This window comes from Pectinophora gossypiella, chromosome 24, assembly GCF_024362695.1.
Source record: "Pectinophora gossypiella chromosome 24, ilPecGoss1.1, whole genome shotgun sequence".
In the NCBI taxonomy this organism is placed as follows: Eukaryota; Metazoa; Arthropoda; class Insecta; order Lepidoptera; family Gelechiidae; genus Pectinophora; species Pectinophora gossypiella.
The window spans coordinates 6452937-6696729 of NC_065427.1; the positions used below are offsets into that span (position 1 = coordinate 6452937).

At 38.2% G+C, this 243793-nt stretch overlaps 3 protein-coding genes across 7 annotated transcripts in view; 2 read left to right on the top strand and 1 right to left on the bottom strand.

Moving 5' to 3' along the window:
* The window catches only part of LOC126377829 (IQ motif and SEC7 domain-containing protein 1), a 296986-nt gene extending 231799 nt beyond the window's left edge, over nucleotides 1-65187 (bottom strand). For all 3 annotated transcript variants that reach the window (XM_050025768.1, XM_050025762.1, XM_050025761.1), the window contains exons 1-2: nucleotides 64957-65187; nucleotides 8013-8035 (exon numbers count right to left, since the gene is read on the bottom strand). The gene's annotated coding sequence lies outside the window, so the exon portion shown is untranslated. The remainder of the gene's footprint in view (nucleotides 1-8012; nucleotides 8036-64956) is intronic.
* On the top strand, nucleotides 53337-56352 carry LOC126377880 (uncharacterized). Of its 2 annotated transcripts, none has more exons than XM_050025929.1 (2): nucleotides 53337-54290; nucleotides 54993-56352. In XM_050025929.1, exons 1-2 carry the CDS (start codon nucleotides 54212-54214, stop codon nucleotides 56315-56317), a joined length of 1404 nt encoding a protein of 467 aa, XP_049881886.1. In that variant the 5' UTR covers nucleotides 53337-54211; the 3' UTR covers nucleotides 56318-56352. The 2 variants fall into 2 exon arrangements, with proteins under 2 accessions (XP_049881886.1, XP_049881887.1); XM_050025930.1 differs by having other exon boundaries at nucleotides 53337-55187; nucleotides 55826-55966.
* Nucleotides 65188-87420: 22233 nt separating the features above from the next.
* LOC126377808 (transcriptional activator cubitus interruptus) lies at nucleotides 87421-241531 on the top strand. Of its 2 annotated transcripts, none has more exons than XM_050025671.1 (21): nucleotides 87421-87727; nucleotides 140863-140888; nucleotides 168322-168752; nucleotides 200803-200927; nucleotides 226769-226861; nucleotides 227981-228184; nucleotides 228588-228774; nucleotides 229235-229378; nucleotides 230066-230228; nucleotides 230959-231153; nucleotides 231528-231692; nucleotides 231818-231935; nucleotides 232396-232571; nucleotides 233172-233267; nucleotides 234314-234476; nucleotides 235416-235539; nucleotides 236091-236234; nucleotides 236530-236620; nucleotides 237238-237408; nucleotides 237629-237769; nucleotides 238279-241531. In XM_050025671.1, the coding sequence occupies exons 3-21, from the start codon at nucleotides 168595-168597 to the stop codon at nucleotides 240421-240423; spliced, it is 4803 nt and encodes a 1600-aa protein (XP_049881628.1). In that variant the 5' UTR covers nucleotides 87421-87727; nucleotides 140863-140888; nucleotides 168322-168594; the 3' UTR covers nucleotides 240424-241531. The 2 variants fall into 2 exon arrangements, with proteins under 2 accessions (XP_049881628.1, XP_049881629.1); XM_050025672.1 differs by lacking the exon at nucleotides 87421-87727 and adding an exon at nucleotides 120472-120489.
* Nucleotides 241532-243793: the final 2262 nt, after the last annotated feature.

A 243793-nucleotide genomic window follows, 5' to 3' on the forward strand; every position in this document is an offset into this window, starting at 1 on the left:
TACAGGTTGTGAGAAACTGCAGTAGTTTTAGGCGGATGAGATGCTCGTTACGTAAAAAATTACGATTCAAAATCGACTGTGTTACTACTGAATAAAGATATTTTAGAATTTAATAATATGAACAAACAAATAATAATTAAAACACATAATAACGGGTTCTTACCGCGTTTAAAATGGGGATATGAGACTCCCGACATTTCGACACTGTTGCAAGTGCCATGATCACGGGATGACTGATGAGATTGGAGTTGAGTGGGTAGATCCATAATTTAATTATATTTTTTTTTATTTAATATTTTTTTATTTATCATAATAATATTTATATTTTTATTATTTTTATTTGATAATAACCGCGTAAACTTAAAACAATGTATAAACAAATAATAGTTTCTCTATATGGGACGTAATGTCTTGTCAGATAATCTACATTAGATTATAAATCGTCACGCTTTGTTTCCTTAACGAGAATATCGTACAGGTCAAGATCTATTCTATGAATAGAACTTTAACTGCCCACACACTGGTAGCGGTCATATGCGCAGACGCGGGAACAAAAGCGGGCGCGGAAATTTATTAATTATTCTCTTCTTTTTTTAAATGTCTACTATAAAAGCGCTCTTCTTTTATAGTTTTTTTTTATTTATTTATTAATTTAATTTATTTATTTATTAAATACAACACATCCATTTATTTGTTAGTAAAATTCACTTAACTTATGTTAGTACCTTATAGCTCTATCACGTAACATAACATAACATAGCACCAAGCCTATATCTACGAAGGGGTAGACAAAGGTAGCTCATACACACACTTTTCGCCATCTATATTTTAAGTCCACGTAATAGATAGCGAGCCTAATGCCATTAGCGTGGTACAATTCTTAATTTCGATTATCTATGATCCAAACATGAATTCCAACTCATTAAGTCGAATTAAATAGTTTAGAGTCCGGTCCGGGATTCGAACCGGTGACACTTCATAGTAAGTCAGCCGTTCTCCGAACAGGGCTATCCTGGATTTCGCTCGATCACATTCCCTGTAAAACGCCACCGCGCCTGCATGGGTACTGACTTTACTAATAAGCCTAGTTAATGGAAACGCGGCATGCTGAGCGGTTTGTCGCGCGGTAAATTCAAACATATGGCAATGTATAAGAGTGTTCACGCAAATGCGTTACTACGCAGGGTTTATTGTTCTTACAATATCGTTGGTGATATTCGATCGTTCATCGTATCCATCTTAGGACTTCTTCTGTCTTTGATTACTTGTGGTTCTACTCTACAAATGTATGTACGCTGCACAACAATTGGGTCGTATACTATGTTTAAGATAAATTATGAAATTCTGATTACTAAATAAAAACAGATCTAAAACTAACAAAAAACATTTTCTTTTTTCTACGTAACTTTTTTTTTAATTTTTAATCAAGAAAAACGTAATAAGTCCGACATTTAATCGCAGTGTGCTTTTTCATACATATTCCGTAGTAATTTCGTGTTTTTTTTATGTTAATAAGTAACTGATTTGACTAGTTGGAAAGTAGCCTAATCCGAGAGGTCTGCATGTAATCGTGCATGTCTATACATATTTACGAGATAAAGATTGTCCCGCGATCGCGCGCTTAGTAAGTGAATGGGGCTTTGCAACAAAAACCAACGGTTTCAAATTTATTAAAGTTATGCCCACGAAGCGTAACAAAGACGTCACTTTAATTCATTTGAGAATCACTTACTCGCACAGTTCTCACTACGTAACTGTGATTATTGTTCAAACCAGTCGACATTGGTAGGAAGCGAATCGAAATAGCTGCAAGGCTGTGTACAAACTAGAACAGATTAAATTCTGCGGTCTAATTAGTAAACAACTTCACGCCCCACACTCTATACAAAAATCTCATATTTAACCGTAGACATGACAGCCGGGTAAAAGGAACTTTAATAATGTAAATACGCGAAAAATCTGCCTTCGCGGCATGACATTTAGGTATATCAAGGGCTTCGATACAGTGGTCGAAGCCCTCGATATAAACCGCGGCGCGCGCGGTACAGTTGCCGTGCCGCAGGAATTGGCTTTTTAAAATTTAATCTACCCCAGGTTGGTTATTCGAATATGGCCGTCCTTATTTTCTTTTTTTACGTTCACTTCAAAATGTACTTAAATAATATTACTGTTGTTTATTCTCCAGAGACAATTTTCAAACAGATGGTTACTTACTTAATTGGGATTTTTTCCAAGAATCATTTATCTTTACTTAAAGACGAAAAAAAATGATGTATGTAGATTTTTTTCTGTGCGCCATAGGAATAACACGTTTTGAAAACAATGTTTTCTAAAACAATTAATTATTTCGATTACATAACATAACAAATACTTTATTGTACACACGGGAAATATTTTATTATAATAATATGTTACTAAGTACAGGAAATACGAACAAGTTTGTTTTCGAATTCATGTTTGGATCATAAATGATTATCACGAGCTCAGCGGTGAAAGAAAACATCGTGAGGAAACCCAGAGAAATATATTTTCAAAGGTATGTGACTTAACCTGTATTGGGCTGGTTTTCCCTTCGCGGGTTGGAAGGCCAGACAGGCAGTCGCTTCTGTAAAGAACCGGACTTGTCGAATCTTCAGGTAAGGTAAGCGGACCCTGTGAGATGATGACTGCTTGCAGGTAAAAGAACAGAGAAAAACTTTAGCAAAATGACGTCATCTTTTCTCCAATTAATCGACAATATTGACAAATCAAAGAATTGATCGACATATCCGATATCTCAACAACACAATCCACTAGATAATAAAAGTAATCACGAATCACACGACACTTATTAACCAGTTAAACCACCATTTATCTTAGTTCACTTATCCGAGTAAAATCACCGGTTTCTTGACAGGCCGGCCCCCTAATAATTATCCATTCAGTGTTGTTTGATTGAATGGTTTTTTCCATCGACGATAGAAGCTCTAGACTCCTCATAACAGATGAACGGGCTATGTCAACACATCTGATAAATAGATCAGTTACAAGATGCTCGACAACTTTCGACTTTAATTGCAACTGCTTCTGTGATTATTCCACATATTTAGGTACATGAGTGAGTCAATCAGCACGCTTTTCGGGACCCCCAATTACCTCAGCTGGTTCTAATTCTATGCAGAAAATCAAACATTACGGGTCTATTTGGTAAAAAAAAACTTGGCTGATTAAAATATTTGCATTGACTGACTAATCAGAACCAAAATGTGCAATTTAAACACGCTTGACCCGTTGTACCCTAAACCATTTCCTCGACATCCCGATTACCTCGTTATTTGATAGAATGATTTATATGAGTAAAACAAACATAAGGCGTCTACTTGGTTATACCGTCGATGGTTTTTTTACACGGAAATGTTTTAGGTCCGATGGACTAGAAAATTGTTTATGGTGTTCACTAATTGGTGTTTGTTGGGGATGTTTGACTTAGCGAACTAATGGGGAGTAGACTAGACTGGAGTGTTGGAAAAGGGTCAATTGAATGTGGTATTTGAAAAAAGGGAAAGGGAACTATTGGTTATTGAAAGAATAACGCATGGCGTGTGATAGCTTCAAATGATTTAGCGAAAGACAGGGAATTAAGAAGGCATGGAAATAGTATAGGACAGTAACCCTCCGCTCCGCACCAATTCGTAGCGGGCGCCGACCTCACCCCTTCTAGGTCAAATTTTAGTTTTAAAGGATGAAGGATAATAGGATTACGAAAACAGTATATAAATCGAAGGTAGAAAGACATTAATCAAATTGGAGATGTCCTTAGAAAAGTTTCAGTACAATTTCTGAACCGGCGTGCGTGTATGAATGTGGAGGAAGCGAGAGAAGTGTGTCAGGATCGAAGCAAATGGAATTCCTCTGCGGTGAAAGCGTGGACTGTGTCTTGCTGGTACTGTCGCGTTAGGTGGCACACGGTACTTAAGAATGTTTTTTTGTACGGAATGTCCGGGGTGTGCTTAAAGTCCTAGTAATTCAGATGCAAAAAGTCTAGCAGATGGACTTGTATAGTTTTAAGTCAATACGCCCGATATATAAAATATAACTTACGAGAAAAGCACTAGAAATCAAAGCGCATATTTGTTACCACAAGAATCCACCGGGGCTCCGGATTTCTGATGCAAGCAAAGCTATTTTCCAGAGACTACTGCTATGAATACTTTCAAAATACTAACGATATTCAAGTGTAATACTTGTGTGATGCATTTTTATTTGCACATCTGGACTTCGGATTTCGAATTTCCGAGCATTCGTTCAGTTGCCTCCAGCATTTTCGCTCAACATTGTGGTATTTGCTGAGCTAAAAATTGTGTCCAAGTGTATTTTGTGAATTGAGACACGTGTATTTTCAAAGAACGCAGAAAATATACAGAGGTACTTGAAGCAATTTTAAACGCAAACTGCCTCAAATACTCGTTCATAACTCAAAAATGAGCGAAGACCCTCAGGGGATGCGGAAAATGTATGTTAACTTATTCCGTTTTAAATAAACAATGTGCTCAGTGTCGTATGAATTCGGAATGCTTGAAACACGTAAAATGCGCTTTCATGCGGATAATTTCGTTTCGTACACGAATCTGTGCAACATTATAAAGTTGATGTGGTGAATTATTACGTTTTTGTTCGTTTTGTGAAAGACTGGCTTTTTGCAGGTGTGGTTTACAGTTTTTGTTGCAGTTCATGGTGATGAAGTAGTTTGAGCGATTTTTAAGTGGCTTTACGTCTTTCAGTTCGTATATTATCACTAACTTAAAAACCACGCTCCTGTCGGTGCAGCATTCTCCATTCTTATTTATCAAAGGCTAATTCTTTCACTTCTTTTTAAGACACAACGTTCGCCTTTTCTTTAATCTGTTCCATGTAAGCTCTTCTTGGCCTTTCCCTTCCTCTATTTCGTTGTAGCTTCCCTTCTATGACGTTTTCAATAAATTCTTTGTCTTATTAAGTGTCCAATCATCTTGCCTCTTTTCTCCTCAATCACTCTCAATATTTGCCTCTTTCATATACTGATATGAAAGATACATAACTTTTTTGCTACTAGTATGCACTGTTGTAATTTTAAGCGTTTAAATATGGTAGTTATGAGTTGGTTGAATATCTTTATTTTATACTATTGACGGAACGGAATTATTATTTGTTATTGAAGATAATTCTGCTTCAGACACATCGTAAAACTTTTTGGTTTTTCATTTAGGTACTACCAAATGAGGACGATAATCACTTTCATCTTCATCAAGACAATAAAGAAACAACCAATAAATATATTGATGCTATCAACGAACTGCGATCACGTATATAAGCGTGTTTTCCTACAGTTTATGAAGCTTGTACAAAATACAAGCTCGGTAAGCAGGAATCGATACGAGACGGTAGAGGAAAATCCCTTAATCCTCCGGCAAGTACCAAGCAGATCCACAAAGTATAGTTTCCGCTTGCCCAACAAGCGAGTTTTAAAAGAGGAATTGATATTTAATATTACGATGGCATAAACTTCGCGCGGGTAGCATCATCTCTTCTCTAGCATGTCGTAAAAAACGACAGAGGGATTGTGTCATTTTTAATTGTATCATATCAATTTTTTAAGGTTTCGCATCAAAAGCTACAGGTTGCCTTTTAAATGCTTGGCTTTGATCACCTGATCAGGTATAACGGGCGCATCATTTCCTAATGTTCAGTATTTCTCTACTAATCATTCTCCATTTTCTGCAAGGTATCTTTTACTGACAATATATAGAATTCTCTAATAATTATTCTCCATTTTCTGCAAGATATCTTTTACTGACAATATATAGAACTCTATCTCTTTGGTATATTGTTTCATTATCTCTAGGTATATCGATTCTTTTGCATTATCCCGTTTTCCCGTCAGCTTACCTAACCTGAAGATTTGATTAATGATCGTTAACACCATCATCTCCTTAGGATTACCCATTTTTCACAGTCGCTTTACCGAATTTAAGATTTAAAAGAAATCTCTAACAATCATCATGATTATCCCTTCAGCGTTATCCCATTTTCACACCACCGCTTGCCAAACTTGAAGATTTAAAGTTTGGAAGAAATCTCTAACAATATCCTGAGGTAAACCGTAACAGATATGGGCTCCCAGGGACTAGATTATGGTAATAAGTCACAGCTAGGGTAAACTAGGGACGGTGATTTAGCTCGGACCCTCATTAAGCATTATTGTAAGTTGAGCACGTAGTTTTATATATACATAACTGTTATTAGTTGTGTAAACATAGCATGTGTGAAGAAAGTATGTAAGCGTCTATGTGCGTAGGTATAAAGATAAAAATACATACAGCAGCCCTCGCAGCGTCTTGCTGTGCAGAGTCTGCAAAACTGGCCGTGATATTTAAGTAAGTATATATATGTAGTCGTTACAGGGAAAGGCGGCTCAATATCCTTGAGCCAAAAAAAATAACAAATCTATCTCGTTTAAGGTATAAGTTTCAATGACCAACCTCATCAGCCCTTGTGTCAATAATAATCCTTAAGCGATTAACCACACAACTCACACGAGAGAAAAAGAACAAGTAGAACTGGGAATTTAATTTCGATTTAACTAATTCTCAAGTTGAATCTTGGTTGGACATTTACAAAAGATAATAAAAGTGTCAGAGTCAAATCAAACGACTAAAGTAGGTAATTTAATCATTCTTGTTTTCGACTTTTACTCCATCTTCCTACCAGATAATCTATACCTAAAACGGCAAACGTCAAAAATTTTGCAGGGAATAGAATTTTAGTTTTCTTCGATATAAAAAAAAAACATTATTGTTCTTTGTCAATCCATTTAAATCAGTCATGTACTTAAGTCCTACCACTGATACCTTGCCCTTCCTCCCCCTCCCCCCTTTCTTCTTCTTCTTTCCTTTCCTTTTTCCTTGGGGGGCTGATCCCTTTTCACCATAAGGTTTATCATATCCAGCTTACGACATCGTATCAACAGTAGCTGCAAGTTGTCTTTGATTTACTTGTTGCTCTGCCCACCCATTAGGGATTACGGACGTGAGTTTATGTATGTATGTACTCAGGTACTTCATTTCGCTCCTCTTTTCCAGCTTAGATAAGAAAATCCAAGTCATCCTGAATAATTAGCCGATTTAGCTAAGTCATACTGAGCACCCTCAGACCTGTTGTTTTAAAATTATGTACCGGGTGAGAGCCCTCAGCGGTCCCCATATGGTCGACGCTCGACAACGAAATCTTCGTGTTTTTGAAAGAGCCCTGACGGTTGTCTAAGTCAGTGTCTTATATCACTCCCCTGATTGTTTGACTTGATAAATAACTTAAAAATAATTTGGCTTCTCACGCCGTTTTGTCGTTGAAAGACACGAAGTAACTCCAAGTTTGTTTACAAGACGCCTCTCACTTCTGACAATTTCCCGTGTTTAAATTTTCAAAGACTCAAAAGTGTTCTCAAGATTACAGAGCGCTGTTTCCTAATTAAATTCTCTTGTTCTGCGTAATATAAGTAAATTGTCTATTACTTAGAATATAAACTGTATAAGGATTGTTATTTAATTCGTGGTGATTAGATTCAATTCCACTTTTCGACTTGACTTTCAGTTTAGTGGAAAATTTAGACTATTCAATTCAGAGCTTTTTCAAGATTTTTTTTATTTTTAAGTCTGCTGCAATAAGTCGATTACCTTGTTCTTCTTTTCGCTTCCATCGCTTGTAAAAGAGACATGCTACTATATACTGTTCTTTTTATTATCTCATGTCCATATTATCTTTTTCTATTTATCTAGCGCATTATAGTTGTAAATTAATATAAATTATTAATTAAATTATATAAATCGCCAAGTTATTCATATGGACTTAGAAGCTTAGATAGATTACCTTTAATAGACTCCTCCAAAGGCAATTATTAAGTGTGATTTTCAATGTCTATTAAATATTGTCTTTGAGTAGTGAAAAAGAACTTAATAATAATAAATCATTAATTATTAAAATAACCGACTTAAGCTTACCTATTGCACACCAGCAGCATTGCCTGAAAGAAAACAAAGGAGCAAATTAAATACAAAACGATCAAAATTAAACTTCCGGATCATACAATCACGGACGTACAGACAGAGTTCTCTGTCCTAAACAATAGAGATGAAATTAAAACAAACAATGAACGAATATCTTGTAATCTTATTGTAGTAACTGAGCCTGTATGATTAGGACAAGTAGATGAAGCTATGGCTATGAACATTTACTTGATTTTAAAGTTTAGCGCACTTACAACACGACCAATTTATTCAGTTTAGTGCATATCCAGAATTGGACACGAAACTGTTTTCAATATGCTCCCCCTGTGTATTTCCCGGGATCATTGGACTGGATGGAGAAAACCTTTCTGTCACCTGTCAGAAGCAGGTGTCAAAGAGAAACGTTCCAAAAACGGACTTTCAGCAAAACGTCCTTTGCTAAGTGTCACAAAATGTAGTCGCGTTTGGAAAGCTTTTCCCCAGTCTATATTTAGAGTGGTTATGTAAGGGTGGTCGCATATTTGTTAATACCCTACTATTAGCGAGCGAAATGAAAGATGACCAACTCAGTATTAATGTATAATAAAGAGTAAAAGATCACAAAATTATAATAATGTAAAAAACCTAACTTACACCCCCGTTGCTAAGCGCCATACAATCAACAATACCTAGGCAACGGGGGTTGCCAGATCTGACGCCAACATCTCTCCCCCCTGGTAAGAACCGAAGGTCTTACCAAGCTATGGCGTCAAATCCAGCTTAGCCAGTTTACGCGCAGGTCGCCTAAGGACCCCTGCGCTGGTCCTCACTTCCGCTACTCGCACGACGCCGTCTTTGCCAGGGAACACCCGCACAACCCTGCCGCGAGGCCAGACCCCGCGGGGCAAATTTCCGTCACAAATCATCACCAAATCCCCGACGTGTAAATTAGTAAAGGCGTTAGATGGACCTCGCGGCAAAAGATTGGGCAGGTATTCCCTTACCCAGCGCGCCCAAAACTCATCAGCGAGACGAATGGCCTTCTTCCACGCTTGCCTGCTGATCAGATCGTCATTTGAAGACTCCGGAGTGGGCAGAGAGGCAAACGACCTCAACAGGAAGTGGTTCGGCGTCAGGGCTGGCTCATCTTCATTGGCGACCGGTACGTGGGTCAGAGGCCTGGAGTTAACGATATTTTCAATCTCAGCTAAAAGAGTTACCAGAATCTCCTCTCTGGGAGCCTTTTCTCGCAGAACAACCGAAAGGCCTCTTTTGACGCTTCTCACTAAACGCTCCCAGGCCCCTCCCATTGACGGAGCTGATGGTGGAATAAACTGCCACTCGATGTTGTGAGACGCAGCAAAATTCATAACGTGAGAGTGGTCAACTGCAGCCCAAGCTTCTCTCAAAATACGGTTTGCACCAACAAAGGCCGTCCCATTGTCCGACAGGATCTTGACGGGGCATCCACGGCGAGCAATAAACCTTCGAAGAGCCATTATAGCGCTGTCTGCAGTTAAACTTCCCACCACTTCGAGGTGAATCGCCCTTGTCACCAGACACGTGAACAACGCCACATAACGCTTTTCTCGGGACCTCTTCACCGTTACCTCGAGCGGACCGAGATAATCAAGTCCAACGAACGAGAACGGCGGGCGATGGTGCTGAAGCCTCTCTGAAGGTAGATCGCCGGTGGGCGGAAGCACAGGTTGAGCCCTCTTGATACGGCAGAACTGACACCTGGAAGCGACAAATCGAACAGTGGGCCGCAGGTGAAGGATGGCATACTTCTGGCGTAACTTGTTAACCACAGTCTCGTTGTTGCCATGCAAAGCTTTGATGTGATAGTCAGAAATTAAAAGGCGTACCGTTGGGTGTCGACCATCTAAAATTATCGGATTGGTAACTTCTGATGAGACTTCTGTGACTGCACTAATCCTGCCATAAGCTCTGAGAAACCCAACATCATCCAGCCGGGGGCCAATCTTGTGTAAACGGCTTTTCTTAGAAACAATCTTTCCCGATTTAATGCAAGCAAGTTCTTCCGTGAAGGCGTCTCGCTGAGTCTGTTGTAGCAGAAACTTTTCTGCGTCTCTGACGTCTCGTGCGAGCAGCGGGCGTATACCTCTGCATAAAGAACTCCCCGAGCGCGCCTCTTTGTCCTTCAATAGCCGCGTGAATTGAAAAACCCGTGCGGTTACGCGAAGTAGTCGTTGCCAACTAGAAAAATGTTCTGCGGACAAAATAACATAATAAATATCGGGGACCTTTTCCCGAGGTCGCAGTTCTGAGTTCACCTCAGAAGAGGAAAGTTCGGATGGAGTTATTTGCGGCCAAGCTTCCTCCTTATCTTGTAAAAAAGAGGGGCCATGCCACCACCTTTCCAAAGAGGACGACATGAGACGAGTAGCATCATCGGCCACATTAAAAGCCGTAGGGACCCAACGCCATTCACTGACTTGAGTGTGTTCCGCGATTTCTCCCAACCGATGACTTACAAAGGCTTTATATTTGCGGGAGTCACTCCTGATCCAGGCTAAAACTGTTTTAGAGTCGGACCAAAAAACCCTACGAGAAGCTTGGCCGCGGTGCTCACTGCAGATTGTTTGAGCAAGTCTTACACCGAGTAAAGCTGCCTGAAGCTCGAGGCGTGGAATGCTAACCGTTTTTAGAGGGGCGACTCTAGATTTACTCGCAATGAGAGCGAGATGAACGGTACCGTCTTCAAACAAAAAACGCCAGTAAGCGACGCATGTGTAAGCTACTTCGCTAGCGTCCGTAAAGACATGAAGTTCTTGTGAGATGAAAGTTGATATAGACTTATACGCACGAGGAATATTTAAGGCATTAACTGACTTAATGTCACGGTACCATTCTTCCCACTGAATACGCTCGGATGATGGCAGAGGAACATCCCATGAGCTCACCATCCGCCACGTTCTTTGAAATAAAATCTTTCCTATTGTGACTTTAGGTTGCAAAAGTCCTAAAGGATCATAAATCCGCATAAGATCTCTAAGAACTTGACGTTTAGTGAACTTAGAAGGTAAAGGTATATCGACATCAACTTTAAAGCTAAATGTGTCCTCTTTGGGGTTCCAATGCATACCCAGGACGCGTACATCAGGCTTAGAAATGCCTAAATTGAGGTCGACATTACCAGTGCCCTCTTTCCAAAGATGAGACGGAATGTGTTTAAGACACTCAGTATCATTGGACACCCAGGATCGCATCTCGAAGCCACACTGAGCATGAACATGAAGGATGTCAGCTGCGAGACGTGCAGCGTCTTCTGGACTATCCACCGAGCCTAAGAAATCGTCCATATAATGATCTTGAATAATCGACCTTGTGGCCTCGGGATATTGATCTTGGAAGTCTTTTGCATTCCTATTTTTAATATAAATAGCCGTGAAGGGAGAAGCTGATGCACCGAATATTAAAGACGTCATATGAAATTCCTTCAGCTGACCCTCTGGAGAGAGCCATATATAGCGTTGACAATCCCGATCTTCCTCCCTGATTTTAATTTGGGGAAACATTTCCCTTATATCCCCGTTTAAGGCGATTTGACCCTCGCGAAATCGCATTAGGATACCTAACAAGGATTGTAGAAGATCTGGACCGGGAAGTATCAGAGTATTCAAACTGACACCCGATGACTTCGCCGATGCATCGTGTACTATACGCAACTTTCCTGGTTTGTTGGGATTTGTTACCCCGAAATGCGGTAAATACCAACGTCGTGAAGATGAACTTGGACTATTATGACTGTCAAGACATTCTTTGGCATAACCCTTCTCCACATAAGCCTCAATATTAACCTTGTATAGACGCGCGTACTCCTCATCCTTGTTTAGTTTCCTCTGTAAACTTTGAAATCTAGACAAGGCAAGGTGATAGCTGTCCGGAATATGAGGTTCATCTTCTCGCCACGGTAGACCGACTTCAAACCTCCCATCATCTAAACGACGAGTCGTTTTATTTAAAATATCTAAAGCTCTTTGATCTTCCGTACTAACCTTTTCATCGAGTTTAATACCAATAGAGTCCAGTCGATAGTAATCTTTAATAAGACTCTCCAGTTCAATGTCAGAAGAGCTGGCAGCACTAAGATGATTAATAGAATTTCCATAGAAAGAACTTCGAGGAAGGTTACCAAATAAAACCCAGCCAAGGGCGGTGCGAATAGCTGCCGGCTGCGGCGCGATGCCTACTCTATTCTCCCTAGATAGCAACAGATGCCAATCGGAAGTACCTATTAATACTTTAGGCGTAGCCATGTCAAACACTAACTCGGCAGCGATGTCTGAAAGGTGCGGGAAGCGAGTATCCTTCACCGTGACCTCTTGCGATCTAAGTCTTAAATGGACTTCTGCAACCTAAAGTCACAATAGGAAAGATTTTATTTCAAAGAACGTGGCGGATGGTGAGCTCATGGGATGTTCCTCTTCCATTTTCCGAACGTATTCAGTGGGAAGAGTGGTACCGTGACATTAAGTCAGTTAATGCATTTAATATACCTCGTGCGTATAAATCTATTTCAACTTTCATCTCACAAGAACTTCACGTCTTTACAGACGCTAGCGAAGTAGCTTACACATGCGTCGCTTACTGGCGTTTTTTGTTTGAAGACGGTTCCGTTCAGATCGCTCTCATTGCGAGTAAATCTAGAGTCGCCCCTCTAAAATCGGTTAGCATTCCACGCCTCGAGCTTCAGGCAGCTTTACTCGGTGTAAGACTTGCTCAAACAATCTGCAGTGACCGATATTAGCGAGCGAAATGAAAGATGACCAACTCAGTATTAATGTATAATAAAGAGTAAAAGATCACAAAATTATAATAATGTAAAAAACCTAACTTACACCCCCGTTGCTAAGCGCCATACAATCAACAATACCTAGGCAACGGGGGTTGCCAGATCTGACGCCAACATCTCTCCCCCCTGGTAAGAACCGAAGGTCTTACCAAGCTATGGCGTCAAATCCAGCTTAGCCAGTTTGCGCGCAGGTCGCCTAAGGACCCCTGCGCTGGTCCTTACTTCCGCTACTCGCACGACGCCGTCTTTGCCAGGGAACACCCGCACAACCCTGCCGCGAGGCCAAACCCCGCGGGGCAAATTTCCGTCACAAATCATCACCAAATCCCCGACGTGTAAATTAGAAACACTTCGCAGACGCCGAAGTTGGCCTGCTTGTCCGCCTCCACCTCGAGGAAGCGCGCGAAGATGTCTATCTGCGGCTGGCCTGAGACGCAGTGCTCTGCAGCGTAGTCACACCACTTATTTTGCAGCAACGGATTCAATTTTGACACTAAAATGTGAATAAGTTCCGGTGAATGTATGTAAGGTGATTCGCCTAATAAATTGACTATACTAACACAGTTTTTTACTCTGCTAGCAAAAATAGCCAACGCGTGGGAATTCCCAACTTTAGGCAAGCTTCTTATTGAAGCTAGTTCGTTAAGAACAATCTGCTTGGGGCGTGCAAATCGTGACTCTAACGAGCGCATGATAGGCTCGGGGTCAGTAGAACATAGCAATAGAGAAAGAACAGCTTCTTTAGCCTCTTTAAATTGACTCGAAGGACCACGATATTAGCGAGCGAAATGAAAGATGACCAACTCAGTATTAATGTATAATAAAGAGTAAAAGATCACAAAATTATAATAATGTAAAAAACCTAACTTACACCCCCGTTGCTAAGCGCCATACAATCAACAATACCTAGGCAACGGGGGTTGCCAGATCTGACGCCAACACCCTACAAAGCACAAACCGTACCCGCGAGAGACCTCTCATATTTATCAACATCATAGATACACACCGAACACACCGCACGCGACGCTTTGTCACTACTAGTTTTTGGAAAATTCAATACTTATATCCGGATATGGTCACCAGAATCGCGAAGGTAATGTCTTTTTTTGCATCTGTCATGCGTCAATTTAAATTTGGATAGGTACCGAGTATTGGTGATATGCAGTATATTCGGATCTGATACAAATCTGATCTGATCGGATATGCATTATTTTTTTAACATAATATTAAGTCAGGATATCCATAAACACCACCAAATATTCGTCCATATCAGGTCATTCCTCACACAGTACATCACTTTGAATTTTTTTTTAATACAAATAATCACAAAATAAGGTGCGTGTTTCATGTGCTCATGATCGTGATAAAATTTAATGTGCGATCACCCTAAGGGATTAAGCGCGCATATCGTGGACAATTAACCGGTCTGGCAAATAAAAGATGGAAAGGGGATGACACAATAGGAGGTAGAAAGGATCGTCATGATGAAGCGCAAGCTATTAAAACGGTTAATGCATCGGATAATTGCGACAGTGAAAAGATAGAAGATTATTCACGTTGATGTCCTAAGTATAACGAACGTAAGAGAAATGATTTTTAGAACAGACATACTTATGTCCATGAAACAGATTTATGAAGCGAATATAAATAGTAGAGTCGAAACTGTCGAAGGAATAACGCTTAAGCAAACACAGTGATCAATTTTTAAAAAAGGATATCTTTATGTTTGTAGAATTTTATGCAGGAAGAGAAAGCAAAAGTGGTAAGAGGAAACATAAAAAAATAGTAGCCCCTGTCCGTCGTCGTCCTGTCTGTCTATGATTTCCTGGTCTCTATACCTACTTAGAGACTTGCTACAATTCTTACCGTAATGGAAAATGTGACTAATCTTATGTATTTTAAATACGCCAATAAGAAAAACAAAACATATTCAATCTGAATGACTCATCTAGACATTATTGTTAATTTATTCATGCACATTAGTTTCCTTTGATTGTCTATAATTAGCCCATAGCAAATCGTGTATCAATGATCTTTATCCATAACTAATTCAAGTAATTATTTCTACGTAAAAGGAAAATAGCGTGATCTACCCATTCAAGAGGTCATTGGCAGCATTAGTTTAACAAAAGCATAAAAAATTGTATCTTGAACTGACACCCATAACTCCTAATAAAATATTGAAGCTGCAAATCCATCTGTCATTATTCAAGTATTTTACGGAACAAGTCACGAGCCCATCACTTACATCACTCATGTCATGTTACACCCCACATGTTCCCTTACTCATGCCTAGGTCTACGACATGCCTAGGATCCTTTATCCCACAAAAGCAAGGAACCAATTTGAAAAATCATAACACTCTTAACAAGAAAAACTATAGGAAACGCCGCAAGAAATCTCAATTACGCAAAGTGCTACGAACGCCTACTCCAAATTAACAAGCCCTGAACACATTTTTTCCAACATCGACAAAAAAAGAATCACGCAATAATGCTGCTTACACATGGGTTCAACCCTTATGCATAGGGGAACTATAGATGCAACACCAACCTAATTTAAACTCTATTATACCCAGAATACAGTGGGTTGAATAGAGCAAATATAGTCCCCTTTTGGTTATAAATTACTGCATCGCAAGTGCAGGGTGCAAGCCCGATCAATAGTAGCGAATATTCCATGAATTTTGTAATTGGAAATGGCTGTTTCGAGTGTTTGATCAGCAAATGTAAAGTTTGATGAGGCGTCGAAATATTTGGATAATTATTCGATAGTGCTACTGAATTGTGGCGACGTTAAACAAACCACAAAACTTTGATAATGTGTAATTTAGGCGTATTAAATTTTGAATTGAAATTATGTATAATCAGTTCACATTTTAGTTTAGATTTGGCATTTCTGTCTTGCTCTTAACGCCCAGATTTCCAGACACAATCGAAAAACAAAGGAGAGTTGATATTAGATGGATTTTGGACGATTTCATTGTAAATTATGTTGTACACTATACTGAAGTTACAGATCCATTAGAAAATAATCAAATCAACCGACTAAAACCTTGTTGAAAGAAAATTGAATTAAGAACTTTGCGCCTTCAATGTCTTCTTAAATCAATCTCGCTAGTCACGAGATCCGAAACTTTGATTTTTGACCGGGCTGATAAGAAAGAAAAGCAACATAGTGCATTAGTGTTTTTTTGTATCAGCCTACGCAGAGAACTAGTAACAAATATTGAAGATAGGAATGGTGTCCGAGCTGACACTACATTATTCAAAGTCAGAAAACATAAAGGTGTCAATTATTTAAGTTCCATTACGACAAAGCAACTATTAGGTAACGATGTACGATAGGCAACATCGTGAGAACAAGAAGCATTTATTGAGCACTATTTTTATCAACAGATCTACTAAACTGGATATTTTGCGTTTGTACATCATATTTTAAAGATTTTTTTAGTTTTAAAACAATAACACTGGATGTAATTATTAACAACAATCATGTTAAAGAACAAATATTCTTGATTCAAATAAGAGCAGAGCAGAAACATGCTAAGCTTTTACACTTAAATAATGTCTGCCGAGGAAGAGGTGGGTTTTTCCAATCGAAGCCACATTCTTCGTGCGATAATAAAAGGGAAAATATATGTAGACCATTTATCGAACCAACACACAATTTGTTTTATCTTCTAGTCATTGCTCCATTTAGCTTCGCATTACATTGCGTCGAAACCTTGGCCGTTGCCCTCTTGAATGGAAATCGATAGTACGTTCGGGCGGGAACGCCTAGGATTCGATTCCAGGAACGCAAAGGAAATTGTATATAGGCGTTTGGACGCACCCTTGGCGTCTTTTGTTGAGTTCCATGCGGTTATCAAGTTATTTGGATTCCGATAAGTTTGAATTTGGTTCAAATATCAGTTCAGCATTTATTGCAAATGTCACCTGATTTGTAGAGTGTAAGTATTTATTCTTGGAACAAGTGTCTTAACGCGTTTTGTCCAGTAGAGAATGCCATCGAAAAGAAATCTTACAATAAACCACGTCGAAAAAGAAGACGAAACGAAACGCGTGGAAAGATTTACTCAGCGTACCCATCGCTACCCGTACACCTACCCATGAGCATATGCTGGAAATATTTTCTTTCACGCCATTCTTAAACAAATAACGAAATTAAATAAAACTGATGTGTTCATTATTATGACTCTTTATTTAGCTGTTTAATAACTTAGGTAAGTATTATGCTAAGGTAAGCAACATTGACATAACCGGAGTCAACTCCTCGGTTTTGACTTTACGATAGCGTTTACGATCGTTTGCATCAGTGTATTTACTGCCGTATATTATTGCTGTAGTAAAGTTCTGACGTGTGCTGATTGGGTACAAAACTGGTTGTAAAATAACTTGTTCGTACAGATTGTTCAGCGAGTCAAATATGGTGTCATGCCGAACGCATCGTAAAACAAGACCGAGGGATTGTTCTCCGAGACTGATGGACTCTCCATATGAGAGAAGGGACGGTAACCTGTCATCGTACGGTTCATCATAGGAATCCATTTTAGACTCTTATACTAAGTCAAACAGCCTCCGTGGTCTAGTGGTTAGAGCGTTAGGCTCACGATCTGGAGGTCCGGGTTCGATTCCCGATGGGTACATTGTCGAAATTAATTTGTGAGACTGTCCTTTGTTTGGTAAGGACTTTTCAGGCTTGAATCACCTGATTGTCCGAAAAAGTAAGATGATTCCGTGCTTCGGAGGGCACGTTAAGCCGTTGGTCCCGGCTATTCAAATTCAAATTCAAAAATATCTTTATTCAGTAGGTAACATAGTAACACTTTGAATCGTTAATTTTACATAACGAACGTCTCATCCGCCTAAAACTACTATTAGCCGTAAAAACACCTCCTCCAACCCGCAGTGGAACAGCGTGGTGGAGTATGCTCCATACCATCTCCAGTTGATTGAGAGGAGGCCTGTGCCCAGCAGTAGGACGTATATAGGCTGTTTATGTATGTATACTAAGTCACGCCCCGGAGACAAATCCTTACAAAAATCTTATTCTTTAACGGCTTATGGCCATTTAGATTGAAGTAAAGTTCTTCTAGCAGCAGCAGGGAGGTGTTGTAAATCTAGCTCGGCGCCCGATACGTATTAGTGCGGGGCGGGGAATGTCCGTTTTATACGTATTATTATTCTTTTGTTCTATGCTCTTACTAAGAGTAGCGTCCATCCCTATATGGATTACTACTGCGTGAATTATAATGCCAAAGCCTATGGAACGGGAAGTACTGGAAAATACTGGAACCCAGTGCTTAACCTCATTTTATTTCCTCTTATCTAAACTGTAAGATCTCGTAGGACAAAGGACACCCTCATATCGCCACCTTCCTTGATCCTGTATTACCTATATCGTACCAAAATCCTCCGATTCGCATCGACATATCATCTCATAAAAGGACACAATTCTTTTGTCTGTTATTACGACATAGCCTTTGTGATAAGCAGCTTACCTTCTGTTTTTACTGGTTGCTCCCGGTCCAGCATAGGTAGGATGATTATTGTAAATAAAGATTAATTTCTAAATTTAGTATAGTCCGCTGACCGTATCAAATCAGTGTGATGAGGCATGCGCCTTGCCTCTCTCCGGTCATTTGATGTGTTAGTCCCTATTCCCTAATATAGATTTGTGCCTTATTTTAAAACAATCCATTTGAGCGTCACTTTGCACATTTTTACGTACAATTTGAGCCATTTCATGCCTGACGCCGGGTTCGGTGAAATCGGTATTTGACCTCGAAACCCACAACACAGTAGAAGAATTACAATTGAAAGATCGTCCATGTTTATTTATTTGTAAATAATAAGTATTAAAGACTTATGCAGGGCTAGGTTTTCGCTAAATTAAGCGTGCGGGTATTACTTAATTGGCCTGTTCAGGATCGAGTAATTCCAAGCACCAGAGTTACGATATTGGAGCAATTCAATTCCGGGGTTGAAGTATCGGAGAAATCGTACGAATCTCTGTAACTCCGGAACGGACGCCCTAATGTAGACATGTATATGTCTCCTTCTATGTTATGTTGTCATGTCAATCAATCCATCAGATTGTGTACTAATTAGCTGGCATAGATCTGACAATCAAGCCATTGTTGATAATGTCGATAATGTAATTATCAATCACAATTATGGAAGTGCATAAACCGCAAGAGATTTGTCATATTGTATAAGTATTATCTGCAATTATACGTAATTATGTTAGTTTAGTTTTAATGATTAGTTCGGTTAGGACAGTTTAAAACAATATACGATTCCTTATTGCACACAATACAAATTAAAAAGACGTACACAAGGCGGCCTTATTGCTAAGGCAGCAATTTCTTCCAGGCAACCTTTGGGTGATATGATATAATTAATTAAATAATAATAGTGGGACAGACAGTGTAAAAAAAAATACAATACAGGCTGATCACCCGATTGTTTGAAAGAAAGTACGTATTCGCAACACAAGCCATGTCAGGGGTGTTTGACGGCTCAATTAAAACCCTGACGCCAGGGTTGCCGAGGTTGGTCATTCTCACAACTGTCACACAAGATTGAAGAAGATTGGGAAACCTGACCCCGCGTAACAGAAAGTGGCGAAGACAAAGAAGAGAGAAGACTAGTGGCTTAGAAGTTAGAGTTTAAGTTTATATCGTCACTGAAAAGGTAAAATTACGTAAGTGCCAAAATATTCTAAAGTAATAGTTCATGGCAAGATATGTACGCTAGACAGAAAATGAAAAAAACAATGTGATCAATCTTAAATTGACGTCATCTAAATGGGATGAAAAATGAATAGAATAATACTTGAAACATAAAGGCTAAAGGTTTTATATCGAAATGGCCTTTTGGTGCAAACGAAAATTTTGCCTTTTCAGTGACGATATGTACACATACCTACATACAACATCTATAAGGGAAGAGCATTAGAAAGTAAATTACAAATTCTCAAAAGACTAGCCAAGATTCGATTGCGTAAATGAACACATCGTCAGACAAGTTACGTTGGTAATTAGTCATTACAACAAAATAAATACAACCTGCTTACAAATTCAGCTTCTGCCCACTCACTGCAATTGCTTGGAACAAAAAGACGAATCGAAACGGAAAGTGAAAACGAGGCACTTAAATCAATTTCAGAGGAGATTTGTTTCGGAGAGATTTGTTTTATTTTATTGAAGAAGTACTGTGGCTGGAAATGAACGAAATGATGTTATTAGTGTTTGAATATTTGTGGTAAAATGGACTAAGGATTGGTACAAGAGCTAAACTCGTTTAGCAACTAGTTGTTTCCGACAACATACTTAGCCGTATGACATATTAATTTGAACAATAAAGATATTCAAATTCACATAACATATATCCACCGCAAGATGAACTGAGTAAGTCCGCCTCACCGAGCTTTCTCTTAGTTTCTGTTCAATTGACATTGACACTACACATCAAATTCTCTCGTGATTCCTCTAAATCCAGTCTTTTCTGGAATAGGTACATTCACTACCAGAGTAAACTGAAATAAACATCTAAGTAAGTATAAATCACGCCAAATAATTATATTTACACACTCAATCATAAGTTAGCATTATGACTCATGTTACCAAAATCTCCTCTGAAAATAGAATTTCAAACGAGACATCATACTAAAATTAATTAACAAGAAACCGGGATCGAATTCCATACAATAAGCGGTACTATAACTCATCTCGACAGATATTATAGGGGTCGGCAAACAGATGTCGAAACGTAGACATTTCGACTTCTCCAACGTCATTCTGAGTTTTTTCCTGTAATTTTATATGTGTAATTTGACGTATTACTGAGAGGATTTCAGAAAAATTAGAGGAATTTACAATATTTGCGTTTGACGGCAAACTCAAATGATGATAAAGATAAAAAAAAAACACGGGAACATGCTTACACTTTTCCTAGAAATCCTAGAATGGCAAATTCTGACTTGAAAAATAATGTACTATTTAAGAAAATGAGGTATTTCCTCCCACCTAAGCAGAGATAATATCTTACAATACCGACTTTGCCGACATATTACTAATGGCGGTTCATTTTAACGAACGAGGAAGGAAAGAGGTAAAACCCTGGTGAAACGGGCAGGGTTAAAGACGTCACAATTTATATAACAAAAGATGTACAAGATAGCTTTAAGATAGCTGGTTGTTATTTTATAGAATTGTCAAGATTTTCTTCGAGAAAAGCTTAGACTGCAGGGACATAACGTGTTAAATGTCACGTTATTGCGTGGGTGTAACAGTACAAAATGTTATACTTTAAAGTTTCTATGCTGGAAAGTATCCGAGAGAGATTATCTGCTTTCTCACATGATGGACAATAGTTATGGTCGGTAGGCTGATCCCTTGTCATCCATAAGGTTCATCATATCCATCTCATAACTTCGTATCAACAGTGGCTGCAAGTTGTCTTTGATTATTTGTGTTGTGGCTCTGTCTACTTCATTAACAGATCACGGGCGGGTATTTGTATGTATGTATTCTATGTTGGACTGAAAGCCAATTAAAGCTGTAGGACGTGTTCAGTTGCTTACCTGGGCATGTCGTAAGAAACCGACAGAAGAATTGTGTCTCAATGCAACGTAACATGATGTACCATCACATGATGATGGCTGATCACTTGTCATCATACGGTTCATTATATACCATCCCAAGACTTCACATCAATAGTGACTATAAGTCGACCACTTGTGACTCTGCCCATTTAATAGGATTTCACAATATCAATGCACAATATTTTGTACGTTGCGAACCATTTTTGAAACAGAAAACTCTATCGTAAGTCCGATACAACACTTTCGATGTGTGACTTGAAAAATTGTAGAAAATTCAAAAGTTTGGCACTATCCGATCTGACTTTTCAGAGAATAGCTTTGAGAATTTCACTCGAAATATAAAGGCCATATGGCCTTTATATATACTATAGACTATAGAGTCTCTAGTTCTGGGAATGTTTCAGCCAACTTCGAAGAAAAATGAAATTATTCTACTTCGCGGTCCCCGGTTCAGCGACGGTAGAACTTGCAAATTGGGCACGTGACATGCTTCAGCTCGAGCTGAATTTAAAAGTAGTACTTACTTGTCTAACAGTTGAAAATGGTGACATAAATTACCTTAAGTCTCACCAAAGAGTTACTGATTGTTCAGTGGAAACTATATGACGCTATAAGGTCGTCGGAATTGGTTTTTGTGATATTATGTGCATTTAATTATATTTCGTTTGTATTACTTTTTAAAGACTTCTCTTGTGTGGTTGCGAGATCAATGACCGACAGCCTGGTGTCAGGCTTACTATTGAGCCGCTAAAGGCCTGAAAAGGCTACCTACTTATTTAAGAAATAGCAGCAGATACCAACAATTTAACGTGCCCTCCGGACTTCCAAAGGACGTATCATCTTAGTTTCGGCCAATCGGGTGACCAGCCTACAATGTACTAACTAAACCAGGGGTCAGAAAGTGATTTTTGTGATATATCCCCACCGGGATTCGAACACGGGACCTCTGGATCGATACTCACTAATTAGTCCACGGAGGCCGGTTATTCACTAAAACACTTTTTTAATCATATTATTTAAAAAAACTTGACTTATAAAAAGCATAAGTCCTGGCAATCCAAAACACCAGACGCCGCGCAGGAAGTTTTAAAATTATGCAACCCAGTTTATAATGACACAATTATGCGCTTTGATAAGATAGTATGGAGAATTTCATAAGAGATGCTTGATACAGGAAACATAATGTTTACAGTTTGCCTACTACATACTTTGCTGATAACGTGGCGCTGAACAGTGCATCATAAGGGGTTTTCTAGGGATTTATAGCTCTGTTTATCGTTATAAGTCACCGTACTAAAAATCAGTCCTTTTCGAGTGTGCTACTACTATATTATCTACCTCCAATAGGCTTAACGCATGGGCAATCGGCGAATACTACATTTTAAATGATACCAAAAACCCTTCATCGCTTTTGCAATTCAAAATCTACTGTTCCAAAATCTACTTCCCCATGCTAATTCTTCGTCTGTTTTTAAAGAGATACCCAACGTTGAATAATGAGTTTGGTCACATAAAAACAGCAACCAAATTATAATGGAAATCAATTAACCATATCCCATAATTGTTATTAGCAAAATCAAGACATATCCAAACAAATAACCCAGAACAGCACAGTCAGCATCGGTCAGATAAATTGCGGATTATCTCAAGACGTATTGTCCGAATCTTTTGGGACAGCTAAGGAATTTCTCCTATTGGGAGGTGGATTATATTATGACAAATTTTGGTAGATCCCTGACATAAATAAACCCTTTATTGAAGCCGTTCGAGAAATCTAAGTCAAGTTGCGATTATTCATTGGAAACCATTAGGAAAGTTGGATAGATGATCTTTTAAATTGCTTTTGTTTCTAGGTTGGAATTGTCAGTGCTGTAATTTAGCTTCCTAATATTGGTTCCCAGACAGTTATATCTAAGTATTGACGCAGGATTGGTTACTATATAAGAGGGTACTTAAATAGTAACCGTAGTAGTAGCAGCATCTAACTAAAATTATCTATCTGGGAACCAATATTAGGCAGCCAAGGCCAAATTACTGAAATTGTAATACAATTTTTTTAGGAAATAATCTGAAGACAACTTGCAGCCACTTTTGAAACAAAATCAAGCGTACTTAAATACATTTTATATTCGTCCGTGTTCATTTGTGTGGTGTATCTTTCTTTCGTTTTTTTTTGTTTGATAATAAAAAAATTCGCTGACTTTGTCATCTGTACCATAGAAGGGGATCAAGTTAAGCTTGTCATTATGAGCTTCGGTCTGCCTATATCCGATCTTGTCGTCATACCTATTGAATAATATTACATGTTTCATGAATAACCTTCCCGATCTTATCTTGAAGCGAAATTGCTGTTTCACTTTAGAACAAATTCCATTTTCATAAGCAATTTGAAGATAAATGTTTTAGGTAACAAAATGAAGCTTCTTGATATCTATCGAAGTTAGAATTCTTGTATACATGAGTATCTTAGGTGATCTAATCTGATCTGTTTTGAAAATTTCGCCTGAGTATTTTGGTAAACGTATAATATGAAATGGAGATTGTAATGTCTCTGATAATAATAATGGCACAGGTAGATGAAATAAGGCTATAAAGGATACTACGATGCAGAAGACAAAGACTCATACAGATTACATTACAGATTTAAGGAAAGAGAAAGAAAAATAATGTGTTTAGGCTATAGTCCATTTAAGAAGAAAATACCGAATCCACTTAATTTTTAATATAATTTTCCAAGACAATTATTAAGACTTCCTTCTTTCCTTCCGACCTACACTTAGGGCCTATCATGGTGAGCTATCAATTTCCAATATTTTAGTGGTTTTTAAAATCCATCAATGTGGCAAAAACGTTCTAGAATTTAATAACGATTTTATAAAAGGTCAGTATGTAATTTAAAGCGACATTTAGTAAACCTTTTGGAAACGCTGCATCACGCTTGAGTAGAGAATGGTTAATCGGTGTGCGACTCACACGATGACATCATAAAGTGATTAAGGCAGTCATTGAACTTGACTCAACAGTTTCCTCGATGTGAGAATTGTATGTGAATTTTCGCGTGGATGACCTTTTGTATGGGAATAAGAATAATTCCTAATGGATGCGCTTGATAGCACTGAATGATATCAGATGCTGCCCGGTAGCTGCTTGCTGTGATAAGCTTGGATAAACACATTAATACTTCATAAATACCAATGTTTTACCATCATGATGGTGAGTAAAAGGAAATGCATATAAGGCTACAAAGTAGCAACATTAAAGCCCGTAATCTCTTGCCGAGGATTTAAGCACAGTGAAGCTTTCCTTCATAAGCTATGCTGAACGCATTTTACATTGTGTGGTCTAAGAGTTAAGACGAAAGCTGGGAGATAAAAGTCATCCGCAATAGTGTTCTCACAAAAAACAAATATAATTAAAATAAACTAGTTACAGAAAATATATCTAAAAAATGACTCTTAAAAACACTTAGTTTAGGAGACCTTATCACAGCAGAAATGTTCAGGAGCTACATCATTATTAAAAAAGTTGTAAAACCAACAAACCACAAGACTGCAAGAAACTTTCGACGGTAGCTTGCAATTTACTCGACGTAACGAGAATAAGAGTGCCTCAAGTTTCCTGGAGAGAACGAACTTAGAATTTATTTCTTCAACTTGCAGACTTGCATTTTAAGTTATGGGCTTAAGTGGCTTCGCCATTACTTTTATGTCTATTTGTCTTTCTTAGTTGTGACAAATCAGTTGAAGTTGTTTTATATTTGGCGCCTTTGATATCTTTAAATATACAATTTTGCTCACTCACATTTATTATTATTTATAATTTCACGAACATAACAGAAAATAAATCTACGATTATTTTAACAGTTGAAGCAATTTCTACGTTTGGCCAACTGCTTTATTTATAAGACGAATGTCTAGTTGGCGACGGTATTTTGAATGTTAGTGTAATTACTAAACTTACATTACTACTGCAGCAGTACCTTTTTATTCCTTTTTAATATGTCCATATTTTAGATCTTGCTTGAACATCAATGACTTTTATTCATATCATTGTAACTACTGCTTAAACTGTCTACAATACCACTTATCCCATTTCCAATGCAAGCGTTATCTAATCCCGTACCATTGACACCGTCCACTTCCGTCTTACCATCCTTATTTATATTCCCATCACCTACAGATTTACAATCAGCTTTCAATGTACACCAACCGTGTCTGATCGACATAAATTGTCCCAATCGAGACACAACACTGTGAAATTGAATTCTTTTTGGATTTATTAGATCGTTAGTGTTGTATGATCGACGATGTGTATTTTAAACGTTTTAGAGATTGTTCTGGATTAGGAGATTTGGTCGGATTTAATTTTGTGGGTTTTTTGTTGACAGGCATTTGTTTATGTATTCTGTCTGGTCTGTTTTTGAACATTTGGATTATGAATCGTTGCGTGATTTGGGAATTCTTTGTGTTATATAAGTATATTATTTGTTTTAATTTAGTTCTTTTATCCTGTGGGTTGTGAGGTGAATTACTAACCTCCTCAACCCTAAAACTCCCCCCCCCCTCCTTAATTCAGTTGTGTAGCACCTTACCTGTTGTTTTCATGTTACGTCACATAATTAGGTAAAACTGTTAGAGGTTTAAAGGTTACCGCCTGAGACATATTTTATATCAATAATGATAGGTATAGCAAGAGTACACATTACGGGCTTAAGTTTAAAATAAAATATACCTATGTATCTGTAAAATACGTTTGTATTGTGTCTTGTTTCACTTAAACTCTGTCAAGTATTCCCTGGGTACAACTCCAACATTCCCTTTTTGTTTTATAATGTAGTAATGTTTTCGAAGTATCGTTTTAGTAATGTACAATTCATTTTCTATGCTGCCATGTTACAGTGCCAGTTTCTATCCCTTCAGGAATCGATACTTATACTTCTAATTCGAACTACCAATGAATTTATGATATATTCAACAACTCATAGAAATAACTTTTATCATGGAGTGTGTAAACTCCAAATTTAAATTAATAATAAAAAAGTCCAAGTCTTAATTATAAATACTCTAGTTCCCCAAGCCAGCTAACGAGCATGCATGAGAGAGAGAGAGAGAGAGAGAGAGCATGATGAGAGTGGAAGAAGCGAAAGTAGTGTGTCAGGATCGTACTAAGTGAAATTCCATGGTCTCTGCTAACCTCAACGGGAAATACGTGTAAACTTACATAACGTATAGCAACTAGGAATATTAGGTGGGCACCCTGCTAGGAGTTCCGCTGGAAGCCGTAACTCCCTGCCGAAGTTTACCTTTGCAGGAGTCGTAGAGATACTCTCATGAAGTGCCGATCTATATGACAGAAGGAACAACAGTATATATTCGCCCCAATTCCGTGAGAGAGTCTACCACTTTCGCAGGCTGACGTTCCAAACTCTGAGTCCCCTAAGTTTAAACAAACATACAAAGTACTCCAGTCGACAATCAATCTTTGTTGTGATATGTAAACTGAAGTTTACTACGGGTGCAGTGGCCGTGCGCGGCCATGACTCAGTCAAGTGCGCGCGCGCATCGCCGATCGATTTAGATCGCGATAATGGCGGCTGTACACTCTCGAGCGAGTGCTCTCCTTAAGTCTCGCGAGGGATCTGTCTGCGAGGGTTTATTATTTACTTGCGCAGTTCGCTGTGTACAACCATTGCTCTTGGCGATCCTCAAGACACCCTTTGAAGCGTACATTCATCGCATGAGGAACTACCTAAGTACCCACAACTCACCGAGCTTTCTGTTAGACCAACGAGATTATGGTGAGCCGTATCGCTGTATTTAATGGTCGAGCCAACTGAGTTGTTTTTTTTTTTATAACGAGACTTATACATATAGATTTGCTTCCGATGGCATTGACTACTTGGCTGGTCAAAACTACATGCAGCAGGCGTGACATCAGCGTGCCGAGGCGAGAGCCACCGTTTAAACTCTCGTACTCGTCACGCCTTGGTGTTCTCGTCGAAAGTGTACAGTCGCCATTAGCACGCGATAACATGGTGGATATTTCGGGAGCGGCTCGCGTCTTCCTTGTTTTGGATTTGGATAGGTTACGATGCATCTCCAAGATTTGTTGTGTCTTGCTTTTTGTAATTGGGAATACGAGTTTGTTTTGGTATTTGTGGTTTTAAGGGAATAATTTTCGTTAAAAGCACGTTTTTGTGAGAATACTCTCAACTCTGCGCGTATTCTCAATTTTCTAAAGCAAATGGAGTTCCGAAATCTCTGCTTAACCTTAGGGAAACAGATAGTATTGTATGATTTGTGAGAGTTAGCAATTGATATGGTCGATTTTTGTATACTTGTCAACTAACCTGTACAAGGCTTATCATTTATCAAGGTGAGTCTTATTCTTCTATCGTGTGGGTTGTGAAGTGGATGACCAACCTCATCAACCATGACCAGGGTTATTATTGAGCCGTAAAAGGCCCCTGATATGGCTATTAACCGGGAACAACGGCTTGAACGTGTCCTCCGCAGCACGGCTCATCTTACTTTCGGACAATCATGTGATCAGCCTTTAATGTCTTAACCAAAAAATAGGCAGTGATTTTTGTGATATGTCCCAACCGGGATCCGAACGTTCAAACAGAGATAGATCATACCTCTGAAAAATTTTAAAAGGATCCAAAACGCGTGTTACTCGAAATTACAAATGATAATTTCTTTCTTCAATGTGGGTTTCCTCACGATGTTTTCCTTCACCGCTTAGCACGTGATAATAATTTATGATCCAAACATGAATTGGGGCAAGCGTTCTACCAACTGGGCTACAACAGCTCCATTTCAATAGGTAAGTAATGAAATATACAAAAAGTTACGCACGCAGTTCAGGTAAAATGATTGAAATTCCAAGTATCCAAAACAAATTCTGACAAAACAACAATCCTACTGTAAAATAACAAAATTGTTTCAACTTTTGTTGAATTTGGAATAACAAGAAGCTAGACTTATCTTGCCGAAGCCGTACTTCAAATTTTTAAAAGTTTACAAAGTAATGATAAATGAGCTTTTAGGAACTTGGAATTACTTCAGGGAAGACGGTCCGTTTAAATTTACTAAACTAGACACTTTTCACGACTATTTCGCGGCGTAGGCATAGAATAAAGAATAATTTTACGGAAACGGTAACTAAATGGTGATAGTTACCGTTCCATCTAAGCTCTAAATTCCATTACATGAATTTGATTTCATGTTTGGATTGCAGATAATTGATATCACGTGATTTCCAGGATTTCTGCCCGAATAATGGCAGTAGGCTCGACGCCTATTACTTGGGACTTAAACATAGCTATCGTGCAGTGGGTGTAAATACCCACGGAATAGAAGAAAGAGGTTGGGACGGCCCAGAAAGTGCGAAACGCGCGCCATGCAAGTATGAGCAAAAAGTTCATACTTCAACTTTGCACTCCACTCGTCCACAAACTTAACGACGCATAGAGCCCTGCGATGGTATACTAAAAGATTATAACCTGTCGGCCAAAAAAACATATATCCTGTGTTAACGCTAAAAACCTTAGTATGATCGGCTATTTATCAAAAAAAACCTTTTGTATGCAGTATTTTACGAAAAGTAATCATATAATTGCAGCGTATCACATAAAATATACAATGCCGCTACAGTGGCTATAGAATTTAAGAAGCAATAGAGCTATCGTAGTTTTCTGTTTGCAGGAGTAGTAGTAAAAGAGAGTGAGGTTGAAACGGCGACAGCGGTTCTCAAACAAAATGCGCGTTAGGGCCTTTCCAACTTCTTTCTTCTATTCAATTATGTTATGTTTATAAATAATATCACCCAAACTTACAATATATGCGTCGTCTAACGGGAGCCATTTTAATAACGTACTTCTCAAGAACAGGCGGGAGGGAACGCCTAAATTAGGATACCAACGCGATGAATATATTTTGATGATTTTGCGAGAAATATGTTTTATGACGGAGCATGAATGAATGGCATACTGTTATCGATCTGAAGGTCACAGACCTACGGATAGTACGATTTTAGGTTTGTTTTGATGAAATGTTTTGTACTATAAAAATGTTTCTAGGATGAATTTTAGGGAGACTTATGGAGTTACAACCAAAATATTAACATAAGATAACAAATAATTTTTGTTATCTGTTATCTTAATAAAAAATTTTTGAATAATATAGGCTCGCGTTTGACCACAATCTCACCTGATGGTAAGTGACAATGTGGTCTACAGTGGATCACACTTACCTAGCAAATGCCTATTCATTTTAACCTTGAAGATATTACTTACTTAATTGTATTATACTTTGTAATTTGTTTCATTTTTGTTTTATGTTTAATACTTTAGGATGCGAAAGATCGCGAGGAGTGGAAATCTGTTATTCGAGACAACAAACATTCTTCAAAACATCTCAATGCACATACATTAAAATTACACACATACAAACGTAACGAACATAAAAACTTTCAATTATACAAAATGCAATTATGACGAAAAATAAGGAAGTTGCATTGTTACAGTGTTACAATTAATTCGAGGCGAGGTCGGGTGAACAATATTGTATTGTTTCGTGCAAAATACAGCCGAAAATTTTGACGCGGTATGTGCAATTTTACATTATGGTAACATTTTAATAACCAAATAGACTTATGATGCGGGCGAAACGGTCTCCGTGGTCCAGTGGTTAAGCGTTCCGCTCACGATCCGGAGGTCCCGGGTTCGAATCCCGGTGGGGATAAATCACTTTGTGATCCCTAGTTTGGTTAGGACATTGCAGGCTGGTCATCTGATTGTCCAGAAGATGATCTGTGCTTCGGAAGGCACGTGTCTCGAACTGTAATCAGTTCTCGAATTTAAATAATCAAATTCATAATAATATTAAAATGCATCATATCGATTTTATTTTTACTCGAGTGAGTAATCGATTTGTAGGTTATATATGTCATAATAACACTGGCCAGAAAAAAGTTGATGCTTTTTGGCGGGCTGTCATTACGAAAAAACTAAATAATTTTCAGAGAACAAAAGAAGGTGCATTAGAACAGAGAACAGAAATCAGTGAACATTCAGATTATTCAGAAACAGATCAGAGCAGAAATAACAGTGTATTTTCAGATATAACAATCAACAACAGTTTTATCAGACTTCCTGTCGATGCGCAGGAAGAATATTCAGTTAAGTCTTATCATCATCATCAGCCGCACGACATGGTGGAGGTGCTGGGATATCTTGAACATGTAATTTAGTGTTATGATACTCAGTACGAAATCAGTAGATACAGAATAGTTGACATCAAATCAGATGGACCTAATTAGATGGACCAATTCAGTTGTTAAATCAATTGACTCAAATCAGATGGGCCAATAATGTTGACTTAAATCAGATGGGCCAATAACAGTTGTTAAATCAGTTGACTCAAATCAGATGGGCCAATAATAAGTAGTTAAATGAGATGGACCAAATCAGTTGTCAGAGCAGATTGACCAGATTATTTGCGAATCAGATCAACCAAATCAGTTGATAAATCAGAAGGACGAAGCCAGTTGTTAATGTTATCGACATCAAATCGGATAGACCATGTAACTGTTGACCATAACAGTTATGAACATCAAATTGGATTGACCATGTTAGTTATCAACATTAAATCAGATCGACTATACCAGTTATCAACATTAAATCAGATTGAGTATACCAGTTATCAACATTAAATCAGATTGACTATACCAGTTATCAACATTAAATCAGATTGAGTATACCAGTTATCAACATTAAATCAGATTGACTATACCAGTTATCAACAAATCAGAAATCAGATCAGTTGAATTGAGTTGTTAAGTTTGTTGTAAGTCAGTTCATTTAAGAGTTTCGAAAAGTATTAATTCATTGATTTTATGTTTTTGGGGTACAAATTTTATTATGTTTTACTTCAATTTATATTGCAAAAATTCAGTGTAAACATATTCGAAATAGTCAGTAAGTATTGTTATTAGAATGAATACCAACCATTTGCTAAAAGTTAAGACCAAGTTTTCAAATAAATATCGTATATTAACCAATTCATATGCAACAGTTATAGAACATAAATCAACAATCGTGCTATCAGTGGCGCAGAAGCAATCCAGGCGTCATTATCCACAGCTAGTGGATGCCTTCCAGGTTATTATTCAGTACAATTAAGAGTTCTTCCTTGTTGACGAGCTTCGGGAGTTGGAGAACATTAATCAAGAGTTCAAAGAGGTAAACTATACGCTGACGCATATCAGGGAGCTGTCGATGATATCAGCAGCCTCGACCTCTTCAGTCGCAGATCAGGATATTCAGGTGAGAGCCTAATTGCCCTCTATTAAGCTGTACCTCCAGTAGCAACAAATTGGAATAGCTCAAATTTTTAGTCCTTTTTCAGTCGTTATTTGTCAGCACAAACCAAACATGCTAACATCATCTGGAGAAAGTTGTGATATTAGATATATTAAGTTGTTATATTACTGATACTTTTCAGTTATCCAGAATAGACGTATCTGCTTACGTTTATTGAAAACATCAGCAAAATTTTGATTCAGTGCGTTGTTTCATAATCAACAACAGCTTCAGCTAAATTAACAGGACATAGCAATGAAACAGAGTTTGAGTCTAAGTCAACAAACTGCTTATCAAGCTGTTCAGAACATAGTGCAGCAAATTGAACAGTCTACTCAAAATCTACAGCAGGGTTTAGAATGCTGAACTTAATCATAACACATGTGTATTTCATAATTCTTGCGTCGGGGCAGTGTCTCGAACTGTAATCAGTTCTCGAATTTAAATAATCAAATTCATAATAATATTAAAATGCATCATATCGATTTTATTTTTACTCGAGTGAGTAATCGATTTGTAGGTTATATATGTCATAATAACACTGGCCAGAAAAAAGTTGATGCTTTTTGGCGGGCTGTCATTACGAAAAAACTAAATAATTTTCAGAGAACAAAAGAAGGTGCATTAGAACAGAGAACAGAAATCAGTGAACATTCAGATTATTCAGAAACAGATCAGAGCAGAAATAACAGTGTATTTTCAGATATAACAATCAACAACAGTTTTATCAGACTTCCTGTCGATGCGCAGGAAGAATATTCAGTTAAGTCTTATCATCATCATCAGCCGTACGACGCCCACTGCTGGGCATAGGTCTCCCCCAAGTTAAGTCTAATAATACTTATATATTTTCCTAATTACTTAGATATCAGTTATGCTATAGGTACTTGTATTATTTGGTATAAATCGACAAAGGAACAAATGAAATTGCATTAAGAGGAGAGAACAGAAATCAAAGAATATTCAGATTATTCAGAAACAGATTAGAGAAGAAACAGTGTGTTTTCAGGTATAACAATCAACAACAGTTTTATCAGACTTCCTGTCGATGTGCAGGAAGAATATTCAGTTAAGTCTTATAATACTTATATATTTTCCTAATTACTTAGATATCAGTTATGCTATATTTGTATTATCCGATACAAATCGATAAAGAGAACAACAGACAGTAAACAGTAAAACGGATAGTAAAACAAACAGTAAAACATTGCAGTAGGTAATATCGTTGTGGTGATTTATCAGGTAATCAGATGAATTTATCAAGGCAATCAGGTGGACAGGGATGGCTGTAAGGGGCGGTTGGAGGCCATTCGCGGGGTTTCACCCCATATTCAAACATCGTGGGCTTTTTACCCTATATTCAGACGGCTATGGGCACGTTGTCCATTTGTGGGTATTTTGCCCCATAGGTATTCATATAACTATGAAACATTCTAATCACATATTCTAACATCGTTGGTTTTTTACCCTATATTTAGACAGCTATGGGCACGTTGCCCATTTGTGGGTATTTTGCCCCATAGGTATTTCATATAACTATGACACATTTCAGTTTTGGAATGTGATTCAGAATTTAGATAATTCGTGACCTTACATGATTATGTAAGGTTCACGACAGCACGTGAAGCCGTTGGTCCTGGTTACTACTTACTGATGTAAGTACGTAGTCGTTACTTGAGTCACGTCAGGGGCCTTTGGCAGCTCAATAATAACCCTGACACCAGGGTTGATGAGGTTGGTGCGCGCAATGGGCAACACAAACAATCGCTGGAACCGTCTTCTTTTTCGAGCGTCTACTGGCACTAAAAACTGAACTAAAATGGTGAACCAACGCGGTACCTATTTGATAATTCTTACATAGAATAAGATTTACAAAGATTATTTATTAAGTACAAGACCTTGTTATTTCCATGGCTATTTAAAATGACATCATGGCAACTAAGAGGCCATACAAATCATAAACCACTTACGTAGATGTCAAGCAATCAAATAGACACAAAGTGGAAGCAGGTACTGTAATTCTTCATTTATAAGATTTTTGCATTGTTATAACATTACATTATGCAGCCCACTATTAGAGAAATCATTCGATGACTGTACAAATCTTGCCTAAATCATGATTTTGAGTGTTTTTTTTTTGCGTTAGAGTTTACGTACATGTATTAATATACAGGGTGTTAGTGACTTCGTAAAGAACACTTTGAAAAATGATTCAGACCATGATTTTGACTTGATATTAAGTGGAATTTTCCGTCGCAAAACTATGGAACTGAAAATAATTAAAACAAAAAAAAATCATGAATTTTCCGACCGGAAATTCCAGTTGATATCAACTCATAATCATGGTCTGAATCATCCCTCTCAGTATTCGTTACGGTGTCACTAACACCCATACCTACTTGTATGGCTACATGTATGCACTTTTACGGGGTATAAGTAACATCGTTACGAATACTGAGGGGAATGATTTTGCTCAGTATTCTGAGTTAATATCAAGTGAAATTTTCTATCGTAAAAGTATAGAATATAAAATAACTAAAAAACATCATGAATTTTGCGACGGAAAATTCCACTTAATATAAACTCAATCATCATCGTCTGAATCATCCCCCTTAGTATTCGGTACGATGTCACTAACACAAACCCTGTATACCCTGTAAGCCCTGTATAACCCTGTATACTTCAAAATACAATGTTAAGTACTTTTTGTAAACGGTAGAACATAGAAAGAAAAAAAAAACATACACCCAGAACAGGTAACTTTATCTCTTCACAACAGTAGAAACGGTTTATTTGTTGCCTCCAAAAGTATATTTTATGAAGTCTAGTAAATAATAGAGAAGCTATAAAAACAAACTTCAAATCATGAACGGAAGCACTCACAAACCATTAAGAGCACACATTAAAAACTCAAGAACTTTCTAGAAACAGCAAAAGTGTGTCCATTAGATACTTTTAAGATCTAACTTGCTGCAAACTGAACTACACTGTATTACTATCAGAAAATGTTTTATTTGGCTTGGAATTTGACCACGTACTTTACGTGTGAAAATATCAAAATACCCAATCCTAAGTCGGAAGGGATATTTATAGTCATATTGTAAAGGTCGGAAATTCTATGGCATACATAAACATAACCTGCCTATATACGTCCCACTGCTGGGCACAGGCCTCCCCTCAATCAACCGGAGGGGGTACGGAGCATACTTCACCACGCTGCTCCAATGCGGGTTGGTGGAGGCGTATTTCCCTAAAATTGATGGTAGTACAGTCATGAGCAATATAATGTACCCACTTTAGGACTCTGTCGCACTAACATATTTGACATTCAGCGAGACTTACAGTTGAATTTGTTAAAAAAGTTAATGTGACATGGTACCAAAGTGTATCCATATTAATGCTCGTGACCGTACACAAAAATATAGAGTTGATATTAACGTTCACCGCTTTTTCTAACATCATCATCTTCACCCTAGCATTATCCCGTTTCTCACAGGGTCCGCTTATCTAACCGGAAGATTTGACAGATCCGATTTTTGCAGAAGCGACTGCCTGTCTGACCTTCCAACCCGCGAAGGGAAAACCAGTTCAATACAGGTTAGCTCACATACCTCCGGCATGTGGGTTTCCTCACGATAATAATTTATGATCCAAATATGATTTCGAAAACTGCTTCAACAACATTGGTTTAGATTTACGCTGGGATTCGAAACTGCGACCTCAAAGTGCGAGGCAAGCGTTCTACCAACTGGGCTACCACGGGTCCACGGATAGATAGATAAAAACATTTATTTGGTCTACAGACACACATGCATACAAAAAGAAAAAGATTAGATACAGACAACCAATCAACAGAGACGAAGCTCTGTATTAAACACGCCAGGTATCTATGTATGTGTGCTGTAGCAGCGCAAATCGGTCATAGCTCAGCGCAAGGATATTTGGTCGATTCAGTCAAGTAATATCGAATTGTGATAGAAATTGCGCACAATTCAATACGAAGAGACTGTAAAAGAAAATAAACTAAGCATACTTAAGTACCCCGCTGAACACAGCGTTGTTTCAATCAATCACTGGGAAATAATGTCGGATCTGTTTCTAATTAATTAAATACGCTTGTTTGTAGACGTTCGCTTAAAGACGCCATGCTTGTTTGATGAATTTTCCGAGCGCCTCCATTTATCAGACTGCCGCGAAGCAGAAAGGAGGGTTATGTTACATACATACATAAACTCACGCCTATTTCCCATTGCGGCAGGCAGAGACCACGGAATCTTCTATGACGGAGGGTTAAGTGTTTGACCGTTTTTTTTTATTTTTTTTGTACGTATATTCCCTCCTAACTTCTAAACCACCTATCAGAATTTAACAAATGCGTGAACTGATGAAAAAAGAAACCCAAGGGTACTGTGTTGGGTATCAAATGATATACCGAAGAATTCGCTTGCCAAGGCAATGGACTGGGCCCCTATTACAATGAACTTAAACAGGGCTGGCGAGGAGTGGATGTATTACATTTTTTTTTGACGTGACTTATTGTAGATTTGCCGCAGATGGCATTAACTACTTGGCCGGACAAATGAGGAGCGCTGAAGGCTCTCACCCGGTACAACGTTTAAGACAACAGGCCTGAGGGTGCCCAGTTGGGCGCGAACCTCGGCTCAGGGCGTCGTCGGAGAGGAAAAATTCTTGAAAGAATTATTCGACCCTAGTGGGTCGATTGCGATAAGCGCTGAATGAGGGAAATCGTCGACCACGCCGGCGGGGTCGGTATCGGGGCCCTGAAGTGTTTTATGGATGTATTACACATACATACATAAACTCACGCCTTTTTCCAACCCGGGAAAGCAGAGACTATGGAATTCCATTTGCTTCGATCCTGACTTACTTCTCTTGCTTCCTACACTTTCATCGATCGTTTCATACACTCCAGTTCAGAGTAGATTTTACTGAAACTTTTCTAAAGACTTCTCCAATTTGGTCAATGTACGTCCTTCTAAGTCATTCTCTGCCACCAAATTTAAAGCTCATTTAGCTTACTATATGTAAAATAGCTTATTATAAGATTAATGATTACCTAAATGATAAAAATGTCTAGTATTACATGTGTTCCTCTAGTTATTAAATAACTTGTAATGTATACCCTCATTGATTTAATAGATGTGTTGCTGTTGCAGTTTCTTGTCATTTCTTCTCCTCAGTAATAACACCATGCGAAATGACGTAAATTCAAAAATGTTACATTGACCTTCAATAAGTTTATCCATGATAATTACGTTGAATAAATGATTCTGATTCAACCTTCGCTTTATATACTGTTTTGTAAGGTGTATTTTTATTTTATTTTCTTAGGAAGATTAACAGTCAAATAATAACTACAGATCTAGATAATTTATGTGCTAATGAGAAATCTCCACAAATAGGTATAGAGTTACGCGTTGATAAACAGGCAGGTACATGTCACATTAATTTGATATTAAATGAGTATTAAGTTGAGGAGCTCGGTGGCGCAGCGGTAAACGCGCTCGGTCTGCAATTGTTGGAGTTAAGCAATTTTCGCAAAGGCCGGTCATAGGACGGGTGACCACAAAAAAAAGTTTTCATCTCGAGCTCCTCCGTGCTTCGGAAGACACGTTAAGCCGTTGGTCGCGGCTGCATTAGCAGTCGTTAATGACCATCAATCCGCACTGGGCCCGCGTGATGTTTTAAGGCCCGATCTCCCTATCCATCCATAGGAAGGCCCGTGCCCCAGCAGTGGGGACGTTAATGGGCTGATGATGATGAAATGAGTAAAAAGAAAAAAGGTTTGGCAAGCATTCGTTTGACAGTTGTAATGCTGGTACAAAACAAATCTAAAGCACATTGCAATTCACTGAAATCGCGACAGGCACTAATAAAAAAGGATTACACACCTATGCCTATCCCTTGGGGGATAGAGGTGTAATACTATGTTATGTTATTACTTTATTTATCCCGCGTCTCCAAGTAAACACTGCAGAACATCTAACACAATATTAACTTCCAACCAATCGCGTGAAACAAACACACAGCGCCACTACTAACATATTAAAACAGCCTATTGTCTGGAGCCCGGGCTAACATCTGACAATGCATTGCATAATTAGTTCAGAAATCAACGCTAATGTGGCTGATTGAATTTGTGGTATACTGCATAGCATCATGACATCGCGCCTGTATCCCCAAAGGGGTATAATCCCACGTGACATCAATTATCTATGATATTTGATATTACAAAATCCAGTCCAGTGGTTTTAAGTTCGAGCCGATGTGATGATAATTCGATTTTTCGAATGTAAGATGATCCATGCTATTTACTTTAAATAAGTACATGAAAGAGGTCTCGCGAGTTTCCGTCAAATTTTTCGGGATCAATCCCGAAGCATAGTATGACGAGATCCCATTCGAAATTGACGGGATTGGGCGAATTTCCTGGAGTTATTTGTCTTGATTATATGCTGATTTACAAAGAAAACTTAATTCCTTAGTTAGTAATATTGTAGCAAAGGTTTTTGTTTTAATTGACCTCACTATCACAAACAAGCATTTTCGTTGTTTTCAGACATCCCATTTTTTATGAACTAGACACGATCCCGAAAAATTCGGGATCTCGTGGGATTGATATTTCCAATCCCGCGGGATCTCGAATTTACGATCTCGAGACAATTGCAATCCCTACGTGGTTTTAACTACAAGGGGACGATAAAAGTATTGTATATGTGTTAACAATTGAAAACTAGGGTAACATAAACAGCCGCCTTGGTAATGAAACGCTTTCTTGATAAAAAAAAAAAACTACGCGAATAATTATGAAATTCTCTCCTTAATTAACGGCTTCAAATCATTTATAATTGCTATGTCTCGTGCGATGCTGCATATCTGGTTATTTATGCGTAGTTAGTAGCATTAGTTCTGCTAACTTGACTGGAAACAGTATTAAAATGCCGGTTTCATGGTCGGTTAATAGGAAGGGACAAGAGACAGCGAGTAACTTGGAGTCTGACAGAGGACAGCAGTAACTTTCAGTACTATTCAGAGGCGGAGGACAGGAGTACTAGTATGGCTTTGCGACTACTCTGGGCGCCATCCCGCTCGCGTCAAACAGAGTACTTCGGGGCCGAAAGCAAGAGAGAAACCACTGCCCTATTTTCCCTAAAAAAAGTAGCATGGAGAATGCTACACACAAGAGCGTGGCTCTTAAATTAATGACGATAATGAAAAGACAAAATTATTTCTAACATTGATACAACTTGCTAGTTACCATCTATCTCATCGACCGATAGTCTGCGATAGAGTACCTACCATTAAGACCTATTTATTAAGAGATAACATAAAAAGCCTACATACATCCTACTGCTGGGCACAGCCTCAATCAACTAGAGGGGGTATGGAGCACTCCACCACGCTGCTACACTGGGATGTTGGTGTTTTTAGGGCTAATAGCTGGGACCAACCCCTTAATTTGTAATAATCTTACTTTTTCGGACAATCAGTCGATTCAAGCCAGCAAAGTCCTTATCAAATAAAGGACAGTCCGACAATGTGATTTTGATAATGTTCGAATCTGAGAATCAAACCCGAACCTCCATATCGTGAGTCTAACGCTCTAACCACTAGACTATGGAGGCTGTTTATTAACACTAGGTCATGTATTAAGTACAGTCGTGAGCAATATAATGTACCCACTTTAGGACATTTAGTGAGACTTACAGTTCAATTTGTCAAAAAAGTTAATGTGACATGGTACCAAAGTGTATACATATTAATGCTCATGACCGTACAATCTCACATTAAGTTTTGTGATAAATTGAACTGTAGACATTTCGGGGTCCATCAGCTCAACTTTGTACATTTTTCTTCGTTCTCAGACCAGTGGAATTTACTAGTTAACCCTGTTTAAAATGATAATTATCTTTGTTTATACTTGCAAGTATAATGATCAGCTTTGTTTGATAATAATCGTCCTTGTTGCATGAAAAGGAACGTTAGTCGTTAATAAGGCATTTGATAACAAAGACTATAGGTCATAGAGTAAACGATAGTACTATGTGTAGAAGGGACAGTCGCGGGTGGGGGGGTCTTTTTACCTCAGTAGGCCGGAGTGAATTGGTGGCCCAGACTTGAGGGGTATAACGTAGAACCATTTCCCAGGGATACGGGTGACTACCTCAACGGTTGCAGAGGCGGGGATGGGAGCCATCGGTACGGCAATGCAGGAATGCAGGGCGGAAGAGGCAAGTCACAGGGACTGTAACTTGGAAACTGACAGAGGGCAGCAGTAACTGTCAGTACTATTCAGAGGCGTAGGACAGGAGTACGGCTTTGAAATAGACTACTCTGGGCGCCATCCCACTCGCGTCAGACGAAGTACTGCGGGGCGGAAAGCAAGAAACCACTGCCCTATTTTCTTTAAAAAAGTGGCATGGAGAATGTTACACTGTTAATGTGTGAGTGGCTCGTCAAAATAATTATATCCAGTGGAGGTAGAAATCTGAGATTTAGATACGTTGTGGCGTACTACACTGTTATAGTGTACTACAGAAATCCAACGTTCTTGTACGTTCTGCGTTATTTTATTGCGACGTGTAAGTACGTATGTATACCTACATTATTAGCATGGACGTATTAAGTCTTATATGTCTCCTGACGTTCTATTGTAGTCTAAGAGGCATAATAAATCGAGAACTTATCAACAAGTGTAATAAAGGTCCTATTTCGCAAGATCCAAACCAAACTTCGACCCTAATCCTGCAATTGGTCAGTGGAGTATGAAACGAGCCGGGTGTCTGATAACCGCAGCCTCATTTGCGGTTTTGTTGCGCCTACGCATTGCGTAATGGCGGCGGTGGTTTGGACATGTAAACTAGAGCCTAAACAACTGTGGCCTTAATGTTCTGTAATACTGTGGGATTCAAGTAGGAATCGTAATACCACCCATATTGGTGGGCTGTGGAAGATTCGTAAACATATCAGACATGTCTGTTGTCAGAAGTCGAAAGGCAAAGGATTGTCTGTCTCGTTCGCACGCAGTAAGGCGTCACACGGCTGGAACGAGATTTTGGTATGGAGTGTCCGGGCTATGCCTTAACGTAACTTAAACTTGTCCGGGCTATGTCTGTCTCTCTCTTTATTTAAGAGCTGCGCTCTTGTCGGTGGAGTAATCGCCTCCATTTTTATTACTCCAGAGATAGGGCGTGTAGAACGGTGGTTGCCCCAATCGACTTCCGCAGTACACCGACCAATTTCTCAATCGGTGATGTTCTAGCTAGAGCCCTACCAGAATCCATTTCCTCGGCCTCCAACCAGTACTGATACCGCTGCTGCCCGGCATCAGAATACGTATAGAATGGCAACTCTCCGCCTCGAAACCTCTCTGTCTCAACCTCACTGTTAATTAAAACAATTTTTAAAGAAAACAAAAACCCTTATAACTCAATTTTGAATGGGATCTTTTTATATTATGCTTCGGGATTGATCCCGAAAAAATAGACGAGATCTCGCAAGATCGCAATCCTGCGAGATCGGGATTGAATTCCCGTAACCTTTCACGTGTTCCAAGTGTGGTAAACATAAATGGTTTACAGTACGTCAGTAGTTAACTAATCAAACATGGTGACAGGTGTTCTACTACGTTTACTATACAAACAGATTTATATGTATAATACCAGTTATTGCCTGCAGCTTCGCTCGCGTTAAATTCAGGGTAACATGGTTCCCCTTTCCTAATGTACAATTTTTAACTTCCTACCTTCAAAACTGCGAAAAGTCCCATCAAGTACTTCGCATACCAATTTTTAGCTTTCTACCTCGAAAATTGCGGAATGCTTCATACAAAGTTCCACCCCCCCCCCCCTTTTATGGAAGTGGGAGGGGGGGTTAGAAAGAACCAAAATTCAAATTCAAAAAAGGATTTAATAAGCTATTAAATAAATGAAAAATAGAGAGGTGTGAATACAACATACATACATAACTCATGCTTATTTCCCACCGGGGTAAGCAGACACTAGAATTCTATTTGCTTCGATCCTGACATACTTCTCTTGCTTCCTCCACATTCATCAATCACTTCATACACGCACGCCGGTTCAGAGTAGATCGTACTAAACCTTTTCTAAGGACATCTCCAATTTGGTCAAAAAGGTCATTTTTGGTGTGAATACAAAAGAGGATATAAAATGATACAAAATTTTCCACTTATTATAAATAAAAAATGATGCAACCATGATTCAACGCCATATGTGGACAATTCAACAATTTGAACTGAACGCGACAAAAGAACTACTAAACCAACATAAACGTTGAACAATTGAATGAGTTGATGATGCAACCATCATTACTACAGTTGCGTGTATTGTCTAACCTTGCCAATAACACATGACCCTTCACTGTTCACCTTCCAATAGAAAATATAGACCTTTCATTTCTGGCCAGAAGATGCACCTGCTCCAATGTAAACTGACCTGTCATGCCACACAGGTTTCTATATAAAGCTTTTATAAATTCGCATCTTTGAAAGGTCAAGGTATATTAGTTGTTGGGAGTACGGTAGTCGATCTTGGCCCCTTTCGCAGTGCACAGGGGTCACGATATCAGATGGGGTCGATTTTGTACCATTGTTTGTTATCAAGCTATTGGTACCCACGGATCTATAAAAAAAAACATTCGCAAACAAAATGGAGATGCTATGCGTGTAAGCAGTTATTCAATTAAGATTTTGTAGGCTAATGCTGGTAACATTTTTTGGATTATTGTGATGAGGTATAGTAAACGTAAACGAAAAATTTTCATTTTTAACGAGGATTTTTTGGCTAGACACCTCGAGAACCCAGGTCGGTAAAATTTAAAAAACGAATCTGAAAAATAAAGATTGGTACCCGAATGCATTCGGTCTCATTTAAAAAAAATCAAGATACAAAATACGGTGTTACAAATTATAGATTTTCCGAATCATTTTATAAAAAGAACCGTTCATCATCCGTGTATTAAATATTAAATAAAATCAAATTAAGTTAATTGTTTTAAAATTCTGAGACCTAGCGTGACGGAAAAGTTTGTAATCTTAAACTACTTTTAGTCTTAAACAAATTTAAATGTGTACGTAGGCGAAGCCTAAAGGTCGTAACAATTATTTAATTAAAGGAGGCGAGAAATTTGCAACCTTTTTATTAGAAAAAGATTTTAATCTTTTTTGTCGATTTTTCTGGAGCATAAAAGCTAAAATTTTCGAAACGATCTAAGTGTTAAATAAGGTCGATATTCTCTGATTATATGTCACATACTATCTTCATTATTCACGCCTGTAATCCTATCGGAGCGAGGCATCAGAACACTTGATATTGAAGTTTCAGTACGACCCTGACACCAGGGTTGCTGGAGGTGCTCATCCACCTCACAACCCACTCGAGAGAAGTAAATGGATTAAGAATAAGAATAAGAATAAAATAAATTCATTCATAATATGGTGACAGCACATCGTTCATATATTATAATCCATTATCTTACGAAAGGATACAATTCCCATATGGGTTTGTTCGAAATTCCTAGCAAGAAAATAGCTGAAAGCAAATGTTTAATATTCGCTTCCTGTCCAAGAACCAACTTTATATAGTACAATCCAGTGCAGTCAGTATCATGTACCCGCTTTAGAACTCTGTCGCATCATCATATTTGACATTTAGTGGGACTTACAGTTCAATTTGTCAAAAAAGTTAATGTGACATCGTACCAAAGTTACGTCATATTCATTCTCTCGATCGTACAAGCCGTAATGCTGTCCGAAAGCCGATCAAAAGCGGAGTCATAATGACAGTGACCGAGTTTCGGTCCTTTTCTCCTTTGAGATCATCGGCTCGAAATAAAAATGGTTACCGTGCGTGCGCGCAGATCGTGGAAACAACCGGTCGGTTACAATTTCAAACCGAAGGACGGTTGAGATCTTGTAACGATTTTTTATGATATCATTTAGGTTACGGCGTGGCGTGCGGTGTGGGGGCGTGGTGAAATGAAATCTTCTTCTTACCGTGCGGGTTGTGAGGTGGATTACCAACCCCATCAACCCTGGTCCCTGCATGGCTTATGAAATGACTACTAACTTGCATCAGTAACTAGTAACCCTGACCAACGGCTTAAAGTGCCTTCCGAAGCACGGATCATCTTATTTTCGGACAATCAGGTGATCAGCCTGTAATGGCCTAACCAAACTAGAGATCACAAAGTGATTTTCGTGATATGTTCCCACTGGGATTTGAATCCAGGATCTCCGGATCGTGAGCCGATCGCTCAAAAACTGGACCACGGAGGCCGTTAAAATTACTGATATTGATATCCATTGATAGCCACATTACCGGACTTACACCAATGAGTAGATGGCGATACGGCTCTCAATCATCACGTTTGTCTAACAGAAAGCTCGGTGGGGTGTAGGTCCTTACTTCAACTTGTGATGGGTGTACCTCTTGACTACCCCAATTGGGATATAGTTATGAGCTTACGTTATGTGAATATAGATTAAAATTACTTAATGTGTAAGTACGAGAGGTCAATTGGTAAGGACGGTCAAAAACCTTACAATGCACACGAAAGATGATAAAATAGACCAAGAACAAGAGTCGTTTAAAATTTGAACATTTGCTCAATCTTATTCCAAATTCAAATTAAAATCTTTCAACGGCCAATAAAAAATCAGCTTAGGATTAGGATCAATGACCTACCCTTATTTTTTTCTGGCCTCAAGCACATGTCTTTACCGCGTACGGCCAAACACATATGGGACGAGAGTGACGTCATAAGAACTGTTACTGCCTTGGATTGCTCAGAACGGGTTTATAACTTAACGTACTTCTGTGTCGTATGAACTCACGCCCTTAATTCCTAACGGGGTGGACAGGGCACAAGTAATAAGAAGAGAACTTCCAGTCACTTTAGATACGAAGTCATATGGATCACCACTTACAATGCTTTATCAGGTCAGGGAGTCTAAAAAGGCCACATTTAGGACATAATAATAAAATAATAATAATAAAAATCTTTATTACTCAAACAAGGTACAATTTAAACCAGCGAGCCCTGCACTAGGGATCACCCTGTATCACAGTGGCTCAATGAACATGCCTGCATTATTTCAAATCAAATCAAATTATACTCTATTGCACACAAACGAAACATACAAAGATATAGCAACAGTCGAGAAATTGCCGATCTGATATTTTTGTTAAAAGTTTTAAGTTTACGCGGTTATTATCATAATTAAAACACATAATATCGGGTTCTTACCGCGTTTAAATCAGGGATATGAGACTCCCGATATTTCGACACTGTCGCAAGTGCCAAATTATGGATCTACCTACTCCACTCCAATCTCATCAGTCATCCCGTGACCATGGCACTTGCAACAGTGTCGAAATATCGGGAGTCTCATATCCCTGATTTAAACGCGGTAAGAACCTGATATTATGTTTTATTTAGTTAAAAGTTGCTTGCAATCCGATAGACTGCTCAGAACTTATCAAAAATCTCCATCAGAGTCCCTAACAGGACCCTCAGGTACACTCTCTCACTCAGTACTAAAGACAGAATACCTTTGTGTGGCGAGCGAGTAATAATTTCAATAAACTTTGAAGAAAGTTGATTTTGATTTAACACCAGTTTTGCAGCGGCGAGGTGATTACTCAGTCAAAGTTTTTTTGACACCTAATCTTCTTTTTATTTTCTCTCTTCTAACTTTAATTTGCCTATGCACAACTCTCTGATATCATATAAACTAGTTTAGGGTTATCAGTGGCATCCTGTAATTAGTTTTCAACTGTTATGTTTGTTGTCTACTTTCTGTATTTTATAACTGTTGGTTTTCCTTAAATAAAATAAATAAATAAACAGTGTTATGTTTTTATATAATATTTATAGAGATTGGATTGTACCTATTATTAACTGAAACTCAAATTACTTCGATATGCACTGTATTTACCAAAATATCAAATTAACAGTTAGTGAAACCTTGTGCGTGAGAAGATCGGAAGAGAGAGAGTGAGACGGAAAGCGAGACGGCAATACATGACATTGACATTTACGTTTAGAAATTTAGTTATAATACTAAACAAACAGTACAAATGTTCTGAAGCCTTTTCATTAGTTTGAATTCAGATAATCACGCGGTTTCTAAGATTTGTGCCCGGTTACTGGCAATAGGCTCGCGTTTCGCGACTTAAACATAGCTTGCAAGGAGTGGGTATGTAACTATAACTATACATCTCTGCCTACCCCTTCCAGAATACAGGTGACGCTGTTATGTTATTCCATCGGGCAAAGAGGAAATAATAACACAGAATAACGTTACCTGCCACTGCTCCCTTTCTCGAACAAAATAAATGTAACGTAAGAAAAGTTCATACGTCAGTCGTAATATTGATGGCTTTCCCAGTGCGAGTTATAGAAGAAAAACTCAGTTGGTACAGGATCTGAACACAGTTGGTACAGTGTGAACGATAATTATAATCACTACATAGTATAAAATATACGGTCGAATTGAGAACCAAACCACTGCACTATTTTTCCCTAAAAAGTAGCATGGAAAATGCTGCACCGACAAGAGCCTGGCTCTTAAATTGATGATGATGATGATGAAAAACAAAGTCGCTTTTTCTGTCCCTATATCCCTATGTACGCTTAAATCTTTAAAACTGCGCAACGGATTTTGATGCGGTTTTTTTTAATAGATAGAGTGATTCAAGAGGAAGGTTTATATGCATAATAACATCCATTAAATAGTGGAGAAATACTATTATTTTTGAGGTTTTTAATGTGATGTCGTAAATAATTTAATTTTTTCCTCAGCATTGCACCCGAGCGAAGCCGGGGCGGGACGCTAGTATTATATAAATTGCGGTGAAACACATAACCCTCCTTTTGGCTTCGCCGTGGTCGGGTAAAAAAGTCGACGATAACAGACTATCTGGTCCCGCGTCCGTGTGATGACGTCACAAAGTGGTTATGGCCATGGGTCCCTAAAACTGGTTTCGTTTGAGAAGCCATTCTTGATTTCAATAAGGTTTGCCCCAGATACTGTTACGCTTTTCACCGGATAAATCGACACAAAAAAATTATACCTTTTGCGCTCTAACATGGTACGAGAAAAGGACAGAAAGATGGAATACAGCCTAGCGTGAAAGAGATACTAGAAAGAGTTTCATTCTGACAGCTGTCCTAATTACTTTGAGACGATATAATAAGTACTCATGTCATGAAGTCATGCACGTCTTCTATCGTATGGGTTGTGAGGTGGATTACCAACCTCATCAACCCTAGTGTCAGGGTTAGTATTGAACCGCTAAAGGCTCCTGACATGGCTCATAAACTTCTTTTACATTATAACTTACACGAGTAAGTAGTGAACGGGACCAAAGGCTTAATATAGGCTAAATATGGACGGCGATACGGCTCGGTGAGGTGCGGGTACTAAGTTCATCTTGCGATGAATGTGTACAGTCATGAGCAATATAACGTACCCACTTTAGGACTCTGTCGCACTAACATATTTGACATTTAGTGAGACTTACAATTCAATTTGTCAAAAAAGTTAATGTGACATGGTACCAAAGTGTCACATTAATGCTCGTGACCGTACTACCCCATGATGTGTTATGTTATTAAGGGATTGTGCCCACTGCAATACGAGATTGAAACGCCCTTCACGTTAGGAAATTAAAACATGTCATTACACAAACAAAATTCAAGGTTTAAGTTTGTTTGTACCAGATATTATCATTGCGTATAAAATTCAATCTTTATGACGATAACCGTTGATTAACAAAATTAAACCTTGTGTACAATATTGTACAGTCATGAGCAATATAATGTACCCACTTTAGGACTCTGTCGCATTAACATATTTGACATTTAGTGAGACTTACAGTTCAATTTGTCAAAAAAGTTAATGTGACATGGTACCAAAGTGTATGTACATATTAATGCTCGTGACCGTACAGGCTTTATGCAAGCAGAATCGACACTAATATTATAAAGAGGAAAGATTTGTATTTACGTTTGTACTGAATAAACTCAAAAACTACTGCACCGATTTCAATAATTCTTTCATCATTAGAATGCTACATTATCACTAAGAACCATAGTAATCTAGGTGTTAGTGACATCGTAATGCAAACTTTGAGGGATGATTCAGACCATGTGTCGTGAACCATACATAATGATGTAAGGTCACGAATTATCTGAATTCTGAATCACATTCCAAAACTGAAATGTGTCATAGTTATATGAAATACCTATGGGGCAAAATACCCACAAATGGGCAACGTGCCCATACCTGTCTAAATATAGGGTAAAAAACCAACGATGTTAGAATATGTGATTAGAATGTTTCATAGTTATATGAATACCTATGGGGCAAAATACCCACAAATGGACAACATGCCCATAGCCGTCTGAATATAGGGTAAAAAGCCCACGATGTTTGAATATGGGGTGAAACCCCGCGAATGGCCTCCAACCGCCCCTTACAGCCATCCCTGTCCACTCAGATTGCCTTGATAAATTCATCTGATTACCTGATAAATCACCACAACGATATTACCTACTGCAATGTTTTACTGTTTGTTTTACTATCCGTTTTACTGTTTACTGTCTGTTGTTCTCTTTATCGATTTGTATCGGATAATACAAATATAGCATAACTGATATCTAAGTAATTAGGACTAATATATAAGTATTATAAGACTTAACTGAATATTCTTCCTGTTATACCTGAAAACACACTGTTTCTTCTCTAATCTGTTTCTGAATAATCTGAATATTCACTGACCTCTGTTCTCTCCTCTTAATGCAATTTCATTTGCTCCCTTTGTCGACCGAACACTCTTCCTGCGCATCGACAGGAAGCCTGGTAAAACCGTTGTTGACTGTTATATCCGAAAACACACTGTTACTTCTGCTCTGATCTGTTTCTGAATAATCTGAATGTTCACTGATTTCTGTTCTCTGTTCTAATGCACTTTCATTTGTTCTCTGAAAATTATTTAGTTTTTTCGTAATGACAGCCCGCCAAAAGCATCAACTTTTTTCTGGCCAGTATTGTTATGACATAAATAACCTACAAATCGATTACTCACTCGAGTAAAAATAAAATCGATATGATGTATTTTAATATTATTATGAATTTGATTATTTAAATTCGAGAACTGATTACAGTTCGAGACACTGCCCCGACGCGAGAATTATGAAATACACCTGTGTTTTGATTAAGTTAAGCATTCTAAACTCTGCTGTAGGTTTTGAGTAGACTGTGCAAGTTGCTGCTTTATGTTCGGAACAATTTGAGCAACGGCAGTTTGCTGAATTAGAAACTCTGGTTCATTTCTCTGTCCTGTTAATTTAGCTGAAGCTGTTGTTGATTATGAGACAGCGCACTGACTGAAAATTTGGCTGATGTTTTTGATAAAAATAAGCAGATACGTCTATTCTGGGTAACTGGAAAGTAACAGTAACATCACAACTTAATATATCTAATATCACAACTTTCTCCAGATGATGTTGGTATGTTTGCTTTGTGCTGACAACTAACGACTGAAAAAGGTCTAAAAATCGGAGGCATTCCAATTTGTTGCTACTGAAGGTACGGCTTAATAGAGGGCAATTAGGCTCTCACCTGAATATCCTGATCTGCGACTGAAGAGATCGAGGCTGCTGATATCATTGACAGCTCCCTGGTATGCGTCAGCGTATGGTTTACCTCATTGAACTGCTGTTTAATCTTCTCCAACTCCCGAAGCTCGTCAACAACAAAGAACTCTTAATTGTACTGAATAATAACCTGGAAGGCATCCACTAGCTGTGGATAATGACTCCCGGATTGCTTCTGCGCCACTGATAGCACGATTGTTGATTCATGTTCTATAACTGTTGTATATGAATTGGTTAATATATGATAATTAATTGAAAACTTGGTCTTTACTCTTAGCAACTGGTTGGTATTCCTTCTAATGACAATACTTACTATTTCGAACATGTTTACACTGAATTTTTGCAATATAAATTGAAGTAAAACATAATAAAATTTGTACCCCAAAAACATAAAATCAATGAATTAGTACTTTTCGAAACTCGTAAATGAACTGACTGACAACAAACTTAACAACTCAATTCAACTGATCTGATTTCATGATCTGATTTATGATTTGTTGATATCTGGTATAGTCAATCTGATTTTATGTTGATAACTGGTATAGTCAATCTGATTTAATGTTGATAACTGGTATAGTCTATCTGATTTAATGTTGATAACTAACATGGTCAATCCGATTTGATGTTGATAACTGTTATGGTCAACAGTTACATGGTCTATCCGATTTGATGTCGATAACATTAACAACTGGCTTCGTCCTTCTGATTTATCAACTGATTTGGTTGATCTGATTCGCAAATAATCTGGTCAATCTGCTTTGACAACTGATTTGGTCCATCTCATTTAACTACTATTATTGGCCCATCTGATTTGAGTCAACTGATTTAACAACTGTTATTGGCCCATCTGATTTAAGTCAACTATTATTGGCCCATCTGATTTGAGTCACCTGTTTTAACAACTGTTATTGGTCCATCTGATTTGAGCTAACTGATTTAACAACTGTTATTGGCCTATCTGATTTGAGCCAACTGATTTAACAACTGTTATTGGCCCATCTGATTTGAGTCACCTGTTTTAACAACTGTTATTGGTCCATCTGATTTGAGCTAACTGATTTAACAACTGTTATTGGCCTATCTGATTTGAGCCAACTGATTTAACAACTGTTATTGGCCCATCTGATTTAAGTCAACTGATTTAACAACTGAATTGGTCCATCTAATTAGGTCCATCTGATTTAACAACTGAATTGGTCCATCTAATTAGGTCCATCTGATTTGATGTCAACTGTTCTGTATCTACTGATTTTGTACTGGGTATCATAACACTAAATTACATGTTCAAGAGATCCCAGCACCTCCACCATGTCGTGAACCATACATAATGATGTAAGGTCACGAATTATCTGAATTCTGAATCACATTCCAAAACTGAAATGTGTCATAGTTATATGAAATACCTATGGGGCAAAATACCCACAAATGGGCAACGTGCCCATACCTGTCTAAATATAGGGTAAAAAACCAACGATGTTAGAATATGTGATTAGAATGTTTCATAGTTATATGAATACCTATGGGGCAAAATACCCACAAATGGACAACATGCCCATAGCCGTCTGAATATAGGGTAAAAAGCCCACGATGTTTGAATATGGGGTGAAACCCCGCGAATGGCCTCCAACCGCCCCTTACAGCCATCCCTGTCCACTCAGATTGCCTTGATAAATTCATCTGATTACCTGATAAATCACCACAACGATATTACCTACTGCAATGTTTTACTGTTTGTTTTACTATCCGTTTTACTGTTTACTGTCTGTTGTTCTCTTTATCGATTTGTATCGGATAATACAAATATAGCATAACTGATATCTAAGTAATTAGGACTAATATATAAGTATTATAAGACTTAACTGAATATTCTTCCTGTTATACCTGAAAACACACTGTTTCTTCTCTAATCTGTTTCTGAATAATCTGAATATTCACTGACCTCTGTTCTCTCCTCTTAATGCAATTTCATTTGCTCCCTTTGTCGACCGAACACTCTTCCTGCGCATCGACAGGAAGCCTGGTAAAACCGTTGTTGACTGTTATATCCGAAAACACACTGTTACTTCTGCTCTGATCTGTTTCTGAATAATCTGAATGTTCACTGATTTCTGTTCTCTGTTCTAATGCACTTTCATTTGTTCTCTGAAAATTATTTAGTTTTTTCGTAATGACAGCCCGCCAAAAGCATCAACTTTTTTCTGGCCAGTATTGTTATGACATAAATAACCTACAAATCGATTACTCACTCGAGTAAAAATAAAATCGATATGATGTATTTTAATATTATTATGAATTTGATTATTTAAATTCGAGAACTGATTACAGTTCGAGACACCATGATTCTAAGTTGATATCAAGTGGAATTTTCCGTCGTAAAAGTATGGAACTGAAAATAATTTAAATAACACTATTTTTTTATGAATTTTCCGACTCTTGATATCAACTCAGAATCATGATCTGAATCACCCCCCTCAGTATTCGGTCTCACTAACAGTCATACCTCTTTGTATGGCTACCCGTACGTACTTGTATGGGGTGTAAGTGAAATCGTAACGAATTCTCAGGGGGGTGATTCAGCTCATTATTATTCTGGGTTAATATCAAGTGTAAATTTCCATCGTAACAATCATCGTAAACATATTGAAAATAATTTAAAAAAGCAACAGCAATAAAACATAAATTTTGCGACGGAAAATTGCCCTTCATATTAACTCAGAATCATGAGCCTCAATATTCGTTATGTCATTACTACCGTTACTACTCTATTAAATTTACTCCTAAAAAAAAAACAAATATCTACCCGTGCGAAGCCGGGACAGGCCACTAGTATTAAATAAAGATTTTATGCCTGTAATTAGAAGTTTTGAACGTTTTAAAGCGGTGCTACTGTCCCATAAACTTAAGTTTATCTTATCATGTACATTCTGCACGAACCTTATGTTTCCCACGATTCCTTTTCAGGCATTTTTACTTAAGGTAACACAAAAGTTCACGACTATATCCCAATTGGAGAAGTCAGAGGTACATCCATCGCAAGATGAACAAGTATCCACACCTTACCGAGCTTACTGTTAGACCAACTTAACCGACTTGCACCAAGGAGTTTTTATCTAAAGTGCTGTTTTCACTAACACAGTTGGCTCGATCATTATAGATGGCGTATCGGTATATCACTTATCACATTGTCTACTGAATATGTTTGGCCATTGAAAAACGTGATAAAATGTCGGACTTATTATTACGTTTTTCTTGATGAATATTCATAAATAAGTTAAATAGAAAAAAGAAAATGTTTTTCGTTAGTTTTAGATCTGTCTTTATTTAGTAATCAGAATTTCATAATTTATCTTGAAACTAGTACACGACCCAATTGGGTACAAATATGGTAATTATAATATTAAATACTATTATGTTTCATTTTCGTTGTGCACTCTTGACATTTGTACTATTCGGTTGTGGAAACTTTGTTGGTTTATGCTAAGATTTATACATATGTAAGGTGTAATTGTAATTTGCTCATCTTGGCGGGGGTAGTACCGTGCCCCCAGATACTGTAGCTGTTTGTTTCTCAAATAAACAAAATAAAATGTTTGCCACCGGGGAGCCATGCAGATCAGAAATCCTAAACATTGCTCTGGAACCAGACTTAAAGCGTAAAAGCGATACTCGTATTTCGCAATCTTTTCCGCATTTTTAAACCAAGACAATAGTAATGTTAACGACATCGTTTTTCTTCATTTCCATGAAAAACACTGTTGGCAACATCCAACAAAATTATTATTTTTTACTTTTTAATTCATAAAATGGCAATACCTTCTTCTTCTTCTACGATCAACTGTGTACCTATCTAATAACGCAAATTGTGTGTGCTTAATTTTATCTAATAAAACTACGTGGTCAACTCTAAAGTCGCTGTATTCTTTAACATCTTCTACACCAGGCAGAGCATCACAACATCTGTGTGCGACATGGTCCTTCGAAGCCGGCATTAAGAAGAGGTTTTTAAGAAGCGCCGACCAACGAGTTGCGATTTTTCTGAGAGTGCGATTTTACGACGTGCCGTCTATACAGCCGTCCACCCAAAGAAAAAACCCACGAGAAAATTATTGTGGAGACTGCGAGTTCCAGATTTGGTCCCTATTTGTTCCGAATCCAGTCTTTCAAAACGACAAGGAGCATACCGAGAAGAAAGCAAAATTAATTTCAAGAAAGTCATCCTCCATTTTGGTTTGGTATCAAGAAATTATTATACGACCAAATCAACGCTGCCAGCAAATTATTTGTCATCTCGTTCCTACATCTAGGTATTCAACAGGAGCAAGTGAGAAGCTACGCAGTGGAAGTCACCTAACGTTGCAAGCGGACTTGTCTTCGCCTACGATACCTCTCTCGCTCTATCGAGCGATACTTCGTTTAGGGTGAGTGAGAAGCAAGATACGGCTACACGGTGCGACGACGGACTCCTGCGGCGTTCCACAAGGAAGAGCGAGACACAACGAGCTGTGCCAGTGCGAGTGAGCGAGACGAAAAGAGACGCTTAGTTTATAAGTACGGTATTTGTTTTTCATTCAGGAACCGCCATTTTAATTTACTTGTTCTTATGAGTGCGTGTTTGCTGACGATATTTTGAAAAATAATACAATTTACAGTTAGAATTGTCTATAAACAAGTTTACTTAATAGTTAATATAGTTGGTAACGAAATTGTGATACAATGGATGTGGAAAAGGCAAGTGAAAGTCCTCCTAATCAGGATTTAAAAAAGTTAGTGTCAACCAGAGGATATATAAAAGGTAATTTGACTCGTTTGTTAAATACACTAGTCGAAAATGGAGTAGAATCCCTGTCTTCGCACACACTAGAGGTCCGTCGTAACCGTGCTATATCTACGTTCGCGGAATACGAAAATGTAAACAAGGAAATTTTCTATCTAGACCCCGATAATTCAGAGAACATCAGTGAGTGCGAGGAGAAGTTTTACTCCATCTTAAACATCATAGATATAAAGTTGAGTACTCTCACATGCCCCCAGCCACAAGTTCAATCGTCCCATGTGGTACATAAAAGTAACAATAGCTTAAAATTACCAACTATCGAAATCAACCCGTTCTCGGGCACGTACAGTGAATATGTGCAATTTATAGAGCTTTTCAAATCTATTATCCACAAGGATACGAGCTTTGACAACTTGCAAAAGCTACATTATTTGAGGTCTTTTTTGCGGAATGAACCTTACGATTTAATTAAGAATTTACCACTTGTCAATGACAGCTACGAGGTAGCATTAAAAATACTTAATGACAGGTATTATAATAAATATAAAATAAGAAATGAACATGTAAATTCGCTGTTAGATCTCTGTACAGTAAGTAAGGCAAGCCAGATTCGTGACTTTGTCTCCACTATTAAACAGAACTTAGCGGCTCTTAAAAACTTGGATGCAAAGGTGGATGAGTGGGACCCCATTCTAATTTGTATTTTTACCCGGAAATTAGATCCGACAACCGCTCGTGCTTTCCAACTCGAGCGTGATGCGAACGTGGACCCTACTGTCACCAAGCTCCTCGAGTTCTTAGAGAAACAGGCGTTGGCTATGGAGAACACGGAGCTGGCTTCATGGAAGCCAGTCAGCCAGCAGCCAGTTACAGTCAACATAGCGCCAGTGGAGACCAAGCAAGGATGTCAATACTGTAAGTGCACAGATCATAAAATTTATTCTTGTAAAACATTTAAAACTCTGCCCTCAGCGGAGAGACTCACCTTCGTGACGAGTAAAAAATTATGTAAAACATGCTTAAATGCTCATCCAGGCAAATGCAGGTTCCATTTTAAATGTGGACAATGTAAATTGAATCACAATACTTTGATTCACCACAAAGAGAGGCCTATGACCGATCCTGTCATTATGTTGTCTGGCAAAAATAATAATGTTTTACTTCCCACAGTGCGTGTCAAGCTGATTGCTCGAGATAATAGAGAGGTGCATATTAAAGCCATCTTGGACTCCGCCTCTCAAGCATCACTTGTCACCAGCAAGGTCGTGGATATATTGGGTGTGGCACCTATGCAAGACACAAACCAAATTATAGGTGTCACAAATTCAAAAAGCAATGTAAAATACTCAGTGCCCCTAGAGATTCACTCATTGAAGTCACCATATAAAACTTCCATCAATTGCCATGTAGTTGATGAAATCACATGCAGGTTACCCCAAACCAGAATTAACCCTTCCACCTTAGTCATTCCATCAGACATAGAATTAGCAGATGAGGAGTACTACAAACCATCAGATATTAACATGCTAATCGGTGCCAATGTGTTTTTTCAGGTGATTCAACCGACGTCACCGTCGGCGCAGGTCCAGCGGCAGTGCAGCGGTACCTGCGACGCGGCGGCGGCGGCGGCGGCGCAGCCACACCTGTCAACGAGTAATCCCGGCCCCTGCGAGGCATGCCAGCAGGACGGGGAGGCACCACGTATTCTCAATACTAAATTCGGTCATATCATCGCAGGCAATATACCTGCACAACATGAGGTAACCAAAGTTGTTTCTCTTTTATGCACCAAGTGTGACTCGGGCATTAATGACACAATTAAAAAATTCTGGGAGACTGAATGTGTCCCTGAAATCTTTAAAGAAGTTTCCTCAGAGCATGAGATTGTTGAAAACCACTTTCAGTCAACTGTAACATTAGAAAACAACAAATTTCAGGTAGACTTGCCTTTAAAAATGCCAATATCTGAGGTTAATGACACATTGGGTGACTCATTTGATTTAGCACTGTATAGGTTTTTAAACCTCGAAAAAAAAATTGCATAAAAATGTTAATTTACTCACAGAGTACACAAAATTTATAAACGAGTATATAGAGCTGGGTCACGCTCATTTTATAAATTTCGATTGTTTAGATTTTAATAAGGAACCTATATATTTTCTGCCTCACCATGCAGTGGTCAATGAGAGCAGCAAAACAACCCGCACGCGGGTGGTGTTTGATGGTTCGATGAGAACAAAGAGAAAGGTCTCCTTAAATGATATTTTGCTCAATGGACCTATAGTACAAAGGGATCTTTTTGATATTATCTTACTATATCGTCTTGGTGATTACACGTTCAACAGTGACATAAAAAAAATGTTTAGGAATGTGACATTAAATACTGAACACACTTCTCTGCAAAATATTTTATGGCGAGAACAGGCTGACCAGCCTATCAAATGCATCCGCTTGGATACGGTTACCTACGGCTTGAAGTGTTCTAGCTACCTCGCGACACGGTGTTTAATTGAACTAGCAAACATATATAAAGATGAGTTTCCATTAGCTTCATTTATATTAAAAAATTGCACTTATGTTGACGATGTTTTATATTCTAATTCTGATATGCATGAACTGCTTGAAGCTAAAGCACAGATTAACAAATTACTTAAACTGGGAGGCTTTGAACTACACAAATGGTCGTCAAATTGCAGTGACGTTTTGCTAGACGTTCCTAGTAATCAGCAACAATTAGACGAGATAGACCTTGAAAAGGAAAATTACAGTATAAAGGCATTAGGCCTAACCATTGATGCAAAAAACGATTGTTTTATAATTAAATCTCCTGAGACAATAAATGCTCCGTCCTCAACGAAAAGGGAAATTCTGAGCCAAATATCAAAATTCTATGATCCATTAGGGTTTGTAAGCCCTATCGTAGTAAAAGCTAAGGTCATCATGCAAAGATTATGGCTTGAGAAAGTCGACTGGGACGCCAAGCCACCGCAAGACGTGCAGGATGAATGGGTGCAGTTTGCTGACAGCTTATCTTCTATGGAGCCTATACATTTTAACAGAAATATCCAGGTGCCCGCCAATGCCGAGGCAGTGCAGTTAATTGGGTTCGCAGACGCATCCAGCTCGACCGGCTACGGGTGTTGCATATATCTGCGCGTGATACACGCAACAGGTAAGGTTGAATTATCCTTACTCTGTTCCAAGTCGAGAATTAATCCACGCACGAAGCCCTTGACCATTCCCCGGCTCGAGCTCAACGCCAACTTGCTTTTAGCACAATTGATGATGAAAGTATATAATACTTTAACAATAAAAATAAAAGTGGATAATGTATTCTTATTCACCGATTCACAAGTCGCATTGGCATGGATAAATACGGAAGTTACGCGATTGCAAGCCTACGTTTCGAACAGGGTAAGGGTAATTCAACAATTGACCAATAAATGGCGCTGGCTGTACGTGAATACACGAGAAAACCCTGCAGATTATATAAGCAGAGGGCTGAGTCCGCATGAAATTGCTTCCTGCTCAATGTGGTGGCACGGGCCGGCGTTTCTGAAAGACAGGGAGTATACATTTAATAACAATATACAGTTGCCTGATGACTTACCTGAAATGAAGACCAGCTCCGTCTCCTCCAGTGACGTAGTGCTTGTAACTACACAACCGTATAATCTTTCTCATATATTAGGAAAGTATTCGGATTTCAATAAAATGACGCGTGTCATTGCGTATATGATGAGGTTTTTGCATAATAGTAAACCCAAAAATAAAAATACTAAAATAAATACAAATTATCTGTCTAGCGTGGAGCTTCAACAAGCTAGATTATTTATAATAAAACATGAACAAAATACGTATTTCAAGGACGAGTTTCAGTCGTTAAAAAGCAACGAGAATGTTAAGGGCCATCTTAAGCCTCTGCATCCATTTATCGATGATAAGGGACTATTGAGAGTAGGGGGTCGATTACAAAATTCTAGCCTTCCTTATTCACAAAAACACCCAATTATCTTGCCAAAACATTCAAGAATAACTGAACTTATAATACGTCATGAGCATTTACGATTACTTCACGCAGGTCCAAAATTGTTAGTATCGCAATTAAATCAAAAATACTGGCTTATAAATGGTATTAGACAGGTAAAAAAGATAACACATAAATGTCTAACATGTTTCAGAATCAAAGCAAATACTGCAAAGCAGCTAATGGGTTCCCTACCGCAGCAGCGAGTCACAGCTTCCAGGGCATTCCAGGTAGTCGGCTTGGACTTCGCTGGGCCAGTGCAAGTTAAAAACTCCAGAGTAAGACGAGCCTTAATTGGAAAGGGATATGTCTGCATATTCGTCTGTTTCGTGACAAAGGCAGTTCACTTTGAACTAGCCTCAGACCTATCTACAAACACCTTTCTAGCTTGTTTCAAGCGTTTCATATCGCGGAGATCACTGCCCACTGAAGTCTTTTGCGACAATGGAACTGCCTTCGTAGGCGCAAGGAACCACTTAGCTGAGTTGTACAAGCTTAATAAATGTAAAGACCATCAGTCACAGGTGCAAAATTATTCCAATAGCTTAGGCGTAAAATTTCATTTCATACCTAGTTATTCGCCTGTATTTGCTGGATTAGCCGAAGCTGCCGTTAAGAGTATGAAGTATCATTTAAAGAGAACCATAGAAAAAAATGTACTTACATATGAACAATTAAATACTGTTTTGTGTCAGATAGAAGCAGTATTGAATTCTAGGCCGCTTATGCCATTATCTTCCACAGACACTGCAGATTTTAGTTATCTGACTCCGGGTCACTTTATAGCAGGGGGTCCGCTTACCTCCTACCCTGAGCCAGACATCACAGATATTCCATCAAATAGACTCAATTTTTGGCAAACAGTCGAAAATATGAAGCAGCGATTTTGGAAGGTATGGCATACGTATTACTTAAATACCTTGCAATGCAGGCCCAAGTGGCGCGATGCCCAACCAAACATAGCTGTAGGCACTTTGGTGATAATGAGGGAGCCAAGCTCACCTTCCTTATATTGGCCTATGGCCAGAGTAGTGAAGGTCTTTCCAGGCGGCGATGGAAAGGTGCGGGCCTTACAAGTCCGCACTCCGAATGGAAAGACGTTCACTCGCTCGCTTTCGGGCATATGTGTATTACCGTTACCATAGAGTTTCAGTATAAGCTATAACATAAGGACATAATAGTAATAAGTGTCTATTGTAAATTATAATAACTATAAAAAATATATAATTGTAATAATATAAGACTTAACAATAATTTTATACTTTGTCTTGTTAGGCCGCAGCATGTTGGCAACATCCAACAAAATTATTATTTTTTACTTTTTAATTCATAAAATGGCAATACCTTCTTCTTCTTCTACGATCAACTGTGTACCTATCTAATAACGCAAATTGTGTGTGCTTAATTTTATCTAATAAAACTACGTGGTCAACTCTAAAGTCGCTGTATTCTTTAACATCTTCTACACCAGGCAGAGCATCACAACATCTGTGTGCGACAAACACCATTAGTCGGAATCCAGAACGATATCGTCCGTTATCTAGCGTTACAAGTACATTTATATCGACCTCTGTGGTCCAATGGTTGAGCGTTGGGCTCACGATCCGGAGGTCCCGGGTTCGATTCCCGGGGGACATATCACAAAAATTACTTTGTGGTCCCTAGTTTGGTTAGGACATAACTGGCTGGTCACCAGATTGTCCTAAAGTAACATGATCCGTGCTTCGGAAGGCACGTTAAGCCGTTGGTCCCGTGGGCCATGTCAGGGGCCTTTGGCGGCTCAATAGTAACCCTGACACCAGGGTTGATAAGGTTGGTACTCCACCTCACAACCCACATGAGAGATTCAGTCCGGCCTCAGTTGTTGTATTCCTCGAACTCAGCTCAAAACTCGAGTTTACTCAAGGCATGACGTCATTATTTTTGTATTATTATGTTGGCAGTGTGATATGCTCGACTCCAGTGAGTAAAGACCTCAAGTCGAGAACGTAAATGTCGAAGAAATACCAAAATGCTCAGCTGAGGCCGCATCGATTGGAGGAAGAGACGAGTGAACATCTTATACGGGTGTTATTGTACGTTGGCAGGCAACTACAGTTTATGTACTCGACTGGGTTTACGACTTACTGGTACTAGCATTAAATCACGGGACTTGATACTCGTAGCTTGATGTATGCTTCGTGGAGATTTTTGGAACACGGAAGTTCATGCGTACCCGATTGACCTGATTATCCGAAAGTAAGATGATACGTGCTCCGGATGGCATGTTAAGCCGTTGGTTCCGGACTACTAGCACCACCAGCAATGTCGCAGCGTGTTGGAGTATATCTCATACCCCCTTCGGTTGATTGAGGGGACGCCTGTGCCCAGCAGTGGTACTTTAGAAGTCACTAAGGAAGACCTAGAAGGACGTAAATTGAACAAATTGGAGATGTCTTTTGAAAAAGTTTAGTACGATCTACCCTGAACCGGCGTGCGTGAAACGGTTGATGAATGTGGAGGAAGCGATAGAAGTATGTCAGGATCGAAGCAATTGGTACTCCATAGTTTCTGCTTACCTCTAAATAGGCGTGAGTTTATGTCATAAAGAAGTACCTAGCGTGTGCTCACAAAGAGAGAAATGACTCAGAAGAATTTTGTCCGAGTCCAAACATTTTCAATCATTTTGCTCTTTGCTATGCTCTTGCTTTACTTTGATGCAATATGAGTAATCTAAGTAGATATTTCTTTTCCCCCAAGACAACTGTGTTCGGAAGTTGTGTTTATAACTATTCAAATTGAAACTCCTTGATTCAACCTACATTTCTACGTCAAATAAAAACTGGCTCAACTTTCGACCTATTTTAAGCGGCATTAAAACATAACAGCGACCGATTTTGCACAAGAAAACTGTAACATTAACCTGAGCGCACTAATTTGCAAAAATAGCGGCAATGATGTAAGTCTCCGCGAAGTTACAAGGCTGTATAGGTATACATTAACGTGTACTATCTAATTTAACAGCCTCCGTGGTCTAGTGGTTAGAGCGTTAGGCTCACGATCTGGAGGTCCGGGTTCGATTCCCGATGGGGACATTGTCGAGATCACTTTGTGAGACTGTCCTTTGTTTGGTAAGGACTTTTCAGGCTTGAATCACCTGATTGTCCGAATAAGTAAGATGATTCCGTGCTTCCCCGGCTATTAGCCGTAAAAACACCTCTACCAACACACAGTGGAACAGCGTGGTGGAGTGTGCTCTATACCCCCTCCGGTTGATTGAGGAGAGGCCTGTGCCCAGCAGTGGGACGTATATAGGCAGTTAATGATCTAATTGCTGTGTTTAAGTTTAAAATATTTCGTCTTTGGTATTTTTACAACAGTTATTTGTAGGTATTTTCAATGCTCCTCTCGACATCAGTTTGGATATTTTTCCAATTCCAATAAACCACAGTAAAGGAGTGTGGTATGTTCCGAACGGAAGACCGTTCATTGTGATCTAAGGCGTCTTCTCTCTCCTACCGTGTGGGTTGTGAGGTGGAGTACCAACCTCGTCAACACTGGAGTCAGGGTATCTAAGGCGTGATTTTATGACACTACTTTTGCCCGCGGCTTCGTTAGCGTTTAATTTGCGGTAACACGGCTCGCATTTCCTAATATCCCAATTTTTAGCTTCCTACCTTGAAAACTGCGAGAACTCCCATATAAAATGTCAAAAAAAAACTGCGAAATGCTCCATACAAACTTCCACCCCCCATTTTAAGGAAGTGGGGGGGTTAGAAAGAGACAATAAGCAGGCTGTGTCACTCTCCATCCTTTCAACTATCTCTACTTAAAAAAACACGTTAATTCGTCGCCCCGTTTTGCCGTGAAACGTGGACAGACAAACAGACGCACACACTTTCGCATTTATAATATAAGAAGTGTTGGATAATTACTAACTAGGTCAAAGGATGTACGATTCAATTATGCAAAAAGCCCTGCAAACAATCTTGTAAATCATAACTCATACATAACGGGTTTCATGCTCGACCATTCATAGACCAACTAGAACCATTTAAAACCTGTTAAATTGTCGTTTACGTGGTTTTACTGTGCATACATTGTACTAGAGGATGTGAGAAATTATAGTCTTATGATGCTGATTTCATATCATTACTTACCTTGATGCCTTGTTTTATTAAAAAACGTCATAGAAGGGAAGGCATTACAGGCTGATCACCTGATTGTTCGAAAGTAAGATGATCCGTGCTTCGAAGGCATGTTAAGTCGTTGGTCCCGGTTACTACTTACTGATATAGGTAAGTAAGTAGGCCTTTGGCGGCTCAATAGTAACCTTGACACCAGGATTGATGAGGTTGGTATTCCTTACAACCCACACGATAGAAGAAGATAGAAAGAGAGAAAGGGAAAGGCAAGAGAAGGCGAACATGGTGTCTTTAAGGAAGTCAAGGAATTGGCTTTTGAGAAACAAGAGTGGAGAATGCGACACCGACAAGAGCGTGGTTCATAAATTAATGATGATTATGTCTTGGGCAAATTAAGTACTGTATAATGTAGATAAAGGTATAGAGAATGGCAAGATAAGTGTGTCAGGATCGAAGCAAATGGAATCCCATAGTCACTGCTAACCCATTTCATTCCATTTAAGTAAAATCATTTTTACTTATGTATGAATGGTGCAGATACTAGTAAACACCTCCTAATTTATTTTATGTTACATTTGTCATTTTTAAGAGCCGTTAATTTTTAATCTGGATGTGTGTTTTCAACTTAATTTTAACAGGTTATATGCCTATGTTATAATTTTGAAAGGGTCGTTTAAGACTAAAAAAGTGGTGTATGTTCTATATTTAGCTTGTTGATTATCCGTCCCTTTCCTTTTTGGCGGATAAGAAAGTGACAGGTATAACTTAAAATTAAGCGGTGTCTATTGGAAACAGGACCATTATGATATCTTTATTAAAGTGATATTATTCATACAAATAAGTGAACATCCTAATACATCCCATTGCTGGGTACAGGCTTCCTCAAACAACCGGATATGTCAACGGGGGCCACCACACTGCTCCATTGCGGGTTGATGAAGGTGCTTTTTATGTCAATATTCTGTGCAAAAAGACCGATATAGGTATATAATTTATAATATCACCTCTACAGTATAATCTAATTTTAGTTCTACATTCTAACAGTTCCAACCACACTGACACCCCTAGAAGGGTGTTAAGATAAATATACCAGCTATAGGGATGTGTTGACACACTAAACAGCCTAATGAGTGGGGGATTAGAAAAATAAATATCCTATTTTTCTGGCGTATTAGGTGCCTATTTTTAGATGCAGACACAATGCATTAGATATGGATAGTTTATAGTCCATTAAAATTAGCTTGGTAACATACCAGAACATAGTTTACAGTCAAGTGTGAATGAGACACACACATACTTATCAGGAAAAAAATATAGGTAGGTACCTAGAACCTATTGTAAAATTAATCTAATGTGCCTGCACAAATTAGAAGAAATTATAATATAAAAGATAAGGCTGTGTATGGCTTACTACCTTTGCCTATTCTATACATAGATAGGTAAATGGTAACAACAACAATCTGAATTACTTTTTAATTTTTTAATTAGGGGCTTTTCGGCGGGAAACGGGAACGGGACAGTTGCTTTCTTCATTGAGTAATCTAAATAATTAATACGAAGTGGTGTTTTGTGGTTAATGATCGCATTAAGTTAGTCGGAAGACATTCGCGAGTGTTATTATATTGGAGTATTCAATAAACAAAGTGTATCTGCCTATTTTCGCTTCGTGCTGGGAAGCCGCTTCATAACTCAAAAGTTTATGCGGACTTTTGAGTTAATTCGTTTGGGGTTCGGAGTAGGAGTCTACTCCGAGGGTGGGGGCTTAGGTTTCATCATCATCACCTTTCATCATTTCATTAATCATCAAGAAAAAAAATACGTCAGACATGGCTGTATGGGCATAGTTCCCTTTGCCTTACCCTTCGGGGAAAACCAAAACAAAAAAAAAAAAAATTTTTTAATTAGGTTTTTCTATTTTGTAATCTGTAAACAGTACTTAGGTACCTACTCAGATAACAGATTCCCATGAAGAAGTACACTTTTAGGTACACAATTAATTATCAAATAAGGATTTGAATCTTTAAACTACTGAAAATAACTTGACAAAACATAAATAGGTACCTGCATTATACATTAATAATTAAAAAAAAACAATCTTAGAAGGAATAGAAGGTTTACTTTATGCTATCACTAGAAAACCCAAACGAGGGATAAGCAAAATTTTGTTTTATTTTTTCAAATTTTAAATGTTCAAACGCTAACGAACATAAAATGTCATTCAAAGGCAACAAAAGTTTAAAATCCACGTAAACAATAACCGCACCCTCATAATAAATTAATGAATGACTGTCTGGCAGGTAGCTTAGTGTCTAATTAGCCGGAACTAGCAATCCAATGGGAAAAATAACAGACAAAACGTGCCTTTACAGGGCTTCGCCAACGAACACAATACATAAGTCAAATCAAGTTGTTTTCCTACAAAAAGCTAGTGTAATGTCTATGTAACGGTAACATGTGCATAAAACTTGCAATTATGTTCAAAAAGGCACAAATTGAACACTAAAAGGGGGTAAAATATCGATCATACACTCACCATAACAAGACGAACCGGCAAGCTCGGTATTAACTACCGATTCCCAACTCCAGGTCACGATTTAACACAGAAAAGGTCGATCCAACGCACAAATAAACACTGCACAGCAATTCTCCCCTCATAAACTTAAAATTTCATACAAATTTCAGTCACAAACGACTAAAATAACACTTTCACAGCATTTTATTGACGGCGCTATTCGCTCGCAAAATGTCACATAACCACCCGAAACGGTAGCGGCAACAGACTGGTTGAAAAATTCGTTTGAGCCATAGACAAGGAACATTGTTATCGACTTCAAGAACTACTTTTTACAAAAACTCGACTAAATTGAGAAGACAGTTGATTTGAAACATTAAACATAAAATTGTATTACGTGTCGTCTTAGCTGGGTTATACTGACTGTCATCTGTTGGCTACATTTAGTATGAAATTATTTACGGTGTTGGTCCTTGTGGCGCACTCTATCAAAATACTGCCGAACTACTAATGTATCTTGTAAACCTATCGCTAAACCTTGTAAACTAGTATTCCAAGCTGTTACTAGGTGGCGCTGTAAAAATCAACGCCATCTATTGATAAAAAAATGTACTTTACAGTGAAATAATTGAATTTTCAAAAGAATATTTAGTAAGCTTAGCTGATTTGTGGTTTTGTCCATCTCAATTTATGACGATATAAGGTTGTTGAAATTTACTTTATCAATTTATGAAATAAATCAAACCTGATTAAGTAATTTTGCTTTATTTCATCATCTCTATAATAAAATGGTCAAGAGTAGATACCTACTCAAGAGTCAAATCTCTTAATTCAAATCCTTATCTTATTCCATTCATTACCAAATAAGCTTCAAACGGAGGAAGCGTTCCCATAGCATAGCGGAGAGATAGAAAATGTTTTTTGTCCTTATTTAGGTTGTAAACTTTCTAAGAAGAGGTGCGAGAGAAAAAACCGAACAAGTAAGTGTTGGTCAATTTAATATTAGGGGTTCTATCACATTTACATTTTACATTTTAAGAAACTTAAACATAGCTGGCGAGGAGGGGGTGACCTATTAGTATTATTTTCACCTCTGCCTACCCCTTCAGGTATACAGGCAAATGATGTTCAACTTCCACTTCTCTAAAATGGGGGGGGGGGGGGGGGTTTATATGGAGCATTTTTTTTATTTGTATGCGAACTTTCTGAGGCTAAAAAAACATCGTGCGTCTGTTTGGAAGAAAGAGGGGGTGACATTTTATATGGAACTTTTCGCAGTTTTCAAGGTTGGAATCTAAAAATTTGTACATTTTAGAAAAGCGGAACCGTGTTACCCCGAATATAACGCAAGCAAAGCCGCAGGTAAAAGCTAGTACTTAAATAGATAAAAAAAATAAGTTAAGAGGGAATACCATGAATATGCCATCGTGCCGGCGTGCGTGTATGAAGCGATTGATGAATGTGGAGGAAGCAAGAGAAGTGTGTCAGGATCGAAGCAAATGGAATTCTATAGTCTCTGCTTACCCCGGTGAGAAATAGGCGTGAGTTTATGTATGTATGTATGTGGAACATACCATTTTATTTGCTATTATAGCGTAGCTCATATTACTTGTTAATGTAAACATAGAGATAAGTTCAGAGATAAGCTAGCTTTAAGAACTTTTGTAAGTATTCATTATTTCAGTCTACTAGTAAACGCCTTACAGTGAACACGCATATATTATTTGCCGCCCTTCTGAACCACTTTTTATACCTAGTCTCACACCCAGTCAGTATCACCACAGTTAGCATAACCCGCACTAAGTATTTCGTACCCCGAAAATGGAGTTGTTGAGGCGAGTTAGAGATCGAAATGAACAGTTTTGGTAGACTTCCGCCCGATGACCGCTGGCGACGAGGGCATTAGGGTGCGCGGGCGCACAGAGATGGTGTGGAGTGGGTAGTGTACTATAGGAGTTCCTTATAAAGTGACTATCTAATTACTTAATTGTTTACCTTCTTTCTCACGTGTGGGTTGTGAGATCAGTGACCTCATCAACCCTGGTGTCAGGGTTATTATTGAGCCACCAAAGGCCCCTGACATGACCATGTATCGACTACTTACATACTTACATAAGGAAACAGTAGCCAGGGGCCGAGACTGACTGCTTTACGTGCGCTCCGAAGAACGGGTCATCTTACTTGCGGACAATCGGGTGATCAGCCTTTTCTTTATTGTAGATAAAGAAAAAAGGTATACAGAAGAAACACAGCTTGTGTCCCCGAAGACTGTATGCCTTCCGGCAGAGGTGTACAGACCCACCCTGTCGTACAGATAACCCTGTCGCACTATCAATTTGTCAAAAAAGTTAACGTGACATGGTTTCAAAGTGTATACAGTCATGAGCAATATCATGTACCCACTTTAGAACCCTGTAGCACTATCATATTTGATATTTAATGAGGCTTACGGTTTAAATTGTCAAAAAAGTTAATGTGACATGGTTGTAAAGTGTATGTATTAGTATTCGTGTCCCTACAGTATACACCCACACCTCGCCCGCTATGTTTAAGTCCCATGTAATAGAGGGCGAGCCTATTGCCATTAACCGGGTACAAACCCTGGAAACCACGTGATATCAATTATCTATTCTAATTACGTTTGTTCTTCTTATCGTGCGGGTTGTGAGGTGGAATACCAACCTCATCAACCCTGGTGTAAGGGTTATTATTGAGTCAAAGGCCCCTGACATGATTCATGTAACGACTACATACTTACGTTTGGTAAGCCACAAAAAATATATCGTCAGTGGAAAAGTAAAATTACGTAAACGCCAAAATATCCTAAAGTAGCAGTAGATAGATGGATAAAAAGTTATGATAAAAAGACGAAAACGACTTTAAATGGACTTTTCTCAAAATGGCCTTTTGGCGCTTACGTAATTTTGCTTTTCCAGTGACGATATCGATCACAATGATTCGACTCCACGTCCTTCCCAGTGCGGCGTGAAGAATGTTATTAAGTGGGTGAGCAGAAAAAAGTAAAATATCTCTATCTGAAGGCGACGTGATAATTAGTAGATACCCAGCCGGCGTTACGGACAATCACGTTTTTCTAATGGTCGGATTTTTATAATATTGCGAGATAAAAATAGGATAGTTTATCTTTGGTTAATTGTATAGGTTATATCGGTTTGGGACGTGGCTGGCAGTGTCACCTGTATCTTTTTTTTTGTACCGAATTTGTGGTACGTATACTCATCATCATCACGAGCCCATTAACGTCCCCACTGCTGGGGCACGGGCCTTCCCTATGGATGGATAGGGAGATCGGGCCTTAAACCACCACGCGGGCCCAGTGCGGATTGGTGGTTATTAACGACTGCCAATGCAGCCAGGACCAACGGCTTAACGTGCCTTCCGAAGCACGGAGGAGCTCGAGATGAAAACTATTTTTTGTGGTTACCCATCCTATGACCGGCCTTTGCGAAATTGCTTAACTTCAACAATCGCAGACCGAGCGCGTTTACCGCTGCGCCACCGGGCTCCTCCGATAATTATTCCAAAATACAATCTAATGGCAGAAGCTATAAAAATCATTGTTGCTTGATATGTGGATCACATTATTAGAATTACGTTGCTACCTATATCGATTCTCTTTATTTTGTTCAGAATAATAATGGGTGGAAGATGTAATTGTGCTTGGGTGTAATAAACAGGGTCATCTTTTGTATCCAAAAACAAAAATAAAACATGCATAATAATAATGTTAAAATAACACTTTTTAAAGCTTATTGTCAGTCTTTTTACTCGGCGGGCCTCTGGGTTGCATATACCAAACGCGCCTACAACGTCTTGCGAATCCAATATAATAACGCTTTCAGAATGCTGTTGCGGCTTCCGCCCCGCTGTAGCGCATCAGGTATGTTTGCCGAAGCCCACACGGATGGTTTTCATGCGATTATTCGCAAAAAAGCAGCTTCTCTGCTGCAGCGCTTGCGAAACAGCTGCAACGGCATTTTGAAAATGATAGCGGCTCGGTTTGATTGTCCCATCCAGCATCACTGGATACAGGTGGCGATAGGAAATAATAAATAATGTTAAATAAATATTCATAATAACGTAATTTGTTTTAGCTACTAATAAATACTAACATAGCTATAAGTTGAATTGTTACTCACACTCTTAACTAACCATCTATGGACTATTGTGTTGTCTGATATAAATGAATAAATAAATAATACGACATATTATGTTTGTTATCCATGAAATGAGAAAGTTAAACGAAAAAATATAATGTACACCGCCATATTATGTTTGTTTTTGAGGAACATAGCCTAGAAAGTTCCACATTGTTTTTAAGTGTCACAGTATATTTTAGAAGCATATTCGAATTTTGAATTTGGACGCCGACGTTTTTTCGTTTGATTCGAAATTTGAATATTTTGAGCATTCAGTAAATAAATAGGCGCCATCGTTAATTTTGAATGGTGATTGTTTATCAAAATATGTTAGTGATTTGCAATAATATTGTACCTAGGCTGTGTGCTTAATGTAAAAATTATGTGATTACTTAGTGCAGTGAATTCTTAAATGTACTTAGTGGCTATTTACATAATTGTGAATCTATAAAACCCGTTTATACTATTAAAAAAATATTTGACTGTAAAAGCTTCTTGGGTAAGTAGTACTACCCTAACACTAAGTAAGACGTGACGGTTACATTAGAATTAGAAACAAATAACATTCTAACAATTTGTGATAAGTACATAATATTATTTATCATTATGCTTATTTACTCTATTCAACTTAAATTAATTATTACCCATGTATTTTGATACCTATTAATCTGTTTTTCTACTCCTCTACTTTAATCTGGCATTTAAATAACCAAAAAGTCTAATATAAGTACATACATAATTAAACTCTTTGAAAAAGTGTACGCTCTATGGCCTATAAAAGCATTGTTTACAAAGTGTAACTGTACTATAATGTCGCCAAAAAAGCATTGTTGTTGTTTTGTTTTTTTTTTGACCTGGAAACTGGCACCTTTACTTTGTTTGGTGCCATAGATATACTATAAAAAAAAAGTATACATTTGCCGCCATTTTCCCGCGCGTTGGAAAATAAATTGGAAAATTTTTGTTTCATTTAAAATTACGTCGTCGTAGAAAAAGTATTGTATGCAACGTTGTATAACTAGGTCAAAAAATGCTCGTGGCGTCTCTTATTGCGATGTTCGCCAAGGCTCACATCGCAACTCACGCCACTCGCATTTTTTGACCCTTCTTATACAACTGTTGCATAAAATACTATTAAAATCATATTTAGATTATTTTTTTTTTTTTGAATTTTTTGACCTGGTTACAAAGGCCTTTAGGCCAAATCATATTTCGAAAATTACTTCCACAGATATTACTATGACTAATAGAGTACTGGGAATTAAAAAAAAAGTAAAAAAGTTATTGATACAGGCCGGTGTCGCATGCCTCTGTAGGATACCAATAAAGCCTATTTGGATTTATTACCTCGGCCTCAGAAGTACTGTCACGGAGACAACGCTTGGGTTTTAAGGGTGTAGGGACCTTAGTTTAGTTCCTATCAGTTACCTAGATGGCGTTAGTATAGCGGATTTAGTGTAAAACGTACCTAAATGATGCATAATTTGCACGGTGTTAGTAACATCGTAACGAAAACTTTTAAAAATTCATGTTCTTTTTAGTTTTTTTAATTATATTTTGTTTCATACTTTTGCGACGGAAAATACCACTTGTCTAACTCAACTCAAACTCAGAATCATGTCCTGAATCATCCCTCAAAGTTTTGATGTCATGATGTGTATGATGTCACTTACACCCCGTACAAGTACATACAGGTAGCCATACAAGTAGGTATGGGTGTTAGTGACATCGTAACGTATACTGAGGGGGATGATTCAGACCATGATTCTGAGTTAATATCAATACGTATCCTCTACGTAACCTCTGTAACAGAGGTTCACGCCCAACTGGGCCCCCTCAGGCTTATTGTCTTTTTTGTACCGAGTGAGAGCCCTCAGCGCTTATTTGTCCGGCCAAGTAGCATCGCAAGATGAACTAAGTAACCACACCTCACTAAGCTTTCTGATCTATAACGGTCGTGCCAACTGTGTTAGTGAAATCTGCACTTGATAAAATTCCATAACTCATTGGTGTAAGTCATTGCAGTAACTGGGGTTCGAACCGACGCTCCCTGTTTGAGAAGGTAGTCGATGAACCACAGGACAACAGTGGCGAAGCGTCGTTTGCGAACTTTCCTTTTATAACAGTTCCGTGTCAATCAGGACTACTATGTAAGTTATTAACATTTTACTCATCATCTCCTTGGCATTAACCCATTTTCACAGGGTCCGCTTACCTAACCTGAAGATTTGACAGGTCCGGTTTTTTACAGAAGCGACTGCCTGTCTGACCTTCCAACCTGCAAAGGAAAATCCAGCCCAAAACAGGTTAGGTCACATACCTCCGAAAATACATTTCTCGGGAATGTGGGTTTCCTCACGACGTTTTCCTTCACCGCTCAGAACGCTGTTAGGTTAATAACATTGTACTGACTGGAATTATTTTGTTCATATTTTTTTTTAAAAACACTTTTGCTCCCGACTATATTCACTTGTAAACGACACAGAGGTTTTCGTTTTTGGAGAAAAAAGCACCAGCTAAGGAGAATCCAGCTGCGTGATATTTATGACTTCATATCTTATTGTCCCTTTCTCACTCATTTCTATTGGTATATCTATCCCTTTCTAACTGTACATCGGTCGACGATTGCACTTCGATGCATGTTTTAATGGTAAACTAGACATTTCTTGGACTTTATATGACGATTGAAGTGATAGTCACATGAATAGACATGTAATACGTAATATATTTCGAACATTCTTGGTTTTTTGAATATCAAGTTGCTAAAGAGGTAAATTAAGGTCGGTCTATCATCATCGTCTCATCGGAAGTCGGGTCGCACCTTTCTCTCAAAAATGTGCGAAGGGAGCGATGGCTGGCTTTCGCGTCAACTCGTGATCGGGTGCTGCGTATGTGGACAGGCCTGCTTCTGTCAGGGAGCTCATAAAACACTGTTCCTGTGATAAAGTCACATAAACTCTTTATTTTTCACTTTCCGTACACCGACTGTAATTGGAATACAATTGTATTTAATTCTATAAATTGTGTAATACAAACTGGATTTAAAAAAAAAGATAAGAAAGGAAAACATGAAACAGTAGGACTAGGGCCCTGTGTTGGGAGGTTTTCTGGCCACGTCTTTCCCTCAGCGTTGTACAGATTCCGATGTGGTAGTAGTTTTACAGTTAGTTACATAATATGTAATTAATTTTTTTTTGACGTTCAAAAAGCGCTAACTTTGTAAGCCAATTTTGAAAAATAAATATTTTTGAATTTTTTGAATTTTGAATCATAATATAACCTCGTATTGGTGCGGGGTGGGGAGTGTCGCTTTTATAATAATGTAGTACGGTCACGAGCATTAATATGTATACACTTTGGTACCGTGTCACACTAACTTGTTTGACAAATTGAACTGTAAGTCTCACTTAGTGTCAAATATGTTAGTGCGACAGAGTCCTAAAGTGGGTACATTATATTGCTCATGACTGTACACGGCTACTAGCCCTTCGGCCCGCGACTGTGTTGGAGTGGCGTGGACTTCAGTTATCACGCGAGGCATGTTCCCCCCTTCCATATCACTGGTTACGGTTAGTGTATGTTCAAGTTTTACATTTTAACAACCTTTAATCCCCTTAGGGGATGACAAGGGGACGGAAAAAAATATTTTTATCCCCTTAGGGGATGATTTTCGGGAAAAAACTCCTTTGCTCTCGTTAATTATTAAACAAGCTCCATACGAAATTTTATCTAAATCAGTTCAGCAGTTTAACAGTGAAACTTTAACGAACCGAATAAATGACATAGATCGACGATTTTACATCGACAATCTTCCCGGGCATGTCGTAAAATCCGACAGAGGGATTGTATCCTTTCTAACATGATGGACTAATATTGTGGATGACAGACTGATCCCTTGTCACCATAAGGTCCATTATATTATATCCATTTAGACGTAACCATCAACAGTGGCTGCAAGTTGTCTTGGATTATTTTTGGCTCTGCCTACCCCATTAGTGTGTATATTTTATATGTCTATTTCGAGTCAGACATTTCCCTGCAAATTGCAACTTTACCCTTTTAAGTATGGTTTACGGGAATTATTTTATACAGCGTGTTAATGACATCGTAACAAAATCTTTGGGGGATGATTCAGACAGTAATTCTGAGTTGATATCAAGTGGAATTTGTCGTCGGTATATTTTATTCATGAAAACTACTGTATTTTTTTATTATTTTGTGCCAAAATAGTGTCATCTCATATTCTGCTTTAAGCTGCATAGGACCCAAAATATAAATAAATTAAAAAAAATACAATGTATGATTTTACATTGCGGCAAAAATTCAAAATTTCCGACAAGAACGACACCTACCATTTTAGTACAATCAAGTTGACGTTCTAACTTTTTTTTCATTACGCCTTTTCTAACACCCTGTATAATGTATGTATGTAATAAACTAATGAAACGGTAAATGAGATCGTGTTCTTATTTTCCGTGGCTTGTACTTCGTTACGCCCGAGAAATTGGTTCGGTCCCGACTGTGTATCGTGTAGACACAGCTATGAATATGGAAAATATGCAGAACCTATGTATATATAAGTATAAAAAGCGAAAGGTCTCTGACTGACTCACTCACTCATCACGACATCTGAAACTACAAGTCATAGGAGACTCGAATTTTCCATGGGGGTTCCTTTTAGGACGTAAGTGTTCACTTAAACGGGATTTAGAGAAATTAAACCTTCCAAGAAGTAAAAAAAGGGGTCAAAATTTTGTATGAATCTTCGTATTTTTTGAAGATTTCATGACTTTCCTCACATAGATTCCTCAAGTGACATGAATAAGCAATAAGGTAGTATTTTTGCCAATTCGTCCACTAAGGTGTTCAGAAAGGGGCTGAAGGTTTGTAGGAAACAAATAAAAAAATAAAAATATAATAAAATAAATATTTATTTTTCATTTATTCAATCAATCAATCAATAATACTCGTATAATATTCGTCTTTTTTATCCACTAAATTCACTTGATATTAACTCAGAATCACGGTCTGAATCATCCCCCTCAGTATTCGTTACGATGTTATTAACATCATGTATATAAATTACGATAACATTTAGTAAATTGAGCCGAAACAGGTGTGTTTAGTTGCATACGGAACATAAGAAAGAAAGAAAGAAAGAAACATTTATTACTTCCGGACACCATAGACACAGACAGACAGGTACATTATTACATTCAACACAGTACAGAAACCACACGGATACCTCCTAACACACCTTATCGTGTCGTAACAGGTATGTAATTGTATTTACTTAAACAGTACACACACCCACTCGTCGCCAGCTATATTTATGTCCCATGTAATAGGCACGAATCCTGGGAATCACGTGATTTCAATTATCTATGTTCCAAACACGAATTCAAACTCTCAAAATCGAATTGAGTAGTTTCCGAGGTCACAGATACATTATGAAATTCTGATTACTAAAAAGACAGATCTAAAAGTGACAAAAACATTTTCGTTTTCTATTTAACTTATTTACGAATTATAATAAAAAAAAAAAAGTAATTTAAGTGCGATATTTTATCACGTTTTTCTATGATGTCACATACAAATTCCGAAGTAAATCGTGTCTTGACGTTTAGTAAAAAGTACCTGATTTGATTAGTTGGAAACTGGCCAATTCTGTGGTTTAGAGACCTTTTAATAAAGATCTTAATGCCTTTAACGAAAACCACGTAATTATTCCACCTTCTCGATAATAGGGTACAGAGAAAGTACAGATTTTGCCCAGATCTAGATCCTTATCCTGTACACCTGCGTAGCAAATGAGTTTGAAGCATAGCCAATAAAGATATAGAAAGTGGACGTGATAAGTTACCGCCCAATAGAGCTAACGTGAAACTATACGCTTGGCTTACAAAGGGATCTTCCGCTATGATCTCAGAGACTTGGCACTGTCAGGAAAGTGTTTTGGGATTGTTATTATGGTAGTTGACACATAACATATTCTAACGACTATATCCCTTAGGGTAGTCAGAGGTACATCCATCGCAAGATGAACTAAGTACCCGCGCTTCGCCGAGCTTTCTGTTAGACCAACGTGATAGGTGGTGAGCCGTATTGCCGTCTATAAAGTTCCTCATTGAAATGAAATGAAATAAAATTTATTCACTCTAGAGTGGTACATAAGATCTTAAATATATATATTGTAATAAAATATATAACATAGTCAAATTAAAAAACCTACACTACAATACGTCAAAATACACACACACACATAAAAACCATATCAGGCGTCAAAAAGCCCTCCGGAAAGCGAACCCCGCCCGAACGTACCCATTATGCTTGCAGCGTTGCCCCTCTGGACCGCAAGTGAAATACGCTGCGCGAGGAAAAAGCCAGCTCGAGGGTCTCCGCCTGCAGCCCTAAGTTCATCACTCAACCATAAAGCGTGCGAATAATTTATAATTAAAGGAACATGCTTTAAGTATAATATTTAATAAATCTGTCTTAAAAAACAACAATAGATAATTGTATAACAATATTTTATTTTTTTCTTAAAGAACGTCTAGTACCTATTCTCTGCCGAGGTTTTTCTTGGAGCTTCTTTTCTAAGCCATACTGAAGTTTTAGGCAGATAAGACGTTTGTTATGTAAAAATGGTAATTCAAAGTGTGTTACCTACTGAACAAATATATTTTGAATTTGAATAGCCACCAGGCTTAAAAGCGAGGCCTACTCTCAGGACCCAATCAGCCCTCACCGTATCCCAACTCTTTCTACAGATTACCATAAATTCTTAAGTACCTGTGACACATTATTCTTATCAAAATGTTTATTTTTTCCCCAGACCCGTGTTATCCTTAATAAAACTGATCACTTATTTCTCCTTTCGGTATTTCGGTTTTTAGGGTTCCGTGCCGAATTGTGCGACTCTGTCTTTAATCATATATCTTTCCTCCCCTTATTATATATTTATACTTAATATAATTATTTTTATACGTATACAATAATACCTGGATAGTTTTGTTGTTGTAATTGTGAATGTCATGTGTACACACATAATTGGGGCACATATAAACAAAAAATAACTTAAAACTTGAATTTTATAACTTTACAATATGTGTACTGTTGGTATACCTACCCAAGTAGCATTGGCGAGTCTAAAAAGGGGATATTAGATATCTAATAGAATGCGATTTGATTGTCTACCTCTAGAGTAAAATATCCCTCAAGTTATCTTCAAGAACGCTTATAGATAGCCTCTAGCCAAGTGGGCACAACCTTGTAGCTATTCATAAGAAGGAGTTAAGAACGCACGAATAGATAGAGTTAAGAGTTGAAAATTTTCAAAGTCTAAAGGCGTACTTCTAGAGTCTTTCTAAACTGTTTATAGACCACAATGTGCACTAGTAGATAGTCTATAGATAATGTTAAGAGCTAAACAGAAATCTTTGCATGTGAAGTTTTAAGACCAAATTTTCTTAACATTAACAGCTTTAAGATAATTTTTATTTGAAATAGACAACGATTCATAATGGCGCAGATCTCACAAGAGTAAAAGTTAATATTACAACATGGCGTTACAAATTTCTAAATTCCTATTTATTTACCGTTTATACGGGCTGATACTGTCACCTAGACATGAAAAACCTAATGCGGATGAAAGTCTCTCGTGGAATTTGTGTAAAACTCTCTTAAAATAAGAGCGCCCGCTTTAAATGTAATATTTAATTAATAATTTACCAAATAAAAAAATATTTTGTAAAAATAATATTTTTTAAATTAGATTTAAATGCTTTAACCATTTATTTCATTCATAATATAGTATTTTAAAACGTGTAGAATGATTTATTAGACATAATTTATTCATAAAAACACGAATAAATAGTTCGTTATAATAATGTAAAAACGTATCAAGCAATAAAAATGGCGTCTAGTTAAAATTGTCTAGAAAATCGATTCCTTTAGAACAAACATTCTAAAGAATTATCTGTAGTATGGCTCTAGGTAATGACAAGACTATTTGTACTTGTTACATACTAAACTTACTAGTCGAAGAAAAAACAGGTTTATGAGTGATTTAAGATTGCCTATAAACTGTCATTTTTGTATACTGTTTTATCTTCTCGGAGTATTTCTAGACATTCATCAGAGAACTGTATTTTTTTCGTTGTGAACAATTATGGATGGAATTGTGCAGAAGCAATCGATTGCATTAATTGACGAGGGAAAGTAAAATATTTTTATTTGTAAACAATGCGAAATATAATCTTAAGTCTTTAGATCTTTCGTTAAATTCAGTCTAGTATGGTTTAAAGAAGGCGATAAAATGTATGAGTGGTATTACATCTATCCAAAAATGCTCAGACGATAACCTCTTGTATATAAACATAGTTACTTTGTTTTTAACTCCCGTGGAGACACTTCGTGCGTATGCGTAACCTTATGATATTAGCGTCAAAACGATATTGAATTCTCTTTTATAAATAAACCTACCATTTGTAACATTTTTAAAATTTTTGTGTTCATCATTATCCACCTTAGGATTTTGTATCATAAGTGGCTGCAAATAGTTTCTTGATTTGTAGTTCTGCCTACCCCTTCAGGGAATACGGGCGTGAGTTTATGTATGTATGTATTTTAATATTTTTTTTTATTTAAATATAAAGAAATTTAATGATAGACGTTCTGTACGTTTTTCTACCTCTTAGGTGAATTTTATTATTGGACTTACTTGCAATATTAGAGATTCCTAGAGTTACAGGTATAAGTGGCAAATCGTTTCACCAGCCCCCTCCATCTCAAAGGCACCACCACAAAGATCACCTTTATACTCGGCGCTGCGTCAATTTGTACACATCCATGAATAATATAAAATGTTATGTCATTACGATCTAAGAAATTGACACATCCAAGGTCCTCTAAGACCTCTAAGTCGGTCCAAAGCATTTAATCTCTCGCCTCTTGAACTATATCTTGAGTATGAGGCAATATATCGGCTGAACGCTCACGTCAGGACCATGGGAACTCCAAAATTTTTACTGTCTCCGTTGCATAAAGCCAATCGATCAAGTAAAATTGCACTTAGTTATGCTATTGTTAGGCAAATAAACACTGGAAACACTGTTTCACTAGCAAATTTTTAGAATAACTATAACATATCTATAAAAGTAGTTTATTTAGACTTTAGTGTCTCTCTAAAACAAAGATAAGAGTACCACTAGCTAAAATTGAATATTTGTAGAAAGTTATATCTTAAAATATACCATCTTATATATAAAATATCTTGAAAATAGGTTCCTCTAGGCTTTATTCATTACTTATAGATAATATTGTCTTAAGATAATCGTCATACCTAGAAATGTACTTAAAATAAGTGCTCTATAGAGCAAATTATCTAAAAATAATCAAATATTAGTGAAGATACTCTATAAGAATACTAATACTTTATAGAAGCTATCTGTAGAAAGCCCTTGTCTAGAAATAAACCACGAATAGACTATCAATAGATAATTTCGTTTTAAGCCTCCAGACCGATGCTACTTGGGTATTTAAATAAATAAATCTAAAATTCACAAAAAAAAAACATTGTTTTGTATGTAATTTTAAGTTTTAGACGTTGTTTCTTTGTTTAAAATATTTGTAAGTAAGTAATATTCATCAACCCATACTTAGCAACATATTATGCTGTAAACTGAAATAAATACTTTTTCATTTTCAAAAGACGTTATATAATAATATGTGTGGCGGGCTGATAACTTGTCATTCATATAAATCTTAGAATAGAATTTTGTATCAAAAGTGGCTGTAAGTTGTCATCGGATTGCTTGTAGTGTTTGCCTACTACATTACTGACGTGAGTTTATGTAGTTAGTAGGTACATAGTTAGCTACAAACAAGTTTTATTTTGCGTGTATGCACCTCGAGTCTTTCGGAGAAGATTCACCATAGGTTTACTACTACCGTAGATTGAACATCAGCGCTCAAAAAGTGGGATGTTACTGTTAATAAACCGATGTTGACAGTACTTTACCTCAGTGCGCGATTAGGCGCCGAACTGGCAATATGGGGAAGTGCGTGGGAAAACCTTGCAAAAATAGAAGCTTAAAGCGAAAAAAGAAGGATGGAACATCATATTTGTAATAAGTAATGACATTGTGCATATTATCATAGTATAAACATTTACAATTTCGCAGTAAAACCCACCAAAATTATTATTTTAGTTTAAAATACACTAAATCAAGTACTCCCGGTTAATCAGAGTCGCAGTATAACCCGCCCGCGTTACGAAGTACCACGTGCCAATATATGTAATAAGAAGATGCGTACTTTCTTAATTTGACACGATTTTATTACCGCTGTGTACAAATGTATAGCTAAACAAGCGCCAAGTTTTCGCCGCATTTTTATATCAAGCGCTGTATCTACGGTAGTGGTCAATCAATTGAAGATTCACACTTTCTATAGCTATGTATGGAACTCTCCGTGAACCCATCCGACTCGTACTTGACCAGGTGGTTTTTTTATTTTCCCTTACCGGTTTTCTTTAGGGTCTGGCGACGTCAAGTGGTCATTTAGATATGGGAAGGTAAGTTTAGTTGGTCGGTGTCAATTATGAAGTCACTTTGATTGCGGTGAGGATGTTTTTCTTCCTTTTCTACAAATCAATAGGTTTAGACGCACCCCGGGCACTTCATAGACACGTCGTTTTACACAAACACTACAATTGACGTTAACATACATATGCAACTGTGTTAATTCAGAAATAGGAATTAAACGCCGGGTTCGTGTGATATCTGACGTCATACGATTGAAGACTAAAGTAAGACCGAGGGGAGTGAGGTAAACCTAGCTCGGCCGCGGAGTGGGGAGCGGAGAATTGCCGTTCTATACGTAGTATTTATTATTCCTTATTCTATGGTATAGGTTCATTCTAAACAAATCCCTTACGCAACTTATGTCATGTCATGCATTTTTTTTGACGTGACTTATTGTAGATTTGCCGCAGATGGCATTAACTACTTGGCCGGACAAATGGGGAGCGCTGAAGGCTCTCACCCGGTACAACGTTTAAGACAACAGCCTGAGGGTGCCCAGTTGGGCGCGAACCTCGGCTCAAGGCGTCGTCTGAGAGGAAAAATATTTGAAAGAATTAATCGACCCTAGGGGGTCGATAGCGATAAGCTAAGGTATCGGAGTCCTGAAGTGTTTGGTGTCGCGAGCTGATTGGCTGCCTCTATGGCTAGAGTAATCGGGTTCATGTCATGCAGGTTGCATTAGTTTTAGGCGGATAAGACGTTTGGCAAAAAAAGAGTATAAGTATAACGATTATTGACAATATCAAGTGTAACAAGTTATGTTACCTGCTAAATAAGGATATTTTTTTGAGTTTAAGGTTTTTTGGGTATTGAAAGGCAACATTACAAAATCTCAATCTTCATCCTACCGTGTGGGTTGTGAGGTGGAGTACCAACCTCATCAACCCTGGTGTCAGGGTTACTATTGAGCCGCCAAAGACCCCTGACATGGCTCTTGTAACGACTACTTACATCAGTAAGTAGTAACCGGGACCAACGGCTTAACGTGCCTTCCAAAGCACGGATAATCTTACTTTCGAACATTCGGGTGATCAGCCTGTAATGTCCTAACCAAACTAGGGACCACAAAGTAATTTTTGTGATATGTCCCCACCGGGAACCGAACCCAGGACCTCCGAATCGGGAGCCCAACGCTCAACCACTGGACCAAGGAGGTCGTTACAAAATCTCAATGCTTACCTAGTAGTTCTTTAGGTATTGAGCTGATACGGAAATATGTATGTTAATCTGATATGAAAATCATTATAATAATATAGTTGATATCACATGGTTTCCAGAACTCCTCTTCTACCGAAAGAAGAGAAGAGAAGTTTCCAGAACTTGTACGCGATTAATACCAACAGGCTCGCCCCTGGTGAGGAGTGGGTTTATAGAAAGAAGAAGAAAGAAAGAAAGAAAGTATTTATTATTAGAGGACGCCTACACATACACTATACACCTCTGCCTACCCCTCTGGGGATAGAGGCGTGATGCTATGTCTTCTTGAGCCAGTAAACTTTCCCACAGTAGTGCATAAACAAGTATTCAGCAAATATGCAGGTGCTGATAACTGCGCAAGAGTGCTATGTAATGCACTTATACAGCGAAATAAGAGGCGGAGATATTACACGTTCATTACGTACTTAAGATCACGACTATGTACCTAATTGGGGTAGTAAGAGGAACATTCATCGTATGGTGAACTAAGTACCCACGCGTCACCGAGCTTTCTGTTGGACCGACGTGATAGGGTGAGCTGTTAGTGATGACATTAACATAAATCATCTCCAACGCCTCACTGGAGCAGCGTGGTGGATTATGTGAATATTTATGTATGGATAGACTTCATTTTGATATGATTTTTTTCAAAAATGCGGGACAAACATGTCAAAATGCGGGCTTCCAGTGTTTTAACCGACTTTTTGCAAAAAAGGTGTTCCATTTTTACATTGGAATTTAAATATTGAAAGCAATAACTATACATCATGGTTTGACAGACCACAGACAAGCGTATTGCGTGAAGGGTACTGTGCTACTGTTAGCGTGGCGATTAGCGAGTCATTGAGGGACTTTCAACGCCACGATAATAAAAAAAAAAATTGCCTTCGTTCAACCTTCTAATTTCATGGATAACAGACATAATGCATCTTTTATCTCTATTTTTGGATATAACATGATGACTCTTGTAATTAAATATAAAAACACCCAGGCACAACACACATCATCCAATATTTTTTATTCTGATGAAAATAAAGATATATAGCAAACAACATAATTCTTTACAAATAGATATTCTCTCTTTCTTTATTTAAGAGCTGCGCTCTTGTCGGTGGAGTAATCGCCATTCCTCTCTTCTTCCCACCAAATCCTTCACCTTCTGATACGACACGACCTGCACTTTCTCTTTTATTTGTTCCATAAATGTTCTCCTAGGTCTACCTCTTCCTCTCTCCCTTATTTTTTCCTTTTATGTTGTTTGTTATAAATGAATCGTGTCCTATCAGATGGCCAATCATATTTCTTCTCCGGTTCTCTATAGTCTTCATACAAATATTAAGCAACATTTATTGTCATATATGCCTCTCCCATTACATTATATTTTTGAACAATTATGTCTAACTACCCGAGCTATGAGATAATAGGTAATTAACCCGTTGGGGATAGACAACGCCAACTAAGTATTATTTTTTTTGGGAACGTGGCTGGAATGTCCTTCATTCTCTTTACATTGTCCTCAGACATCTCTCCGTTATCACCAATGTACTCGGAAAACAACTTCTTTCGAATCGTAATCACTTTTTACACAGTTATTGAAAAGATAAGGTCGATATTATATTTCTCAATTTGAAAATTTCTAATGACGTCTTCAGACGAATTTGGCGCGTTACTGGATGACATCCGATTTTTCTAATTAACAAAATAAAAATCGACCTTATTGTTTTGTAATAGTGATTATAATTCCATATGAAACTGAAAATTCTGATAAATCGTACGATGTGAAGGAATGTTATCTACTTTCAGCATTACAGACGGTTTTGATATCAATTTCTACGATTGATTTTGACCTCGTTAGGAACCTATCTATTGTCGGTATCTTCGCATTGTCATTAGCCGTGGTAGATCAGTTGGAAGAACGGTTGCCTCTCAATGTGAGTTCGCATGTTTGAATCCAGGGTGGGCTTATTTATATCAATGATTTTCGAAATTGTTACAGAATTGACGTTTTTGGATTATACTTTAATATTTATCACGTGCTCAGCGGTGAAGGAAAACATCGTGAGGAAACCGACATTCCCGAGAAATGCATTTCCGAAGTATGTGATCCAACCTGTATTAGGCTGTTTTCCCTTCGCGGGTTGAAAGGTCAGACAGGCAATCGCTTCTGTAAAAAACCGTACCTGTGAAATCTTCAGGTTAAGTGAAAACGCTATGGAGATAATTCACCGCTTATCGCTATATCGCTAGCAGTAAACTATACGAAAAAAATCTACTTTTTTTAGAAAAAAATATTTTTGACCTAGCGACCGCCCGCATTTTTTCTGTGTATAGGTATCTAGGTATCCATTGTTTACCACCCTTATGATTATTAAATGTTGGTAAAGTGGGTACAGTCATGAGCAATATAATATACCCACTTTAGGACTGTGTCGCACTAACATATTTGACATTTAGTGAGACTTACAGTTCAATTTGTCAAAAAAGTTAATGTGACATGGTACCAAAGTGTATACATATTAATGCTCGTGACCGTACTACCTATTTAAGTTTTTAGTTTTCATAACATCAGTCAGAGGTAAGTACCTATATTGAGATGAACCAAGGACCCACACCTCATCGAGCTTTCTGTTAGACCAACGTGATAGGTAGGTCTCCAACGAAGGTAAATTAATAACTCATTGGTGCAAGTCCGTCTGTCGGTGCTCCCCCTTTGAGGCCTTTCGTAGGCCAAATGTCACCATTCCAAACGCCTCGTGTATTGGCACACAGAAGCTCATTCATACGACTGACACCAATATCCTGATGGGAATCATCAATAATCATCATCAATGAGAAACTCCGTAGTCACTTTTGATAATCGTCCAAGATTTTGATGAACCGTATACTGAGAGTAGACATAACCCTTATTAGTGTTTATTTATTTTATTAACAGTCTCTGTGGGCCAGTGGTTGAGCGTTGGTCTCACGATCCGGAGGACCCGGGTTCGAATCCCAGTGGGGACATATCACAAAAATCACTTTGTGATCCCAAGTTCGGTTAGGACATTACAGGCTGATCACCTGATTGTCTTACAGTAAGATGATCCGTGCTTCAGGAGGCACGTTAAGCTGTTGTTCCCGGTTACTACTTACTACTTACTGATGTAAGTATGTAGTCGTTACGTGAGCCATGTCAGGGGCCTTTGGCGGCTCAATAATGACCCTGACACCAGGGTTGATGCGGTGGGTAAACCACCTAAAAACCCACACGATAAGAAGAAGAAGTGTTTATTTTATTTGCATTTATGCTATTTATAATGAAAGCCTTTAAAACAAATGTGCTACTTAATTAGCGCCCTTTATGGTTGAAATTGATGTAAGTAACAACATTCAAAAAAAAAAATAACTTCGTCAAATACTAAAATAAATCCACCAAAAACAATAAAAGTTCGATTAAAAGTAATGCGTGGCTGATGACCTAACTCAATAATTAAAATAAGATAAACTAAAGACCGTGGCATTATAAAATACCTTAATATTAAAAAAAGGAGTCGCATTTCGTTTTTTTCCTTCGTAACTTGAGGTCAAATACACCAAACTTACAAGGTGCCACAAATACACCAGCGTAACATCATTCTTATTATAAATGCACAAAATGTCTTAATTAAATCCCAACTCGCATAATAACTCAGAAAAAATACACAGCCTCCAACTCTCAGACACAGTTATCTTGTGTCTCTTTCCTACTCATTGCAAGACCTATACCTGTCTCTTTTAGCGGCGGGTGAACTTGTAAATTGCTCTTTTTACGAAGCGTCCGGAGTGAAACGGCTTAAGTGATCTCGAGCGCAAAAAAATTAAGCCGTAAGTTTTAAAAGATAAGGTTGAAATTGTAGCTAGATGGTGGTAAGTTAAGGTGTTTAGTAAGTAAAGTAGATGATCAAGTTATCTCTCTCAGACAAAACAAAATACAGACCAGGTTTTAAGCTTCGGAGTTCTGTAGCCGATAGCTTTTTGTAGTCCCATCCTTTTCTCGACATTTCATTCGTGAAACTCGTTCAATTCGAGCTTTCGATTAAGGTTTTCATATCGATATATGCCTTATAGAATACCCTGTTAAGGACAACTTTTGTGTGTTTTTCTAAAACATAAGTTGTTGAAAGATTTTCGAAAACGTCTGTGTCGCATTCTATCGATATGTTAGTTGCTACTTTTTTTAAGCATTAAGACGTTCTAGTAAAATGCCATTGCACTTTAAAGTTCTTTGGTTCGACAGACAATCAGTGCGTAAGGTTTTAAATAGAAAAGGTAGCATGGATTTTTTAGCTTTGCTAATTAGGTTGGACGTGGATTACTATCTCGTTTGATCTGAACGTGTTGTTTGCAGAGTGACCTAAGAAAGGAAGCGTGTTTGAATAAACAAGTTTCATGAGATTTTCAAATGATTACTTCACAGATTTCAGTTATAATGTGACTAATAATAGTCTACAATTCGTTTTTAAATGTTTTGTGTAAGTTTTGTATCTTATGTTTTTGTATTGTTATTGTATGTGGCTTTCTTTTCTTTTTTTACATATATTTAATATTTAAGTAGTATTTTTTCTTTTAGTTTCATAATCTATCTTTGCTCTGAAATACAATGCAAATATACTTTATTGGATTAAAAAGAGTTACAAGACAAAAACACGAAAACCAAAATTCTAAAATTTTCTTAACCAGACTGATTAAGACATTTACTAGATAGATGCGCTTATTCTACTTCATCAATCATCTACCTTATCAGGTGACATTGCGCTATAACGCATTTTTTTTTGTAGTATCATTAAGAAAATCTCAAACTCCACGTGAACAGCTTCTGCTGTTGTGTGTCCAACGAATTTCTGTGTACTGTTTCCCAGAAAATTTGTCTTGCTTGAGTCGTCAGCTTTGTCATCGCTTAGCAAACATTTGCTCGGTAGTCAACCCTGTAAACAAAGTCGGCTGAGTATTTGCTCACCACTTCACAAATAGATAATTATTTAGTCCGCCCCTAGATTTACTTATTGCATTGTTGGTTTCTGTGAAATAGGGAAAGCAATTACAATTCTTGGAGCTTTTAGTTTATTTTTTAGAGTTCAGTGCCTGAGATTATGGGATAGGTCTGTTTTGATTTTAATACCTTTTTCGTTTGTTTACTTGCTTACTTGTTTAATGTCTTTATTGAGCTAATAATAAAATATTGTACTTACTTTACATTTTTATCTTTGGTTCGCGTCATTGGCAATAATTTTACTGGTTTTGCGTTGACTTTGATAGGTTTTGTTGACGTAAATATCATTTTATTCATCTTTGTTTCCAGTAAACGTAGCAAGAATTTCATCAAGATAGTGCAATAACTTGTTACAATCTGTATTGCCGGCTCATTTCAGGCTTTACTATTAATTACATATTTCAGTTCGCATTCCATTAAACTTTATAGTCCAAGTACCTTCCTTATCTCTTCAGGGTTACTTAAGTATTTTATAACCGAAGTTGAATGTGTTGTTTTTAAACGAAGTTTTATGTTTGAGGAAGTAAGATAACGCTTTTTACCTGAACCCGTATTTACTTAGCTAGTAGCTGTGTTTACAATGTTGAATGTATCTACTTTGTTACTATAGGGTCTTCTCCGGTCGTTCATTTCAACTTTATTATCTTGGCTAAAATCTTCACAGTCTCTATTAGCTATGGCCGTTGAAGTACAGTTGTTTGATGTTATTGTATCAGTGTATATCTTTGTAATTAGCACTTTGGTTGTTAGATTCTAAATTACCCATATTTGTTTTAAATATGTTTTACTTCTAAGGAGACCATGTATAAACGAAGGCCACGGAGTATCTAATAAAAACAGTGGAAAGTTTCTGTTCATCAAAATTAAAAAAAGTCTGTTTGAAAAAGCATTCCAAAACGTATTTATAGACGTTGCTTTACTTTTCCCGCTAGATTTTTGATGTATGTTTACTTTGCAAGAATTTTAGATTAGCCTTTTTCCTACCAATTTTTCAAATCTATAACTTGCCAAAATGTCAGTTTATAAAACCGTTATATCGACTGCCGTGAATCATAAAAGTGAATTAAAAGCTTGCACTAGCTCATATTGCAGTAAGTAGTTGCCTTAACTTGCATGCATTGCTTTTATTAACAAAAACAATGTTCGGACCTCCCACCACCGATTCACAATCGGAACTAGACTCAATAAAAAACCATTTATCGTTCATGCAAATATACATGAATTATCATTGTTTATGTTAGTGCATCAGTCAGTGTAGCGCTAAGAAAATGCGATTAAGACATTATCTGGTTAGCACTATCCGCGCTAGAACGGGACAGGGCACAAATACGCACGCATACAATTTGTACAGAAATAACTTTCGGTGGGAGCGGGACGGGAAGATTGAAATGTCAGGCTCGACGCGCGCATAATGAGAAAATCGTTGTCTCTTTCACTCAAGACGTTTTACAATCGTTTATTGTCATGTTACTGTCTCGTTTCGACGGGCGAGATTGAGATGAAATCGCCGTTGGCGCTGGTCGCTCGTGTCTGGTATTACTTGCCTATATCGGTGGATACGGCGCGCGCGACGGACGTTGCTACCACTTTTTTTTCTTTTGTTATTTATTCATCGTTATAATTTTTTTAATAACATAATCAGTGACTTTTTTGGATTCGCGTGCGAGTGTCTGTGACTGGGTGGACAGTTTTTTTTTTAAATGAAGTGACGAAATAATTTTCGGTCATTACTTTTGAAGTGAACATGTGTTCTGTGCTGTATTTATTGTTATTCGAATGGATTGCTACTGCTCCGATATAGTTTGACATCTGATGACCCGACAAATCAAGATAAATACACAGTAAGTAACTTTGCATGCATAATTTGCCTTTTTAATTTATTTTAATTAGTCTTAATCAAAGTAAACAAACTTTTAAAATTAAAAACCAAAACTGTGGGTATATTTAAATTTCCTTGCAAACTTTTACGGGCAATTTCGCGAAAGGTCAAATTTTCCCGCCTGCACGGCAACGTTACCGAAATTCTTCCCGTCGGTATTCGTGTTCGTCTTTTTGACTACAGTGACACGTTTTGGTATAGCAAAAGCTTTCAACATGTGGCTGAGAAGAACATTTTGTACCTGCTTCGGTCAAAATGAGAAGGGGCTAACTTTTTGTGTGTTAAAAACAAAGAAGTCCCGGCAACGGGGAGCCGCCGGCCGCGTTGCAGTTAAGTCACGTTTTTAGTATTTCCTGGAAATGACTGGAATATTTAACACTTAAAACATGTGTACCTATTACACAGTTTTTATGGTTTTTGAATACGCTTTAATGGTATTTTTGGTTATATGAGCCGTAAACCTGAGATAAAGCTTTACCGTACAATAAATGAAGCTTCGATTGGATTAGGTACTTAGTATGTTCATCATATTAATCATCATCTTCATTTTCCTCATCATCATCCCGTTTCGCAGTGTCCGCGAGGTAATATATAATGTGAAATCATTCTAAAAATGTTCAGGTTAAACATTATATAGTAAATACTGCACTTACCTAATCAGTTTCATCTATTATAATATATTTTTCACGTAAAATCGTTGAAAATAATGAAAATACTTAATTGAAAGAAATAAATACCCAAAAAAATTCAAACACGTAGGTAATGTATTTCCCAAATTACCTATAATATTACATTTAAACATATCATTTACATTTGAGATTATCAAATTTGCCTTTGTATCAGCTTAAAAATGTTTATTACTTACCTTCTTAAATTTAAGCATTTATTTATTTATTAGAGAAGTAATGTCTAGAATTATTTGGTCTAATTTAAAATATTTTTTAATCAGAACGCAATAAAATAATTACCTATATGTGTTATTGGTTGAAATTATTAACAACAAACATTATGAATAAAACAAAATAGGTGACCAACCTGATCTGATCTAAGAAGGTCATATTGAAGCAATTCATTTAAAAAGCAATATTGCAATTTGGCATTTGCGCATAAAAAAATAAGTGAGCAATTATATCAAATAGCAATATTGCTATTTTAGGTGAATTGTGTCAACGTTGCATTTTTAATCCCCCTGCTACATCATGATGGGATTCACGATGTAATGCTTTTGTTAGAGAAATATATAAAATATTTTAACATAGCTTTCTTCTACAACTTTCATAATAAATTGTTAAGAAACGGACTAAGGATTGCCGATTTTGGTTCACGCCAAAATCTCCCTCTATCCCAAGCCGCTAACTTTGCAAGAACTTTAAAAATACTTTTGAACCTGATAATTTCATAAAAAAATATATCTCCTTGATTTCTATGTTGTGTAGCTACTTTTACTCGTACACTTTTGACACATTTAATATTGTTTAGTTAAAGAGGTGTTTTACGTTCGTCGCCAGAAAAAGATTAAAGATATTTTCTTCCTCTTACATTTCATATTCATTAATGCTACATGAGTTGTGTCAAGGGCCTTTGGCGGCTCAATAATTACCCTGATACCAATGTTGATGAGGTTGGTAATCCACCTCACAATCCACACGATAGAAGATTACAGATCATAAAGACATTAAAACCCTTGCAGGAGGTCACCAATTTTCATAACGTCATAATAACTTTGCATTTCACGATCTCGGCCGAAGATGCACGACGAGCACCGAAGCCCGATCACGAACACAAGATAGAGTAATGATTTGTTTGTATCGCACAAACGGTACCATAGACCGTGTGATATCAAGACTTGACCTTTGATGTAGGCGAAAACCTAACAATCCGAATCCTGGCTCGAACTCTAAACCACTGAAGCCAATCAACCAATCAACAAATATTTATTGCACAAAAACATAAACTCAGGACATGTATGGTCACGAGCATTAATATGTATACACTTTGGTACCATGTCACATTAACTTTTTTGACAAATTGAACTGTAAGTCTCACTAAATGTCAAATATATTAGTGCGACAGAGTCCTAAAGTGGGTACATTATATTGCTCATGACTGTACATACTAAACCGCAATTATAATCGACTTCATAAGTTTGAATTAATATCATCATCATCTATCGTGTGGGTTATGAGGTGGACTACCAACCCTGGTGTCAGGGTTACTATTGAGCCGCCAAAGGCCCCTGACATGGCTCACGTAACGACTACTTACTTACATCAGTAAGTAATAACCTGGACCAACGGCTTGACGTGCCTTCCGAAGCAAGGATCATCTTAATTTCGGACAATCGGGTGATCAGCCTGTAATATCCTAACCAAACTGGGACTACAAAGTATTTTTTGTGATATGTACCCACCGGAAATCGAACCCAGGACCTCCGGACCGGAAGTTTACTTACTTATCTCATTAGGACACCATAGTGGCATTAACACTGTTGCGCTACCAATAAAATGTATGCAGTTGTATAATGGATACCTCACATAGTTGCGCGACTAATTTGTTGCTAGCAACTGTATCTCGAAAATTATTCCTCTGGGGGCGTAACCAAGGTCTCCTATGAATTCTATTTGCAATCAATCATTAAGTAAGTATAATCAATTTTTAAATTTAGTCTCAAAAGTTTCTTCATTCTCTTTAATATAACAGTGTATGATATCAATATTATTTTGCAGCCCTTAAAATTTCTTACATAAACCGAACAATAACTGCAAACCCTATTAAAACTCGATAAAATCAATATGATATACGAATGAAAAATATTCAGTAATAAAAATTGAGTAGTTACTTAAAAATGTGCGTATCTGATACATTTATTACTCTGTTATTTCTTGTATCACGTTCGGTCGACGACTTGCGCTGAGCATCGATCTCTCTATCGATACAGAATCGATTTGATTAAGCAATTACCGAAACTCTTACGAGTCTTTTACTAGTGCCGCACTGAGGTTTTAATGCGTCTAGTTCATTTAATGAATGGGTATATGGGAAATTCCTCATGCTGTTTAGAAGATTTTGATTGATTTAGTTTTGATTTGCCTTGGCGAAGGATCTAGAGGGTTCAAAGACCACGATGATGAAATTCACGTAAAAAGCAATATTGCTATATTACATTTGTTGACTGCGTACTTACATATTTAACGACAAATTGCAATATTGCTTTTTATATGATTTGCTTTGATGTGGTCTTTCTAGATCCCCTAGACACTAATTGATGTTGAAGCCGCTCTAATTTTGCCTGTATACTTAAATTAGGATATTAACTGTAGTTTGCATATAAATGCGTTAGTGCATACATACATACATACATAAACTCACGCCCGTAATCCCTAATGGGGTGGGCAGAGCCAAAAGTAATCAAAGACAACTTGCAGCCACTGTTGATACGAAGTCCAAAGATGGATATGATGAACCTTATGGTGATAAGGGATCAGCCTATCGCCCATAACATTAGTCCATCATGTTAGAGGACACAATCCCTCTGTCGGTTTTTACGATATGCCCGGGAAGAGAAGCAGCTGAACGTGTTCTATGTTTTTTATATGCTCCCAGAACAGCATAGAAGCATAGTTGAGTCGATACGAGAGTAAAAAGATCTAGGTACTGAAACTTCTAAAACTATTAGAACTGACGTGCAAAGCAAGTTACAAATTAAAAATTATCGTAACCACATTTAAACAGAAAATATTTTAACTTTCATGCAAACAGCAAAGCTGTTAAAAGCCTTTTTACTCATACAGATGTGCACGACACCTATTAATAGCAAGCTAGTGAAGCTCATTTTCTCCTGAGAGAACCTATCAACGCAAAATTACATTATATTGATAGTAATTCATTAAATTATGTAAATAAAGAAAAAGGACAAAGTAAGTTCATTAAAGTGTAATTATAATTCACTTTGCAAAAGCAATTATTGAAATCGGATATCTTAGGGCAGGTGCTACTGATATTGAAATGTCGGTTCGACTACTGGCGATATAGCGATGAACTAAATTCACGTTCAATACGGGAGGAGTGGAGATGGGAGTGGACTGGTTGTCGCTAATTAAGTATTATTTAATGATAAATAATCCAATAAACGAAATGTATCCAGGAGAGGACATTACATAAAGGTAGATAATAGGCCGTAAATGTATACAAGTTTAAAATAAAAATACAACATTAAAGAGAGTGAAAGATGCAAAAACGGTATAATAGGAGCGACTTAAACCGAAGCAAATTGAAAATACGATTTTACAATGTAATTACATTGTAATTTGTAAATAAAAGCTTCTCGCTCAAAGACTGAATTATTATATCCAGCAGTAGTATCGTCTGTTTTTTTTTTGAGATTTTTGAGTCAAAGTTGACATTTTATCAGTCAATAGTTAGTATAAAACAAAGTCGTCTGTCTGTTCGTCCGCTTATCGTTAGTCGCTAGTACTCAGTCTCTTTTATTTTATTTATTCACGCAATATTTTTCTGTGTTCTCTGTCACTCATTGATGTATAGTTATTGCTTTCAATGTGCAAATTCCAATAATAAAGTGGACACACCCTTTTATCATTTCAGAAGTTGGTTAAAGCTTTTAAAGACTGTACTTGCGTTCTGAACTTGACTTTTGTAATAAGAATATAATAATTGAATTGTATTTTTGTTGCACTATCAACATCATTATCCACTTTATTGGCTGATGGCAATACACATATTTCAAGAAGTGAGCGTTTTCTTTTACAATCGAATATTGTGTTAATTCTAGTAGAGTCTGAGGATAGACTACATTTAACGGCATTTAAAATATGTTTTTTAAATTAAGAAATTATGTAACGTCTTAAACCTAAATACAAATTTTATCTATCTAAACTGCAAGCCAGCTGCAATTTTGCGTGTCTCTGATATGATGATCAAGGTGCTTAGCAATTACACCACGGAGTTAGTTGTCTTCCTGTGGTTGCCTGAATGTAATAGCACTAATATTGATTGACAATGCTAATTGCCTAGTATTATTGTCTTTCCTTTCTGTTGACTCAATAATGTAAGTAAGTATATTCATTATTTATTGTATTGTAATTCGCGATGGACTGATCACTTGTCATCATCATTTCCATCTTAGGACTTCGTATCTTGATGACTTTTCGCGCTGTCAGCTGTCATCACGCGCAGATCTGCTGCTGCAAGTTATTCGAAACCTCGTGTGAAATACTGTGATAATATAAACAAATACTTTACCAAAGTGATCTCCAACATCCATTTCCACTGTGACATTGTTATTTGCCCATATTTATATGGAATAGTGATCAAATCAGTGAAACTAAAAATACGCTAACTTCACCTCGCGTCACATATATCTCTAACTACCTCCACATAATTTCATATTTCTAGCAGTTATCAAAATGTCAGTTGACATCTGCAGAAGTGTTACCATTAAATAATTTTTTAATTCTACCAAAACAATAATAACCAGCCAGTTAAATAATAACATGGAAACAACCCGTAACCCAAAAATTCTCACCCAACAAGTGTTCCATCCGGGACTATTTACTAAACAGCGATCATCTTCACCCAGTAAAAAGAAAACTAATACCGAATATCCGTCTACTGAATCAACAATACCAGTGGACTCGCATGAAATGGAGGATAGTGACCACACGCCCGAAGCTAACCTTATAGATCCTCCTAGCTGGCAACGAGTACCCACGTCACGTGCTAACAAACGCAAGAAAGTAGAAGCATCGCCTCCTCGTACACATGGATCCAACAGATATGATGTACTTCCAGTGGACATGGTTGAAGAAAATAACACGACTACTAATAAAGTCCATAAGCCACCACCGATTATTCTATATGGCATAGAAAACGTCCCAGAGCTAACAAAACTCATAGAAAGTGTATGTGATCGGGATAAATTTCGCCTAAGAATTGTAAATAAAAACTTACTCCGCGTTCTTCTAGATGCAGTGGATGAATATAAGAATGTTATTGCTCTCTTTCGCGAAAAAGGTTTGATCGGCCATACCTTCACGCAGAAGGAAAACAAATGCTTCAGAATAGTTATTAAGGGCCTCCATCATACCACACCCCATGAAGCCATTACCAATGCTATAGAGTCTACTGGAAATAAAGTAAGAGGAGAAATAATAAACGCCCGATTTGGGCCTGATAAAAAACCTACCTCGACATTTTTCGTCAATATGGAACCAAACCTAAACAACAAAGCAGTTAAGAATATCGAATACATATTTCACCAACGAATTAAAATCGAAGACCCGCGAAAATCCAAGACGATTGTCCAATGCGTTCGCTGTCAGCAGTATGGACACTCCAAGAACAACTGCATGAGGCCCTATAGGTGCGTCAAATGTGGAGAAGGCCATAAAACATCCGACTGTCCTAAAAAAGATAGGAATACCCCAGCAAAATGCGCCCTGTGTCTTGGTAATCATCCTGCTAACTACAAAGGGTGCCAGGTTTATAAAGAAATCCTTGAAAGGAAATCTAAGATAAGTCCATCTGGGGCACCTAAGCAATATGTACCCAAAGACGATCAGAGTAGGCCACCCCCACCGCTCCTTCAATCCAAGACGACTCCAACCAACGACTCTCATCACAAGCAACCTACGTACGCCCAGGTTACGAGGCAAACTCAACCTTCCACCGACAACGTCTTAGAAAGTATTATTCTAAAACAGAACGAAAAAATTGAAATGTTACTCCAACAAATAAGTACCCTCGTGGGACTCTTAACAACAATCGTCGCCAAACTACCACAATGACTTCATTAAGAATTGTAGCATGGAACATTAATGGTTTGTCTCCTAATATTAGAGAATTGGAAACCATTATGATCACTAACAAGTTAGATGTGGCCCTGATATCAGAAGCGCACGCAACAAAGAGAAGCTCATTTAAGATGACTGATCACAGTATTTACTTCGCACCACATCCGCATGGAGAGGCTCACGGGGGCTCCGCCATAGTAGTGAAGAACAGTTTAAAACATAACCTGCAAGAAACATATGAAACGGAACACATTCAAGCAACAACAATAACGGTCGAGGATAATAGTGGCCTTATAACCCTATCGGCTGTATACTGCCCACCCAAACACAACATTAAGGCAGACATGTATACTAGGTTCTTCCAAACACTCGGTAATAGATTCATCGCTGGCGGAGATTGGAATGCAAAGCACACCTATTGGGGATCTCGAATTACCACCTCTAAAGGACGTCAGCTTAAACTGAGTATTGATAAAAACAACCTGGACTCAATATCCTCGGGACAGCCATCGTACTGGCCAACGGACCGCTTACGAATACCGGACCTTATAGACTTTTTCATTGTTAAAAACATAAACCATCTATACACCACCGTAGAATCAAGCCTTGATGGATCGTCAGATCACACGCCTATCATTCTAACAGTCGGCACTACTTTACAAACCCGTGACTATGGAGACTGCCTGTATAACCATAAGACCGATTGGGACTCATTTCGTGCATGTATCGAGAGGGCAATAACTAATCTGAACATTTCGTTAAAAACTGAAAAAGAGATCGATGATGCTTGCATGTATGTTACCAACTTAATACAAGTTGCCGCTTGGAGCAACACTCCTGAAATAAAAAACAAACCGTCGCCAGTCAATGTCTCGCTGGAAGTTAGGAAAAAAATTCAGCATAAGAGACGCCTCAGGCGAATATGGCATCAAAGTCGTCACCCTGAAGATAAGAAAAAATTTAATCTCGCAATAAAGGAGTTAAAAAACCTACTCGTCGAAAGTAACAACGAAACATTAAAGCATAAACTCGAAAAATTATCACCTTCAAAAACTGGAGAATATTCCCTGTGGAAGGCCACAAGAAGCATGGACAAATCGCAACAATGTTTCCCTCCGATCAGAAATGGATCAGGTTGGGCTCGGACCGACTGCGACAAAGCTGAGGTTTTTGCAGCCCATCTTGCATCTGTGTTCATGCCAAACGAGGCTACTAATAATAGCGACACCTCAGACATAGACGCCGTGATGGAGCAAGACCTTCAGATGTGCCTGCCGTTACTACCTGTCTCACCAAAAGAACTCCACAAAGTCATTTTGGAAATGGGTTCAAAAAAAAAGCACCGGGCTTCGACTTAATCACTCCTCGCATTTTAAAAGAACTTCCAAGAAAGGCATTGGTATTTCTCACTGTACTTTTCAACGCTACCTATAGGCTAAACTATTTTCCTATAATGTGGAAAATCTCACAAATATCGATGATCCATAAACCCGGAAAACCAGTCACTGAAGCCTCATCCTATCGACCCATCAGCTTGCTGCCAGTACTCTCGAAACTTTGGGAGAAAGTATTCCTCACACGACTTGAAAGATTTGTTGTAGATAGTAATATTATCCCAGACCACCAATTTGGATTTCGAAAGCATCATTCGACGGTAGAGCAAGTCCACAGAGTATACGATTTCATTCGCCAGAGTTTTGAAAAGAAAGAATACTGCTCCGCCGCATTCCTGGACGTCCAACAAGCTTTCGACAGGGTGTGGCATAAAGGTCTGCTTAGTAAAATAAAAACGCTGTTACCGCACTCAGTTCTACTACTACTGACTTCCTACTTGACAGAAAGAAGTTTTCAAGTCAAACATGGAGACTCCAGGTCAAAATTCTATGCATGCCAGGCTGGAGTGCCACAGGGATCTGTACTCGGCCCCGTCTTGTACAGCATCTACACATGCGACCTCCCTCAGGTTGGGGGTATAACAGTGGCAACATTTGCTGATGATGCTGCATTCCTCGCTTCTGACCCTAATCCTCAAGAAGCAAGCCGTCAACTACAGATGCAACTGATGGAAACAAATACTTGGCTAAACAAATGGAAAATAAAGGCTAGTGCAGCTAAGTCCCACCACATCACCTTTGCACTGAGGAGGGGGGATTGCCCGCCTGTGAAGCTTGGAGAAGAAACATTACCTCACTGTACCTGTGTCAAATACCTGGGATTTCATCTGGATCGACGTATGACATGGAAAATCCACATTAAAAACAAAAGAGATGCCATGAACTATCGCTTCAAAAACCTCACCTGGCTCCTAGGCAGACAATCCAAATTATCTGTCAACAACAAGCTTATGATCTACTGCTTCATCCTAAAACCAATTTGGTTGTATGGCATACAATTATGGGCTATCGCTAGCAAAACCGATATACAGTGTCTACAGAGAGGCCAAAACGCAATTTTAAAGACCATTGCATGCGCTCCCTGGTTTATCCGCAACTCAGAGATCCATAAACACCTAGAATTGCCAACAATTGCAGAAGAAATTGAAAAGCACAATAAAAGGCATATGGAACGGTTGAACAACCATCCAAATCCCTTAGCAACCATGCTGTTGGAAACCAGCAGTAGGGTGAAGAGGCTCAAGAGAATGGATGTTCTTGGGCACAAAAGAAATGGAAGTTAGTGACATTGGTTGCTTTACTTCAAACAAACCAATAACAATGCAACAAATCTGATAAAAGTCTTGCGACTGATTGCAGATAAAAAGAACGGAAAAAAAAAAAAAAAAAAAAAAAAAGGACTTCGTATCAAATGTGGGTGCTAGGTTGATTTGTGGTTTCGCCCTTTCTTTTTTTTTGGTGTAACGGGCACGAGTTTATGTATGTTGTGCCTTCGGTGGTGTTTTTAACGTTTTGGTTTCGGTAATTCTTTCGGCTGTTTGGTTCGGGGCGGTGCGGGTCCGGTTTGCGTTTGGGTCAGACGCGGTCACGACCTTAATGAAGACATTCTGATACTGACGTGATAAAAACTTGCTCTTGTGGGAAAAATATTTCTCCTTTAGTCATTTTGGGTCCTCAGTCAGGACGTGTTACGTGATAGGGTTGTAGACTTGTAATAGTTATGTGTTCTCTTATGACCCTAAATCGATTTTTGGTCTGTATAGTATTTATGTTGTTATGAGAAAGATAGCAAGGGCTACATTTACATGGGCTGGTGATGTCTCCATGTTTATCATATCGGTTTCAATCAATACCAAATGAAGCTGTAAGTTTACTTCTGGTACACCCCAGACACTAAACTTAATCTTATTCTTTACATGTGACGTCTTACCGCGTAAGTGCGAGCGAGACCCTCACTCCTTATCGGCCTACGGTCATTTAAACTAAAGTACCTACGTAAAATTCAGAGGGAGTGAGGTAAATCTAGCTCGGCGCGTGATACGAATTGGTGCGGGGCGGAGAATGTTTGTTCAGTATTATTCTTTGTTCTATGCTTCTGGTTACTTTTTCATTCCGACGGGATTACGTGTGTGTGCTGTGTCTATCTGTATCTTTTTCTTTAGTTCTGTTTCTAGCTCATCATTATCTTGCTTACCTGTCTGTTACTTATCTGTTACAATATAAACAGTTACGTAATCATTCCAATTCGCCAGTCACAAAATTTGATTACCGATGCTTTGGTTGCCTTTGGAATCGGTGATATATGACCTCATCTGTACAACCATGTATCTTCAATACACCATCAATTTAAGCCTTCAACGAATATTGTGGTTTCATCAATTATTTTCTTAGAACAGGCACGGTTCTAGGCCTAGCCCTACGGGGTTGACCCCCCGTCGATCTATGTTCACGAAACTGTTTGTTTCTGTAGGTACAGTTTTAATGAACTGTTCTCTAGAGTTTTGTTCATCAATTGCTATGTATTATTATAAGAATTTACTGTACTTACATCAAATATTTTTTAACGTAATATTGCACTTTTTTCAATTGACATATTTATTGATACCAATGTATTTGTAGTATTTATATTTTATTTGTTTTTAACACAACAGAAAGTCTAACAGAAAGCTCGGTGAGGAGTGGGTCCTCAGTTCATCTTGCGATGGATGTACCCTTTGACTACCCCGTTGCGATATAGTCAAGTAAATAATTACTTTCAAATAATATTTGTTTTTCAGAAATATAACCTTTTATTTAACCTAAAACAAAGAAAATAGGTCGGTACTTACAACATAATTCGCTCTTCAGCTGTTTTCAGGATGGCAAAAAGAAAATCTAAACATACGATTGCAAAATCGTTTCTCATACGGATTTTTTAGGGAAATTATTAAATCCTGAATCCATGTCTGCTTCATGTCCAACGGCTATGTTTAGAAATCAAAGGATTCTAAAACTTTTTGATTTAATTATCATTCCAGTATTATTATCGCAAGGATTGGCCGGAGATCGCGCAAAGTCGAGAGGAGTGGAAAAATCAAGGGGAGGCCTTTGCCCAGCAGTGGGATCGTATAGGCTAAATAAGATAAGATAAGATAAGATCATTCCAGTGTCAATTTTATTGAATCTTTGTTTGGAAAGTAATTTTATCACCGACGGGAACCATGTTTAAATACAATTAAAAGACAAAATTGTTATGTTAGCACCAATTTTATGTTTTGTGAGAAATGTTTGGAGTTTCAAATTGTGTTTTGTGTGTTTTTAGAGACGAATTTATTTAAAGATGGAAGTGAATTATATTCGAGTTTCGAATTCATTGTTTGTTTTTCTGTTATAGTTCAATACTTCTAAATTAATATACCTCAATACATATTTGCGAAATTACTTGCAAGAAAAAGCATTTTGGGAAGGGAGTCCGAATAACACAGGTTTTACAAACGAACATAATAAGTAATATTACGATCGTTAATAACTCTTTTTATTGCACTCAAATCCGCTTAACCAATGGCACAAAATATTCCCTTCTTTTCTCATGTGGGTTGAGAGATCACGCAGGAGGATCTGATGAGAGCTGCAGATAGCGCCATACTTGATACCAAGTTTTGGGCCAATACTGTTTAGTTTGCCACTGGCACGATAAGAAAAAGAACTTCGATATCTATTGTAAAAACTCTTTAATAATTAAGACACTGGCTGTTTTTGATATGACATTTAACTACTTGTTTTTTAATTTGTTCCATTTTTCACTCTTATACTATCTGCCTCAAGCTTTCTTTTTCATAACCTTTGCGACTTATTACTGCAATATCAGGGGTACTATTGAGCTGCCAAAGGTTTGTCATGGCTCATAGAACGACTATATACTTACTTAAGTAAATACGTAGAAGGGACCGAATGTTTCACGTGCCCACTTTTCCCTTAACACAACAATATCTACGATTTTGTTCAAAGAAAGTCCACCAATAATTCATGATCGGAATGCCTACGGACCTCCGGCCCAATTGAGATGTTTTTTGCCCTCTGCCGTCTCACGTCTCCACTTCGGTAGATCAATCAAAATAGTGTTACGAGTTTAACAAATAACTTTTTTAAGTATAACCAACGAACGCCAATTAGTTCTACCCTAGACGATGGCTCTTTCGACGCTTGCTTCCATTTTTTGTTGCAGCACCTACATCATATTTGGTGTTGTGAAGGAGCGAGCTTTGCAACCTGATGCAAGATTTTTTTGATGTAAGTATGCAGGATGTTAGTGACATGGAAAATTCCACTTAATATTAACTCAAAATAATGAGCTGAATCATCGCCCTTAATATTAGTTACGATGTAACTAACACTCTGTATATTTTTAAAATCATCCCCCAGCGTTATCCTGTTTTTCACAGGGTCCGCTTAGGGTCCGGTTCCTAAAGATTTGATTTTCTTTCTGTTCTAATATTTTTCGTAAATGAACAAGACAGTCCACGCATTCTAATCAAAAGGTAATTTGCAAACACACTTGATGTCAAATGTTGCATCATTATTTGTTTCCTTTTATATTCCCAACAATAGTTAGATTAGATTCGTATGTTATCGAAAGATGTCCCTGACACCAGGGTTGCTGTGCTTGGCCATCCATCCACCTCATAACCCCAACAATAGAAAAACACCATCGTATCATCCATAGTATATTTGCTTTGTCTGTAATTTTAACTAACGTAACGTAACTTGTACCAACTAGACAAAATTGTCTTCGAAGCCTATCTGACTACCGTAAGTTATACAATCTCCTTTACCGCTTCTTTCCTTAGACGGAGTCCAGTTTTTTTTTACTGGGTCAGATTTTTATTTAGAGAAGGTCCGATTAGTTTCGCTCCTGTGTGTCTATTACGACCCTGACTGTCCAGAATTATATAGCTGACTGTACAAATATTTTGTGGCCGTATTTTCTGGTCGTGTCACGGTCTCGTGCAATTCCGAATGGTCAATAAGTAAAAAAAAAAAGAAATTGAATTGAAAACAGATTTAGGCATGTGTCGCTTTTTAGTTTTTCATTAGTCGGAGATGTTGTGCGTTTAGTATGTCTTCATTGTTACTTTTATTTGCCGCAAAAGGTGCGAACATAGTCTTCTAATTCTTCAATTTCCGTGGATTATAGGACAAGCGTCCTGACTTATTAAGACATCTCAAGTGTTAAAAATATGTATTGTTAAAATGGTGCTTCAATGACTTGCAAGAATTTGACTGTTATGTATTACTGGCTTATTAGGCCTGCGCGCGGGAGTACTTGATGAACGCTTCCACCCGAGCTATTGCCGTGGCAGCATTTTGAGCTGATAAATTATAAATTACGTTGTTTGACTGGTCAATGACACGAAAGAAGAAGAAGACAGGCTTATTTTCATATGCTTGGAAATTGATTTCATTTAAACAACACCTAGATAAGTCCACATACTTGCTACATCGTAATTTTGGACACTGCTGAATATCCTCTGATTTATGTCTAACAGACTTATTCTACATTGGGCGATGGTACATATCAGAGCTTTTATCAGAATCTACATAAATCCAAAAACAATGAACAACCAAAAGAAACCAAGGCTCTTGAAGCTAACAAGACTCACCGAAAGGAATCTCCAAAAATCAAATCGTATCAAACACATTGACGTCATTATAACGATACACCTGTACCTACCTCCCCACTTAAATATGTAAAGGCATTGTTCACAATCTGTGGACTTGCTAACAAGGGCTTTTTGAAAAAACGAATGGTCCAGATTGTCTGAGGATTTCGTATAACAATAGTCTCGATCAGGTAGATTTCATTTCTATTGTTGACTCCTGAGTTCTGGTAGTTTTTGGTTTGGAACTTTTGAGGTCTTTGTTGGCCTTCCTGCTGGTATTTTACTTATTTATTTATTTTTCGTCTGCGTTTCTGCATTTGCGAGTCCGAAATGATGTTTGGTTGCGTTGATATTTTGTGGGGACTTTTGCGATTTGATACTAGGCAGTTCAATAGTGAAAAGCTGCTATTTTAGGCGGATGAGACGTATGACAAAAATATATTTATGTAAATTGACGATTCCACGTATAACTATGTCACGTAATGAATAAAGATATTTTTGAGTTTGGGTGTTGAATTTGAATACTTATTTGAAATTGATCGAGCGAGTGTTAGGTCAGTTAAATTATTTGAGAGACGTAATTCATTGTTCTTATCTTCCTAAAAAGATTATTCTTTAACTTTCTTCATTCAAAACATATTTAAAACCCTCTTAGTTACTCAAAGTCAGTATATATGCAGTTTAGTATTCTTAAAATATATTTATGAATAAGTATCATTAAACAGATTAAAATCTACAATTCTACTAACAGATTGCGAGATTTTAATACCTATATTGAATAGCAGATATAAAGCAAAATAGATTAAACCCAAAACCGAAAAATCTGACACGAATTCGCTCAAAGCGGTGTCATTTACAGGATTTGCCACGTTTTGCGTCAATCGTAAATTACTTTGACATCCACACCTTGCTACCCGCAGTCTTCGCAGAACCGATACATGGAATAAAAGTGTCGAAAATCATTAAAAGTGTCCAACAAAAGAAATTGTTTTGTGTTCCCGAAACTAGTTTCACAGATATTGGGAACAAAAAAGCGTAGTTTGATGTCTAAATAGATGTAGACGCAGGTAGTAAAGGCGAGGTATACGGTTCTCAGTGTGACGGAGAGATTTATATTGAACACACAAACAGTAACGCAGGTCCATAGATATTACTCAACTTCACTCAGGCGCACTCATGTTTTAACCGCTTTCATTGTATCTGCTTAGTGATCCTTTCTTTATGGCTCGTGGCGATTTAATTCGCCGATGAATATCAATACTAATGGCGTAAGAAATTTGGTTTACATTAGTATTTTTAGAGAAATTTGTCAAATTAAGAGTCAGAAATCCTTTGACTTAACATACTGTTAGTATATATCGTCCAATTAATAGTTGTATCATTAATTTTAACGGTACAACCCACGATTTGTTCATGAAATGTATATTTTTAATAATTTCTCTCTCTATCTATTTATCAGTTATTTTGATCAAGATGTGGTTAATATTATAATATGTATTGGGTCCGTGTTATCGAAATCATCTTTATGGATGTGTTTTGAAGCCGGTGGTATTTTTGGTTTTATCCGGTAAGGAAACTCAATACAGTCGTAACGAATTCTCCTGCTCTTAAAAACCAATCTATCTTTATCCTTAAGCGACTATAGACATTTGAACTTCACAAACTCGACTTGACCCCTCTTACCCAGGCATCAAATTTCTTCCTCAGCATTAAGCAATCATGAACATTATAAACTACTCCTTGTCATGAGGGGACTAACACATCCTGTCTGTCTGTCTGTCTGTCAGATAAGATAGGAGATGCTTAAACTCCTAAACAAGTAGCGGTTGGTTGTTTAAATCTTAAAATTGTATCCGGGGCTTGTTTTAATCTTGGATTTTTGGGAGGCGTTTGAGTAGGTTCACTTCTGATGTCGAACAAAAGGTTAATTCCTCATCTGTTCATTAGTTTTTGGCAATATTTTAAATAAGTAACATTTAAGCTTACTAAATTATATAGAATTTGTTACTGATGATCATTAGTCTAATAGAAACCCCGGTGAGGTAAAGATACTTATTTCATCTTCATGAATGTACCTCCAACTAACTCATTGGGCTATAATCGTGAGTTTATTATCACGATATTCTATATTGATACTGATTACACTCGTAATCACTTCAATGTCTATTTGCTACTGCTTCATACATAAACTTGGCTCATTCCTTTGTAAGAAAATTTATATTTACACTTAACTTATTTTTGATTTGTTGGTCTAATAAATAGCAAACCTAGTCAGTTATCACATTGATAAATTATAATCTCTTTAGTTTTTTAAAATAAAGTTGTTCTACAAGAACGTTTTTACATTTTGACTTCAGTTCAACGTTAACCAGCTCAGAATCTATTTCCACACGCGTCTCAATACAAAACCTAGCACCTTTTCAAAAAATCCTCCCCTTTTAAGCGAGGGTAAACACCATGTTACATAAGACGGCCCATGATGGTGTGGTTGCAGGTGATAATCACAGTTTGCTCTGTCAGTTAGCGATGTGGTGCGAGCTACCGCTGCGTGCAACCGAATATTGCCTCAGTGGTACTTCTGGTGGCGAAGTCACTTTTGATGGAATTTAAAAATAGTAGTTACAGCAAGGAACACAATAGTCGTGTGGTCCTTTGGTTCACTGGATTGCTGTTCAAAGAGCTGGATCCACCAATGAGTTCGCACGTCGTTCTGTAAAATGTCCTTCTGCAGACAGTAGTACGCATTTGCTGCTATAGGTGTAATGTTTCTTGTAGTATTATATTTTAGGCAAAATGCTGTGGTCCCGTGTGCTGGCTTGCTTCTCAATCGGTTCAAACCCTGGTACGGGATTTGCTCTGATGAATTACTTATTAATCTTAAGTGCAGTTTTCACTAACACAGTTCGCCTGACCATTATAAAGGGCGATACGTTTTACCACCTAACACGTTGGCGTTGGTCTAATAGGATGCTCAGTAACGTGTGGGTATTTAGTTCTTCTTGCGATGGATGTATCTGTGATTACCCCGTTGGTTATGTTACAGTAAAATGATTTAGATCATTGGGTTCTATTGTCTATACGGAAGAACTCAAAGCTTTTATTAAACTGTTAGTCTTGTCAATTAGAAATGATCAGCACGTCGTTTAAGGCGTGGTCAGTAGTTTGACAGGTGGTTATTCAACAGTAATTATGCGGGCTCCAAGAGGCACATACCAGTCACGGTCACTGGTGCATATCAGTTGTCATTAAGTCAAGTTGAATACAGAAATTCAAATATGCTTAGTCAAATAGCTACAACAGTGCCTTAACTGGTACATGGCAAATTATCTTATCGCTTAAAGCGATTTTTTCCAGTACAACGAATACTTACAAATTTTGAGATATTTGTACCTAATTTGCATAAAGAAAATTTTTGACTGGTTCATGATTGCCAGCTTTGTTTATACATTTCATATTTTTGTCTTCTTCTTCTATCGTGTGGGTTTGACGTGGATGACCAACCTCAATAACCCCAGGGTTAAGGTAAGACTCCTGTCATGATTCAAGTAACGATTGCGTACTTACGTGACCCGGCTTAACGGGCCTTCCGATGCGTGGATCATCTTACTTTCGGAGAATCTCGTGAACCTTTGCCTTTATATTGAGTTTCATCATCATCATCATCATCTCCCTAGCATTATCCCGTTTTTCACAGGGTCTGCTTACCTAACCTGAAGATTTGACAGGTCCGGCTTTTTACAGAAGCGGCTGCCTGTCTGACCTTCCAACCCACGAAGTGAAAATTAGCCCAAGGTTAGGTCACAGGTTTCCTCACGATGTTTTCCACGCCGAGCATGTGATAATCATTTACGGTCCAAACATGAATTCGAAAACAAATTCGATATACATTCGGTTTCGGACTATGCTGGATTCAAACTTGTGAGCTCAAAGTGAGAGGCAAGCCAACCAACTGGGCTACCACGTCTTCTATATCTGGCTTTATATTGAGTTTGATTCTGGTAAACTTGGAAATTTGTGTATAAGTAGATATTTGTATTTTATGATACAAAAGCAGACTCAGTTTCACTCATAACTCGCATACGAGGGCCATCAGTAACGCAGCTGCATGTTTGGCCGTTATTATCTTGACGTTGATTTAGGCAGCGCGCGCGCCAGATTACACACGTTAGTTTTAGACACAAGATATTGTTTTGTTGGCTTTTTTAGATAAGTAACGAACTGAGATCAAGTTAGTTGAAATCTTTGATGCTTTTGCCGTAAGTAGTGCTGATTTCGTAGTTCATTTATTTATTTATTTTAATGGTTGTTTGTGTCGTTTCGTTTTTCATCGTGAGGAAACCCACATTTCCGAGAAATGCGTTCCGTAGGTATGTGACTAACCCGTATTGGTCTGGTTTTCTCTTTGGGTTGGAAAGTCAGACAGGCAGTCGCTTCTGTAAAAAAGCGGACCTGTCAAATCTTCAGGTTAGGTAAGCGGATCCTGTGCAGTCAGAATAACGCTAGGGAGATAATGACTGTAGTTTCATTTTCCATTTGCAGTTGATTCGATCAATTTAGGAAACTATTTTTTTCTGAATTGACTCTTAGTTAGCCCTTTCTGCTCAACACTTGGATATACTTACATATAATTTAATAAATATAAGAAGAATTTAATAAATATAAAACTGAGAATAGAACGGTAACTTTCCGTCCCGCACCACTTCGTATTGGGCGCCGAGCTAGATTTACCTCACCCCCTCTGGGTCTTACTTTAGTCTAAATAGCTGTAAGCCGTTAAGGAGTTCATGCAGTAAGAATGAGATTTTTGTATGAAGCCTAAATCACACCATCACTTTAGATGCGCCATAATCCTTTAATAATTTAAATTACTTCTAAATAAAGGTACATATTCAACAATATCATTATAGAAGATTCAAACATCATAATTCTCCTCCCACACGCTCATAACCTAACTGATAAAGCCCTAAACAATATCTAGACTAAAAACTCCGACTCAATAATAGGTAGTTAATTCCTTACGAAACCTGTTTATGTCGGAATGCGAGTGGGCGCTGGTTCGATTCCCGACTGTTTGGATAAGAAGCGTTTCGTCGTGAAACAAGAATCACTGTGGTAACACCCTTTATCTATTAGATATAACTTTTATTATTATATACATGGCCTTTTTAACTGTATCGGCTGTGGAATTGTTTATTGCCGGTTGAGTGGATAGACTTTCTTTATTGACTTGTCGCACGTTGTTCTTGATAGTGTTTTGTATCGCTTCTAATCTCAGACCAGTCTTAGAAACCGACTCTTTCATGTTAAGTGATGCATTGATATCTTTTCGCGACTCAAGATCATTAACATTTATATCGGTAGTCAAAATATTCCAAAATTGTCTCTAACTTTACGCCTGTTACTTACTTGTCTTTCATGGAATCAGTATTTGTTGTTGTTCATTATGATTATTCCTTTACCGACAAGAATAGCAACAATTAATTTAAAAATTATCTTCTTCTATCGTGTGATTTGTGAGGAGTAGCAACCGCATCAACCCAGGGCTACGATTGACCCGCCAAAAGCCCCTGACATGACTCATGTAACGACTACTTACTTACATTAAGTAGTAACAGGGAGCAACGGCTTAAAGCGCCTTCCGAAGCACAGATCATCTTGCTTTCGGACAATTAGGTGACCAGCCTATAATGTCCTAACCAAACTAGGGATCACAAAGTGATTTTTGTGATATGTCCCAGATTGTGAGCCCAACGCTCAACCACTGGACCACGGAGGCCGTTATGTATTTAAAAATGATTAAAACACTATATCATTTTAAAGCTCAAGCTTAGTACTGTCACTAAAGTGAATCCCTGGGGTCGTGCTCTAAACCACTGAAATGGACTTTATGAGTTTGAATTCATGTTTGGATCATAGACAAATGATATCGCAAGGGTTGCAGAATTTGTGCCCGATTAATGGCAAGAGGCTAGATCCCTATTATATGGGGCTTGAACATAGCTGGCGAGGAGTAGGTGTAACACCTCTGCCTTCAGGCCTGCTGCTATGTTATGTTAAGCTTAAGACACCACGAACACTCCACTAAGCAAACAGAAGATTACCCGCCACGGTAATTTATAAACATATTATGATCACATTACAACTTGAGCCAGCATCTGAACAGTTTGATGAAAGGTTCTCAGGTTATGACTAGTAAAATATCACGTGCAGCAGAAAGCTTTATAACACCATGCGTACACTGATTACAGAGTATAATACAATAATAAGGCTGAGCACCGCGAGCGAGATGCAATCGACTACTCGATTGAGTCATTTCGATTTGCCAGTAAGATAATTCAAAGTAAGATATTGATGCAGTAGTTTGATAGATACTCTGTTTAGATGGAGACGGTGGTAATAATGATGTAAAGGAAAGATATACAGCTATTTATACACCGAACTTACGAAAACCCGGAGCGGTTTTCTCCAAAATGTATGTAAGATAGAGAGAAAATATTTATTATCAACGAACGCCACAGTAATATTACAAAAACAAGGTAATAATGAAATGAATGAATGACGAATTTAGATGTTGTAAAAGTTCTTAAGTTGTATAAGGAAATCAAAAATTGGCTCTTGATAGAAAAGAATGTAGAATGCTACACCGACAAGAGCATGGCTCTTAAATTGATGATGATGACAAGTACCTGTATATATTATGTACATAAGCGTCTTCTAAGTTCACTGTGTCTAGTACTCATGCATCAAAAAACTCTAGAGCCTTAAATTTTCTTTTTAGTCTTCTGAGAAACATGGAAGTTCAGATCTTTCTTTTTTAACTTAAAAGATTACGTTTTCCAAAACACCAACACTAATCATCTAAATCATTTGAGATCCTTACCAAGATTTTTATGAAGTCTAATTACACAAACGAAATTGTGATTCACATCAACTTTACGAAGCGAGTTAACTCCTGAACCACTCACGCGCACAACTCTTAACTATAATAATGCGCTTCGTTACAAGTGCGGCCTGCGGCTAAACATTAATTGCTGCTTTTGTATTTATGGGATACCCTTGTAAAATTTATATGTCATATAGAAGAATACTCAAGTCATAAAGGAATAGGTATTGATGCCTTTGTGGTGTTGGGTTCGCGAAGACAATAGTGAAGTCATTTGTTTATCTCCATATTACATAAATAGCCTATATACGTCCCACTGCTGGGCACAGGCCTCCTCTCAATCAACCGGAGAGGGTATGGAGCATACTCCACCACGCTGCTTCACTGCGGGTTGGTGGAGATCTCCATATTATCTGAAAGGATTAACAATTCTAAACGTACTAAATCCTTTAGGTTTGGATGCCTTCACCAAATGACCCCTCATATTATATCAAGTAACATTTAAGTAGCAACTGTAAAGGTGTTGGGTAATAATTATGCCTATGTTGTGCAGAGTGGTCAGTCGTACGCCGCTTTCAAAACCAATCTTGCCCAAAACCCCGTTGTCCATCCAAGTACTTATTATTGTCAAAATTTTCCCCAAAAACAGCAGAAAGTAAATAGCTCCATCATAATGGTGACAGCACAAAAGGATTCACGGCAAAAATATCAAACGATCCCAATTTACGAAGACACATTTGACGGTACATTGGCTATGAAGACAGGATATTTGGAAAAAAATCGGTTAATCCCAAATAGTTCTTTGTTTGTACAAGTGGGGTTCTCGAGTGGTGAATATCGTCCTATTGTTGAAAGACTATGACAGGTTGAATGTATCTACAATGGATGTGGGGATTTGTGAAAATTATGAGTTAAATGCGCATTTGAGTGAGGTGAATAGGGTGTTTCAGATTCAATGCGGCGCTCATGACAATTTTTTTATGATTGTTCAAAGTTGTAATCATGCCAAGTCTGGAGGACTTAATGTTAAAGAGAGTGTTTGTAAAAAGTTCTAATCTTTCAATATCTTCATATAATATGATTCTAAAAACTACACAAATGAAGTTAAAGTTGAACGTACAATACATGTTTATTAATCGCACCATTCCGTTTTAATAAACCTTTAAAAAATTGATTAGTACTCAAGCTACCCCCAAAAATTTAAAACTACCAAGCAACTAGGAACCAGTATTTACCGGACAAAACCAATATTTACAGGTATGAACTAGAATCCAAAATATCAATAAGCTACTGTGCACCCTTGCTCTCTGTCGGTCAATATTGGGGCTTCTTAAATGCGTTTTCTTAGAAAGACTTTTAGAGTTACATAGTTAAAGACAAACTGGTTAGTTTTAGATTGTTGTGGGACTGTAGACCTTATTGTATTTGCTTTTACTAATTGACGAGTAGGTGTAGGTGGATCGAAACTATAATATCATTTTCGAAAAAGATTCCTTTCCTTTATTAGTTATTGTTATGTGTTAAAGATTCAATAGTTTCCTCTTCAGGTTCTATGTCTTTAACTGTATTATCATCAACTGTTTTGTAACAACAAGTTTTTGAATTTACATTATTTTTCATGCCTTTTTTCGATGAAAGAATATTATAAACTATTCAAACTATTCAATTCCTGTTAATATTTCTCAATAAAAACAATGTTCGATGACATTTCCTAGCACAAATATTGATTCAAAGTTAAACCACGAAAGGATTTCCACCTTTTCAAACAAATTCGACGAGCTTCCACTTCCACCAAATTAAAACAAACATACATATTTCAAAGTGACATATAAATTTAATACTTCTTAAATAAACAGTGTTACTGCAGGTTGCAACTATCAGGAAGGCGTACATTACTCGGTAAATAGAAGTGCCAAGTGACAGTTTCGTATAAAAGAAGCAATATACGAGATTCTGTGTTGCTTTAGTTTGCTCCAGAAATGGTGCTTGTTCATGTTGTCCAGGGTTGCCAGTTTGAAAGCTTATTGCTTTTTGTTTAAGCATTCTTTTATTTTATTTTTACCAACCAGCTTGGTTTGCAACTTCAAATTGTACTAAATAATAATTGTTATAATCTCAAAATTTGCAAGTTTTAATGATAATTATTTTAGTTTTAGAATTTACTGTACCTATCTTAATTGCAGTGGACGGAAAAGTTCTATTATTGACTTTAGTACTCTTTATGATTTCAACAGCTTTGAGTGTCTGATATTGTCTCTAAGAGTAAAAAGGCTTTTTATGACTGAATATTTTGATTCAAATTATTATAATCTATATATCTTTTGTGATGGATTGGATTCCGTACTATGTTACAAACATCCAAACCCTCATCCTCCTAGGACTTCATTAATACAAACGTCTCAAATAAAACTTTATCTTTATTATCTTTAACGGCTAAGTATATTTTATAATACCACCCTTCTAAGTCAAATTGCAGGCTCGTAGCAACCCTGCGCACACGCACCGAGTCAATATTGACGCGCAGTAAGCCGCGCGTCGCGCGACTGCCAGCGTCAATGTTTGTCTGTTTGCTTAACATGCCTCGTAATAATTCCACATTTACTGGAAAATGAACGATGCATTCGTAAATATAATGATTAAGTATACTTATCGGTGGAAGGAATTTGTATCAATAGTTTTAATACAAATATTTAGTTTATTGAGGACAAAGGTAGGTAAGGAACATGACTTGCGACCTTACCTCAGAATACAATGTTAGTGTCAGTGAAAAATATCACCAAAAGGTGTACGATGAAATGAATTTATTTACATTTTGCTCTTATGACATACATTTCTTTGAGACTAAGATGAACATTGTACTTAGGCGAACCCAAGACAATAAGCTAATCGTTCCATTATAACGAATGACTGAACAATGACGATATGCTTAACAAAACTCGTTTCAGTAAATTATGATCTACCAAACTCTCAACAACACAATATATTTTCCAAAAGGCTCCATATCTCACGGAGCGGACAATAAACACGTATTTGTCGATAAAAATAACAAAATTACATATATTAGTTAGTTGCGCACACGCTGTGTCCCATGGCAAGAGATAACTCTGCACGAGCGGCTTGAACCGTCTTCGGGTTGTTAGTGATGTTACAGTTTATATCGATAGTGTTACATTATTACTTGTCGATAAATCCATCGCCTGGTTTTTTGATAAGTGTAATCAGTTGTGGTTGTGTGTACTAATACCACCTTGTGAATAAACTTAGTTTTCCATACGAGGATAAAATTCATTTTCAACGAACTTCCTTGTGTATTTCACGTTTATTCTCTCTGTCTATAAATATACCTAATTGTTAGTTTCAGTTGTCATTATGTCATATGATGATGATGATGATGATGATATGTCATATTATGTTATTTGCATTTCATTACATAACATATTTTTTTACTATTTAAAATAGTTACATTTATTATCATCAACAGCCTTTCGTTTCACGTCAATACCTTTCTTACTAATTTCTTCTTTCAATCTTTTCTTGGCTGTCCTTTGCATTTCTAAACCATTTCATCTTTGACACAATCTTTTCTTCTCTTGTACTTTCCTTTTCTAAATCATCGATATAAGTATCTCGACCAGCACATCTTTAACCTTTCTTCTCCCACAATAATGGTCGGGGCGTGGCAAAGCGCCGACACAAAACGAGTACAAAGTAAGCAACAGGTATATATTGTTATTACTTCATGACGAATACGTGCAATAAGCGCACGCGCGATTAGACCTCACTAATTGATAGGCTGCACGTTATAGACGGCGAAGACAAAGTGTTGGCTTGGCATAGCTTCTTGATCTTTAGAAGAAAAATATGGTGAACTAAAGAAAACCTCTTAAGCGTAGTATCAAGGGTTACTTAAATGAAATATCAAATAGAAATAAGTAGTCCAAAAGAAATAAAATGCCTTCCGGTTAGGCCTATAAATAACGATGAAATAAAAGCCAATGTAGCTTGACTCTAGGGAAACATATGAACCTTTAATACTCGTACGTAAACAATGGATATGGATGCGTTACCAAAACTAGATTTTTTTTTAGAAGTAAATCCAATGGACATAAAAACAATGATTTATTTACCAAAACGCCACCTTATTTAGTAATTAATGCAGCAATTAAAATTAGTAAGTAGCATAATAATCACAAAATTATGTAAATAATATCCCAACAACAACATTTCGGTAAGCAAACAAGTCGCCACTTAAAACTTAAAGAGATTCCGATGTAGGCATTCAACTGACATCTTTATCGCGTCTAGTGTAGGACGTTAATTTTGATGCATGAGCCTGAACGAAGAAAAAAAACAATGATGTATTCCCTCGTAAGTTTTAATTATGCAAATCCCATTTCAATGCGTAAGTGCTTTTATCGTAATTGAGGATGCTTATCTTCGCTTTGGAGACGGTTTAATCATTCGTCGCTTGGATTTTTCGAAAGAGTGTCTTATAGAAGTTTTATGTTTGTATTGGAGTCCCCATTAGAGGCTTTATAAGTACATTTCTCATTTCAAGCTTGAGGTTAGGTTAGATTGGCTCCTTAATTACGTTTTTTGGCTTCACCTTTATGAACCAAGTGCTTTTTAAGGAAGGAAGTTTTAGTAATTGTATTGTAGGTACCTAGTATTAATAGTCTATCATTGAAGTGACTCTTTATTTATTTTTTTGTGCTTCTTCTTTGTGTGTATGTGTGTATTTGTTTGTGTGTTTGTATATAATGTACAAAATGCCGCTCTTTAATTTTTATAGGAACATGTTATGAGTGTTTTTTTGCCAAATTGTTTCTTCAATAATATATACTGCTACACATCACGTCAATAAACTCTAATAATCTTTTCTGTGACAGCTTCTGCATTATCATCAACAAAGCCATTGAGATGTAGAAAAACATTGTTACTCACAAATTACATAACCTCATCACATTTATAATGTTCTTTAGAATCAACTGCGTGCGCGTCGGTGCGTCGACCAGTATAATCATAGTGATGCGTTCCTCTATATAATTTAGTACAGATTGAGTTATTAGAACCGACAATACCGGTTTAATATAGTCGCTTTTTGGACGTCTTAATGTGATTTTGATATGGAGTTGAGGGCGGTTTACATGTAAGCTTGGTGTTGTTCGTTGAAACAGGTTTCATGGAAGTGATGGATCGATGGAAGGTGAAAAGGGAAGGAGAGAAGTTTTCATTGATGTTTATTTCGTGAATATTGCTCAAGAGGCCTGCGACTGTATTAACTGTATTTGAATGAGTTACCATTCTCAACAAGCTGCCGGTTGATCGTGTCTTGTCGTGTCTCGTGTATATCTATTAAATTAATGAAAATGGGTTTCTGATTCCACTTGACACTAAATCGACTACGGCTTAGAAAATATGAACCATCAATCGATTCTTTTCTTCGAAAATTTACGAGCTTTTAGTCAAATTCCATCCCAAATAAGTGTGTAATAGCCTTAAAAGGCACATTAGTGAGAGACCTCATACAATTAAGATGTTTCCAACGGTATGGTGACGATGATGTGATTAGGAAACCATTCCTATTCAAATTTATACAGATTACTTCTACAGACGTGATCTTATCGTGTCTAGAGTGTTTCCGATAGTTCGTTGACTTTTGATATAAAATACGTTGTATATAGCACCTGTCTACGAGAGATTTGAAATGAACATTCTTTTGGAGTTTGATGGTTTGTACATGTCTGTATATGGAAGGAATGTTTATTGTAGTAGAAAGGCGTAGTTGTAGAAGAAATGTGTAGGATACTGGTGGTGTTAGAGCTTAGGTGTTAAAGCGTTTTTAAAGAAATCTTGCGTGAGTGGTGGAATGGGGTGATCGCAAAATTTCACTTAATCAGTTCCTGACGCCACATTCGAATCTCGCAGATCATGTATCTACTCTAATCATGTATTTTCACAATACATGATTAGAGTTCTCTTTAAATCGTTCTGAGTTTGGTCAAAACATGTTTGTTTAAATCTTTCTCTACCGGCTCTACGTGTTTCGTTAGTTCCTTGAAGAAAATAAATAATTCGTCACCATTATTCATCATAAAATAATTACATTCATAGTCATCAATGTCTTTGACCCCACAGCCTTTTCTATGGTAATTATTATAATGTTGAACACCATCTCATTTACACATTTGTTCGTAATATAGTCAGACAATCATATTATTATTCTATGACATAATTATCTCGACAAATTTACACATAATCATGACCAAAGGATACGAAGTGCTTTGAATAATTCTATGCTAATGTTGTATAAATGTATAATACTTAGTTAATATTACGGTTAAATACTGTCCGCTATAATGTTTTGAGAAAATGCTTTAAAAGTAGTAAGCATTAACAACTAATTTACAGTCGGCTGAATATAAGCCAAATAAGGCTGAATACAGTGACTTAATACAGTGGCTGAATACAGTGTCTGACAGTGATACGGGTCACTGTCAGACAAGAAACTTATTAAAATTTCAAAACAATGATAACATAGTACAGGTGTCTCAGCCAAGTTACAAACAGTTACGAAAAACGATAGTGACAGTGTAAAAAATATAAATATGTCACCTCATGTCAGTTCCATACAATTCAATCTAATTCATTCATTTCTAATGAGCATTTAGTGACGAATTTTTTAAAAACAAATCGCAGTAAATTCAATCCCGTCGTCTCATACCACGGCCTCCGTAGTCCAGTGGTTTGAGCGCTGGGCTCACGATCCGGAGCTCCCGGGTTTGGTTAGGACATTACAAACTGATTACCTGATTGTCCGAAAGTAAGATGATCCGTGCTTCGGAAGGCACGTTAAGCTGTTGCTCCCGGTTACTACATAAAGATGTAAGTAAGTAGTCGTTACATGAGCCATGTCAGAGGCCTTTGGCGACTCAATAGTAACCCTGACATTCCACCTTACAATCCACACGATAGAAGAAGATCCCAATGGGATGTACCAGAATATGTACGATTCTTTGTATGTAATATATAGTCAAAACCAAGTCCCAAGTCCCGTCTATCATGTCATCTTGACACCAAGAAAGCACATTACAAAGTCATTAAAAAAAGTCATCCGCCCGAAATATCAAGGTACAATAAAAACCGCGTCATCAGCACATGTTAATATAACATCATCATGATAACGACATGCGTGATTACCCTACAATGCGAGATGAACACCGTAGGGTTGTCACATAGAAACATGGAAACAAAAATATTATCATCATTCATCATTAACATTATCCCGTTTTTCACAGGGTCCGCTTACCTAACCTGAAGATGTGACAAGTCCGGTTTTTACTGAAGCGACTGCCTGTCTGACCTTCCAACCCGCGAAGGGAAAACCAACCCAATACAGATTAGGTCACATACCTCCGAAAACGAATTTCTCCGGGAATGTGGTTAATAAAAATATTAATAACGCAAAATATTCTTTACTGCGCACAACACAATACAAGATTACAGAACAATTGTCAAAATTATGTATATACTCGATTATGTTGCCGATTTTGGAAGACAAAAGTATTATTTATAATACTGCCGTCTTTCTCTTACGACGAGTGCAAGACAGAGATGGAACTAGAACTGACAACTAAATAAAAATTTTGTTGACGTCATGTCAGCCAGAAATCAGCATCAATATTATAACGAAGGAACATAACTAATGAACTAAAAGTCGAGATTATTCCCAATGCTATACTTTTTTTAAGGATTTATTCCTTCGCGCTATCTACAGCGTCAATCGCGAATAACTAGAACTAATAATAGTTCTAGTATTTTCGCTTTATCGAGCAAAATTAAAAACGAGACTCATTGCTAACAAGCAGGGCTTTGTTAGTAACAAGGCTATTTGCTTGACGTTAGTTGCAAATATGTCGCCTAAAACTAGATAAAATCCTTTCAACAGTGATTATAGTATACAGTTCGAATTACAGCCAATTTTCATTGGACAACCCTAATCCTATAGATGTGTGGAGAAAGCGACAAACGCCCACAGACCGAAGGACCAGACAATAATAAGGTAATTTGTAAGATAAAAAAAATGTGACGAGTAATTTAAGCGATTGTTCCTGCATAGTGATGAGGGATATATAAAAAAGAATGCCTTTAATCCTTATTCTTAGTCAATAAGGCCGGCTTAGACTAGTTTGATAGTTTCTTTGTTTATTGAAATGTGACGTCACTGGAGGAGCTCGGTGGCGCAGCGGTTAACGCACTCGGTCTGCGATTGTTGAAGTAAAGCAACTTTCGCAAAGGCCGGTCATAGGATGGGTGACCACAAAAAAAAAGTTTTCATCTCGAGCTCCTCCGTGCTTCGGAAGGCACGTTAAGCCGTTGGTCCGGCTGCATTAGCAGTCGTTAATAACCACCAATCCGCACTGGGCCCGCGTGGTGGTTTAAGGCCCGATCTCCCTATCCATCCATAGGGAAGGCCCGTGCCCCAGCAGTGGGGATGTTAATGAGCTGATGATGATGACGTCACTGGGCAGAATGTCACGTGACCAACCGCTTTCGCGCGAAATTTTCATTTACAGTCTTCATTTAGAAGATAATTTCTGTTTAAGTTTTATACAAAATTATTTATATATAAGTACCTAATTATATACACCTAGATAATATATATACGTTCTGTTGTTGTAATTGTGAATGCAGTGTGTACCTGTAATTGGGGCACATATACAAAAACGAACTTAAGACTTGCATTTTATAACTTTACAATAAGTATGTGTACATTCACGAGCAATATAATGTACCCACTTTAGGACTCTGTCGCACTAACATATTTGACATTTAGTGAGACTTACAGTTCAATTTGCCAAAAAAGTTAATGTGACATGGTACCGAAGTGTATACATATTAATGCTCGTGACCGTACATAAAAGACGGGGTGAATAAAGAATAATACTACGTATAGAATGGTCACTCTCCGCCCCGCACCAAAACCCTCTAAAGAAATAAAATAAAAATAAATAAACTACATCACATTATCAAAACATTTTTATTCTTACTTATATCGCGTAAACAAACATGATATCTGTCAGTATCATTATATTATACTCCACACAGAAATCTCATTCTTGCCGTGGTCACGCGTAAACATGTGCGAGCGGGAAGTGTGATAACCACAGAATACGTATTATGGAAATAGTCTTGACTCTAATCTGACCTGTGTCTAATACAATAATTCACTATTTCTTATCCACCCACATATTATTATGCGAATAAATTAAATCGATACACAAAACAAGCAATAATTTATTAGAACATAATACTCATTACCATAACGAATATTATATTTTATTTTTAAGTATATTCATGAGCTAAGTAAGTACTTTGCTTCATCAAGATAATAGTTGACATTATTGATTTATTATGACTTAATGTGTATGTGTGAGTGTGTGTGGTTATAGATTTCATACAAGTTAAAATACTCAGGTACCTACTAAGGGTGGCTAAGGGTGGCCTTACGCAAGCCACCCTTAGAGTATCAAAGACACTTTATACTGAGATAAGTATCTACTTATCGAAAACACATTAATTATAAGAGAAATGTAACAAATACATATGCCAAAGGTGTTGTTACGAGGTCTGTTTGATAGCTGGCCGAAATGAAAAACTTTTTAAAACTAAAATGGAATAAAATATTTACCGTTCTATTTTTAAATCTTTAGTAAGCTTACATGCAAAATTTTATTTCATTGGCGCCAAAAAGTCTACTTTTATGCGACGATTGATTTTCATTTGCTCGTGGGACTTTCAGGCTACGTTCCCCGAAAAAAAAATGTGATAAGACTATGCCAGACTCACTGACCCTCAAGACACAGGTATACCTAGTTTGGGGGCCAGAGAATCAATTCATTGTATACTACATTAACCAATAACAACAATGTATCAACGATTATATTGTAGCAGTATATGAAATAAATAAAAAAATATAGATTACCCTCATTCCCTCTTTACGTGGATAGAATTACGTTTAGAACGGTAACTGCCCCGCACCAATTCGTATCGGGCGCCGACCTCACCCACTCTGGGTGTTACTTTAGTCTTAACGTTTTTTTTTAAAAAAAGAACGTCTAGGGCCCTGTGCCGAGGTTTTTCTTGCAGCTTCGTTTCCCCGGCTATACAGGTTGTGAGAAGCTGCAGTAGTTTTAGGCGGATGAGACGTTCGTTATGTAAAAATTGACGATTCTATTTTTTTTTTGACGTGACTTATTGTAGATTTGCCGCAGATGGCATTAACTACTTGGGCGGACAAATGGGGAGCGCTGAAGGCCTTTATGCGCTCTCACCCGGTACAACGTTTAAGACAACAGGCCTGAGGGTGCCCAGTTGGGCTGACGATTCAAAGTGTAACTGTGTTACCTACTGAAGAAAGATATTTTTGAATTTGAATTTGAATTTAAAATGGCTGTAAGCCGCGAAGGAGTTAGAGGGAAAGCGCGGTGGGTCTCGCTCGCTTTTACGCGCATGGCTGCGCTCGGTAAGATTTAGATTTTTAAACGGAGTGTCAGTGTTGTGTAACTAGAAATAATAGTGTGTTATAACAGTTACAAGTATAAAGCTTAGAAAATGCTTGGTCACTCTTCATTCTGTGTTGGTTTAATGACGAAATGAGTTGCTTTTTTGAAGGGAGCGATTAATTAATGTTTGAAGGGCTTTCGACTGCGGCTTGTAGATGGTAACTTCGATGATTGTACCATCAAAATTCCGATGTTGAAGTCTTTCTTAGACGGCTTAACTAGCATTGGATGAGAGGAGAAAAAGGAATAGTTTTTCTATTGTTATTTTGACGCGATATTATGAATAGGTTTTTTGAAGATATAATTAGAAATGTGTTCGGGAGTAAAGTTGAGTTTTATAGTAAGTAGTTTTTAATTGATAATATAAGTACTTGCTACTGCTACATAAGGTTCATTAAAGGTCGTAAATTTTACATAATTTATAATGAAAAGGGAAATGATTGTATGTAATCAAAATACCTTATCACGAGTCCTATGTTCGGTGTCATATTTCATTTAGGTACGTATTATGCAAATCGATAATAAAATAAAAATATGTCGACAAGAAAATTACAAAATCGTTTATTTCAACATTTAGACTTATTACAAAGCGACGTAAAGCAGGTACTTCTCATTATTATTTATTAAAATACGTTTATCCGTAATATAAGAGTCCTATCTCACTAGGACTCGCCACCGTCGTTGCGCCACCAACATTTTTTTTATACTAATAAAGGGTCCCTCATCTGGTTGCGCAACTAATTAGTTACCGGCAACCAAAACCCAAATAATTTCCCGCTAGTGGCGTTACCATGACGTCCAGTGTGATAAAATATGAACGTTAAACTTCTATCTCTTCTTACATATAAGAAATTCCTTCGAAATACGAACTCTATGCTTCGTTCACTACACTACATTCGAACTCTACACCTTCAAGCTACACTACTTAATTGACCTAAGTCGACACACCCCCAAAAACAAAAAAGCGCACCGCGGAGCGAAACCAGAGGGTCTAACGAACTTGAAAATATATTTTTCCTTTTTTATTTTCACCACTGGCAAGACAGTGTGTCTGGTATACGAGCTTGAGGCGATTTGGGCATTTTTTTTTCGAAAACGCGATGTGGTTGCCTTGGCCGAAGCTTGTTTTTACTGATAATGGCTTCATTATATTGAAGGGAATCTCGGAAAGACGGCTGTGTAGCAAAAACTGGATGCTTGCGTGCCTCGTTTGCTTGGGGCGAGTTGGGGAGTGTACTTACGATGAGTACTGCGTGTTGTTGTTGAAAATAAGTTTAAAACTTGAGTTTCAAAGGTGTAACAGAATTTGCTACAAAACCGTGATTATGTATTTTAAATACTACGTAGTCATTAAATTATAATTTCTTTGTTACAGGGTAAGACGCAGATATTTGCACATCCAGAAATATTGTGTAGGCAGTTTAATTATCATTGGTAAGAGTTTTAAAGTATTCTAAAGTAACCTGTTAAAGACGTGATTTTTAAACACGAAATATTTTTGATGTCAAAAACTCAAGTTTTTTTTGACGAGACTTATTGTAGATTTGCCGCAAATGGCATTAATTATTTGGCCGGAAAAATGGAGAACACTGAAGACTCATCCGGTATAAAATTTAAGAGAACAGGCCTGAGGGTGTGCAGTTGGGCGCAAACCTTGGCGGCGTCTGAGAGGGTTATATTTGAAAGAACGTCGACCCTAGTGGGCCGATAGAGGTAATCCCTGAATCAAGGAAATCGTCGACCACGCCGGCGAGTCGGTATCAGGGTCCTGTATTATTTAGTGAGCGTACAATACTTAGTAGCTTATTTAGTAGTTGTTTAGTCTTCTTCTATCGTGTGAATTACCAACCTCATCAACCCTAGTGTTAGGGTTACTATTGAGCTGCCAAAGGCTATTTACATCAGTAAGTAGTAACCGGGACCAACGGCTTAACGTACCTTCCGAAGCACGGATCTTACTTTCGGACAATCAGGTGATAAGCCCGTAATGTCCTAACCAAACTAGGGATCACAAAGTGATTTTTGTGATACGTCCCCACCGGGACCTCCGGATCGTGAGCCCAACGCTCAACCACTGGACCACGGAGGTCGTAGTTGTTTAGTAATAACTATACAGGAAGCGAGCAACTCTACTGATAAGTCTAAACGCTCCTGCTCTCGCGCGATCGAGACCCCCAGATTTCATGTGTTTGAATAATAATAATGCTCAATCGAAATTGTTAAAGTAATCGTTCTTGAGTTATTATGCAATTACTTGTTCAGTTCAAGTTTTGAAACTGTTTCGTGCAATTTTGCGGTAAAGTGTTCGTGTTCATAATTCCATTATTTCCATTCTGGATGAATTCCAGTGGCTATCTTTTGACAGGGAACATTTTTATTGATACGCCTTTTGTTGTTTGAGATTTGGGGGAAGATGATTACGGAGTCCGTGATAGCTCTGTTCTGACAACGCGTCACTTCCATCGTAGTGTCACGGGTTTGAATCCCAGTTCGGGCTCTAAACCACTGAATTCGACTTTGAATGAATTTCAATTCATGGTTTGTACGCGGTTAATGGCAATAGGCTCGCTCCCTATTACATGGGACTTGGGACTCAAATATAGCAACAGTGGGTGTGTATACTATACCCCTCTGCCTATCCATTCGGGGATACAGACGTGATGGTACGTTTTGAAATGAGAGATGTAATAGTAGATATTTTTTGTGTTTTAAAAAAGAAAGGTGATGATCTCTTAGTTGCAATGGCAGACCTTGATCACTAAAGAGATTCCCGGTCAGGACAATAAAAAAAAATAAAAAAAATATATCTGTTATCTGGCATACATTCCATGAGCTGATCGCCAACCTCTAGTAATGGAGAGGCACGACAAGAAGAAGAAGGATGTTCATAGTGAGGCAAAGCATGACTTAGTCGAATCCGGAACATTGCTTGTATTAGCTAAAAAAATGACAATATCTTTCTATTGCAAAGATTTAGAAACTTGATTTTTTTACAGCTTCAAGGGACCACAGACATAAGTGTTAGATGTTAATTTCAACTTGATACCTACAGGCGTTCTCGAGAAAGGGGTCTTGATACTCTTGACAGACAGACGGACAGACAACCCTATAAAGGGTTCCGTTTTTCCTTTTGAGCTTCAGAACCCTAATAACAATCAACAAAATAAATAAGTAAATAATACAAGCTGATTTCGATTTAGATATAACAACAGTAGAAGTACTTAAATGTTGAATTTGAAAAACAAATGACGTTCAGTTCAACAAAGCGCAACTCGCCACTTGACCGTAAAATTGCGACTTTATCAATGTTTTAGTATTTTATATTATAATAGAAATTGCAGACGTGTTGGCGTTTCTAGTATATATGTTCTAAAGTGACACTGAAAGATGTAAACGAAATGAAATGCAGTCTTGATGATGGACTTTCCAGGCTACGTTCATCGAAAACAATATAGAGTGCTGTTCATATTTTTCTTCGTCCTCCTAATTTCATGGATAACACACATAAACATCTTTTATCTTTGTTATGTAATGGTCGGTGGTTGGTTGACGGAAGGCAAGAGGGAAACCACTGCCCTACTTTTCCCTAAAAGTAGCATGGAGAATGCTGCACCGACAAGAGCATGGCTCTTAAATTAGTGATGATGGAATGGTCAACTTGCTCGTCCCGGCTTGACAAGAGCTGTGGGGTTAAGTTCCGTCGGAGTCAAGACTTTTTAACAAGGTTCAGATCAGGTCAAAGAGATTTTAAAGAATCCAGCCCTCGCAGCATAGCAAACGTGTCGCGCGCGGCATGAATTACATCCAGTGTTTCGACCAATAGCCGTACGACGTTTATCTGCGTAGATAGCATTCGCTGCGTCTATTGGCTGAAGCAGTCGATATAATTCGCGCGGTGCGGTTGTTGTGCTGAAAGGGCTGATATTCCAAATAAAACCATCTTCGCAGAAGCTGTATCGCGGGGGTCCGATATAATGACAGGTAGCCATAAAGATATTGAGGAATTACTCCAGAATTTCTTATTTCGTCCAGCAAGTGTTGGTCGTTTTCTTTTATACTTTACGCCTTGTCATTAGTACGCCGAGGCGATGAGGCGTTTTTGCAGGTCCGTTACTGAAATTTTAGTAAGGACCCTTATGACGTAACATAAAATTAGCAGCTAATCGGGATTTTAACACCATTACATTAACAGCTAATAAATATAACGAGAATTGAACTCGGTACCTCTGATTTGGCGGCCATATTCTCCGTTTAGTTATCACATCTCATATATAATGGAGAAAAAATAAATATTGATGGTTTATCGACTGTCTATCAACAAAAATGTTCTGGGAATATTCTTATTGAAAATGTACCGATAGCCCCTAAAATATGAAAACTTCTCTTTTCTTCCTTTTTTAATTTTCGTTCCATTTTTTTTTTCTTTCTTTCAAACAAGGTGTAATGTAGGTAGTATTAAGTTAATTATTAATTTAAGTAATAGAGGGTAAGCTTGTATGTGTCATCCCCAGTCTCTCAATATACGTGTAATAGTACGGCCGTGGTTTTATTCAAGAGCTCCTGTAGGATCGCCCGCCCATCATTCCAAGACTTTCTATTGGCGACGATTCGGACTATTACCACGCGTGTGTGTTTAAAATACATTCTAGTATTGTGCGTTACGATCGTTGTGCGGGTTGAGTTATAATAAAGACGATTAAGTACCTAACGGGCTTCATTCAAGATGGCCGTGGGTCGCATCGGACCGTTTGACCTCACAAAGGACAATTGGGACACATACGTAGATCGTTTGGACCAATTCTTTATCGCGAATGACGTCAAAAGTGAAGTAAAAGTGGCAACCTTAATAACGGTAATTGGAAATGAAGCCTATGAACTAATGGTAAACTTGTGTACACCAGCAAAACCATCGACTAAAACGTATGCAGAATTAGTGACGTTGATGAAAAATCATTTAAATCCAAAACCGAGTGTACTTGCGGAACGGTTTAAATTCAGAAGACGGGTGCAAAAGCAGGGCGAAAGTATCGCGACGTTCGTATCGGAGCTCAAAAGGTTAAGTAAAGATTGTGCATTTACGGCGGATAGTTTAAAAGAAAATTTGAGGGACCAATTTGTGTGCGGGTTAGTGAACGATGACATTCGGCAGAAGTTGTTCACCGAAGACGACAGCATAACGTATGACAGGGCGTACAAGCTGGCGGTAGCCATGGAAGCGGCCGAGGCGAACGCGTCATTGGTGGAGGACTGTACTCGAGGAAATAGTGGCTGTAGTACACCCGCCACCACAGTGCCCGTACATCGAGTCGGATACGCCGGAGGGACCGGCGGCGGGCAGCGAGCGGCGAGCGGCGGCGGCGGCAGGGGGAACCGGTCAGCCGCGCGAGCAGGCACGCGCGGCTCACATGATTCACCATCACCACAGTCGGGCGGCGGTGGCCCGAGCGGTATGAGCGGAACAGGCAGTGGCAAGAATCGACGGTCGGGCTATACGACGGCCAATAATAACAACAGTATGGAATGTAAAGTATGCGGAGGCAAACACATGGCGGATACATGCAAATTTAAATATTATGTTTGTCGGGTTTGCACCCGAGAAGGGCATTTAAAGAGGATGTGCCCGAAGTTATGGAAAAATAACTCCATGCATAATATGCAGGAACAAGAACACGACTTCCAAGTACGTACGGAGGACAGTGACAGCGACGAGGTAATTGTAAACATTAATCGTTTATCGATAGGACAGTGTAAACCGATAGTTATCGCACTCAATGTTCAAGGACATAAAATAGAAATGGAGTGTGATACAGGTAGCGCAATCTCGTGTATTAATTATCAACTGTATATAGAAAAGTTTTCTAATTTACGAATGGAGCCATGTCACCTAGTATTGAAGTATTATACCGGCGAGTTAGTACGCCCAGTAGGTATAATAAAGCCAGTCGTTGAGTATAATAATACCAAAAAAATATTAGATTTATATATTATTGAAAACGGAAATACAGTATTATTAGGTCGACAGTGGTTAGCAGAATTGAATATATCGGTTTCAGCATTGTTATATAGTGCGCAAAAAACCACCCAAGTAAGCGAAGTGAAGTTTAACTGGCCGGAATTTAGTTCCAGATATTATGAGGTGTTCGCCGAGGGGCTCGGGCGGTTCACCGGCGGCGCCGTAAGCATACATGTTCGTGACGGCGCGCGGCCCGTGTTCCTGCGCGCGCGCCCGCTGGCGTATGCACTGCGCGAGCCGGTGGAGCGCGCGCTGGACCAGCTGGTGCGCGACGACATCCTCACACCCGTCGACCGCTCCGACTGGGCCACGCCTATCGTGCCGGTAGTCAAGAAGGACGGCTCTATACGGGTCTGCGCTGATTTCAAGCTCACGCTGAACAAGGTACTAGAAGTCGACCGTTATCCGTTGCCTAAAGTAGAAGATTTACTGGCTCGTTTACATGGGGGAGAGAGGTTCAGTAAGATTGACTTGTCGCAAGCGTACGCGCAGTTTGAGCTGGATGATACTAGGAAATATGCGGTAATTAATACACATAAAGGTTTATTTATGTACAAGCGATTGGTATACGGGCTATCGTCTAGCCCAGGGATTTTTCAACGCTGCTTAGAGCAATTATTCGCGGATTTGCCTCACGTCGGAGTATTTTTAGATGACATCATTATAACGGGGGTCGATACGTCGCAACACTTAGACAATCTACATAAAGTTTTTGAACGCTTGAAGTCCAATGGCCTCAGAGTTAAAAAGGAGAAATGTTCGTTCTTCGCCGAATCCATTGAATACTTAGGCCATGTTATAAGTAAAAAGGGGGTGCACACGTGTCCGGGGAAGGTACAGGCGATTGTTAGGACTCCGGCACCTAAAAATGTAACGGAATTGAGGGCGTTTATAGGCATGGTAATGTATTACGGAAGGTTTATCAAAAATGTAAGCACTATTCTTACGCCTTTATATCGTTTACTGCGAACGGGACAAAAATACGATTGGGACCATAAGTGCCAGGTGGCTTTCGAGAGAGTGAAGCAGGCGTTGAGCACTAGTGAGGTATTAGTACACTACTCACCGGAGCTGCCGCTGGTACTAACGACCGACGCCAGCGCCACGGGGGTCGGCGCGGTCATCTCGCACCTCACACCAGACGGAGAGCGCCCCATCGCTTACGCATCGCGAACGCTCACGGTCGCAGAACGGTCGTATGCACAGATTGACAGGGAGGCTTTATCAATAATTTATGGCGTAAGGAAGTTTCACCAATACCTGTATGGAAGGAAGTTTCTATTGAGAACTGACCACAAACCCCTAACTTACATTTTTGGTGACAAGGTAGGTATTCCCGTAATGGCGGCATCAAGGTTACAGAGGTGGGCGGTATTACTTTCAGGCTATACATATGATATAGAATACGTAGCTTCAGCCAAAAACTGTGCCGATGCACTGTCGAGACTACCGCAACCGACTCAGAAGAACGCAGGTACAGACGAGATTACTTACCTTAATTTTGTGGAAAAATTCTTGCCGGTAACGAATAACGATGTCCGTGCTGCCACTGCTCGAGATCAGGCATTGAGTAGAGTAATGGTGTACATACAGTCAGGCTGGCCGTTACATTGTGCCGAGGCGACCATGCAACCCTACTTTAATAGACGTCGTGAACTATATGTTGAAAGAGGCTGCATTATGTGGGGCTACAGAATTGTAATACCATCGTCGTTGCGTGACACAATTTTAAAACAATTACATGCAAGCCATATGGGAATTGTCAAGACAAAGTCTCTGGCCCGTAGTTTTGTGTGGTGGCCTGGCATAGACTCGGACATTGAAGCGACGTGCGCGCAGTGCCATACGTGCGCGCTGGAGGCGCCCGCGCCGCCGAGCGCCGCGCCTCAATCGTGGCCCTACATAACCCAGCCATGGAGCAGACTTCACATAGATTTCCTAGGCCCATTTCATGGGAAAATGTTCTTTGTAATTATTGATGCTAGTACAAAATGGATAGAAATATTTGAAATGATTAAAACGAATGCAGGAACGGTTATTAAGGTTATGAGATCATTATTTGCGCGATTTGGTTTACCAACGGAAGTAGTTTCAGATCAGGGACCACCGTTCACAAGCACAGAATTCGGGGAATTTTTAGCATTAAACGGTATTAAACAATCGTTCTCCCCGATTTATCATCCAGCTTCAAACGGAGCCGCGGAAAATGCCGTAAAGCTGTGTAAACGAGCCATTAAAAAGGCAATGAGAGAGGAAGCCGATGTAGACACCGCTTTACAGACGTACTTACTAGCTTACAGAAACAGTATACATAGCACTACTGGGGAAAGTCCGGCAATGCTATTGCAGCGCAGGCCGTTACGGACGCGTTTGGACATGTTACGTGGGGAGCGTGCTCGCCTCGACCAAGTGGAGGAGGCGCAGCGCCGACAGATGGCCAGCTCTGGCACCACACCCGCTAAGCGCTCCGCCGGAGACATGGTGTGGACTAGGAATTACGGGAACGGGGAAAAGTGGCTGAAAGGCACAATAATTAATAATGAGGGATCGCGTAGATATATAGTAAATAGTGATGACGGTCGACTACTAACTAGACACGTAGACCAGATCAGGAGCAGACCACGCCGATCCAGTTTAATGTATCCTAGTACACCAACAAGTCCAGTTAAGGGTAGTGAGGATGTCCTTGAACATCGGTCACCGGTGAGGTCGGAGGAGGAGAGGAGTGATGGAACTGAGAGAGGAGTAGGGGTAAGTCAGGAGACGTCAGTGCGGTGTGAAGTTGAAAAAAATAGTAATTTCTCAGCCACTCAAGCGTCACCTCCGCCTTCGCCGGTACCGAAGGTACGGACGCCGTTGAACCGCCCCGTAAGGGTTCGCAAACCACCAGTGAGGTATGGGTTTGAAGAAATAGATTAACTTAATGTTATGATTTGATGTAAGTAATTAATAGGGTAAATATTTAATTTGATAAAATCTTGTTGTTCTCTGTTATTCTAGATTAAGTTTATTATTTTGCCTCAATTGTTTCTAATTAAGTGGGGAGGTGTAATGTAGGTAGTATTAAGTTAATTATTAATTTAAGTAATAGAGGGTAAGCTTGTATGTGTCATCCCCAGTCTCTCAATATACGTGTAATAGTACGGCCGTGGTTTTATTCAAGAGCTCCTGTAGGATCGCCCGCCCATCATTCCAAGACTTTCTACAAGGAAGATGAAAATTCTGTTTTTTAATGTGAGGTTACGGATTTTTTTACATTCGGAACCCTCTCTGCGCAATCTCGACACGGACTTGTCTGTTTTTTTCTTGGAACCAACAATTTGCACGAAAGGAGGCTAAGCTGTAAATATTTATGTTTTGTTTGTTCGTGCCAGTCGTCAATGATTACGAGAAGTGATTCCTTATAAATTAATTGGTAGAACCTTAAACATTTAATTGCTCCTTTTTTGTTCTTGAATGTCTATTTTTGTATTCGCTGCAATCATCACCAGCCCATTAACGTTCCCACTGCTGGGGCACGGGCCTTCCCTATGGATGGATAGGGAGATCGGGCCTTAAACCACCACGCGGGCCCAGTGCGGATTGGTGGTTATTAACGACTGCTAATGCAGCCGGGACCAACGACTTAACGTGCCTTCCGAAGCACGGAGGAGCTCGAGATAAAAACTTTTTTTTTTCTGTGGGGTGACCATCCATCCTATGACCGGCCTTTGCGAAAGTCGCTTAACTTCAACAATCGCAGACCGAGCGCGTTAACCGCTGCGCCACCGAGCTCCTCTCCACTGCAATATTGTGTCAAATATATACCTATCCACACTATCCAGTTTCCGTCTACCATTATTTACTTATCTAACCAATCGTAACAAAATATTAATTAATAGCTTAGCCTAATCGAAAAATCTCAATCCGAACAAGGCGAATCCCCATAAACAAATCCGAACGCAACATTGTTCACAATATCTCTTAACAAAAACAACATTAATCTGAGGAGAAACATATGTTTATCTCTCTCTATTCAACCATTGAAAAGGTGCAATAAATATAGTGGGCACACGTACAGAAAATTGAACTGTATACTACTTAATAAATGCCGGCATGCAACCTCCTTGCACCGATACTGTTTCAGTCATACAAGCCCTTAACGCCTTACACTTACAGTCGTTAGTATCAAAACATAGTACCGTGGCAAAAATTCTCGCTTCGACTCCGCAATCGGTGTGGTCGCCTCGATTTATCGAAATCGCTGTTTTATATCGATACGTTTTTAATTTCTACGGAACGCTCACGTCACTAGCTTCCAAGTTTGAAGTTAAAAGGTTAATTGGTGTTATTGTTGCGTTTTGTTATTATTTTGATTGTTGGATTGATTCGTATGAGGAAATTATACTATGATTGAATGGTTGAAGTAGAATCAAATATACAGGGTGTCAGTGACTGGATTATTTTCATTTCTATACTTTTGATTTGATTTGGAGAATTCCACTTGATATTAAATCAGAATAATTCCCATTCCCATTTGCAGTTAAAACGATGGGTCCTTGGGGTCCAGACGCAAAAATATTTGTTAAGCATCTCTCAATGCGTCTTATCGGGGCTTCGGGGGATGCTAGGGCTGGTAATTATTTCTGTCAGAGAATTAGTCTGGCGATTCAGAGGGGTAATGCTGCCAGCCTGTTGGGCACCTTGCCTCGACGTGACGCATTGCGGGAGGTGTTTTACTTATAAGGTGTGTTTGTTTTGTTTTTAATTGTTTGAATAAATTATAATAGAATTTGAATTTCGTTCATGTTCGAAATTCAAATTTGAAATTAAGAATTAAACGGTTCTTGTGCAAATAGAAATATAATATACTTTTATCAGAATAATATATAAATTATGCTCGTAAATGTTTTTGAAAATATGACCCAATATTATTGGCCCAATTATACTATCGTCATTGGGAAATTTGGGAATACCTAGCGTGAATCCAACTTACAATTAACTGGTTCCAATTATTTGTTGTCTTACATTCAAGTTCATATCGGTCATCATACATCTAGCATTATCCCGTTTTTCTCAGGGTCCGCATACCTAACCTGAAGATTTGATAGGTCCGGCTTTTTCCAAAAGCGACTGCATATCTGACCCTCCAACCCGCGAAGGGAAAACCAACCCAATACAAGTTAGGTCACATATTACCTCCGAAATACATTTTTCTGGAATGTGGGTTTTCTCACGATGTTTTCCTTCACCGCTGACTACGTAATAATTACTTACGATCCAAACATGAATTCGAAAACAAAGTCGACAATCATTGGCCTGCGCTGGATTGGAATCTGTGACCTCAAAGTGAGAGGCAAGCGTTCTACCAACTGGGCTACTACGATTCAAGCTCATACCGATATGATGTAATATATATTAATGGGTTTATTTTTGAATAACTCAAATGAAATTGTCAGTATCTGAAAATCATCCTTAATCGATATTAATAATGTACATTTTCATAATCACAATTAATCCCACTTCATCTCGTTAATATCGTAACGAGTCGTGGAACTTTCACCTTGTTACAATTAATCGATATTTTAATCGATACTCGTATCGATATGTGTGGCCGATTGAACGTGTCGATCGATACTATGCTTGGTGTCATTATTGGAGATGCAGTTTCTATCTTAGGGTTGTCTTTTATTAACATAACATAAACTGCCTATACACGTCCCACTGCTGTGCACAGGCCTCTCCTCAATCAACCGGAGGGGGTATGGAGCATACTCCACCACGCTGCTCCAATGCGGGTTGGTGGAGGTGTTTCAACGGCTAATAGCCGGAACCAACGGCTTAACGTGCCCTCCGAAGCACGGAATCATCTTACTATTTCGGACAATCAGGTGATTCCAGCCTGAAAAGTCCTTACCAAACAAAGGACAGTCTCACAAAGTGATTTCGACAATGTCCCCATCGGGAATCGAACCCGGACCTCCAGATCGTGAGCCTAACGCTCTAACCACTAGACCACGGAGGTTGTCTTTTATTATCTGTCATAATTTTAGTCTTCCCCATTTTTATAGTACTGTATTGATCGAAACTATTTAAGATTAACAGCCTCCGGGGTTTAGTGGTTAGAGCGTTAGGCTCACGATCTGGAGGTCCGGGTTCGATTCCCGATGGGGACATTGTCGAAATCACATTGTGAGACTATCCTTTGTTTGGTAAGGACTTTTCAGGCTTGAATCACCTGATTGTCCGGAAAAGTAAGATGATTCCGTGTTTCGGAGGGCACGATAAGCCGTTGGTCCCGGCTATTAGCCGTAAAAACACATCCACCAACCCGCATTGGAGCAGCGTGGTGGAGTATGCTGCATACCCTCTCCGGTTGATTGAGGGGAGGCCTGTGCCCAGCAGTAATGCAATATTTCTTCTACTCATTGTAGAGTTTTCAAAACATGTAGGTATCCTCTATTGAAGCTATAGATAAGGTCCATCAGATCTATAAATATCTCCAAGAAATATATATATTCTGTTGACCTCTGCAGAGTAGAGTCACTAACCCTGGTCATGCGATACTTAGCTTGTCGAAACACCACGATTTATAATTTAATTCCCGATCCCTGGGAAATATATGGATGTAGCATTAAACATCTTTTTATTGATACCACTTTTGATTTAGTGCTGTGTAATTGAAGCATCTTCTGTGTAATTTTATGGTCATTATGCTACCTATCATCGTGTTATCTAATGGTCCTAGATGTTCTGATTTCTTAAAACATTGTGGTCTTAGGGACCCTATTTTCCGTCGATACAACTACTTATAGATAGTTTTGTTTAGCTACTTCTTTGTAATTTTCGTTAACAAGCTCTTTGTCTGCTTTGCTGAAAATAGTTTCACATCTTTTGTCCCCAATCAAAAAGACAATTTGCTGTCAAAAAGCATAATTTATTGTAAAACATTTTATTGCACATACAAACATAGTTCAGGTACAAGGAAAAGTGTGCAAAGACGGCCTTATCGCTAAGCGATTTCTTCCAGACAACCTTCGATAGGGGATATAATACACATACAGACTGGAGTGTAGCGCGCAAATACATAGATGGTGATAAAAACTTGATGATTCGTAGCTATGCCTGTGTTAACAACAGCACTGATTCTACCCAATCAAATCGATGTCAAATCGATATTGTTTGACGTTTCAAATCGAATGATGCGACATATATTTATACAGGGTGGCCCAGACACCAGAGTATCTCCAGAAAATATCTCCAAATATAATGTGCCTTATCCAATTCAGCAGCCAATTCTTTTTCCACAAAATTATAATCTCTTTAGCTTAATTTATGAAGCTATCAAAGCATGAGCTACCCGAATCCGTAGTATAATGTGTAATGATTCAGTAATTGCAGCACTTGAGTCTAGCGTCTGATTTATATGTGACAGGTGTATTAGATTTATGATATTATTATAGCAGTCAACTGAGATCAGTATAAATGGATCTTGAGCCATTTGGATTTTTATTTCCATGTAAAATTGAGTTTTTTCTCATTCTTGCCAGTAGGTGGCAAATTTTTCAGTAGTAGTATTATATTCTATTCTAGTATTTGAATTTAAAACAAGACCTTAATGTTGTTCAAAAGATTCTTGTAATCTTCAATATTCCGGTTTGACGTTAAATACTTTGAGCATGTCGTGAATTAGTTTATTGTTATAATTTTTTTTATCTTTGATAATTACTGCACTACCTTTAATTTTTACGTTTTCCTTCATGTCTTCTGAACACATGTTTTCCATTTATTTCCCCTTTTCTTATTTAGCATTTCGCAAATTGTAAACTTTTCTAAACAACTTTCAAAAAAGAAGGAGGTTCTAATATTCGCTTTGCACCAATTATGTTATTTAAGTAAGTGTAATTTTCACATACGGCTCACCACCTATCACGTTGGTCTAACAGAAGGCTTAAGTAGATCGTGGGTACTAAGTTCATCTAGCGATGGATGTAAGTTGACTATTCCAATTTTGAATATAGTCGTGTATGTTATGTTATCTCGCGTATGTATTTTTATTCTATCATTTCTTCCTTAGTTATTTAACCCCTATTCGATAACAAACTGTACATTGCCTTTCCACATCGCGCGCCGGCCATTCTAATTCCTCTAACAAGCTCACCACCTCATTATCCGAACCCCTCACATGTTTAAACTAATAAGCTCGTTCATACATCTTCTTATCTTCCATCGGTGATTCCTGGCGTTTTTGCAGACCAGTTTTGAGCGTGAACCGACTAGATATCGCTGATATTGCCTAGATAGTGTCCCAACATCAGGTTCCTGTTAAGATCTTAATCGATATGTGTATTAACGCGTTGGTATATTTATGGTGTAAACGATGGAAAAAATGGTTAAATGTATTCATTATTTATGTAAAAACATTCACAGTCATTCTTTTGGTTCTAAACGAAAAATGCTATAAAACTGAAAAATCTGGTGCGTGCGATACAAATGCGATGGAAGAATTTTCGTCTGCTTTCAGTTTAAGTAGCTGGGAACGAATTTTTGGTTGGGTTTTAGGTGTAGGATTATTGACTACTTTGTCTACAATTAAAAATTCTGACAGCGGTACGACGCGGAAGTACGAGTTCGAATTTATTTTCGAATTCATGTTTGTTTCAATGATCGTAAATCGTCATGTTTGTTTGAAGGAAAACACCGTGAGGAAACCTAAGAAATGCGTTTCGGGGGTAGGTATGTGAACTAATAATGTATTGGCCTAGTTTTTAGCTTCAGTAGTTCCTTTTTCAGGTTTAGTTGCGTCTGTAAAAAACCGTAACTGTCTTCAGGTTAGGTAAGCAGACCCTGTGGAAATGGAATGATATGTTATTTCTAAAGGAAAACCTGAAGTTATTCCTATAACCGAATGCGTACTTTTTTCTTATTGAGTTGTTTCTGATTGTCTCAGCTCTTTTTGCAATGTATAAATTATTGTTTTCCGACGTTCCTTGATTACTCAGATCTTTAAACTACGGCAGAATTTTGGTTCACACCTTTATATCTAGTTCCTTACTGTCTTCCTACATTATTTAAACCATACTATCCGTGTCCTATACATCGTTTTAAACACTTATAAACCATTGTCCTGGCAGTTAATTAACTGAAACAAGATATATGGCACCGCAATGTGTCAACGCTGATATAGGAGGGTATACTGAGCGTCGGAAACCAGCTTTAAAGTGGTTTAATAAGAGTAGATATAGGAAAATGTGGCATTTGAAATTGAATCTGGCTGCAGTGAGTGTTAAAGAAAGAAACAATGAAAGACAATCGTTTATTTTAGATAAAAGAAAGGAATTTAAAAGGTCATATAGAAGCAATTCATTTTGCGCAATATAAAAAAGCAATATTCCTTTTATATTTTGCTTTCATGTGGCCTTTTTAATCCCCAGTTCAGCAAAATGTTGTGAATGAACCACACCACAAAGAGCGAATGTCATTTACAGTTGACTCCAAAAATAGCGATGTTAGTGACTGCATATAAGCTGCAAACAAGCTGGAAACTACTACTATAGTTTAGACGATACGCTTGTACGTAACTCCTAGTTTGGTCATAATACAATTGATTCATGATTTTATTTTAAAGCACTTACCCTTACTTAGAGAAAGTCATAAAGAGTAAAAGATATATCGAGAATATCTGACTCGGACGGGGCTTGTCAAGACCTGCGGGTTCAAATCCCGTCCGAGTCACACTTCTTCGATTTAATAATACAATTAAGTACTCAACTCGCAGCTACATAAGTCGACTTTTACTTAAGTACATAAAATACATAACTAACTGTACCTCGGCTGTTTGCTCAAAATCGATTTGATATTGGGGTCTTATTGAAAAATATTATGATTAAAAAAACTCTATAATGGCGTCTTGATTGAGACGCGGGTTTTGAATAATGACTTTATTTGTGTCATAATTATAAATATTAATAAATGTTTCGCCTGAGGCGTTGAAACTATTGGGTCGGAAATCAAAGCGCCGTAAGTGGAAAACATTATTTACAAATATTAAACTTTCGCTCGTTTTTGTTATTTGGCATTATTTTTTTAAATACTTTTGGAGTTTGATTTGCCAATTGCGCATCCACATAATAATTCATATAATAGTGGCAGCAAGTATTTTTGACTGCTTGTGTTTCTTTCCAACACATTAGGTGTAATGGGTGTAAGTTTATGCTATAATATAAACTGACTAAAGTGATGAACGTTATCATCATCACCCCATTAACGTCCCTACTGCTGGGGCACGGGCCTTCCCTATGGATGGATAGGGAGATCGGGCCTTAAACCACCACGCGGGCCCAGTGCGGATTGGTGGTTATTAACGACTGCTAATGCAGCCGGGACCAACGGCTTAACGTGCCTTCCGAAGCACGGAGGAGCTCGAGATGAAAACTTTTTTTTTGTGGTCACCCATCCTATGACCGGCTATTGTGAAAGTTGCTTAACTTCAACAATCGCAGACCGAGCGAGTTTACCGCTGCGCCACCGAGCTCCTCGATGTGATGAACGTAATTATGTACAAATAGGAACGTATAAGTTGAGTGATAGAGTGAGAAACAGTGTGATAAGACAGAGATGTGGTGTAAAAGACGATATAGTGACTAAGATTGAGAAGGGAATGTTAGGTTGGTTTGGACACATAGGTCGGATGAAGGATGATAGAATTGCGAAAGCGGTATATAAAGCGAAAATTGATGGTAGAGCTGGCAGAGGAAGACCTAGAAGGACTTACATTGACCAAATTGAAGATGTCCTTAGAAAAGGTTTAGTACGATCTACTCTGAACCGGCGTGCGTGTATGAAGCGATTGATGAATGTGGAGGAAGCAAGAGAAGTGTGCCAGGATCGAAGCAAATGGAATTCTATAGTCTCTGCTACCTCGGTGGGAAATAGGCGTGAGTTTGTATATGTATGTAGGAACATATATCATGTACAATTTCCTTGAAATATTTACAATTATATCGCTACCTATAGTAAAGTTTATAGTTTAATGTTTATAAGATAATTACACGTATAGTGGCTACTGCTTAATTGCTATGGCTCGAGTAATTTTGGTTTATTACACTTTTATACAGCATGTTTTAGTGGGCATAACATCTGTCGCTTTGTTAGCGATACAGCGTGTTGGTCGGACAGCAGAAAAGTCGCGGATAATGGTGTATTCAAGGTCACAAGTTTTAATTTTAGCACACCCTGGGCACTCAAAAGGAAAAACGAATTCTTACCGTATGTCGTAATTGTCTCAACGGTTGCAGAGGCGGAGGTGGCAGCCATCGGTACGGCAATGCAGGACAGAAGACTGTATCACAGAGACTGTAACCTGGAACCTGACTGAGGGCAGCAGTAACTGTCAGTTCTATTCAGAGGCGGAGGACAGGAGTCCTAGTATGGCTTTGAAATAGACTACTCTGGGCGCCATCCCACTCGCGTCAAACAGACTACTGCGAAAGGCAAGAGGGGGAACCACTGCCCTATTTTTCCCTAATAAATAGCACGGAGAATGCTACACCGACAAGAGCGTGGCTCTTAAATTAATCATGGTGAATATAAGCATTACAGACATTTGATGAAGGATATAGTAGGTTCATTAGACATTGCACCTTTCAGTAAGTACACATCATTACCTTCACAACCACCAAGCAAATGAACTGTCAAAAAGTCACCCCTACCTTAAGGCGACGTCTTCATGCGTTGAGGCGGGGGCGATTGTAATTAAGGAGGCTGCGCGTACGCCGGTCGGATGATAAATAGCGCTGTCCGCGTTTTTATCGCCCGTGTGTCTTGCAAGACTCTATCAACTGGCCGACGCCGTCGATTACTGGTCGGATTGGTTTGGAGCTGATAAATACCCCCAATAAGGTAGAAAATAATTTAGGAGCGAATACTTTAAGCCACAACGGTATTAGTTATTTGTAATAGTTTTTTCTGTAACACTAAAAACAGTGTTATCTATACACAATTACATTTTCGTTGCATTATTTTTTGTAATCTTTACGAATTACTTACTTGCCGTGAACTTCTGAAAGATGTAGCTTTTGCTCGTTATCGCTATCAGGGTAGGTAGAGTCGCCCTTAGGTGTAATACATAATGAGTATCATGAACCATCGTGATGCCAGGTTATCACAGACCATCGTCCATATATTTTATTAAACGCGAATGACAGCAGTCGTGTCGTCTCTTTCGCGCTACGCGGTATACTATATCTCTGACCTGCTCTCATTGTAATCATTCTATATTTAATGAGGTAAGACGTGGTGAGGGTAAATTTACACAATTACTCATTACTTTATTGCATAATCTTAACACCTAGGACAAACAAAAGTAAATGCCCAAAAGGATTGATATGATTATGATAAAAAAATATATATTTTTTTAAAATTTTTGCCTTTTGAAGAAAACAAAGATTTTACATTTTACATAGATTTTAGGTACTTACTTATATTTTTACGGTCTAGCAAAACTTCATGGTGGTGTTTTGTCAAAAATAATAAACGTCACTGTAACACACACACACACAGTACTTTGTGTTAGAAATTCATTAATCGCCAGTAAACTTGTGTGACGTACCATGGTTACAGCACATGGTAACAACAGCTCTGTATAATTCTCCCAAAGCTACACAAGAGCGCATGAATAATCGAAAGCTCCAGTTGATGAGTCCGCGTGAGAGCTTTTTTATCGTGACCACAGATAAAAAACAAATAAAAAAACATTTATAATTGAGCAGAAAAAAATGTCCCTCGTTTCTGTCGGTTTAAGCGTAACAGATGATTGGCTGGATGATTACGGTTTACTGTTTAACTATTGGGTTAATTCGACGATACTAAAGTATTTTTGTAGAGTTAAAAGGAGTTTATGGCTCGCAATTCTCGCATTTATTTTTAAAATTTAAAATGAGATTACAGTTTTTATTAGTGTAAAACTAACCTCACGACTATCTCCCTATCAGGGTAGTCAGAGGTACATACGGTCACGAGTACTAATATGTATACACTTTGAAACCATGTCACATTAACTTTTTTGTCAAATTTAACCCTAAGTCTCATTAAATGTCTAATACGATAGTGCGACAGGGTTCTAAAGTGGGTACATGATATTGCTCATGACTGTACGGTCACGAGCATTAATATGTATACACTTTGGTAGCATGTCACATTAACTATTTCGACAAATTGAACTGTAAGTCTCACTATATTACAAATATTGTTTTAAGTTTACGCGGTTATTATCATAATTAAAACACATAATAACGGGTTCTTACCGCGTTTAAATGGGGATATGAGACTCCCGATATTTCGACACTGTTGCAAGTGCCATGATCACGGGATGACTGATGAGATTGGAGTGGAGTAGGTAGATCCATAATTTTCTACGGGCAGACATATATGTCTACCCTCTTTCTTTGCCGCTTGTTTATGTTTTTGATATCGGAATGTTCGGAACCATCTGAACTCGCACCAAACTCTCAAAATATCGGGAGTCTCATATCCCCATTTAAACGCGGTGAGAACCCGTTATTATGTGTTTTAATTATTGCAAATATGTTAGTGCGACAGAGGCCTAAAGTGGGTACATGATATTGTTCATGACTGTACATCACAAGATGAACTAAGTAGGTACCCGTACCTCACGGAGCTTTCTGTTAGAGCCGACGTCGCCTATAATGTTCGAGCCAACTGTGTTAATGAAAAGTAAAAAACTGGCAGACAGATAGACAGACAGACATGACGAATCCATAAGGGTTCCGCTTACGGCTACGGAACCCTAAAAAGAACATACAGACATGACTAGATTACCAGACTGTGATGACCAGAGCCAACAGTAATCAGAAGTACACATATCGACGTAATCGTCTAGTTTCTTATTGTGTTACACATTTGTGCTATTTTGCTGTTAATTTCCCTAAAAATAAATAAATATAAGCAAAAATTTCAGCCATTGTTTATAAGAAGATACTATAACTAATATTAATAATTAAGAGATATTTTATTCTTCTTCTATCGTGTGGGTTGTGAGGTGGAACACCAACCTCGTCAGCCCTGGTGTCAGGGTTACTATTGAGCCGCCAAAGGCCCCTGACATGGCTCAACGACTACTTACTTACATCAGTAAGTATATTTTATTGAGTACAAAGAACACAGTTTAATTTTCGTAATTTATGCCATAAATGTACCTCGTCCTTCACCATGTAAAATCATCTTTGTGAGTTTCCCTAACCACGGGTAAGTGTTAAAAAAACAAAAATCACGTAAAAGTGTATATATATTTATAATAATCCAATTAATTAATAAAAATAGTCAAATAAGTTTGGCAAAGCATTAATATAGATACAAATTAATTAAATAAATGAAATATATATATATATTTATAGTCGGTACCTAATATATTTTATTAGTATTTGTTGTTTAATCCTAGTTTGCTTTCTCGTTTTCCCTTTGGGTTGAAAGGTCATATTTGTCAGTCATTTCTGTAAAAACTGGACCTGTCAAATCTTCACGTTAGGTAAGCGGACGTCAATAACAAGGAATATCGCTAAGGAGATGATGGTTGCCTTTTTTAATGTACTTACTTTCAACCTCATTTAATATTTCCGAAACACTTACTCATAAACTTCTAGAGTAGTTACATTAATGGGCGCACGCGCAGACAAACTTGATGAAGTTTAAAGATAAATATCTGAGTAATCAACGAACGTCGCGAAAAAACAATAATTTATACATTGCAAAAAGGGCAAAGGGAGACAATCAGAAACAACTCAATGAGAAAAGATTACGAATACAGTTATAGGAGTAACTTCAAGTTTTCCCGTTTTATCACGTTTTTCATAGGGTCCGTTTACCTAACCTGATTTGACAGGTCCGGTTTTTTACAGAAGCGACTGCCTGTCTGACCTTCCAACCCGCGAAAGGGTAACCAGCCCAATACAAGTTAGGTCACACCTCCAAAAATGCATTTCTCGGGAATGTGGGTTTCCTCACTTTTTCCTTCAGCGCTGAGCACGTGATGATCATTTATGATAATCATTTATACAAACCGTTGTTAGATGTCTGATATTAGGCAGCTAAATTACTCAATTGTATAACAATATTTTATGTTTATTTATTTTTTTAAAGAACGTCTAGGGCCCTGTTACGAGGTTTTTCTTGCAGCTTCTTTTCCCCGGCTATACAGGTTGTGAGAAGCTGCAGTAGTTTTAGGCGGATGACACGTTCGTTATGTAAAAATTGACGATTCAAAGTGTTACTATGTTACCTAACTATGTTACCTACTGAATTTTTAAAGATATTTTTGAATTGGAATTGAATTTATAATGGTCGAGTCGACTGTGTTAGTGAAGAACTGCTTAAGATAAATTAATAACTTTGAACTTCTCTTCTTATTATCGTTCGTGCAAACTAAATAGTATCGGCCCAAAACTTGGCAACAAGTATGGCGCTATCTGCAGCGCTCATCAGATGCTCCTGCGTGCAGGTGTTCGGGTACGCAGGACACGATGTAAGATGTTCCATCGTTTAGGGAACTTTGAACTTATACTTCTGGAAATCATAATCTTCAATGCTCTGTCCTATAGGTACTGTTTCCATAATACTTGACACCGTATTAAAAAATACTGTACATAGCGCGAAAACACGTCTTTAATTGATACCAGCTGCTTTGTACAATTTTATTAAAATACCAAAACGTTGACTTGTCAAGTTGTAAAACGATTTTTTATGTAACTCTACATTTATAATGAAGCGTGTATTAAGTAAACATAATTTATTGGTTTCAGATGGAATGAGAATAAAAAGATTTCTGGTGAGTTATTTTTAATTATTTTAATACCCACATTGGTGCTAATTCCTGCAGACGCCATCTAATTTTATTTTAAGTTATACCTGTCATTTTCTTATCCGCTGAAAAAGAAAGGGAAAGAAATTTATGGAGCACACGTCAATTTTAAGCAGAAATCTAAAACACCCCGTCTAACCCGTCAGATTTAAGTAGACTGCACGTCGAACGGATTGCATACCAGCGAGATGCCTATTTAATTCGCCGGAGTTATTCATTCGTTTTAAAATTAAATTGTTGACAATCATCCGTCCCTTTCCTTTTCGGCGGATAAGAAAATGACGGGTTAAACTTAAAATAAAATTAGGAGGTGTCTGCTGGAATCGGGGCCATTATGGTGCTGATTGCCAAAGCCGTGGTAAGGGGGTGAGGTTGGCGCACATTGCGAATCGGTGCGGGGCGGAGTTTTACCGTTGTTCTATTATTTATTCGATGGCGAGTCAAAGTAGGTATCCGTCCGGCTCCGCTGTTAACACTTTCTACAGAAAGTACGAAAATAATAATTCTTAATATAGTGAGAGTACTAAACTAAGTATACCTCTCGGAATAAAGTAACACGGTTTAATTTAGTAAACTCTGGCTATAAAACATTTTGTGCGTGCCTTACACTCAGTAACACGCACTTTACAATGTAAGTTTGCAATAATAATTCAAAACTACCCACGATATTATGTGCGGAAACCAAACAAAATACCGATTTTCATTTTACAATGAATAATAAAAATACTTGTTTCAATTATAAGTATGCATAGGTACCTTCGTCTTTACAAAAAAGTTTTTTAAAAAAGTTGTATTCTGGAGAACCAAACTGTATTCCATTTTTATCCAACTGCGACGAAGCAAAAAGGAGGATTATGTGTTTAAGTTAGTCAGCCGTAGTTAGACTATGGTGCCTACCTTCCTGCAATGTACATACATACATACATAAACTCACGCCCGTAATCCCTAATGGGGTGGGCAGAGCCACAAGTAATCAAAGACAACTTGCAGCCACCGTTGATACGAAGTCCAAAGATGGATATGATGAACCTTATGGTGATAAGGGATCAGCCTATCGCCCATAACATTAGTCCATCATGTTAGAGGACACAATCCCTATTAAAAACAAATGTCAAATAGAAATATTTTATATACATTGCGCAGTTAGTTTTAGTTTTTAGTTATTTTTTTTTTTGCTTTTTTAGATGAATTGCTTCAATATGGCCTTTATAAATCCCCAGCTGTCTTTCCCGACCGGATTATCATATTATCGATGCGTATCATGATTGCGACGAACCAATAAAATACGCCACAGTGACATAATGTGACATAGTGTAGTGACATAATGTTTATATTCATTTGGGTCATTTTTATTTTAGTTCAAATGTAATAGAATCTAGCTAGATTCAAAAACTGCTCAATCTTATACGAGGACTTAAGAGTGTAATTTGCGAGTGTTCCTGCAATGTGTGTAAAAAAATAATAGTAAGTGTAAGTAGTTTTACCTATATCGCAATCTTAGTCACTATATCGCCTTATACACCACATCTCTGTCTTATCACACTGTTTCTCACTCTATCACTCAACTTAACACCGCAGATGCTACGCAAAGACCTCGTTTCTACGGTAATAATCCTACATTACATTCTATTTTTGAATAATTATGTACGCGAGTCATCATCATCGGCCACAGCATCTATCGTAGATGATTCTTGCAGCACTTGTGAGTCTACGGGTTCCCGCAGCGCTGCCGATGACTATAGAGCCCTATAGCAGCGCGGCATTTCTTGCCACATCGTTCGCACACAGAACGCGACTCCTCAGGAGGTGGTAAAGCACGACGAAGACTTTTTTGCTTCAGGTTTTCCAGTCAGTCATCGTCATGTCTTCGTGTCTTGAGGTTATGAGTAAATGCGTAATTATTATGTAAAATCTGAACAGCGCCATCTCTATATTTTTTTTAAGGAACGTAGCCTAGAAAGTCCTTCATTATTTCTAAGTAACAAACAACATAAACAGCGGGACAAATTTAATAAGAGAGCTTTCTAGAATCATACGTGTCTTGCTTATAAAATGCGATGTTTATTTACATTGCCGTCTGCTTGATTTATTTATGTTCAGTCGTCGATCAGTCTCGTTAAGTCGTCATTGTCAAAGGACGATGAAAACTATAGAGAGAAATAAATAAATTATTGACACGGAAAGTCAAACCATCACCTTCTGGCATATTATTTCATTTGTTTTTATTTTGATTTCTTCTTTTTCGAACGGGAACGTTTTCCCGCCTTTTAAAAAGGCGGTGACGTGGAATTTGGTTCGGTTGCGGTAATGGCGCGGGTCGCCGTTCGGAAAGTCGCTGTCATCGCTACAATTCTACATTTATGGGCCTTAAAGGAGTCGCTATACCGTGAGTGTGGTCAGCACCCGGATCAAACCCTGTCTCACATAATGAACGAATGCCTTCTACACCGGTTCCCAGGTGGCATAGCCGAGTTGCATTGTGTGACGGATGCGGCAGAGACTTGGTTAGGGGAGCTTCAGCAGGATATATGGTCCACGCAGGTTTTTTTTTTTGCCATTATCATCATCAATTTAAGAGCACGCTCTTGTCGGTGTAGCATTTTCCATTCCAGTCTATCAAAGGCCAATGCCTTGACTTCCCTATGAGACACGACTTCTTTAATCTGTTCCATGTAAACTCTTCTTGGTCTTCCCCTTCCTCTCTTTCCTTCTAGCTTTTCTTCTTTTTATACGCAATAATAATAACAGAATACAGGCATACTCAAAAGTAATTGTCATAGAAATCTATAAACAAAAAATTATATGTTGGGTCATTTACCCTTGCCGAGTATATGACGCATGCGCGAGCATTTGTTTACATTTGTCGCAACTTTTTATGCAAGCTACTTCCTTTTGCATTACTTTGTATGAAATAATAACACGTTAGTTGCTTGTACAAATGGCTATAAGATTTTGTTTTTATTTACCTATACCTATTAGTGATTGTAATTGTGACAAATTGACAGAATTGTTAGGTAGCTTATTCAAATTCAAATTTAAAAAATATCTTTATTCAGTAGGTAACATATATTACATTTTGAATCGTAAATTGTTACATCACGAACGGCTCATCCGCCTAACACTATTTAAAAGCGAAAGGGCTGATGAATAAGACCAAAATTCGATACAGTATATAAAGAAAAGGTTGGTGGTATGGCTGGCAGATGAACACCTAGAAGGACATACGTTGACCAAATTGGAGATGTCCTTGGATAAGGTTCAGTACGATTTACTGTGAACCGGCGTGCGTGTATGAAACGATTGATGAATGTGGAGGAAGCAAGAGAAGCGTGTCAGGATCGAAGCCAATGGAATTTCATTCTCTGCTTACTCCGGTTGGAAATATGTATATATATAAACTCAGTATTGAAAGAAGATGTAAATATTTTATTAGAATATATTAAATTATACTTACACTTACCGGTACCCAAAATCTTTTTTGATTTCATAAGAAAAACATACCTATCATACAAGAATACGAAAATATTTATTTTATAGTCAGTCTGCAGTCGATAATCTTATAAAATACGTTCCGATTCACCACAAGCACCTATATAACAAATTGATAGGAATACAAGCCAATAAAAAGGCTAGAAAAAAATACAAGAAAAGATTGAAAAAAGGTAGAATTATTCAAAATGCACAATAAATTGAGTGTCGCCGCGGTTTTTATCTTGGTTCTAAGAAGGGCTGCGTGTACGCATACCAATCGTACTACCTGATTAAGGGGACGGTTGTTTGGTGACTCGAAAAATAGTTATATTTAAAAGATGTTCATTTGTTGAATTTTATATAAAGAATAGTAACTATGTATAGATCGGAGCGCAGGAGATCGTGGAGATCCTTGGGGGAGGCCTATGCCCAGCAGTGGGCGTCGTACGGCTGATGATAGAACGGACACTCCGCCCCGCACTAATTTGCCTTACCCCTCCGCTGGGTCTCACTTATCATAACATAAGCATAAGATGGTACATCCATCGGAAGATGAACTCTGTACCCACACCGCACCGAGCTTTCTGTTAGACCAACGTTGAGAGCCGTATCGCCGTCTATAATGGTCGAGCCAACTGTGTTAGTAAAAGCTGCACTTAAGGTAAATTAATAACTCATTGGTGCAAGTCCGTAACCGGGGTTCGAACCGGCGCTCCCCGTTTGAAAAGCAAGCCGGTGTTTCACAGGACCACAGTGTTTAAATCAGAGAATTTTTGAGTTTTCGACATTTGCATGCTAATAATAATTAGCAGGATGGAGATGCTGTAACACGTTCTTATACCATATTGTGACTCTGTACCTACCTGTCCTAAGCGAATAAATTAAAAAAAAATCTGATTTCTGATAAAAGTTGACATCACTATGCTAATAAATGTCACAACACTGGCTTCTGTACTTTGACAGAGATCTAGACTACTAGAGTAAGTACTGCGTATTAGCTATTGTAAAACTTTATCTATTATATTTAAATTAGTCGTTCTGTTTAATATTATATTGGCCCCGATTCCTGCAGACACTGCCTAATTTTATTTTAAGTTATATCCGTCGTTTTCATATCCGTCGAAAAGGAAAGGGACGGATGATTCACAGCTCTTAATTTTAGGAAGAATGAGTAAATGAATGAATAACCCGGGCGAATCAAACGGTACGTCGCTGGTATGCAATCCGTTTGACGTGCTGTCTACTTAACTGTGTCGGGTTATTGACATGGTAAAATTTTTAGACCGTTGGTTTAGATTTGTGCTTAAAATTGACGTGTGTTCCATAAATTTTATGCTTGTCGATTACCCGTCCCTTTCCTTTTCGGCGGATAAGAAAATGACAGATATAACTTAAAATAAAATTAGATGGTATTTACAGGAATTAGCACCATTATGTCATCATCATCTCCCTAGCATTATCCCGTTTCCGGGTCCGCTTACCTAACCTGAAGATTTGACAGGTCCGGTTTTTTACATAAGCAACTGCCTGTCTGACCTTCTAACCCGCGAAGGGAAACCCAGCCCAATACAGGTTAGGTCACATACCGTCAAAAATCCAATTCTCGGGAATGTATATGTAAAAATATAAAAAAGCTGTCCTGTATACGTCGTCGCCTTAACTCCTCGCGGCGCGTATGTAAGTTATCACGTGACTCCGTGTATGAATCATTGGAATTGAATTGTACTAGACAGTATGTGGAGTCAATGCCTTATAACCATAATGTATGGAAACATTCCTACTAAGTACTTAATATTATTCTGCTTGTATAAAAAACCGGACCTGTCAAATCTTCAGGTTAGGTAAGCGGACCCCGTGAGAACGGTATAACGCTAGGGTTGGTTATTTTGCAACCATCGCGCGTGTAGCAAAATGTTTGCTGTTGGTTGCTCGGACAACTGGTTACATTCAGGCATAGAATAAGGAATAATACTACTAGAATGGTAACTCCGCCCCCCACCAGCGTCTGAGCTAGGTTTACCTCTACCCCTCTGGAAGATAGTTTAGACTTGCGTGAAGTCAGCGCGCGGACCGTTGTTTTTATCAGCTTAGTTTATATGTTCGAATTTTGAAATTAGACGCCGACGTTCTTTTGTCTGATTCCAACGTTTGATTTTTCAGTAATTGCACACTCAAAAGTCAAAAATATCTTTATTCAGTAACATAGTTACATTTTGTAAATTTTTACATATATTTTTTTTCGAATGTCTCATCCGCCTAAAACTAACTGCTGCTTCTCACACCATTGTGTCATAAATTATATGGCCCTTAGAGTATATAACTGATAGCTATATAATTTTAAATTTTAAGAATTTTAAGCGAAGCGTTTTTTTTTTTTAATTTTTAGCGATTGATGAATGTGGAGGAAGCAAGAGAAGCGTGTCAGGATCGAAGCAAATGGAATTCTATAGTCTCTGCTTACCCCGGTGGGAAATAGGCGTGAGTTTATGTATGTATGTAAGAATTTTAAGATTCTTGCCTCCCGACACAGGTTTTTAAAAAACTTAAAGGGAGGCATCGAAAACCTGTCAAATGTAGAAGCATATAAATGAAAATAAACATTTTTTTTTTATATAACCGACAAAATGATAGAGTAGAATAAAATAGCGTAAAAACTAAGAACCAGACCACCAACATTCAGCGGTCTACGAGTGGATGAAGTTATTACTCTACCTCTCAAACTAAAAGCTCTATTTCAAATAATTGGAGTATCCGCAACACCACGATTTGCGGTTTCGTTTACACGCTTAGTTGGATAGAGTAAAAGGAGTAAAAAATAGAGTAAATAGGAGTAAAAAAGGCAACCGCAAGCGAGGCGCGGGCTTAGTGTAAATGGCTTTGCGTGGTTTCCTTCTGATTGACTTAGATGAGAAAAGTGACTAGAAAATGAAGTAACGATTGGAGAACTAAACGGCGAATAGTGTTGATATAACAAATATAGGCTAGTTTCATTATATATATATATATGTGTATAAAGTTTAATTATATATCGTAAAAAAAAATACATCATTAAATCCACCACAGGCTTCGTCAAGTTCTTCGCCTAGTTTCCAACTAGTCAAATCAGTTACTTTTTACTAAATGTCAAATCACGATTTTTTTTTACGTGACTTATTGTAGATTTGCCGCAGATGGCATTAACTACAAATGGACAAATGGGGAGCGCTGAAGGCTCTCACCCGGTACAACGTTTAAGACAACAGGCCTGAGGGTGCCCAGTTGGGCGCGAACCTCGGCTCAGGGCGTCGTCTGAGAGGAAAAATATTTGAAAGAATTAATCGACCCTAGTGGGACGATAGCGATAAGCGCTGAATGAGGGAAATCGTCGACCACGCCGGCGGGGTCGGTATCGGGGTCCTGAAGTGTTTGGTGTCCCGAGCTGATAGGCTGCCTCTATGGCTAGGGTAATCGGGTCGTCCGGATCGTATATTACGTCCTAACAAAACACGAAATTACTATGGAATTTGTTTGAAAAAGCACACTGTGACGTCATAGAAAATCGTGATAAAATGTCGGACTTATTATTAAGAACGTTTTTCTTGTTTAAAATTCATAAATGAGTTAAATTGAAAGAAGAAAAGGTTTTTCGTTACTTTTAGATGTGTTTTTATTTATTAATCAGAATTTCATAATTTATCTTGAACCTACTACAGTCATGAGCAATATAATGTACCCACTTTAGGACTCTGTCGCACTAACATATTTGACATTTAGTGAGACTTACAGTTCAATTTGTCAAAAAAGTTAATGTGACATGGTACCAAAGTGTATACATATTAATGCTCGTGACCGTACATGACCCAATAACATATTATGCTCACGACTACATTTGATCTACAATAGGCTACTTTACAACTTACTCAATAAGATACTTTTTACGAAACGTCAAAACGAAAGTTTCATTTGGAGTTTGCATGGAAATACTGTCTTGTGACGTCATCAATACAAGCGGTCAAACGTCGTCCTCATTGTTACTTAATTCATAAATAAAATTCGAAAATAAGTCTAAAAGTAAAATGAGATTGATTTTTGATCATCTCAGACTGACTTCTATTTCTAGATTAGCGTTTTATAATTTATCTTTGACCCAGTCAAATACCCAATTGGGATAATCAGAGGTACCCACACCTCACCGAGCTTTCTGTTAGACCAACGTGATAGGTGGTTAGCCGTATCGCCGTCTATAATGGTCGAGGCCACTGTCTTAGTGAAAACTGCACTTAAGATAAATAAATACATTATATATAACAGACATAGAGGTGTCTTTCTAACATGTATTTGTTTTACAAACCTTTGATTCCAGTAATGAAATTACTCCTTTACTGCAAATTGCGTTTACCAATACATAAACATTTTTTGTAACAAATATAAATAACCTTGATTACTTAAATAAATCCATAGGCTTTAATAGAAAAAGTGGCCAGTTAATACGGACCTCTCATGTAAAACCTGTTCCCTAGCAAGAATTAGAATCAAATCGTACAAAATAAACTGGTATCCGTTTATACACTAGCTTTTATCCGCGACTTGCCCTGAAATTCTACTTTTAAAACTATAGAAGTTTCACATTTTGTCATCCATTTTTATCTCCTTAGAGATTGCATTTCGCAAAATCCCGTCGAAGTATGCTCTTACGTCCTAAAAGGAACCTCCATGCAAAATTCGAGATTCCTAGCACTTGTAGTTTTTGAGATTTCGGGATGAGTGTGTCAGTGACTAACTCGTGAAGTTCATACAGACAAGCGGTAGCTCTTAGAGTCGAATCTTTTAATTTTTTTTTTTTTACTTTTTAACAACTTTTTAATTGAGCTGTTTAATTGCAGAATGTAGGAATTTATTTACACCATAAACAAAACAGTTACATAACAAAAATATTAGAAAAATATGAAACAAAACAAATAAAATTAAAATAAAACTAAAACAAATAAACAGAACTCAAAATAAAATAAATTATGTACAATTAACACTTAAACTAAACTATATTAATTAAGAAGCCCTTTTAAATTGGTTGTTGATAACCAAATATAGGAGCTCGGTGGCGCAGCGGTTAACGCGCTCGGTCTGCGACTGTTGAAGTAAAGCAACTTTCGCAAAGGCCGGTCATAGGATGGGTGACCACAAAAAAAAAAGTTTTCATCTCGAGCTCCTCCGTGCTTCGGAAGGCACGTTAAGCCGTTGGTCCCGGCTGCATTAGCAGTCGTTAATAACCATCAATCCGCACTGGGCCCGCGTGATGGTTTAAGGCCCGATCTCCCTATCCATCCATAGGGAAGGCCCGTGCCCCAGCAGTGGGGACGTTAATGGGCTGATGATGATGAACCAAATATAGGTTCTACCTAGGTTACAGTCCGTGTTACTTACCCCTTCCGTCCTGCATTGCCGTTCCGATGGGTTTTTCTTGAGTAAGTATAAAAATAATCTAAATCTAAACAATTATAAAATCAAGCTGATGGAAGATCGTAAACTGTGTATCAAGGACCGGACGCACGTATTACGCGCCTGTTTAGGTGCGAACGGCTCAAGGCCCATCGCTAGCTCATTGTAATTTATGGATGTCCCCTCGCTTTGGCCTTTGCATGTTAAAAAGCGATGAAAGGATCAACCGCGGTAACGGTTTCTGTGGGATACACTGACGTTTGAGCGTGACCAGCCGAGGTGAAAATCATCATCATAATCTCCCTAGCATTATCCCGTTTTTCACAGGGTCCGCTTACCTAACCTGAAGATTTGACAGGCCCGGTTTTTTACAGAAGCGACTGCCTGTCTGACCTTCCAGTCTGTCTGACCCTTCATGGGTGAGTCCGACTCGCACTTGGCTTCTTTTTTTTCCTGTAGCCCAGCAGTAAAAAATACCATTGTATTGTGATGTCGCAAATTGACTCAGTATTATAAGGAGTTAATTAAAACATTTCTACAAGCGTAATGACAGCTTGTGCGGGCTCGTAGCGTTTGGCCCACAGTTGGCGATTTGCGAATACAAGTCGACTTTCATTTTAAACATTCTGAATTCTATTCGTAGTGCTCTTCTTCTTATCGTGTCAGGGTACCAACCTCATCAACCCTGGTGTCAGGGTTATTATTGAGCCGCCGAAGGCCCTTGACATGGTTCATGTAACGACTACATACTTACATCACTAAGTAGTAACCGGAACCAACGGCTTAACGTGCCTTCCGAAGCACGGATCACCTTACTTTCGGACTAAAAATAGCCCTAATGGTGAATGTCAGTCTTGTCGTATCGCCCCTCCCCCCACTCCCTGTTTATACATAATAAGATACAAACTATATTACAGCCATCTATCTAGTGAGTTCTCTCTCTCTCTCTCTCTCTCTCTCTCATAGCTGTTAATGACGCCCTCCTTGGTCTTATTCTTCTTCTTCCTTGCGCTATCCCACTTTAGGTGGGGTCGGCTCTTCTAATTTTGCGGCGCTCTGACATTCTGTCTAGGGTTGTCGGGTCGGGTAAATTTTCATTTTTCAGCAATCGGGACATGCTGGTCCACCAGGTATAAGGAGGGCGTCCTCTGCCTCTTTTGTTCTCGGCCTCGGCCTCTGCCTCCTTGGTCTTATTAAGTTTTTTTTTATACATGTCAATTTTATAACGTTCCATTTGTTATTTAAATGTCTATGTCAGTTTTATCAATAAAATATCAGCACGTTATGTTTTTCGCTTTCGATATTTTCTATGCAATCTCAACAAGTGGAAACAATTAGCTTATATTAAGATTTAATTAATTGTATTTAATTTTATAAATTATGTAATACAAACAGGATTTGAAAAAAGAAAGGAAATCATGAAACAGTAGGACTAGGGCCCTGTGCTGGGAGGTTTTCTGGCCACGTCTTTCCCTCAGCGTTACAGATTCCGATGTGGTAGTAGTTTTACAGCTAAATACATAATATGTAATTTAGTTTTTGACGTTCAAGAAGCGCTAACTTTGTAAGCCAATTTTGAATTTTTTTTTTTTAATTTAGAGAGCAAAGTCTTATTCGCTTCTCGCTCGATCGCTGTCACTGCGCATGTATACCTCAAGTAAATTAAGACACAGCAATTATAACGTTTTGTAACAATTACCCGCTTACCCAGAATGTGACTGCGTTTAAGGGGAGATCCATCTTAGGACTTCGTATCAACAGTGGCTGCAAGTTGTCTTTGATTACTTGTGGCTCTGCCCACCCCATTTGGGATTACGGGCGTGAGTTTATGTATGTATGTATGTTAAGGGGAGATGCGATGTTATTTACAGTATAAAAAAGCATTACCCTCCTTTGGCAGTCGGGTAAAAATGCTGCCCCTCTTGATGGTAAGTCCTATATTTTTTGTTACAGCTACCATTTTTGATAAGTTCATAGACACAAGTTTTGTGTCTATGGACTTATTAAGTCGTGTAACTGGTTTAACAAGCCCCCGCGGCACAGCAGCCGCACCGCGCGATTTATATCGTGGTTTTCGACTAATAGCAGCCTCCGTGGTCTAGGCTCACGATCTGGAGGTCCGGGTTCGATTCCCGATGGGGACATTGTCGAAATCACTTTATGAGACTGTCCTTTGTTTGGTAAGGACTTTTCAGGCTTGAATCACCTGAATGTCCGAAAAAGTAAGATGATTCCGTGCTTCGGAGGGCAAGTTAAGCCGTTGGTCCCGGCTATTAGCCGTAAAAACACCTCCACCAACCCGCAGTAGAGCAGCGTGGTGGAGTATGCTCCATACCCCCTCCGGTTGATTGAGGGGAGGCCTGTGCCCAGCAGTGGGATGTATATAGGCTATGTTATGTTTCGACTAATAGCCCTACGACGTTTATCTGCGTAGATAGCATTCTCTGCGTCTATTGGTCGTTGTCGTCGATATGATTCGCACCGCGTGGTTATGCCGAGGGGGAAGAACACTACTTACTTATAGAACGGACACTACCCGCCCCGCACCAAGGGCCGAGCTAGATTTACCTCACCCCCGCGCTGGGTCTTACTTTAGTCTAAATGGCCATCAGCCGTTTAGGAGTGAGGCAGCACTCGTGGTGCCTCGCTTGCACTCACGCGTTTATACATATCACTTCTAAAAGCGGTTGCTTTTCACAACCTCTGGCTCTACTTAAGCATAGGATTAGGGAATGCAATCCCGACTCAAGATTCCGCGGGATTGGAAACATCAATCGCGCCAGATCCCGAAATATGCGGGATCTCGTCTAGTTTATAGAAAAACAATAAAGTTAGAATGGCTGAAAACGATAAAAACTGCTTGTATGTAATAGTGAGGTGAATTAATACAATATTTTTGAAAGAAAACAAAAAGCATTTGCTCTTCAATATTACTAACTGAATAATAACAACAACAACATCACTAAACACCAACTAAGAACTAAATAACTAGTACTTAACTAAATAATAAAAAGCTGAAGTGGCAGTGGGCAGGACACATAGCGAGGAGAACCGATGGCCGCTGGGGCGGAAAGGTTCTCGAATGTCGACCTCGTGTCGGACGACGCTCAGTGGGTAGGCCCGCTACAAGGTGGACCGACGATCTGGTGAAGGTCGCGGGAAGCCGCAGGATGCGGGCAGCGCAGGACCGATCGTCTTGGAGAGCCTAGGGGGAGGCCAATGCCCAGCAGTGGGCGTCGTACGGCTGATGATGATGAACTAAATAATTAGTTTTCTTTGGAAATCAGCGTAATCAAAATAAAAAGTATGATACAAGGAGATTCGCCAATCCCGTCAATCTCGAATGGGATCTTGTCATATTATGCTTTGGGATTGATCCCGAAAAAATAGACGCGTTCTCGCGAGATCGGGATTGCATTCCTTACATAGAATTACGACAGTAACTTTACGCGCCATTCGAACAAAAACCAAACAGTAAAACACCTCATTTGACCACCAATAAACCAGAAATGACTACCAATCTAGTATAAAAATAAAATATAACGTAACATAAATAAATAAAGTCTACCTTTTATTGTCCGAATTTATACGAAACACTTTTATAACTTCCTCCCATGTTTGGAATACACAAAACCAAACTTCTCTTTTACGTACACCTGAATCACCAAAAGATTTGTCCAATTTAGACTTTACACTGAACTGATTAGGGTTATAAAGGATGTATTTCGACGGTAAAGTTAGGTTGGTCGATGCGCAGGCGTCAAGTAATTAGGAAGTCATCGCCCAAAGGCCATAAAAGCCGAAAACATAAATAAAGTTTTACTATGGCCGGCGAACTATGCGGCTGCAATATCTATTAGGTTCGGCTAGTTGTCTGTTTAAGTCAGGCTATGTATTCTAATGTCCTGCAACGTACATATTTATAATCTTCGCCTTATAGTGAAAATTAACAACCTCCGTGGTCCAGTGATTGAGCGTTGGGCACGATCCGGAGGTCCCGGGTTCTAATCCCGGTGGGGACATACCACAAAAATTACATTGTAACCGTCAGTTTGGTAAGGACATTACAGAACGATCATCTGTCCGAAAGTAAGATGATCCGTGCTTCGGAAGTCACGTTAAGCGGTTGGTCCCGGTTACTACTTACTGATCTACAGTCGTTGCATGAGCCATGTCTGGGGCCTTTGGCGGCTCAATAATAACCCTGAGGCCAGGGTTGATGCGGTTAGTAATTCACCTCACAATCCACACGGTAAGCAGAGACTATGTAATTCCATTTGCTTCGATCCTGACAGAGTTTTCTTGGTTCCTCCACATTCATCAATCGTTTCGTACACGCACGCCGGTTCAGATTAGATCAAACTGAACCTTTTCTAAAGACATCTCCAATTTGGTCAATGTACGCCCTTCTAGATCTTAATTAAAACACATAATAACGGGTTCTTACCGCGTTTAAATAGAGATATGAGACTCCCGATATTTCGACACTGTAGCAAGTGCTTATAGGTCTTCCTCTGCCAGCCCTACCATCAACCTTCGCTTTATATACTGCTTTCGTAATCCTATTATCCTTCATCCGCTCTACGTGTCCAAACCAACTTAACATTCCCTTCTCAATCTTAGTCTCTATAATCATCTTTTACACCACACCTCTCTTTTATGACACTGTTTCTTAGGTCATCTCTGCCTTATCACGTCTTGGTATTCCTCTGCCAGCCCTGCAAAAGAAAGTACTTTACTCTAAAAGTCTAAAGTTCATTTCAAATTGTATATTTGTGTTATGCAGTACATCTCCTCAATATTAGTTAGTATATTCTCGTCTCGGATCCGAGCCAAATGTTCTTCGTGTTTTTTATCGATTACCATCAGTGATGTGAATTTCCCGGGAATATTCCCAAGTGGGCAAATGTTCCTGTTCTAAAAAAAAAATAGGACACTAGCTACTTTTCTTTTTCAAATTGTTCTTTCTTGTACTGTGATCTTGGGAGTCTGGCCACATCGAAGCAATTCATCTAAGAAAGCAATATTGCTATTTGACATTTGCGCATATAAAAGTAAGTGAGCAATGCAAACAAATTTCAAATAGCAATATTGCTTTCTTAGATGAATTGCTTCGATGTGGCCTTTTTAACACTGTCACAAAGAGAAAATGATTTTTGTTTTTACAGCACCCTCTCACGTACTAACGTAATATTAGTATTCAATATTTTATATAGATGACGCCGGCGTCGAATTAATAACGATACATAGATTTTTTATTTATTTATTTGTACACAATAAAACAGACACAAGAAACATACAAAGAAAACAGATAGTACAGGCAAGCTTATCTCTAAACAAAGAGGTTTCTTCCAGCTGACCTACGTGACAAGAGAGACTTTCAACGTATAATATTATATAGATAGACATACATACGCGTACAAATTATTTAGAAATTACTTATACTAATATAAAACAAAACAATAGATCAGCAGAATTTCGCATGGACAGGAGGAGGACCCGGTGGTGTAATGGTTAACACGCTCGTCCCGGCTTCACAGAAGCTGCGGGTTCAAGCCCCGTCTGAGTCAGATTTTTTTTCGATTTAAATTTTCTCTTTGTTAGCTTCCCTAAGCACGTGATCTTACGTACCTAAAGGTTAGGCAATAAAGCTCTTTTTACTTAGTTTTCGCGCCTTTGTACTACCGGGAACATTCTCGAATTGGGAATATTCCAGAGGCACACCACTGATTACGATGCTGTTGATGTATTTACAATAATTTATGTTTATTCAGTTCGCAAATATATATGGTAACTAATAATGATGTCTTCACACTGAAGGATGGATTGTAACACGTTTCAATATGTACACAAGGTCTAATATTTATTTTCGGCTGATTTCGTTAGTTTGAAATAGTTTTTTTAAAAACGTTCACCAAAAACAATAAGTAAGGGCTACCACGGCTCAGAAATCACACGACAAGAAGACTACCATATATCTCAACATTGCTGATATTCGTAACTAACTCGACTTTTCATAACAAACACTTTATTACATAACTAACCGGAGATAATGTTATATGACAATAGTTGAAAATCGTGACGGAAATTTCAAACTTTGCTTTTTGTTTGTTGTTTTGAAAAACATGGTAGATTCTTAGCTTTAGTTATGGTTGGTTTTGTGGTTGTCTGTGACGAAATGTACGAAGGGGCTGAGGTGGACTGTACTCGAAAACCCTACACCTAACAGCCTCCGTGGTCCAGTAGTTTCAGGTCCAGCATTGGTTCGAATCCTGGTGGGGACATATCACAAAAACCACTTTGTGATCCCTAGTTTGGTAAGGATATTAAAGGCTGATCACCTGATTGTCCGACAGTAAGATGATCCGTGCTTCGGAAGGCACGTGAAGCTGTTGGTCCCGGTTACTACTTACTGATGTAAGTATGTAGTGGTTACATGAGCCATGTCAGTGGCCTTTGGCGGTTCAATAATAACCCTGACACCAGGGTTGGTGAGGTTGGTAATCCACCTCACAACCCACACGTAGAAGAAGTATACATAATATATGATGATAATTATCAATAGATGTCTATAACAGGGACCTTTGAAAAATCGATTAAGTTGCAAACGATCACGAAAAGTATAGGAAGGCCCCTGACGTGACTCAAGTAACGATTACGTACTTACATAAGTACGTAGTAACCGGGACCAACGGCTTAACATGCCTTCCGAAGCACGGATCATCTCACTGTCGGACAATCAGATAATCAGCCTGTAATGTCCTAACCAAACTATCGATGACAAAGTGATTTTTGTGATTTGTCCCCATCGGGAATCGAACCCGGACCTCCAGATCGTGAGCCTAACGCTCTAACCACTAGACCACGGGGGCTGCTAAATTAAATTTAAAACCTATTAATTGTTCAATGCAACCGCAAAGTATTTAGCAAACTTATGTCGTATCGTACAAAAAGACAGGAGTGTTCACAAATTAGTAGAGTGGCTCTCTAATCAGGTGATTCGTGTGCATCACATGGCTCAGGTCTAGAGGCCATATCTAATGAGGAGTGTCACCATTGTGTGCTGACTTATGCCGATTTGGGGTGTGCTCTGGTGTGAGCGGAGCGTGAGAGAGGGCGTTTATTGTTTACTAGCGGCCGACCGCGACTTAGTCAGCGTGGATTTCGGTTTCCGTGGTAACAATTTCCGATTTTTTAAATGATTCAATTGAGGGTTACCATCATCATCAATTTAAGAGTCACGCTCTTGTCGGTGTAGCATTTTCCATTCCAGTCTATCAAAGGCCAATTCCAATTAGGGAAGACCAAGAAGAGCTTACATGGAACAGATTAAAGAAAAGGTTAACGTCGTGTCTTATAAGGAAATCACGGGTAATCGACAAGCGTAAAATTTATGGAACACACGTCAATTTTAGGCAGAAAAAAAACACTCCCAATATTTTATATTGGCCAAAAAAAAAATATTACGGGTAACTTGGACCCAGGTTGTTAGTAACAATGATTTCTTACTCACTAATATTAGTATTACATAGATGTACAATACACACACATACACAATAAAATTGAAATAAAAATATGACATTTATTTACCGCTCCTGTACGAGTGACTCATGGAGCAATGAGTCATGTACGGACAGTCCAGCCTACTTACAATCATGCTCAGGATACTGTTGGAAATAACCCGACAAAATTAAGTTCACAGCACACGTCAAACGAGTTGCATATCAGCGAGATAATCGTTCATTTTAAAATTAACAATTGTCAGTTATCCGTCACTTTCCTTTTCGGCGGATAAGAAAAGGACAGGTATAACTTAAAATAAAGTTAGGAGGTGTCTGCAGGAATCGGAGCTAATATCGTGCGCTCGAAGCACGCTGTCCGCTCCGCTTACCGCCACGATCTCACCAACCCGCTGAATTATAGGTAATGTGGTAGGAATGACATCGTGATCGGTGGCTCTAATGGTTACTTACAGCGAGTTTTGGTAGCGCACGTATGTATGAATAATTTGCAATGATTTCTATTGTGAAGGACTTATAGTCTTAATTAGTATTTCAAGGATGTTAAAGGATCTTTAGTTTATGAAGGTACACGTTTTAAATGTTATATTATATTCAGTAACACTGTGAAGTCACTGTGGTCCTGTGGTTCACCGGCCATAGTCACTATGGTCAATAGAATACAAATACACTTTATTGCACCAAAATAAAAAGAAATAATTACAAAACGTCTCTTAACTAAGTACATGGCAAATGGCGGCCTTATCGCTTAAAGCGATTTCTTCCAGACAACCATAAGGTGAGGAAAAATGAGAAAAAAATGGTCCTGTGATTTATCGGCCATAGTCAATATGGTCCCGTAGTTCACCGGCCATAGTCACTATGGTCCTGTGGTTTACCGGCCATAGTCAATATGGTCCTGTAGTTCACCGGCCATAGTCAATATGGTCCTATGGTTCACCGGCCATAGTCAATATGGTCCTGTGGTTCACCGGCCGTAGTCAATATGGTCCTGTGGTTCACCGGCCATAGTCAATATGGTCCTATGGTTCACCGGCCATAGTCAATATGATCCTGTGGTTCACCGGCCGTAGTCAATATGGTCCTGTGGTTCACCGACCATAGTCAATATGGTCCTGTGGTTCACCGGCCGTAGTCAATATGGTCCCATAGTTAAACGGCCATAATCAATATGGTCCTGTGGTTCACCGGCCATAGTCAATATGGTCCGTAGTTCAACGGCCATAGTCAATATGGTCCCATAGTTAAACGGCCATAATCAATATGGTCATGTGGTTCACCGGCCATAGTCAATATGGTCCGTAGTTCAACGGCCATAGTCAATATGGTCCTGTAGTTCACCGGCCGTAGTCAATATGGTCCTATGGTTCACCGGCCGTAGTCAATATGGTCCTGTGGTTCACCGGCCATAGTCAATATGGTCCTGTGGTTCACCGGCCATAGTCAATATGGTCCTGTAGTTCACCGGCCATAGTCAATATGGTCCTATGGTTCACCGGCCGTAGTCAATATGGTCCTGTGGTTCACCAGCCATAGTCAATATGGTCATGTTGTTCACCGGCTTGCACCAATGAGTTATTACTTATATTAATTTATCGTAAGTGCAGTTTTTCCCTTATAGTAGTAAGTAGGGCTGGCAGAGGAAGACCGAGAAGGACTTACATTGACCAAATTGGAGATGTCCTTAGAAAAGGTTTAATACGATCTACTTTGAACCGGCGGCGTGCGTGTATGAAGCGATTGATGAATGTGGAGGAAGCAACAGAAGTGTGTCAGGATCGAAGCAAATGGAATTCTATAGTCTCTGCACCCCGGTGGGAAATAGGCGTGAGTTTATGTGTGTATGTACAGTTGGCTCGATCATTATAGACGGCGATTCATCACCTAACAAGTTGGTCTAACAAAAAGCTCGGTGATCTTGGGATGTACCTCTGACTACCCCAATTGGGATATAGTCGTGAGCTCATGCTATGTGATTGCATTACAATACAACTAAGTACTTACAAGATGAGCTCATAAGAATACATTAGCGAACCATAACAAATATAGAATTGTACTTGACTTGGTACTAAACCCTTCTAGGAGATACAAAGGACAATCATTGATTATCCCTTAGAAGTGATTGACGTCGTTTATTTTGCTTATGTAATATCAACGTCAGCCGGACGAACACGCGCAAAGCGATAAAATTTGACGATATATGTCGTTTTATCGAGTTGTGCTAACATGGCAAAATAATCATGTACTTCTGTCAAAATACGACATCGTGATAAATTGAGTAGTTTCCTAGATCAAAGATAAGTTATGAATACAGATTACTAAATAACGACAGAGCTAAAACTAACAAAAACATTTTAATTTTTCTATTTTTAATTATTTATGAATTTTAATCATATATTTGGAGCATTGCACTCTATGGAAGTGAAACGTGGACTATGACACAGAGAGACAGAGAGAGGTTGGAAGCGTTTGAGATGTGGTGTTGGCGAAGGATGGAGGGTATAAGCTGGACTGAAATGGTGTCAAATGAAAAAGTGCTGGAAAGAGTTGAGGAAAAGAGAACCATATTGAAGACTATAGAGAACCGGAGAGGAAATATGATTGGCCACCTGATACGACACGATTCATTTATAACAAACATTATAGAAGGAAAAATTGAAGGGAAGAGAGGAAGGGGTAGACCTAGGATAACATTTATGAAACAAATAAAAGAGAAGGTGCAGGTCGTGTCGTATCGGGAGGTGAAGGTTTTGGCGGGAAGAAGAGAGGAATGGCGGTTACTCCACCGACAAGAGCGCAGCTCTTAAATAGAGAGAGAGATGAATTTTAATAAATAAAAATGTAATAATATGTTCGACATTTTGACACGTTTTTCTATGACGCCACATGTTGCTTTTTCATACAAATTCCATAGTAATTTCGTAATTTCGATGTAATACGTCCATATTGTCACTTTTTGTTGCTTGCTTGGATTACAGTCTTTTAACTTAAATTGACGTGTATTTGATAAAGGATTCAACACCAAAAGTATGCAAGTTGCCAAATAGATTTTCTTTTTACAAAATGGCTACATCGATTTCTCGACGTGATAAACGTTTATCGTGACGGTCATGATATCGATCGTGACACGCATGTTAGGGAAAAATACTTTATCGATTTAGACAAAATTTATCGACTCGATCGGCAATTTTATTACGTTGCGCATGCTAGCCTTGCTAAGCCAAGTTGCAAACGATTATCATAATCGACAGAGACAGTGATAATAATGTATGTATTTGACATTAGGTGACACAACATAATCATGATCTTCCTAGCGTTATCCCGTTTTCATATGGTCCGCTTACCTAGCTTGAAGGTTTGACAGTAGCGACTGCCAAGACTGAAAAGATATGAAACAATCGAAGATGTCTTTACTACGTCATTCTATTCTTCAGTTACACCTAGAACTCCTTTATGAATTCCAATTATTTAAAAAAAGTGCAATCTCAAAACTACTTCATGTCCACAAGGGACAAAATACGCTCAAAAAGTGCAACAAAACCTAAGATATTTAATCTCACTGCTTAGATTCACTTAATTGGATTAAAAGTCTGCCTTAATTAAACTGATTGTGAAATCTAGACTGGGAGGGTAAACGGGTTCGATTCTCGGAACACACCAACAATTCGACGGGTAAAAAACAATTAAATCGTAATTAAGGACCGTATTAAGGAGTCGGTATGCGTCCACGCATACAGCACTCATTTCATTTTATAGTGATGGGAACTGTCGATGAAAAACTATCGATAATTTTATTTTTAGAAAAAAATGGTTTATTATTTGTTTTCCGGTAAGACTGTTAAGTGACTAAAATGAAGTTATTAACAGTCGTAAGTCCGTTGAAATATGCGTGCTACGTCTGTTAAACGTCGACCGTAGATAATGTCTTTGTTACTGAAACATGAAGGAATGCCGAGTTAGTGTTGTTTAACTTCCCGTTAAGCGCATTGGAGCGCACCTAATGGTCAACTGAGTGCACTTACTAGCAGTAAAATACTTTTATACAATGCCTCAAACTGCACTTAGCCTTTGCCTCTGTACAAGCTAAAAAAGAAAACAAAACTCGCTATTAATCGAACGCATTCAAAATTCACGATTCGATTTATGAATGGCCGATAAAATTCGACACTGCACCAATTTCGCGTACATAAACATCGTAAAACGCACGGAATGGAACAATTCGATACTACTGTCGATAATATCGATATGTCGTGTGTTATTATGGAGTCAATATTCTCGTTTTAAAAGGACAATGCTCACGTCTGAAACAATCACATCTTCATTAATTACTTAAAGTATTTTTTGGATGGCGTCCATCTTAATTTTGTGGTGTAAATAAAAAGCGTGAAGCGGACCGCCTCCTTTTGTTAAATGTTTGCTGTAAAAAAAAGTTTGACGATTTATTTCGTTCGGCCACAATGGAATGATAATAAAATGGTTCACATTTTTATTTTTTAAACTCCGTCTGTATTGTTGACTGTCTTAAGCTCAGGACACACTTAATATTAGGCAGTGCAGTTTTGCGGGCCGGGCAAAGAAGAATAATACTGCTACTACTATAGAAGAGTATTTCTCCGCCCCGCGCCAATTCGTACCATGCGCCGTGCTAGTTTTACCTCACCCCCTCTGGGTCGCACTTTAGTCTAAATGTACCATTATGTAACTTTAATAAAAGGGAGCGCGCGCAGACTGTATGTCTCTTTCGAACTTACACGGCAGAACGGAAAACGATAAGAATGAGATCCGCCAAAAAAGTCCGTCTGTGTGTGCATTCGGCCTTATAATTATACTTATAACGAGTTAAACTAATCGTATAGCCAATAGGAATGTATATCATTCATAATAATTTTAATGGCTTATGAATCGATTTTTTTACCCTTTTAATGACATGCTGTAAATTTTTATTGCATTACTCGCATGAACTCACGTCAGTTACGTCTCGGTATCAGCAGTAACTAACTTGTAACTGCGAGTCATCAGAAAATAACTTTTATATCTTAGCATTTTTATGTCTTACGAGAAATATGATACTATACTTCGAGAAATATATTAATCGATGATTTAAAATAAGCAAAATAAGACGCGACGCGCTTTCCACGAAAAGTAGTTACCCTATATTTGTCTCTGAATTTCGATTTATCTGTGTTAATTTTCATCCAAATCAGCCCTATGGTAATATTACATACATACATACACAAAACGAAAACTATAGAGAACCGGAGAGGAAATATGATTGGCCACCTGATACGACACGATTCATTTATAACAAACATTATAGAAGGAAAAATTGAAGGGAAGAGAGGAAGGGGTAGACCTAGGATAACATTTATGAAACAAATAAAAGAGAAGGTGCAGGTCGTGTCGTATAGGGAGTTGAAGGTTTTGGCGGGAAGAAGAGAGGAATGGCGGTTACTCCACCGACAAGAGCGCAGCTCTTAAATAGAGAGAGAGACATACACAAACTCACGGCCGTTATCCCTAGGGTGGGCAGAGCCACAAGTAGTCAAAGCCAACTTGCAGCCACTGTTGATGCCGATATTTCGACACTATTGCAAGTGCCATGATCACGGGATGACTGATGAGATTCGAGTGGAGTAGGTAGATCCATAATTTTCTACGGGCATACATATCTGTCTACCCTCTTTCTTTGCCGCTTGATATATATTATTATTATATATTTGATATCGGAGTGTCGAAATATCGGGAGTCTCAACGGAACAAAAACCGGGAATCGGGGACCGGGGACCGGGTGTCGGAATATCGGGATTTTAAACGCGGTAACATCCCGTTATTATGTGTTTTAGTTATGATAATAACCGCGTAAACTTAAAACAATGTAGAATACCATTCGTTGGCCACATGATGTAGTCTGGCCATATCAATGAACACAAAACGTTTAACGATATGAGTGAAATATGACCATTTCATGAAATGGTCGAACACCTCATGAAATGATCATTTTAAGATCTGGCCACGACATGCGTATAAATAAAATTGTTCTCCGCAATGACGGTTCCTTCGCACCACACATCAGTTCTTTGTAAGTGGTAATGACACTGGGTGGACCTGTCCAACTCAATTTGTCGCGAGTTTTTACCAAAATACCTTCCAAATACGTTTTGTTTCCCATGTCTATATTAAGTAGGTATATTAACATTGTATGGTAATTATCTTGTTAGGAACGTATTTGGGAATACGCGAGCGATTGTGCATTGAGGTTACCGTCAACTTATAGTAAAAACCATGTTACCGCCTTTTTTAAAAATGCATTAACTTCTTTCACCCTAAGGTTGCCTGGCAGAAATTGCTATTTAGCAATAAAGCCGCCTATTGTACTTATGTTTTTATTCGTATGTTTATGTCCTTTGTATGTCGTTGTGCAATAAAGTATTATTGATTGATTGATTGAAAAATAACTTTCGGATGTTATGTCCTTTTAAAATCCAAATTATTTCCCGTTACTAAACTATTGTGTCTAGAAATCTCAACCTTAGGAGGATATACTTACACGCTACTTAAATTCCAGGTAATTTGTTACACCCTCCGGTTGATTGAGGGGAGGCCTGTGCCCAGCAGTGGGACGTATATAGGCTGTTTATGTAATTTGTTTGAAATGAACTGAAAGAATTTGATTTTTCTAAAACACACTTCACTTCACTATAGGGCAACGATTTAGTAAGACTTTTTAAGATGTCAAATAATTATAGTGCGGCATGTTTCTAAAAGTGTCTGACGCCTATAACAGTAAGTTTACATGACAGTATTGACAGGCCCATCATGATGGTAAGGGCATGATCCTCCCTCGACTTTTACGACATATACGACGCGTCTTCATAAATAACGTCTAAAAACGTCATTATAGCAAGCAATATCTGACCACAGATTATAGAAACAAGGGAGATATGCCAGCAGTAAATTACATGGGTCCGCATGTCGCCTGATAACTCACGTCAGCGTGTGACGCGGCTGCAAGACCTTTCTGACTGGACCGCTACTTCGATTTAATTCTCATCAGAAACCCTTACTCTCACTAGGGGACAGGTTAGGATTTTAATAAGGGCCCTCACGGGGCATTGCAGACTCAATAAGCATCTACACAGAATGGAGCTGACCGAGTCCCCTTTATGCAGTATCTGCTTAGGGGAGGATCTTCTTCTTCTATCGTGTGGGTTGTGAGGTGAATTACCAACCTCATCAACCCTGGTGTCAGGGTTACTGTTGAGCCACCAAAGGCCCCTGACATGACTCATATAACGACTACGTACTTACATCAGTAAGTAGTAACCGGGACCAACGGCTTAACGTGCCATCCGAAGCACGGATCGTCTTACTTTCGGACAATCAGGTGATCAGCCTGTAATGTCCTAACCAAACTAGGGACCACAATGTAATTTTTGTGATATGTCCCCACCGGGAATCGAACCCAGGGGAGGATGAGATGCTACTACATCTGCTGTGCAGCTGTGAGGCTTCTCATAGTAGAAGCCGTACACTTGGGGGCCACATAATGGACTCCCAGAAAGTCATGGAGCTTTCTCCCAAAAAGTCTTTGGATCTCTTCGTACGGGTCGGTCTAGAGGATTTTTAAATGTAGGGACACAATAGATCTGAAAAGGTCGCAGTGATCTCGCGGGCTGTATTCAGTTCGGCCCTCACAATTCTCAAATAATAATAATACTTCAATTTACCAGCCATTCATTGCGTAGTAACACAAGAGCTAGTTGTGGTTGCGCGATACTAAAAAAGCAATGAATGACGTGGAAAGTTTTATAATACGATAGTTGCCTCGTATAATATGCCCGTTTTGTGCATATTTCGGCCCCACTGGTTATGCTCCCGCGGCATCTCTGTGTACTAACAACTCTGTGTCTTAACGTACAGTAAAAACGGCCATTATAGTGCCTTTGGAAACATGTTAGGATAATGTAAGGAAGATGAGCTCGTTATGCACGATGTCCCCTGCAGGAAGACCGTGGGAGACTTGCTGATAGGTTGTATGTATTGTTGTGTGTATTACGAGTAAAATACAATGGCTAATTTTCAACACTGTCGTAATTTTTAACAGTGTCGAAATATCGGGAGTCTCATATCCCCATTTAAACGCGGTAAGAACCCGTTATTATGTGCTTTAATAATGGCTAATTTTGTTTGCATTTGCACCATTTCCTCACTCGGAGCTCGGTGGCGCAGCAATAAACGCGCTCGGTCTGCGATTGTTGAAGTTAAGCAACTTTCGCAAAGGCCGATCATAGGATGGGTGACCAAAAAAAAAAGTTTTCATCTCGAGCTCCTCCGTGCTTCGGAAAGCACGTTAGGCCGTTGGTCCCGGCTGCATTAGCAGTTGTTAATAATCATCAATCCGCACTGGGCCCGCGTGGTGGTTTAAGGCGCGATCTCCCTATCCATCCAAAAGGAAGGCCCGTGCCCCAGCAGTGGGGGTTAATGGGCTGATGATGAAGCACCGTTTCAACCTAGAATAAACAGTAAAATTACGTATAGAAGGCACTCTCCATGCGAGCTTGAAGTGCCGTACCTCAACCCTCTCCCAAAAAATTACATACCAAGACATTTTTTTAATGTGTATAGGTACAATTTTGAACCCTTTCCCTTGAAAGTCGTAAGACCAAATGTCCTTTTAAAATCCAAACTCACTGTTTAGCTACTATCAAGAAATACCGGCCTTAGGAAGACGTTATAAATTTGACATTTCGCCTAAACGCCATTTTGAAAAAAATCAAGAAACGTCACATTCTGATGTTCAATTAATTTCATTCAAGTCAAAATGGAAACCACACATTTTTGCCATCCGAATTTGATTTTTCAACATTTAAGAGATTTTTATAGACAGGGTCCAAAAGTGTATAAAATATGTACATTTTTAAACGTCAACTTACGAGTAATAATACCAAGAAGAAGAATAGGAAAAAATAATATTATTTTCTAAAAGCTTATAATTAACGTTCTCATAAACCATTTCAAAACTTTCCTAAAACATAAATATTCAAATTATTCCAATTAAATGCATAATATAACAAGCAATTACCAAACCCTAACTATAAATAAAACGGAGTAATTCTTCGAGATCGTAAAATAAAGACATAATGGCAATTGTATGGAACACGCGAACTAATTAACTTTTTTTTCTTCGCTTACATTTTACAATAACACTTCAATTTAGCAATTATACTGATGCCACTGTGTTACGTGCGAATGTGCTAGGCGATTCGTATGTAATTTAATGGTGCATTATTTTGTAAGTTTCTCAGCTGGAGGAGTAGAGAATAAAGATGTAGCTATCACGTTCAGTTGCTTACCTTCGCGAATATTTCGTAAAGGATTAAGGGCTTGCTTCTAAAACGGGGAGCGCCGGTTCGCACCCTGGTACCAGATGATTTTACTTTTATATGCGCAAATGTCAAATTGCAATATTGCTTTTTTAAATGAATTGCTTCGATGTGGCCTTTTTAACCCCTCAGTTTTACTAACACAGTTGTCTCGACCATACGGCGATATGGCTCACCGCTTGTCACATTGATCTAACAGAAAGCTCTGTGAGGTGTGGGTATTTTATTTAGTTCATCTTGCGATGGATGTACCTCTGACTAACCTAATTGGGATATAGTCGTGATCTTATGATTAAAGGATTGTCTCCGGTCTGACAAAATTGGCATTCATTATCCCCACATTATTCACCACCACCACCACCACCACCATACTGTGAATGTGGTCACCCGGACCAAACCATATCCCACATAGTGAACGAGTGCCCTCTGCACCGGTTCCCAGGTGGTATAGCCGAACTGCATTGTGTGACGGATGCAGCGGAGACTTGGTTAGGGGAGCTTAAGCTGGATATTTGATCCAAGCAGGATATTTGTGTGCCATACGCAATAATAATAATTATTGAATTTAGTCATTACCTTCTAAATTGGTTCGTGCAATATACAGACGTACATAATTAACCCTACAGCAGTCGCACCTTTCCGTGTTTTGTTGAGTCAAAGTAACATATTATTATACATCAATATTATTAGTAGTGTGATCAGTGATGTGCTGTTCCCGGCAATCTTCCCAAAGGGAGACCATTTCCAGCAGTGAAATCCCCAAACAGTTGTGTAAAAAGAGCTTAATTATCTAGCCTAGAAAACAAGAAAAAACGATTTGAAAAAAGAAGCAGCCAGCATCGCTAAAGTGTTTTAACTTAAAGAAACATCCCCACTTTGGGGACATTCTCGAAAACGGCACATCACGAAGTGAGATACCGTGGTAGACGTAGATAGGAGAAATCACAAACAAGCACTTTTGATATGCCCAAAGTCATACGAAGAATTATGATGAACATTGTGGTGACAGATGATCTGCCTATGGCCAATCATATTTTACTTTATATACTTCAAGAAGAGGCATCCGCGCCAATTTGTGTTAAAGCCGAAGTAAATAAGGATGGCTAAAGAGATTACTTAAACGAGATTCAGTGACTTATTGCATGATAGAAAAAGAATAATGATTAAGTATGTAGTTTCTTGTCGTTTCTCCACAAGCGTAACTCGTTAGACCATATAACCACGGAAGGCAGATACAAATGGGATTCTATAAAAACCACATTACAGATACAATGACTATTGATTTTACATTATTATAATTACAGCAAAACAAGAGTTCGTAAAGCGAGTATTCTAGAACGTAAAATTAATGAAGAACAACTACGTATAGAACAGACACTCATCCGCCCCGCGCCAATTTGTAACGATGTCGAGCTAGATTTACCTCACCCCCCCGCTGGATCTCACTTTAGTCTAAATAGCCATTAGCTGTTAAGAAGCACCGAGAGCGCGCGCGAATTATCTGTTTCTCTCACACAAGAACACATTGCATTGAGAGAAGTAATCCTATACCCACATCTATCTCCTAAATCAAAACTGATACACTAACTAAACTACTATTTTTTGTTACAGGTACAAAAGAAAAAATGAGACAACCACACAACGCAATTTCTAAACTTGATGAAACAGACAAGGTCAAACTTTAGAAAGATGATAATGAAAAAAAAGATGCACATAATACGCCTCGAACTGACTTGACGTCTGTGGTACATATTTAAGAGACATGACATGTTAAAAGTGAAAACGATTTTACAGACATTTGTGTTGAAGAAGTAGAAGAGAGAGTGTTAAAGAATGACGATGAAGAGAAGTGTAGTGATGGTGGTGTCTTTGTGAGTTTAAAGAATGCCTGATCGGGATTCTGTGGGGGCTGGTACGGCTGGCAGTGGAGGTTTCCTGCCTCTTCAGTTTCCTTCAGCTTTCGCCGCGTTCCACGCTTCGACCCCTCCAGGGGCCCAGGCGACTGCTATGCATCACGCCACTCACTATCATCATCATGCTCAGTAAGTATTTTGTCTTGTTTTACCTTATATTGGTGTAAACTATCTCACTAGGTTTCACCACCAGTGGGAAATTATACGGCATTCGGCTGCCGGAACCTGGAGCTGGTTAAGCAACCTTGATGACGTCACAATGATGTCCTAGTGACATAGGGCACTTAGTAAGTAGTAGGTATGTTCCGTCCTTTAGTGTAACCCAACCAGAATATTTAGAAATAGTAAGTTGAGATCCAAAAATTGACAGTTTACATGGTTTAGTGAGATCAACTTTATTGTCGGAGTTACTACTGTAATTGTACCAACGCCTTGTAGAATGTTATTTGATTTTTTGACATACTAATATTCAATATCGGAATGGTAGATTTACAGCAAATTATTTTAAATACTGCCACAGCTAACTATGGTCAGTACTTTTTACTACTTTGCTTAATTGGAAAGATTGGACACTAACTAACAGTAAAAAAAATATCCAATAGGTAGTAATTGTACGATGTGAAGTCAAATTTACAAAGTTACAATTGATGCAGAACATGAATTAGTCGATGTTGCATGAATGTTTAGAGTATTTAGCATAAGAAATATAGTTACAAATTGTGCACATTTTCAAAAAGTTGCAAAGGTCAACACACAAATTCCTGGAAAAAGGTCATAAGCCTTTAGCGGTCATTATGATAACCGACTCTGATGACTATATAATAAGAATTGTCGTTAAACGAGGTAATTTTATTATTACAATTTTGCGTTAACAGATGCCATTTACCTAAATGCTTACTTTTCGATGGCGCTTATTAAGTCTCATTTAGAGTTCCGAATCGTCAACTCGTTACTTTCTTGCAATTACAATTTTACAACTCTCATAAAACTTTTCTCAATAACAATTTCCAGTTTTACAACTCTTTTCATTATAAATTAATAGGGCCGTAATGTAAAAGCTAATCTAATATCAAATGTATCAATCTACATATGTAATTTTACGACTATGCCAGCTTGGCAAGTGTCCTTTACGGTTGATCATTTCGTGTTGCTTGCTCGTATCAAACATCCATTTATTGGACTAGTCCATAAAACGGAGAGGTTCATTAAGACCACTACACGCCTCCGCAGGTACCTTTTTATTGCATAATTGCACATGCTACCTTTTTGTAAGTCAACAATTTTTCAATACAAAGTAGGTGTACATATTTAGGACTAAAATAGTTTTTGCTATCAGCAATAAAATTCGCATTTGCTTCTTATGAGCTTGTGAATATACCTATCCATTAGTTCGTTTCCAGTTCCTTGACTCTCGTAGTTGTTGGAAAATTTATAACGAGGGCAGGTAGGAGTTTTAGATTAGGTTAGAGGTACTAAAGCAGCTTTACGGTTGAAAGCCCATAAACCCTGTCCAGGTGAGACAAGGTGTTACTTAATGATAATTTATTGCACAACATCGCCGTGCGGCCGATTTGACGACAGCATTAATCTCTTATAACTGGGGGCAGTCGAGACGAACAAAAAAGGGCCGATCAGCGAATCAATGAGTCTGACAAACGACGAACAGGAAGTCATCAAAGAGATTGAGACGTTTACAATGTTAGTCCGTTAATAAAAGCAGGACTCAACAAATGAGACGCTCGCGCGCTCAAAGGCCAGTGAAATATGGACGAAGCTCGCCCGCTCCAGACCACTGCCATGATTGATTTGACAGCCGCCATCGCTCCTCCCGCAAGGATAAATATTCTGTGAAATTACATTTTTAAAACACCAAACTAAACAGTTTGAAGTAACCTGACCAATGTGACTGTTTAATAGCTCCGCAACCAGTTGCTGTACATTAAATTTTATCTTCGAGAAAAGTACAAAGGGTATATTTTTGTTTTTGTTTGACGTACTCGAAGTTGAATCAGATGGATGGGCCAGTCAGTTCAATTTATACCGCGGCATCTTACCTGTAATAAACTTGTTATTCCTACGTCTTATTTATAGTGATTGCGTAACTCGTTATGGTGAATATAAAATCGGGGATGGGATTGGAGTTTCTCGGAAGTCCATTGCTTTAGACACGCCGGGCCCGGCCGGATGCTGTGTAGCGACAGTTCTCGGGCTCATTTAACCCGCTGCTGCGATAATTGCCACCACGTGTTTATTTCCAGGCTGTCTATTTATAGCTCGCACAATGGGTTGGACACGTTCGCTTATTTTAGCTCCGTTCGCTCCGTCAAAGTCGATTTTGTCCGGCCACAAAGGAGGTGTTGCGAGTCGGCTGTCGTTTGATTCATTAAGTGGAACCCTTTGAACTGATGGATCGACTTCACGTGCCTTTCAGTCTATTAATTCTGTTTCAAATGCTTTAACCTTTTTAGTTGCGCTCGCGACCGCTTTGTTCGCACGATTTGCATCATTTGGATCGTCGTACTGTTGCTACTATGCAGTTGTCATTAGTTTATCCATCTTCATTCATTGAATTCTTGCTTTTGATCGCGCTTGCATTCTCAAATGCTAATTTAATACCCTTTTTGCTTTTAGATTCATAATCTGAAGCAAGTAGGTTATTTAATATTCAGTCCCGCATATGGTAACACATTCCTTCCATAAAGTACAAAAAGCGCTATTCAGGGCACCACAAAGCAGTAAAGTGCCAGTGCCCGCATCCTACGTGCTATTGTGATCGCGTCCTGTCTTCACAAATCATCGCGACAAGAAAAAAGCTATCATTATTGATGTAAAGACAAAGCATTATCGACTCGTGATTGGTCGATGTGTGTGGTTACACAGGGCCGTGTTAAGTAGGGCCTGTAATTGAACTTAAGTGCACCTACATCGAGAATGTGTCCGCTATTGGCCCATGTCTAAATGGTAATAAACGGTTATCTATACCATCTATATAGTCTATAGACGGAACCTTGTCGTTCAATACTTTTGTATGATATTTTATTAAGCCGGAATGAATTGTTTTTTATTGCACATACACAAAACAGGAGATATATTACATTCATATGATTATACGTAAGTATAAGAACACGGAAGCAAAACTGGCGATATTATTGCTAACTAAAAATATCTTCCAGACATAATTAATATCAAATATGTTACATATTACATACGATTCTGTATCTTCGTTATAACTTTGCGATATCGTAAGATATTTTCTTTCAGCATTAGCCATACTTTTTTTCAAACGGTTATTATGGCCTCAAATCGGTCAAGATGACCACATTTGTTTTTTTTTGGTGTTCGTCCCAAATATGGCCCTGCAGCCCATTGTTTACGATGAAACCCGAAGTGTCCCAGCAATTAGGTGTAACATGTTTATCGACCCTAAATCTATTAAAGAATTATCGGTATACATTTCATGTACGGTAATTTTATGCCTGATTATGTAACTTTGACAGTTACTGGAATATTTTATAACTTTGAGTATTGTGTTTTATGTTATCTGTCATCGCAGACATTAATGTAATTATTTATTATTATAACTGTCTTTATTTAAGAAGTTTTTCTACCTTTCGTTGTAGTATCTTATGTCATTTTACCCGACTGCTCCGAAGAAAAAAGGAGGGCTATACGTGTTACATCTATGTATGTAAGTATATGTAGGTGTGTATGCATGTTTGCTTTCTTCTAACTTCTAAACCACTTATCAAAATTTTACAAATGCGGTGTCACTAGAAGCGTCTTGATGATCCTCTGGTTATAGGCTATGTGACGTCACACTAAATTCAATGTGGCTTAAATTTTCGGAATCATACTAACTCCCCCTTACCCCGCGGTTTCGTCTCTCGGTCCGTAACGCGGCTTCACCTAACCTCTGTACGAATTGGGCTTAAAGTCGACATAAATCTTTGTCGTATTCGCGCGTATTTCTCCAAAAGCAATAATTATTTTTTGACGTTCGAACTTATTTGTTTTGTGTCCATTCACGGCGTTAAACTCTTGGGTTCGGTTTGCTAGTAAATCAATCAGTCTGACGCATGCTTTTGCAAAAGTTGGAATAGTTTTTACGTTTCTGAGAAAAGTGATTCCAGTGAGGCGTTAATATCTTTCATGGTGTATGGTAATATTGTTCTATAAAGTGCTGTGACTCATTGATTATGATCAATTGTCTCTAATTTTCTTCTGTAGTATATACTAGTCACCGTGGACCTGTGGTATACCGGCTTGTTTCTCAAACAGCACCGGTTAGAACCCCGGACTTGGAACAATAAGTTAATTTTCACTAGCACAGTTGGCTCGACCATTATAGACGACGATACGGCTCACCACCTATCACGTTGGTCTAACAGAAAGCTCGGTGAGGTGTGGGTACTTAGTTCATCTTACGATGGATGTATCTTTGACTACTCCACTGAAATATAGTCGTGACCTTATGTTATGTTATGTTATGTTCTTCAGTATAGTTAAATATAGCTGTATAGTCAATTCATCGGATGCTACGGCCTCCGTGGTCCAGTGGTTGAGCGTTGCGGTCACGATCCGGAGGTCCTGGGTTCGATTCCCGGTGGAGACATATCACAAAAATTACTTTGTGGTCCCTGGTTTGGTTAGAACATTACAGGCTGATCTCCTGATTATCCGAAAGTAAAACGATCCGTGCTTCGGAAGGCACGTTAAGCCGTTGGTCCCGGTTACTACTTACTGTGTAAGTACGTAGTCATTATAAATGAGTCATGTCAGGGGCCTTTGGCGGCTCAATAGTAACCCTGACACCAGGGTTGATGAGGTTGGTAATTCGCCTCACAACCCACACGATAGAAGAAGAAGATCGGATGCTAAACCACTTAAGTAGGTAGGTATATGAGCGATCAGTTGTCATACTGCCATCATTATGGATTACCATATCCATCTGAGGAGTTAAATAATACTAACTACTAAGATGCAAGTTAATAGTAAATATCTTCCATATTTAAGAACATCATCTCCTCTGACCCTCTGAGCTTCTGACTACCCCAATTATGACGTAGGTAGTCACGAGCTTATGTGATATTTTACGTTATTTTAAGAGCATTACCATTCCTATAAGTACAATAAGTACGATCACGAACATATAGATACATATATGTATACATAGACTTACCATGTCACATTAAATTTTTTGACAAATTGAACTGTAAGTCTTATTAAATATCAGATATTATGTTAAAGCGACGTGGTTCTAAACTGAATAAAAAGTATTGTTCAAGACGGTACATGGTAACTTCACAACATTTGACCACCGCATAACACGTCAAACAAAAAAAAAATGTCCTTCCAAGGATCAGGGGTACAATAATACCGAAAAAAAAAAACTAGCCGAAACCCCGGGAGCTAAAAAAAACACGGTCAATCACGCTATAAGCGAGTTCCGGTCATAATTTGGTCACTGCTTACAACATCCTGTTTGTTCATGGTTATTGTCAAAGTTCTGAAGAATAAAGCTGGGGTATTTAGGTGCTGATGTTCTATATTGGTAGAGTTGGGTTTATACATGAAGGCATAAGTGTTTTTTATAACTAGCGGTGATTTAAAGCAGATATTATGTAGGGCAGTGGAGTTAAAATTAAAATGACTCGTAATATTTACCGTTTTTTATTATATTTTTCGCTCAAAAAAATGTTACCTAATAAAGAGCACATTCTCGCTTCTAGTAATCTTACGGCCGCCATTTTCCTTCCCCTTCCTCTTTCTCCCTCTCACACACACTCTGGACACGTTTCTAAACTTTACCTCCTACACATGACGTTCATAATAATCTTTCATTCATAATATGCTTGTCATCAAAAAAATCGAAACGCTACCGAATTTTTCGTCAAACAAAACGCGACTTTGCTAAATTTTAAAATTTGAATTTGGTTTATGTTCCAAATACAAATTTTAAATATTCAAAAATTAATATCCTTTTAATACCTGTTGCCAAATTTAATAACATTTATTTTTTAGTCCCAAAAACTCGTATTTATATTTTTCCTATAATATTTATGAAACATAAACTTACGAGGTGTTTCGGTTTTTTTGATGAGAAGTGTATATTTTTTTATCAATGACTGTGTGTGGATGGTGGATGACCAACCTCATCAAACCTGGTGTCAGGGTTATTATTGAACTGCCAAAGGCCCCTGACGTGACACAAGTAACGACTACGTACTTACATCAGTAAGTAGTAAACGGGACCTACTGCTTAACGTGCCTTCCGAAGCACGGATCATCTTCCTTTCGGACAATCAGGTGATCAGCCTGTAATGTCCTAACCAAACTAGGGATCACAAAGTGATTTTTGTGATATGTTGCCACCGGGATTCGAACCCGGGACCTCCGGATCGTGAGCCCAACGCTCAACCACTGGGCCACAGAGGCCGTTAATATTACATTACATAACCATAAAAACAATAAAGAGGAATCCAGGTTAATCGCTTATAACTCACCACTACAGACCTCCCACCGCTACTAATAATAACTGCTAACAATATTACATTTATGAAGTGTAAAATTTTTGTTTAGTAGACTTTTAACAAGCGTTTTGAGTGAATAGTTTTTTTTAATTCGTAAATTGTTGTACGAACTTTTTTCAACTACCGAGATGGAAAAGACCCAATTAACCTATTATAGGTGCTAATTCCTGTAAACACCATCTAATTTTATTGAAATGGACGGGTAATCAACAAGCATAAAATTAATGGAACACACGTCAATTTTAAGCACAAATCTAAAACAACCGTCTAAAAATTTTACATTGGCCAACAACCCGACAGAATTTTGTTGACAGCACACGTCAAACGGTTTGCCAGCGAGATACCTTTTTGATTCGCCCGGGTTATGCATTCATTTACTCATTCTTTCTAAAATTAAGAGCTGTCAATCATCGGTCCCTTTCCTTTTCGGCGGATAAGAAAATGACAGGTATAACTTAAAGTAAAATTAGGAGGTGTCTGCAGGAATCGGGGCCATAATCTTCCTGTTTTCACAAGGTACGCTTACCTATCCAGTAGGGCTAACATTGGCAATGTGATAAAATTTTATCACGGTCATTTTATCGATTCTGACGATGTAATTATGTAGTTTTGTCGATTGGTGCTAATATGATAACCCAAATAAGTCATGTCGTTTTGTCATAATACAAACAAAATCACGTCTTGTTTTAAGTTTACGCGGTTATTATCATAATTAAAGCACATTGTTAAGTAATCAATTATCAGTTAGCACTTTAAATCTCCCGCTCTTCCTATATCCATTCCCATACATCCATTCATTCGTCCCAACGACCCATTTCGCTCTCTTCCGAAGCGGTCGTCAAGTGTGCGTACGGACATCATAACATATTGTGTTAAAAAATCATAAAAACTACCTAAGTGACCATCTCCAGCTTCTAAACTTCACCGTGAACAAGTAATAAGGGGCGCCCCTCAGGAACAGCATTCCAGCCAAGACAAGTTCAGAGCCTCATCACACGTGAGTCCGTTTCCCTTTTCCATCTTTTAAAGTGCTCACAATCCGACAAGGCAACCCTTTTGGATTTACAGTCGTGAGCTATCGAAATCATTAACACACATAATAACGGGTTCTTACCGCGTTTAAATGGAGATATGAGACTCCCGATATTCCCACTCCATTCGACTCCATTTAAATGCGGTAAGAACCCGTTATTATGTGCTTTAATTAAAATCACGTTTTGCCAAGTGTCCTGCTCATCTAGGTATTTATTTATAATATTTGGTACTGATGTACCTGGAACACTTTCATTTCATTCTATATCTTAATTTTGTTTAGTTATAAAACTTTTTCTGACGTAAGTATACATTCTGAATTTCGATCTTCTTATATCGGTTAAACATTTCATAAAACTCTTGTTGAACATCGTTACTTGGCTACTGTTCATGTTATGGTCAATTTGTGGTCACATCTCCTAAAGTTAATAATAATTGCCGAAGATAATATCACTTAAGTACCTTGGAGGTTTCGAAATTGAATTGGGCAGTTTCCTAGGTCAAAGATAAATTATAAAATTCTGATTACTAAATAAAGACAAATGTAAAGATGACAAAAACGTTGACTTTTCTATTTTATTTCTTTATGATTTTTTATATTATTTAATAAAGAAAAGTCCCTAGCTTTATCCCGTGTACATGGGATCCGCTTACCTAACCTGAAGATTTGACAAGTCCGGTTTTTTACAGAAGCGACTGCCTGTCAGACCTTCCAACCCGCGAAGGGAAAACCAGCCCAGTACAGGTTAGATCATATATGTGGGATTTGTCACGATGTTTTCCTTCACCGCTGAGCATGCGATAATCATTTATGATCCAAAGATGAATACGGAAATAAATTCGACAACTATTGTTTTAGGCCTGTGCTGGATTGGAACCTGCGACCTCAAAGTGAGAGGCAAGCGTTCTACCAACTGGGCTGCCACTGCTTTTAATTATTAGCAAATTCATTTATCTGTACCTTTATAATAAGTGTGTAGCAATACCGACTTCGTTTACCTCCATCTCATCATTATTCAGCCCAATCTGATCCATCTTCAGCATTAAATCTCCCAAAATGACCATTTAAACACCATCCCATGCCACCTCAAACCGCAAAATAAAATCGAAGACCATATCATGCAACGTCGCGTGCACAGGAGCCAGTGGAACAATTGCTGCGTACGCGCAACGCGCACGCTCATTAAAATGGTGTCTGACAGTGATATTATTATATTTACTAGAGTTACCTGGTAAATATACTAATATCACTGTCAGTGAGTCAGGCAGTAACTCTAGGTAACTCTAGTAAATATAATAAATTATCACTGTCAGACACCATTCAGGACAGAGTCCGCTTACCTAACCTGAAGATTTGACAGGTCCGGTTTTTACAGAAGCGACTGCCTGTCTGATCTTCCAACCCGCGAAGAGAAAACCAACTCAATACAGGTTAGGTCACATAAACTTACCTTCCAAACGCATTTTTCGGGAATGTGGGTTTCTTCACGATCTTTTTGCGATTCAAACATTAATTTGAAAACGAATTCGAAAATCACTGGTTTAGGCGCTGAGTGTCGAACCTGCGACCGCAAAGTGAGTTTTAAGTGTTCTCCAACTGGGCTACCATGGCCCTTCCACGATTTAGAAAGCAGGACAGTAAAGCAAATAAAAATAAACACCCTCATCATCAGCCCATTAATGTCCCCACTGCTGGGGCACGGGCCTTCCCTATGGATGGATAGGGAGATCAGGCCTTAAACCACCACGCGGGCCCAGTGCGGATTGATGGTTATTAACGACTGCTAATGCAGCCGGGACCAACGGCTTAACGTGCCTTCCGAACCACGGAGGAGCAGTTTTGTGGTACCCATCTTATGACCGTCCTTTGCGAAAGTTACCCTATCCCCTATTCCTAAACATCCTCAATATTCCTTAATTTCTCCATACAGTTCCATACATGCAGTATGACGTCATCGACCTCCTGCCAGCCATCACAATGGCTTGGATTCATAAATTAGTTTTTAATTAACTATTGTAGTGCTTGTTTATAACTGCCCTTAAACACATGAACCAATGAACCTCCATTTTGCATTTAATGCGGCCAATGCGGTCGTATCGACTTTTATTTTTTAGTGCTGTGAAAGGTAGGTAGTTTTGTAGCTAGTATCAAAGTCACAGGTTTTAAGTGATTTAGGTTTGAAGGTGAATGAAATATTTTTTCGTTCAATAGAGGCAGGCTACACGCTCTCAAAATGGTTAGGTATTCAAATTCAGATAAGTCATTATTACATACATTAAAATAAAAAAGAAAGAGTTACAAAACGAGTACTAATATGTATACACTTTGAAACCATGTCACATTAACTTTTTTGACAAATTGAACCGGTGCGACAGGGTTCTAAAGAGGGTACATGATATTGCTCATGACTATACATGACAATTTGCAGCAGCGATTCTAAAACTTCAACCAAATAGCAAATAGTGAATAATATTGTAGTAACTACTTTTAATGGTAAGATCTGTTATTATTATGAGTCTTATTAATGTATTCCTAAGAACTACAAAACCTAGCGTGTTAGTAAGTTGTCATCTGTTTAATTTGTGTCACAGTCCAACTCCATACGAATGTCTAAATATCAGTAAATTTTTTGCTCGAGTAAAATTCTTGACCGGCGTCACAGATACTCCGTAACAGTAACGATGATGATGATCTCCGATCGATTTCGACTCCTAGTCGGAACGACGCTGATACGCCCGAAGATGGCTTCTGTAGCCTAACTTTACAGTGAACTCCCGCGCACAGTGAGGGCACGTGAGCACACCGTTTAGGTAACTATAATGAATAGCGGCAGGGGGACGGGCCTTCAACTCATCACGTTTAGCGTCGAGGTCTGCCGTGCGCTGTTGCTCGAACTCGTGTACTCGCCTCATCACAAGCCTTTGCCATCCTGGGCGCTGTGCTGCCAAACCCTACCATTGAGAAGGTTCAATGTTGCATCTTCTCATATGCCGCTTCAGAACGTCTTTATACGTGTGAGAGTAACAGTAATACTAGCTACTTACTTAAAAGTAGCACTTTTCCCCTCCCTAGTTATTTTGATCAGAGGGTTTAATAGACCACGGTGGACGATTGTAGACAATCGCACGTAAACCCAGGGGCAGTATGTAGTCTCGCCTCGATTAACGTTGTAATGGGGATTAAAGGACTCCGAGACTTGTATGAGCATTCGTACTTCAATTGTTTGTATGTTTTGTACTTCAAATACATGAAGGAACAATGAAGGATTATGATTTTGTAAGTAAGGAATCTAGAATGGTAGAAATTTACACCGATACCGACCCCGCCGGCGTGGTCGACGAATTCCCTCATTCACCGCTTACCGTTACCGACTAATCATCTCATACAACGCCCTGAGCCGAGTTTGGCGCTCAGCTGGGCACCCTCAGGCCTGTTGTCTTAAATTTTGATAGCCGAATTGCGAGTTGTCGAAGGTACATCCATCTCATGAGTTAAGTACCCACATCTCGAGCTTTCTGTTAGACCAACGCGATAGCTGGTGAGCCGTATCGCCGTCTATAATGGTTGAGCCAACTGTTTTAGTGAAAACTGCACTTAAGATAAGTTACCTCATTGGTGCAAGTCTGATGCACCTCAGGACCACAGTGACTTTTCCATACGATTGTCATACATACTCTTACAGCCTGGCTAAGGCCCAAGTGAGGTTGGTTTATAGAATAGAATAACTTTATTCCCAAAACAGTGAAGGTTACAAAAGCATTTACATAAATTAAGATTAACAATTTGTGACTAGTAGCTAACACTGCCCAGGGAAATGGGACTGACTCAGCATATTGTTGCTAAGAGTATGGTACGAGTACCCACTCTCACCAGCACTGATATTCTGCCAGTACCCAAATTACGCTTATCAATTGGTAATAAATGAATTGAACGTGCCAACAAAAAACCGTGCCGTGAATTGTTTAAAAACGAAAAAATAAATCTCTCTCTTTTTATTTAAGAGCTGCGCTCTTGTCGGTGCAGTAATCGCCATTATTCCATAGATAGGGCGTGTAGAACGGTGGTTGCCCCAATCGCCTTCCGTTCCGCAGTACACCGACCGATGTTCTAGCTAGAGCCCTACCAGAATCCATTTCCTCGGCCTCCAACCAGTACTGATACCGCTGCTGCCCGGCATCAGGGGTGCGCTTTTGAAGTAGCGGCGCCTACTCGCTACGTCACAAGATCGTCATAGAATCTAAGTAGCATTTTATAGGTTAGCCCGTCCCAGTGAGCTACCCACTACGTTCTGCTAATCCTGTCGCTGTTAATAAATAAATAAATAAGTAAATTTAACAAAGTATAATATGAAAAACAGTAGTATGCCAAAGAGTTAAATCATAATTGATAGTATAAATAAAAATGTATCCCCTTTAAACAACTGAATAGGTAAATTTTGTGGGTGAAAGACAGGTGGCGACCCGAAATAAAATGCATTATCCCAACAAATAGAACAAATTGAGCATTCAAAATAGAATTTAAATAAATAAAATTATCGTCTTAAAATCTGGAATCTCGGTGTAAAGTAACTGTGAAAAGTGATACACTATCAAAGAGCGTTAGTTCGGAAACTACGCACCTGTCCACTGTTTATTGAGACAACATTGTTAGTGGACGAGTGAGGCATGAGCTGTAGCGAGAGCGGAATTAAAAAGAAATATCACTACATAGTATAAAACAAAGTCGCTTTTTCTGTCCTAAAGGAGACAGCCCAGAAAAACACCGATTACTACCAAGTACACGTAAATATAACACATATCTTCCGTTTAGCGCCAAAGCAAAAGTAGAATTGAAAGTGACGTTTTATGGTAGACCACGTGACCTCCAGTCGGTGCCGTCAGTATTGCCAGCGCTCGAAATTCGTTTTCTTTACAGTCCCTATATCTTTATGTACTTACGCTTAAATCTTTAAAACTACGCAACAGATTTTTATGCAGTTTTTTTATTAGATAGAGTGATTCAAGAGGAAGGTTTATATGTATAATAACATCCATAAAATAGTGGAGAAGTACTGTTATTTTTGAGGTTTTTAATGTGATGTCGTAAATAATTTAATTTTTTTCCTCAGCATTGCACTCGAGCGAAGCCGCGATCGCTAGTTAGAAATATAATAAAATAAAATTTCATTCTGTTCACAAAGTTATTGGAAACTAGAATTGAATTTAGAATAACAAAATGACTTTTAAACGGTTCAAAGCTCTTTTTTTTAGATAGCTTGTACCATAGCGCTCGAATGAAGTAAATATAGTAGCGTGAAGGGTTAAATTTGTACGATTTGTTGACATAGCAGTTCCTGTGAAGTAAAATCATAAGTATCATAAGTATTCCGTAGAATCATAAGTGTACGGTCACGAGCATTAATATGTATAGTACACTTTGGTACCATGTCACACTAACTTTTTTGACAAATTGAACTGTAAGTCTCACTAAATGTCAAATATATTAGTGCGACAGAGTCCTAAAGTGGGTACATTATATTGCTCATGACTGTACCTACCTACTTACACTTTCTTCAGTTACTCGTAAAACATTAACTTAATAGGTCCTATTTCTTCGTGATATTTTCTCAACAAGTAAAAAAAATATAGTTTTTTTGTAATACATAGTTACATTTTATTGCATAATTTGAATCCTACTTGTTTTCTTCTTTGTTCAATAGTTTTTCTTAATGCAGACTAGACAGACAAAAAATATAGCTAGGTACTGAAGTTTTTTTTTTATGTGACTTCCAATAAACTTGAGATAATGAGAGGTCAAATAGACGGAATATTTATTTAATAAAATAAGGCCAAATACATTTTGAAGAATTCATTTGTTTGGAACGGGATTGTAATTTTTATTTTTTTATGATGTAAGTACAAAATTCTGGAACATTTTCAAAATTCAAACGTCATTCTGAGACATGCGGTATTATCGAAAGTGTGGGAGTAACTACAGTTATATTCGAGTGCAATTTTAATAAAAACGTTAAGTACGTTCGGTTCGAGGTCACATTTAAAAAGTAAAAATGTTTGTTTTGTACATTTATTTCTTGTTTATTATTCAATCGGACAACAAAAGCAGTCGTAATTTGACACAAAATGGCGGACATTTGCAAATGGCCGGCCAATTTAAATTTCGGTTCACATACCCGTAAATATTGGTTTTATAATTTCATTTCAGTTGTGATGCAATCTCTGTATAATATTTCCATAAAAGACTACTTTAGGTATTGAAAATCATACGAAAACTAATAAATATATATAATATTTATTTATATGTATGTTTATGTATCTGTGAATGTATGTATGTGTATATATTTATATATTTTTGTTTACGGTATTTTTTAGTTGTGTTGATATAATTATATGTTTATTGCACGATCCTGTGCTCCAATACATAAACTTCTTTCACCCTAAGGTTGCCTGGCAGAAATTGCTGTTTAGCAATAAGGCCGCCTGTTGTGCTTATTTTTATACGTATGTTATTGATTGATTGAAATATTATAAAACAACTTACGCACGCACTTAAAGTTCGTCATCATCATCACCAGCCGGAGATCATCCTCAGTTGCCCATAGGCCTCCCCCAAGGCTCGCCACAATGACCGAGCCTCTGCTGCCCGCATCCAGAGTTTTTCCGCGGCCTTCAGAAGGTCATCGGTCCACCTTGTGGGCCTATTTAGCAATTATTTACTACCCAATAGTAAACCCAGACAGTAGTAGTATATAAATGATTATCACGTGCTCAGCGATGAAGGAAAACATCGTGAAAACACCCACTTTCCCGAGAAATGCATTTTCGGAAGTATGTGACCTAAGCTGTATTGGGCTGGTTTTCCGTTCGGAGGTTGGAAGGTCAGACAGGCAGTCGCTTATGTAAAAAACCGGACCTGTCAAATCTTCAAGTTAGGTAAGCGGATTCCGTAAACGCGATAACGCTAGGAGATGATGATGAGTACACTTGTGGCAAGAGTCCATTTGTGGTGGAAGCCCCTATACTATTATTATACAGGGTGTTAGTGACATCGTAACGTAAACTTTTGATAAAATTTAACGAAACACAAAAAAATGAATTTTGCGACGGAAAGCACTTGATATTAACTCAGAATCATGGGCTGAATCATCCCCCTAGTATTGGTTACGTTGACACTAACATTCTGTAGATAAAAAGTAAAGTACAGAATCGTCTCACAAGCCTCAAGATATGACTGCAGTCACCAGTCAAACAGCCAACCCTTTGTTTTAATGAAAGGTCAAAACCCTTGGAGCACAGATCGTAAACGGTGTTCATAAAAAAAATACCAACCGGCTCTTTTACGATTCATTTACTCTTTATAACCCCCTGTGTACGTACCACGCGCTATCTATAGCAAATTGTAATTAATTAAACTTGGTCATGGAAGGAAAACTTCTAGAAGAAAAAAACCCCATTTCTCGGCTAAAATGAGAGTATCTGAATAAAAAAAACGGAATGTATTCAGCTGCCTGTCAACCTGGGCATATCTACTAAGAACGTATGTTGAATCCATACATACATAAACTCACGCCCGTAATCCCTAATGGGGTGGGCAGAGCCACAAATAATCAAAGACAACTTGCAGCCACTGTTGATACGATGTCGGAAGCTGGATACTTGTATGAATATATTTTTGTTACTCTTTATAACTACTGAGCTAATATGGAATTTACCAAGACGCATAGAAGGAGCTCGCCGATGATCGAGACCTGTGGAAGAATCGTGTGCTCTATGAACGCGACACTCATGACCACACCTGGTTTGACACACTGGCGAGCAGGAGAATGAAACGCCATCAAACCGACAACAATCCACCAGTTGGAGACTTCTCCTGCAGAGTGTGCGGTAGAGTTTGCCGCTTTAGGATTGACTTGCACAACCATGAAAGAAAGTGCATTTCTTCGAGGCAATGACGTCATAAATCGTGTGAAACAGGCGTATAAGGCCAATGATGATGATGATAACTACTGAACAGATTTTGAAAAAAAAATCACGGTAACATACACATACAAAGATTAGCTCACGCTCTTGATCTGAAATGTGGTGCACAGACCATTTTATATATAGGGAACCATTGCCCTTGACAAATCATACATCACTTCTCAACTGCACGATTCAACGAACCAATCGCTCAACATTGGAAGTAATCTATCGGCTGCGCACACGCAGTCATCGCCCCCACAACAAGGAGTCTTTCAACAAATATAGACTGAATTACACTTTCTGCATTATTAAACTGACATGTAATCGGTAAATTATTAAGATATTGCGCGGGAGTTGAACTTTGTCCTTTGTTTGATTGTGGATTGTAGGTATATGAACTGAACTATAGGACCATAATATGTGACTTGGACACCAAGTATGCAGTTGTCACCTGAAGTGCACTATGGCCAAGCTCCTAGTTAGCCAAGTTTGGTTAGGACATTACAGGCTGATCACCTGATTGTCCGAAAGTAAGACGATCTGTGTTTTGGAAGGCGCGTTAAGCCGTTGGTCCCGGTTACTACTTACTGATGTAAGTGTGTAATCGTTACATGAGCGATGTCAGAGGCCTTTGGCGACTCAATATTAACCCTGATACCAGGGTTGATGAGGTTGTAAATCCGTCTCACAACCCTCACGTTATAAGAACTGCTCGATTCAACAACTTGGGAGGTCCTCAAACATCAAATATTACATTATTTAATATTAATATGAACTTCCTCACTCCAACTTTAATAATTGTTCCACTAACCTCTTCTTCTGAGACAATACACAGTGTTTATCTGAGGCCAAACACAGATAGCCTTGCAATAATATTAATAATATTGATTACTGAATACATAATAAACTGCATACAAGCGATTCTGTCATTACTTTTTATAGAAATTTTATAATTATAAGATCTTCTATCGTGTGGGCTGTGAGGTGGATTACCAATTTCATCAATCCAGCTAAGTATTGTAACTCTATCACAGGTAAATATAACAGTAATTAAACGGAAACTTTGTAATAAAAGTTGTTATAAGGTTAGTGATCGTTTAGAAGATAATATGAATTGGCAGTTACTCCGTCAAGGGAACCGAAATTATACTGAGGTGGCCGCCATAGACCCCTGACATGGCTCTTGTAACGAGCTTCTGTTTAATTATTGTTATATTTACCTGTGATAGAGTAACGCTGCTAACCCGTGATAGCTCAGTTGGTAGAACGCTTGCCTCTCACTTTGAGGTAGCAGGTTCGAATCCAGTACAGGCCTAAACCAATGATTGTCGAATTAGTTTTCGAATTCATGTTTGGGTCATAATAATTATCACGTATAGGATGGGTGACCACAAAAAAAAAGTTTTCATCTCGAGCTCCTCCGTGCTTCGGAAGACACGTTAAGCCGTTGGTCCCGGCGCATTAGCAGTCGCTAATAACCATCAATCCGCACTGGGCCCGCGTGATGGTTTAAGACCCGATCTCCCTATCCATCCATAGCGAAGGCCCGTGCCCCAGTAGCGGGGACGTTAATGGGCTGATGATGAGTTAATTATCACGTGCTCGGCGGTGAAGGAAAACATCGTGAGGAAACCCACATTCCCGAGAAATGCATTTTCGAAGGTATGTGACCTAATATTGGGCTGGTTTTCCCTTCGCGGGTTGGAAGGTCAGACAGGCAGTCGCGTTTGTAAAAAACTGGACCTGTCAAATCTTCAGGTTAGGTAAGCAGACCCTGTGAAAAACGGGATAATGTTAGAGAGATGATGGTGAGAGTTACACTACATGGCCGGTACTTATAAAGTCCTAACTGAAACATAGATAAATTCTAGTATTCCGCGTATTGGTCTAAGTACTAGATTTCGTAAGACCAAGTGCTTACATGACTTTATGGGTTTACTTCCTGGGCCCATTGCATCCGTCTACTCTAACATCACAATTCCAGAGCCAATGACCTACAGGCAGGAAGTGACTTACCAGTAGGGCTGTGCAATAAATACTATGTGGGTTATCTTGCAATACAATACAATATGTGTACTTATTTTCTTGTACCAATAAAAATAATTAACGTTGGCATAAATAATTTTGTGACGTATTTGGTTGGAAGACCAGACAGGCAGTCACTTCTATAAAAAACCGGACCTGTCAAATCTTCAGGTTAGGTTAGATGATGATGATGACTGCAAAACATATTTGGTGATATAATGTAAATATTTAGTTAACAGACTATATATAAAGTTGACATTTACGCGCTCGACTCGTCCTTGGCTTAGCTTTACTCACTACACTGAAGTCATTGAAGTCGAGCAAGCATATCATAGTGCTACATCATCATCATCATCATCTCCATAGCATTATCTCGTTTTTCACAGGGTCCGCTTATCTAATATGAAAATTTGACAGGTCCGGTTTTTTACAGAAGCGACTGCCTGTTTGGCCTTCCAACCCGCGAAGGGCAATCCAGCCCAATAAGGGTTAGGTCACATTACACACAGGTTAGGATCATACTGCTAATAACATAATACGAAATTAATAACGTCATGCCTTGCTGGGGTGAACTCGAGTTAAGTTTGAGGCGCCGTTTTATTCAAATTAAAATTATTTATTTCGGACTGTATCCATATATGTTAGTAACAAACAACTTATATTCTAATGGTAGTAACAACTTATACAACTTAAGCTAATATACACGCGCGACCCTTGGGAAGGCAGCGTGCAGCTGTATCCAGCGCCTCAGCAGCGGGGAGTCTCACCGGTTTAAACGGTGTGTTAGCAAACACACCGTTTAAGAATACCTATTTTGAGCAGAGTTCGACTAAGACCTTGAGGTCGCCGCAACTGAAAACGAAGTCGATGAAGTTTGAATTTAACATCTTAGAATACAAATCTTAAGTCCCTTCCTCAGTTGACAATAATATAGCGATAGAACGAGAACACCATACAAACTCTAGCTCAGCCCTAGACAAGCAATAAAATAATGCCAGATGATTTATTTGTAAACAGTCGCGAGCGGGCGCGTCAGCACGCATGCGCGATATTGTGCGCCGACGCACGGCAATATGTAGCCGCGTTTCGTTTTTTTTTGATTTAAGTAGCTATTTGATTTGAATGGGGCGCGAATCGAAGAACTTATGAGATGTCAATTTGGTTCTCTTCAGAAGTTATTGGAGGCAAAATATGTTTGGTTTTGCTATGAAAATAAATTTTTGGTCGCGAAGAGGATGAAAGTATAACGTCGGAGAATGGTAAGTACTTAATCAAATAATCCCGATGGCGCGCGAAGGACGTAATATACGATCCTGACATCCCGATTACCAATTGACTCGCGAAAACAAACACTTCAGGACACCGATTTCGACCCCGCCGGCGAGGTTTGCGCGCAACGTGCTGGGTACTCTCAGGCCTTCATCATCACTAACTTAAGAGCCACGCTCTTGTCGATGTAGCATTCTCCATGCTTCTTTTTAGAAAAAAAATAGGGCAGTGGTTTCCCTTCCGTAGTACTCTGTCTGACGGCGCCCAGAGTAGTCTATTTCAGAGCCGTACTCTTGTCCTCCGGCTCCTGTATGAATAGTGCAGTGGTTTCCTTATTGCCTTCCACCCCGCAGTACTCTGTCTGAAGCGAGTGTAAGTATGTGTGTGTTCAGGCCTTATTTCTTCAATTTTAGTATTTGTCCGGTCAAGTAGTTAATTCCATTCGCGGCAAATCTACAAAAAGTCACGCAAATAAACGTAAACATAGAACTTCGGAACATATTAAAAAAAATTTTATGCCAAGTCAAGTTCCTCAGTGGCTGTACGCTGCGGCCATTGTTTACATTGTCCGTTTTTGTTTATTTTCGCTGCATATGGATTAAAAAGCATTCTAACTCCATTCCGGGCGTTTATGGCTTGTTTTATTTTAAACATTGCACCGCCACATTACTTTGTAGGTAAACAAAAACAATTAATATTTACTACGAGAATTTTTATTTTAGGATTTTATTTTTTTAACGACATCCGCATGCCTGGATAGATTACCGTTATCGTAATCCTATTCCTTCATCAGAAATCAGAATCATTTATTAAACGTAATTATCATGGATAAACTTAATTAAAACACATAATAACGGGTTCTTCGCGTTTAAATCGGAGACATGAGACTCCCGATATTTCGACACTGTTGCAAATGCCATGATCACGGGATGACTGATGAGATTGGAGTGGAGTAGGTAGGTCCATAATTTAATAACCGCGTAAACCTAAAACAATGTATGGATAAACTTTGTGAAGTTATGACAACTAATGGTTCATAATTTCACCACTGTTTACAAATAAATCGCTGGGCGCTGTGACTGCACTTTTGCTCTTTGATTGTACATTCATCTCAAGATTTACTATGTACCGTCTCCTAACCGATCTTTCTGTTAGACCAACGTGATAGGCGGTGAGCCGTATCGCCGTCTATAATGGTATATTTTGAAGACAGTAACATAGTTTGAAGACAGTAACCCGCTCCGATGAGAGCTGGCCTGGTGTCGAGTTGAAAACTCACGGCATGTCATGGGAGCAAGCTGCAGGAAATCTATTATTCGAACCCTACATCCCAATAGAGGATAAAAGTGTTAGAAAAAGAAGAAGAAACATATTACCATAGTAGCCTTCTCTCTCTTTATTTAAGAGCTGCGCTCTTGTCGGTGGAGTAATCGCCATTCCTCTCTTATTCCCGCAAAACCTTCACCTCCTGAAACGACACGACCTGCACCTTCTCTTAGCCTTAACACCTTCTAAACTTTACTATTAATTAGCACTAAAAGAAACCCATTATACCCCCATTAAAATATTTCTAAGCCTTGTTACGAAAAAAACAATAAAAATAACCATAAACAAGATTTCCAAATAAAGACATAATTTAGCTATTTAATAAGGCTATAGTGTTTTACGATTTAGCAGAAGATTTTATAGTTTTTTTTTTATTATGCTGGGGAGCATAAATTAATAGGTCACAAGTCCCTTACAGTGGCTTGTGGTGTAACTTTTGATGCCGTATGTGTTTTATTGTCTACTAGCGACCCGCCCCGGCTTCGCTCGGGTGCAATGCTGAGGAAAAAATAAAATAATTTACGACATCACATTCATGGATCTCCACGACGATCGGTCCTGCGCTGCCCGCATCCAGCGGCTTCCCGCGACCTTCACCAGATCGTCGGTCCACCTTGTAGCGGGCCTACCCACTGAGCGTCGTCCGACACGTGGTCGCCATTCTAGAACCTTTCCGCCCCAGCGGCCATCGGTTTTCATCGCTATGTGTCCTGCCCACTGCCACTTTAGCTTTGCAATCACATTAAAACCTCAAAATAACAGTATCTTTTCACTATTTAATGGGTGTTATTATACATATAAACCTTCCTCTTAAATCACTGTATCTATTTAAAAAACCGCATCAAAATCCGTTGCGTAGTTTTAAAGATTTAAGCGTACATAGGGATATAGGGACAGAAAATTCGACTTTGTTTTATACTATATTGTGTTGGGTTGTGTCTAGTAAACTTATTTTAAGGGCTAACCTAACTAGGTTTTTTCTATAGTCAAATCAATGAGGGTAAAAACTAGAAGCTCAAATGTAGGCGGCAGCGCTGTTTAGTGTTCCTAAATTTTGACAGTTCTCCGTACTGTCCAGCTAAAATTCGTAATAAATTGGTAGGTAATAAGAAAATGGTAGTTTTGATTGAAAATAAGTTTTTACAAGTTATCTTCTTTACGATCTTTAGAGAATCACTACATAGTATAAAATAAAGTCGCTTTTTCTGTCCCTATATCCCTATGTACGCTTAAATCTTTAAAACTACGCGATGGATTTTGATGCGGTTTGTTTTTAATAGATAGAGTGATTCAAGAGGAAGGTTTATATGTATAATAACATCCTTTAAATAGTGGAGAAATACTGTTATTTTTGTGGTTTTTAATGTGATGTCGTAAATAATTTCATGTTTTCCTCAGCATTACACCCGAGCGTAGCCGAGGTGGGGGTGCTAGTAATATATAAATATAACACTATGTTTTGTAAATAGTATGGGGAAGCGTCAAAACTTAAGGATACTCAACAGTAGCGACCCCTGATGGGAGAAATAGGAAAAAGCGCAAAATATTCCGGAAATTTACAAAGATAACAAGAGTTCATTCAACATTAAAAAACGCTTATGAAACAAGATATTAATATAATAATTTGTGAATATATCATTATAACCTATTTTGTTTTGAAACGCTGCACATAATTTAGATATTAAAGGTTATAAGGTCGTTGATAATGAGTTATGTTTTAAGTAGGTAAGTAATTTTAATTGATAATGGAATATTTTCCTGAATGAAAGACGTGATGTAAGATCTACTCTATCATAATATGACATACGGTTTTCTGATAAAACTCAAAATACTACCGCCCGGTTCGTATCTTCATTTTCGTGGACTCATCGTAAATGGTCGGCAGGAAGTGGGGGGGACCGCGATACCGACCCCGCCGGCGTGGTCGACGATTTCTCTCTTTCAAATATTTTTCCTCTCAGACGACGCCCTGAGCCGACGTTCGCACCCAACTGGGCACTCTCAGGCCTGTTGTCTTAAACGTTGTACCGGGTGAACCTTCAGCGCTCCCCATTTGTCCGGCCAAGTAGTTAATGCAATCTGCGGCAAATCTACAATAAGTCACGTCAAAAAAAGGCAGGAAGTGGGCGAAAATAAAAAAAAAAACTAAACGAATTCACTGTTTACTAAAAAAGTACGTTAAAGGAAAAGGAAAATCCATAAAATAAAACCGAATATAAATATAACTTATAAAAAACAACTGCCCCGGGTGGTAAATAGAAGTGATCTTAAGTATATAAATATATATCTGAAACTCTTTATAATCCATAATTCCATACACAAACAATATTCCAACACCACAAACTACCTACACGTTAACCACAACCAATTACACACATCAATTATCACGTGATGAACTCAAGGCCGCTTCTAATTGGTCGGCGCGTGCCGCCATCTTTGTTTGACCGCAGATTAAAAATAATCGTTGTGCGTTTAGCTGCGTCTACGCATTCGTGTATCGCTTTAACGTTGTAATTAATATGGTCAAACAGGTAAGTGAGGTTATTATTTTGTAGTTTGTTAAGCTAATGCCTAGTTATTACTCAGTTGGAAGGGAGTAAAGAAATTGCATAAATTTGATTAATCTGCTTATAATCTTATATAGTAGGTACTACCTGCTACTATTATATTTGTAAAAAAAATACTGTACCTGCTTGCCTGGAAGAAATTTCTGCATATGCAATAAGGCCGCCTGTTGTGCCTCGCTGTATCTGTTGTCCTTATTTCTGTGTCTTGTGTCAATTGTGCACAATAAAGTATTTTATCTATCTATCTATCTACGTACATCACGAGCATTAATATGTATACACTTTGGTACCATGTCACATTAACTTTTTTGACAAATTGAACTGTAAGTCTCACTAAATGTCAAATATGTTAGTGCGACAGAGTCCTAAAGTGGATACATTATATTGCTCATGACTGTACAGAAAGGACACACACCTCCCCGCATCAAATTGCGATACCGCAACAGTCCTCTCTAAGACTCTAAGATATTTTGCGAGTAAATTGTATTTGTCGTGTTTCTAAAAGGAGATGGGAACCATCGGTAATGCACGACGGAAGGGGCAAGTCACAGGGACTGTAACTTGGAACCAGACAGAGGGCAGCAGTAACTACCTAGTACGGCTTTGAAATAGACTACTCTGGGCGCTATCCCACTCGCGTCACACAAAGTACTGCGGGGCAGAAGGCAAGAGGGAAACCACTGCCCTATTTTTCGTTTAGTAAATAGAACTAGTTGGAACTAGTTGGTTGGGGCGATAGGCTGATCCCTTATCACCATAAGGTTCATCATATCCAGCTTACGACATCGTATCAACAGTGGCTGCAAGTTGTCTTTGATTACTTGTGGCTCTGCCCACCCCATTAGGGATTACGGGCGTGAGTTTATGTATGTATGTACTAGTTGGAAACTAGCTTATTGGAGTAAAATACTGGGCTGAAAGAATCTGAATGCCATCGAAACGACAAGAAGAAGAGCCTATTGGAGTGTCTTGTAAAAGTCGCCTTTGCCTTAATAATTGCCATACAAACATACAATGTTTTTTGGGCTTGAGTTTTTAACGAAATAACATAACGTAAGCTCACGACTAAGATCCCAATGGGGTAGTCAGGGGTCCAGTTAGTTAGTTAGTGGTCTCTGTTTTTCGCATTTAGACTCTAAGATGGCCCATTATGCGTGCTATTTTGACTACGTAAGCCAACCTAACTCCTTCCAGGAGCTTAGAAGCCTCCTAGTCAGGGGTCCATCCTGGTGAACTAATTACCCACACCTCACCGAGCTTTCTGTTAGACCAACGTGATAGGTGGTGAGCCGTATCGCCGTCTATAATGGTTGAGTCAACTGCGTTAGTGAAAATTGCACTTAAGATAAATTAATAAGGCGCAAGACAGGGGTTCGAACCGGCGTTTCCCGTTTTGGGAAGCAAGCCGGTGTATTACAGGACCACAGGGACTTTACTTAAGAAAACCATACAATTTAGCCGTAGTCCGCTAAGTGTTACCATAAGGTGCGACAGTGTTACCATGAAATATTGCCTCAGACAATAGGCCTCCGGTTCAGGACCGGAGCTCCCGCGGCGACGACTCGAACCTTCTTAGAAACGGACCCACATAGCCCATTCCAAAACAACTGTTGATATTTAGTTCCTTGAGGTAAAGTCTAAATTACAACGACTTTTAATATCGACAGTAGGTAAAGGCAGTTTAAACGTGAATCATAATCACAAGAAATAAATTAAAAAAGAACAAACCGATTCCAATTTTAAATTAAAATTTAAACGTCATAATTTTATTGACCTGTCACTTCTGTCAAAAATTATGACATTAACTTGACGCGGTTTAAGTGTTGGGTTTCACGTGTTTTTAATTTTTTTGTTATGAACGAAACGGATTTGCTACCTTAATGTTTATTAAATAATTTAAATGGCCATGTCATTTAACAATTAAGAATAATGTTGATATTTATACCCACTTTATATAATATAAGTAAACCACACTTTTAACTTTTTTTACGGCGGTTGCGGTAAATAAACCAATAATTTTGATGGGTTTATTTATCGAGTCACTAATAGAATAGCGTTATATATATCGCGCAGTGCGCGACTAACGCCCAACAGCGGTTGTCATGCTACCAGTGCTAACTATTTGAGACCCAAAAGCAACTGAACTTCCTTTTTGTATCCATACATAAATCAACTCTTACACCCATTCAGAGCTCTTGCGTTTAATTCTCACCAAATGTTCGAAAAGGAGCTTTAGAAAACTTTTTTCTTTGTATGGTCAGTTTTATATGGGACCTCAATAAATCTGTCTTCGGGCTGTTTCGAGGATTTGAGAACTGCGCTTTCGTATTATTTGTCTTTTTAATCTTAATGAATTGGCGCAGTTTATATAAAGATTTAGGTCATTATCGCAACATAAATTTTCTTATACTTAATTTGATTTAAGTGTCATGTATAGAGTAAAGATATTTAGAAATGTTTGTTAAACTTCTTCTGTCGTGTGGTTTCATAGTTATTAAGTTATTATTGAGCCTCCAAAGGCCGGAATTTTCCGTCACAAAATTCACGATTTTTAATAGACCCATCTTTAAGTGCGCATTTTGAGAAGTGCACCAAATGCGAAATGTGCGTTTTTTATCGAGTGTAGGTACATTATGCGAAGTGCACATTCTGCGTCAGACCCCTTTTTTTAATTATTTTCAATTCTAAACTTTTGCGATGGAAAATTCTACTTGATATCGACTCAGAATCATGGTCTACGTCATCCCTCAAAGTTTGGGCTTCATCCCTCAAACACCCTGTATAGGACCCGGCGTGATAAGCAGCTGAACGAATTCTATGTTTTTTTTTTACTTCCAAACCAGTCCAGTAGAAAAGTAAATAGGTATCTGCTACGAATCAATCTACAGAGATCAATCTAAATTGGTTCCAATCATACTTAACAAACAAGTAAACTGTCACGTTTCGAACTATCCACAACGCATCGAGCCGTGAAGATAATTCCACATATTAAATAAATAATGCTACACATATCGATGCATGCGCAAGCCACGTCGGCGGCGCATTGATGATACGTTTATAAGATGATTGAAATGAACAAGTAAATACATTTTGTAATTGGTTTAAAAATATCTTTTGTGAGGTTTCAGATTATTTCTGTGTTTTCTTTTGCAAGATTTGTAATAAGTTGCCGAAAAATCGAATTTCAATTACTTACATATATATGTATATATATAAACAGCCTATACCGACCGAAGGGGGTGTCGAGCATACTCCATCACGCTGCCCCAATGCGGGTTGGTGGAGGTGTTTTTACGGCTAATAGCTGGGATCACTTTTCACGTCTATATATATGTATATATTATCTTAATTTTTTTGGGGTAAGTATATGATCCCTAGTTTGGTTAGGACATTATAGGCTGATCACCTTATTGTCCGAAAGTAAGGTGATCCGTGCTTCGGAAGGCACGTTAAGCCGTTGGTCCCGGTTACTTACTGATGTAAGTATGTAGTCGTTACATGAGCCATGTCAGGAGCCATTGGCGGCTCAGTAATAACCCTGACACCAGGGTTGATGAGGTTGGTATTACACCTCACAACCCAAACGATAAAAAGAAGATCATTTAATTATATTCAAAACTGATTAAAACTTGTCCTTTGGTTTACCCTACATAACAAGTCATGTCCCCTAACAACTCATGTTTTACCTTGATTGATCACAGTCAGTTATCTGATGTTACCTCGTAAACACGTCATCAATATCCATCGATGGAAGATATGCGCAGACGCACGTCAGTGTTAACAAAACTTTATGTTTACATTAACATATACACAATTAAACATAGTTGGCGAGGAGAGTGTATATACTATACAACTCTGCCTACCCCGTCAGTGATAGAGGCGTGATATTATGTTACATGCATTACGTCCGTGAACCGTACCAGGGCGGGAAGAGCTCATTCACATCTTCTTCTTCTATCGTGTGGGTTGTGAGGTGAATTACCAACCTCATCAACCCTGGTGTCAGGGTTACTATTGAGCCGCCAAAGGCCGCTGACATGACTCATGCAACGACTACTTACTTACATCAGTAAGTAGTAACCGGGACCAACGTCTTAACGTGCCTTCCGAAGCAAAGATCATTTTACTTTTTGAACAAACAGGTGATCAGCCTGTAATGTCCTAACCAAACTAGGGATCATAAAGTGAATTTCGTGAAATATCCCCACCGGGATTCGAACCCGGGACCTCCGGATCGTGAGTCCAACGCTCAACCACTGGACCACGTAGGCCGTCTTAAGGTTCTTCTCATTCACATCTTAAGGTTCATGTACACCTACAGGAGCGATCTTAAACAGATATCTACATTACTTAGGGGTTTTTTTTAACTCCAGCATTAATAGGACACGTCAATAACTTTTTAATCTCGACATCTAATCGAATAAATTGCTCGCGAGTGTACGTGTATAAAGAATGTCGCAATGTATACTTTAAAACAGTATGCCAACTTAATATTAAGGGGATAAAGAACCTGGGAGTCTGGAGGCTACATTAAAGCAATTCGTCTAAAAACACCTAATATATTATTGACATTTGCGGATCTAAAAAGAAATGCGCAATGTTAACAAAAGCCAAATAGCAATATTTCTTTTTTAGATGAATTGCTTCAATAGTCCTCCAGACTATTTAGATAAAAAAAAAATAATCAGTAGTATAAGCTCAATAAAATAACATAAGTTCACGCCTGTATTCTTAATTGGGCTAGTTAATAGTACATCTATCGTAAGATGAACAGAGTACCCATTCTACATCGAACTTCCAGTCACACCAACATAATAATAGATAAGCCGTATCGACATGCTGGAGCCAACCGTGTTAGTGAAACAATGAAAATAAAAAATATGACTTTCAATTTACTTACCTCATCAAAGTCTTCATGTAAGCTCGTCGGTTTAGAGTATTCCAAACAGCCCTTTCATTAAGATGTTCACAATTTCACCAAGGGTTATTTCATTACCTATCATACTGTTAATATATCGTTGTGAGAATGTCGTTGACAGTACTACGCGAGCCAATATAATTGCGAACTGGTTTTCATGAAACATTTATGAAGATGATTGAGTTGCCTGGGCTCAGACGATCTTAGAATTTCAAAATGGCGGATCGGTTCCCTTGTCAATTGTCATTGCTTGCCATTAAAGATTCTGTGTCATAAATCGCAATAAGAAGATGGCTTACAATAAGTAAACAAAACAGAAAACAGAAGCGTTCATCTGATATTGTTTTTATGTCGTGTACTTACCTACACATATCCCTAGCATTATGCCATTTTTCACAGGGTCCGCTTACCTAACCTGAAGATTTGACAGATCCGGTTTTTTACAGAAGCGGCTGCCTGTCTGACCTTCCTACCCGCGAAGGGAAAACCAGCCAAATACAGGTTAGGTCACATACCTCCGAAAATGTATTTTTCGGAAATGTGGGTTTCCTCGCGATGTTTTCCTTCACCGCTGGGCACGTGATAATAATTTATCTTTTTTTTTATTTTAACATACCAACTTATTTATGTATGTTTATCAAGCTAAGTTTGTTATTTTATCACGTGTTGTATGACGTCACAGCGTGTTTTTTTATACTTTCTAAGTAATTACGTGTTTTGATGTTTAGTAAAGTAACCGATTTTACTAGTTGGAAACTAGCGTGTCGCTGGTCATTTTTATACCATCTAAAGATTTGTGGCTCTGTCTGCCTTCATAAGGATGTAAGGGTGACTTTACAAATGTATTTTCGACATAAATAAATAAATAAATAAATAAATAAGTTTATTTCTCACTCACAATTACAGTAAAAACTTAACTTAGTACTACTCACAGTGTACATGTTTCTATTGTGAGAGAGACTGGTGTCCATACTAGACGGAATGCCTGTGTTACGGATCACCAGGCTCTCTTCCTCCCTATTTTCATAGTACATGGCATTGTTATAGAAATAAGACTCTTTAAAATTATAGCTGTAGGTGTGTGTGTGTTTAACCCTACGACGCGAAGTGTCTTGGGATCGGGAGCTGCCATGACAGCAGCTTCCACTAACAACTACTCTGTCGTGGGCCTAATGTATTAAGTACTTAGTCATTGCATTAAACCAGTTTTAACCGGTTAAACGATCCCTATGCCAAATGACATGCTTATCAACCAAAAAAAAACGCGTAAATAAAAACAGCGAAAAAAATTCCAACGCGAAATCTGTAGAACTTGTTCCACGTCCATCGCAACAGTTTTCAACTTTCTTCCTATTCAAAGGCAATCTTTATATCCCCGTCCTTGTCGCGCATCCACAAAACGTATAGAATTGACGAGAGGGAAAGAGAGAATAAACATGAAGACGTCACGCGGTGCGCGCGAGTGTTCTTGCACTTGTTTTGTTTATTTTCTGGGCCGCCATCTTTTTTTTGTTTTTTTTTTTCGTATTCTCAAAGCTACGTCTTTGTTCGGGTTCGGGGGGCGCGCAATCGTCCGATTGTCGGCGAAAGAAATACTCAATAGGATGAAGCATTGTATGTGATTGAGTCCTCGTTTTAGACAGATGCAATTGATCTCTTACTATTGTTTAAGAATGTGTCATTATTGTCTTCAAGCTCACCTTTTGATTCTTTTACATCAGCTACAACAAGATACGTATTTGTGATTCACCGGCTTGCTTCTCAAACGGGGAGCACCGCTTCGAACCCCGGTACCACACTTGCATCGATGAGTTATCAATTTATATTTATATGACCATATACCTACAAGCTACATAATACACATCATCATCATCAGCCCATTAACGTCCCCACTGCTGGGGCACGGGCCTTCCCTATGGATGGATAGAGAGATCGGGCCATAAACCACCACGCGGGCCCAGTGCGCATTGATGGTTATTAACGACTGCTAATGCAGCCGGGACCAACGGCTTAACGTGCCTTCCGAAGCACCGAGGAGCTCGAGATGAAAACTTTTTTTGTGGTCACCCATCCTAAGACCGGCCTTTGCGAAAGTTACTTAACTTCAACAATCGCAGACCGAGCGCGTTTACCGCTGCGCCACCGAGCTCCTCACATAATACACATATAAGCTCACAACTATATCTCAATTGTGGTAGTCAGATACATCAATTGCAAGATGAACTGAGTACCCATACTCCATCGAGCTTTCTGTTAGACCAACGTGATAGGTGGTGAGCCGTATCGCTATCTATAATGGTGCCACAGTGACTTTTACGATTGTCATACATACTCTTTTGCAGCTTTGCTAAGGCCTCAAGTGATGTAGGTTTCCCCTTTATATAACTGAATAGGTAAATGTAAGTAAAAGACAGGTAGTAACCCAAAATAAAATGCATTATCCCGACATATAGAACAAATTGAGCATCAAAAATAATTGTCTAAAATTGTGTCTTCACAGAACACTAACACTAACTCCTTTAAGCTTACCAACCTCTATGCTTGGTAAGTTGGATAATTTCTTTATCCTCCCGGTACCGCCCGACAATTTTCTGAGATCACGTTATTATGAACTTGATTTGTATAATAATTTTATTACCAACCGCTCCATTGTTTTATATTGTTTGTTAGATTTGCGCTTTAAGCTCACTTTGTTTAAAAAAAAAACTTGCGTTTATGAAACGTGGGAATGGTGATTGATCTTCATAGTGCCTATAAGTAGTAGCTATTGGCGCCAATTGGACAAATAATTAAAACACATAATAACGGGTTCTTACCGCATTTAAAGCAGGGATATGAGACTCCCGATATTTCGACACTGTCAGTGTCAGTGTGTGTGATAATAATCGTGTAAACTTAATACAATTGGACAAATCTTGGTCAAATTGGTCAAATATTTTGACAAAAAGGTCGACTCCATCCCTGTGGATTTGGGTTATCGCGCGCGCCACGTTCTTTTCCATCCCTTTTGATCCCCTTAAAGCATGATTTTGGAGATAAAAACTACCCTGAGCTCTTCTCTAGGTTTCAAACTATCTCCATAGCAAATTTCATCTAGGTAAATCTGTCGAGAGGTTTAAGAGTGAAAAGGTTTGAGACGGACAATATTACTTTATAATAATATTATTAGTATGGATTTTAGCGCCAGTGGTAAATGTGATTTATTAATTTATCTATGGTCTGGTCATTACCCACCTTACAAATAAAAAATAAAATATTTACTCGATGTCTCGAATCCGATTTCCCGATTTATTTTTATTTCTTCTAGTCACTTTCCCGACAACATAATTAACATTTAACAAAATCATGTCTATTGTTGTTCAGATGTTTATTTTTTTGCCCGAAAGTTTCGAACCGGCAGACGAGTGTAGATACGTCACTAACTGCGCCTTTTTGTAGGGTGTCCCACTGTTAGGCCTTGGCTGGACGATTCGGATGCCTTGAATAGATCTGAAAAAAAAAAGATGGGAAGTGTGAATTGGGGCTAAAGGATAGGGGTTCCGAAAGAAAGGTACAAATACAGACACAAAACGTGGGTAGATTGAATATTTAGTAGTTATAGTTAGTCTAATATTATTTTACGTTAGGATGGTTTGTCAGAGTAACTACTACTTCTTCTTGTCGTTTCGATGCTATTCAATTTTTTCCCAACCCATTCGAGTACGGATTATGGTCGTAAGTTTATGTGTATATTCACATATACACACATATTATTAATATATTCACATATCACATTATGACCAAAAATTAATTAAAAATAGAAAGAAAACTACATTAATGAATAAAGGTAGTCTTGATAATGTAATTTTATGATAGTAGGTATCATATACGGCGCTTTGAGCGTTCTACTTAAGGAACCCTAAAATCAGTGTCATTGTGTAGTAGTCATGTAAGTTATGTCCGAGAAATAAGATTGAATATGGACACCTAGGGGTTGTTAATAAAACTTTTTGGTGACTTTGTGTAGCGTCAATGGGGGACTTTACAGGCTGAGTCCCCAAAAATAATAAAAAAGCTGACGTTGTACAAATTTAACGTAATAAATATTTATTTTCTCATTGCTTGGGTACATAATTATTCAAAAATATATTTCGATCAGAACAGCCTCTGTGGTCTAGTGGTTAGAAAGTTAGGCTCGCAATCTGGAGATCCGGGTACGATTCCCGATGAGGACATTGTCGAAATCACTTTGTGAGACTGTCCTTTGTTTGTTAAGGACTTTTCAGGCTTGAATCACCTGATTGTCTGAAAAAGTAAGATGATTCCGTAAAGGCGTTGGTCCCGGCTATTAGCCGTAAAAACACCTCCAACCCGCATTGGAGCAGCGTGGTGGAATATGCTCCATACCCCCTCCGGTTGATTGAGGGGAGGCTTGTGCCCAGCAGTGGAACGTATATAGGCTGTTTATGTATGTATGAATTTCTGTCAGATATACGTATATCGGTCGACATATGATGGATTGTGTTACTTCCAAATCTTCTTTGTCTCTTCTAACATCTTCTCTTCTCTTCTAGGCTAGCGGCAGCAGCGGCGGCGGCTGCAGGGGCCACCAGTGAGCTGAGCTACCTCGCAGCCCTACACCCTGCATACCGACCAGTTCCTTACGACCATCCCTTGTACGGGACTAACACTTTACGAGGTAACATTTTGTTTTGTTTCTGTATTTTTTTTTTTAATTTTTTTTATTCTTCTTTGCGAGTCGATGGATTTTTTGCTGACCAATAATTGGCCACGCTTACGGCATTGTCAGTGGCTTCGAGAAGGTGTTTAATAGTGCAGGTGTTAGGGCACTTAGGACAGCACAAAAGGTGAGCCATAGTTTGTGGTGATACTCCACACTCGCACCCATCGCAACCATTAACCAGATATCCCCATCTGCAAAGATTATCCTTGCAGCGGCCAACCTGTGTCCGGAGCCTATTTAAGGACTTCCATGTCGGCCACGCTTTTTAATTAACATGTAATTTTTGCAGTAGGTATCGAATAAGGGATCATTCGCTTGTAGGATGACTTGTTCGAAGATCACATGACTTATTGTAAAAATTATTGATTCGATTAATATTGTAGTGTCACGGGTTTGAATCCCGGCTCGAAGTAAATCTACTTCGGCACCAATACCAATTGGTGCGAAGCCGAGTGTCGATACAAATATACTGTATTGCACCAAAATAAAAAGGAATCAAAACAAAAGACTCTTAACTGAGTATATGGCAAATGGCGGCCTTATTGTTTAAAGCGATTTCTTCCAGATAAGGTGAGGAAAATGTAACCACCCCCCAACGATATCGCATACCATCCCTTGGACACCATTCCGCTACCACCTAGCGATTCGTATACCTAGATAGTTTACAAGTCGTTGTGTCTGATATAATTTGCATCTATACCTACAGGGTGTTAGTGACATCGTAACGAATACTGAAGGAAGCGATGTTTTTTTAAATTATTTACAATTTTATACTTTTGCGATGGAAAATTCCGCTTGATATCAACTCAGAATAATAAGCTGAATGAATCACACTTTGTACAAGTACACAGTACGAGTAGCCATACAAGTAGGTAGGGTGTTAGTGACACCGTAACAAATACTGAGGGGGATGATTCAGACCATGATTCTGTGTTGATATCAAGTGATTTTTCTTGTTGGAACATTCATGAAAATTTTTGCGTATTTTTAATTTATTTTCAGTTCTATACTATAACGACGGAAAATTCAACTTGATATCAACTCAGAATCATGGTCGGAATCATCCCTCAAAGTTTTCGTTACGATGTCACTAACACCCTGTATAGTTCGTTCCAGCTACTATCGTTTCACATTGCACTGGCGCAGCTATCGGTGTCTGGGTATGCACTGTCATTAGTATCAAGTTACGTTTATCATCAGTGAGTGTATCGTTACATTTGTACATGTAACTACTGACTGCTAGTTTGATTTAAAACATACATACAGTCATGAGCAATATCATGTACGCACTTTAGAACTCTGTCGCACTAACATATTTGACATTTAGTGAGACTTACAGTTCAATTTGTCAAAAAAGTTAATTTGACATGATACCGAAGTGTACTTACACTTTTGACGCGACTTATTGTAGATTTACCGCAAATGGCAGTAACTACTTGGCTGGACTACTTGGCTCCGCCAACCCGCAGTGGAGCAGCGTGGTGAAGTATGGTCTATGCTATGCTGAATTTTATCTCAGAATTCATTGCACTTACATCCACCTCACCTCATACTGTTATAATAACGTAAAATTTAGATATAGTGCATCAGGACATGCTCTATGGCAGGGTGAACGAGTATAAGGTCAACTCTAATCGAGTAAAATGTTTACGAGACATTGCAACACTGGCCGAAATAAAAAAAAATACGATGGAAAAACAAAAATGTTTTGAGGCTGAGATTGTTTTTGTTCTATTTATTATTAATAATAATAATTAATAAATAATAATTATTAATTTTTAATTATTTATATTATTATTATTTATTTATTTATTTTATTTTTTATTGGACCTATTTGTTTAAATGTAGTGCTGTGCAATAAAGTATATTTGATTTGATTTGACCTATATTTTTGAGGACATGAAAAATACGTGGATGTAATTGTGGTTGTTACAGAATTATAACAATTGTATTTTAGGTGTTTGTTTAGATTTAGAGGAGAAATATATATATGGTAAAAAACTAAAGAAGCTTTATTATATTTCTAAGCTCATCACTATACCTCATTGGAATAGCCATACATCCATCGCAAATTGAACTAAGTACCTACGCCTTACCGAGCTTTCTGTTCAAGCAACGAGATAGGTGATGAGCCGTATCGCCGTCAGAATCAGAATCAAAATCATTTATTCAACGTAATTATCATGGATAAACTTGTTGAAGGTCAATGTAACATTTTTGAATTTACGTCATTTCGCAAGGTGTTATGGCTGAGGAGAAGAAATGACAAGAAACTGCAACAGCATCACATCTTTTAAGTAAATCAATGAGGGAACATTACAAGTTATTTAATAACTAGAGGAACACATTCAATACCAGACATTTTTATCATTTAGGTAATCATTAATAGGCATTATAATAAGCTTTTTTACATAAAGTAAGCTTCACGTGAGCTTTAAATTTATTCTCTGACAAATTTAAAATATTATCTGGTATTTTATTGTAAAAACGTATAAATAACCCCAAAAAACATGAATTTAATTTACTTAATCTAGCCGTCTATAATGGTCGAGACAATTGTGCAAGTGAAAACTGCACTTAAGGTAAATTAATAACTCATTGGCGCAAGTCCGGTACCGGAGTTCGAACCAAGAAGGAATATCGAATGAAAGTGTCAACCACAAGTACAAAAGTACAACTACAGGTAGACTCGACTTGATAAGGACAGGATTCGAACCTGCACTATTACGCTAAGCAGGTGAAACCATTTGGAATTCTCATAAAATGCTCCAAGAGATGGTATAGGCGACTTCTATTACGCAAAAAGGGGATTTGCAAAACAGATGTGTAGTGATGTACATAATAGGCACATACATACTAGGTTTGTATTTGAAATTCAAATTAATTTTACGCGTTATTGATGTCAATTATTGCAGACAAAACTTCCTTTTATTTTAACATAATATTCAAATTCAAATTCAAAAATATCTTTATTCTAATTATATATCTGATTTCGTTATGTAATAAATTGACGATTCAAAGTGTAACTATGTTACCTACTGAATAAAGATATTTTGTTTTAAGTTTACGCGGTTATTGGCCCCGATTCCTGCAGACACAGCCTAATTTTATTTTAAGTTATATCCGTCAGTTTCATATCCGTCGAAAAGGAAAGGGACGGATGATTCACAGCTCTTAATTTTAGGAAGAATGAGTAAATTAATGAATAACCCGAACGAATCAAAAAGGTACGTCACTGGTATGCAATCCGTTTGACATGCTGTCTACTAACTGTGTCGGGTTATTGACTGATGTAAAATTTTTAGACGGTTGTTTTAGATTTGTGCTTAAAATTGACGTGTGTTCCATAAATTTTATGCTTGTCGATTACCCGTCCCTTTCCTTTTCGGCGGATAAGAAAAGGACAGATATAACTTAAAATAAAATTAGATGGTATTTACAGGAATAAGCACCATTGTCATAATTAAAACACATAATAACGGGTTCTTACCGCGTTTAAAGTAGGGATATGAGACTCCCGATATTTTGACACTGTTGCAAGTGCCATGATCACTGGATGTCATTACGCGGTAAGAATCCGTTATTATGTGTTTTAATTATGATAATAACCGCGTAAACTTAAAACAAAATATCTTTATTCAGTAGGTAACATAGTTACACTTTGAATCGTCAATTTTTTACATAACGAACGTCTCATCCGCCTAAAACTGCTGAAGCTTCTCACAACCTGTATAGCCGGGTATCATATTATATATCACGCTGGTATCCCCGAAGGGGTAAACAGTGGCGTAAAGTTTATACACCCACTGTTCGCCAGCTATGTTTAAGTCCATGTAATAGGCTTTCGGCTATGGAAAGCTCTCGACGTAGAACAAAAAGTAATACTAAGCATAGAAGGTTAAATTGTGGGCACTTTTTGTCTTCACTTATCTACGTAACACATAAATGCTGTATTATGACTGTCTGTTGTCCAAAATAAAATAAAATAAAATAAAAATACTAAATAAAACACTCCGCCCCGCACTAATTCGCATCGAGCGCCGACCTCACCTCCTCTGTGGTCTTAATTTAGTCTTAAATGGCCGTAAGCTGGTAAGGAGTAAGGGAGAGCGCACGAACTCTGTCTCGCTCACACTAATGCGTTATGCGGCACAAGCTATGGGCACAAGAGAAGAATGACATTTTTATAAGGAGTGTCGGAGGTGTGCTTTTAGCACCGCCACTACGTGTCCTTCAGCGTAGATAGCGGCCTCTGTGGTCCAGTTGAGCGTTGGGCTCACGATCCGGAGCTCCCGGGTTCGAATCTCGGTGGGGACATATCACAAAAATCACTTTGTGATCCCTAGTTCAGTTAGGATATTACAGGCTGATCACCTGATGGTCCGAAAGTAAGATGATCCGTGCTTCGGAAGGCACGTTAAGCTTTTGGTCCCGGTTACTACTTACTGATGTAAGTGAGTAATCGTTACATGAGCCATGTCAGGGGCCTTTGGCGGCTCAATAGTAACCCTGACACCAGGGTTGCTGAGGTTGGTAATCCACCTCACAACACGATAGAAGAGAAGCGTAGATTATTCATTCTCATAGCCACATAACCGCGTGACCATTAAACGATATATTACAAACGGAACCAAGAAACGACCATTGTACCTATCGTCACAATTTATCTATACGGAGAGGTGTTAATTAAGGTAAGAACTCACGACTTCGAAAGACTTGGGACTTATTCCTGTCGTGTCGGTGCTTAGTTGAGGAAATTTGGTCTTTAACCCAAGGTTTTGTGATGGAAAGTCCGTTGTAGTGTTCAATGCGATGACAGATAGCTTCTGTGGCTATTAAAGGAGTGAACTTGGCTGGGGATGTGGCTAGTTTGAGCGAGTGGCGGGTTACTGATTGTTATGTAGATACGTCATTCTTGCGCCCCTGCCACCAGGCACATCCAGGACACTTCATACAAACAACCTCGTTTTACACAGACATCACACATTGACATTGTCGTACACGCGCATCTGTGTGCGTGACGTCTGAGGGCTGCCAATTACATTAAGCATTTAGCCTATTGTTTTGATGAACAATCACTATGAAAAATAAATATTTATAGGCGCCACGCACCGGCGCGGGCAATTACTATGAGATCAAATATTCGTATCAAACAAAAGAACGCCGGCGTCCAATTTCAAAATTCGAACATATAAACGAAACTGATAAAAAATAAAAACAACAATCCGCGCGGAGCCTTCACGATTCAAGTCTAAACTATGTCCGGGGGGGGGGGGGGGGGGGGGGTTAGGTAACCCTAACTCAGATCTGGTGGGGAGCGGAGAGTTGCCGTTCTGTTATTCCTTATTATATTTATTCTATGCATTAAGGTTACCTCTTTTATCGAAACAGACGATACGGCAGAAACAGAAGGAGACTTTTTATGAAATATAATTATGTTCTCTAACAAAAAGCTTTGTGAGTCGTGGTACATAGTTCATCATGCGATGAATGTGTGTTACAAAACTGCCTATTTCTCTCATCAGGTGTCGCTACTGTTGAGAGTTCTTAAAGTCAGTTTCCCCTATTATTTGAGTAAGCAAACATGATTGTATTTTCATACTATAACAGTTTGCGCGTATATAATAGCAGTTGCTCCACATTTTGTAGAAATTTATCACGAATTGTAGCTGGACAGTTTGGGGAACTGTCAAAATTTAGGAGCACTCAACAGTACGCAGTACAAACTTTTTCTAAGTTTGCAGTCGTCCATTGAATTCTGATTTTAAAATTGCTATTTTGCAACGGAGTTATTTCTCTTTTCCGCTCACAATGTTACACACCTTTAGGCCACAAGACACGGGTTGAAATTGGCATGCTAAAGGCATAAAGGGTTGTACGCCCCTATAATTAAGAGGTTTCGAAAGATTAACTCAGTTTCCTTTTACGTTTGTCTCATTTAACAAAAATGGCCGCGTATTATTTTAATTCTCGTTAAGAAGTCAAGGAATGTGGAAGCTTATAAGTAAATGGATTTTTTGTTGTGTATAATTGCTTGGTTTTAGTGAGGGTTTAATTGGATGACAGTTGTTTGAAGACAATTTTCTTTCATTATCATTCATGTTTTGTCGGAACATGATTACTCTTTGTAGGGCAACTGGAAACAATTTCTTCTGGTTGTCTGGAAGAAATTGGCGTAGCAATAAAGCCGCTAATTGTACTGTGATCTTTCTTTTGTGCGAATGTTCTCTGCATTGTGCAGTTAAGAATATGTGTGTTTCTGATCAAATTCTTATCATATATATTTGCCGTTGGACCCGGTTATTACTTACTGATGTAAGTAAGTAGTCGTTATATGATCCATGTCAGGGGTCTTTGGCGGCTCAATAATATCCCTGAAACCACGGTTGATGAGGTTGATAATAAATTCACCTAGACTCGCGTTTAGACTCCCGTTTGCACTTACTACGATCCTGACACCACCTTCGCTTCTTCCACTCTCATCAAAGTCTTCATGCATGCTCACCGGTTTAGAGTACGGTCACGAGCATTAATATGTATACACTTTGGTACCATGTCACATTAACTTTTTTGACAAATTGAACTGTAGGTCTCACTAAATGTCAAATATGTTAGTGCGACAGAGTCCTAAAGTTATATATAGTCCTATAATTATATACATTATATTGCTCATGACTGTACTCTTGACCTGGCCTTTCTTTAAAACATCCTGGATCTGATCGCGGTATGTTCGTCTGAGCCTGCTTTTAACCGACTTCAAAAAAAGGAGGACGTTCTCAATTTGTCGGGATCTTTTTTTATGTGTGTTCCCCGATTATTCGATGACGCCAGGACCAATTTGGACAATATTTTTTTTGTTGTATGAATTTATTTTTTCAAGAAATACTTTTAAAAATCTCTTTATCGAAATTAAACGTAAACAAAGTGAAAATATTTGTAGTCAGGATTAAAGTATAAAGTACTTAGCCCAACATTGTCTATCCTCTGAGCGTATCGGATGCATTAATGTGCCAACACGACGGTATAAGTCATAAGAAATAAGCGTTTCATTACTACGAAAAAGTATATGAAAGAAAGAAAGAAACATTTATTACTCCCGGACATCACAGACAAAAATAATAATAATAACAGTAAGTAGTCCTAAATTATAACGTACTGACACCCCGAAGCGAGGTTTTCGGTAGGGCTGGCAGCAGAAGATGTAAGACGTACATTGACTAAATTAGATGTCCTTAGAAAAGTTTTAGTACGATCTACTCTGAACCGGCGTGCGTATATGAAACGATTGATGAATGTGGAGGAAGCTTTACTTCTTAGCTGCTTACGGCCATTTGAGACTAAAGTAAAACCCAGAGGGAGTGAGGTAAATTTAGCTACGAATTGGTGCGCGTTTCCTTTCTACTTTTTTTTAAAGATTTCTGTGACGTTACAGAGTTGAAGTTTTCGCTTCTCGCTCATGACTTGATATCAAACTAAATCCCCTGCACCACAAGTCGTTGCTCAGACAGTACGTATTAGCGATTCGCTATAGACATGTCGGTTTGTTCGTCTATACGCATGAACACTTTATTTGTATCCTTTAATATATGAGGTATTAATCACGACAGAATGTGGTGGGAATAAAACGAAAAGGGAATAATTATAGTGTTTTGTATCTAAGGTTTAATGGATAATAGGTACCTACTCAATTATCGAATGATTCAAATATATGCAAAACATATTTGAATCTTTTACTTAAATCGTTTTTAACTGATAAAGGAGGTCTACTTCCTTCTTTGTCGGTTAAAAACACTCACATATCTCAGGCGTATACGTGATTCTTCATCTATTATCGTGTGGGTTGTGAGGTGAATTACCAACCTCATCAACCCTGGTGTCAGGGTTATTATTGAACCGCCAAAGGCCCCTAACATGGCTCATGTACCGACTACTTACTTACATCAGTAAGTAGTAACCGGGAGCAACGGATTAGCGTGCCTTCCGAAGTACGGATCATTTTACTTTTTAGACAATCAGGTTAATGGTAATGTCCTAACAAAACTAGGGAACGCAAAGTGATTTTTGTGATATGTTCCCACCGAGACCCCAAACGGTCAACCACTGGACCACGGAGGTCCACTGAACACTATACTTGATTGAAAAATGCTATTCAATATCGTATCCACATTTCTACAAAGTCAAAAAACCACAATCCTTTTCGCAGCACTAAGAAACTCAACCCCGTTACCGCTTGTTATTTTTAACCCGAAACGAAACTGTTTACGGCTTTAAAAATAAAAATAAAAAATATTGGCGAGCGGTGTTCGCTTTCCACAGTAACACGGGTCCGCTTACCGGGCTGGGCCATCTTTAGATAACGCTCAATTTGGTACTATTTTTTTTTTGTTTTCATGGTCCGTTTTATGCAGAAGGTTTTATTGCATTTATCATCATCAGCCCATAAACGTCCCCACTGCTGGGGCACGGGCCTTCCCTATGGATGGATAGGGAGATCGGGCCTTAAACCATCACGCGGGCCCAGTGCGGATTTTATTAACGACTGCTAATGCAGCCGGGACCAACGGCTTACCGTGCGTCCCGAAGCACGGAGGAGCTCGAGATGAAAACTTTTTTTGTGGTCACCCATCCTATGACCGGCCTTTGCGAAAGTTGCTTAACTTCAACAATCGCAGACCGAGCGCGTTTACCGCTGCGCCACCGAGCTCCTCACTTAGTTACTCACTGACTTATTGCATTACTAGTAATTAATTAATTAAAAATATTGTTGAAAGAGGCGAGACTGTAGTGTCGAAAGCACTTAAAAACATAAACAGCCTATACGTCGAACTGCTGGGCACAGGCCTTCTCAGTCCACCACGCTGCTCCACTTGGTAGAGGTGCTTTTCATCCCAACCAAGACTTCATCAATAGCATCCAATTAGTTTTTTCCTCAAAAATACTTTCCAATCAACAGCAATCAAGGAAACAAAGGAATGTTGCAAAAATATACAAAAATCCTGACGATTGACTCCTGCGCAATCAAGCCAAATTCTTGTTTTAATTTTATTCAAGACTGGAATAGTTTCCATTAATGGCTTCATTGTAAGCCGTAGGGCTTAGGATTTCTTGCGTCTGCGCATATGTCAGGTATTCTCTGAATAGTTAGTAATTATCTCGATCTATACTTTTTTCTTATAGTGAGAATCCTTGGAAAAAACATATACGGATAAGTCTTAATTAAAATTGCAACTTTAATTAAGAGCTTAGTTACTTAATTAAGATATACTTTGACGTGTATAAGCATTATGTCCATGAGGACCAGTGAGTGAGTGTTGAATCGAGATGTTTTTTTTTATAAATTACCATAATATCGACTTACCGACCATATCAGGAAAAAGGGTCTTTGACTTATCAGCAACTGTTACCAAAAATATACTAAATAAATGCGGAATTCCCTAATTTCGAAATCACTTTGATTTGACAATTATTTTGTGATATGCTGATCATTTGACACCTATTTTTTACCTTTCATGAGTTTGCTCTGTGCCCCAGACTTGCCCGAAGGCATTAACGAGGCCTAAGATGGAGCGAGCTCGCCCAGAAGTTGCTTGTTCACTTTGGCCTTGAAAGCATCCGGGTTATATGCATTCGGACATACAGAAGACGGCAAAAAATTCCACTCCCAAATCTTTAAAGGCTTATCTTCAAAAGTTTATATATTGAAAGCAAAATTTATAGCGTATAACAAGAGGTTCTTACCGGAAAATAGTACTTATAAACAAAAGACATTTTTGTAAATCACACCCAAGTATGTTATGACTTGTGTACAATTTGACCTGTCCTTTCTTCTACCTATAGCCGTTAATATGAATAAACGAAAGATTTAAAAAATAAATGAATTTACCACCAATCCGCACTAAACGTTTTGCCTCTTCCTTTTTGATGCGAACAGCGAAGGTTTGGAACTGTCCGTCGTCTGTTTTTCCAACTCGTTATAATCTGGGAGTCTCCAAGACTAGAATTGCTAGAATAAGCGTGATCCACCCACACATCATCATCATCTACAGCGTGATGCTATATTTTTAAAAAAACATCTCAATTCCTGCAGCCTATTTCACTCTAGCATAACTCTATCCCAATGGAGTAGACTGGAATGTGTCACTGTGTTTACTGCATCTCGGATGACACCGTCCGGCTTATAATGTAGACAAGAACCACTCACTCTGACCTTGACTTACTGATTAGTAATTATGATGGATTTTATATTCGGTAGCTGCTTGAGAGTTTATGCGTTTGTTAAAGTCAAGAGTTTTATAAAGTCAATGTGGTCCTGTGGTTGACCGGAACCCCGATACCGGACGTGCACCAATGAGTTATAAATATATCTTAAGTGCTTCACTAACACAGTTGGTTCGACCATTATAGACGGCGATACGGCTCACCACCTATCTCCTTGGTTTAACAGAAAGCTCGGTGAGGTGTGGGTACTTAGTTCATGTGATGTGACGTCTGAATTAGGATGTAGTCGTGAAATAATTCAAAATAAATAGCCATGCTGAAACGATGGCTTAAGTGTTTTCACTTACTGTATATGGACTGAAGTAGGTATGTTAAATCATCATCATCATCACCAGCCCATTAACGTCCCCACTGCTGGGGCACGGGCCTTCCCTATGGGTGGTTAGGGAGATCGGGCCTTTAACCACCACGCGGGCCCAATGCGGATTGGTGGTTATTAACGACTGCTAATGCAGCCGGGACCAACGGCTTAACGTGCCTTCCGAAGCACGGAGGAGCTCGAGATGAAAACTTTTTTTGTGGTCACCCATCCTATTACCGGCCTTTGCGAAAGTTGCTTAACTTCAACAATCGCAGACCGAGCGCGTTCACCGCTGCGCCACCAAGCTTTTCTATGTTAAATAATATTTACATATTGCAAAAGTCTGAGCATCATAAAACATAAGGTACCTAAACCCGTATGTTCATAGTTAATATCAACAATGTATGTACTGGTGCATAAGCTATTATTAACAAAATAGATACTGCTGTATGACACATTGAGAAACTCCTCCAAACGACCTGTCAACTAGTAGCTGAAGTCACTAATAACATCCAATCAAGAAACGAACTCGGCGGCTAAATACACGGGATTAACGAACCGCATACATCCATCAAGTTGACATAAGAAAAAAAAGCATAGATCCGCTCCACTGCGCTCATTATACAAAATATTAACCGCTGCAAAATTTCGCAAGCCAAGTGACAAGACGAAACTTAATAACTTACTCAGAAACGCTCAGCAAATTGGGAGGCAGTTGTTCAACCGGCTCTGTAACCCTACACTGCCTTACCGAACTCTCCGACACATATAAATTGTATTTTTATTCAAATCGAGCCTACGTGCCATGATAAGACCCCTTTAAAACAAATAACTGCTCATTCAGGATGCGAAACTAACCAAAACACACTGTAACACAAGCGAATACAGTTCTCGAGGAAGACGAGAAAATTATCGATCATGACGCACTGGACAACAAACTTTACAGATGCAGTAACAGAGTTGTAGTTCCTGAAATCAATGGTCCTGTTACAACGTTTATAGAGAACGACAGAAGATACCAAGTACAAGACGTAAACAATGTAAATGATACTCTATTTGTAAATAAATAAGACGCACAGCTGAATGGTTCAAGTCCATCAGATAAGACTTTAAATGATGATGTAAACGAAGATGGTATTCCTGAGACACATATAGAGAACAATTTAAAGGTTCATTGGGACACTTTTTCACTCAATTTGTAGCCTTTTCTTTCTTGTTGTTAGCAAAGCCGGACCACGGGATGCTAAGGAGATATTTAAAATATTCAACCCAGCTGCGTTGATTTGGTGTTGTGTAATGACAGATTTTCCTTAAAAAGGCTTTCCAAGGATAACCTTCCAATGATCGAATACAAGCGGTTTCCTTTTAAATAAAGTTGTTCGCACCGATACCTCTCATTACGAATTGAAGAGACCGAAATGTTAATCACCATATTTACTCGACTCGAGTTTTTTGCTCGAAGGAATCTTGTGAAACATTTTAATAAAGTCACTGATTACACACCACCAAGAGATGCAAACGTAAAACTGGCCGCCATAAACGCAAATACCCTGAATACTAAACATTTATAAGCATTCGCAATCAAAAGTGCATTTGATCGTTATAATTTCAAAGTCGTAAACAATCGTCGGAGTGAGACTATAAAAGTCGATATACCGAAAAATTATTATAACCGCGTGCATATATACAAACCGGTGTACGTATATGTCTTTATTCGATAATCGTAAATTAAGCCCCAACGCTGGTTTAACCGAGCGTAAAAACTGTGAGCGAGAGATTGAGAGTTCATGTTACTCCCAAAATGAAAAACGAAAAAGGCTTATGCGCATCGATTGTGAAACAGAGACGGAAATATAGAAAGCGTCAAAGGGTTGAAAAAGGTGAGAACGGTACCGAAAAGATGTCTCTCAGAGGAAGTAAATTGATTAATTAGCCAAAACCGGATTTTTACTGGAAAAGTGGTACAATAAAAACATCGTGTTGTTAAAGCTTTAACTTTAGAATCTCCACATGAAGATTTATGGTCTACGTGCTTTGGAATAAATTACATTGGGTTGGGTTCCAATTTACGAAATGTCACTTTGAGTTTGACATTTTGGGATTGTGTTTTTTTTTAATTACCTTTGTCAAATGCTGTGTTCGATGGTTTAATCTTTGTCGGCGTGGGAGCGAGAGGTGTACCGGAACAGGTTTTCGGAGATAGCGCTACAGCCTGGGTATGACAAGTGACCGGATTAATGCATTTTAAACGAAGAAGGCTTAATTTTGATCTCAGGCCCTTTAATTGAATGACTTTATGTTTGGCTTTTTTTAAATGAATTTTAGAAATGACTACCGTGGTCGAGCCACTTACGTCGACGAAACCAGTTTTCAATTTCTCTTAATTGCTTTATGTGTCTGGAACATCTCTCACATATTAAGGTTTTATTTTATCTTAAGCGGACACATTTAGTGTTTAATTCCAGAATATCTGTTTGTTTTGATTTTGTAATTCAAGTGCGCAGAGCTTCATTACTTTTGACCAATTATTAAAAACAATAACATTACCAGTATTTGTATTTTTTGGGTCAAAGTGTCTGTGGTGAAGCAATTTTGTACAATTTACAGATACAAACAGCGTCGTCAATTTACGAACACGTTTTACACTTTTGTTATTTGTATTCAAACATTATGTAGCAAGAAAATGACAATCTTGAATCTTCATATTGTGCAGTAGATAAATCGAAGAGTCTTTTTATGATACCGAAACACAAAAGACAAATCAAGGATCAAGCTATCAAATTATGACACTGCAGCTTCGCATAAAGATATGGCATGAATATTCACTGTGGTGAGCTGTATCGCCATCTATAATGGTCGAGCTAACTGTTCGTAGATCTAACAGAAAGCTTAGGCGAAACATGGTTACCCAGTCCATCTTGAAATGGATGTACCCCTGACTAGCCCAGTTGGGGATATACTCGTGAGCTTATGTCATATTATGAATATTCAAATTGTGATGTATTGTTTTCTATTGTACGGTATTCGGACCACCGACCATATCCACGCGATCAAACAGTTGATGAAGAAAGCTAGGAGTACAACTGGCCTATATGCTTTGCCTTTGTAGACTATGAAAAAATCTTCGACAGCGTGGAGCATTGGGCCGTGTTTCATTCTTTTCATCGCTGCAATATCCACAAAAAGTCCTGAGGTCTTATGGTTTACCGGCTTGCTTCTCAAACGGGGAGCGCCGCCGGCTCGAACCTTGGAACCTGCGGTGAAAAGGAACTGAACATCCATGGAATTTGGAGACTACTCCTGGCTGAAAATGCCACATTATAATCACTACGTATTTAAGTGGCCAGTATCACAATATTATGCTAAACAATACCAGATTACAATATTTTGTGTCAACAATTTATATTTTTTTCTGTGAACCCGTCTCCCAACGTCTTCGCATCAAATAAGAATTTCTCAGCTATCAAGTGAAGAAGTAATTGATACGAGAATTTTATTTGGTCTCATAAAAAGTATAAATTATAATTCATAATCTATTTATCACTGGTGCCCTGTTGAGAGCGTCCAGTGGTTCGAAACTTGTTCTTTTATGATTGACGACGTCTTCGGAAGAATGGTCGATAGTGCCTGCTGAGAATTACTTGGTGACCTTAAGGGGATGTGTTTTAGTGGGAATATTTAATTCTTCTTCTTCTCTTGTGTAGATTGTATGTTAAATGACGATTTTATGTATTGTTTGTGAGTCTGGTATTGTTTAAAGAATTCCACTAAAACAATGGCGTCTCATTGAGAATAATATACTTAAAAAAATAATTGGACTTAAATATTCCATTGAAACTTTTTACAACAAGTACCAGTACCATCTTTTTTTCTTTTATTCCTCCATACATTTTGTTATTTATCCCGATATGATGTCCCATGTATAGTGATATGATTAAAATGCTAGCCATACTCTAATTACCTTATAATATCTACACAAAAATGGTTCTTATCATCGATGGGTTGGCTTTGATCAATATTTTAACATTCCTGACTCTCTGTTAGAATATGACAAATGAAATCATTATCGTCACACATCGTTAAATTTCAGTAGACACTAGTCTCAAACACTTCTCCTTAACAGAATACCAGCACTATCAACCTAATGTCGATAATTTTCTATAAAGCCTTTTGTGTGTTAATATAAATGGAGCGATTTATATAATACCTCATCGCCTTAGCTTAGTTCTCAACAAGTCCCAACTTGACTTTATAAATGGCGTATTAATTTTATTAATCGTTCGACTTTGCTTTCTTATTTTATTTTGTTTCGGAAATACCTGTTCATATTTAATGGCTTTATTAGTTAGAGTAACGGGAACAGGAATGTTTTGAATAAAACTATCTTTAAGAATATTTTTTTAATAATCAGCGGTCGATGACGTTACATCGGCATTTATTTCTCACTCTTTGATATCCTAGAAGAAATTGCTGTTAGCAATGATGCCGTTAAATGCCATGTAAATATCTATTATATCTTCTTGTCGCAATAAAACATATCTTTTCCTATTTTTATACCGTGTATTAAGCTTACGAGTGCTAAGAATTTACGTGGAAACAAACTAATCGCTTAGACATGGCACTTAAAAATTAAACATAGCTGGCGAGGAAGCGGGTGTATACACTATACACCTCTGTCTACCCCTTCGGGGATACAAGCGTGATGGTATGTTGTTGTTGTTGCTTAGGCATATCATATCTCCGATCTATCAGGTCGGTGTTGCTCTATGTAGCTAGCATATCCACTGCAGTTTTCACTATTTTTAAATTATCTTCTTCTTCACCAATTACATCACTCAACAAAACCGAATCATCAATGCCAATAACTTCCTGCTCCAACTTGCCAATCACTGGACAATTCTTCATTAGCGGTGTCTTAGAGCACGTTCGACCAATCTTTCTCGAAACCTGTTTGAGGATGATCGATGAAAAAATTCAAGCGGCGTCATTGATCGGCGTTGTATCGAGATTGAGACATCTCGAACGAGTTCCATGTCTGCTGCGCTGTGAGTTGGGTGATGAGCGGGGCGGGGAGTGGGTGGATTGGATTTTTTGTAAAGGTTTTTTTGTTTGAGACCTACAAACATATTAAGGATCACGTATTTCCCGTAGGGTATTTTTGGATTTGACCTGTTCTTTGATTGTCTGTCTATTTTCTTTAGTTTGAAACTTCGAAGTCCTTTTGAAAGTCAAGTTCTTCAAAAATTTTACAGTGCTTCCTTACGGCCAAATAGTCTATATATAAATAGTCTAATTTCTTACAACAAAGGTCTAATGACTTTGTTTCTAATTACTTAACAACTGTGAACTTAGGTGGTTGGGTACTATAAAATAATTTTCAAACACGAAACTCGCTTCGCTTATTACCAAACCCACACGCTCCACCCACGCCTCAAACATAATAATTGTTCCCAGAAAGCTTGATCCTCTTTTTTTATAGCATATTTCCGTCTTTGATAGAAAAGATAATGGCTTGGTATTGGATTCTATCTTAATGTGTTCCGATTGGTGTTTGCTAAAATTGATGTTTATTGGTCGATGGACGATTATCTATTTTGTTTGCTGCGGTCGTTAAACTAGTATTTGAGTCTGATCAAGACTTTAAAAGACAACCTAATCAGTCGTTTGGTATTTTTGGTTCATTTTTTATCGTGGTTTTTTTTACCATTTTTAACGTCCTCTTTTCTATTTACCTCCAGGGAAATGGTACTATTGACTGTATTGTCCGGAACTAATGTTTAACTAGTTTTCATACTTACATCATCATCATCATCATTGTCATAAAGGGAAACCTTCCCCATCAATTTCGATAACAAGTTCATTCTATATGGCTTCACAAATGACACATTGTTATGTAAACATTTACGCCAAAAACTCATCAAAATTTACTCTCCCATTTCGAACGCAGATGGTGGATCCGAATAGCACAGACCCAAAATATTCGCAATACAAAAACACGTGTTAAGTTGTTAATTAGTTTTCTCGGAAGCGAACGGTGCAAGGTTCGGTGACGGGTGTGCCATGATTTATGTTTCCCTTAACATGCATTTTTGTTAACATGCATATGCCATTAAGGATATTCTGGTTTAGGTAATCATTTTATAAATGAGATATCGTAAAAGTGAAGCTGAGAAAATACAGGATTATAATTGAAACCAAATTTTTGTTGACACATCTACATCATTATATACACAACAGGAATCTAACAATCATAAACATCTAAAAATGAGCAATAACTAGATTGAAACCCAAAACTTGTACACGGGATAATGGTAAAAAAACTTTGTTAGATTTGTTTGATTACACGTAAGTAGTAAAAATTAGTTGATAACTGCTAGCAAAATTATATGATGATGGTAAATCAGAATTCCAAAGCAGTTGATTTAGTTATCAACAGGAGAGGAAGAAACAAGAATGAAGATTACACATTTTTATATGTTTGGATCATAAATGATTATCACGTGCTCAGCGGTGAAGGAAAACATCGTGAGGAAACCTATATTCCCGAGAAATGCATTTTCGGAGGTATGTGACCTAACCTGTATTGGTCTGGTTATCGCTTCTGTAAAAAACCGGACCTATCAAATCTTCAGGTTAGCTAAGCGGACCCTGTGAAAAACGGGATAATGCTAGGGAGATGATGTACGTATTCTGAAGAAACCCTGGACATCCCCCAATCCCTAAATATCGAAGTGAATGTTCAAATAATCAGACTACTCATTAGGTACCCACAAATAAATCACTACACTTCGTAACGTTGACATGTGACCACAATTTATGTGTTGAGGGCACTGGAAAGAAATTTATTTAAGGAGACGACACAATGAATGCTCGTTGAGGAATTTCATGCTTAAGAAGTGAAGTGAGTCATAATGACCTGAATACTCAGTAATTGTTGAGTGGTTATGGTCTACTCTGTTTTGGAAATAATGTTAGAGATAGTCTTGTAGAAGCATAGGTTTTATATGTGCAAATTTATTTGCCTTTTGGTCACAGTTTATAGAAACTGGTTTGGCTAGATGCTTTTAGAATGTCTCACTTGCTGTCTGTGCTATTTGTCATGATAACTAGACTGAAATCAAGGTTAGTGAGTCACTTTTAGATGTTTTCAACCTCACAAGCTCACGTAATCAGAAAAATAAAGCACAATACGTCCGACTGCTGGGCGTAAGCGTCCCTTCAATCAACCGGAGGGGATATGGAGTATACTCCACTACGATGCTCCACTGCCAATTCGTGGAGGTGGCCCAGGCCCAACTGATAAAGGTGTCTTTTGAAGCATAGAATCATCTTTTCCAGACAACTGAGTGATTCAAGCCTGCAATGTCCTAAATATAATGAAGGACAGTCTCACAAAGCGATTTCGATATTTTTTTTTTATTTGGGAAAGCAACAGCCTTAGTCTAATTATATACATTATATGGTTGTTAGTAATACACATTCAGAGGCCAATTATAGCTATCCACGTGTTACATAGAAAAAAAAATACATAAGTAGTGCTACTACTGTAAAAAAAATACATAAAATACATAAGTAAAGCTTCTACAGAGGCAGTAAAAAGTAGAAGACGAGAAATAATCGACGGTGCCTTAACAAGTAATTAAGAGACGGAAGGGCATGTGCACAGCTTGTCGGTTTTAGGTTACACTCATAATTGCTGCAGTGCCGCTCAGTAGATTTAAGAATGAAATAGACCAAATTGATGAATGAAATACTTACATTAAATATGTATGACCTCGCCTATTTAACAGAAGGTAAATACAACGGAATCCATGCGGAAAATATTAAAGATCTTCTAGCCGAAAATGATATCGAAGTCAGAGCTCTGGAGATTAATTGGCAGAATGCAGCTTAAAAATAAGCATACAACCGTGCTGGGTTAGACCAGAGTCTACTCATGACTTGGATCTTTCTTTATTCATCCTGAATTTGATCACGGTATTACCTAGCTAAGCCTTCCTTCCCCTTCCGACTACCTTTTATAGAGAGATGGAAGCCATCAAAGGAAGTACGGCTCTGCTCGACGGAAAGGGCAAGTCGCAGGGACTGTACCTCGGAACTGTAATTCAAAGGCGGAGGACAGGAGTCCTAGTACGGCTTTGAAACAAACTACTCTGGGCGCCATCCTACTCGCGTCAGACAGAGTACTGCGGGGCCGAAGGCAAGAGGGAAACCACTGCCCCCTAAAAAGTAGCATGGAGAATGCTACACCGACAATAAAAGCAGAGCGTGGCTCTTAAATTAGTTATGATGTTTATATACGTACGTAAGCTAGTAATCAAAAAGCGCCATGCTTATAATAGACAATCTCCATACCAGAGTACGCAATCTGAACGTAAAACATAATGAATTGACAGCCCCATTCAAAACAATTAACTTTTACAAGGACTAAACAAACCGTATACAACCAGCTCACAGACTTAATTGTAGCTACTCAAGCCGACTTCAAATTAAACCATCCATTTAAACGGTGGCTTCAAACCTTAAGCCACTTCAAACCACTTCCAAGAATTCAAAGCCGTAAAAAAGTAAAAACGTTTATGAATAAATCATCGGAAACGCGAAATTTAAAAGACGGTGGAAAGAGATGGAAATATAAACGTTTCTTTAGAAAGAATGAGACAAGTATTATATGAGATGGTAAGGTGTAATTATGCCGTTAAGAATATAATTTCAGGCTGTTAAAGCGATGGATACGTCACATTATTATAGCTTTTTTTGTAATAGTTTATGCTGATTAACACATTTTGATAGTTGAGGCGTTTACGGACTTCAGCTATTTTGATATTTGTCAGTTGTTGCCAAAGTTTGGAACTGGTTTTAGTTATTGATTTGTAAATGTTATGTATCCATGAAATTCTTGATGAATATAATAGATGAACAATTTATATAATTAAGATTCTCTTTACGCAACGGAAAAGTTGATATTTGATATATTATATATGTTTCGTAAAGAAATATAAATATTTTTTTATGATATCATTTGTAAAAATTGATTTTACGAATATCACCTCAGGCTATCAAACGCATTTCAACAAACTTTCTATGAATTTGATTTGGTTATTACTTAATTCATCAGTTATTTTTACCTAATTTATTGATTTGTTCGGATGAATAAATAAGTCTGAAAGTAGCGTCGGTTAGTGAGATATTGAGGAGCATCAGTTGGACTCACGATCTGGAGGTCCCGGGTTCAAATCCCAGTGGGGACATATCACAAAAATGATATTGTGATCCCTAGTTTGGTTAGGACATTACAGGCTGATCACCTGATTGTCCGAAAGTAAGATAATCCGTGCTTCGGAAGTCACGTTAAGCCGTTGGTCTCGGTTACTTTTTACTTGTAAGTGAGTAATCGTTACATGAGCCTTTCAACCCCGGTGTCAAGGTAATGATCGAACCGCCAAAGGCCCCTACATGGCTCATGTAACGACTACTTACATCAGTAAGTAGTAACCGTTGATAGATTCCGTCAGTCGACGGGTATTGCACCTCACAAGCCACACGATAAGAAGAAGATTCATTCTCTCTATTTGTTCGAATCATCCATCTATGTTTTTGTGTTATATATTTTTTTTAATATTCTAACTCTAATATACCTTCTATTTCATCTGAAATTAAGCCTTTATTCAAACCAGAGCGTCACGGCACACACCAGACTAAGTAATCAAGAAAATTGCCCGCTGCATTTTTAACATATATATTTTTTTTATAATTTTCGACCAATTTCTAAGAAGCACCTGCCTATAAGGACATTATAACTTATAACGCTACCTGCCACCTTTGATTACAGTATAAAAAAGTATAAAAGAGCATAAAAAAGTATAAAACAGTATAAAAACCTCGTTAGTAAGTCGACGGTTTTTTGCTTAACCCTAACGATGTAGGTACTAATCGTTTTACGACATTTCGTTCGATTGGTGTTTTGGAGTAAAAATTGGAGTCTGATATGATAGCAATAGGAGCTGTAATTTTGGGTATTTTATACTGTTGTTTATTAAAAATCTCATCGGCACTTAGCAGTAGGATGCGAATAGCAAAATCTACTATCTCTATATTTTATTTTTGCAATATTTAAAAATAAACAACGATATCACAAACATATTAACATAAACAGCCTTTGTACGTCCTATGGGCAAAGGCCTCCCCTCAATCAACCGGAGCGGGTATGGTGCATACTCCACCACGCTGCTCCACTGCTAGTTGGTGAAAGTATCTTTACGGCCTTCGTGGTCTTAGAGCGTTATCCTCACGATCTGGAGTTCCAGGTTCGATTCCCGTTGGGGACATTGTCGAATAACGATACCGAAAGATAAAGATAACGTGTAAATAAGTTAATTTTAAGCTCCGTCGTGTTTAGATTAGTTAGATTAGTTTAGGTAGTCTGACCCAAAAATTGAGATTAACAACCATTTTAGGTGATACATTTGTATTAGAAAATATATAAAATTAACATAAGTTCACGACTACATTCCAATTGGGCTAGACAGATGTACCTAAATCCATCGCAAGATGAACTAAGTATTCACACCTCACCGAGCTTTTGCCATTTGAGCTTTTTTTTTGCTTTAAATTAAAAAAAAAACCTTGCTGTTGAGAGTGCACACATCGAATAAAAGAATATCGCAAGTAAAAAACACTTCAAGCTGAGGGGATTTTTATAGAAAACTGAAAATGGCAAAAAAGCAATAGAGTGAAATACAAAATATATATAAAAAAAAACTTAATAGAACCAAGGAGACCGTCGTTAACACTTGTAAAATCGTTACAAATGCAAATAAGCATCTAATGATAGAATAACATAACACATAACATAGCATTATGCCAAGAATAACAAAAAAAAAAAAAACAAATACAGCAAACATCAAAAATTTAATAAATAAAAATTCATAAATATGTATTTAAGTATATTTAATATTGATTCATCCAATTCGATATTCAAAACTAAATAGAGACATAACTAAGCAAAAAATTCAATGACTCGAAATTAGCATACAACAAAATTAACTTATGAAATATACACCTTTAAGATTTGTTGGACCTTAATTAAGTAGATAGAAACGTCATATTTTTTATCTGTACATATTTAAGGAGATACATTAGTAGAGCTGTAAAATACAACATTAAGAATTCACTTGGTATAACGCCTTTATCTTGCCGCAAACGACCGGACTATTAAGGGGAAGTCTTCAACTGTTACTTGCTAGTTCATTTAAAAAAACAATATGAATTTTCACTTGGTTATGGTGTGATTGGATGTAAAAAATGGTGTATTAAAACATGTTTTAAATAAAATAGGTATTTCATATTTAAATAGAGTTATTGGGGGATTGTGCTTGGCGCAAAGGTTGTCCATTGCTGTTCAGCGAAGAAATGCGACTTGTGTAATGGGCACCTTTGCGCCCGGATTAATCAGGGGCGGACTTTTTGACGAGTGCAGTAAATACCACAATGTCGTGTAAATTTATTGTGCAATTGTTTATAAGTATATTGTATTGTTGTTCAATAAAATTGACTGGTTATTGGCCATGTCTAAAATATACTTACACACAAAAGTTTATGTTAAGTTTGGTTTGAAAGAGTCTCGTTTACATCTGAGTCACAACGAAATTGCTAGAAATAAATAGCCATCTACAATAACTTACTCAGGTGAGTTAGCAACAGCTAACCCTTAAACGATCTCATTAGTATACAAAGTTAAAGCCGCGGTCAACCCATTGACATTCATATTTTAACGCCAAACGCGACCGCAAGTGTACCGCCATCAAACAATTTTACGCCCAATCGACCAAGATAAAAATTAAAACATCACAGGCGATATTTTACTATTCTAAAAAGAACACAGAGTCCAAAAACCTTTTTGCGTTCGGTTACGCCAATGTCGTTAAGGTCGCCGCCGGTGGAATTCGAAACGGTCTTTATTCGACTCAAATCCGATCGATGATAGTCTTTTGTCTTTATTGCTTTTTTTTGTAAATCTAAATTTCCAGCCAGTTTCTCACAGAATGAAGACATAAAAATTTCGAGCGTCGCGCGGCGCGACCAAAGAGACCACATGCGTTTCCGCCGATTTTTGGAATTGGCATTTTCGACCGAACCAGAATTGGTGGTCCTCACGCCTTTCGCATCACCCTATTATTTCCGAGACCGCCTCAGATGTGAAACTCGTGATCAGTATTTTATTCTTTTTTGCTTGACCCGAACCGTGTTTGTTTTCGAGGGTACGATACATGATTATTATGGAAATTAAAGGATGAATTATCATCGTTATGCTCCGAAAGGTTTTGATTAATAAATTCGTTATTCTCGCTTTTCGAAACGCCTTTGTTTCGTTTTGTTTGTTTAGCTGCATTAATTTCATTTTCATTATTCAAAATAGTACTGAAATTCATCTTTAATTCATTGGTATTATCATCATAGCCTCTTTAACATAATTTAAGATGTCTTTGTCAAAAAAGCGTCATGTCCCGCGAATCTCAGCTTTATTTCTTGTCTTTAACAAATTTCGTCCAGTGATTTTTGTCAGTTTAGTCGATATTATTTATAGATAAGTAGCTAATTATATTAGATACGCTTTTTAATAACCTGGTGTATACCACCGTAACCAATAAATCTTACACATCCTTAAAAATCGTATTCGTTTTGTATAATTTAATATGACGACGTATTTTTACAGCCGAAAGCGTTATAAATTCGTTGACAGTATAATTTATATGTCACGTAATAAAATTAGATTTAGGATCTGTCGCTTCGAAATCGGCGAAGCGAGGAATGCAACATTGTCCAAAACGGAAAATCTTGATAAAGATTCTTGGGAGTCTAATTAGTTCGTGGCCTATAGGAGGTCCGTGGCTCGTTTAGGTGACAGGTACTAAAGTCATCGAAAATTACAAATGTGGATTGGCATGAATTGGGGCTTGATGATTCACTTTTAAACGGTCAGATCCACTAACCAAATTGGAGTAACACTTAAGTATTTGAAACCAAAACACCCGCTTACTGACAGTAAAGAAATCTTTGATTGTAATAAATTGTCGCTCCATATTATAATAAACTTCAGCGTTTGTATCTTGTAGCGTCGATTTTTCTTCATGTTTTTTATTTGAAATTAAACCTGATGCTTACTTGTCGACTTTTACAACGATATAGTACATCCAGATTTTTTCCTGGTCATGGCACTGACAGTCAGATATGTTTGACACCGAGTCCCCTTTAACTAATACGAACTGCAGCTGTTTAGAAAAGTTATGACCAACTTTCCAGAAAACGCATGTTTAGTGCTGACGATATCCGCTGAGCTTCTCGTAAATATGGTTTCTATAATGCAAATCTAAGTCTTTCCGTCGACTATGATAAATTGCTTGGAGTCTTTAAGTGGGCAGTTTATATTCAAACAGGTTTTGACTTGTCGACGTCTCAATCCTCAGTTATTGCTTCTTGAGTGACTAAGTTAGCTTTATTTAGCATCATTTTAACAGCTACCAACACATTAATAGCGTCTACATACTTTATGTTGGTCAACATTTCAGTTGATTTTACGATGTGATTATGACTGCCCATCATCGCACATTTTGCTGTAAATTAATATAACGATGTTATTGGTAGGTATTTTGATGTTACAAAGTTGTAAAGCGGCTTCATCATAAATAATATAGATTATTAGCAATTAAATAAAACTATAACAAAACTCAAAATAAAATGAATTATATTAACACTTAAACTAAAACTTAATTAAAAAGCCCGCCTGTAATCGTACATGGCGCAAGTAATGAGATTGGTAAATAATGAAACTGCTGAAAAACTTCTTCGGGAATTTAACGAAGCAAGCAAGGTCAGGATAGATAGCCTTTTTTCTAAAAATGACGAAGATAATATAGACTTTGCTGACGCACCATACTTTGTGATCGCTGGTCTAAAACTTACTGGTCAATCTTCTTCTTCTATCGTGTGGGTTGTGAGGTGAATCGCCAATATTATTGAGCCGCTAAAGGCCCCTAACATGGTTCATGTAACGATTACTCACTTACATCAGTAAGTAGTAACCGGAATTTACGGCTTAAGAAACATGGATCATCTTACTTTCGGACAATCAGGTGATCAGCCTGTAATATCCTAACCAAACTAGGGATTACAAAGTGATTTTTGTGATATGTCCGGGACCCGGGACCTCCAGATCGTGAGCCCAACGCTCAACCACTGGACCACAGAGACCGTCACTGGTCAATCTACACCCAATAAGTCATAATTTTCCTTTAATGAACTTCATATTTTCCCATACGCTGGTCTTGTTTGCTATGCTAATCGTGGTGTGGGTAAGCACTATCATTATGAAGCTCGCGACGGGTATACCTTGATTAGACCGCTTATACATCGATTACATTATTATAGTTTTTTAATACAACAACATTGTGGTCCGGCGTCTTTGAGGCATAGATTAAACTATGTAGTTAGCTCAGGAAATTTCTTCCGCGTTGGTTTATATTATAATAGTAACTGTGGACGTATTAAATGCTGTAAATTCTTAAATTAATAGCTAAATATGTGACATTTAGTGAACGAAGTAACAAGGTTGAACAATAGCTGATGATGAATATATTTAAGTTCATTGTCTCCTTGAAAATGAGCTAAATGTTTTTATTTTTAATGTCGTTAATATAAACTATAATAAAGAAGGGATCATAAACTACTCCTTTGTTTAGAATAAAGTGTGTCGTTATAGTAATGGCGTCGCATCCTGTATAAAAGTATAGCCTTGTCTAATAATTATTTTGTTGTTGTTCATATCTTTTGCAGTGCCTCCTCAAGTCTTAACGTTTACGTTTTATTGCGTATGATTAAGTTCTGAGGAATGGTATCTTAGACAAGTTGCAAGCGATTATGACAATCGACAAAGTGACATTGATTAAATACTTACGTAATATAAAATTGACATGTAACCTAACAATCCCATACATTTTAATCACTGTCGATTTTAAAATCTTTTGCAACTTAGCCCACGGTGTGTTCTCAATATAAATTAAAAGTATTTGCACAACACAATTTTTGTTTCTTTTTTTGTAAAATACACATGCATTAGTAATTCATTGTTATCATTTTCAAGGCATAAGCTTGCTGTCTCTTGTAATTTTTTGACGTGTAATTAATCATAAGTACTAAATATGTTTTATCTTTGTTTCAGGGTTAGAGTATTTAAGTGCTGCGAGAAGTCTCCATCCAGAACTTCATGCTGGCAGCACACTTGCGAGTCAGGATTTCCAACTTAGTTTAGAAGGTAATATACTGAAACATTTCAACTATCAAATCTATCAGCTTTTTGTTAATGAGTCTAATCATTTTATTCTCTTTCTATATCAGTTTAAATGACAGTAAGAAGATAACGAATTGCATGATCCGCATACTTTTTTCAAACTAGAATATTTCTTCTACTCTTTCGACTTAAATACACTTTGACTTCCTTAGCTACTATTTCTCCTTCCTTTAAGTACTTACTTACCTCTGACTATTTACTTCTTCCAAGAATTACAGCTCGTCAAATATTCTATTTTCGGTGGCAAGTTTCTAAGTAAACTCTTAAACTTTACGATTTGCACGTAAACGTGCTACTTAGGTTCGTTATGGTGGACAAGTGGTGAACTTGTTAACTGAGTTTCCTCGTCTTTGTCAATACGTGTGTCATTGGAATTTATTCATGGGTTCGCGAAAATACTGTTTGAACGAAATCTTGGAAGGTTATTCTCAAAGGTGGTGGAAGGAACAAGTGTTCAGAGAAATTACGGTTATGTATATATAATTACAATATTACGAGTACGTACGTCCTACTGCTGGATATAGATCTCCCCTCCATCAACCGGAGGGGGTATGAAACATACTCCACCACACTGTAGCAGTGCGGGTCGGTGGAGATGTTATAGTCAGTAGCCCGGGACCAACATCTTAATGTGCCTTCCGATCCACGGAATTATCTATATTACAATATAAAGAAATAATTTTACTACTTGCTGAACCTATCCAGAATATATCTGGCAAATTAACTTTCAGATACTCACCCGATATGTCGACGATTCGACAACTTATACCTTAGATCTTACAAATTTCATGATGCAAAATTTGGTGTCCAGAATATTTTTGAAGATTGAGTAAGGTACTATATATGATCTTCGTTGTTATAACACAAATATCACAAAGTTTTCAAAATACCGGGCTAAATACAACATATAAGTAATTTGTATATTTTGACTATTTTCGAAATTGACACTATCAACAAAAGATATTGTATGTCTTACTTTCGGTTTTCAATCTTTCATCATCACTTCGTTTGCTATCCCAATAAAACCGGCTGCAAATAATTCATCACTTCTACCATTCTAACGTTCTTTTTTTAAATTTACAGGATCAAGAATAGCCTCTCCAACCCGCTTAAGGTTATCAGGTGGTGCAATAGGAGCATCTGCCAATCGCAAGCGGGCGGTCTCTTGGAGTCCTTATTCTGCTGAATCCTTGGACCTCGCTGCCGTCATCAGGGCGTCTCCTGCTAGTTTGGCTGTGAGAGCACCCTCGGCTGCATCCACTGGGAGCTATGGCCATCTTAGTGCTGGTAAGTTTTTTAATGTCCGATTTTCAATAACCTTTGATACTAGAACATTCAGTATAGTTAATAGATACATTAAATGACCGAAATTAAGTTTTATACGTTATTAAAAAAAAATGTATCTAATTAATTACGAGTACCTACATAGTCACAAAAATTTTTCTAATATTACATTAATTTTTCGTGGGTAAGAAACTTTCTTTATAATTAATTTTAACTTTATAATAAATTATGATTTCTTAGAACTTTATAAGAAAAGTACGTATGGTACGCGAGTTTACGCGACCTCGTGTCGTGAGAGTGATCTTCTAAGGCTCTTGTTTTCCTTTAAGATATAAATCCTTCAAAACCAAGTTACAACATTAAGCACAGAATATCCTTAATATTATAATCTCCTTCTTTCTTTCAGGAGCAATATCCCCAGCGCTGTCCCTCTCGCATGCGTCTCTCGCACAGCAGCTGTTAGCGCGGGGGGGCGTAGTAGGGGGAAGCGGCGTGTTGACGGGGGGGATGCTGTTAGACCCCGCGCATCAACAGGCTGCGGCCGCGGCCGCGCATCACGCCGCACATGCGCATCTGGTTGCTGGTATTCATAGGTGAGTATAGTTCTTACCACTCGCGAAGGTAGTCAGTTTTTGGTTGTGTTTAGAACTGCACTATGACTTTGTGACGAGTCTGCCAGACACGCACACAGTCGCACAGTCATAGTTGTTGATTGCTTTTGACGTTGGCAGAATCATTGTTTCTAAACGATGCAGCCATAAATTTTTAAAAAGTAAAGTGGAATTGATTGCCTTCTTGAGTTACAAAAATTGCAGACAAATAGATAAAAACTCAGTTTACGGCCATTTCGTTACCTGGGGCTTCAGCCAAGTTGCAAATGATTTCGAAAAGTGACAACGATAAAATTGTGCGGGATTACCATACAAGTGACATGTTAATAACTAACTTGGTTAACCCCCACATATCGTTTTCAGTAATAGTATACCTAGGCATTTAAACCTTTAGATACATTATCTAAAGCAAATGATTAATCAAAACTTACAAAACTTTCAGATCTCACATATCCTCACCTACCCAACTCCTGATGGGTGCTCCGGTAGATGTTAGACCTGGTCTTGGTCTTGATGGCACTCCACCATCTCACCTGCAGCCGCCACCCCAACAGCCTGAAGTTACGAGCATCATGGAAGCTGATAGGTAAATAACTGGCAAAATAAATAGCCATACTTAACACGATAAAGAAATAAGGTAAAATCTAGAATGGTGACCACAGACCGTAAAGCGCAGTGTAGGTAAGCCCCTACAAGGTGAACCGATGACCTCCTGAAGTTTGCGAAAAACCGTTGGATGCGGAGGCCTATGTCTATATCTGACTGATGATGACGATTTAATAAATAATGGTCGTTTCTCGCTAATTTACCAAATTACAAGTAATCAGAAGTCGACTTGCAGCCACTTTTGATGTAAAATCAATCGGATATGATGAACCGGAAAGTGACGGGTATCAATTTGCTATATTTTAGAGAATCCTAGTTTGAGAACCAAGAAATTATTGTTTTCAGGGCTATTGAATGTCAATTTGCTGGGTAAGCTCAGGTCACATCGTCACTTGCAAACAGCTGAAATTGTCGTTAAACACGATCCTATTATAAGATAAGATATATGCGTTTATTCGGGCAGCTCAGGCTCACTTGTTAGTTAGTCACAAAAAAGTTACACTACAGTAGTTAGAACTGCCTCACCAACACCTGCTTAAAATGCTTCAGCGTGGGTAAGTCACTCTTAAAAGAAACCACCCAGGAAACAGTAAATAACATAACAGTAAACAACATTAACATAAACCGAACCGTTATTAAAACAAAACCATTCTCTCGTTTTCCACAGCGCATCAACAGCGATGACCCAACGCAAGTCCCCACAGAGCTTGATGTCTCGAGACAACATGCACAGCAACAAACCGCTATCTGCAGCAGCTGAGAGCACCGTCCATGACGGGCTGGACTCCAAGGATGAACCAGGAGACTTCATTGAGACCAATTGTCATTGGGTAAGTTTGAAGCTGCCGTTTTTCTACGTTCCAGGAGACAAAACCAAAAGAAGACGATCAATTAATCAAATATTCTTTATTGCACACACACACGCAAAACATTCTAAAACATACATAAGAAAGATAACAGCATAATTGGCGGATTTATTGCTCTACAGCAATTTCTTCCAGCCGATCAGAGATAAGAAATATAGATTGTACAAACAAGAGACCAAAAGCTAGAATATTATCGAAATCTTTGCTAAGAGTGTCCAATTATGAAACAGAGTTCGTTGCTAAACCTTGAGAAGGATAAAAAACATTGCTATTCATTCTAACCTTGTGTGACACCTAAGATCCAAGACCAACATCACCAATCAAAAGGATTATTCTCACAGTGTTGTCAGAGTCATTATGTACGGTCACGAGCATTAATATGTATACACTTTGGTACCATGTTACATTAACTTTTTTGACAAATTGAACTGTAAGTCTCACTAAATGTCAAATATGTTAGTGCGACAGAGTCCTAAAGTGGGTACATTATATTGCTCATGACTGTACTAGTTAAGCATTATTCACTTATACTAATTTGATGATAAAAGTTTCTAAACGACAAAAAACTGTGTTCCTTTTATGAACAAAATTGAATTTGCATTAGGTATAATAAATAAGTACCAATCCTGATTATCATATTCCTTTAATCCTCTAAAGAACCTTGTATAATTATATTATCCTTTCTCCGTTCCAGGTTGACTGCAAACTAGAATTCCCAACCCAAGACGACCTAGTGAAGCACATCAACACAGACCACATCCATGCCAGTAAGAAAGCCTTCGTCTGCCGCTGGGTCGGATGTTCCAGGGATGAAAAGCCTTTCAAAGCCCAGTACATGCTCGTCGTCCATATGAGAAGACATACTGGCGAGAAACCTCATAAGTGTACTGTGAGTATATTTCCAGGGTGCCGTGCTACGAAAATGAAATTCTTTCCATGATAGTTTATTTCGTTTCGATTGTTACCTCGAACCTGATATATGCGTGCCTCCATTATTCAGTTTTGAAAGCTAATTATTTATTTTCTGTTAATTCCCAATCCTACTTACGTTCAGATCTTTATTACTTACTAACAAACATTTGGTAACATCGTCATTTGTCACTATACTCAATGTCCCTTTTTAAATTTAAGTGACTTCACATTATATTACTATATTTCTTTTGCTGTGTTTTTTAATCTTACTTTATCAGTATCATCATTATGATCATCACTTACCCTTAAAAATAATTTAATGACATTAAACATCATCAATTTTGTTTCCAGTTTGAAGGTTGCTGCAAAGCCTACTCCCGCCTGGAAAACTTGAAGACTCATCTCCGCAGTCACACAGGGGAGAAACCGTACACCTGCGAATACCCTGGTTGTGCTAAGGCTTTCTCCAACGCCAGTGATCGCGCTAAACATCAGAATCGGACACATAGTAATGAGGTAAGTATCTTCGGAGTTTTAGCTGACGCAGTGTAGTAAAACGGGAATCAAAAAGCTAAATTGTGTGTGTCATTAAAAAATAATAATAATTGATAATTATTATTTTATTAATTATTCACTTCCAGAAACCGTACGTGTGTAAGGCTCCTGGTTGCACGAAGAGGTACACAGACCCGTCGTCTCTAAGGAAACACGTTAAGACTGTTCATGGCGCTGAATTTTACGCTAGCAAGAAACATAAGGGTAAGTTTGTAGATAATATATTTTTCGGTAGCCGATATAATTCCACTGCTGAAAGGCCTAAGTATTCGTTTTTACTGTTTCCTGCCCAGGCAGAAAGATTGTTGTATCAATAGTTTAGGCAATTTTATCTTCCTCATTTGTATGTCCATACTTTGCTCCTTCAAACTTATTTCTATCTTAGGAATAATTGACACCATTAGATTTTGAGTTAACTATATGTCAGATATTATTTTGCTAATTGCGACTCGCCACCTCATTGGTCTAATAGAAAGCTCGGTGAGGTGTGGGTTCTTAGTTCATCTAGCAATGGATGTACCTCTGGATATGTCCCAATTGGGGTCAATTCGGATATATCTTGAGCTTACGTTATACGTGAAATAGGGTCTTAGATGATGAACTTTTAAGATCCCATTCTTGACAACAACTTCAAGTCCTCAATCTCAACCATTTATTCCAACAGGTTGCAGTAGAGGCGACGATTCAGCAGAATCCGGTGGAGGTGGCGCTGGATCGTCACCTCGCTCGGAGGAAGGTGGAGTGCCGACTGGAGTCAGAGGTCATACGTCATCTGCCTCCGTCAAGAGCGAGAGTCCAGCCTCGCCAATACCACATGGGCTGCATACTCCGGCTCATCAGGTATGTGTTTGGTAATACTCTAGAGGTATTTGTGTGTTTGTGTCCATCTTAAAACTGTAATAATGGAATTTGGATAACGGGCTGATAACACGTGACTATGCAGGTCATCATAATCCATCTACCTACCTACATATTTCTAAATTATATGTTTTTTTTTCTTCTTTCTTTTGTCTTCTTTCTTCTCTCTTCTTTCTTCGTTCATCTTGGAACGAATACCTATCAGACGCAATTGATAGTTGACTTGTGTAACCTACCTTATGTATTGTACCTTTTTACACTTAACTGTATTGTCATTATTATGATGTGGTCAATCAAGCTTTGTTGCTTGCTGTGTTACGACGAGGTCAATATAAGATGTAGGTGAAATGATATATATCTAGGCGTTTTACTAAATATAGTTTTGAATGCAGTTAGAGACAAAGCCCATTTGCTAAATCCAGTCGAATGAATTAAAAAAGGTTACAGAAACAAGGAAAGATTTCTAAAGTAGTCTCATACACTTCCGAAAAATTTAATACTGGATATCAATGGATGGAACCTTGAAGACTTGTAGAAGAACGTTTTACGTGAAGTGAAAACTAATTGGATTTTTTATTTCAGTTGGCGCAGTGTGGTGGCGAACTCAACTTCGGTGGTTCAGATCTTGGAGGGTTTAGTGACGAAAATGGCGCTCCTTACTTTAGGCTAGATGGAGATGTAAGTAACTATTTCTTTTCTGGGTCCTTGGCCATGTTACAGACGATTATGACAGTCGACAGTCAATTTTCAAAAGAAGAAAAAATGAATGGTAATGATCACTGAACGTTTCGCCTCTTCCTTTTTGATGCGATCAGCGACGGATTGGAACCGTCTGCCGTCGTCTGTTTTTCCAACTCGTTATAATCTGGAAGTCTTCAAGGCTAGAGTGAAGAGACATTTGCTAGGCGAGCGTGAACCACCCTAGACCACAATGTCATTTACCATCAGGTGAGATTGTGGTCAAACGCGCAAAAACATATACAGCTTTCACATATCAGATGTGCATCTAGTTTTCGAACAATAACCCTAACTTTAGCCTACTTTTCATCGTCATTAGCATTTAACTCTTTTTTAACTAATCTCGGTCCATTGTTATAAGAAATAAGCATTTCTTCTTCGTAAATACTGAGAGGTTAAAACCTCATTTTATTTTTCTTCGCTTCTTCAATTTCAACATAACATAAGCTCACAACTATATCCCAATTGGGGTAGTCAGAGGTACATCCATCGCAAGATGAACTGAGTACCCACACCTCACTGAGCTTTCTGTTAGACCAACGTGGTGGTGGTGTGGCTTTTTCAATTTATTTCCATAATTTTGATGATTGTTATCTAGCATGATCATAAACTGCCTATATACGTCCCACTGCTGGGCACAGGCCTCCCCTCAATCAACCGGAGGGGGTATGGAGCATACTCCACCACGCTGCTCCATTGCGGGTTGGTGGAGGTGTTTTTTACGGCTAATAGCCGGGACCAACGGCTTAACGTGCCCTCCGAAACACGGAATCATCTTACTTTTTCGGACAATCAGGTGATTCAAGCCTGAAAAGTCCTTACCAAACAAAGGACAGTCTCACAAAGTGATTTCGACAATGTCCCCATCGGGAATCGAACCCGGACCTCCAGATCGTGAGCCTAACGCTCTAACCACTAGACCACGGAGGCTGTTCTCTCTAGCATGATCAAAGGTGGACTAACAATCATATTTCTCTTTCTTCCAGGTGGAACAGGAAGTAGTGGGCGAGGTGGGTCAGCTGCCTCTGATGCTTCGAGCGATGGTGGCGATAGGCGAGCCGCGTGCTCATCACCACACGCCGCGCTTCGGAAACAAGATGGGAGTCGGACGACTGATGCCGCCTTCTCATGCTGCGGATTTGGGAGGAGGTATGTTGGAGATTCAAAAGCGCACCCCTGATGCCGGGCAGCAGCGGTATCAGTACTGGTTGGAGGCCGAGGAAATGGATTCTGGTAGAGCTCCAGCTAGAACATCACCGATTGAGAAATTGGTCGGTGTACTGCGGAACGGAAGGCGATTGGGGCAACCATCGTTCTACACGCCCTATCTATGGAGTATTGAAGGCGATTACTACACCGACAAGAGCGCAGCTCTTAAATAAAGAGAGATGTTGGAGATTCTTGGTGATAGATAGTTAATGTTGGGTATATGTGATGAAAGCACGGTAGATAACAGTTGAACCAGACAAGCTGAAATCGCTTCATCTATAAATAAAATGATTGAAAACCCTTTTTGCGGATAGTTTCTGACGGTTATTAAATCTTTTGTAGTTTTCATTATAATTATCAAATTGGTTCGTGTACTAGGTTCAAGAAAAAATATAAAATTTTGATTACTGAACAAAGACAGATCTAGAACTGTATGAATTTTAATCAAGAAAAAGTCCGACATTTATCACGTTTTTCTATGACAACAGTGTGCTTTTTCATACAAATTTGTGTTTTGATGTTTAGTAAAAAGTAACTGATTTGACTAGTTGGAAACTAGCCTTGGATGCAAGTTTCTTTTACAGGAACAAAAATTATATTTATATATTTATTCATGAGCGCGTTAAGCCGTTGGTCCTAGGCTACCAGCCTAAACGCCTTCACCAACCCTCACTGGAGCAGGATGGTGGAGTATGCTCCACATCCCCTTCAGTTGATTAAGGGGATGCCTGTGCCCGACATTGGCACGTGTGTGCTTGCACTTGTCAGAGATTTTCCAGAAATTTAACTAGAAGCATCGTTATCGTAATCTTTGAATAACACACACAATTTTGTGTTAATACAACACAGAAGTCTAAAAAAACTGTTACCTCATTTCAGGTGGTGCAATGCCAGGAAGAACGGAACTGGGCAACACGAGTGTGGCGGTGGAACTGAAGACAGGTCTGCCAAACACGAGACGAGACTCCGGGATATCGTCGGGGAGCAGTCTATATAGTGCTAGGTAGGTTATAAGTTCATTTATGCTAAAATAATGAAATTAGAATAAATGAATGAAATATTATTTATTCGCATAAACAATAAAAGTACAAGAATTGTGTCTGAAATACTGAAATAGACAGAATCACTAATTTAACAGTTACGCTCTTGTCGGTGTAGCATTAATTCTCCATGCTACTTTTTTAGGTAACAATAGGGCAATGGTTTCGCTCTTGCGTTCCGCCCCGCTGTACTCTGTCTGACGCGAGTATGATGGCGCCCAGAGTGTAATTATAAAAAGTAGCGTCCACCAATAATTTGGGATAAAAATCTTAGAACAACTTTTCAAATCAGCATTTTGTTTTTCTGTCGCTGACTCAGTTATTGTCAACCAAACTTAAATATTGTTAAGTTTTGGTTTTTGTTGAGATATGATTGACTAGCATTTTATAATATAACGTTTCATTAACTTCTCTTATTTGCGTTAACGTTCTTTTCTTTATAGTGTGGAGTTTTCTGATAACAATTTCACGAATCACGTGTCAAATTTGTACGCATATTTTTTTCTTCTTCCAGATCATCAGACATTTCCCGGAAGAGCAGTCAGGCATCAGTGGTGTCAGGAGCGGTAGCCACGACCACGGGTGTCGCCGGGCCGCAGAGACTAGTCTCCCAACATACCACCGTCTATGATCAGCTCTCACCCGATAGCAGTCGAAGGTAAGTCCGTTATTTGATAGACTTTTTACATAAGATTTGTTTAATTTTCATCCAAATCTAAAAATGTTTAAGGTTTTGGTATATCGATTCGACACTGTTGCAAGTGCCATGATCACGGGAATATCGGGAGTCTCACATCCCTGATTTAAAAGCACTAAGAACCCGTTATTATGTGTTTTAATTAATGTGCGTAAACTTAAAACAATGTATAATTACGGGTTGTTGAAGATAGCCATGCATGAACCTTACTACTCCTATAAGATGAAGATTGTAAGATTTTTGAATTTCTCCACAGATCTAGTCAAGTATCATGTGTGGGGTACGCTCCAGCTCCATCATCAGCTCTAGCTGCCGTGCAAGCTGTCAGAACATCTCAAGGCAATCAGGTATGTTGTTTTCTAGACGACCCAGTTTACTCGCTTTTTATTTTAGTAGACAGTAGCGCATCTAGATTTGACTAGAAGATATGCTATCTATGATATTTTATACCCTGAAAACGAAATGGCCTCAACTCAATAATTAATTAATTAAAATACATAATAACGGGTTCTTACCGCGTTTAAATCAGGAATATGAGACTCCCGACATTTCGACACTGTTGCAAGTGCCATGATCACGGGATGACTGATGAGATTGGAGTGGAGTAGGTAGATCAATAATTAATTGTATAAAGTGAATGAGTTTTTGGCTGATTTTGACTAGATGGTAAATTAAACACAGAACATGAATGATTAGAGCCAATCCCAGAAATTGAGAAATGGCACAGACAGATGATAATAATAAACTTATAGCTATCCAATAAATTCCCGAGAAATGAGTTTCGGATGTATGTGCCCTAACCTGTATTGGGCTGGTTTTCCCTTCGGTTTGGAAGATCAGATAGGCAGTCGCTTCTATAAAAATCCTCAGGTTAGATAAGCGGGCGAATTCTTACAAATGTGCTTAATAAAATAGCAGACGTTTTAATTTAAGAATAAAAAATATGTTTTTTTTCTTCATACAGGCGGTTCTACTTCGAGGAGTGACCTGCTCAGAAGTAAGAGCCGAGGAGTTGGCGTTAGAGCTGGACCCCACCGTGCAGGTAAAGGAGGAAGCCCGGAGACTGTCGGAGCAGTCCAACTTGAGCGACCAGACGCAGAGCTACCAGCCGTATCCATGTGGCACTGATGATGTGGTCAGTACTTGTCTTTGAAAGCCAGCTGATTTACTTTTCAACAAATCGTTCTAAGATTTGAGGTAGAAAAGGGGAGAATTCATTCGATATTCGGTCAATATACATGCTTACGTTAATGGACCGCATAATATTTACTACTTACATAGCATGCCAGTAGCACTTCGCTTGTTACGATATTTTTTCGATTTTTTAATGTTTTTTTTTTTTTAATTGTATACAGGGCGACGCACCTTTCCCGTTCAAGACAGAAGATGACCACGACTCGACGACATACAAGGACTCGCGGTCCAACTCCACTGGCACTGTGCTCATCACCACTGCGCAGGTCCACCACCCCAACCAAGAAGTCAATCTTGAACAGGTAAAGAGTTCTAAAGACTGGAATCTCTTTCATCCCCAATCTATAAAGGGTTGAATTTCCAAAAATCTCCCTTTTATTACATCTTGCTTACATACATCACTAAACACTGCGATAACGCTTCTTTGGCTTTCTTGATCCAAGGTTAGGGTTAGGCGTCGATAAGTCAATTAATAGCGGAGTTGGCATACAATGATGCAATAAGTGTTACTAGCATGTCGCTCACGTATTTGAAGCAAACCTACATTAAATAACCCATATACGTCACATTGGTGGAGTCACGTGTACCCGCAATGAATCGGAGGGGATATGGAGCATTCTCCAGCACGCTGCTCCAAACAAAAGACGCGTCAAAAATTAACCTATTGTTCCTCGTATATTGGAAAAGTAATAATACTTTAGTATTTTGAAGCATTCTTTTTTAATTTCACACCCAGTTAAGCCGAGAAGTTAAGTGTACTTATATTCCAGAGTAAATGTATTTAAATTATCTATGTTGTTTTGTTCCACAGGTCGCGGAAGGAGAAATGGTGGAGAACAAGCTGGTGATACCAGATGAAATGATGCAATATCTTAACCAATCAATATTGGGAACCGAATCGGTAGCACCAGCTCCCACCGACTCCACTAACCCCGAACCTGAATCTAAAGACACTGACAGTGCAACCAAAGAAGCCGATGAACCACAAACTAACAATTCCAGTGATAAAATCAGTGACGTAGCGACCAGTGACGATTCTCTACTCAAAAACCTAGGTGCCATAGGAAGTGATCTCAATATAAGTGATATTCCAGTCGATTTAAGGTCGTTAGACGTTAGTATGTCAGGGAATAGTGGCTCGCTTCTAGCTGCTAAGTCACCTGACGACAAGAACCCTCCGCTGCAAGAGCAAGTCATCCCTGAAGTGAACACTGAGAATTGTGAAAAGGTTTCTAAGCCACAGGCTAATAACGTCCCAGCGAATAATCCATTGCAGTCATTACAGACAATGGCAGCTAATCAGACTGAACAATCGAATAGAATGAGAGTGAACAATCCTCTACCTCAAAAACAGACTCCTGCGGTGAGTCCAAAAACGATGGTCATGAGTCCTCAAAGCTTGGCCCATAGCATGTTAAGTCCTCAAAGTCTTCCTCACAGTGCTATGAGCCCACAAAGTGTAATGAGTCCTCATAACATGCCGCATAGCGTTATGAGTCCACCGAGCGTTTATAATGTTATGAGCCCGCAAAGTGTGATGAGCGTTATGTCTCCTCAACACAACGCAATGAGCCCACAAAGCATGCAAAGTCTGATGAGTCCACAGATGCCGAATCAGATTATGATGAGTCCTAGACACAACAACATTGGAAGCCCAATGTCTCAAAACATGGCCAGTCCTATGGTTAATATGGCGAGTCCCATGGCTCAGAATATTAACAGTCCAATGAGCCATGGAATGCCGAGTCCCATGCATCCTGGTCTTCAGAGTCCGATGGCTCAAGGCATGACAAGTCCCATGGTGCAAAACATGCCAAACCTAGCTATGAACCCGCCGATGAATCCTCAAAATCAGATGACAAATCCAAACCAGAATATGATAATGAATATGAATCAACAACCTCAAATGCCTGTTATGAATCAGCCACAAATGGCAACAGTCCCTCCAAACTACATGAATAATAGGCAGAATTGTAATCCGAAAATGCCTAATAAGAATTTTAATAACGTTCCTAATCAATTCCAGAATCAGAACTTTAATCAACCACCAAACTACCCAATCCAGAATCCACCGATGAACCAGCAAAACGTGATGAGGAGTCAAAACATGCAACAATACCAAATGATGCAACAGTTTAATCAGAATCAAATGCCTATGCCAAATCAGAACATGAATTTCAATCAGATGAACAACCAAGTCATCTACCCTCAAAATTACCAGCAAAACCCCATGCATCCAATGCAGATGTCTAGATCATCAGTGATGAGCGTTGATAACAGTGGAAACATGACTCGAGGGGCGATGAACAGTTACTGTGAACAGAACCAACCTCCGATGCAAAATATGCAACAAAATCAGTACAGTCAAAACATGCAGTACCCTCAACCACCTCCGTACAGTTCTGTAGTAAACAATGCAAGCGTTATGGGCCCGCCTCCTCCAAAGAACAACCACCAATACAACCAAACAATGATGAATAATAACCAGTATTATAATCATCAACGACCTTACAACCAGTGGGATTATCCAGGCAACCAGTTCAACAAACACAACATGCAGAAATCGGTTCAGAATTCAGTGAACATGTCTACTGGTAGCCAGAAACCTAATGGAGTGAGGGTTAATTGCAACCAGATAAAGGACCAACAGACAGATTGTAGTATGAATAGTTTGAGGAGTAACAACCAAGCCGATGTCCAAGTGTGGGACATATCTCAATCTCAGATAGAAGCAAGTAATGGAAGAAAGAAGAATCAGACAAACAATACAATGCGACAAGAAACGTACCAAAGAACTCTTGAGTACGTGGAAAACTGTGAAAACTGGAAGAGTTCTGAAATGGTGTCTAGTACCACTCACCCAATCCAAGGTGGTGACAATATGGTTGTGAACGATCTCCAAACATCCCTATCTTCGTTTTATGAAGAGAATCAATACCTCCAAATGATTCAGTAGTCCTGCATTCAGAATACTCTTCACATTATTATAAGTTTTGTTTCGATTTTACATGACTGTGCGTTTAATTTTGTTAATTTCAATTTTATTGATCTTCTGACAAATTGTACGATAATACAAAAATATTTGAATTATTATGATTGAAAATTGTAATAGTTATAATTCAGATAAATTTTCATAATTTTGTTTTATGTAGTTGTGAAATATCAAAACATTATTTGCGTTTATCATCTTTCTATTTTTTATTTTTAACAAAGAAATTAATTGCGCGCATGTTCCGTTCAATAACTGTCACAAGAATTTAAACTACATAAATGAAAATATATTTAAGTGATTAATTTAGGAATCACAAGAGTCGTTGGTTGTTATTTAATGGTGCAAAATGGTTGTCAATCTTTTGTCTTAGACTGATTAATTGTAAAACTAATTCTAAAATTCTAAATTAAGTCTGCTAAGAATTTTAAAGTACATTTTTGTTATCATTTTGAGTGAAAAAGACACGTCATTGTACATATTGTAATGTCTTCCAAGTAAATTTAAGTACAATAATTAAAATGCATTTACATTTTACATTTTAATTGCATTAAAAGTCTATGTACATACATTGTTGTACATAACATAACTTTACAAGGGAAAAACAGTGCCTTAAATTTTAAAATAAAATTTTGTAATACAATTTTAATTTTTAATTGTAATTTGTGAATCTTTTAATCTATTTTATTAATTAAATATACATTTTAAGTGACATTTGAGATTATTAGACATTTAGAATTGTACAAATGGATACATTTTTTTCTAGAATTTTTACAGTAACGTTAAAAATTTTAGACTTTAGAGTAATTACTTAAATAAGTAAGTATATTTTTATATTAAAATTGTAGTTTGTAAAATAATTTACAGCAATATATTAACGATTTCTTTAATTTAGACAACGAATCTCTTAGTTTAAGTGCTGATTATGAGATTACTAGTATTTAGTTACTTAACGATTTGTTAATTTGTTTATTATTTAAATTACGAGTAAATAACAACGCACAAATGAATGTAATAGAACAAGGATTTTGTATTTTGTAATAAATTATTGTTTTTTACTGTTTAAACTACAAACTCGAACAACTGTGAACAATATTTTAATTAAATGAATCCTTTTATTATGAGTTACGTTGTTTTGTTTTGAAGATAACACATTATAAATAACCTCATAAAGATTAAATTTGTGTTTTGTACCATACAAATAGTTTTATGACCACTTCCGATCATTCCATGGACTCGGGTCGAAATAGTGCACACGTGAAAATGCCCTTATTCAATTCTACTCCACGAAGTATCAACCGACCTATCAGTACGTAGCCTAAGAGATAGACAAACTTTTTACGCACTTGACCACAGTTGAAAATAGCCCATATTTTATTGACAACGTCTGGCAACACCGTTGAAATAATTTGATCTATTTCTGCCCGCGTGACGCGACACTGTGGTATGTGGACGACACGATATTTTTGTTATTCCATCATTTTACAGCTCCAGCTGATATTTTCGCTTGAAAAACTGTCGAGGGTACTGGCGATTGTCATTTTTAAGTTGATAATGACCCCGATTCCTTCAGACACCTCCTAATTTTACTTTGTTATACTTACCTTTCGTTTTCTTATCCGCCGTAAATTTTAGGAAGAATGAGTAAATAAATGAATAACCCGGGCAAATCAAAAAGGTATCTCGCTGGTATGCAAACCGTTTGACGTGATACTGTCGGGTTATTAGCCAATGTAATTTTTTTAGACGGTTGTTTTAGATTTGTGCTTAAAATTGACGTGTGTTCCATAAATTTTATGCTTGTCGATTGGGTAATTGACCTTTCCTTTTCGGCGGATAAGAAAATGACAGGTATAAGTAACTTAAAATAAAATTAGATGGTGTCTACAGGAATTAGCACCAATGAAGTTTTTCTAGTGAGACGTTTAATTTATATTGGTGTGGGTAGAATTATAATAGTCACCAATAAAATATTGGTGTCAGGGTTATTACTGAGCCGCCAAAAGGCCCCTGACATGACTCAAGTAACCAGTGGCTTAGCGTGTCTTCCGAAGTACGAATCATCACACTTTCGGACAATCAGGTGATCAGCCCGCAATATTTTAACCAAACTGCAGTTCACTAAGTGATTTTTGTGATATGTCCCCACCGGGATTCGAGTCCGGGAACTCCGAAGCGTGAGCCCAACGCTCAACCACTGGACTATAAAGAACCCTCCTAATTACGGGAGATATTTTCAACACAAAATGTCCTATCCACATTGTAGTCAACCAGCGAAATTTATGTAAATAAATAGATAACTTTAATAGATAACTTTGAGGGATGATTCGGCCCATAATTATTATTCTGAGTTGATATCAAGTGGTTAAAAAAGTTACAAAAAAAAAACACGAATTATGCGATGGAAAATTCCACTTGATATTAACTCAGGATCATGGTCTGAATCATCCCCCTTAGTATTCGTTACGATGTCACTAACATTCTGTATACGTCCCACTATTAGGCACAGGCCTCCCCTGAATCAACCGGAGGGGGTCTGGAGCATACTCCACTGCGGGTTGGTGGAGGCATTTGGGCTAGTAACCCGATACCAACGGCTTAACGTGTCTTCCGGAGCAAGGAATCATCTTACTTTTCGGACAACCAGGCGACTCATCCTGCAATGTCCTAGCCAAACAAATGTCTCACTAAGTGATTTTCAACAGTGTCGCCATCGGGAATCGAACCTGGACCTCCGGATCGGTATTGCTCCAACCACTACACCACGGAGGCGAGATACAAGTAAGTAGTAATAAAATCACAAGCACGAAGCTTTAATGGTTTCTCGAGTTTTCAAGCGTAAACTAGCGAAATATCGGATTGACAGTGCCAAGTTCTTCTTTGTTGTTCCTCGTTATCGACATAGTATAAATAAAACAGTAGTAGCAGTAAATAAGTCACTTACAGCCGACCAAGTAAGCGCTTTTTTTAAAAAAATACATTCTGATGTGATTTAAACAAATCATTTTCCATGAATTAATTTCATTTCGGTTAAAATTGAGACCACAAATTTTGTCCTGGATTCGAACTAACTTGTATGCGAGGTTTGTTTATAAAAATCACATTCGAAAAGGCAAGGTCGATTGTTGGCTTGTTAATTTGAAAAATGTTTTTAAGTAACGTAATCATAAAAATAAATTCAGCACGTCATGGCGCTGGAGGGCATCCGAATTTTTCAAAGTAACAAGTCAAAATCGACCGTATCTGTTCTACGACAGTAATAATATCTTCCTAGCATTATAACCGTTTTTAACAAGCACCGCTTACCTAACCTGAAGATTTGACAGGTCCGGTTTTT

Excerpts from the sequence above, each read along its gene's own strand:
- LOC126377880 (XM_050025929.1), top strand. The coding sequence starts at position 54,212 with ATGGATGTGGAAAAGGCAAGTGAAAGTCCTCCTAATCAGGATTTAAAA. Across the intron at positions 54,291-54,992 it reads AACCAGAGGATATATAAAAG|ATCCGACAACCGCTCGTGCT; the intron begins GTAATTTGACTC and ends CCCGGAAATTAG.
- LOC126377808 (XM_050025671.1), top strand. The coding sequence starts at position 168,595 with ATGCCTGATCGGGATTCTGTGGGGGCTGGTACGGCTGGCAGTGGAGGT. Across the intron at positions 236,621-237,237 it reads GAACATCTCAAGGCAATCAG|GCGGTTCTACTTCGAGGAGT; the intron begins GTATGTTGTTTT and ends TTCTTCATACAG. Across the intron at positions 237,409-237,628 it reads CATGTGGCACTGATGATGTG|GGCGACGCACCTTTCCCGTT; the intron begins GTCAGTACTTGT and ends AATTGTATACAG.